Source organism: Pseudonaja textilis, chromosome 2 (genome assembly GCF_049901715.1).
Source record: "Pseudonaja textilis isolate UNSWEBS1 chromosome 2, rPseTex1.2, whole genome shotgun sequence".
In the NCBI taxonomy this organism is placed as follows: Eukaryota; Metazoa; Chordata; class Lepidosauria; order Squamata; family Elapidae; genus Pseudonaja; species Pseudonaja textilis.
Genome location: NC_141991.1, coordinates 111,994,339 through 112,266,593, shown reverse-complemented (window position 1 = coordinate 112,266,593; position 272,255 = coordinate 111,994,339). Strand labels below are relative to the sequence as shown.

The following is a 272,255-nucleotide window of genomic DNA, read 5'->3' as shown; positions in this document are numbered from 1 at the left end:
TTTTCAAGATATGTTCTGCAGAGGCTTAGGCACCAAAACTACTAACCAGCAATCTGTACCAGTGTTTGCCAACTTGTACTTTTGGGATACGTTCCGTTGTAATCATTCATTTCTCAGCTACCTGTGTGTTGCAGTTCCAATATATTGTGAGGGTATTAGGTAGGGAAAGAGGGATTTACACAGAAGTGTCAATGTGTCACCTCGGCTTTATGACAGTACTGTGTTTGGGGAGTTCTGGTCATCAGATCATAGATTCAGACTAGCCTGAATATTTTCATGTAGTTACTCATCCCAAGTCATCTCCGATTCTTCCCTTCCCACTTCGCAAAAGCAGGCAGCTGTTTTCCTTATCTTACTATCCAAGTAACATAGATAAATAAATTCTCCTTAACAATGCTGTTTATCCACCTGAAGAAACTGTTTCATGAGGGGGGAAATCATGAATTCAATTATTGTTTCTTGATTCACTCACCACTACAACTTCTTATTCGTAAAACAAACTTTCTTCAGATGTGGACACATATAAGTTTAAAAGTTTTTGGAATCGGTTTAGAAATATTGATACACATAATTACCTAGCAGAATGAAATTACGGTGGAACGAACAAAAATAAATATCGCCAATTAGAGAGAGTATAAAAGAACAATAATTAAATCCATAGCTATTTAAAAAACTGGCCATTTAAAAAGCAATTCTTGTAGCTGATTACTAAGCAAAAAAAAAAAAAAAGCATTATCTGAGGCACAGCAGCAATATTAGAACTTGTAACCAAAGCTTCTAGTTTTGAAAATATATTCTACAAAAAATACACTTCAGTGACTGAATATTCTTGTCTTTATTCAATTTCCTATTGAGCGTTTTTAATGCGGTCTGTTCTAGCTGACCTTTCCTTGCTACCTGAAAAGCTTTCTGGCTCATTTCAAGTGTTTACTATAGCAGGTTTTAAGATGGTCGATGCTGTGTGTTCGTTCTCTGGAGAAGGAAAAAGCACCTCCTCGTGTACCTGACGCTGTACCTATTTGCAGAGAATGACCTTTTCAAACCGTTGATCTTCATTTTTTTGTTTCCCATTTAAGGATACACTTGGCGGTGGATTTGATGCCACCCAGGCATTTGTGGGAGAACTGGCCCACTTCAACATCTGGGACCGAAAGCTCACCCCGGGGGAGGTCTACAACTTGGCTACTTGCAGCACCAAAGCCCTGCCTGGTAGTGTCATAGCCTGGTCTGAGACTAACATTGATATTTACGGTGGAGCCACCAAATGGACATTTGAAGCCTGCCGTCAGATCAACTAAATCTGCCATTCTTTCCCTTTCCCTCTCCCAGATCCGCTGAACCCCGGGTGAACAGACATTCTTCTCATCCAGGAATGTTTTACAGACAGACAATTTGCCTTCCTTTTTTTTTTTCTTTTTCTTTTTCTGTTCTGTCACTTTCGAAAATCATATTACTTGTCCTGAAGAATCAGTATTTTATTGTGGGAGGGAGGGAAGACTAGGAATCTAAGGAAATGTAAAGGGAATTCTTGATATCATTCTGAGACCACCTGGAACTTTTCAAACTGGCAAAACAAAAACAAAAAACACCCCGAGAAGGTTCCTAGCTTTCCTCCCACTGCTTTATGACGTTGCGAGTTGAATGGTCTGATTTTTCTGGCTTGCCAACTTCGTTTGAAGCCTGAGTGCCTTTGGGCTGGTGCAACTCTTTCAGCACATTTGTCTTCGTTTGCATATACTTTTTAAGGTTTATCTCTCTCTATATATATTCCTATTCTACTCGATGTCTTTTCAGCAGCCATTCTCCTCTAGGCAGGTATTGATTCTTTTTTTTTAAAAAAAATGTATTTATTGTTTTCCGAGTTACCGGGATGGCAAAAGCTTTTGAACGGTGCATAAGGAGGCTGGATAAGGAGATGAGGTGAGGGAATGGTTTCTTGTCTTAAATTGATCAGGTCCTCTACTGTCCCTCACTGGTGGTGTTTACTATTGGTTATAGCCAGAATAGGAGAGAGCCATCTTTGCCCCTTCAAGCGTACAGGTAAGACTTGGGAGCATTGCCAAGCGGAGGATCCTGGATGGCTTGTCCAGATCTGGGATAATATGTAGGAGCAGCTGTAAAACAGTATGCTTTCCTACACTGCCTTTATTTTGCCTAGAACCTAAAGCAGAAGTCCCCAAACTTGGCGACTTTAAGACTTGTGGACTTCAACTCCCAACTTCAACTGAGGAATTCTGGGAGTTAAAATCCACAAGTCTTAAAGTCGCCAAGTTTGGAGACCTCTGGCTTAAAGGATCTGCCTCTGTTAGCCATCAAGCTTATGTGAAGTCTAGAGAGAGCCATCCTCCCAGAGACATTAGCTACTGTTTCTTCCAAAGCTTTGTGGCCTGAAGATGGCAGTGAATTCCCAAGCCCCTTCCTGGGTGGACCTTCCCTTCTCAATTTCATAGCCAACTGTCCCCCTCCAAAAAACAATGCATCGTGGACCTCTAATGGAAGACTTGGCTGAGAGATGGGATCATTTTCTCACCCCTTTGAGACATTCCACACCCTCGCTTAACCTCTTTTACTCTAAGAGCCATAAACCTGAAGGGCTTGTTGTGGGGGGTGGGGGAGGAGGGTGGGAGGGAAGGGCAGGGAGGAACAGGGGTCAGATCCAAAGTATGTGGTTATCTTCTGACTTCCATGGCCATACTTGTGAACTGAGAATTTTGGTTTATTTTTTTCCCCCAGTATTAATGGGGCATCATAGCAGGGGGCAGGATTGCGTAGTACAATGAGCCTTGCTTGGACTTTTCCCTAAAGGGCCCTGTGTCAGATGCTGTGTTAATTTGTGCAAAGGCTTTCCTTTTTGAGAGGTGAAAGGGAACGGTGGGAAGGACACATTTCAGCCAATGAAGCTAAGAAGCCGAGCGAAGGGCCGATCTTGGTTTTGCTCCATAGACCCAGAAGATGGCGGAGGGAATGGCTTTGTAGCCATTTCATGAATCTCTTTGGCACTAACCTTGTGCTGCACATTTGAAGCATATAGGGAACCCTGGCCTGAATGTAAGCGTAGATCCTTCACAAACTTTTGTGAAGGAGACAAAGCGCATTTCTGTTGTAAAATCCACAGTATTTTACAAGAGTATCTTGAAAAGGACCTAAGGCTAGGAAGGCATCTTGGTTGTCTTCTCCTGTGGGGATTGTGCTTTGTTTAGACAAAGGAACCTACTTCCCCTGGGCGCGCGTGCACGCACACACATCTTCAGTGGCAACTAATTGCAATGCAGTAATGTTCCTTGCTTTGGATCCCATTTATGGTATACTCTTAGATTTCCGCAGGCTTCTAGGGAGACAAGAGGTGCACTGCCATTTCTTGCATGTTTTCAGTAGGAGCCTCAATTGTGTTTCCTTGATCTAATGCTTGCCTCCTTGCATGGGCTACTGCAGAGCTGTGGGGGCGTTTGCCAAGCAATAGTTCATGCTTTAAAAACAAATCATTCAAGCACATTAGTAGAGGTCAGGTGTGGCTGGGAAAAAAAAGGCAGTTATTCATGCTGTGTTCTTCCCCTGATAAAATCATGACCTTAGAAACAAAAACAAAAATCAACTAGCTAAAAGACGAGCAATGAACTTGTTAACATTCAAATTAATGGGGACTATTTCTTTCAAACATGCTCTTACCCCCAAATGTTTTGGGATGTTAGCGTTTTCCGTTCAACACGGGAGTGATTCTGAACAGGTACTGTTGATGCCCTTCAATGAACACTGTGCTTTTGGATCAGGCTAACTGATATTTCCCGAAGTGCATGTCCTTGGGGGTTGTCCTGTTGTGGTCTCTCCCATGCCAGGTTTCCCTGGGAAAGAGACGTTCAGCATCAACGTTGCTTTCCTGGACATGGACCAGTTAGCAGCCCCGCCCTGCCCCAAGCCAAGGCTACTGCTTAATACAATTGATGTTCCCTCTTGCACTGAATAATTCATGCCTCTCTCAGGTGATGTCCTTTTATACAAGCAAAATGAGCACTAAACAAGCAGCACACATGTTTGCCTGAAATATTGTCTTGACAATTTCACCACATTCCTAGGGAGGGTTTTTGCTGGCCAAAACGCTGCCATGGTTTATGCTTATGGAGGATCCCCCCCCTCATGGGGGTCCTCTATTTAGGCAGTCAGTGAATCCACCTCCTTCTGCCAGGATTCCCAACATGCATAATTAAAAGTCAGTCCTATTTGTATCTTAAAGAGCCTACTGGCAAAGAAGGCTTAAAGTCACAGATTAAAGTCTGAGATTTGTTGAACTATCATTTCATCTTCCCTTGACAGTTTATCTATTGTTCGATATGTCCAGGCTTTCTGTTTGACACACACTCGCACGCACTCATGATCTCTTGTATTAAACTTTAAAAAGAAGAAATTTACTTATCAAGAAAAAGGGTATTTTTATTAGAAAAGAATATATTGAAAATAAACGGGTATTCCCTTGGAAAAATACTTTTAAACTACAGAGGAAGGTTAAACAGAACAAGAAAGTTTATTTTGAAATATGTAATGTTTTATATGGTTTCTATAAAAAGAAAAAGAAGAGAGAGAGAGAGAGACTTCCTGGTTTGTATGACTCTACTGCAGTCCGCAGCCTTTTCAGTCAGATAACAGATAATCAGAGTTGAGATCTGACTATATAGTCCAACCCCCTGCCCAAGCAGGAGGCCCTACACCATTTGTGACAGGTGGGAGTCCAATCTCTTCTTGAAAGTTTCAAGTGAAATCTTCTTTCCCTTTTTCTGAACGTGGTGGAGGCATTTTTTCCTTGGCCGTAGGGAAGAAAAGGGAGAGGATCGTAAGACGTTTGAAACCCTTTGGGGTAAAGCTGTGGCAAATGCATGTGCAATTGAATAGGCAGAGAAGCAACTCAAGGCTAAGGAAGCACTCACACAAGGCTGCCGCTAGTCACAGAGTGAAGAGGGCCAACCTGAAAAGGCTACGCGAGAGAGCGCTAAGGGGAAAGAAAGCCCACCTGTGACAGACTCACCAAAAGAAGCCCTCTAAGTAGCTTTCTTTTAAATAGCACCATACAGCAGCGTTCCTTATATAGTGCTCTTTTAAGCTGACCAGCCAAATTGTACCTTGTAAGATCAATCTGCTCATGAATCTTATTAGATACCTTCTTCAGTATTATCTGGCGAAGTTGGGGGGAATCATGAAACGGTCAATGAACTCAGTCCAAATTGCATGCCACTTGCCCTATAAAAGGGTGTGGGGAAGGATAATTTTACAATTGTATATACTGTACAGTGTGAAAGACAGTATGTTTCTCGAGTTATCATTCTGTTAACCAAAGCTGTATATTTTCCTATTTCTTGCTATTAGTCTTTATTGGATTTTGAAAGAGTTATTGTTATATCTGACATCCAGAGAACACATCAGCAGTTCTTAAAATGCACTGTTTCTACTAGTTCTTCATGCTTTTCCCTCCATTTTATTGCTGAAACTACATGAATTGTCGAGTTTATTTTTACACAATAAAAAAATGATGAAAGACACGAGGTTGCATTCATTTTCCTCTCCACCTGGTTTCTTTCCCCAGAAGAACCTCCTCACTGTTTCCAGGTCACTGCCAGCTTTCTGAATGAGTTGCTTCTGGGAAGAGGTTGCTGAGATTCCCACTAAGATCCTCCACAGAGCCGCAGCACATCTGCAAAATCAGCCCCTGTCAAAGTGGTGCAACCCCCAACACCACGCCAAAAGGCTAAGATCTGCTCAGAACATTCACTTCCATTTCTTCTGTCCAAACAATTTTGGTTGTCCAGAGCGTTTGTTTGTTTGTTTGTTTGCTGCCTTTTGCTCTAGTACCAATTTGGTACAGACTTTTTTTGGCCCTGCTTTTGTTAATTGCCTTGATCTAATGCAGAAAAGAGAAGAGAAGAGAAGGGAAGGGAAGGGAAGGGAAGGGAAGGGAAGGGAAGGGAAGGGAAGGGAAGAGAAGAGAAGAGAGAAGAGAAGAGAAGAGAAGAGAAGAGAAGAGAAGAGAAGAGAAGAGAAGAGAAGAGAAGAGAAGAGAAGAGAAGAGAAATTTTTATTGGTCAAAATAAGGAATTTGTCTTGGTGCATATACTCTTGGTATACATAAAGGAAAAATAAAATATATTAGAATATAAAATATATTCTAATGCATCTCCTGCACTCAACCCATGGTGTATGTTTTCTACCCCATGTTACAGTAGGTTAGGGATCAAGATTTCAGGTATTTTCCACTTCTCTATCTTAGTGATCTTAGAGGACTTGTAGCATGGATTTCTGATGCACGTTGACTGGGTCATATTCTCAGTCTTGTCATCTCCTGGTAGAACCGCAGTTCCATCAACTAAATGAGATCTAGTTAATTATGCCAGTGAGACAGAATTGGAGGCCACAAGTCCAAGTACGAGCAGAACAGCCCTTAAGTTTCTGAAGTAGTACAGTTTATTAATAAAAGAGTAGGACTTAGTAAGACCCTTTATCTAGAGCCTAACATTTCTCTTTTCTACTTCTAAGAGACCTAGCATTTAGCTCACGAGGGACATACATTATTTCACTGAAGAAAACCAAGTTACCACTACCTTCTTCACCAGGAAATAACCAAAAAGAAAGAAAGAAAGAAAATGAAAATGAGATGAAGAAATGACCCTTAAGATGCAATTTAGGATGACAAAGGCCACACTGCTCAAATAAGCCTCCAGAGATTACACATCAGTTTCTACTTTAACAGACACAGATAATGACATCTTCCAAAAGTCAACTCCCATCTCCCATTTTCATTGCCTTCTATTTTCTGGTTGTCAGGGAAACAACATCTTGGAGCTGGGCTCTTCACCGTTAAGTGCAAATAATTCCACCAAAACATCTCTTCTCTCTCAGAGAGTTTTGATATTGGAGTTTGCCCTATTTCTTTTTAAAGAGTTGTTTGCAAAATAAATAAACGAGGGAAATGGAAAGAGAGCTAGCCTCCTATTTATAGACATTCAATCTTGTTTCAGAAGTTCCAGAGAACCAGCACAGATTTATTCCCATAGATGTTTGGGATACCTGTGACCAGAATTTTAAGGTCGGCAGTACAATGTAGCATTCTAAAGTTCAGGTAGAAGAGATGATTAAAAGAAATCACAAGAGTCTCAGTTTCCTCCCCTTGGTGAGAGGAACAACAAGGGAAATTATTCCTGCTGCAACTCCAGTGTTTTTACTCTTCAGTTATAAAGACTGTATAATTTTGCAGTAGAAGATTGATGTTAAAAATGCAAGGGAAACCTGAATTGTTCCAAGGTACCATGGAGTCATATGATCACTCTGCAACAGTTTTCCTAACAAATGCAAACTACCAACAAATCACGACTTTTTAAAAAGAGATCCATGGGGGATTCAGGAAATAAACGATGGCTAGCATAGTATCTTTTCTGAGTAATTGGACAGAAAACATTATTAATGATGAAATTGCCAAACAGATGAAAGAATAGATAAGGTTGATGAAGGAGCAACGTGACTTCTGCAAACATTCTATCTCTCCAAATTTAAAGATTGTCAAAAAGTTTCTCAAAAGGCATCATATTGTAGAGTTAGAGTGTTAATTAGGAATGAGTGGTATAGTGGCCATGTTTGTTTATAATGCAAGATTATTTAGGATAGCTAAACAGTTAAGACTTTAGGCTTGTTGGCAGTTCAAGACCCAAGCACTGTGTGATGGACTGAACTCCTGTTACTTGCCCCAGCTCCTGCCCACCTAGTAGTTTGAAAACATGCAAATGCAAGTAGATTAATAGGCATATTAACCTAACTGTGGTGGCACATGGGTTAGAGTGAAGTACTGCAGGCTACTTCTGCTGACTGCCAGCTGCCTGTAATTTGGCAGTTCAAATCTCACCTGGCTCAAGGTTGACTCACCCTTCCACCCTTCCAAGGTGGGTAAAGTGAGGATCCAGAATGTTGGGATGAATGTGCTGACTTTGTAAACTGTTTAGAGAGGACTGTAAAGCACTGTAAAGCAGTATATAAGTCTGCTATTGCTACATTTGAGTGAGAGGATAATGCCATTCAGCATATATAGTGAGTATAGGAGAAATCTTTATATATATCTCCTATATATATTTGGTGATAACAAAATATTCTGTTGAATCTGTTCGTGCATGCATGTTTCTCCTTTCTTCACAAGCTGCATATCTGTATTTGGTGTGTAAGTGTGCACACTCTGTGCACACTTTGGATATGTCAACTAGGAGAAAGAAAGGAATTTAAAATGGATGAGTCAGAATCATTCTGAATCCCTACTCCGTTGCCACTCCAGAGATGCATGGAAGGATCTAGTCTACCTTCAAACCCAACTTTTCTTTTGTTGAGTTCTCCCACAGTATCACATTCTGCTCTTCTGTACTGTTTGGGGAGAGTTATTCTGCTGACCAACAGACAGACAGAATGCCACATCCCCTTACATAATTACTTTCCAACGTTCTGTGCAGGTGGAGAGCGATGAGCTCCAGAAAGATTTTGGCACACCACTTCTAGCAGGAAAGTATACAAACATTCATATTGCACTTAAGTGCAAATAGACATCTGAAGCAGCAGTCTCCACAGAGATTTTGGAGTGATAGTGTAGTGGAGAGCTCAGTGTGCAGCTGCTGGAACTGAAAATAAAACAACCAATATGTAATATCGTTATATAAATGGGTGATGCAATCCCATTTAGCACACTGTGAATATTTTTCTTTATCACACCTCAAAATGGATATCATAGAGCTGGAATTATTCCGAAAAAGCTTAAGCAGAGCAATCAAAAGCTTGGAGCAGCTGTACTCTGAGGGGAAAAAAATAACAGAGAAGTTGATCAAGCTTAGTTAAAAAAAAAAAAGAACAAGAAATGGGAAATATAATCGATATAATCTGAAATTATGGGGAAGAAGTAAGGAAATAGAAAGGATAAAATCTTTAATAGAAAAGATAAAACCTTTTCCCTTCTCATGATGTTAGAATCTAGGGATAACCTATTGATATTGGATAGTGAAAGAATTGGACAAGGGAACTGTGTCCTTTCTCAGCACATAGTTAACTTGTAGTATTGACTTTCAGAAGTATAGTAATGGCCATAAACTTTGGCAGTTTTTTAAAAAAACAATTAGAGAGATTCAAGCAGCATGGTTATTTTTTTTCACAATGGTTATGTGTTACTTCAAATGTGAAACAATAAAACAGTGGTACTTCGTAGGAAACAAAACTAGAAGGATACTTTAGTACTTGTGTCTTGCATAAAAGCAACTTGATGATTCCTGCTACTACTCTGAGTATATTTTAGTATCTGTTAGGGACCTCCTACCAACAAATCTAAGTAACTCATATCTGAACCTTTGTGTACCAGTAATTCATTGCAGGTAGTCCTTGACTTATAACAGTTCATTTAGTGACTGTTCAAAGTTAAGTGGGACTGGAAAAAAGTGACTTATGTCTGTTTTTTGTACTTGTGACCATTGCAGCATCCCCAAGGTCATGTGATCAACATTCAGCCACTTGGCCCCTGGCTCATATTTATGATGGTTGCATGTCATGTGATCGCCTTTAGCCACCTTCTGTTGAGCAAAGTCAATAGGGAAGCCAGATTTACTTAACCGTGTTACTAACGGCAGTGATTCACTTAACAACTCTGGCAAGATAGGTAGTAAAATGGGGCAAAACCCACATAACAACTGTCTCTCTTCACAACAGAAATTTTGGGCTCAGTTGTGATCTAAAATCTGATTCATGTCAGAAGTTCACCAACAGGTAGAGTGAACTGATATTTAATATCAGACTTGCATTTAATTAGTAATAAATCAAAATCAGGTCAGGACTTTTGAAATTCTGAACATAATCCTTTTAGGATTCATACATTTTTTTTTCTTCAAAGCATGCACATATTAAAGGCTCAGCATTTTTTTTACTTCTAGCTACTTGTAATACATTCTATGAAGTTTCCATTATGCTTTATATTTGTCGACACTATCCCTGTGGTATTCCATTATTCCAATTGGTTTTTCTTTCTTTTTGCTATTTTGCCCTGTATTCAAGAAGAAAGGAACAATTCTTAAGCATCTTGTCATAATCCATTCATCAGGAGGAGGATTAGTAAGTGACCAGTGCTGTCATTTCTGGATATATCAAGAAATTATTCACGATAACATCATCATTACTACTGTCAAATGTGCACGTCTCTTTTCTTAATCATTAATTGGAAATTCAGGCCATCAGTAGGGATTGAAATGGAGCCAAAGCAGGGCAAGTAAGAAACATATATATCGAAAAGATATATTCTCAAGGAAACAGAGACATTTGCATGCCACAGTATACAAAATATTTTATCTTAAACAAAGGGGAGGTGGAAAAAAAGATGTACATAAACACGTCTAGACAGAAATATTTTAGAAGTAGATTGAGGATGTTTAGTAACCAGGAAATGATGGGTGGCAATTAATAAAGAAAAAGGGAAAACTAGAGTGGACGTGTAGATTGAATAGAGCACTCTGCAGAAAAATATACTTCTAGCTGCATTACTTCTGTTTCAGTTGAACTTGTTGCCTGAAAAGGATACTTATGGTAGTAATATTAATTGTTGTAATGATGAGGCAGTCGAGTTGTTTGATCATGAACAACTGAATCATGATGATCTTTATTGGAGTCTAGTCTTGCATTTATACACATTTTTAATTATCCTCCATCATTGGTTAACTTTGGTTACTGCTTAACTTTCGTTACTGTTTAGCACAGTAATCCATATAATTAATTATCTCTAGTTAAAGTCTAAGATATGTTTACTTCCTCTGTCTAATCCTCCTTTAGATTAGTGACTTTGTTTACCTGAGTTGTATTTGCTTGGAAACATTCTTTATCTGAGGTTTGCCATCCGAGATTGGAACATTCCTGCAATTACAACTCTACAATTAATGCTGATCTCTCTGTGTTAATTTTACCTTTACACCTTATCCTACTTAAAAAAGTGGTTTGGGTTGCAACCCAGGGTTCTGTCTCCTGGGAAATAAAGCCCTCTTATCAGTGAAGGTTAAAGGGGTAATAAGCATAAGGAAGGCTGAGCACCAAGGAATTGAGGCCTTTGAACTATGGTGCTGGAGAGGAGTCCTGCAAGTCCCTTGGACTACAAGGCGATCAATCCGGTCAGTCCTAGAGGAGATCAACCCTGACTGCTCTTTAGAAGGCCAGATTCTGAAGATGAAACTCAGAGACTTTGGCCACCAAATGAGAAGGAAAGACTCACTGCAGAAGAGCCTAATGCTGGGAAAGATTGAAGGCAAAAGAAGAAGGGGACGGCAGAGAATGAGGTGGTTGGATGGAGTCCTTGAAGCAGTCGGCGTGAGCTTAAATGGACTCCAGGGGATGGTAGAGGACAGGAGGGTCACGATGGGTCAGACATGACTTCTCAACTAACAACAACAACAACAAACAAACAACGCATCTCTTGATTTTAGACAACAATGACTGGGCTTTCTAGAACTTTTTAAGCAATCTTTAACACAGGTAATAGACAATGTTGCTGTGGGTTACAAACAGATAAAATCAGAGAGGAGGCATGTGTGGTGGGCGTGTGCAAAGTCTCTGTAGTAGCAGCAAAGATAACACCCAGAGGAAGTTTGCAATTCAAGACATATGCTGGCATCATGGAAAAGTGAATGGGGCAAAGCGGTTGACAGAAAGATTAGGATCATGGCCATGATTCACCTTTACCATATTTCATAAGACAAATTTGTCCAGCTTGCTAATGCAAAACAAAGCAACCACATTGCAACTTGGTGTGATGATTGAACCCAGTTGTTATATGGAATCCAGGAGATTTCTTCATAGCTACAAAGCACAGCTGAACTAAAGGAAGGTCTGCATGGAATTCACCAATACCTTGCAATCATTATCTCATTCTGCCTCCAGGCATAATTGCTAGAGAAAGAGGGGGGGAGTACTCTGTTGTACTCTTTAACTATGACTACAAGACATTAATGGTTATATAGCCTGCTTAAATTGTCTTTGTTACTTTAGGATTAGTTGACACAAATGGTTCAGGACATCAGGGGAAAAATAGCTATAACCGATTGCAAGCTTTTGCATTCAGAACAATTCTTCAGGATGGAACTAAGCAACAAAAGAACAAGGAAAGCACAAGCCTCAATCACAAGGGAAAGAGTGGGGGGAAACCTCTGGTTTTGGATTATTTTATTTGTCTAGTTTGTATATTTGAAGTATTTTCATCCCAGCCTTCATCCTGGGAGAATAAGGCAGGATGCAAGAGACAATTTAAAAACAATTCTACCAAACTTTAGCAGTAAAATTATAGAGCAGCACAATAAAAACCATCACAAAAATATAAAAGCAGCAGTGTACACAAGCAAATGGCATGGTCTTTTTGAAACAAATGACCCTATTAGTAAATTCAGAGAAAACTAGTCCTATCAGAGTCATGTTTGATGAGATGGGCAGTTATATAAATTTGATTCATAAATTTACAAAATATAGCTACCCTGGTATTAAAAAGATAGCAATGATAGATTTATTTCATGATCTTTATGTGGTTCTCACTATGTTTATATGTATGTTTCTATGCAATTATTCCTCTTGTTAAGTATGTAATGATGTGGAAATCAATGATGATTTTGTTGAACCATTAAAATAAAAGCTATGTTTTATAGTTTAGGAGAACGATTTTGATTGTTCTCAGTGAAAGTTTTTCTCTACTACGGATATTCATTTTTTCCCTGCTAATAATTATTGAATTTCTCATTGATCCACCTTCTCATTATTTTTTCTTACTAACCTATAGATTCTTCCATTAGAAGAATCCATAAGTCTGGCAATAAACTCTTGCAGTAATCAATAGTGAGAAGCCACATGACAATCACTATCAGATATTCTGATATAATCATTGACATTTATTTTAGAATGGTACTTTCATACATGAATAAATTTACAGTATACAGATACTGGATCTTTTGGGCAGGGAATAAAGGGCTCTGATTTAAATATATATGAGATTTGGGGGTTATTTGTAAGCTTATACTAATTATTCATTTTAGAATAATTAGATTGGGAATACAATTAATGTGCTAGTCTAGGCCTTGATGTGCTGCTAAATGCCTTCTCAAAGCTTTTCTTCCTTATCTATTATGAGTCTCTGTTGGAGATTGATTCTCAACAATGCTCCCATCAGCACTGACAGGACAAGCCACTAGTACATTAAAAAGGAGAGCAAACCCCACTCCCTTCTAGTACTGAAGATGTTACTTAGATGGATAGCAAAATGTCTACACGCAAACAACCAAGTTCAAAGAACACTAAGGACTGCAGTCTCAGCTTTGTCAAGTCATCTTCAATCTGCGTCCTTCAATAGTGTTAGACCCCAAACTTTGAAAACTCCTAGTATTTGGAAATTGAGCCATGGCAGCTGGACCTCCTCCTCCTTTTTCTTCTTCTTGAAAAGAAGTCCATTTGTCATGAGTCGACCTCCAGACAACTCTACGTGGATGCCTGAGAATCTTCATTGATTGTCTGGCTAGCAATTCTGGAGAAGTCCTCTGAGAAAGTGCCGTTGTTCTCTATTCTCCTCCATTATGCTGTTTCTTTCCTTCCACTTCTTTCTAATATGAGCTTTCTCATGTCTTCTTTTTACACCGGTGCTGGTTACATGTAACTTTCTCATTTCTCTTTCTGTACAGATCCTATTTCCTTATAATCTGAAGAAGCATAAGCATGTCTATGTGTGCGTATTTAGATGCAGGTGTTATAATTTCACTTGGTTCAAATGAAAACAGTCATAATAATCAATGGCCCCCGCATCAACAGGTCAAAGACAACAGTTTTTCACAATAGTTATTTGATTGTCATGATAAGATTTGGAATTAGAAAACCTTCAAAAATGCCTTCTTTAATATGCATTAAAAAGAGGCACCCACAAGGGTCAAAACAGAAGAGATGGCAGCCACAAATCATGTGTTCAAACCTCATTCTTTTTTTACATGCTTGTCTTGAGCTGGCTACATCAAACTGAATTATAACCCTCCTATGCCAGCAACAAGCAATCTATGATCTTGGGGCTAACATTTGGCTTCTGGTTAATTTCTCATAGCATCAATCCAACTAAACATGCTGAAATTTTACATTATTCTGTAGAAAATTAGTTCAGCCTTCTGGGGAGATTAATCTGATCTATGCTAGTGGTGCAGAAGGAAAGAGAGAAAGAAGAGACCATCAGGAAAACAGAGGAATGTCAGGAAGAGAGAAAGTATACTCCACACAGTTTGAGATTTGGCTGTGCCTGGTAAATCAAGTGCTATTGCTCAAATCCCCATCCATCCTTTAAATGCAGCCTGCCAAATAGCTTCTTCCAAGGGTCACAGTCCTCCCATGCTACCTGCTATCTTTGCTCAGGCCAGGTAACAGTGACCTCATCACTTGCCTGTATAGATTTTTCTGAAAGCCTACAACAAGCACTTGCAGATCATTTTGTCTCATTCTCACACTGCAACTGATAATTGGTATTTTATGAAGCCAGATGGAACGCGCTCCCTACATGACCACCCACCCTGCCTATCCCGCTCCCCATCCTAACATGACAGCAGGATGGTGCCAGCAAGGATTCCGTCCAAAAGCAACTTCTTTTCTGGCTTGTTACTCAAAAGTTGTACAACCCCAGGCTCTCTTCGAATTATTTATTGGGTTTTGGCAAGCTATCAAGGCTTACAAGATTAGTCTCAAAGCCAAAATATTTGGTGCCATGGATCTTGCCAGCTGACTGATGAAACACTGTTATTGCACTGTTCTATTCCATTTAATTTTTTGCTCCAGCCTCCTGGCTTTTGATGAAAGAAGGTTTTTTTTTCCCCTCTCATGCACACTTTCTCCCCAGCATTCATTTACACTTATTTCCCCAGTGCATTATCCAAGCTCTCTGAGCATCCACAAACATGTTCAAATCTTCACTGTGACACTTTGTTTCTGTTAGAAATGAATTGCAGAATCAGGAGTAGAAGGGATTTACGAGATTCTCAGTTTCAGGTCACAGCCAGAGGCATGAACCTGCTTTAACCTCTTCTGTCTATGCATCCTCAGCTCCAAAGACATTCCATAGTACTAGAAATACCTCTGTACAGCTACAGCACAAAGCAACTCAATAAAACATCTGTCTTGTTCTACATACCCTGAAACAACTTTTGCCAGCCTGCCACCATTCTGTAGAATAAGCTTCACTTTCCCAATGGCTAGCCAAATATTTCCAGAAGCCCTCGGACTCCACAATCACTTGCCTTGGATACTTTAGAGTAGACCCTTTACAAAATTCGCCTTTTTGCTGGAAGCCTTGTTTATTCCCCCAAGTCCTTGTGTTCAACTACCATAATGTCCAGTGGTGGAATTCAATTTTTTTTACTACCGGTTCTGTGGGCGTGGCTTATTTGGTGGGCGTGGCTTGTGGTCATGTGACTGGGTGGGTGTGCTTGGTGGTCGTGTGACTGGGTGGGCGTGGCTAACTCAATGTCACTCACATCAAGGGGTGCCTCACCTGGCCCCTCCCCTCCCCCGCCATTCCTTGTCACCCAACCTCAACTTATCTATAGTTCTGTAAAAATGTTGTTCACCTTTTTTGACTTTATTATCTGCATACTATAGATGTACTTTCATGGACCATCGAAAGGAGGAAATGGCTCACATGCTTTACCCAAGAGTGTGATAGGCAACAGGCTTTTAAGGGGCTGCCACAAAGAAAGGGGGACAATGTATTTTCCAAAGAAGCAGAATGCAAACAAGAAGCAATGGATGGAAACTGAACAGAGAGAAGCAACCTAAAACTAAGGAGAAACTTTCTGACAGTGAGAACAATTAACCAGTGGAACTGCTTGTCTCCAGAAGTTCTGGGTGCTCAATCACTGGACATTTTAAAGAAAAGACTGGACAGCCATTTCTCTGAAATGGTATAGGGTTCACCCCAACGTTCCTTCTAAGTATTATTCTGACACCTTTCCCAGGATTTCTACTCAGAGTTTGGCATCCTCAGTTTTCTTGCCTGAGCAGGGGGTTGGACTAGAAGACCTCCAAGGTCCTTTTCAACTCTTGTTAAACACATGTGTATTTTATGCTTTGGACTATTGACATTGAATGCATGTAAACCCTGAAAAATATGTGGTAGCCCTGGGCAAAAGAAAGGCAGAAAAATCACCCTAGGTGTAGGGACAGTGTAAAATATTAACACATGATAAATAATGGAACAATTAAAAAAAATAGCACAGAGTTTTATCTCTCTCTCTTTTCCTATTTTTTCTTTCTTTCTCTCCCTTTTTCTTTCTTTCTTTCTTTCTTTCTTTCTTTCTTTCTTTCTTTCTTTCTTTCTTTCTTTCCTTCCTTCCTTCCTTCCTTCCTTCCTTCCTTCCTTCCTTCCTTCCTTCCTTCCTTCCTTCTCTCTCTCTCTCTCTCTCACACACACACACAGAGAGAGAGAGAGAGAGAGAGCTTAACAGACAAGCATTTTGGAAGCAGCTCCTTTAAATTTTTCCAAGGCTTGAGTGGATTCCCCCACCCACCCCTGTTAGACCACACTCCTTCTCACTCCAGCACTTTAACTCACAAGGGGAAAGCGATACTTGCAGCATCCATGGGGAATCCTTGGAGAAGTTTTTAAAAGACCTGCTTCCAAAATGCATTTCTTTAACGTTGCAAAAGTGCTCCAAGGCTCGATTCACCCCCACCCCCTCTGTCAGACTGCACTCCTTCTCATTCCAGAAACTTTAACTCACACGGGGAAAGTGATACTTGCAGCATCCATGCCCTTCTTCCTTTTCCTGGGGAGAAAGAGAACGTGGGGAACGGAAACCTAGGAGAGCGATCGCAAGTGAGCAACCGGGCGACCAGGTTGGGGGCGTGGCCAGCCAGGGATTGCCACCAGTTCGGCCACCCATGCCAAGTAACTGCTACTGGTTCACCCAAATAGGTGCGAACCGGTTGAATAACACCTCTGATAATGTCTGAGGTTCATCTCACCTAATTTTGCCTGAAATAAAAATGGGAAATGATTTGGGAGTTTGGTTTTTTTGCTGCATAAGCACATGCAATGAAATTTGAAAGAAACAAAATATTTGGTAGTGGTTCACTCACAATTGGGCAAGGGATGCAAATTTTTAATAAAACCAGTAGGTTGTGAGAAGTGTTTCTAGCAACATCCTGGTGTGGGAATGTCTGTAGCTGCCAAAGAAAATTTAGTCAAGATACAAATAAAGACAAGTTACGTTGAGATTACAATATGGACCCAACTACTTTTAAAGAAAAGAACCAGAGTGTAAATTACTTGTTTATGTCTGCTTCGGGGATGGCAGTTTATATCTTTTCTTGGAAAATTCATCATACAGACAGTCCTGCATCATCATTAGTCCATCGGTATACTCTTGGGCAGACATCTTTCCTGAAAGAAGGAAAGAAAAGTTATTGGAATTGGAATACAAAGTTTGACATTTGTGGTCCTCCAGAGTCCAAGAATGACCAGGTTGTTAGGCTCGAAGAAAGGGATAAAAAAGTTAAAGGAACCAGGAAAAAAAAATATTCAGCACCGTGAGGTGTGAAAAGCAAGGAAAACATGAAGTTGAAAAAAAAATCAAGAGAATGACAGCAGACGGACCACTATTTCAGTGAGGATAATACCTACAACCTGAGAAGAAAGGCCACAAGTGCAGGTGGTCCCTCAGGGTCTAGGTTTGGGCAGATCTAATTCTTTGCCTTGGCAGTCCATATTTAAAAATGAGCATTTCCACGTTTGCAACCTGGGATAGAAATCCGTTCTTAGATTGAGAAAACAAACAAGAATTAGAGCAGAACCTGGCTTTCTATTAATTAGTAAATGCTGAAGCAGTTTTGATCATTAAACATCCATTTTTCTTACAGAAATGGAACATTATTTTCATTTTTAAATTAAATACTGTGATGGAATACCGTAACATGATTTTGACTTTTTAAAGAATATTGATTTCACTTTAAGCCAGAGCCTTCATTTCACTAATGACAAGTTATCAGCCAGTCAAAACTTGCATGACATTTATTATGCAACATGAAAGATTTCAAGAGGATCTGGGGAGAGAGAAGTTGGAAGAATTGTGCCTAGCATACTGCTATGATGACACATTTCAAGTTTCTTTTTGGGGGGGGGGCAGATTCAAATAGAAAACTTTTTAAAAACTTTGGCTAATTAGGAGAAGTTAGTTGAAACATTGAATGCTGGGATTATGACAGGTTCGTCTCTCCTCTCTTCCTCTCTCCTACCTGATTTTGTCATTGATATAGCACTCCTGGTCCTTGGGGGATGAGGGCCTGCCAAATGTCCAAAAAGCATGAGCTTTTGGAGGACAATAACAAATAAGCCAAGCTTACAAAACAAAACTCTGAACATGAAAAAGCCATGTTTCACTAGAACAGATACATTATAGATAGAGGATGAGGTTTACAGATAGAGGTACATTATAGAATGAAGAGATAGAGATAGAAATAGAGATGGAGATGGAGATGGAGATAGAGATAGACAGAGAGATGAGAGAAAGAGAGAGAGAAAGGAAGAGGTAGATGTAGAGATAGAGATAGAGAGGAGGGAGAGAGGGGGAGAGAGGGAGATGATAGCGATAGAGATTTTAGATAGATAGATAGATAGATAGATAGATAGATAGATAGATAGATAGATAGATAGATAGATAGATAGATGAGAGAGATGAGAGAAAGAGAGAGAGATGAGAGAGAGAGAGGTAGATGTAGAGACAGACAGAGAAGGAGGGAGAGGTAGATGAGAGAGAGACAGACAGAGACAGAGAGGGAAAGAGATGATAGAATGATAGATAGAAATTGAGATGATAGAGATAAAGCAAGAGAGAGAGAGAGGGATGGGGGCCTACCCTGGGAGCTGCTTGCTGCCTCCTTGTCATAGTGGAGGGAGGAGGGTTATTCCTGGGCAGGGAGGAATGAGTGAAGAACTCCGAGAGTGTCTATCTAATCCCTAATCCCAACAGATCACCCAAGGTCTGAAGTTCATCCAACTGCCCGGCTATCAGCCAGCAGGAAGATGCTGGAGGTGGGTGACCATTTTAGTGACAACAGCAAAGGCCTTATTTCATACTCTGAGGGGAAAAGCGATGGTGAAGAGTGCCTATATTTCACCCAGCAGACCACATGGATAGAGAAGATGAAAGTGATTGAAGATACAGTGACCATGATCAGGGTCAGATGACACCTCACATGTTACTGAGGAAGACCTGAGGATTTTTTGGAATGCTAAGGGGATTGGCTGCAGAGGTGGTATATTCAGCAGGTTCTGACCAGTTCTGGAGAACCAGTAGCAGAAATTTTGAGTAGTTCGGAGAACCAGCAAATACCACCTCTGACTAGAGATTGTACCGTATCCTTCCCCTGCCATGCCCACCAAGCCATGCCCACAGAGCCGGTTGTTAAAAAATATGAATCACATCACTGATTGGGTTAAAGGGGTTAAAGACTTCTGGGCATCCATTTGCTGATCTTGCCATGCAGAAAAGTAAAATCCAAAGCTGCAAAGAGAATTACATGGAAGGTATGAAGAGTGAACATGGTAAACCTCAAAACAATGAAAGATGAAATGAATTAACTTATATCGTCATCTTAGGCATCAAAAAATTGAAATGGAGTAGAACACTTTCAATCAAAAGATTGTACTATTTATTACTCAGACCAAAAAAAGCAGAGAAAGAACACTATTTCTTTCACTGCCGGGAAGGATATAGTTGTCAGACAATACAGTCCTTTGATACAATGGTTATCCAAGTTTATGCTTCAAACATTGATAGAAAAAAGAGGAAGATGGCAAGTTTTGTGACCAAGTTCAGTCTGAAATAGGCAACTTCCAAGCACGATATGCTGGAGAAATGAATGCCAAGGCTAGAAATAGTACAGTGGATAACATAATTAGACTGAATGATCTAGGAACAGAAATGAACTAGGAGAACAATTCATCATTGTCTGCCAATCTGAAGGTCTATTAATTGCTATCACATTATTTAGACATCTCAAGATATAATAGCAAAGACATAGTTTCATACTCTTATTCAGATGCTCTACAGATGTAGCAGAAGCTTGCAAACCTGATTATGCCTTATTTCTCCCCATTGTTATATTCATGAGTTAAAGGATGAAACATTTAGGCATACATTCTTATTTTTGACTTGAAGCATATTTTGATCTTTGCTGGATTGATAACAGATCACTCCTCTCTATATCAAGGTCATCCTCTTGACACTTGGCCAGGGGTTAATTATAGAACAAATTATGACTGCTTGTGTGTCAACTCTGGTCAAGCTAAAGCCAAAGGTTTTCACAAAATGTTTGCCATTTTCAAAGGAGAACCTCAGTAATCACTTTGAGATCCTGAACCTCACTGACAGAGAATCAGACAAACTATGTAATGCAATCAAAGTTTTTAAGGATGAACATGAAAAGAGACCGCCAAATACCAAGAAAGATGAGAAAGCAATCTGGATTTCAGAACAAATGGTGGAAATTGCCAAGAACAGAAGAAAAACTAAAAGCCCCAAAGACTAATATCTTAGGAAGGAACTTAACAAAGAATTTCAGAGAGCTGTTGGAAAGGACAGAGAAGAGTATTACAATGACATCGGTAAAGACATCAAAGATGGAAACAGACACATAAAAATTAAGAAAAGTCTTCCTACTACACATGTCAACATTCAAGACACTTTAGAAGATATTCTTTATTTACAAGAACCTCTAATACTCAAAAATAAAATTATATCAGCACAATGGTAATTAATTTTGGCTAGGATGACTGACTCCTCCCTTTTCTTTTCCCCCCTGGATCTGTTTGTTTTAGGGATTTGTTGTTATTGCTGTTGTTGTTATTCTAAAATGATTTTTGAACAATTTGAATCACCTAAAGTTGCTGGGAGCCAGGTGGCATATAAATTTAATACATCATTATTAAATCATTTCAGAAGACTAAGGGAAATGAATCTATAAATGAGACAGTCCTGATAGAATCACAAAACATGCTGCTTCTAGGTCAGCAGATGCGTGAGACAAGGTTATATACTATTTTCTTCTTTATATAATACATGCTGAATACATAGTGAAGGAGGCTGGATTGAAACAAAATCAGCATGGTTTTCAACCTGGATGAAGCAATTACCTGTGCTCTGTTGGTGACACCACCAGATGAAATTGCAAATGATCTTCAATCTCTATTAATGAAAGTTAAGGAAGCTCAGGGAAAAAAGGAACTATAATTAAATATAAAGATCAAACTAAAAGCAACAGGTACCACAATCAGCTTTTAGAACTGACAATTGAATTGATGGAGAGCCTCTGCTTTTTAGAATTGGCTATTAATAGTACAATAGCCAGTAGTCAAGAAATACCCTGCAGACTAGCACTTAGTGGGGGATCACTGATGATCTTGGAAAAGACATTCAGGTGCTGCATTCTGTCTATACCTATAAGGATCAAAATTGTGGCAGATTTCTCCTGTCATATTCTATTAATCCAAAAGCTGGACATAGAACAGGAAAAGGATAGAAAATACTTTTGCACTTTAGTATACTGGAATGCACTACCTGATTCTGTTGTTACATCCTCTAACCCCCACTCCTTTAACCTCAAATTATCCACTATTGACCTCACCCCATTCCTAGGAGGCCTGTAAGGGGCATGCATAAGTGCACAATTGTGCCTACCTGTCCTATTGTCCCCATTTATTCGTACCTATTTTCTGAATTCTTACTCATGTTTATACTTATACCTATTATCTTTTAAGCAATTGACAAATCAAGTCAAATAAATAAATAAATAAGTATTGGAAACATTGTTTGTAAATATTATAGATATTCAAGAACACAAACAACCTGACCGTATAACAAATCAATCCAGAGTTCAAATTATTATATTTTGGACACAAAACTCAAGGAACCAGTACCTTTGAGAAGAAGAGGCTGTGTATTAGAATTTGTGTAAGAGAAAGACTGCAGCAAAAAAATGAAGATGAGAGAAATATACTGAACAATATGTGTTAAGATGTTATGACTCCCCTTCAAAATTCAAATGAACAAAACAGAAAGCAGCCATTTCAAAATTAAATCAAACAGAAAGTAGTCTTACAAGATAACGGCTGACAGAAATCTCAATCCACAGCATAAATCTTTACTCTGTCCGGTAAATCAGTCCTGGCAATAAATCTCAAGTCTCAGAGCTTCTTGCTGTAATGTCCTCACTCAATAAGTCACTTTGTTCCTGGCAAATTTTACCAGCCCAGCTGTGTCCTTTTATACTCATTGAGGCAACGTGCTAATTTACTGACTTGCCCTCCTCCTTCGTTCCAGCTGAGTTTGCCTTCTCAAATGTCTTCTGTTCCTTACATTTAACCACAAATTTTCAAGTTCTCATCTCCACTAGAAGACTCTCTCAAAACTTCCCTGTCAGCCATTCCTGGCTGTTGATCAGATAAGGAACCAGAGGAGGTCAAAGGTCCTGACAATTCTAATACATCAGGTCTGTCTTCCTTTGTCACGTCCATCTCTTCATCCTGGTTACTAGTCCAATCACTGAGACATGCCGGCTCATAATTTTCTGCCATGTCCTCCTCACTTGAACTCATATCAGTCACAGGAGCTGAATCCAAGCCCGGAGCCACAACATTAAGATATGTACAGAATAACCCTTGAGTAACAAGGATATGCACATGGAAACGTTTATGAGAGTAGTTATGAATAATTATTCAGCCACACACAGATACACTAAATTGAGTTAAAGTTTACTTTAAGAAATAGCACAGTCCAATAAACGGTCCAGATCATATACGTTTACAGTCCAAAGAATATCCAATTACAAAGTCTTCTTACTGGTTGCCTTTGTCATTTACAGTAAACAAAGATATCAAATTATAAGCACAGTATAAATACAACAGAGAACCTTAGATAGCAACAGAATCTCAGAGAGACAGAATGTCAGAGAGAACAAGCTATGATCTCTAGCTCCCTCTCATGGTAATTTGCAATATAATCAACCAATCGGAATATAGTATAAATCAATACAGTGATTTTGTCTTAAAGCTACAAACATACACTGTTGGTTTATATATTGCTAACCCAACTAATTGGTGGACAGATTCCTAACAATATGTATACAGGCAGTCCTCGACTTACAACAGTCCATTTAGTGACCATTCAAAGTTACAACGGCACTGAAAAAAGTGACTTATGACCATTTTCCATACTTATGACCGTTACAGCATCTCCATGGTCACATGATCAAAACTGAATCACTTGGCAACTGACTCATGTTTATGGTGGTTGAAGTATATCCTGGAGTCATATGATTCTCTTTCTGACTCCTTCTGACAAGCAAAGTCAATGGGGAAGGAAGATTCACTTAACAATCGGGTTATTAACTGAACTGCAATTATTCACTTAACAGCTGAGGCAAGAAAAGTCATAAGATGGGGAAATCTCATTTAATAAATGTCTCACTCAGCAATATAAATTTTGGGCTCAATTATGGTCATAAGTCAAGGACTAAAAGGTTGGAAGAATATAGCCAAAGAGGACAAGAAAAAGTTAAAAATTCAAAGAGGCGGAAAGATTTTGGCAAATGTTTTTAAAATGTTTTGGAAGTGCGTGCCAGAGTTATATAAGGAACCCTTATTTAAACAAAAGCAATGAAATTATTTGGAATGAAACTGAAATTGAGGAAATGATGAAAGATGCATTTAAGGGATTTGTACAGGAAGGATAGTGATATGTCAAAGAATAGAATTGTAAGAAATGCAATAAATGTTAGTGTCCAAGGAAATAAAGATGAAAAAGAAGTCACAAATGCTTTGAGAATATTGACAAATGGTAGGGCTACAGTGTAGATGATTTACCTGGAGAAATCCTAGAATGTGGCTGTGTAACAAGTTTAATATGTGTGCAAGGACTGCATCTGGGCCTTATGATTGGGAAAATGCATTGACTATTCCCCTCTGCAAAGAGAATGGTGGTGAGAATGAATGCAAAAATTACAAACCCATTTGTTTGTTAAAAGTGCCTGCAAAGAGTTTTGGCAGAATACTGACTGAAGCAATATCAATGAGCAAAACTGAGAAGTGCAATATGGCTCAATAATCTTTCTGTTATTCAGAATTGTGTGAATACCATGAGAAAGTTAACTGAGCTTTTGTTGATGTAGAGAAACTGTATGATAAACTGTTTTGAACATTTGGAGACTTAAAGGGTGGTTGTTGAATACATTAGAGTGGTATATGATGGAAGTATGTCCCACTATAAATGAAATCCTTAGCCAATAGTCAGTGATGGCAAAACTTTTGGGCCCCAAATTCAGAAAATGCCTAACTTGACTCTGCTGGTCTGTCTCACAACATATTTTCTGAACGAAAGATTAAAAAAAAAATTATTTCCCACCCCAATCTAGGCAACACTGAACAGTGGCACTCAGCAGTAACACTGAGGCTGGGCCTAAACTCTGACTTCAGCCCTAAAGCCATTACCGCCACTCAAAAGGCTGACTCAGGCTATTCCCCAAGGCACACAAGCCTTGGAAAATGGAATGATTGCACCCTTGGCTCAGTGCTTCCCAGATTCTGTTGTACTCAACTTATCCTCAGACAATATGTTCTTTCTGTTGACAGGCCTTGGTAGGCCCCACCTGAGATTGCATGAGCTTCAAAGAATGCTCTTCTGTGGTCTTCTGCAGCCTCCAAAAATCACATGAGGACAAAGCAATCTTTGGAGAATACTTGTTGTCAGATGTTGGTGAATGCTGGCAATTCACCCAAAATGTTGTGACGTGTCACCTTTGACATGTGTTTCAGAGGTTCGCCATCACTGTTTTACATGCATTCAAAACAAAGTTGCTGGCTTCATGGATGTACCTCAACAGAGACAGAACAGAACAGCCAGCATACTTAGAACAGGGGTGTCAAAGTCGCGTCATCACGACAGCATCACGTGATGTATCGGGACTTTATTCCCCCTTCACTAAACTGGGCCTGTGACATATCCAGCCTGCAGGCCATGAATTTGATAGCCCTGATCTGCAGTTCTCCAACCTTGCTTAGTTGTTTGTAAGGGGAGTAAACAGAAACTGAACCAGTGGCCTTCGGCTGAAAAACAAAATTGGGTTCTGCTATTGACACGACTTCTGATCAACGTTCAGCCAGCATGCCCTCCATCCACTCAACGTACCTGACCTGCTGATTGGCAAATGCACACATTCTAGAGGTTGTCCCAGACATATACATGAAGACTTTTCTCTACTGTGGCAACTGCCTTAATAATCACTTACTGTTAGCAGCAGACATTACCAGCCAATTCTGCAGTGGAAAGTGCAAACAATTTTGAGCCTGTTACCAGGTTCTCTTGCTTCCTACTCCTTATTCCCCTTTTCATCATTGCATTATTTCCTTCTCTGGGATACACTGGTGACATGCTAACCACAATTCCTCCTTTTAACATTTGCAGCAAACAAACTGCGTAGCAAGTGCTCTTTTTTTCTAATGATCGGACGGGGGGGGATATAAAATGTATCATTGGATATCATTCAAGAACGTGTGTGTGAATCTCTGTGTATAAGTGATAAAACATCATTAAGTTGCTATTGAGTAATACAGGAAATACATAATTTCCATAAGATTTGTGGTTTGAAACCATCCCTCACTTTCTTTTTCATACTAAATTTTGACAGATTGAAGTCCTCTTCCAGAACTAAAGCTATTAAAAAGAAAGCCGAAGATGCTTTCAGATATCATGTTTTCAAGCTTCTCTGGCGTTTTCACTCGTTTTTCAGGCTTAGAATAACACGCAGGGCTGGCATACGCTGATATACATTTGCCACCCAGTGACTGAAGCCTCAAGGGATGTGTAATGAGTCTTTGCTGATCAAACAGATGGGATACTGCAAATACTTTTCAGTGGAAAAAGTCTCAAAATGCAGTGGCATCATGCAATGAGAAATCAAAAGATTAACAAGTGTGGTTGAATCATCCTGATAATCACTCAGTATCGGCTTCAATTATTTTGTCCGTGATTAAGAGGGGTTGGGGGAGGAAGAGTAAGCTTAGCTGGTTAATTGGTTTGTTCTTGCTCAATTTGACATAGAGATGTTTCTGGGCAAATTAGTCCTAGAAACAATTCAGCAACCAGCATGATATATTTTGGGACTAGGGAGCTGCAGACACAACTCATTCTCCACCTTGAAAGTTCTCCAGGTGACTTTATTTATAAGGGCTATCAAACTCATCGCCTGCAGGCCGGATGCATCATGCCCACACCTGGTTTAGCGAAGGTGGGGGGGGAAGCCCCGATACATCACATGATGCCTCCATGACGATGTGAGTTTGACACCCCTGCTTTATATGATTTACCACCTATGGTGGTAAAAGGAAGTCCCCCCCCCCAATATACACATGAGCAGTCAAACCTATGAGATATGCATCCCCTCCCCACATACACTCAATACATGTGAACCACTTAAAGCGTCCTTCTAAGAAAACATCCACAGCAAGCTGAATTCACACTGAATTCAGGAGAGGAATCAGTCAGGAACCAGTTAAGCGAATTGTTTATATTCATTGACTGTATCTCAGAGAGAGTAGGCTAACGTCTAGACCTAATAGGAAGAGAAGAATTATAATAAGGTGACCCAGATCACATCATGCTGGAATTGACACTGTGTCTGCCTTTTCCTTTGTCTCACCTTTGCAATGCAGTAGGCCAAAGGCATGCAAGACCTGGTTCTCCTTTTGCTCAGGGTTCCTCAGTAAAGTGGCCAAACAGTGAATGTATGTGTTTGTTGCTTACTGAAATACAAATTTGTTGCATCTTCAGAATGATTTGGTTGCTTTAGGCCCGTGATAGTAAACCTATGGCACGCGTGCCAGAGGTAGCACGCAGAGCCATTTGTGCGGGCATGCAAGCCCCAGGCAAATTTACCTGCACCGCACATGCACATGCCTCCCAGCTGATTTTTGGCCTGTTTGAGGCCATTTTTGCCCTCCCAGAGGCTCATGGGAAGGCTGAAAAACAGGCCTTCCGGAAATACCAGAAGTGACAAAACAGGTCTGTTTTTCGGCCTCCCGAGACTGCAGAGGCTTTCCTCAAGCCTCCAGGAGGGTGAAAACAGCCTCCAATGGGAGGCTGTTTTCCAACCTACCTCACAGGGATATTGTGGGGAAGAAACTGGAGGACATGTTACGTCAATCACTGCATGCTCCTAAAGGAAAGCCAGGGTATAAAATGTGTGAATGAATGAGAGTTCAGTCTGGGCCATGTTTTCCCAGTTTGGTGCCCTTCAAATTTGTGGAATCAAACACCCATAATATCTAAACTGCAGATGATGGGAACATTCAGCTCTAAGACAATCAGCTCTAACCTATATTTTCTGTCCTTTTTGTGACCTGTAATCCCTTAATTCAGGGTAGAATCAGGGCAACTGAATCAGGGGTGAAATTCAACCACTTCAGCCCACCCCAGGAGAGGTGGTAGGGACGATTTGAATCGGTAAAGAATCACCCCTGGTTGCTATTACATCAAGTATACCAAGCCACGCCCACAGAGCCACTAGGGAAAAGTATCGAATTTCACCCTGAACTGAATGGCACTGAGTGTTTACTGGCTGCCCTTCCTGATGGCCTACATGGAGTTCGCAGCAGATATTTGTCTTTTCACCACCCTGAGAAAGAAACATGTCGCTACCTAGGATTGAACTCTCAACCTTCCAAGTGGGAGGCAAACATCTTCACCTCTAGGCCACCATGCTGCTTAGCGTTAGCTTATATTATTGTCCCCAAATCTTTACCGAACAATCAAATGCCTTCCTTTCTTTTTATGATCCTTAATAGTTATGGCTGCTCATTGCTTCCCCCTTTTTTTAATACAATTTATTGTCTTGTTCAAAGCCATTCCACTAACACCAAGGCAACAGTGACCAAGGTTCTGGTACTGCCGCGGGATAGGAACAAACTAAAGTTTTCAGACTCAACATGGCAGGTAGCTGAACCAAAGGACAGGCTGGCGATTGCTATTCAGGAAGCCAACCCAGTCAAGTAGTCATAGGAGAATAGGGACTGCCAAGGAGATGCTGGAAACTCAAACTGAATCAGAAAGTTCCACTGGGGAAGCTTTGGGGATTTGCTAGTAGATGAATCAATTCCAGGATCTTCCATTTGGTGACCCAAACAATGCATTTTTATGAGTTTCTAACATCTTGTTATGTTTAGTCAAAAGTATCCAGGGCACATTGATTTTCAGCCACTAATATAAAGAAGGCGAGTCAGATCAAGAGAAGATAAATATGCCAGACAGAATTAAATTACCCGGCATATATTAATTCCTGCCTCAGCTTGATTGGTCCAATTTAAGATCAGGTTTTGGGGACACATGCAGCTGGAAGAATCAGAATCAGATTTGTTTTCAGTTAAAGGGCTCGGCTGGATTTTATCTGCAAAACCAGACTCTCTTCTGCAATCTCAGTTCTGTAACTGTATATGCACTATATGCAGAGGATGCCTTTCTTTGCATTTAACTTCATTAACTAGAATTGGAAAGAAGAACCTTCAGGGCAAGAACCTTTGGATGCTCTGAGCTTCAGCATCTCCCCTGGTAGAAGTGAAACTTGAGTGCTCGTTCTGGCATGCCCTAGGAAATGTACTGCAACATCTCTCTCTCTCTCTCTCTCTCTTTCTCTCTCTCTCTCTCCTAATGGCATTCAAACATCACATCCAAACAGCTGTTTTGCCAGATGTCCGTCTCATCCTAGAGCCAGCAGGAAACAATTCTCCTCTCTCCCCAGCTCGTGTTCAAGTGCACCTGGAACAGATCAGTGTGCACTGCTGTCCATGCAGCCGTTATGTTGTCCATGCAACATTCTCAGAGTTGCAAATGGGTGAAATTAAAGCCCTCCCTAGCATTTTTTTTTTTTCATATGTAAAAAGCTTCCTCTAACTAGCACACACAATTCTCTGGTTACACTTCTTTTTTGTTCATGTTCAGCATCTCATCATGCGGTTAACCGACTAAACATTTTATATTATTCCTTGAAACTTGACTGTTCAATCCATTGTCCATTAAGCGGCAGCAAAGAGAGGTTTCTGTACTCCTTGGGTGACTACTAATTCTGATAGTTATCTGAATATGTGTGGCTGCTGAATAAGTGCTATTAAAGAGCTGGAATTAACAGTGAGATTGGTGTAGAATCTGTAAATTACCTTGAAGATATAGTGAGGAGAGAACAGGAAGAGTCAGAGCTGCTAAGAGCAGCTACCACTGGAAAGTCCATTCTCTGCCAGGTAAAGCCTTACAAAAGCCTCAAACTCTTAACCAATCCATTGGTCAACCAGTATATTTTCTTTAAAAATCATCACAGAATTGGGGGTTCCAATCTTCATCAAATGCAAAAAAGGTTTGGGAGTGGGAGAATGGATCAAGGACTAGTTAGAAGAGGGGCAGTCGCACAAGAACCTAGGCAAACCAAGTTAGCTGACATCATTTCAGGGTGCATCCTCCATGTGCATTAAGAAGACATTCATTACCTATCTGTAACATCTGGAGATACAGCAAAAGGGAGACAAACCCATTTCCAGAGCAAAGTGCCTTAAAGCATCCTTGGTAGATAAGTTACAGAGAATGGCACGAAGAGAGGTCTTTTAGGGAATGGCTAGTGGCAGGCAAAGAGGCTGGGTGGATTTGCTCTAAGTATTCCTTTAATTGTTCCTCATCTCGAATCTTAGATCTTCCAGATGTGTTGAAATATCCATTCATAGAAGTTACCCAGCCAGAATGTTCACAGTCTAGGGAATCCTGGGAATGCCAGCCCAACTAATAGGGACAAGAACAGGGTTGGAAGGGTTATTGTTGCTTCCCAGAATGCAGTACACAAGCATGGTGCAGCCTGTGCTTGAGGCTTAGAACCTATAATAATAGGGTTGGAAGGAACCTTGGAGATTCTATACCAGGGTCTTCAAACTTGGCAAGTTTGAGACTTGTGGACTTCAACTCCCAGAATTCTTCAAGCTGGCATTTGTCTTGCAACTTTGCTCAGGAAACAGTTACGTATAAAGTGTGCACTGTTAGGGAGGTGAGTTATGGAATAAACTAGGTTAGACACCGTATGAATGACACTGGAAATAAGGTGACCTTGTTTCAAGCCATCATCGTGAAATCCTTTATTTCTCCCTCTTTCATCCAAACAACAAAAGCAGACAAGCTGGAAAAGAGGCTTGTTCCTTTGATTGTATCCAAATGCACCTTGGTGGCCTGGTTCTGCCATGGCAATAAGTATTCGGTATTGGCTGTCTCCGTCTGAGAGCTTCTACTGAGGGTTCCCATGTATATTGCAGTAGCTCTTGCCTGGAGTGTGATTGTTGCTGCCTTCGTAGAACGAGAGCATCCAATATAGCACACAGGTATGTTCAAGCAAACTCACATTTTCTGGGCAGGGATTGAATATGTAATGGGTACAAAGACAGACTGTATTTAGTCTTTTTGGAAATTTGCAAAATTTTCCTGAGAGAGAATATTAGTAGGACTCAAGGATGTACACAACCTGTAAACACTACAGCAACAGTATTCAGCCATCCTGGCCATTGTTTAGAGTCCCCCCCACCTCTCTCTCCATTCTTCATCTACTGACCTATTGTTTCCTGTGACCCTATACCTTCCCAACGCCACAATGCCACACACCCAAGTGTCCTCCACAACTTCAGAATTACCAGATGACTTCTTCCTGAACCAATACCTCCCCGCTTCTCCCATTTAAGAACTGCCTTCTTAGCAGGCCGGTGTGCAAACGAAGCTAATTTTTTTGAAATGAATAAAAACCAAACGTTTATTCAAAGGCTGCCTGTGGAGAAGCCCATTTTTGAGGAGAGTGGGAGGTGAGCTTCTCCAACCAAGAGAAGATTCCTTCCTGGATCCAAAGAAGAGGAGAGGAACAGGGAGCGGTGGGTGGCATGTTGAGAAGAACAACTGAATTTCAGGCTGAGCAGTTGCCTTCCCTCATCAGCCAGCCTGTCGAACATATATGAAAGGCCAAAGAATTGTGCAACCTGGTAAGCAGAGCCCTGACAGCATCTCCAAAGTACACAATACAAAGTGGCAATCGTCTGTTAAAGAATACCATTTTTTTTTCTCCCCTCCCTGACTCCCCCCAAATTTCAATTCTGGCTCTAATATTCTTGTGAAAAAAAAAAAGCCAGGAAAGCAAAGTGCCACAGATTATAAAGGCTCCCCAGGTGCACTTCCGTGGGCAATGTGGGAAGAAGAGGAGCCGGGGAGAGAGATGTACATTAGAAAAACCACAGTGTGACAGATGGAGGTGGGAGACTAGTGAAGAACGTGGAGCAGGCTGAAGCAACGAAGCAGCAGCAACAGCAGCAGAGGGGAGCCTCTGCAGTTTCTCAGCAAAATATTGGGGGAAAGGTTTCTCTCCTCCTGGTTCTTGCAGCCAGGGGAAGCTTTTTATGAGCAGCCTGTTTTTGAAACAAGAGAAAGGGCTGTCTTCATTTCTCCTACAAACATTGTTTATGATTGAGGACTATCAATGATCTTCTGAAAGACAAACTCAGGGGATACTAACGGCAGCATAAAGAAAGCAGGAAGATGGGCCTCCCTCGAGAGCCACTAGCAATTTTCCTACCCATTGTCTGCAAAAGCCCAATGGTCCCACCATGCGAAAGAGTCCATGGTTTCCATGCAAATGGTCTGCAGTTCAGTCTCCGTTTTGCATTCAGAAAGTCTCAGGGAGAGGGGGCTGGGAGAAACGGGTTACACAGAACTCTGGGCAGCCAATGCTGGCTAATATGCACTAGATTGTGCCATATTGGTTGAGGGCAAAGCTATGACACCCACGTCAAAGGAGACATGTCACAACATTTCGGGTGACGTTCCTGCATTCCCCAATACCCCAAAACGATTCCCTGTTCTTGGGCGGTTTTTGTAGGTTACAGAAGCCCCATGAAAATGGGGTGCGCTCTTGGCATGGTCTCTGGACTCTCTGGAAAGGAGAAGGCCATCTCTTGCACAGGCTCCAGAGTCCCCGAAAATCATATGAGAAAACAAGGTGAGCTTTTGAGCAGTTCTCAGAGGCTGCAGAAGAGCATTCTCCAAACCTGCTTCAAGAACCAAGGTGTCATGCAACGCAGAGAGCTGCCTTGAGGAGAATGAAGAGCCTGTAAATAGAAAGACAGCAGCACCTGAAAGCAAACAGTGCAGAGCAGAGCCCAGTGAATGCTGGGTTGAGGACTGCACAGGACGGACAATGTCATACCTGAAACATGGTTTTTGGAGTATTGTTGCACTTGCAAACCTGCATGGGTTTTCTTGCATTTTAAATTTGCTTTTTCAAATGCATGGCTAATAAATTTGCCATCAACCTTAACCTTCAAGAAAAGCCTCCCTTTCAGAAACCAGAACTGCAGGAGAACATTCGATATTCTGTAGATAACAGTTTTGTTTTCAGCTGTTCTCAAGCCTCCATGAACAAAGAAAATATTGAAGCCCAACCTTGAGAAGCGCTGAGAATGTATCTTACCCATACCAGAGGTGGTGGTATTCAGCAGGTTTTGACCAGTTCTGGAGAACCGGTAGCGGAAATTTTGAATAGTTCGGAGAACTGGCAAATGCCACCCCTGACTGGAGATTTTGCAGTATCCTTCCCCTGCCACGCCCACCAAGCCACGCCCACAGAACCGGAAGTAACAAAAATTTGAATCCCACCACTGACCCATACCCATTTTAATGTTTTCCCCTTGCAAATGTTTCTCTTACTTTTACTCAGAATACAGTGCTCTTTTCTATGGCTATGCTCACATATTACTGGATGCTTTGACTCTGGTGCTCTAACTGGACAGGTGACTATTTCTAAACCAATCAATTTTTTGCTTTGAAGTTCTTCGTTGTTTTAACTATAAAAGCAAATGTAAGCCATGTCTCCCTTTTACTTATGGAGACACTATTTTATCAGAGTACTCTAATAAATTGCCTTTAAATGATCTTCCAGTTCTGTTGTTTATTGGAAAAGGTAAACCAAAGCAGAACCTAGAGCCAGATTTAGCCATCAGGGCCACAGAGGGTGGGAGATGAGTTCCCACTCAACTATGTAAGGTGACCTTTTTGAGTGGCAGTGATGATGCTAGGATTGAAGTCGAGGCCAAGCCTTTGACTTCAGGCCCAGCCTAGATGGGGAGGGAGGAGAGAAAGGTAGAAAGTTGTTTTCCTTTTGTTGGGTGCATGTATGACATGCCAGCAGAGTCAAGTTAGGCATCTTGCAAAACCCAAAAGTTTCGCCATCGTTGTACTAGATACATCAATGACCTGATAGCAAGAGAGTTTCTTAATTTTTTTTTAAATAAAAAGTACAATAAGGTGATAAAGGCTATTTGTCCCTAACCATGGCACAAACGTGCTGCAACATCTACTTTTCTGTCTTGCCTGTATGACATTACCTTTATCTCTTTACCCAGTCCATGGTGGGACAGGACTCCTTAACTGTACTGGAGTTTAAGGGCAACCTCAAAATTTTCAAAATCTCTTAGATTTTCTTACCTGAGATCACCTTGGAGGAAAGTCGAGTAAGAAGGAATTTATGGAAGCAGATGAGAGATTGGCAGTGGAGACAGCAGAAGTCATGCAATATCATGGTCTGCCCATTCCAAGGTGTAGAGAAAAGAGGGAACGGCCTTGAGGGACAGAAGGAAGCTACCAAGGCAATGGTCAGATAAAAGAGCTCTGAGTCCGAGACAGGAATATAACGTGAATAAATGTCTCAGACAAACTCCCTAATTCTCATAAAAGTAAAGGGAGGGAGGGGGGAAGCTCTTTCTGGCTTGCAAGATTCTGATACTATACATTTACAATAAAAGTAGTACTTTTTCTATATGGCATTGGTTTCTTAGTCTGATCTAACTTTGATCTACCTTGAAGGGCTGGCATAGAAGGGTGGGTTGGAGGGCATTATATCTCTGTAATGCCTAAGACCCTTAGCCAAAAATAAAAAAAAAAAGGATGTCAAGGATGGGATAGAATCTAAAGTTCATATTCTCAGGGTTTTTAAAAGCAAGAGCTTAAGAACAAAAACAGTTGACTATAAAGACTGGCTTCTAGAAGCAAACATTGTCTGTCAGCAGAGTTAACCCATTCATAGGAAGGGCTGAAGGAAGAGCTGTTGTATACCCAGAGTTTGGATATGAATGAATACCAAAAGCCTTGAAATCTCCAAAGAAGGTTCTCTGGGCTGCTCTTCATAATGGGCCTCCCTAAGAGGTGGAAAGCAATCTTTCTGGAAGGATTCTGCTTCAGGAGAAGTCCAGCTGAGGAAGACAACAGCATAACAACGCTGTTCATGGTACCATCTCTCTTTAAAACAGGCATGGGCCACCTGTGGTTCCAGCAAACTGCAACTCACAGTACAAGGCTGGGGTCACACAAGCTGTAATTCAGCAGGAAAATAAGGGGAGATAGGCTTCTCGTCCTTTATTTTTCCCACTGCAGCAAACAAAAAATTGAAAAAAAAAACACCCTTAACCACTGATGTTAATAGGAAATCCCAATAATGGTGGCTTTGTTGCTGGGAAACTGTTATGAACAGACTGTGCTGTTCCACTGATTAGGTTTTGCTCACCTTGTGAGCGAAGATCCTGCTATTCTTTCTGCCACTTGAATGCCTCCTTCCCCGAGTCCTTCATTTCAAAGTAAGTTCAGTTCCCAGAGCTATGGGTCCATCGTCTGCCTGTTTGGTAGCAAATTGGACTGGGCAGGTACAATGATAGTTAGCTCTTTTTGAATGTTTTTCTCAAACTCATTTTTCATCAGCATTCTCAGCACAGTGTGTTACACAGGTTTTCCCTAAAACTTCATTTGAAACAAGAAGTGTATGTGTGTGTGCGTGCATGTAAATGTGCTTCTTATTTGCCAGCTGGCTGCAAAACAAGATGAGAGTAGCAGTTACAGAGGTGCAATTCTCTTTAGTGCCAAATGGGTCGGTCTTAATCTACCTTCAGAGAGCTTTTGGGCATAAGATGCAGGTGGCTGGCTGATGGTGCTCATTCACCTTTTCATTAGCAAGAGTCGGAAGAAAAATCAGGGCTGATTCCAAGCCAGGAGAAAGGCGCTGGAAATAAAATGGAGGCTGATTGGAAAGAAGGACTTTGTTTATTTGGTTTCGAGAAATGTCAGTGACATCAGCAAATCTTTCTGGGGTGGCTGACCCCTTGGCTTAGGAATGGCTGCGATTTTATAGGGTTCTGAGATGCTCCAGGGGGTTTGTGCAATGTAATGAGCCTTCTGCCTTTTTCTATTCTAATGGTGATGGGTTAATCCTATTATGTCTTAGAGGTCATGTCCTGTTCTTATAATTTGGATAGGGTATGTAAATTCTTCATCCCATCCTAGGGGAGCTGTGGCTGAAGGTGTTTTGTTTATGAATAGGATGCCCCAGCCTTTCTGATTGGCTACAAAATCTGCATTCCTAAAGACCAGTCTCTTCTGCTTGAGGCGGTTTTACTATGCGGAAAGACTGGTGCTGCTTTCCGCCTTTAAGAACTGGTTTCTCCATTTCTTCTTTTGGGAAATATGATATTCTGCCACCATTAAAATTAAGAATAAAGAATATTTTAATCTGGGTGGGGGCTTCCTATACAAGTGTGAAAAGAGTTGCAATCTCAAAAGAACTGGACATTGGTAGATCACAGGTGCGGTTGGTTAGAAGCCTCTTCCAGTGGTTACAACTTTACAAGGCAAGGCAGAGACCCAGACAGTTGTTGTTTTTCGCTTCCTGAATCCCAATTATCCAAATTAAGGGAGGGAGGGAGCGGGAGGAGAGAGAGAGAGAGAGAGAGAGAGAGAGAGAGAGAGAGAGAGAGAGAGAGAGAGAGAGAGAGAGAGAGAGAGATGCTTAAAGGAAAATAATATTTAACAAAACAGCCATATTTCCTTTCCTCATCCCCATTATGTCTGTTCCTTCTCTCATTTTAATAAGATATTTATTCTAAATATAGTATTAATACAGTCTTGTGTTACAATTGTAATCTGTTGATTTATTGTTTAATTTTTAAGATATCAACCAGCCAAGTGTTTTTTTGAAAAAAGACTGATTCATCATCAAACTTTAAGGGACTTGTTCAAGCAGCCTCCAAGGATCAGATACTATTGAACAGGGGTAGGTGGGAATTATAGTACTGTTAGTGAGTTCCAGTGATACCCCAGATTTCTTGGGAGCACTGTAAAAAGATTACTGAGATGTTAAGGGCATCATGAGCAGAGAAAGCTCTGCTCTAAATAATTCAGATTCACTCTGCGCTAAGCCATAATTTGGTTTGCTTGGTTTGGTTCTTAACAAGATCTTTTGTAAAGGTTTCTCTTTTCTTCAATTGTTCCTTATCTGATGTTCCTTGATTCTGTAGGAAGTTAGCACCCACCCCTCTCCTAGAAAAATGAAATATCCTGGGAAATAATAAAAAGGCAAAATATTTCCTCTAAAAAGAGTAGAAACTCAGAAGCAGAAACTCACCTCAGAAGCAGAAGCTCACCCCCACCTTTGTTAATGGGTGGGCCATTAAGGCCTGGGCCAGAATACTTTACATAACAAAGATCTCCAGGTAAAGCTATAACAATTGCTCAAAAGCCCTTTCAGTGCATCATCATCCAGCAAGGCTCAGCCAAGCCTGGAACTCAGGACAGCCTACAGAGTTGCCCCTGCGTGGCCTCATGGGAGTCTGACAACCAATCAGAATACAAGCTCCAATTCAAATCCCAACAAACGTTATAAAACCTAGGCACTCTCAGCACCTCAGCCCTTTCCTTCTCTTTTCCTTCACCTTGAAGCATGTGATCATCCTTCCTTTTCACTCTGGAACTCCATGGTCCTGTCCACCATTAAACCTTCCAAACAGCCTCCATGTTTCCAGTGTCTTTTTCCCCACTTGGAACTGAATCCAGAAGGATTTCCTGCATGCCAGACCTTTCAAGCCATAGAGTGTCGCATGAATCCAAACAAATTGTAACTTACTGCATGTAGCACTTAGACTTATATTCCACCCCTTAGTGCTTTACAGCACTCTCTGGGTGGTTTACAATGTCACATATTACCCTCAACAATCTGGGTGCTCATTTTACCAACCTGGGATGGAAGGATGGAAGGCTGAGTCACCACTGAGCTCTATCAGGATTGAACTCCAGATGGAGATAGATGTCTGCTGAGGAGGAGGCAACATGGACAGATGATGATGATGTGTGCATGAGGACATCATCATGCAAGAATAGACTTGTGTGGGTGGTCATGATACAAGTACACAATCACATTGCATTGTGTGTTGATGTCATTACATGCATGGCATCATTCGGATACCATCATGATGTGTTATAGGTGCCAGTATTTCTAATATGTATACAATCTTCTCTCCAGATGAAGTAGTTCAGCATCTCATTAGTCTGGTGCCTCTTTGCAGCCACTTACCATTTGGCAAACATAATTTTTTGTAAAAAAAATAGTGTCATCTTCATATTCTACCTCTATTTAAAAACAGAATAATGTGGAAAGACTTCTGATGAGCACCCCTGGGATGCAATTCTCAATTCTTATCACCTCCCATAGTTACATTCAGGATGAGGTCTTTTGTTTAACCATCAGTCACTCTATTTTTAATATCTGCTTGACAAAATTCAGCCTGTTTTCCTCAATAGTTCTATTTATTTGATTGATTGCACTTCAGAATGCCTGGCCAATCTGTGTCTGATGCCAGCAACATGCTCTGAAGAGCTGGACAAGAACGGGATGTTCTAAGGAACGGAGAAAGGAAGATGGTCTCACAAAGTAGATTAACTCAGCTGGATGAGAGGGATGTTTCATCTTCCCCAAGTCTGCACTGCTACTTTTCTCTTTTCCCACAATCACGGCTGTGGCTATCAATAAAGGAGAATATGTGCAGCTTAGGGTTGAAATGAAGGGTCTTTGGTGCTCTCTGAGATTGGTTGTTTTCCTGCAGCTATTTCACTATCCCAACTAACACCGATGATGTTAGTTAGTTTGGGTAATGAAACATCTGAAGAAAACAACCAAGCTCAGAGAGCATCAAGGACCCCTCAATCCTATGACTTATTTTCAAAGCACTGCTCACCCTTTTTCTTTCTGATGTCCTCCAGTGTTGACTTGTGGTTTTACTTAGAACGTTCTTGGAATGCCTTCTTTTTTTATTTTTTTATTAATTCAGTTGCACTGCTTTACTTTCCTAAAATATATGATTCCTCTTTGGAGATGCATTCAATCTTGCCAGCAACTCCTTCTTTTCCCAAAGGAACACCACCAGGCTGAATATCAAGGATCAACTGCAGAAATGGGGGAAGGGAATATGGTGCCTGAAGTGAGAGCCTTGCTGTTTTCTTCTCTAGCAGGGCAGATTTCTGCACATTTCCCCCCAGAAATATATGAAGAAACTTTCTAGATAGGAGAAAGCAATGCATTTCTTCTGCCCCCACCTCTTGGGAGACTGTCTGAGGTTGGGCTACAAATCCCCAAGGCTGCAACAGCGTTGATCATGCTGGCTTGGAAAGATAGGAGCAATAATACAATGAATCTAGAAAAAGCTAACTGAAGGAGAAAGATTTAAACCTCAGTTGTTTACTTCTTTTTTTTCCTTCCATCTCTCCCTCACTCTTTTGCCCTATTCTCCTTCCTCTTTATTTCCTTCCCATTTTCTCCTGAAGTATCCTCCCTCTTCTCGCCATCCTTCCTTCCTTCAATCATTCCAGTTCTGCCTGCCTTTTTTTCTCGTGCTGGTGCTGTCAATTCACTGCCCCGTCATTTTTCTTTTTCTCATCTGAGTCTTGCGTTTCCTCCAGCTAAATGTAATAGCATAGTGATTAGGACAGGAAGGTTATCTTGCTGGAAAAACACGCCATATGTTCGAATAAAATTTGGGACAACAGCTAGGAAAAGGCACCAAAGATCATTGTGGAGACAAGCTATTTTAGGTACCAAAATGCTTCTTCCCATCTAGCATTTCCCCGCCACCCCCACCCCATTTGGGAAGGACAATATTTCTTAAATCACAGACCAGTATTTAAAGCACATGTGGGCATTCAGCTGAACTATAGCTCCCAGGAGCCCCATTCAGTAGTGAGGGACACTGGACAGTGTAGCTCAGCAGCATCTGGAGGGCCACAGGCAATGAGTGGTGTGCTGCATAGCTCATTTTGGCTGACAAGAACCAACTGTTAAATTTTCAGTCATTTTGCAAACAGTTAGACACTTAGCATTCCAATCAGCTCTTCCATGGCTAGTGGAGTGGGACAGTAGCGACAATAAAGCTAGCAGAGCCAGCTCTTAAACATTTACCAACTCACCACTAGCCACAGATTTTATACTCTTTGAGAGTAAGGTATTGTTACTTACTATAGCTATTAATTCATCTCAAACTATATTGGGAAGAATGATGTTGAGTAGTCATGCTTTCTTAGAATTCACTTAGAACACTTAGAATTCCGTATCGGCCAAGTGTGATTGGACACACAAGGCATTTGTCTTCAGTGCATAAGCTCTCAGTGTACATAAAGATATAAGTGAAAAATCATGGTCATAGTCATCATAATACATTCATCGTGAATCATTCCAAGCGGCTTAAGGAGAATTAGAAGTTCTGAATAATAAGAATTATTCAATTTCTTTTTTTTAAAAAAAAGCCTTCTGACCAGGGATGAAGGTGGGGGAAAGAGCTCAATTTCTTGGGTAGATTCTGAGAAGGCTGAAGTTGTTCCCATTTCTTCTAATTATCCCTACCCAGAATAGTCCCTGCTGAATGGCAGTGCTGGTACGAAGTGACACAAAGATGCCCCAGACCACTGACCAAGAAAAACCTCTCCTGCTATAGCTCCCATTCTTTTTTGTGTGAGAAGGAAACTTTGGAGTTGCTTTCAGGTCAGATTTCCTGTCACACACCTTTCGCTGATCCTGTACAATTTGCTCTCACACACATTTCTAGTTACATATATCATCATTAAATGAGAATCACTACCATAAGAACGTTCTGTCCTTGCAAACCTCCTATAGATCAGAAGATTAATCAATCACACATTTAAATTATGTTTGCACATTAAAAAAAAATATTTGATGACAATGCGATGGGACTAGTAAAGTGCTGGCTGCAAAGGAGCAGCCCATTCATATTCAGATCTCTGGAGCTTGCGGCTCTGTGACAGGAAAACTACTCTGGGGTGCAATGAGAGAGGTTTTCTCCCTACTTACCCCTTTCCTAAAAGTATATCTCTTTTTTGGGGGGAGGATCATGTTCTCCAAAGAATGCCAAGACTCTCAGGCTTTCTTTGGCTGATGTTGAGCCAGCAGCATTGTTGCAAGTTCAGTGATTCTGCTGAGGGGATGTGTGTGTTCTCTGCAGAACTAAGCATTGCAGGAAAACCCCTGCAACAGCCTCACTTTTCATACCAGACCAGATCAATGCCACCACTAGAACAGAAGTCTGTATTATGAAACAGTCCATGCAGTGCGAAACCTTCTAGCAAAAACCTCTAGAGATAAGCTGTATCTTTTAGCTATATCTGTATGGGGGTTGTGACAGGACCTATCAGCATTTCATATCTATAGAATGACTTCCTTCCTTCCTTCCCTCCCTCCCTCCCTTCCTTCCTTCCTTCCTCCCTCCCTCCCTCCCTTCCTTCCTTCCCTCCCTCCCTCCCTCCCTTCCTTCCTGTATAGTACCATGTTCATCAAAGTAGTTTATCTTCCTCTTCCTCTCCAGCAGTAGTATCTGGAACTGCCTTTCTGCCCATAGGACATATCCTCTTGATGCAAATGCAAATGAATACTGGAAAACCACTTTTAAACCAAGTCAGGTTAAAGCCATCAAAAGCCCAACCAAATAGAAACTTTGCATCTGTCCACGGTGGTCCCCCATTAACCCTGAACTCACTGTAATAATTATGGGATCTATTTTGATAATAAGGGGCAGCCAGGCAGAAGACCCTGTGTCTTGCTAGGTGAAGGAAACCGGGACAGGTTGTCCAGTGATGAGCAACTGATAGGAGGTCCTGTAGGTGTAGCCCTTCAGATATCGTGGACCATCAAGGAAACAAGGAGCTGCTTATTTTGCAAATGTTTGACACTTGGTTGTGTTTGCACAATGCAGTCAACCTATTGCTTTAACCCATGAAGTGTTAAAGATGCTGAGCTTGTCAGCTGGGAAGCTGACAGCCCAGGTTGGAGACCCAAGTGTGGGATTACTTGCCCCAGTTCCTGCCTACCTAGCAGTTAACAAAAATGCAAACACAAGGAGATAAACATGTACCACTTGGGTGGGAAGGTAGCAGCTTTCCATATGCTTTGGCATAGAGTCCTACTGGCCACATGACCAAGGAAAGGGTCTTAGGACAACGCTGGGTCCCTTGGCTAAGATATGAACATGAGCATCACTCCCTAGAGTCAAATATGACCGGACAAGGGAAACCTTTAGCTTTAGAATTTAGAATTTTACCTTTATTGTCATTGCATTTCATGAATACAATGAAATTTGAAAGCCATTCCAGCACAGTGCCCCAAACACCACATCACAATCCCACCACAAGTATTTAAAAATTAAAATAATTAAAGTAATAATAATAATAATAATTAAAAACCCAGTCTAAAACCTATCTAAAACATTTAGCAAGTTAAATAGTTTAAAAATGCCACTATATACATAGGACTAGATCACAAATGTGCTGTTTGATTCAAGACAATTATTGCCTTGGAAAAGAAACTGTTTCTCAGTCTATTAGTCCTCATTTTAAGACACCTATAACGTCTCCCTGATGGTAACAGTTCGAAATATGAATGACCAGGATGAGAACGGTCTGTGGAGATTTTTAGTGTTCTAGAGAGGAGTCTGGTCTTCACAATCTCTTCCAAAGAAGAAACAGAGCAACCGATGATTTTTTGTGCTGTGTTTATCACAATAACCCAGCCAAAGGGGTTAACTGTGATTCAATAGATCATGTGGATCCATAAAATCAAGTTTAAGGAATAAAAACATAATTCAGTTAACCACAGCTAAACAAGTGACGAGGAAGCAGCCCCAGAGCTGTGAGCCTCATCTAGAGATGCTGTCCTGTTGAGTTCTACCTAGAAAATTGGAAATGGGGGAGGCCGTGCTCCAGCTGCCAGCAGCGACAATGGCAGGTTAATTGGATCTCCAGTTTGTACAAACAACTAGATATCAGATGACATTTACTGAGGAAGCTAATTGATATATGAGCAGTTTGTCACAGCAGCCTTCGAAGTTGTCAAGCGGATATTTCCCCCAAGTGCACCCACCTCCGGCTCCACCAGAAACAAGGTTTGTGTGTTAATCAAAGAGATTTAATCACACCGGTTGCCACTACCTGTTGCAGTAGGTATTACAGAGGCCATTGCCTTCCTAAAGACTTTCCAAAAGCTGTTGGAATTCCTTTGAGAAGTCATTAGCTGCCAGGGAAAAGAGCTGAAAGTAAAGTTGTTAACGAGACCACACAGGCTGCAAGACATGAGCTTTCCTCCCATGAAGTTATTTCTAGAGCTAGGCCATTATTTGCTGGCATAATTTGTCATCTTTGTATGGCAGGCGGACACTTCTTCAATGCAGCTTTTCTAATTGGAGATTACAGCACCAGCAGAATTTCTGCTCTGTATGCTGCACTGAAGCTAATCCAGACATTCTGAGCTCTACAGATGTTCTTGAAGAGAAGGCATAATATAGCGGTATATGCCCTATGTCCAGGTAATACCAATAGCAATAGCACTTAAATACCACCCTTTTACCCCACTCTCTGAGTCAGCCTATTGCCCCCAACAGTCTGGGTCCTCATTTTACCGACCTCGGAAGGATGGATGGCTGAGTCATCCTGGAGCCAGACAGGATCAAACTCGAGGCTGTGGGCAGAGTTAGCCTGCAATACTGCATTCTAACCACTGCGCCACTAGGTTAAGGCCAGCTGCCCCTCGGGAGCTCTTATAGGGTGGCTGGGACATCTCCCAGAATTCTCCAAGCCATATTGGGAATTTTGAGAGCTGTAAACTACAGTAAGCATATTGCGCTGGGCTGCAAAAATTTGGGTAACTATTAGATGGCAGCAAACACCTCTTTTTGCCAGCATAGATGGTGTTTTCAACATATCTGGCAAGTATCACACTATGGAAAAGTTGAATGAGAGGATTGATACTGCAAATAGTTCTTGAGATTAAACCAAGTTTGAGAAGGGAGAGATTTATGCTGGAGGTAAATATTGGTGCAATGTTTCCATGTTAATCTTTTTATTAGTTTATAATATAAAATACAAAAATACATAAGCAAATAATTGGAAAAATGGGGAATAGGAAAGAAATGAGAAAAGTGTAGAGAAGAAGGGGAAAAGAAAGAAAAGGCATTGACTCCCTTTGGTGCAGTAGAATAAGAAGTAACATTGAATCTCAACTTTTTACTTTTACATAGTAGTATGAACTAGCCATTTCTATAACAACAGATCTATCTAATCAGTAAAACTCAAAGTCCCATCTCAAGCATAAAGTCCAGGAGTGGTTTCCAAGTAGAAACAAAACTTCTTGTGTTTTTTTCTTTGATCATAGCAGTCAATTTGTCCATCTCTGCTAACTCCATCAGCTTTTGCAACCATTCATCCATTGTGAGGATTGAAGCATCCTTCCGTTTCTGCGCATAAAGTAATCTTGTTGCTTAGCAGAACGAAGCCTTAGCAGAACCAAGAAACAGACCCCTCGTCTCAAAAAAACCTTCTTTATTTAGTTACTGTGAATTTAGTTACTGTGCATTCACACACAGAAAAGTCCAGGCAATAATCCTTCCAATTGAAGAATTGCCAGGCCAAGGGCTTCCAGTCACAAAGCTGTAAATTAATTCCTGGCAATGAATCTCTGAGGCAAGAACCACGATAAGCAATACGAACTGTTGTCTCCTGCAACCACCACTCCCTTTTTGCTTCTATTTATTCCCCAGCGAGGGAGGGCCCATTCAACATCCACTTGTGCCTTTCTTCCCAAGTCAGCCCCTGTTCCTCAGTTGTTCTCCTCTCCTGACAGCTCTGCACATACGAGCATCTGGAAGAGGCTCCAGCTGTTCTTCTTCCCAACTTATCTCCGACTCCAAAGGCAGCTGGGAAATGCTGGACGGCCCTGGCTCTATCAAAGCTTCCGACGCAGAGCATCCACCAGAGCCTTCCCCAGACTCCAGGACTGGCCCAGGTTCCTCCCCAACTTCCTCATCGTCTGAGTCTGCTGTCAGCTCCTCTGGCAGCTGGTGGGCCACAACAGCTGCCGTCAACATATATTACATCAAAGTCCCCAAAACTTTTCCCAAGTTTTTTCCCATCAAATCCAAAAGAAAAGTGTCTGGTTTTAGCTTTATATATTCACTTTAAGAATCTTCTGCATTAGAATGTGAATCCTACTCCAATATTTCTTTGCCTTACCATATGTCCACTGCATTGGTGCAATGTTTCAAGAAGCAGAGGGTTTGAGAAGCAGGATCACAAGAAGACTGAATAGCCCCTGAAAACTCTAGCCATTGATTACAAGCCAAGCTGGTCTAATTTTTCCTCATTTACTTTCTGGTCCTAAATATGTCAGCTCGGCCTGATCCAGGTCAACGAGATTTATTCTCAGCTAAGATGGTAAAATGTGATCACCTCAGGGGTTAGCCTACTCCTCGTGCCCAACCTGAAAAGGTGCTGCATTTTTAAAACAAAGACCTATTCCATTCAAAACCTATCCCCGTTTTCTAAGCAGAAATGCTGGAGGGAAATGAGAGGGAAATGTCAGCAGCCGAAGAGGCCTACAATCTCCCTGCTCAAATGGTCCCAGGACTGCCTGCGTCAGGCTTCCTATCTCTCCCCACACACCTTCCGCTCTTAGTGATACTGTTGGCTGTGAATGGAGATAAGAAACAATACAAGGCCACAGATCTGTTCCAGCAGCAGATCAAAAAAGGCACGGTCTGCCTTAAAGGAGGGTATATCACAGAAGTCCAGCTGCTGGTGCTGCCACAGCCCAAGCCAAAGTTAAGGCCAAAGGTGTCATGAAAAAAAAAAAACATAACCAGAATAAGTAAATTAGGGCTCTCCATCCTCCTGAGATTTAACAAACTAGAAATGGTGCCCTAAACAGAGCATAATTCTAGAGAAACGTTTTTGCCCTGGGTAAAAAAACAATGGCCGGCAGTCCACTTTCTTCCAAACTGAGTTGTTTTCTCAGCTTCTTACTCTCTTTCTCTCATTAAAAGAAACCAGGGTTTTCACTGTAGGTCAGACAAGGATATCTTCAAAGGAATTGTTTGCTGACAGAGGCAGGCATCTAAGCAGTTTCTTACTCCCTTTGGATAATGCTGAGCCCTTTCCTGGCTCAGAGCAGAATCACAAATAACGCAGCCGCCTTCTCTCTGGTCGAGGCACCTGATGTTCTCCGGCAGCTTTCCATACCTGATATTTTGTAGTTATCTGTAAGGATTGTGATTTGTGGACAAGCAACAGCTGGTAAACTGGAACAGAGGGGTGAGATATGTAATGATGTGACTTTGTTTGTTATCCCAGCCCAATATGGGGTTCTTGCCCAGGGGACTAAAGCCCAGCTGAATTCACCAAGGTGGAGACTGGATCGCAAAGCTTTATTCTGCATAGAAGGACAGGAGGAGGTTCAGATCTTATTGACTTTCCCCCTCCTCATTTGCTGATGGTCTTATAAGCAAAAACATAACTCCCAGGTCCGAAAGTCAATAAGATTGTTTCCCATTCTTTACAACAGGGGTCCCCAACCTTTTAAGCTCTGCGGACCAATGGTGGTGGCGGTGGTGGCAGCGTGGGGGGACAGAGGGGATGTGCTTTGTGTGTGTGTGGCCCTGCCTCGCACAAATGCAGCTTTGTGTGCTTGTGTGTTTGCCCACTGCTTGCACCGCCCATTTCCAAATGGACTGCAGCCAAGCAGTCCTGCTTTACAAGAGTATATTTTACAGATATCAGCAAAAAATATGAAATATACGTCCATGTACACAGATTAATGTCAACTACGTATTTTTACAAGTAATATTTGACTAGCGACTTCTTTTTTCTTAATATGAAATAGCTGGGCTTTCTGTTTTCCTAATTGCCATTCACCTTGTCCCACAATACATGTGGGGTTACTTTTATGCTTACCAAGCTTTTTAGTTATTTATGCATATCTATTTTTGTTTTAGTTTTCTTCTTAACACATGGTTAAGTCCATATGGTTTTCTTGGCAACTATATAAATGTACTTTTGACCTGCCTTTTTCCAGGATGCTAAGTGCCTAGGCTACCTTAGCCTGTAGCTCTAGGATTTCCTTACATTAGTCCATCCAAGAATTAGTCAGGTTCCTCTTTTTTTTCCAAAATCAACCCAGGAATGGCACTACACTATCCCCTGCGTAGGCGTTACAACACTTGGGCAGTCTTCCTCTGCAGACTGAGGCCATAAGCCATTTGGTTAAGAAGTCCGACTTGTAGAAGGGCCAGTAGCTGAGCAATTCCTGAGAAAGACACGGCCAGTCCCTTAAGAACCTGGAAAGGAAAGGAAAGCTATAAACTTGTTAAGAGTAGCTATGGGAATCTTATTTGCTGGAAAAAAAAGATCTTTGTTTGATATTCCCTCCAGGGATCATGGAGGAGCTGTGAAATACATTCACCTCCTGCCCCTTTCATTCACCATGATCAAACCAAGACAGGGCAAAACGTAATACCCCTTGCGATTCTTACACCAGCAGGTCCCAAAGTGTGAAAATATGGGGTCTTTTCTCCGATATCAAGGAGAGAGGTTTTGCTAATCTATACAGCAACATTCTCCTTTCCCATCTCTTTCTTTTCAGTCTATGCCCGTTTCCCAGTTTACACAGTGTTTAATACATGTCAACATTCATCTCCACAAGGTGAGCCAATGCTGCTGTTTCCAGCTCTCTTGGAAAAAGCAAAGTGATTGCCTACAGCCAGGAAAACAGCTGCCACATACTTGGCAAGAGAGCAGTAATGGAGCCACATATTGATTAGCAGAGGGGGCTATTTTCTCTCTCGACATCTGCACACACTCTCCCCTTTAGAAACACAAACAGTGCAGCAGCTTCTTGGCCGACCCTGGGCATTTCTTCGAGTGAGGGCTATTACAGGGGTTTAATCAAAGGACAGATGCGTTGGAACGGCAGCATGGATTACATAACATGGTAGACAAGAAGGTGGTTGGCTAGCTTGAGACTCATTTTGTTGTCTGAAACCAGGCAGTACGGTTAGTTTATGATTGTGTGGGGCAAACCCAGGAAACAGAATAAGGAGGCCTCAGTGTGCTCTTTTGTGTTTCCACAAAGAAAACAGGGAAGTAATCCAGGAGAAAGGCTTCCTCTGGCCTCTTTGTAGAGTGTCATCCATGAGGCAGGTTCACTGCATGTTTAGAGCAACTTCCCAGAGTTTCAGGTTCACTGCATGTTCCTCAACTTCCCAGAGTTTCAGGTTGTTCATCAACAATCAAACATTGATTATATGAAAATAATTTAATAAATTCTCCTTTAACTAATGGTACAAATAGTCCTTGACTTGCAATCATTCATTTAGTGACCAATTTTACAACAGCACTGAACAGAGCAACATGACCATTTTCCCAGCTTCCCACGTGATCAAAATTCAGACATCTCTCAAGAGCAGCTTTTCTTACGCTTTTTTCAGGGCCCCTTCCCAGTTCTAAAAATGAGGGAGAATCCCAAAAGAGCTTTTATTTTTATGTTTATTTTTTACCATATTAAAAATTGAATTGATACATTCCCTGCTGCTATCACTATCCATGTTTGTTTGATGGGACTTTAATATTTCAGAGGGTGGATTTGTAGCTTTTACTTATTGCAAGGAAACCTGGAACTTTCAGATTCAGGATAATGTCAGCGTTCCAGAAAATCTCCACTCCAACAAATAACTCCAAGACAGACATCCTCTCCAAAGTTCTTTTTTATCTGGGTAGTAAACTGGCACATCTGGGAAACTCCAAATCTGAAACTTCCAGGTTTCCTTGCAATAAGTAAAAACTACAAATCCACCCCCTGCACCCCTCACTGCATCACTTGCCCCAATCACCATTCATCTCAGCTTGAGACTTCCTCTCAACCATGTGCAGAAATAACATGACCTTGACTTAGAAGAAAAATGCTATTATGTCTAAACACATACGCTCCAAGAAATTCCCCTCTCCCATTTTCCCAGGCTCAAGAATGTGGCGGTGTGGAAGCACCTGGTGCTAAGACTGCTTCCAAAGCTGACACGTTATTTTTTAATATGGACTGGAAAATACCTCCCCCCCCCCCGAGTATCATGGAAGCCTCCCAGGAGTCCTAGGACCACACTTTAAGAAATGCTGCCCTAGAGAATAACAATAACGACAACTTATTTGGGTGTTATAGTCACCCATCTCACAAGCATGGCTCTATAATGTCAGACACCTGCTCTATTTCAGTGGTTCTCAAATTTTTCTTCATCATGGACCACTTTTAAAATACCTTTTGTGGCCATGGACCACCACGCCTTAACTCAAGATTTAAATCATAACATTTCTTCAAACCTTCGCAGGCTCCCTGTGATGACATCACAGTCGCCCAGGGCAGGGGTGTCAAGCTCTTGGCCCACAGGCCAGATGCGTCACATGCTGGCCACGCCCACACCCTGCTTAGTGAACAGTCCTGATACATTATGTGATGCTGCCGTGATGACCTGAATTTGACACCCCACCCCAGGGGATCGCAGAACCACAGGTGAAGAACCGCTGCCCTATGTCAAGAGGTTACAGTTAAGAGAGGAGGAAGGCGAGGAATAAAAACAGAACGATAAAATAGTGACAAAATGGCCCTAGTCACCAATGGTCACTGCAGCTTCTCCTTCCCCATTTATTTTAGGAAATACAAGTGCCAAACATTGCCAATAGCCAAGAGAACCAGTGGTATAGCACACACACATGGATAGTGGAGAAAACATTTTAGGAACCCCATTCCAGGAAGTGGTTGCATAAATCTCTCCTTCCATTGGGGATTTGTGGAAAATGAACGTGCAACGTGATAATTCAAACACAGCCGTAAAAGAGACAAAGCACACTTAAAGGTACTATTTTTCTCTCTTATGGTTAAAAACTGCAAAGTCAGGACAGCAGCTAATTAACTCTGTGCAGGAAATCAATTCATTTCATTGAGTCAGAGCTCGATGAAGTAGCAAAGGAAAGGAAGTGAAACAGGGTGGTTGTAGCGATGTTGGGGGCACCAAGTGAGGAAAGAAGCTTTCGTTCCTCTACTTTTCATTCACTTTAACATCAACCATGCAAAAGTGAAGGCATATATTCTGAAATTCTTTATTCTACTTGACTATTTAGTTATAGGAAGGACATCGAAACCCAGTTTCCCTCTCCTAAGGTCACCTGTAAATTGTGATTTTTTTTTTCTCCTTACAAAGTAACTTTGTTACTTGACAACTTTACAGCTCATGTTGCTATAAACTGCCCAGAGTCACTTAAATGAGACGGGTGATGTAGAAATTTAATATGTAAATACACTTGCTTTCTACTGAGTGCAAATTCTTGGAACGGAACACAATTATTTTTTGCTAGAAAAAGAGCGCTCCACTTTGTAAATCTCAAAATTGATTCAGAAGGATACCAAGACTGATGGCATCAAAGGCAGCTGAGAGATCAACCAGGAGCAGGGAAGTCACATTTCCATTATCCTTGTCTTACCTCAGATCATCTACAAGAGTAAAAAATACAGACTTGGTTGTATATTTGAGCCTGAACCCAGACTGAAATCGTACAACTACTTCCCCCTATGATCTCAAAGGTACTTTTTCTTCAAAAGGCAAGTGGGTTTTTTCCCTTGAGGAGGAAGAAGAAAACATTTCATTTCTTCCAAGAAGATTCATCAGTTTTGATGGAAGGGGGATGGAAGGACAGGTACTGACAGTTAAGACAAGAGAACCATTGGTTTGAAAGAGGGGTAAAAGAATCCATCTACATTAGAATGGAACACCTCTCCCTCAACAGAGGAGGAGGCATAAAACACCAGCTATCTCCAGTTTACAACACAGTCCTTTCCTCAGTTCCAAGAAAATTCCACACCCATTTGTGCTCTGATTCAAGTGACCCTGAGGGCACAGATAAATCTCCAAGTGTTTCAACAGTTCTCAGAGAGTGCTAATGACTAGACTGCAAAGAAATGCAATCCTATCATTCCCCCCAACATCCAGTCTCAACTGGATGATTCTTCTTCTTCTTCTTCTTCTTCTTCTTCTTCTTCTTCTTCTTCTTCTTCTTCTTCTTCTTCTTCTTCTTCTTCTTCTTCTTCTTCTTCTTCTTCTTCTTCTTCTTCTTCTTCTTCTTCCTCCTCCTCCTCCTCCTCCTCCTCCTCTTCCTCCTCCCCCCCTCAAGGAAAAAAACCAATCCTGTTGCCTTTTGAAGAAAAAATCACTTTTGAGACAACTATGACCTGGATGAACAAGAACCTCCACAGAAATTCCTTCTAGGATCTTCACCTCTTGAACCACCATTTTTTTCAATCACTACCAACACTTTCTTGACCATTTTCTTTGGGAAATGGTCAACAGTTCCATAACAAGAAATATCTTTTTAAGGAAGAAATGCTGTACACTCAAAAGTATATTCCCTACTGCCCTGGCCCACTGCCTCCTGAAACCTCCTTGTAGAGAACCCTAATTAAGCCTAATTAAGGAACTACCAAGGAGAAAAACACCCTGCTCACCAACACTCACAGGGCAAGCTACTTTATATATTGTAAACAGGGAGTAAACCCCACAATGACTAGTACTGATGATGTTACCTAGTCAGGTAATGAAATATCTGCAAGCAAACCACCAAGCTCAGAGAGCACCAAAGCACCATAGAGCACCAGTTCAACCCTGTCTTACAGATATTCTCTTCTATTGGAACCATATGACAAAGGATTCCATTACTTTTTCCAGACCTGTTCACCTAGCATCCTTCTTGAAGCAAATCTGAGCAGCTTTATTTTTCAGATGCCCAGCAAACTCTCCATAGTGACCCAATAACCCTGTCCTTCCCTAAAGGCTCTGGGTTGCTTTAAAAAGTTTATTTGGATTATTAGGATGAAAAGGGGCTATTTGGATGGGTGTCTATCAGAGAATTGGAGAAGGGGGAAAGGAACTCATTCTTCTTTATGCCACCAGGTTCTGGGTAACTCCATTTAAATGCCACCATCAATGTCCTGGGCCTTGTAAATTGCCATGGAGAATATAAAGTCTTGAACAATAAGAGTGGAGTTTTCTTCATGAAGAGCGAAGAAATACCACTCTTTCTTAGTTCTTACCATCATGCTGGGCAGGGCTGTAGGCTTGAATCTGAGGTCAACAGTCTTTTGTTAATCGCCCTCTAGACGTTTTCATTGTAGTTTTGCTTGATCTCTTAAAGTTGTGCAGTGAGCTTCCTTGGATTAGCAAAAAAGGAAAGCCTGCTCAGGTGCAATTTGGTCCAACACTTCTATTGCTTCTACATCTCAAGAGGTGAATAAATTCTTTCCTCTATCCCAGAGCTAGTCACAGACAATTTAAAGTGATCTTTCTGATGTCTCATCATCTAGAGATCACTGTTGACCACATAAGGATTGATCCGATAGACATGCCATGCTACAGCAGCCATAAGATGTGGCTAACAAGGCATCTAACCAAGCTCCCATGATTCATAAAGACCCACAGAAACATGGCACCATTTGGAGCAGCCAATACTAAAACCAACACTCAAACTCTTCCCCTCTCTTCTGGAGACTGTGCCTTCAATCTAGCGCTCTCTGGCATCTCTAATGGCTTAGCTCTCTTCAACATAAGTGCAGGCTGTACTAACAGGATGAATTGATACCGCCTTAGCTGAAAGCCTCTGTTCTTGTTCTTCCCTTCATGACCACCACCATCTATTTTCTATTTTTTCCACTCTTCAAGACCAGGGCATCATATAGTCCCCAAATACTCTTCTCTGTAAACCTAGTTTCACAACATCCACTTCTTCCTCTTGCACCAATTCCCTAGTGCCATCTCTAAAAAGAAAGAGATAGATAATTTTCTGATGCTAAAAGAAAAAGGATTGTTCAATAAGAGAATGAGCCTAGCTATGGGTCAGAAAATAGGATATCCATTCTGATATGGAATGTTGTGTATTAGGAGCTGTTGGAAATTTTAAGACATGAAAATAAACAAAGAAAAAGTAAGATCGAGAGAGGAGGCTCCAGCTTCATGCAGAAAAGTTTCTGAGAAACACAGCCCAGATCTAAGGGAATAATGCCTCACTGAATTGATCCTAATGTTTGTCTTGTGCCACAGGCTGTGCCACAAATGAGACGATCATCGTTCAGCCTCAGAGGTTGGGCATGGCCAAACAAAAGCTATCTGCATTTTTTACAATGTTGGGGGATATGTAACCATTTCAGTGGACTAGAAATTCAACCTCCAATTGGTCAGCCCAACTCATTTTTAAATTGTAGGACTCCCAATTAAAAGACTATTAACCATGAGCAAAATTGCTTTTGTCCATGGAATGAAGGAATATAAAGCAACTGGCTTTCTAACTAAAATTTGCTGACAGACTAAACCTGTCAGATGGTGCTCCATTCAAAATCTAAGAAAGAAATACTTAGACTCCATTAATTAGAGAAAAGATGTCTTTTACTGGAAGTCAAGGGGTAAAAACAAAAAAATTCTGAATCTGAGAAAATGAGCGCGTAAATCACATATACAAAGTGATAGCAAAGTGATAACTAACATGGAAGACAGGGTGGATCTGTTGGAGGGTTTTAAATAATTTCAGTTGGACTGTCACAGGGTTCACAATTTGTTCAATTGGGAAAGGTCCAACATACTTAGGTCCCAGCTTTTTTGACTTTTGTGGCCTGCAAATATCTGGTGGATAAAAAGACCTTGTCACCCACTTGATATGGTTTTTGTGGAGTTCTCTTTTTATCTGCAAATTTTTTATGGACTTGATGAGCATCATCTAATGCTTTATGGGTAACCGGCCAGGTAAGCTGGAGCTGTGTTATTCATTCATCTAATGACTGAATGTTAGGTTTCTCCTGTGAAAGCTCGGGTATGGGTACAAAGTCTTGTCCCGAAGCTACTTTAAATGGAGTAAACCCAGTACTGCTATGTACCAAATTGTTATATACCACCTCAGTGAATGGCAGTAGGTCAGCCCAATCATCTTGCTGATAATTTATATAACATCTAAGATACTGTTCCAATACTGAGTTAGTCCTCTCACAAGCCCCATTGATTTGTGGGTGGTTGGGCGGAGCTTAAGCCCTGGGTGGAGCCCAATAACTTCAGGAACTCCTTCCAAAAGTTAGAGGTAAACTGGACACCCCTGTCTGAGATTATGCATTCAGGAACCCCATGTAACCTGTAGATATGTAAAATAAACAGTTTAGCCAACGTTTTCACAGATGGGATTTTTGCACAAGGTATGAAATGTACCTGTTTGGAAAACAAATCTGTTACAACCCAAATAACTGTATTTCCCCCACTTTCAGGTAATTCTACTATAAAATCCATAGAAATTTCCTTCCATGGAGCAGTTGGTCTGGCCACATTTTGTAGTAAGTCTGCTGGTTTACCAGGAGGCCGTTTGGCTGAGGCACAGATAGGACAGCTAGCCACATAAGTCTCGATGTCCTTTTTCAAGGTAGGCCACCAAAATTGCCTTTTAACCAAGTGTAAGGTCTTCACGAATCCAAAATGTCCAGCAGCTTTAGAGTCATGAGCTTGCTGCAATATTTGGTTTCTCAGCTTTGCTGGCACATATAATTTGGCCCCCACCCATGCCAATCCATCTCTAACCATACAGTTATTTGAGAGAGCAAGGAACCAATCATCAAGTTTTAGAGCTTTTAATTTTGCAGTTAAATCATTTGATAAATCAACTTCCTTCTTTTTTGGGGCTCTGGTAAGCATTGGAGCCGCCAACTGTTTGGTTGGGACAATAGACCATACCACTTCTTGGCAAGCACTATTATATTGAGGTAATCTAGATAAAGCATCCGCCATGAAGTTCTCCCCCCCGGAATGTACTTCAATGAAAAATTAAAGCATTTAAAGTACTGTGCCCAGTGAACTTGCTTGGGAGACAGCTTCCGAGGCATTTTCAAAGCCTCCAAATTTTTATGATCCATCTACACCTCAAATGGGTGTTTTGCCCCTTCTAGGAAATGCCTCCAGGTTAACAGAGCCCAGCGAACTGCAAAAGCTTATTTTTCTCAGATGACCCATCTTCTTTCGGTTTCCGTTAGTTTACAGGAAGTATATGCACATGGTTGCAGAGTCCCCATCTCGTTTGCTTGTAGTAACACCACCCCAACTGCTACGTCACTCACATCGGCTTGCGTTACAAAAGGAGCATCCATGTCTGGGGGCTTGAGTACTAGTTCAGCAGCAAACAGTCATTTCAGCTTCTCAAAAGCAGCTTGGCACTCCATGGACCACTCCAGTGGTTTACTAGGCTTCGGTTTCACCTCCCCTTTGGTTTTTAGGAGATTTGTGATAGGCATTGTAATCTTTGCAAAAGCAGGGATAAATTTATGGTAAAAATTAATGTTGAAGAAAGGAACGTTGAAGTTGTTTCCGGGTGTGGGGAGGGGCACATTTCAAAATGGCACAAACTTTTCCCAGATCCATTTCTATGCTGTCATGTGATATACGATAGCCTAAATAGTCCATTTTTTCCTAGTGGAATTCACACTTGGAAAACTTTGGGTACAGTTCAACAGCTCGAAGTTTTTCCAGAATTGACCGCACTAGTTTCACATGTTCATCATGAGTCTCCATGTAGATAAGAATATCATCAAGATAAACCAACACCCCTTTGTATGAATGTTCATGCCACACCTGATTTATTATTTGCATGAATACTGCAGGGGCTCCCTGTAGGCCAAACGGAAGAACGTTGAATTGGAAACAGCCCATTGGGCAGTTAAAAGCAGTTTTCCACTCATGCTCTTCCTTAATTCGAACTCGGTAGTATGTTTCTCTCAGGTCGAGTTTCGTAAAAAATTTCCCTTTGGCCCAGTGGGCCAACATATCCTTCATCAAGGGGAGGGGTACACGTTCTCCACCGAAGTGGCGTTGAGGTTTCTATAGTCAACACATAAACGCAGAGAGCCATCTTTCTTCTCACGGAACAATACTGGGGCCGCTACTTGGGGCCTAGCAGGTTGGATGAAACCACATTCCAAATTTTTATCAATAAATGACTGCAGCTCTTCTAACTCCAGTTTTGGGAGTTTCACTCCTGGCAAAATTTCAACACTGCCAATCTGTTGAGCGATGGGGGGAGGGGGAGCCCATCCAAGGCCTTTTCACTGAAACCTCCTTTTAAGTCCCAATATTCCTCTGGAATTTTCTCCTCCCCTCTCAGATTCTCGATGCCAGTGGAGGCCAGCTCTGTGGGATTCTTGGGTTTCGGTTGAGATTGCCCTTCCCCTTCTTGGGGTTGGTCAGTACGTATGCGCAATGATCGCTTCCTCCAGTCGATGTGGGGGTTCCATTTCCAGAGCCAGGGCAAACCCAGTATTAGGGGGTTGGAGGTTGGAGTTCCCAGCTCCTCTCCTTTCAGAGGGGCAATCTCTACAACCTCCTCCACTTTAAGTGCTGTTTCACAAGGCTTTGCTGGTTTTTTTTCAGGTTTTATTCCTCCTCCTGGCACCCACTTTGGCTCTAGTTTGGCATGGCAATCTGCAGCCCGGTGACCTTCCTTCCCACATCGGAAGCATGCAGTGGTCTTGGGTTTTGCCGCCATCCCTCCCTTTTGAGGTTTTAAGGTTCTCGGGGGCTGGTGGGGGAGGACTTGCTCCAACCAAGGCCCCCCTGGCATCTGTTTCGGGTCAGATCAATTTCCACCTCTGCTGCCAGCACATACCACAGCTGCAGCTCACTGGGGTCTCTTCTGGCAATACAGCTTTGATAAACATCTTCATTCAACCCATCTTTAAAAATTTCTATCAGGGCTCCCTGGGACAAGCCTTGAATATGACACGCCAACTCTCTAAATTCCTGGGTGTAGTCAGCCACTGATCTCTGCCCCAGATTTATGGTCTTCATCCTAATTCTGGCCTTACGTTCAGCAAGTGGGTCTTCAAACCTGGCCAGCAGTGCAGTCATGAATGGGTCATAATTCATCAGCTGGGGGGCATTATCATTATGCAAAGTCACCATCCACCATCCACCATCCACTTTGCAGCTGTTCCCTCAAGAACCCTGGTAACACACCTAACTTTGGCTGCTTCTGAGGAAAAATCCTCTCCATATTCCTCCATATGGCTCCAGACTTGTGCCAGGAAGAATCAGTGATTGGGATCCCCCCATATTTTACTTCCAATGGAGGCACCTTTGGAGTTCTATGCCTTCTGGCAATTACTCCCTCTGCTGGGGGGCTCTGGGGGCTGCTGCTGCTTGCTGCGCCAGCCCAGGTTGATTTATGGGGGTGGCTGCTCTGATTCTTCTGGCTGGGGCTGCCTCCCCCTCTTCCCCCTCTTACCTTTGATCAGTCTGAAGTTCTCCAACAGCTTCATTTAGAAGATGCAGGGCTTGTAAAAAAATTAGTTAGTAAAAAAGTCTTACTTTCCTTTGCTTGCCATGGCTCCTTTCTTCCATGCTGACGGGTAGTGGTCACTCCAGGAGGAGGCTTTTCCTCAGGATCCTTCCAGCCAACTCCCAGGGACCATTTGGGTTTTACAGCTGGTTTTTCGCCAAGACTTAATTCTGCTAACAAGTCGGCTTCCCCTGCCGCCTCTAACACCAGGGAATCTGGTCCTCCAGTCGCTCCCAGGTCTTCTTGGTCGCTGGCTAGATTAGACATTGTGTTCAAACCCCCTCAGAAGAAAATTTATTAATTCTCCGGGTGGGCTGGTAAAGTGAGATTCAGAATAATGTTAGATGGTGGTCCATTCAAAATCCAAGAAAGAAATACTTAGACTCCATTAATTAGAGAAAAGATATCTTTTACTGGAAGTCAAGTGGTAGCAACCAAAAAATTCTGAATCTGAGAAAATGAGCGCGTAAATCACATATACAAAGTGATGGCAACGTTCCCACCCCCAACAGTTCAATTGGCTCATCCAATTAAAAGTTGTGTATAGCATCATGTGGGCATCTCCAGGTGGTGATGATGCCTCTGTCCGTTGACCTTGACATGTTTTGATAAGGAGTTGCAGCTGCGCATAGCATAGGATAGAAGCCTAAGCAAGAATCTTCCCCCCCAACTTATACAGTTCTGTTTTGTAAGGCCTCCAATTCGCTTCCCATAACCATGTTCCCCCTCCTCCCCACCATTACTTATGACAGCCGAAAGATGCAAAGCAACGGAAGAAAATCTTGAAGGCTGACAAAACCTCTCCCCTGGGATGAATGTTATTTAAAAACCTTACTGCTCAAGATTTCCTAATATATTCTCCAGGGCAGTTTACAAGGCAGGGACATTGATAGGGATGTTTGAGTAGAGTTATCCAGAATCTGCAGCGTAAAGAAGAATGAGTTACTTGCCCCTTTCTCCAGCTTTCTTATAAACATCCATCAACTCATGGTGAAACTGAGTTTACCAGTTTTGCTAAGTGATAGATGCAATTGGTTTGGTTTTAACCCAATGGGTGATATGGTCAATCACTATGGTTTGCAAAGAATGGTTCATGGCTTAGCAAAAATCCAATTTGTAAGCTGTATATGCATGCATACAAAGACCCCAGGAATGTTATTGCAGGGCTCAGAAAAGGACTAGGAATTAGAGACCAAATTTAAGGCATAAAATGAATAAGCTACATCAGTGGTTCTCAACCTGTGACCTGAGAACTCCGGTGGGGGGGGGGGCTGCAATGTCATCAAAGGAGTGGTCCATGAAGGCTTGAAGAAATGTTATGAGGGTAAATCTTACATCTTGGTGGTCCGTGGCTACAAAAGGTATTCAAAGGAGGTCCATGGTGAAGAAAAGATTGAGAACCACTGAGCTACACTAGCTCAGCACTAGCACTAGCTCACTATACCTCTCTATAGTCTCTCTATTTCTGTTCTTGCATATCAACCTTGCTTTCATTGCACCCTAGCTACCTTTAATATCGTTTGCCACTTGAGTTAGAAATATCAATAATAAATTTAGAAAATAAGTAACATTTTACGGCTCTCATTCATAATGCATAAACACATTCACTTCCAGCGGTTGCTCCATATAAATGGGTGGTTGTGTTCATTCATATACAGTAACATACTTGATGCTCATTCAAAGGACCACAGTTTGTATCAATGGTTTGCTGATAAGTGGTTCAGTGTACCTTCTCTTAGACTGTTTGATCTCACTCTGGATTACTTTATTTTTGTCTCTGGATACAGAAGGTTGAGCATTCAGAATTTGCAAAGACAGAATGCTCCTGTTCCTCTTCTCTCCAATTTTTTTTGCAGCCCCAAAATTTATAAACTTCTATATTTATTTGCAATCCAAGTGACCTGTCATATATTAACTATACGAAAGAAAAAATAGTTAACAGGTTATACAACAGCAAAGTTAAAGTTCAGAGCACTCTGTTAAGTCTGTTGTTGTAATTTACTCATAGAAAGTCTACATGGCTTCTTATTTACCACAGATCAACCCAGTCCATCATCTCTGATCAATCCAGGGTCAAATACACTAGTTTGGTTCTTAACAATGAAACCTTTCCTTAGGTTTTCACTTGGGAGCTTTTCCAACAATCGCATCTCATTTCCAAAGTTCGTAACTCTCTATTGTACTAGGAAAATTTTTCATGCAATGATTGTAATAGAAAATATCTGCTACCATAGAGCAACAAACTTTCACAAAGATCAGAGGAAGTCAAGAATCTGATTATATTTTGTCATTACTGTACCAACCAGTTATGAGAAACTCAAAGAAAGCCTAGGACCAAAAGCTTGTCAACTTTGACGTTTCTCCAATTTCATAATATATGGGATTGAAGGAAACTTCTGAGGCTGTGCTTTTTCTGCCTTGGGTAATAATGGCTGGTTATCCTCCATCTGCAGAAATGTGTACAATCTCTACAATGAGCAGGAACAGAGATATCTGAATCTCTCCCCTCCTCTCCCTCGCTCCCTCCCTCCCTCTCTCCTGTCTCTCACACACACAGAGAAGAGAGAGAGAGAGAGAGAGAGACCTTTCGAAGAGGCAAGATATACATTCAATAAAATTAAGGGCAACTTATTCTATGAAGCTGAACATCCTTGGAACAAGATTGCTATTGAAACAAAGAATGTGAAAACCTTAATTCCATCTTTCATGGTTTCTTCCAAAAGACCAGTCTCACAGCTGTCAAAAGCTAGACTGGAACTATGATAATGATTTATATATGACAGATTTCTCCCTTCAAAAGCTGATTTCTTACTTGATTACCCAAACGCCATTCTTCTATTTTCCTCAGGTATTTTTTATTTATTTGCATGGATAATCTCCAGGAATAATATTGTTAGGATTTACTGAGCCATGGCTTCCAAACCTTGCTTCTTGGAGTCAAATTTCTGGCATCGAAAGTTATCCCAGAAATGAAACTACAACCCTCTGTCATTTAATTCCTGATTGCTTCATAATAGTCTGACAGTGATTCATTACTATCAAGCTAACAAAATGTTCAAAGTAGAAGGTCACAGTCGGCGTTTTTGATACAGTTGCATAATATAAGCTTCATCCAAGGTTTGCCTGTATTCTGAAAAATTTGCTTCACAATTAAATAACTTATTTATCAAGGACTGCACTCCTGGAGATAGAGTTTAGGCATTCTCTTCTTTAAAATGATGCAGTGGTTGCTGTATGATTCCTGTGAAGAAAAGCTGCAGTGGTTAAGGCACTGCCTTATATTGCTTTACATCCCTCTCTAAGCAGTTTACAGAGTCAGCATATCGCTCCCAACAATTTGGGTCCTCATTTTACTGACCTAGAAAGGATGGAAGGCTGAGTCATGTCCTTGAACCTGGTGAGATTTGAGCTGCCAAATTGCAGGCAGCCGGCAGGCAGCAGAAGGAGCCTGCAGTACTGCACTCTAACCATTGCGCCACCATGGCTCTTTTGCAGTTCACAACACAGTATAGAAGGGTGGGAAAGGACATGACAGAGCAATGAATGAGAGCATGAATGGCAAGGAGTGAAACCAAGAAGAGAGAAAATGTCTCTCCCCCTTTCTTTAAAATAGCCCTAAGCTAAGGAGGTTTTTTTTTTTTAAAGGTGGTCCTGTGAGTCTGGAAAAATGCAGTCTATTCTGCCATCTTAAACCTCTCCCACTCATGTCTTCTGCTACCTGACTGGACTCGGATTCCGGTGAGTTTTCAGAAGATTTACACAAAGGCATGGATGTTTATTTTACTAAGAATTAGAGCAAAATAGAGCACCACATTCATTTAGCTCTTTGATGACTGCATGTTTTCATTGCGGTGACCTACTTTGCACTTCCCTGAAGCATTTGGTCGGCCTTTGCTGAAGTACTCGCTAGATGGACCAAAGCAATTACCGGAGGGATGAGAACAGCACAGTGCTGCTGTGATCTTCTTGGATGAGCAGACAATTCTTTTATTGAATGGGATATGTGCCGGAGACTGCATTGTTCCTTTGCACCCACAAGGCTTTTGACTACTGAGGCAAATGGAGCGAGAATGAAAAGGAGAAGGGTTTCCACATTGTCCCTTATCTGGTCTCTTATTAGGAAGGTGTGGGGGAGGCAGAGGGTTGCCTCTGCTTTTAAAAGGCTAGCCACTCTTCCCCCTCCCCAACCCTCTGCCTTCAAGATATAGTTTAGAAGATTGAAGGAATATCATATGTTTCATTATAATGAATGCCAATATTCACCATCAGCTGGGTTAAGCCCAGAGTCTATATCCTGTATTACAAGCAATTTTCATTTTGAATTGGATTTTCTGCTGGGTAATTCCTTGGTATTCTTTAGCACCCTGCATGAGCTCGGGAGCAGCAAGGGTCCCTGCTAAATTCAAATATTTAATAATATGCATCAATTTTTAACAGGATGATCTTCATGTGAAGCACAACAGCACAAGTTGGAACTCATCTTGAGTTCGGGAATCTATTTTGATGACAAATCACTGCATATTTCTTTATTAACGGATAAAATTATGTAATGGCTCATTTCGCTGCCATGACTCTTGGCGACTTACAGACTCAGAATAGCCCTGGCTTCCCAGAACCTGGTATATTATCTGCAGACTTGCAAAGTGTTTCCCAGGATTTTTCTTGGTGGGGTGAGAGCAGGTGGGATCAATGTTAGTTCCATCTGGATACATCTATTTTTTTTCCTGTTTCCTAGTTTGGTTTCCTCCCCCAGTTTTTAACCAATTATAGGCCACCTACAACACAGGCCTTTCCCTTATATACCCTGTAAAGCCTATGCAGATGGAGAGGGTTTTAGTTTCACGTTAATAAAACCTGGCACCTCTACTCACCTTAATTCTGTAAGATTTTGCAGACAGCCAAGGCAAAGAGGCTTGAGAGGTCCTTTTGGTACAGCTAATCCTCCAAATAGGAGCACGATGCCTCCCAGAGGCATGGACCATGTCTCCTACCACCCAGCGCATCCCATTACCACCTTCTCTCCTTTAATGACATGCTTCCTAGCTAGAAAGAGCCCGTCCTCTGTTTGGCAGTGGCTCTGGAAAAACACACAAACTTTTTAGGAATACACTGGTAGGGAATCGGCACATTTGGCCAGCCTGCTCAGAGGTCAACTATAGGGAGGGGACAGCAAATGAGGACTGTCCAAGAGGTTTGGGGTCCTAAGAACAGAGAGCTGAAGGGGGAGGTTGGGGATCATCCAATTAAAGGGCACCCCAGTGCTAGAGTCCAGAGAGATCTAGTCATGGTGGAGGTCTTGGTTTGGAAACAAAACAGTACTTGACTCAAGCTAGCAACACTTCTCTTTAGATTAGAAAATAGGAGTTAATATTCCCTTGATTGTTCTTAGCAGCAAAATGTGTAGTTCACCAAGGGATCTACATTTTCTGGGCATGTTATATTATTAAAACACTGAAAGTGCTAACAGTGCTAAACAGAAGAAAGAAAATAAAGTACAATTAATTTAAAACTGTGGAAATATAGCATGCATTATTTCAGAATAGAAAACACAATGGAAATGTCTCTGTGTGTGTGTGTGTGTGTGAGAGAGAGAGAGAGAGAGAGAGATCTCCTTCATGTTGATGGACAAGAATATTCAATCTGTTTCCTCTTTTGCTGTCCAGGAACTGCTGTTGAATTCCAGGCTGGTAATTCTGGCTACAAGCAGTGATAAAATATGGCGTTGTTGAAAATGAATACATGGAAATCCAGACAGAGGCCTTGGCTTGCAACTGTTCTGTTCTGCACAGAGCCTTTCTCTGCAAAAGAGAAAACAAAGAATAAAATAGGGCACATAGTCTGGTGAGTAATCCTGCAAACAATCTTTACTTAAGCATATTGTATCTTTAATGCAGTGAAAGAAATGCTGCCCAAATTGTATTCAGAAAACAATAACCCTCCAGATGTTAGGGATACCAGCTTGCTGTTAACAATCCATAGACATAATGCAATATAAGTTGACTGAGAAAGGTATTTGACGAACGGACATTTCAACAGTCTAAAGAAAAAAAAGTGAGCAAGTGCCACTCCATGTATCTCTCTATGAAGATTAAGCTTTCCCATATGTTAAAAAAGGTTTCCTTGTTTCTTACTTCTAAACTGATAAAGGACCCAGCTAATCTGTCACCATCTTTACAGAGCCAGAAACAAGGATGAAGTGACTGTATATGTGTGCCAGAGAGTCAATGTGTGCTTAACATTGTTGGCCAAGATCTAATTACTCTGCTTGTCACCTTGTGCTGAATTTGGAAATGCTTCCATGAAGTTCGGACGTATTGGATGTATAGAAGGACAAAGTCTGAAAGGCAGGGGTTTAAAAGCATGTTAAAGAAGAGAGCAGATACGCTCAGTCTTAGGACAGTGCAAATCCTTATAAAGTAGCACATTATAAGTTGTGGGCTCCAGAGAAAACATCCCTCTTCATATCATTAAAGCAGCTGCATTTTTTCCCCCCTTGGACTCATACTGCGCTCCATAAGCTGCTCTCATTATCTTCTGAAGTGTAGGTATGCATAGTCACTCTGCTTTGCTGGGAAAAATGCTAAGAGAAGCGGCTGTGTGTGTGTACACACAGGTGGAGATAACTGGGGAAAACTCAGTTATGAGTTTTAAACTCATGCCATCCTGAAAAGATATGGCTGCTTTAACATTGGGAAGAAAGGCACTTTGTATAGGATTAACTAATGTCCTGCCTTTTATATATATACTGTATATATAAATAACCAGGGGTGGATTTCAAAATTTTTAACAACCAGTTCTGTGGGTGTAGCTTAGGTGGTGGGTGTGGCTTGGTGGTCATGTGACTGGGTGGACATGGCTTGGTGGTCATGTTATTGGCTGGATGTGGCCAACTCAATATCACTCACATCGAGGCACACATCTCCTTGCCTGGCCTCTCAAGACTGTGGGGATGCTCCAACAGTCGTAAGTGTGAAAAATGGTCATAAGTCACTTTTTTCAGTGCCATTGTAACTTTGAATGGTCATTCCACACAAGCAAAGTACCAGCAAATGAGGGGGAAAAAAAACTCCAGAGAAGTTCCTGAGACAGGAAGTCTAGTCCTGCCAAGAAGGTAATAACAGTTAATGGAGAGGCAGTTTCTGTAAGCAACACCAGAATGTTTCCTTCCTGCCTTCCTTACAGGATTAGGCCAGTAGTTTCTTCTAACAACCGGTTCTCCAAACTGCTTAGAATGTTAACAACCAGTTCTAGCAAATAGGTATGAACTGGTAGAATCCCATCTCTGGAAATAACTCAAAGTGGCAAATGTATACCTTAGAGTTAAAAACTTATCCTAGTGTCACTTACAGGTTGTATATATTCCTCCCAGCACGGTTTTCCTGTTCTGAGAGCATTCCCTGCCCCCACTGAGAATTGGCAGCAATACTCTATGCGACGCTGATATTTTGTCTGTTTTTTAATCCTTTAAAGGTTAAATCATCCCAAAGCTTTATGCATCTTTAACCCCATCAAAACCTGGGGGGGGGGGAGATGACTAAGCATTACTTCCATTCATCCCTGGTGATGTCATCATCTCAATGGACTTTTCCTCTGCAGCTTTCAAGAGCCAAATTGTTACTAGTGAAGATTTTCACAAAAGTCCACTAGAAAGAAGAAGAAAAAACCTGCCCGTTTTTGACTTATTTCAATTAATTGAGAGAAGATTCCTGATTGAATTACTTCGGAAGGGCTTTGTATTTACTGGACAAGAATTATCTCACATGGTGGCTGTGTTCCACCAGATGCCTAATGAGATCAGGTAAAGACCTAATTCAAGGAAACCTTTTAGCTCTTTGTGACTTAACGTGTCATGAGAGCTTTTTCACAGGAGACAAATTCCTTGTGTGTCCACCACACTTGGCCAATAAAGAACTCTATTCTATTCTATTCTATTCTATTCTATTCTATTCTATTCTATTCTATTCTGCTCTGCTCTGCTCTGCTCTGCTCTGCTCTGCTCTACACTACTCTACTCTACGCTATGCAAACTCACCCATTTAGTTAGTTTTAATTCTATGTGTATAATTCAGAAAATGCATTAATCTAAGATCCAGATTATAACTATATAATTATACAGATCTGGATAGCTCAAAGTATGTGAATGCCTCAATCAAAGAGTAAGAGGACTTCCTTCTTCGGGCAGATATAGGTAGCCCTGGACTGGTAGGAAAATCTTTGCTACAGCAAATGTTTCTCTTCAAGACCTGAGACAGCCAACTGGTTTAAGGGGGCTCACAGAGAAGGCTGTGGGGAGTGAGCTGCAACAGACAAAACATCAGGAAAACCAAGCATCAACAGCCAGGAAGTTGCCACTGCTATCTCCTTCTCCAGCACTTGCCTCCAGAGGTGGTTGCCCCCTGCTGTCATCTGTAAGGACACCAAAATCAAATTCCTAAATGAAAGAGGCGGGGAACTTAAAATCACTGTATCAACTCTGAACTACTAACATTCCCTGTTCCACGCCTACCTGACATGCAGACATTACATGGACAGGCTGCAATTCAAGCTGATAGTGGTCACCTATAAATGTCCTGGATATTTGTGGGGCTACCTTCTCCCAATCTGCCCATTGTTTGGAATCTGGAGGAGAAGACTCTTTCCAGGTCCCATTCTTTGGAATCTCATCTGCAGGAACTCTGGAGCTTTCATTGCTCCCCTTCTTTCTGGAATAGCCCTCTCCAATGACAGGCATGTCCCTGATTACAGGTACATTGTCAGTGTTCCAGCAAACCTCCATTCCAGTCAGTAACATATCTCAAAAGTACCTTTATTAGAATAGCACCTGGCACATCTGTGGAAACCTGAATCTGGAACACTCAACTTATGACCATAATTGAGCCCAGAATTTATGTTGCTAAGTGAGAAATTTTTTGAGTTTTGCCCCATTTTAACTACTTTTCTTGCCACCGTTGTTAAGCGAATCACTGCAGTTGTTAAATTAGTAACACGGTTGTTAAGTGAATCTGGATTGCCCATTGACTTGGCTTGTCAGAAGGTGATCACATGACCCCAGGACCCTGAGACCGTCATAAAGATGAGTCAGTTGCCAAGCATCTGAATTTGGATCATGTGACCATGCGGATGCTGCAAAGGTCGTGAGTGTGAAGAACAGCCATAAGCCACTTTCTTCAGTGCCATTGTAACTTTGAACAGTCACTAAATGATCTGTTTGCAAATCGAGGACCACCTGTACACTTTGTAGACAATCAAAATAAAACAACAGCTCCTTTCTACCATAAAACAAGGTTTTAAAAATAGCCTTCACAGACATCCTAGCTGTGATCAGAATACGAAATTTCTGGAGGATGAAGTTCCACAAGTTTGCTGGATTTACTGATCGGACTCAGCTACGGCTTGATTTAGCCAAGGCTTGTCAGATAAATCCCAATTTGTTGGATTCACAAAAGATGCTATGCCATGACCCCCAAACCTCGTAATGACCTAGAGCGGAGGTGGGGAATGATGGCCCTTTCATGACTTGTGGACTTCAACTCCCAGAATTCCTGAGCCAGCATGATGGAGCTCAGGAGTTCTGGGAATTGAAGTCCACAAGTCATAAAATGGCTGTCATTCCTCACCCCTGACATAGAGTGATGTGTGGACCATCTTGATTTAAAAAAGAAAAGAAAATTAGTATCTGGATTGAAAGCCTCAGATTTCTTCCCACTGTCAGTCCTTGAAGAAGATCCATTAACTGAGCCCTAGGTGTGTAGGATGAGAAAGCACAACTGAAGCTAGGAGAGGATCCAATACCAGCTACCCCAATCAGGGACTGCAAATGAAACATTAGGATTCAGACATCCATTCTGAAAAGGAACATGCTGCTGCTCATGATGATGATGATGGACTTTCTAGGATGTGGCGGTTCTATGGGGCTCCTGTTGAAACTTCCAAAGGCTCCTTCCTGTGCCCAACACGCACACAGAAACCGTAAGGAAGAGGCTGATGATGTCATCTCATTCTGTGGCTTCCCAAATCCACTGGCTTCCAAGGCCTTGCTCAGGTTATTCTACTTTACCAAGGAAGCAGAAGAGGCAGGACACTGACAGGTGGCTGCCCGCCTTCCAAAGGGCCCTGCAGGACCATGGTAAGTACTGCTTCTAGTTCCTGTATTTGAGGAACAAGTAAAGCATTAGAATGATGGATGGAGCCATCTGGCAGGTGGCCTGGAGATTCAGGCTCTGACACCTTCACAGCTGTGGGCAGATGGCACCGCTGCTTTCAGCCAGATTGTATTTGCCTTTGCAGACACTGTTCGTCAAGGACCCTTTGCGGTAGCAGAATAGCTGAATTGCAAGATGCTTAACAGCCCCTGTGTTAAATTCCCACCCTTTTGGATCGCAGCTGAGCATCTTATCTGCCAGCAGCCACAAGCTTTGGTTGCTTTCAAAGAAATGCCAGCTGCGATGGCTGGGCTAGCACTGGGCTGCTGCACCAATTGCCTCAGCAAAGGGGGCTTGTAAAAGCAAGCTGTCCTGCCTTCCACAACCCTGCTATTGTAACTCTGAGAAATTCAGGGGTGTCAAACTGGCGGCTTGTGGGCTGGATGCATCACCTGCAGGCCACGCCTACCCAGCTCCATGAATGGGTCATGAAATGACACGTGACAGCAACGTGACACGGCGAGTTTGGCACCCGTGCAGTAGGGTAAGGAACTTTAGCCTAGCGTCAAAGTTCAACGTCAAAAAATGCAGCACAGTTGCACAAAGATCTAACCAGATGACAACACAGATTGGGTTTAAGAAGGGAGCCGGTGAGGGAGCCGAAATGGCAGATCGTGACCAAAGTAAAGGCGGAGAAGAGCTGTAGTACTTGGGATGAAGTCAGGATGCCAGATGAGACTCTTGTGGAACTTTGCTGGAAGCAAAATCAGAGTTGCTTATCAAAACTAAGAGGCCTTCATCAAAAAGGAAAGGAGGGAGGGAGATTTTTATAACCTGCAGGATAGAATTGAATGGAGGCGGTCTTGTGGATGCAGTCATAGGCCAAGGATAATGGATATCAGGATTGATCTTGAGCCAGGTAACCCAGGGCTGAACCTGAGTCAGAAATAAACAGAGGTAGAGGAATATGAGCTCTGGCTAGTCAACTTAAGCTTTTGGTGACAAGGTAGATGGCACATTTCCCAGAGATCTGCAGACCAATTTCTGCCACGTCTCTCTGTAAGCAATACAACCAAATCCTCTTTCCTGTCAGCTTCAGGGTGAGTTATTCAATCCTGCCAACCACCATGCTGGCCACTACAGCATCGACTGCTGGAGGCCAAATCTGACTGTCTGCAGGCTGCAGGTGGCACAACGGATCTGGCAGGGAAGATTTAAAGCTCCTCATAAGCCCGTGTTTTAACCCCCGGCCTTGGAGCCTCCTATAAAACAAGGGAGCAGATGGTTGGCTTCCGCAAGCTACACACCCACCCAATACACAAAGTCCTCTCTCCATCCATCTGCTGGGACCATAGGGAGCTGGGAACTCAGCATCTGTTCCCCAGGGAGGTGTGAAAGTGACAGCAGCAATCACAATCACGTAGACAGGGAGGGAGGGAGGACAAGCCAGACATTGGAATGACTTGATTGCGGGTGGGGGTGGAAACACCCTCAAGCAAAAGGCAGACACACATTACACCAGCTAAACGATGACAAACTTTGTGCTTAAGTAACATGCTGCATTTAAGAACATTTCTCACCAAGAATCCCAGTTTCTTCCTTTATTTCCTTAATAGCCCTTCAACCTTTTTTTTTTTTTACAGTCCAAGTAAATCACAGATACCAGCAAGTACATTTTCACTGCCTTATTCATACATGGATACCCATACCCATCATTTACCCAATTACCGGTCAAGATTTATTTTCAGCATTTCACTTTTAAATCAACTTAGTTTCTAAATCACCTAAATTTATATTATCTCATTCTAAATTATCGTTAGGCTATTACAAACCAAGATGTGTTGCTTGGCGTGTGGCTGCACCAAAGACAAAAAGAAAAAGAAAAATGCAAAATGTTTTTCTACACTGAAACCACAATTTCCACACCATGAGTGCGACTCAGCTTCTCATTTTAGCTGAGCATGAATCATCCGTAGATAATTCCACGTGCAAAATGTTCTTCCCAAATGTTGACTCCGTCTGTGGAAGCACATGCACATTGGCATTACATGGATAGGCTCACCGGAGAGTGTGTTTGACACAGCTCCCAGCTAAATACCAAATAAAAACTGAGCTTAATAGTATAACTTGTAGAAGGGAAAATGCCTGGTCTCACTCTCTTCCCCTTCATAGGTCTGAGGAAAAAGCTCTTACTATTTACATCCCAAATGTCTGTCCCTAATCAAACCCACCCTAGATGTCAATTAGGGCTTCTTCTGAAAGAGCAGTTTCGGAATAAAGACTGGATTTTGATTTCAGGAACAAACTCCTTGCACCCCCTGGCCATCATTGCAAGTGGTGGGCTCATCCTTGGGGTTTATTTCCACATAAACCATATTGCTTGTCAGCTGGTCTTCCATTTATGTCAAGAAACAAAGACCAGTTTCCTGTCACAAAGCAAGGGAAACGGCCTTAAGAGGTGACCAAAGATTGGTACATTGAAGGGTCCATCCTTCAAATGGCTCCCAGCAGTGCTTTCTTGTGTGCAATCACTGCATTTCAACAAAGGAGGGTTACCAGGATTAGCAAACAACCTATGAATCTTGGTCTTGGTTTATATATGGACATAGAGCCACATTGTTCATTTACAAAATTTTATTGTTTCAACAAAGAATAAAATATAAAACAGAAAAATAAATAGGCGGGAAAGGTCAAGATTGAAACAAGATTAGAGTGTAAAAAAGGAACAATAGAAAAAAATAGAAAACTTCAAATTTCCTTTGGTACCTATACAAATCTAAGCATATATTTTGATAAACAGTTGTAACACTCAAATCCCACAATTAAACGTTTCATTTCTTTCTGTTTCAAGCAAACAATCCAAAAGCGGTTTCCAGGTAGCAACAAGTCTTTCTTGCATCAAAGTTGCCAATTTTGCCAGCTCTGCCAACTCCATTAATTTCACCATCCATTATTCCATTGTAGGAATCTGTAAATCCTTCCATCTCTGTGCATATAAAAGTCTTGCTGCTTTGATCATATAAAGTCCCAGGTTTTTTTCAATCCATAAAACCTAAAAGAAAAATCTTTGGTTTCAATAGCACATTTATTCCAAGAATTCACAAAATAAAGGTACACACACCTGATCCCAATAATTGTTACTTTTACATGTCCACTAAAAATAAAATGTATCTTCAGATGCCTTACACTTTTTTTGACAATTTATCAGCTGCTAAATACCAATAGTACATCATCTTATAAAAATTCTATAAATCTTGTATAAAAAACCTGAAATATCACATTGGCGTTAAGTATTGAGACCCTTCACCCAGTACTTTGTTGAAGCACCTTTGGCAGCAATTACAGCCTCGAATCTTTTGGGGTATGACACAGCAAGCTTTGCACACCTGGATTAGGGGATTTTCTGCCTTTCTTTCTTGCAACTCCACTCAAACTCAGTCAAGTTGGATGGCGACCATCTGTGGGCAGCCATTTTCAGGTTCCTGAAAATGTTCAATAGGGTTCAAATCTGGCTGGGCCACTCTAGGACATTCACGGAGTTTTCCCTAAGCCACTCCTGTGTTGTCTTAGCCGTGTGCTTTGGATCATTGTCACGTTGTAAAGTGAACCTTCGGCCAGGCTGAGGTCCTGAGTGCTGTGGGACAGGTTTTCATTGAGGCTATCCCTGTACTTTGACCTATTCAGGTTTCCCTCAACTCTGATTAGTCTCCCAGTCCCTGCTGAAAAATATCCCCCACAGAATGCTGCCATCACCACGCTTCACTCTAAGGATAATATTGGGCAGGTGATGAGTGGTGCCTGGTTTCCTCCAGACATAATGTTTAGAGTTGAGGCCAAACAGTTCAATCTTCATCAGACCAGAGAATCTTGTTCCTCATAGTCTGAGTCCTTCGGATGCTTTTTCGCCAACTCCAAGCGGGCTTTCCTGTGTTTTGCACTGAGAAGAGGTCCAGCCATTCTGCCATAAAGCCCAGATTGGTGGAGGGTTGCAGTGATGGTTGTCCTTCTGGAACTCTATCCCATCCCCACACAGAATCTATCGAGCTCAGTCAGAGTGACATTTGGGTTCTTGGTCACCTCTTTTACTAAGGCCCTTCTCCACCGATTGCTCAGTTTGACCAAGTGACCAGCTCTCGGAAAAGTACCGGTTGTGCCATTTGAGAATTATGGAGGCCATTGTGCTCTTGGGAACTTTCAGTGCCGCAGAAATGTTATTGCAGCCTTCACTAGATCTATGCCTTGCAATAATTCTGTCTCTGAGCTCTGCAAGCAGTTCTTTGACTTCATAGCTTTTGCTGTGCTACAATATGCATTGTCAGCTGTGAAGCCTTCTATAGGCAGGTATGTGCCTTTCCGAATCATGTCCAATCAATTTAATTTACCACAGGTAGACTTCAATCAAGGTATGGAAACATATGTCAGCAATGATCAAGAGGCATCAGAACTAAATTTCAAGTGTTGTTGCAAAGGGCCTGAATGCTTATGTCCTTTGTGATATTTCAGTTTGTTGTTTTTAATAAATTTAGACATTTCTAAAATTCTGTTTTCACCTTGTTATTATGGAACACTGAGTATAGATTAATGAGAAAAAAAATGAATTTCAACAACTGTAAAATCTGGCTGCAGCATAACAAAATTGACAAAAATGAAGGGGGTCTGAACACTTTCTGAATGCACTGTAAGCGGGGAAAAACTTGAATGTAATGCTTGATCAATGGGAAAATATATGGAGTAAAGGATTAAAATTTACATTGAATTATAACTTGAAAAAAAAATATTGAACCACATTCTTGATGCGGCATTTATGTTCAGAGACTGTTTTCATTTATCCTGGAGAGGGGCAGGAGGATAAAAACCCTTAAAGCTGCCAACAAATACAGGAAAATTTGAAAAGCTCATTAACAGACTCTCTGGTAGCTAATTAATTAATTGAGCAGTGTTTTCAGTATCTCCAGGAAAGCAGTTTTTGGAGATTGTTTATCGACAGAAAGTGTTTCTACAGCAGGTTTCTGCGCTTCTAGGTGGATGCTAGAATACCTCAGGGAACAGAAGCTGTAGCCTGCTGACTTTCTAATAAGTGCCATTGAACTCAGGACTTTTCCTTTAGTAAACAGGTTTGATTTCTTCACTAGCCTTATCACTGGCCTGAGCAAAGTTGGGCTAATTCAGACTCTCTCTCCTCTACTGTGAAACTGTTGCACAGTTGATGCAACACAGTAAAAGATGGTACTAGAGAACAGAAACCCTGCAAAACAACTTACTCCTTCTCTGATATTAGAACTCTTGGAGTGCGTAACCTAGAAACAAGCTACTTATTTCTGGCACTGATGAGTACCTGCTCTCGGGGAAGAGAGACAAGAAGTGGGCAGATGAGACAGATCTGAGAACTAGCAGTTGCCCAGCATCCCCACCATCCCAGGCAGAGAGGAACAACACAAGGATGGACAGTGAGGCATCGAGACAATTACTGTGCTTGTTTAGTAGGGAATGGGACAAACTCACTGTGGCCAACTCGTCACAGCCAATTCACCAAGGTCAACTTACTGATTTCAAGGATAACTCAAACTCTTTTCTAGCTCAATAGCAGGTTTAACCAGCATCTGTTTCATGGCAGGAAAATTGAGCAATTTTTTGTGAATAATTCACACTACTCAACCTATTAAAACCAGTATATACTCCCCATCATCATAGATGCACATGCACTGCCACAAGGTAGCTCAGCTAGAAGTGTGCAGTGTACAAATAGGATAAGTGAAATAAGCAGAAAACAACATTTCCCAATCATTAAAAATAAAATACCATACCATAGTCAGTGTTCAATGTCTTCAGTCAATATGTAATGCAGTGTTAGGAAATGTATTTTTTTGCTTACAGGGGTCAAGCCGAGCCTATGACCATTAAACTGGCACATAATTTATTCCCTTCCAGAATACATTGGCCCTCAACCACCAGAATTCCCAGGCTGCACACCTGGAAAGGACCAAAATTGGGGAAGCTATCCTAAGTTTCAGGATTTTCACTGCCCTGAAAGGAAACTTCAGGATAAGGAATGGAGCAGATGGCAGACAAAAATAAAAGTCCTCCCTGAAGAATTCGCCCAAGATTCTCTGCCCTGCAGGAAAGTAATTTGACGGCTGCACAGGGCAACCTGCCCACCACTGTCACTGCCTTAGATCACTACTCATCTAGGTCATTTTGTTTGCCTTTTGTGTTCACCTAAAGCCCAGGCCTGCTCTGTTAGGACAATATTTCTTGCTCCAAAATGCAGTTGGCAAATCCCTGGATGAAAGTACTTGAAAGAGCTTCTCTTGACTGTCTTTGATCTCTGGGCAGTGCTTTGTTGAATAGATGGAAATTGCCACATTCTCTTCTCAGGATGGTGGTCTTAGAGATGAAAGCTCACCTTTGTGATTAGCTCTAGGAAAGAAGGATACAAAACAGGACAGGGTCAAACTAAGATGACCAAAAGAAAAAGAAAAAGTTTGGAATGGGAAATTGTCCAAACTTAAGGACCTGCCCTGGAACAATCATACCTCAGTCCTTGCCTTCATTTTTGTCAGCTTCCCCCAATCTGACACTTTCCAGATCTTGGCCTCTAAAGAAGGAAGCAAGTGATCAAATATGTGTCATGACAAAAATCTATGCGCTAGCATTAGACGTTGGGATGCAATTATGCAAATGCAGAGAATGTTATCCCAATCCACTGGTAGAGGCTGGATCTTAAATTCCACTTCTTTTTTTTAACTTTCCTTCCTTGTAAGTTAGTGCTACTCATTGGAAGACTGATTTCTAAGAATAAAATGTCACTTTCCTGGAATAACTCTGGATGTATCACAGCAAAGGTGACGTGCAACTCTTCCAGAACATACATATCATCTTTGGCACCTATGCTGCCAAAACGGCACTTTTGCTCCAAGATACGAATATGTTTTGTGATCATCTCAAGGTTGTAGCAAATCTAATTCAAACATTTTGGGAAACTGTGTAATTTGCAGAGACGTATGAGGCTCTGCCTGAAATAGCTGGTCCAGCGGAAGAGCATAGACCTTGGAAGCTACTTTAATGCCATTCCCAAAGAGCATTTAAAAAGCACATTGGCTGGGGAGGGGGTGGTGGACATATATAGCTTTCTAACCATATAAACACCTACCTCTCTGGCTGAGGAAGGGGCACAGCAATATTGACCTCCATATGTTTCCGGATGTATTCTCTGGATCTTATATCTGCCTATAATCAGGACCAAGAGGAAAATAATAAGAGATTAATTAGGTTGACTGGTGCAAGTGACAATTTCTAGGATTCTAGGAGAGTGGGAGGAGGCAGAAGAGACAGAGCTGCTGGGCTCTGACATTACTGTATCGGGGGGCGGGGGGGGGGGGAAATCACCTCACAATTCTCAGTCCTAGTCAGATTTCAGCCAATCACAATGCTGCTTCTACCCCAAAGAGAATTGAGGGTTACCTTCATGATATATTTTGGGACTGAGAAGAAAATGAGCCTCTTCTGCTCACTACTGGTCAAAAGCTTGTAAATAATTTATAAGAAAACCCATCTTGGATTAGACCAAAGGCTCACCTGGCTAATATTATTTTTCAGTTGTGGTCGTGGAAATGTAAGAAGTTTATTCTGAGTTGGACTATGAGTCAAACTACTGTATATAATACTTTAAAAATGTGGTTAGCAGCCACACTTCTTTTCTTTACCTAAAAGTAAGGACATCTGACTGGAACAAAACTACCAACATCAGGATGAGGAAAGTTTTCTTTTTTTTACTGTAGCGTCTCTAATTTACAGTGCTAAAATATCTACTAAATAGCAGATTTTCATTTAAGAGTTTGGGAACTAGGCATCAAGAGGAGAAAAGCTTATAACTGATAGCTTCTTATACAGGCCACATTACGATCGCAATCCAAACCAGTTCCACTGTGCTTCTTTTTGAGAGAGAAAGAAGAAGCAAGAGAATGCCAAGCTGCCTCTTTCAAACAATGTACATTTTATTCCATTCAACGCAAACTGAGCAGTTTGATATGGGCTGCCAAATGCTACCTACATTCTTCACAGCAGAGGAAATAAATGTGTTAATGGACACCATGCTTTCTTTTCTAGGATTGGGTCTTTCAATACATTTCTCTATAGAATTCAATGGTGGGATTCAATTTTTTTTACTACCGGTTCTGTGGGCCTGGCTTGGTGGGCATGGCAGGGGAAGGATACTGTAAAATCTCCAGTCAGGGGTAGTATTTGCCGGTTTCCGGACTACTCAAAATTTCCACTACCAGTTCTCCAGAACTGGTCAGAACCTGCTGAATGCTACCTCTGATAGAATTGCTGCCAAATTCTGGAACAAAACCAAATTGGGTGACAGCTTTGGCATCTGGTAGAATTAAACTTGCAGTGGATCTGGGTAAAGGATGGGTTCAAGAAATTCGACGGCTGTCTGAATTTAAAACGATTCATCTCAATGGGACATAACAGGTCTGCACAGAACGTATTTTGCAGATGAACGAGAGTTCCCAGACTCATCAGTCTGCTGGCAACAGGAATGGAAGTACAATGCATCTGACAACTGGCAGGATGGGAAAGAAAATCAGGACGTCTAGTAGTATCTTCTCAGATTAACAAATTGTGTTAAAGGGCATTAAAATTTTGTGAGTTGCACTCATGTCATCACTTCACTGTCACCAAAGCCTTTTAATAAAAGTTGTAGTCCTCCTGGCTTTTGTCATCATAGACTAACATGCCTTGAAAGAGGGAGGGTGATCTAGAAATACCGAGCTACTCTGGCGAATGATCACAGCAAACAGAGGGAAAAGAGGACAAAATGTACACACACACACAGAGTCAGGTTTCTCAAGCCTGCCATAGCCTCAGAACAGGATCTAACTGAGAACTTCTTCCTCAAGCTGATTTAATTGGAGTAGCAACAAGGAATACCTAGGTATGAAATTAACCTGATGTAAAAAATCATGGAGCTCCAGACGTATTGGCATTCATCTTTGGTTACTCCTGTTCTCTCATTGACTTAACTTCTTATGTGAGCACTCCTTCGCAGGTCCCTTACCCTTGGGCTGCTTTCTTCAATTCCACTGTACAGTCTATCTTCAGCAACTCTTACCTAATATTTTCATATTCTTCATTTTGCAATGCCTTTCTCTATTTTTTGTGAGGTGGATGGACAGGTAGTCAGTCAATGGTCACGTGTAGTGTTCCAAAGCAGCCTTCCATTAACCACAGCACTAATAGCCCTTCCTTTGATAAACTTTAAAATTCCTTTTAAGTTTAAATGCCATTCATCTTTCTTTTTCAAGGTGCGTATTCTTCATTCCAGTGATATTATTACAACAAATATGCAAGAATGACCAGGCTGAATGAAAATAACTATCCTAGGATTACCAAATCTGGGCTGCAGAAATCTGAGCAACCACTAGATTGCAGCCAAGTAGCAGTATGCAGAGATTGGTTTTATTTATTTTTTTTCAGCCCGGACCTAGAATCCCTAGACTAGCTCCAAATCACCTGTGAACTTTCTTTTCAAGCGGATGCAACCTTCTTACAACTGTACTGCCTTTTATTTGTTGAACAAAGATCCTTGTATCTATTTAATGTATGTCTTCTCAGCCAAACTTTTATTTCACTTTCCAAAGAACCAGGACACTTTACAAGTACTCAACAGAGATTATGAATTTCAGGCTGCCATCTGATATATCACAAAATGGGGAACAACGGGGGGAATGGGAGAGATGCAGGCTGGCATCAAATAGTAAATCATTTGGTTAAGGGACACTGAATCAATGAACCCTCTAGACCAGGGGTGTCAGACTTGATTTCATTGAGGGCCGCATCAGGGTTGTGTTTGACCTTGGGGACCAAAATGGGCATGGCCAGCTCAACATCACTCGTGTTGGGGGCACCTGTGGTGGCCCGAGCTCTCTGCCAGCGAAAACAAGTTTCCCCGCTCTGTATTCGGCTGCAACAGCCTCCTGCAACCCTTTGCCAGTGAAAATGGAGCTCGGTAGGGCCACGGCCCTTGCCAGCTCCATTTTCACTGGCAGAGGCACCTTTCAGTGCTTCCAGGGCAGCCCCGTGGGCCAAATCTAAGCACCCCGTGGGGCAGATCCAGCCTCTAGGCCTTGAGTTTGATACTCCTGCTCTAGACTGCCAATGGTGATAGGAACTGCAGTCTTACAGGATCTAGAATGGCATTACTGTTTTAATCTATTATGTTAACTATACTATATGAAAGAACGGATAGGAATAATCCACTATTGGTACATAATGATTCAAGCTTCCAGTGTTAGGGAGCGGATGAATAACTTTCTGTCGCATAAAAGCTTGCATATGTCATGAACGGGGCCAGAGACACAAAAGATCGCCGCCAAGGCATCTTGTGTGCCCATCTTTTGTGAAAGGAATGGGGGTTTGAACATTTAGATACATTTGTTATGACAAATTAATTTGTTTTAGATCTGCTTAACAAAATTAATTTACATCGTTTGGCTCCATACCAACAAATTCTATAAAGCAAAAACTGTTGAATACAAATGGCTCGAGCCAACAATTACTGGCAATAAGAGAAGCTAAAAGCCAGTCATTGCTGACATAATTAAATGCCATTTAGCCGTTTGTTTAGTACTTATTTCAGCCTACTTTTCTACTTTAAAAGCACCTGCAAAACATGTTAATAACCAAAAAATTGGAAATAGAATTTTAGATAATTAAAAACTGAAGATGGCTCTGCAAAAGCAAAGATGACATCTGCAACAAAGACCAAGGAACTGGTGAGCATGCCAATTCCTTGGAACCTCTATGATAAAAAAGAATATTACCCATATTGGCTCCAGATGGCTGCTCCTGGCAAGGAGACCACAGGACAGCCAGTTTTCATGGGTATGAGCATCAGAAGACAATGGGATTGGCCCTTCTGCTCCCAACCGAGGTGGAGACTTTTAAAGGACACTAAGTTTGCTAACCTCACTTTTAATTTGTCAGAAATTGCTTATTAATTACTCTAGAACTAGATCTAGAGATGGGTTTAAAAAAATCTTCATCAGATGAGTTTATTTTCAATGTTGAACAAAATAAAAATATTTACAACGTTTAGAACTTAAAGAATTTGAAATAAAGTGCAAAGCTAAATAAGATTTTAATCTAAGATAGTTGTGAACGGATTGAGGGTCTAGGTAAATTTACAATATTGGAAAATAAGGTTTATGATTTATCTATAAAAAAATAAACAACTTCTCGTAGGAAACGAATAGATTTTGTTATCCTGCAATGGCAAGTCAATAATAAAAGATAAGTGATGATTTTAGAAACCGGACATTGGAGGGGAATAAACATTTTAAGCAGAAGAAAAAATACAACCACTGATGTCAGTTAATCCTGAGACTTACAGAATGATACAAAACATTATAACAAATGTTAATATTAAAGGAAATCTTTGAAGAAAGGAGTCAGAAGTTAATAATATCAACTGTCAGTAATGATACCCTTCTATGGATAGACTAAAACATGTTAATGGAGGAATGAAAGATGTGAGAAAAATTTTATGGGATAAAATAAAGCAAAAAATATGGAACCACAAATGATAGCCCAAGATAATGATTTGGAAAATAATATGTTACTGGATATACAATAGAAACTGGCCAAAATTTTGAAAATTGAAAGGAAATTTTGAAACTTGAAAGGAAAATACAAATGATTCACCAAGAAAATGATATGGAAAATATGTTCATATGGATTTAGAAAAGAGGCTTGTTAAAGAAATATGTAAGACTGTATAAAGAACTGAAAAAAATATCCTATGACAATTTTGGATTGAATTAAAGGTTAAGATTGTAAGAAGCAAAATGAAGAAATATATAGTTGCTTTATTTGATCAAGGTTAAAATATTTTGTTATGATGTTCTGGCAACCCTTTATGGACTTTTTGTTGACATCAAGATTGAAAAGTTGGTGTTTTATGGATTTGTTTATAGTTAAAGGACAGACTATGGGAAGAAGATATGTCTGTTTAAGTTTTGAAGAGTTCTTATACTTGTGGTGATGAAGGTTGGAAGTCTTTTCTCTATATGTTCCTCTTTTTTCTTTATTATATTCTCTTTTCTTTTTCTTTTTCTCTTTTATTGCACCTTTTATTCTTTCTTTCCATTCTCTTCTCTTTGTCTAAGTTTAGTTTTGTATCAGGTTTTACGACTGTAATTAAAATTCTCCATAAAATTGTATTTGAGATAATTAAAAACAAAATATAATTAGTTTTGGATGAAAATAAATATGGCTTAAGATCCGAGTTTTATATTAGAGGAAAATCTCTCTCCCATAAGTAATTTTTTTAAAAAAAACTAGTTAGCAAATAACTATTTCTGTTTGACCAAAGACTCGGTTCTCAGTCATGAATGTTGTGCCTCAGAGATTGCAATGGCTAAGTATGCAATTGGTTCAATATCAGGGGTGGGATTCAATTTTTTTAACAAACAGTTCTGTGGGCGTGGCTTTTTTTGCAGCAACCCCCCCCACACACACTCTGTATTTGGGTCTCCTGGGCCTCAGGGAAGTCTCCAGGGGAGCATTTTTGCACCCAGGAAGCTTCCCTGAGGCCCCAAAAGGCCAAAAAAAAAAAATGGAGCGTGGGGGGCACGCAGTACACTCCCTCCACGTGCCCCTTTTGCCTCCTGGGCCTCAGGGAAACCTCCTGAGTGAAGCAGTAAGACAGCAAGGGGATCCTGGCACAGTTGATCATCAGAACAGCTGATCGTCAGGAGGGAAAGAAAAAAAGAAAAACCTTAACAAGTGACTGGGCAGGGGACAATACAGTCGGCGATGTTGGGCATATGCGCGATGTGGCGCATGCGTGATAAGGACTGACTGGGCAAGGAGGGGAGGGACAGATAGAGAGGGGCGGAGCAGGGCAGCCAGGGGCACAATTTGCCGGTTCTCCGAACTGCACAGAATCTTAACAACTGGTTCTATAGAACTGGTCCAAACTGGTAGATTCCAACCCCTGTTCAATATCCAAGGAATCGCAATGCTGAACATTCCGGCTCCTTTCAATAAAATGCCTTGTTTCATTTTCCTGCTTCTTCATCAAACATTATTAATGCCACCTTCAGCATCCAGAGCTACCCTCATTTTGCTTCCATGGGCAGGGAAAGGGAAGAGCAAAGTGTCCTTTTAGACTATAGCATCTTTTCACTCCTAACGTTGTGCTAAGACGGCTTAATCTAGCTTATTAACCCAAGAGGCTAATCAATAAGGTGGGTCATGTTGCCTTAATAATCCCCTCAAGTTCGCGTCTATTTTTGGAGTAGGCTAGCAGTGGCATTAGAGACTGGGGATTATGCCAGGAGTATGAAAAAAATAGAAAACATCAGGCTGGGTCAGATGCCGAAAGCAAGTGCTTTGGTTGCAAAAAGATGGCAGACTTATGACTTCTATCATGTGTTATTGCTATTATCCCAGGGCTGGGAGGCACCTCTTCTTCGTGTAAGCTTTTTTTCCACTTTTGGGCTGCAGCCTGACTTTCCCCAGAGAGGAAAGTGGGAGTGGCAGCATGAAGATGCTAATGGTCTGTGAAATGCAAGACAGGCTGCAGCAAAGGACGAGAGTAAGGATGGGAGCGAGTAGGGCACAGAGCTGTGTCTGTGTTACAGTGGAGATATTCACATCACAAGGAATATTACTGAGTGACTAAAGTCAGTTCTGGCACATGAAATATTTCTTCCATAAAAAGGCACGCAAACACTGACTCTCTTGAATACTTACGGCTTCTGCTGGAGGCATTAACTATCAAGAACCACGCACGGATCATCATTTCGGCGCTAAGTTATTGAGTTATTTGTTCAGGACTTCTTATGAAGGTGTGTGGGAAAGGAACATGGGAAGCTGTCCGATACTGACTCAATCGGCTGGTTTCTCAGCTTGGTACCATCAACACTGCTCTCAAGGGTTTCCTGCATGCATTTTATTGACCTTATCCGAAGATGGTGGGGAATGAAGCTGACACTTCCGCATGCCAAGTATAAATCATTGAGTCATCTACCATTGAGCCACACTTTTATGGACTGCATCACGAACGGAAATGCAAGCAGTGGTCAAGGGCTGATCAAACACAAGACAACCAGATCCGAGTTGCAAAAATCCAGGTGACCAAAAATGGAAGTAAAGAGATGCAGAAAATCTTAACTTTTTGCTGTCATCTTGTGGCGCATTGTATTCTGCCTTTCTGCTACAACTAGATCACTTGACATTTTGCCCATCTACAATACGCTTCAGCTCAAGAGGAGAACATCTCAACATACTGATTTTTGTTTCCCCAAAACTATTTTGTGCTGGGTCCTATAAGTCAGTGGCCCCCAACCTTTTGGGACCGGTTCCATGGAGAGAGGTTTTTCTGTGGACTGGAAGGGACGTGATTTCTTGTGCTACCTACATCCTGCGGATGGGGCTTTGTTTGTTTTCACGCCCCGGTTTCTGGAATGCCACAGAGGGGTGCCTGTCCAAGGATCAGGGATTGGGAAGCCCTGCTATAAGGGGTTCCAATGGATTCTCTCTTTGGAGCTTAGAATGAAGCTAGCATTTAGGAAGGTGCTGACATGGGTACAGTGGCTTATTAATGGCTCATAAATCTGAGCACTCTGACATTAGGAAAGGTACCTTCCATCAGAACATCCCTGTCAAGAGGTGAGAAACTGCTCTGCTTGAGCTTTTCTTTGCCACAGGTGCATATATTGAAGGCATGGTTGCAACTTTCAAGGCTAGCTTCTTGGCAAGTCTGTGGCCCACACATTTTGTGCTAAAATCTCTCCTTGCTCAAACTCTGCCTCAAGGTACCTAAATGGTGATCCAGCACTGCCATCCACTGGCTGCATTCTGTCTCAGCAATCTCTGTAGCCTGCAGAGTCCTGGGAGGATCAGCAATATAGTTGGACCAGCAGTTCCTATTCACTGTGCAAGCTATGTGATCCAGGAATTAGTTGTATAGAGTTTTTTGTTTAAATATGGGGTGCTTATTCACAGATAATACATCTCGGCTTCTTAACCTAAACATTTTAAAGATGATTTTTTTTTCCAAAAGGGATTACCAGGATCCCCCAAAATGGAGCAGATACATACCAATTCTGCAGATCCAGGGTAAACAAGGAAATGTTCCTTTTTAAAACCTAAAATTTAAAATTCCTGTTTCAATTTCTCTAAAACTGGGCAAGTTTCAACTCTTTGGAAGAGTCTGATATAAATGTAAATTTCATATACATTTATTTAAAATGTTCAATCTATTGCTGGTTTTTAATCAGTAGGAAGCCCAAAGGTGGAAATGATTAGATATTGCTTCTAATTCAGGACCTCAGTCAAACTGCATAATTGCTTATGTAGTCCTAGTAGTTGAACAATGTCATTTTCTACATTTCTAAATCAAGCCCTAAAATGATTTATTTGCATTTTCAGGAGACAGAATGTTGAAATTAAACAATAGGATTTCTGTCAACTTTCCCCCCTATTTATGACTTTCCAGAAGTATTTGGTGAAGTATTATAGTAAAATAAATGAAGTTCAAAACGATCTGATAGAGCAGAGCTCAGATCACATAGCCCTCATCTAGCTTTCTAGCCTCTTCTAACCAGGGTGTCCTCTAGATTAGGGTGTCAAACTCAAGGCCCACAGGCCAGATTCAGCCCGTAGGGTGCTTAGATCTGGCCCATGGGGCTGCCCTGGAAACAGTGAAGGACCAGCCCGCAGTGCCTCTGCCAGCAAAAACAGAGCTCGCATGCAGCCCTCCCGAGCTCCGTTTTTGCTGGCAGAGGGTTGTAGAAGGTTGTTGCAGCCGAAATGGAGCTTGGGAGCCCATTTTTACTGACAGAGCGCTCAGACCACCACAGGTGACGTTGAGCTGGCCATGCCCACCTCAGCCTCCCAAGATCAAACACATCCCTGATTAGTGGTGGGATTCAAAAAATTTTACTACCGGTTCTGTGGCATGGCTTGGTGGGTGTGGCTTGGTGGGCATGGCAGGGGAAGGATACTGTAGTAAAATCTTCATTCTCACCCCACTCCTGTGGGAAAGTTACCACCGATTCTCCAAACTACTCAAAATTTCCGCTACCGGTTCTCCAGAACCAGTCAGAACCTGCTGAATACCACCTCTGGCCCTGATGCGGCCCTCAATGAAACTGAGCTTGACACCCCTGCTCTAGATGAATGGACTTCTGCTCCTAGAATTCCTAGCAATGGCCATCATTAGTTAGGAACTTTGGGAATTGAAGTCCAAACATTCAGAGTGTTGACCAAGTTGCTTAGCTTGAGGTTGCCAGTATCAGCAACTCTAAATGCACATTCTGCTCATACCTGCCGGATGGGCTCAGGAATCCGATACTTGCAACAAGAATGGACCAGGCGCATAGCCGATAATAGACTTATCTTGTGGCCGACTGAGATGTATATAGGTTTTGTACTCTTGGCACAGCTACGCAAGGCCTGGGCAGATAAGAAACAGAGATAACTGCTAGATACATGCAAACTGTGCAACGTCCAAAGAACATGAATGAACAAGCAAAATGGGGTAAGAGCCATATAAACATCAGGCATATATATTTATTGAACCCTTAAGTAGGCAAAATTTCCATAGAGGTCCTGGTTGTTCCAAAGGTGCTTTTTCAAAAGGCAACTGGACTTTGCTTTTCCTTGAAGATGTTTTGCTTCTCATCCAAGAAGCTTCTTCAGTCCTTTCAGCAGTTTCAAGATGGTTCCACACCCATTTACACTATTCAAGTGACGCTGAGGGCACAGATAAACTTCCATGTGGCCTCAACAACTCTCAGAAAGAGTGCTAATGACCAGATGACTGCAAAGAACATAAATCCTTCCATCTTCCACCATTCAGTCAGAACTGAAGAAGCTTCTTGGAGGAGAAGCCAAATGTCTTCAATGAAAAACAAAGTCTAGTTGGCGTTTGAAAATGCCCCTTTTGGACTTTACAAAGGCAATGTGTATGTGCATGGTGTATGTGCATCTGCATATGGTACACTTCGTACCAACAGGAAAACAATGAATTCTGTTTTTCCTTCTCTTTTTCCCTGCTAGGTGTCACTTCTATTTAACAAAATAGCTCTGTGGAAAATTCTAGCTAGATAATGGAAGGAGAAGCTGGATTTTGAAATGGAAGAAAGAAAAAGGTGAATATGTTGCATTCATTCATTCATTCATTTATTCACTCACTCACTCACATTTATTAGTCAGTTTTCTATAATCACCCCAATGTCTGATACTTAAGACAATGATCAAAGACTGCTTCAGTGACTGAGGATAAATTGATCTTTCTTTTTTACTGCACTCATTTCTTCAGACTCTTTCCACTTCCAATAGACAGACACTGCCTTCCCAAAAAATGCTTACCATACCCAAGATTTTCCCAGAGGTACTTGTCAGTGGGAATGCATCTCCTCCTGCCTGAAGATCTTGAATCTGGAAGATGGAGAAATTTTTTTTACTACAGCAGATGTGTTGGGACCGATGAAGTAATTGGACCAATTCAAGATTAATTCCTAAACTGTAGCCTTTTCTGTAAAAATAAAAAAGAGAGTATCAGTGTTTCTTTTCCATCGCTGTTCTGTACAGTCAGTCCGAACTGGCACCAGTCCGTAGCATACCCACAACCAGGCTGTGCAAACAAGCGAAGCCACATCCATATAATGTAGGCAGCATGCAAAACCATATTCCCTCGGGTTTGTGGAAACCAGATCCTGGTGTCCAAAATGTTGGGGGCCAAAACTATACAGGACATCTCTGAATAAAAGTCTGAAACCAAAATAGCTTGCCTGAAATTCTCCTTTAAAGGTTATATGCATAGAAATCTGGCTTCCCTTGCAGTAATTTTCATGTGTCAAGACCATGCAACACAGACACACACACACAGCAGGAAGGTATGGTTAACTGTGGTTTTTTAAACACACAGTGGGCAGTGCATCTTGGTCACTACATAATTAATTGTCAATCAGTCTGAACTTATTTCATCCTGTAGGTTGCCATCATTCCCCCACTTTAAATGGGGGAAAAAACCCAGAACAGCTATTTGTACATATCAGCTTCTCCAATTTTGACAAGATGTTCTTCTAACATCCCCCCTACTGTTTGAAATTAAAAGTGTGAAATGTATTTCACACATTTCAACACTTACTTGTTTCTTGTGAAGCTCATCATTGGCCAAACCTTCAACCTGCAAGAGATTTTTGGCTACACCAATACAGGGAAGACCTGTGAGAACACCAAGATGGCAGGCAATGCCAAAACCTGTTGAATATAACGCAGGAGGAGATGATGTTGGAGAAAAAAACTGGTAAGAAAAGTTTCAATTTTGTTGTGAAGAGAAAATCTGGCACTACTTTATTTTGGAACAAACTCCCAAAGGAAGGGCAAGCCACAAAGGACATAAGGCTGCTGTCAACCTTCCCATGCATGTCTTCATGTTTACCAAAATGCCTCCCAGTTACTCTGCTGTTCCTTTTGGATGTGGGGGGAGGACAGCCTTTTCACTTACTGTCAGCAAGAAGGCTAGTACAGCCTACGAAGAGGAGATGGAATTATTTTGTTTGCCCCTTCTTCCTCTCTGGCATTTGCCAAGAGAGTGAACAGGAATAACTTTTTCCCCAAGAGCTCTGCAAACACTACAGTAATGAGAAATCAACTAGTGACTCCCCATGCTGGCATATTCAAGGCATGCTCTAAACATCTTAGAGATGGGAAGTAAATCTCAAGGATTTACTTTAAATCTACATGCAAATTTACAGTACAGTAAATCTAAAGGATTTACTAGCAAGGAAGGGCCGGGAAACTTACCTCTGTGGTGCAGGATGCCATTTCCATCTACAAGAAGCACCTAGGGGAAACCCCGCCCCCACAAAGGAGTACTTCAATAATAGGTAATACAGTGGGAAGCTTTTTCATTTATGGAGGTGTCAGTGTTTCCTATGTTGGTTTGCATAAACAACGTTTCAAAAAAGCAGGCAAATACCCTTGGTGGCCACCTTCCCTATTTTCCGCAAGTAAGAAAGAAGCGAAACCTAGTCACAAAATCTGTCACTAAAAACATTATTGGGTCTGAATACAGCAAGGGCATTATTTGTCGTCCTTCGAGATCAGATATATATAAATATTATCATTCTCAAGCCAATGCAAGTTATGGCTGTCCAGACTGGGAATCATGGGACTTGTCATCCCATCACATTTGCAGGGTGCTTTAGTTCCAAGTATCCCTTTTCTGCATCTGTTTTATGAGAGAAAAGCTGCTGGGGGACTCGAATTGTGCTGTCTTGGTGAGCTAGGGCCTTTCACAATTTCCTAAAATGAAGCCTCTCTAGCTGTTTCAGGAACGGTGCTTTTTATTCTGACAGGATGACTCAAAAGAGGGTTTTAAACTAGGTTTGAGCAGCTGTCCTTTTGGGTCTGAAGCACAGCTTAAAGGTACTGGCTTTGGGCCTAGTCCTCCCAGAAAGATCATAGAACCATAGAATAAAAGAGTTGGAAGGTCAATAATTCTTTGGAGGTCATCTAGTCCATCCCCTTGCTCAAGCAGGAGAGTCTATTCCAAATATTAGCCTTTGCCTAGGGTCGAACTCACAGCCTCCGGATTGTGAGGCGAGAGCTCCACCTCTAGGCCACCAGAGCTGCATCATAGAGAGGTTCTCAGGATTTCTGTCCTTCAAGTAAGAGAAAAACAGTCATAGATACCTAAAGGGAACATTCATATCCACAGGTTCTAAGTTTCGAAGTGCTAGGGGTCACAAGTCTTGAAGCCCTGGTTATTAGTTCTTTGAAGGAGGGGAATGCTGTATGAAATATATCCTTGGCATAAAGCAGCAACACTCCTTTCGTTGACAAAAACTTTCCCACCTGGGGCTTGAGGCCAGGCTTCTGTGTCTCCAGCCGCTGCACAGCCTCCAGTAAAAAAGGGACTTCTCGGAAAGCCAGGAATCCTGCCACATAGGGGGCATTCACAGCCACCACATAGCAGTCTTCGTAAAGGACCTATGATAAAACAGAAGAAAAAGTGACATTTTGGCTAAGGATCAGAAGACTAACATTTTCAAGGTCATTTAGGTCAGAAGTGGTCAACCACAACCCTTGAACTGAATGGAGCTCCCAGTTGCCATTTGTCATGCCCCAAACAAATAAGCAAAGGGGTTCAAATTTAACCTTCTCACGTGTTTGCAAATGTAAGGTGAGAACAGATACAGACATCTACTGTCATTGCAATACCAGATTGATCCCTTCAGTTCTAGAGAGTGCTTTAAAATGATAAGTAAATAAATATTTATTTAAGTATTTACTTAAAATATTAAGCAAGGAATACCAGTAAATAAAAACCTTTCTAAGAAAAAGGATTTCCTACTTCTGATCTAGACTAAAACAAAAGACGCATCATATCCTTTTCCTTTTTCTACCAAACTGCTGAAGTTGTCTCTTTTGTCAATTCTCAGAGCTGGAAAAACAGCTGATCTGCTGGTTCTCTTTCTCTCAACTGCTCTGGAATTTTGTACTTGGCAGCCAAGGTCAGGAATATTTTGATTGTTCAATGTAGCGGGCAAACAATCACATTTGTGGTCTCTTACAACTAAAATGGCAATGAACAATATCTGTTATTTTCTACACAATGTTTAAAAATCCTTGCGGGAAGGTACAACAATTTTCTACACATAACAGCTCATTCTCCATGGAGAAATCAAAACTACACCTGAAAATCTTTTAAGGAATGGCTGAAACAGTGGAAAACATACATATTCATCCATCCATTTATCAGATCTTGTGGTTTCTGAGTTCCTCTAAAGTAACCATCTTCTGAAGAGATGCTCTTGCAGGCAACTATGATGCATATGGGCATTTGATAAGAAGCAAAATTATAACTCCACTAACTTGTCTCTCAGACAGCAAAACTGGCAAAAGATTTACAAGACTTTGAAAATGCAGTACACTCTTCTCACCTGGAGAATGCTGATGGATTGATGGCCCTTAGCATTTCCCAACTCAAGAATCAGGACTGGGAGATCATAGTTTGAAAAGTTAAACTAACAACAGCTGGAACACCCCTAAATTTGACAACAGTCCCAAAATTCACCACTGACTCTTGAATTGCTTCCAAGAGTTTTTCCTCAATTCTACTATAGAAACAAATATCTCATCTGGAACCCAGCGAGATAACCAAATTGAAGTTACTAAGGGAGATAGTCAAATTTTTGGAAACTTGGAAGTTTCAGTCTTCTTAATATATTAATCCTAGATGTTTAAAAAATTCCTTGTTATGTCTTTGGTATTTATCTTTGTTACCTCAAGTTCTGGGTAACTGAGCACCACCAATGAAGCACAGGCACGTGTGGCATCTTCTTTGAGATAAGACAAATCCATTCCTCCAACTCTTTCCAGTCCAGCAAAGGAGAAATTGCTCTGCCATTCCTCTGTGTCTTGTTCAATCACATCTTCTTTCATCTGGATTTGTTGACTACAGAATACAATAGGACTAGATAAAACCTTCCAGTTCCTAGCATTATTTAAGGCAAAAATCACTATGGGTAATATAAAAAGTCGTAGAAATTGAAAAAAGAGAGAGATACATATATGTAAACCAAATTATGCTTCCAGAATAGAATATTGAACTATTCTGAATTTTTTGAAAAATGTTTTTTCTCAAATGGATAATTATGAATGTTTATCAGTTTCAAAGAACTTAAGAAATGACCCTATTCCTTGCCTCCACCACTAATCCACTGAAGAACATAAAAAAGCCACATGAATATGGCAATCTGTCAAATACAATATTCAGATCCCACTGTGGTTGACCAGATGTGGGGATTCCACAAGAAACAAATCCAATATCCCACCCAAGTTGACTAATAACTGGTATGTGGAAGCCAGAGGTGGTATATTCAGCAGGTTCTGAGCAGTTCTGGAGAACCGGTAGCGGACATTTTGAGTAGTTTGAAGAACCGGCAAACACCACTTCTGACTGAAGATTTTACATTATCCTTCCTCTGCCATGCCCACAGAACTGGTAGTAAAAATTTTTCAATCCCACCACTGGTAGAAGCATATTGCCTCTTATACTGGGGCAATGTCCTGGTGGTAATAATCCCACTGATCAATTCATAAACAGGGATCCTGGGGTAGGTTGGGAGGTCTCCAGATATGGAAAACTTGTGACCTTCCACCTACTTATTGAGACTAACAGGAACAGGAGAGCTCAGCATTCGAGATCTTATTTTAAGTATCCTACAGTGGTTTCTAACATTTTCTATCTTCTCTAGTGTTCATGGAATGATCTGAGCTTCCAGGACTGTGCAACAGAGGCACTTCTCCCTTTTCACTAATTCTGTATCAGATCATGTTGTGATCCCGATTCTCTACTTTGTTCTATGCTGAAAGATTCTACTTGCACTATATTTTTCTCCAAAGAAGTTCTGCTCCAGCTTCTGATTTTTTACTGATTTGTGCTTCCACGTTGATGGCGAATGTCGATGGATTGAAGGACCCTTTTCAAATGGTGGATTAATGTCATTAAATTTAAAACGGGGCTGTGTGGTGATCTGGACTTCAAAGGGAGAAACACAGGAAAAGATGTGCTCCTGTGACAGGAGGGCTTCTGCCAGATCAGGCTCCCCTTCCTTTTTTTTATCCTTTGAATCAAGATCGCAGCTTGGCCCTAGTATACTGGTCTCTAACCCTTGACAACTTTAAGACTTGTGGACTTCAACTCCCAGAATCCCCCTGCCACCCATGCTAGCTGAGGGATTCTGGGAGCTGAAGTCCACAAGTCTTAAAGTTGCCAAGGTTGGAGACCCCCCTGGCCTAGTAGAGAAACCGGGGAAACGCAGCTGACGAGGTCTAGACCCGCAGCCCCCAATTCGGGGAAGGAGGCACCAGATCACCTCATCTGCAGGCTCCGGGCTGCTGGCATTCTCGTCTAGAAGGGAGACCCCTTCAGCTCAGGCCAGCGGCCTCCAGCAGCTTCCCTTCTAGGCTAGGGGCTTTTAACTTATCGCGATTCCCGCTCCTCGTGAGCCCGACGCTTCCCTCCCGCTCTCAACCCGCCAGGCAGGGGGCGCCCCTGGAGGCAGGCGCCCTTCCATCGCTCTTTGGCCACGAGGGACTCAGGAGGCGAGGCCAAGACCCAGCAGCTCAAAAGAAATACAAATCCCAGGTTCCCCGGTGGCAGGAAGACCTCCCCGAAATCTTCTTTAACCCTGGTTTCCCCCCGGCTGGCATTTTTACCGTTCCCAGCGCCGCAATGTCTCCCCTTCTTCCTCCCTTGTTCCCGTCCCGTCCGCCATGGCGTCCCTCCGCACCCTGGGTTTTTTCTACTTCCTGGGGTTCCTCCCGCAGGGTTCGCTGCACGATTGCAGCGCCCGGCCTCCGTCTGTCCCTTCGGCTTCCTGTTTGCACCGAAGGGCGGAGGGATGAGCGACCGGGCTGGCTCGGGATCCGAGGACTGGCTCTGCTCCGTCCATAGCGGCAGCTACGATCCTCAGCGTTTTCGACTGAGAGCGTCCACAGCCCCGCTCCGCCGTGTTACGCGCTTACCTAAGGATGCCAGATCTGGGCTGCAAAAACCCGCACTAGATAGCAACGGAGTGGTTTTGTACGTCTTATCTTCCAGATTTAGCCCAGATGTGGCAGTTCTAGTTTAACCAGTGGCTTTGCAATAAACCAGCGCTTGTGAATAGATCCAGAAATAACACCCATTCTCGAGCGATAGCTACGTGTAATTAAAGTTGGTTGAGGAAAGAAATGAAGATTCCACTCTCATTAATTAAAATGAAAGGAGAAATTGTTATTAGAATATATGAAGAGCAATATCTTCCCCATTTTCCTTATGGGTGGCAGGCTTGGTGACTTCTTTTCCACCAATCATTAGAATGTGTGTAATTGATATCCTAAATCTTATAGAAAGTTCAAGAAGATTCTTGTCTCTGAACAAATTAAATCTATGGTTCATGGATTATATTAACATAGTACAGCTCCCTGTTTTGAAGTCATCTGGTAAAATTGTTAATAGTTTTAGCTACTTGTCAATTAATTAAATGACAAGTAGTAAAACCAAACCATGTTCTCCAGCTCAAGAAAGGTGATGTAAGTGCAAGGTGTGCTATAGAAAGAATAAGGGACACAGTCTGAACACTTTTGTAACAAGGACTTTTTAATAAAGGGGGGGAAAAGACTAGAAAGTAATTTTTATAGATTACAATTTTTGAAGACTAAAAAAATAAGTCAAGGCATATTCTGTTCTCTGGCAGTACAGCAACCTGTATTAAGACATCATCCTGGCACAATTGAAGGAAGAACAAGCAGCTCAGTTTCTTTAAGTTCAGAGAGGGTTGAAATGACAATGCCTAATTCATAACTTGGTAGAAATGTCAATTAACTATCAAAACTAAGAATAGAACTATGCAAAAACAGTACATATTTATCTTTGACATCTAAAAACTATCAGTAGATATTGGTCTTTATCTCGCAAGAGCATCTTTAAACAGGAAACATTAATTTCCACAGCTTCTTAGAAAAAAAGACGCAGTAAATCAAAGGAAGTGCAACCTCACAGCCTATTTCAAACTATCAGTAAACATGGTTGGGATGGTTCACTTACACATTTGCTTGATTCTAACTACTTGCTCAGATACCTAGTCTCAGAGTGTATGAGAATTCAGTGTATGAGAAATTATGACCTTGATTAAAGATAACTTTGGTAGCGTTTAGAAAATCTAGGAAAGTTGAGGGAAAGAAGATTGTTTCTCTGCCCCTTGCCAATTCTAAAACAGATTAAAGAGGAAAGTTTATAATGCAGTCTATAAAGCCAAAGTTATAGCTGTTACATGGTCCTTTTAGAAATCTGTAACAATGAAAATCCTTTGAATGCAACGTACTTATCCAACTTCCATTTCTGAGAAATCCTTCATTATCTAAAGCACCAATTCCTTTGTGGTTTGTGCATCACTATTTATTCACATTTAGCACCATGATTTAGGATCACCTTACATACAAAAGCTTGTTATCTCCTTCATTTCTTTTTGTACAAGTATAAAGAAAACCCAACAATTAAATAAACTGCTCTGCTCTTCAGTGAATGGAGGGAGACAGGAAAAGTGCCTGGATTAATTTCCTGGGCCGCATCCACTCCGTTTAAGAGTAGCAGCTAGTTTCCAGGCAGCGATACACTGGGAAACCAGGATATCTTCTGGGAACATATCTTCCAAGTCCTGAAGCTCACTGCTACCTTTTCCTTCAAGATATGGAACAAGTACTTCTTTCAGGCTGGAAAAAAAAAAGGAAAAACAATGAGTCCAAAACAGGAAGAAACTCTGCAAAACAAGATGTATTTCACTCTAAAAACCAAAAGGGTTGGGCTGCTCACACTCTTACCCCCACGTAGGACTGTACTCTTCTCCAACTTTGGCATGTTTCAATTTCAGCATGATCATTTCATGCAACTCCTGAAGGAAGGGCTCCAGCCCTGTCTGAGTGAGGAAAGCTTTGAGAAGATTGATACTATCCACAGCGAGTTCCTCTTTATAGGCTGCACTGATCTCTCCAAAAGGATCCTGGATAATACATTAGGAGGAAGAGACGGACAGAAATGGTTATGAGGGGAGGAGAGAGAAAACAGTGGCAAGAAATGTCTAGTGAGCACATCCTTATCCCAACATCCTACCTTTTTCAAATGCAGCAGCTGTTCTGATTTATGACTAGAAAGGAGCTGCCACAAGGAAATGGCATGCGTTAGCTGACATCGGCTCAGTGCCTGAAATGAACACACACACACACACACACAAATATAAAAGTTTTTATTTTTTTTGCAAATGATAAAGCAAACGTTAATTCTAAATGGCATTCATGGAAGGCCATTTAGGTAATTAAATAAAATATTAATATAAACTTTTCTGATAAAATTTATTCTAGAAATCTTTTAATAATGAGAAGAGTGCTTGCCAACATTTCTCATGTAAATTTTGTGCAGCACAGCACCAAACTCAATTCTTGCATGGAGACAGTTGACGCTAAAGCACAACACACGTTCTGCACTAACAGTTGCCTCTCAACACCTTATAATTCAAGGGAACCTAGATTGTACATTTTGGATTGCATCTATGGCACCACAGAATCTTGGCCCAGTCTAGGGCTATCCTAGGAAGAGGTTTTTCTAGGTAATTTTAACAATGGAAAGGGATTTTTCTAGGTGACTATATAACAATGTTCCAGCTGCAAAAACAGTAGTTTTCTATGGACAAAGAAGTAGACTTTTTAAAAGGCAGGGCTAATTAAAATAGTGAAGCAGAAATATCCTATATAATAAAAAAAATAGAGGCCAAGCTACACAAGATGTTTTGCTTTGAAATGTTTCAAATATTAATTTAGTGATGTATCCTATCCGGAGTCAGGCCATCTGCTGATTCTGGGTCAGGCATCATGACTACACTGGTTATGCCTCTTGTCCCTGGGCTAGTCCCAAGTGATGTTGCTGATATTGTGACCGGACACCTAGTGGCTGAGTGTTTTTTATTCAAGAGGAACAAGCTCAGGTTCAATCCTAACAAGACAAAGGAGTGTTTGGGCCCCTAATGAGGAAGATTGCACAATCTTTGTCTCGGTCTGGTATATAATTGGGGGCTCCTGGTCTCACAACTCCTCCTGGAGGAGTAGATGGCCAGGAGGGCCTTCACACAGGTTCATCTTGGGCACTAGATGTATCTCTTCTTGGACTAGGAGGGCCCTTCTTACAACCATACTTTAGTTACCAAGTTTGTAAGGCATAATTGTATGATCCTACAATGTTTCTACATGGAACAGTACTCTATTTGTAAGCTACAGCTGGTCCTGACTGCAATGAGATAAATTGTGATGGGCAAGGATGCTATGCCCATGTAACGCCCATGCTTTGTGAACGGCACTGGCCACCACTTGGCTTCCAGATGTTGTCACCTTAAAATCTACACGGCATAGGGCCCATTTATCTGGGGAATTTTCTGTCTCGTATGACAGTTGGCTCATTCCTGAGCCTGCCAGTTAAACAAAGTCATCTACTAGCAGCCCTTGGGAAATAAGCCTTCTTTGTCAGGACACCAGCCTCTGAAAACGCATCCCCCAAGAGATGTGTATGAATGCGGCCTTGCCAACGTTTAAAAGAGCATTAAAAACATGGCTCTTCCCCCAAGGTATTAGGTTAGGGTGCTTGGTGAAAGGGAGTGTTGGTTTTTGTCTCTGTTGGGGAAGGGTTTTTCTCTCTACTGTTTCCTCTGATGATACATCTTTTCATTATTTTATGTCCAGATACGTTAAGCCACTTACAGTTGTTGTAATGGGTCAACCTAGAAATTTGCCTAATAAATCCTAGAAAATACTACTGTAAGATGCGGTGGTGGCTATTGGCTGCCAGTAGAAACAGTGGAATGTATTTGTTTTATTTATAAACTGCTTTTAAGTAAATAACCTGTCTGAAATGCACTTACTTGATCCATAAGGGATCTTTTTTAATCTCTTTCCAGTTGAACTTGCTTTTCCTTTCCACCACCCAAATACTTCAAAATACAGTCCAATTAAAAGGATAATTCTGTACTATAATCTCAAGAAGACTGTTATTTACCACTCACAAACATGCTTAGAAACTTTCTTCAGTGATTAAAAGAGTAGAGATCTGAACTAAGTGAGAAAAACGTCAGCTACCTTTCTCAGTCTGAGCTATGCACACGGTATGCCTCATCCTCACTGGTTTTTCTCTTTCATCTTGCAGAGATGAAAGGTGAGCCTCTGATCCCCTGCACTCACCTTCATCACCGGAAGACTTATCTGATTGCTCATCTGCAGGATATTTTCAGCATAATCGGCCAAAGTCATACGTGAGTCACCTCCAGTTGTAGCCAGGAATCCTAAGATAATTTCAGTGACCGAGAGTGCCTCACAGATGTCACTGTACGATACCAAATCCCCTCTGATCATGCCCATTTTAGAGTTTGAAAGGGAGCTCTGTAACATAAGGAGATAAGATCAATCAGCATTCATTCCTGGCTCATTTTATCTATGAGGAAAAGGCACATGCCATCTGGCACCTCCTTCAGGGCCTGCAAGCAACTGCACACATATTCAAGAAAACTGCTGCTTTCACCATTGCTCAATCTCTATAGCAAAGTTTTTCCCCCTACAAAGTAATAACTAAAACTCCCGGGAATCTGTAACATTGAATAGATAAAAATTACTTCAACTGAACAGTAAATGCACACCTTCCTATAAGCAATGTGTATTGAGCACCTCATGGTTTACAGTCAAGTAAATAAGCACCAAATGGAATGATACTGAGATTTGCTTGTCTTTTCCTCTTTTTGAAAACTCACCGGAGTTTCCAGCTTTGTCTTGATTTTGTTGAACAGATGCTCATAATTTTGGTCATATCTGTGTACCAGTGTGGGTATGCCCTGTTAAGAAAGGGAACAAAGCAGATGCTTGGTCAGCAGAGTATCTTCTGGACTAGCAGTTTCATCTCACAGGCTCCAGAACACTAACTAGTTACATCAAGTTTCTATGGTGCATACTGATACGTCCACATATGTCCTTTATTTAAAAAAGCACTCTTGTATTTCAGAAAGCTGTCCTTTAGATTTATTTTTTTTGTTTTCTTGTTCTTAAATTTTCTTCTGTAAAGCAAAATTATAAACATATGCAATTATCTTTTTTAATCTTTCAGATTTGCCCCCCTTTCAGGTTTGTCCTTTATTTTTTTCCCCAAGAAAATATGTTTATGGTGCACATACCTGCAACGTGATCTTGGGCTTCCCTCGTAAGAATCTACTGACAACTTGCTGCTCGATTTTTTCCAGGTCAAATTCCTGCAGAGCCTCTCCTCCTTTCTGCACGCTATACTGGCAGTTGGACAGAATGATTGGGATCAAATCCTTTTCAACTTCATAACTGATCATGTGCAGATCGGCCACTTCAGCAGGACTGACAGAGTATCTGTTGAGAAGTAAGAAGGAAAAAGAAGAGAAAATAAACTGTGCTCTTTATTCAGCAGTATCTGTCAGCTGCAGGGAGAACTGAGAACTACACACCTATTGGCATCTGCTGAATCCTTTGCTATGGTGTTGACGAACTCATTGTGCAGCTGAATGAGGTAGCTAACCAAGGAGGTGGCACAAAGGCCTAGATCTCTCCGGCGAGGCAAAAGGATTTCAAATGGATCTTTCACTGTGCGGTCCATACTGCAATAATCTTTAGGAAGCTTAATTTCACCTGCAGGGGAGAAAGAAGCCAGAGGCACCATCTTACTGTTCAACACTCCATTTTAGTTTTGAATAATTCCTGGCTTATATAATGATTTATAGCCATCACATGTGCACCCCACACACCCCCAGATATTGCTGAAGTACAATTCCTTCAGTCCCCCCACTAAATGGCCAATGATCAGGGATGCACGAGGTCAGCAAATTCTAGTGGGCTACAGCTCTGCTTTATGGGCTAGAGTCTGTTGGCCAGCCAAAGATAGTACAACATGGTGGGGTTTTTTTTTTCTTTTGGTAGTACTGAGGAATCCCTTATTGCTGCCATTTGATTGACTGATAAAGTAAGCTTGAATCTCACCACTGGTTTCTATGGATAATCTGAGTTTGTTCCACACATCCAGAAATTTTTCCACTCTGCCTTTCATTTGTGACCTGACACCTAGAGGATGCAAGAAACATAGTAAAAAGAAATGGAATCTAGCCAAAATTTATTGCAAAGTTAAAATTTTTAAAAAATGAGACAATAAAAGGAACTTTGCTGCAGCAGGCTAAGTTCTATCCAGCACAGGATACCACACCATTCCTTGTGGCTATCAGTCATGCTTATTATTTCATCCCTGACACCCCAATGACCCTACTAGCTCTCAGGCATATAACTCAAAGCTTTAATTTAGTTAGTATATTTTTCAGAAAGAGTTCCATAATCTTGGAAGATGCCTAACCATCACAATAGGATGGAGTGAAATCCAAATAAGTCATTATCCCTAGGCATGATCTACTGGTAGCTCTTGATTTACAACCATAATTGGAACCAGAATCTTTGTCACTGAACAAAGTGGTCATTAAGTCACCTTTCACTCAATGACTGCAATTCCAGCTCTCCCAGTTGCAGTCATTAAGCAACCATGCAAGTTGTTAAGCGGACACTGAGGCTTGCAAATGCTTGCCAAGCAGACTTTGCACAGATTAATACTCTCCAATTAGCTGAACACGTTTGTTTTCTAAATATGCTTGGTAGTTAAGAAATACTTTAATGCTCTTATGCTTTGCTATCTAACCAGAGAGCAAGGGAGAATCTCACCCGAGGAAAAATTGCTGAGAAAATCTTCAATTGTGCGATGCTCAATTTCTGAGATGTTCTGAAATCTCTTCACCAAGTCTTTCTGCAGAGCAAGAATTTCTGGCAGAAATTTCACCTGCCTCAATTCAGCTTCCTATACATTGAACAGACAAGGTCAAATCAGAAAGCAGAAGCTGAATCTCTAGGAACGAATACAAGATAATTGTCAAGAAAGAACACTATATATGCTTTACACGTTCAGTCTGTATACGTTTAGTTTATTCACATACACATGTGTATACATGAAATCTGGTTCTCTCAAAAGTAGGACAGCATTGGGGGCATGTGCTCCTCATTTTGCACATGGAAAAGATTGTATCAGTATTAACAGATCAACTATAAATCAACATTAGTAGACATTCACTTTCTGTTGTCCATGAAGCTGGAAAAGTAGTATTGCTGACAATTACCCAATTATAAACAATTTAGAAAGGTGTATGGTAATAAGTAGCTACTGCATCATCGACAATTGTAGTATTTCAGACATAAACTTGCTCGCTCTTACACTTCATCAAAACAAATGCTGATTGTTCCTCTTTCTATCCTTATTCTACCTTTGGGAAAGCAATCAACTGGCAACCCAGCCCTTCCTTTTAGATTGAAAATTCTTTTTAGCCAGAAGATGCACATTGCACTTCAATGTGGTTGAGAACAAATGAACTTAAAAACCTTCTGAATATAAAATAACAGAGCTGGAAGGAAATTTAGAGGTCCTCTAGTCCAACCCCCTGCTTGAGCAAATCTGCATGGGTTTGGGCAGCTTTAAGATGGGCACCAGAGAATGTGCAATGGTTGTGAATAAATCTCTTGAGCAATAATTTTATACTGATTTGACTTTAATAATATAATATTATTTTTGATGTTGATCCCCACTCTCAAGAAAGAACTGCATCTAATAAAACATTTTCTTTTTCCTTTCTCCTTCTTTCTTTTCTTTTCTTTCTACAAAAAGGTAACAGCCAAAACTGATTTATTTTCAACTGTACACTTGATGCATACAACAAAGATTCATATGCACAATTAATGTTTTTTCTTCTTAATCAAAAATAAGACAATAATTTCTCCCACCACCACATCCAGTTAAAGTAAATAATTCTGTGATTTAGTTTATTCCTGCCCATTCCTGCTACAAGGGCAAATCAACTGATTTCTGTGCAGTAAGCACTTGATCCAAAGGATGATCCAGAAAGCAGCTGGATTAGCAACTAAATGATCAAGCAACCATGTATTTGCCCCGCCATTAGGTTTCACTATTAATTTCACATGTGCAAGCATGATTTTTTTTTTTTTAAAAAAAGGCTAGCCTCATTGAAATCTGACAGGACTTGGCACCTTCAAAGTTTAGAAGAGATTTGGGTCTCTGGATGACAGCACTATAGAAACGCCAACAGAGGTTCCTTATGTTGCAACTGTGATGTTAATATTTCAAAGTTTCTGCACGGTTTGATGTAGCTCAGCTTTTGACAAGCAGCTGACAAAAGAATTTCTACTCCTAGATCAAAATGGTTACATTAATAAAACTCAAGCAAAAAAAGAAGGCAGACACAGGTTTTTGTGTTGGACAATTAGGACAAGCAGCTGACAACTAGGTTCCAGCACTGCATATTTTCTGTTTCACAAATCCCATGACATGACCACTGGCAAAGATATTGGCATGCTCACCTTTTGCAAAAATTTCTGCAAGATGGGCACAGTATCCTTGCTGCCTTTCTGTTGGACGATGTGAGCCAGATGCTCGACTGAGATCCTCTTCTTGCAACTCCATATCCGAGAGGAATGTATAACACTGTCTTTGGGAAGATGGGGCAGGAAGACTGCAGGGTCCCCATAAATAATTTTCACTACAGGGTTGGAAGAAAGTCTTTCATCTTCACTGATTTGTTTATTCAAGTCCAGAAGTGCTTTATCCAAAAGCTGCTTAGAAAACATGGCACATGTGTGAGAGGCATCATAAAAAGAGAGTGCATAAAAACAACTTCTTTAAAGCAATATCAGAATTATAGCATTCACCCAGGAATCTGTACAGCTGTAAGGATAACTTGAGTGACTGACCCTAGGTAATTTTCTTAATTCAAATAGCTTTCAAAAGCTGAATGATAATTTCTTAAAAGCTACTGTTCAAAAATGTGGTTTTGAAATGTGTCTCATAAGTCTCCATTCTGAATAAGAGTTATATGAAAAGTCAGCTTTTCACAGTTCTGGAAAATCGAGCTAAGAAACTAAAACCATCATAAGGTAGATATACAAAAGCTGTCTCAATATCTGGGGGAACATAGTCTGGGGCTGTTTTCCAAGGGGAAAACAGGCAGCAGAGATTGTAAAGTATAGTCGGCAGGAAGAGAGGTTAAAAAACCCTCCTTCTGGTATAGGGATATACACACTATACATCTGTAGTTATGGAGATAGTTGCTTTAGTCTAGCAAAATTCTGTCTTATAAGTGAGGAACAATAAAGGAAATTACTCAGAATTAACTCCTTGTGTTGTTCTTGGTTCTTGGTAGCCTATCACACTATCTCCCATGTCTGTTGGGATCTGGAACCCAACTCTATACAATTTATGGAGTTCACTCCAAGCACTAGAGGAGTTATCATGAGGATGTAAAGTTTGCCTCTATGCAAGGCTGTATAGATTCGTTCTTAAGTATAGGATTGGAGGAAGGTTAAAATGGTGGATATGTCAGCCCTCTCCCTTTGGCAGAACTAAACTTAGTTTAAACAGATTACTAATTAATTAATAAACTAATAAACTAATTAATACCTTGCTTCTTTCAGATCATTAAGGAAGATAGCAGCAATTTCTTGGTTTCTAGCAATTGATGTTACATACTGCTAATATGACACACGATAGAGGCCCAAATAATAGCCTTATATACCATTAATATGATGTATAGACTCAAGACAGTATTGCCAACTGACTCTGTCTACAGCACCAAGAAAAAACAGTTTTTCTTATATCTAACCCACATTTTGCCTAGTGTCATGTTTATATGTTATATAAACATATAAAACCTACTTTAATTTTAAATTCAGCCTGGCTTGTTTGTGTGTCTGTGTGTGTATGTATGCATAAACATATATATGCATATATATGTATATGCATACCTACCCACCTACACACACAGACACAAAGTTTTCATGCAACAGCATTTCTATCTGAATATGTGTGTGTGGCTGATAGATCGATAAACCGATAGACAGTTATCATATTTTTTGCTCTAAAGGATGCGCTTCCCCCCCCAAAAAAAGTGGGTGGAAATGTCTGCATCTTATGAAGCAAATATTGTGGAGGGTGAGGGGGTTTGGTGCAGCAGTGGCGTTTGCCGCTGCCACCATTGGGAACGCTGGAGCCTTCACTGCTGAGCAGCTGATTGGCAGTTGGATCGGCCTTCCGGAAAACAGGAATACAGGCAGCTGGAACACCTAATCGGTGGTATTCCGGGGAGAGACAGACAGACTGACTGAGAGAGAGAGACAGGGACACACAAACATTTTTTTTTTACCTTCAGTTCAGGTAGAATAATGGTGCGTGCAACACTTTCTTCCCATTTGTTTCTGTGCTCTTTGATGGAAAGCTGACTGTTAAAATGTACTGGCCCTGCAAAAGATTTATTACATTTATTTGGCCCCCAACTAGCCAGTTATTTTGCTTCTTAGATTCTGAACCTCCTAGATTTTTTGGAGAAGGTTTGTCTTAATTTCTGAAATAAAATAAACCTGTTTTCTTCCTTATATTGCTATTGTGAGAAGAGAATAGTACAAAGAGATGTGTATGGACTACATATTCTTTTCACAGTGAAACACTTCAGTGTACAGTTGAATTACAGATGCAGAAGTGATTTCTCCAAACTTATACAAAAAACCATATGGGAATTCAGTGAGCTCAAGATTTAAAACAAAGAATGCAAGTTACTGGGTTGCCCAAAAAAATGTTGGTGGGTGAGTTTAACACACCATTATTTCCCCCGCTAACCATTGTTTATTACCATAACCATTATCACAGTTTTGTGCAGGTTAATAAATCATCACAGGCTTTTTGGACAGATATAAATTATCTAACACATCTAAATTCCTTAATGAAATCAGATTAAAAGCCAAGTATGGCAACCACACACTGGCAGTGATTTCTCGTGGGTGTAATATTTAATCACTCTTGATCTCTGGTCCTCTCAGTTCCTTTGAAGTATATTATTAAAAAATGTGCTGCAATTGTACGTCTTTAAATGTAAACAACATTCGGCAAGCTGCTGTCCTTACATTGTCCTGCATGTTGGTCCTTGGAAAGGCTACACAGAATGAGGTGGATGACATTAGTGGTTTCATCAGCACTCTTCCCAAGAGTATTCATCAACTGCTCTAAGTCTTTGTCAATATGCTGCAGCAAGAAATTTACTGGATCCTGAACCTGTGGTTTTATGATCTGCAAGAGAGACTGAGCAACAGAACCTACCATTCAGAATTCTTGTCTACATGACTTGTGAATAAGCATTTAATCACAAAGCTAGGTACTTAAGCAAGTATTTTAAAAACATCCCTTTAACTTAAAAATAAATGAATATGTCACTATTATACAAGGGGAGCCCACAATTCTCTTGACTTTAATTTTCTGGTACCACAATCGAGCACTACTCTTTCAACCTATTGATTTGTTAAGGTTTCTATTCCATCTTTCTACCCATCAGCTCAAACTGGCATAGAACATGGATCCCTCTTCCATTTTTTCCTGTAGTAACAAGTATGAAAAGTAGGTTGGAATGATAGAGAATCACCTAGTGAACTCTATGGCTGCAGATGGAATTAAGCTCAAGTTTTCCCAGTGCCAGTCCAACATCTTGGTTCTCTGACCTGCATTCTTAGCAAAGAGTATGCAACCTAAAAGGCCTAGGGTGTTTTGGATTTTAATGCTAGTGTTCATTGCTCATAGAAAAGTATTACTGATATTTTTAGTAACGTAATGAAACTAAAGTAATCCGTGTTTTAGAATTGAGAGAAAAACATAATTTTGAACATGCTTCATTATTACATTTTTCACTGAGTGCTGAAATGCAAATTACTTTATTTTCAATGTGTTATTAAGAACATCAATAATATTTCTCTATGGGCAATGAGAACTCACATCAAAAACAAAAACACCCCATACATTTCAGATTGCATACTTTTTGCCAAGAATGCAAGTCAGAGAATAGTTAACTATAGCCCATAACTGCAGAGAATAGCTAACTACAGCTTTGATTAAACAAAGCACATTTACAGTTAATTCTGATATAAGGTGGAAATATGCAGGGAACTTTTGAAAATAGGATGAGCGTGAAACACAAGTATCTGAGGGAAAGGAACTATAAGACTTCATCCAGACCAGTGTCAATAAACAGGGAAGTGTTTTTCAAACTTGGCAACTCTAAATACGCTGGATGGAGAATTCTGGATGTACACATCTTAAAATTGCCAAGTTTGAAAAACTCTGCCCTAGAAGATCATGGTCTCCATTTTGCTTCCTGAAAACTTTGAAGCATGCATGGTACAGTGACAGTGCCCAGGGTGTCTTATGCTCCATAATCATTAAACATCTAATTGTAGTTATGCTGCTTGAATGAAGTTGTTACTTTATAATTAGTACTATATTACTATAACATGACTACTACCCATGTTTCTCAGAAAATAAAGACTGGGTCTTGTATTAATTTTTGCTACGAATCACACATTAGGGCTTATTTTCCAATTGGGTCTTATTTTCAGGAAAACATGGTATTATGGCCTTGTATTCTCAGGACCAATAATTATTACTTTTCATAATATTGAGAAAACCTGATTTTTCAAGTAATTCCATTTTAGATAAGTCATCGTCTCTTTGTGTACAATGCATTTCAGAAAGAAGCAGGTAAGTTGTAATTTTTTGTGCAAAACAAAATACCTGGGCATCATTTGAGGCTCCCAGAAGCAATGCAAAGTGAGTGAGCAAGCGAATCAGAATTAGGACAGCTGGAGACAACTCCCTCTCTGATGTGATCACTGGACCTCTTTTCCTAGGATCTCCAAGAATGTGGCCCGTTTGTGTCCTGTCCTGAATACTGCGGCAAAGATATCACACAGGGAAACTTGCTCATTTTTCCTATTATTTTACAATGATTTCCAGGTAATGAAAATTATAATAATTTGTCATCCAAAATTGGGTGGATATAACTGATCCTCGACTTACCATCATCCATTTAGTAACTGTTCAAACTTACAACAAGCACAGAAAAAAAGTGACTTATGACCATTTTTCACTTACGACTGCTGCAGCAATCCCATGGTTACTTTATCCAGATTCGGACGCTCGGCAACTAGGTTATATCTATGATGGTTGCAGTGCCCCGGGGTCACGTGATCGCTTTTGGTGACTTTTTGACTAGCAAAGTCAATGGGAAGCCAAATTCACTTAACAACTGTGTTACTAACTTAACAACTGTAATGATTCGCTTAATGAATCACTCATTAATGATTCACTGTGGCAAGAAAAGTTGTAAAGTGGGGCAAAACTCACTTAACTGTCTTGCTTAAAACAATAATTTGGGGCTCAATTGTGGTTGTAAGTAAGGACTATCTTTATATTATTACACACAGTTGTAGCAGTATTTACTTTCTCTAAGGAACTGTTGCAAACAAAGTTAAATACATTATATGATTGCTGAAGTAATCCTAGCAAGCATCTTAAACATTTTGTTCTTTTTGTTCAGTGATGGGATGGTTCATGAGGGAATAGAATGGACTGACAGAAAGTTCAGGAGAAAGGGGAAACAATAGAAACTCCTTATCAGTCCAAATTACCTTCTGATCTACATGCTCATATTGTTGAATTCAAAATGAAATGTTGACAGCCCTGCTTCAGAAGATTCTAAAAGGGTTCTCTCTCACCCTATGTATGTGAATCACAGAGACCACCATTTGGAAGAACTTTTCGTGACAACCAATGGTTATAAACTCGTCCTTGAAACTGTTCTAATTAGCTCTTAGTACATGAAAGCCCTTTCTATAAAATCTGAGAAATCTCATCTTGTTTTGACAACCACTGACTTCCTTGGGAACTTTGCCTAGCAATCGAAACTCTCTCTCCCTTTTGAACTCAAAACTGCTCCAATATTTGTAGATCAGGGTTGAAATGAGGGGGTCCTTGCTGCTCTCTGAGCTTGATCGTTGTCTTGCAGATGTTTCTTGTAGACATTTCTTGCAGACGTTACCTAGTTTGGGTAATGAAATTATCTGCAAGACAACAACCAAGCTCAGAGATCACCAAGAACTCAGGGCTCCATTTATATCTATCCCTTTGCATGATTCCTTTTTGTCACATTATAAATAGGTAAAGGTAAAGGTTCCCCTCGCACATATGTGCTGGTCATTCCAGACTCTAGGGGTTGTGCTCATCTCCGTTTCAAAGCCAAACAGCCAGCGCTAGTCAGAAGACGTCTCTGTGGTCGTGTGGCTGGCATGACTAAATGCCAAAGGTACACGCAACGCTATTTACCTTCCCACCAAAGGTGGTCCCTATTTTTCTACTTGCATTTTTTATGTTATTTCGAACTGTTAGGTTGGCAGAAGCTGGGACTGTTAACGGGAGTCACCCCGTTATGCCGCACTAGAACCACTGAACTGCCGACCTTTCAATCAACAAGCTTAGTGTCTTAGCCACCACGTCCCTTTGACATTATACATATTTTGGACCCAAGAAATTAGGAGAGTAGGTATAGTTAGAATCACAATTAGCCAGAGCTATTCAGAATGAAAACTGACATTAGGAGTCCATAGATGATATTCAATCTAATTTTGCCAGGCAAGGAAACTATATGTGTACACAAAAAGTCGGTAAATGACAGATCATTTCATCAGCATTTACAAATAAAATTCCATGAAACTGAAATTCAAACCTTGCTTTTCGGAAGTTTTGCAGTGGCCTGTGGTTAACACCTCCAATTTCAACACCACAATCAACACAACGACTACGTTGCATAGGTTGACCACACTGGGGGGGGGGAAGAGAAACAAATGTTATAAAATAGAGAACAAAAATAGTTCTTCACTGTTTCAGTTAAGTCCAATTAGCATGTGATTAGAATACCCTTTTAAAATTATTAATCAAGGTAATAATTTTGACTTAATTGTCTGTTGCCTTAAGACATATATACTATTGAAGAAAACATTAAGAGCTAAGCCAAATAAATACAAAACAATCTCACTCTCTCTCTCCCACCCCTCCTTCCCCCTCTCCCCATTTCCATTTCTTACCTCTCCAATAATACAGGGGTGACCATTTGGACATGCTGGTTGAATAAAGAAAGCAAAAAGTAAATCAGTACAATACTGCCAGTAATTCTAAATTATTCTCAGGATTCATAATTATAATTAAAATTCAAAACACTAATGACATCATAAAAAACAGATAAAACAAAAGGAAAAAAGACATTCAAGATTCAGATAAGATGCCATACTTTCCTTAGCTAATTACCAGAAAGATTGCCTGTTAAATCCTCAACATTAATATTTGTTTAATTTTGGTTTTTACGTTTAACTTGTTCCATTTAACTTTGTACTTTTTAGTCTTTTTAATCTATGCTTTTATTCGTATGTGTTTATTATGACCCACAATCTCCAAGATGAAACAGGCATTATAGAACAGTCTGGTTTTTGAATCTTCAAAAACAGCAATGTCATATGAAATAGAAGTAAATATGAAAGTTGCATTTATTTCTTAGGAAGAAATAGGAGACCTATTCAGGGGAAATTTATATACCTGTGCTGAAGAAAGCAAGTGCAACCGATAAATGTTTTGTACATCAATATAGCAGCAAGACTAAAAGCATTATCTTTCCAAAGTTTTTTTCTATTTTTCTCCAATTAAAACTGCATCTAAGCAAAACAACACTTTAACAGCCTAATTTAAAAATAAATTTTGCTGGCTGCTTTCAGAGATGGATTCCACCAATTTTGCAGATTATCACTGTATCTGTTACATGGCGTTCATATGTATGATCAGAAAATACCAATGCTTTTATTTTCTTGTTGGATGTCATCACTAGGGCAGTAAAGATACAAACATCTTTACAAATATTTCCCATTTCTGTAAATCATAGTCTGGAAGATTCTTTAAAGCAGGGGTGTCCAACCTTTCACCTTCCCTGGGCCACATTAGATGAAAATTTGGTTTGGGCTGCACATAAAATAAAATAACAGTAACAATACCTGATCATCCCCCAAAACCATAGAAAACATAGTTAACATATTAAATTTATTTGGAAATGAAATTAGTGAGATGTTTTTATTATTTATTATTTATTAAAAATTATTTATTTTTTATCACGTTTTTTATCACATTTTTTTTTATCACAGTTTATATTCTGGCCAAATTTTGCAGGGGGAGGGGAGTGAGGGGGAGAAAGCTCGCCTGCCTCATGCCTACCTCTCCTCCTGCAAATGGCCCGGCTGGATGAGGCAGGACTGGAAGGCAGAAGCAGCAGCAGCAGCAGCGGCGGGGGCAGAAGCCTTCCCCTGCCACCGCTGCTGCTTCTGCCCCTGCCGCCGCTGCCCCTGCCGCCGCTTCTGCCCCCACTGCCGCTGCTGCTTCTGCCCCCGCCACCGTTGCCCCTGCTGCCGCTTCTGCCCCTGCCTCTTCCCCCATCGCCGCCGCCACTTCTGCCCCCGCTCCTGCTGCTGCTTCGCCCTCGCCGCTTCCATGCCATCGCTTCCGCCTCGCCGCTTCTGCCCCACTGCCGCCTCTTCACCACCGCTTCGTCACGCCACGCTTCTGCCCTCATCAAGCCCCACCGCTTTCTTCCTCGTCCTCGTTAATTCGCCGTTCTGCCCCTGACGCCACGCTTATTGCTTTCTTCCTGCCCCTGCTTACCTGCGCTCGCCGCGGGGGCAGCGGTGGTGGGGACAGAAGCAGCAGCAGTGGCGGGGGAAGAAGCAGCGGCGGTGGCGGGGGCAGAAGTAGCAGTGGTGGCGGGGGAGGAAGCAGCGGCGGGGGCAGAAGCAGCAGCGGCAGAAGCGGCAGCAGGGGCAGAAGTGGCGGTGGGGGCAGAAGCGGCGGCAGCAGCGGGGGAAGAAGTGGTGGGGGCAGAAGCAGCAGCGGGGGCAGAAGCAGCAGTGGTGGCGGGGGAGGAAGCGGCGGGGGCAGAAGCGGTGGCAGCAGCGGGGGAAGAAGCTGCGGGGGCAGAAGCGGCGGCGGGGGAAGAAGCGGCAGCGGTGGGGGCAGAAGCGGTGGCGGTGCCGGCGGCGGCAACAGCAGGAGGTGGCACTCTGACGGCGCCCGCCTTTTCTCTTGCTGCTTGGCCTGGCACTCGCCTCGCCCCACCTCGCGCCTGCCTCTCCTCCTCCTCCTTGCTGGCTCTGGCACGAAGGTTGGGGTGGGCACTGGGCCGCATTACGAGGCGACCTGGGCCGCATGCAGCCCCTGGGCCGCGGGTTGGACAAACCTACTTTAAAGCATCACAAATTGACACCCCTAATTTCATGGCAAATGGTTTAAATCGGCAGGTAAAACAATAGAAGCACCATTGAATTCACAGACACCTTCATTTCCTCTCCAAAATGCCATGCTCTTAACCTCTTGTCCTTATTTATAAATCTCTCCTTGGTTCATAAAAAGCCAGAAGAAAGGAAAAGGCTGTTCTGGGGGTTTGTGTGTTTATAAAAAGGAAGGGTATAAGGGAGTGGGCAATCCTACAGAGAAATTTGTGATGGAGATAAAGATTAAATGGGGAAATAAAACAACTGGTTTCAACAGAACAGGTTTGTGTTTTGGAGCTCAGTAACACCTTTATCTTGCATTTAAGCTTAATTTCCATTTTACATACTTTAGCTTGCCACTCTATGAAATGGTCTTTTATGACTAGCCATTCTCTTCATGGCTGTGAATTTGTCAATGGTTCTCTGCTCCATGCCCACTCCTGCCACCTACACCCCAGACCTATATTCATATGGTCCTATGACATTTTCTTAAAGATCATCGTGTAGGTCACAAGGCACATACATTTGAGGACTCTCACCAAAACAGAAATTACCATGACTTATGAAAATATGTTGCTGGAAAACAGCAAAGTTTATTCAGATCTATACACTGGAGATGTCCATCATGATTTTCCCATCATATACCCCAAAGGCTGATACTCACTATACCAATGAACCTTTCCGTTTAACTGCCACTTCACAGCTTGAGCCAACATGTCTTCTGGCATGGTTGGCAGAAAAGCGTTCTAGGTGAAAGGACAGATGGAAAAATTGAATTGTGATATATTAGATAATACACAGTGATAACTTTCTTTAGAACTTCCTGATCTAACTGATCCAAACTCATTTTCTCATATAATTAAAAAGTAAACACTGAGAATTATCTTCAAATTGTAAAGGTATAAATAAACTGAAGGGGAAACTAGAAAACAAGCTAATTTGTTTGGGCCGTGGTGACGCAGTGGTTAGAATGCAGTATTGCAGGCTAATTCTGCTCATTGCAAGACGTTCAATACTGACTATCTCAAGGTTCTCAGCCTTCCATCCTTCCGAGGTCAGTAAAATGAGGACCCAAATTGTTGGGGGGTAAAATGCTGACTCCATAAACCACCTAGAGGGGGCTGTAAAGCACTGTGAAGTGGTATCTAAGTCTTAAGTGCTATTGCTATTTTCCAGCATTACCTCCGAAGAGAGTCTGAAAGGTTTAACTGGCATGCTCTGCAATTTATTAACTAGTAAAAGATCCTGAAATTCCATTATACCTCTACCAAATGATTCATGAGCATAATTTAAGCAGCTGGTGTTTATATTTATATCAGTGTTTCTCAACCTTGAGAACCTGACTTTTAAGATGGATGGACTTCAACACCCAGAATTCTCCAGCCAGCCAGAGGCATTCTGGGAGTTGAAGTCCACCCATCTTCAAATTGCCAAGGTTGAGAAACACTGCTTTAAGTGGTCTCTGGTGTAGTTCTTTGAAGGACAGCCTCTCCCATGATGGTTCCATACAGATGTTAAAATGTATAACGTTCTTGCCACAGAACATTCCCAAGTTAGGGAGTGTCTGATACCCACTCTCTCTGCCTCTAGAACAGCTTTCTCTAGGCCTTGATTTCTTGCTCATTAATTTAATCATTGTTCATTTCTCTATTTTTTAAAAAAATCTGCATTAGTTATCATAGTAGTTGTTAACCTTCTTGAATATTCAAGCTAACAAAGATGCATGATACTTTTTTTTAAAATAAGACTTTAAGTTAAAAAAAAAACTTTTAAGTCCGGCATGAACTTCCTTACCAGCATTGTTCCAGGTGAGAATGCCAGATTCCTTAGGGGTTCAAGGATTCTATTCTGGCCACAAAGCAAAACAACTGCAGTATGAACTGCCATTTCAATCACCATCATGTTGCGGCCAAAAGACAGAGAAGCCAGAGTCAGCAAGGGGAGTTGATTAGAAATAAGAGATTCAGCAAATGACTTCAGTTTTGCAGATGGAAGAACCTTGGAGTTCTGGATAAATTCTTTAAGTATATCACATTGCTGAAAAACAGAGGGAGGGAAAGTAAATGCAAGTTCAAAAGACTTAATCTGCAACATAACAATGATTAATTATTTACTTATTTTCATACCCATTCATGTAATATTATTGCACTTTGTTATCAGCAATTGTTTGCGGCCTGCTTGAGTGACTCCAGGAAACTTACAATATAGTAATAGTAAGAGTCCTCTGGACAAGGTATGAATCCACTAACATAAGGCACAAGTAGCAGTACAGAAAATCGCAACAGGTACATGGAAATCCTGTTAATAGCCAGGGAGGGCAATTAATTTTCTCAAGGAGCCACATGGGAAATTGAGACTGTTGTGGAAGGCTACCTGCCCCCTGCCACCACTGCCTTGTCATTGCCAGAAGCCCTGCCATCGATGCCACCATCGTGAGATGGATTGGGACTACCCCCGGGCCAGATGTGACCCATGGGCCTTGAAATGCCCAGATCTGGTTTATAGGTACAATCTTATCAACAGATTTTCCAAATGGAAACAGTTGAGAGAAACCACAACACATTCAGGATGTGCAAAATGTTTGACCCTCAAACGTTCTGAGCTCAAAACTGCTGTTGTAAATGTCCTGAGGAGAAAACACAGAACATTTGATTTCGTGCACAATCAACCTATTAAAGGTAGTCCTCAACTTATGACCACAATTGAGCCCAAAATTTATATTGCTAAGTGAGAAATTTGTTAAAGTGAATTTTGCCTCATTTTATGACTTTGCTCGGAAGATTTGTTAAGTTCTTAAATTAGAAACATGGTCGTTAAGTAATCTGGTTCAACTGTCATAAATGTGAGTCAGTTGTCAACCATCTGAATGTAAATCATGTGACCAAAGCAATGCCACAACAGTCATAAATGTGAAAAACAGTCGTAGGTCACTTTTTTCACTGCCGTTGTAACTTTGAATGATCACTAAGTGAACTGTTATAAGTCAAGGAGTACCTATATTTAGTTTACCCCAGTCATTTCTATAATTAGCATGATATTTTGCAGAATGAAAACTAATTCACCTTCTGCTTAGGGTGAGCATTTGGGTTTCCGCCTCCATACAGTGATGTGAGCTCTCTGAAGATAGTCAGAAGAAAATGAATTGGCAGTGCAGACTTGGAGCCCTTGTATGCCTGAAGAGAAGGATACAAATAACCAAAACTAAGTAAGATAATCAGGAGTCGAGTTTCCATCTGCGGCTGGTAACAGAATAATTAAGAGCACAAAATAAAACCTGGAGTAATAATAACACAGCCTTACACTCCAAACTCCAAAGAAGTATTAAATTATAGTAGTTGAAATCCTCCTAGACTGATCTATAAGTAGCTAAACCAAGCTGTTTTGTAAAAGGTTTCTCACCAATTATGTAAAGGCAAAACCAGGCAAGGGAATGACACAGATTTACATAAGAATCTCTATTCCAATTTGGCATTCAAATTTATTCCACCAACTAGTGCAAGTAGTTTGGACTGGGTTATCTTTTGTCTTTTGGGGGTTTTTCCTTGTAAGCAGATCCATCTTCCTCACCAAACACAATTTACAAAGCATTCTACAAAAAGACTCAAGAAAATAAATCACTGATGCCAGGTTAATTAGAATCAATGAACCTGATAAGACCAAAGTGGATTAAAGCTCAGATCATATGTATATCGTTCTTATTCCCCATTGTGTTTCTCCCCAGATTCTATTAATCAAAGCAGTTATGGGTAAGTCAACACACTGCTATGAAAAGCGCCAACATGAGCTTCAATTTGTGTGAAGGAATGCCTCCAGGACCCAGAAAATAAACTTAGGGAAATTTTTTAAAAATTAGGGAAAATTAAGGAATGACCCAAGGTTCTGAAGGAACTGGCAGACAAGATCTCAGAACAACTGAACTATATCTTTCAAAGATCCTGGAGCACCAGCGAACTTCCAGAGGACTAGAAAAGAGCTGATGTACTAGTTCCTATCTTCAAAAAAATAGATCCAGGAAACTACAGATCTATCAGCCTGACCTCAATACCAGGGAAGATTCTGGGAAAGATTCTGGAAAAGATAATCAAGCAATAAATCACAGAACACCTAGAAGCAATAACCAAAACATGGGTTTGTTAAAAACAGATCATGCCAGTCTAATCTTATTGCATTTTTTGACAAAGTGACAAAATTAGTGGACTAGACAAATGCTGTCGATATAATTTATTCAGACTTCAGTAAGACATTTGATAAAGTAGACCAGAACTTACTACTTGATAAAATAGAAAAATGTGGGTTAGACAGCATCACCACTAGATGGATTTGTAACCGCACACAATGTATAGTCCTCAATGGAACTGCATCTACATGGAGGGAAGCATGCAGTGGGATACCCCAAGGTTCTGTTTTAGGCCCAGTACTCTTCAACATCTTCATCAATGAGTTGGACAAGGGGATAGATGGGGAACACATCAAATTTGCAGATGACACCAAACTAGCAGGAATAGCCAACATGCCAGAAGATAGGATTAAGATACAGACAGACTTGAACATTAGGCACTATCTAATAAAATGAAATTTAAAGGTGAAAAAAGTAAGATTCTACATTTAGGCAAGAAAAACAAAATGCATAGGTAGAGTATATGTGCTACCTTGCTCAAAAGTAATAACTGTGACAGGAATCTTGGAGTCATTTAAATATGAGCCAGCAGTGTGCTGCAGCTGACAAAAGAGGCAACATAAGTTCTAGGCTACATAAACAGAAGAATAGAAACAAGATCACGTGAAGTGTTAATACCACTTTTTAATGCCTTTGTAAGGCCACACTTAAAATACTGCATCCAGCTTTGGTTGCCACAATGTAAAAAAGATGTTGAGACTCTAGAAAGAGTGCAGAGAAGAGCAACGAAGATGATTAAGGGAGTGGAGGCTAAAACATATAAAGAACAGTTGCTGGAAGTGGATATGTCTAGTCTTATGAAAAGAAGGACTAGGGGAGACATGATAGCAGTGTTCCAATATTTGAGGGGCTGCCACAAAGAAGAGCGAGTCAAGCTATTCTCCAAAGCACCTGAGGGTAGGACAAGAAACAATGGGTGGAATCTAATGAAAGAGAAGCAACTTAGGAGAAATTTCCTGACAGTTAGAACAATTAATCAGTGGAACAACTTGCCTCCAGAAGTTGTAAATGTTCCAATACTGGAAGTTTTTAAGAAGAGATTGGATAACCATTTGTCTGAAGTGGTGTAGGGGTTCCTGCCTAAGCAGGGGGTTGGACTAGAAGACCTCCAAGGTCCCTTCCAACTCTGTTATTCTATTTTATTCTATTACAGTATAGTGCTTTGTTTGAAAAAAAAAAAACCACCAAAAATGTAAATATAACACAAAAATAAAGTAATCTTGACTGACAGAAGGGTGAGAAAGATTGGGGATGAATAAGTATCCCCATGACTGCCATGAGAATTAAATTCCAAAGGTGCTCACTGGCTCAAACAGGCTATGAGCTATGGAAGAATAGTTACTCATTGTAGACAATTACAATAAAACTTCCTTCCAAAATTCCAAACTGGGTATTTAATACTGAAGAAAAAATATCACAGCACCATTTGCCTCTTTAAAAACGTTATAAACAAAAATATCTTTTTTGTCCAGCATAGCTAATAGAAACAGAAATGAATGGATCCTTTAAATTCTTTTGTACTTTGTGCTTATTACCAAATAAGAGAAGCCCCCTTCCTGCTAAGCAAGAAGAGGTAAGCTGCTCAGAAAAATAAGATGTTACCTTCAGGGCTTCTGCAATGACTTCTGTCTCGCATGTTATCAATGCTTGCTCCACAGTATTGCGTATGGCTTTGTAGTCCTTGCCACAAACCAGGAAACGATCAATGCAACCAGGTTGGAATGCCTGAGGCCACAAACCACAAAATAAACAAACTAGAAACAAAATAAAAGGCGAACTGTATGTACTAATTCACTCATTCAATTAACTTGTCCCTACTATAGTCAATGGGATTTTTAGACTTTCTTTAGAAAGTCCGGCAGTTAGAAGCTTCTGACAGTTAAAACTTTATATCATCCATAAAGTAAACAGGCACGTGAATCCACTGGTTATTCAGGACTGCCTGACAGTTTAATCTTACATAGCTGCCTCTCAAGCTATTCTATTTTAATACTAACATCTCACAGCAAGATAATCTACTCAAGAAAAGCCAAACAAGGATCCTTTCAAACAATTCCTTCTGACATCCATTCATTTACCCCTTCCTGTTCAAAGCTGTCTTTGGAAGAGCCGTTGTGGCGCAGTGGTTAGAATGCAGTATTACAGGCTACTTCTGCATACCATTGGCAGAAGTTCAATCCTAACTGGCTCAAAATTGACTCAGCCTTCCATCCTTCCGAGGTTGTTAAAATGAGGACCCAGATTGTTGGGGGCAATATGCTGACTCTGTAAACCACTTAGAGAGGATTGTAAAGCTCTGTGAAGCTATTGCTATTCCAGAACAAATTATAATTTGGTAACAGATCAGAATTACCTGTTGCTCTTTTATTATTTCTGATGGAAATACCCAGTGATACTGGCGGTTATTCAAAAGCTTCTGTGTGAATTCCAACCCGTACTGGCTAGCAAGCTTTCGCACAAGGTAAATCTTATGCCAGTTATTTTGAGTACGACAGAAAAACTGCCTCACTTTTTTCAAGTGGATTTGCTTTTCTTCTTCTTCACTACTGGCTGCAGAAAGAAGAGAAGTTGGTATTTAATTCCCAACCAGAGCACAGCAGTTCTAAAACTTACCTTGCAAAGAGAATTTGTCTTGCAAAGTTTTTTATTTAAAACAAAATAATATTTTCTCACGGTTGTGTAAGAAGTTACAGAAACAGCACCCCTCCAATTCCCCCCGCCCCCAACTGAATTAGAAGTTGTTTATGAGAGTTTTCTAGAAAGTTCGCATTTCCACGTGGCTACCATAATCCACTTGCCTGAAGTTTCATGAAGTTCAAAGATCACCTCTGCAGCTCTATCCATGCATAGACGGAGGTTGGCAATTCCCTGCAAATACTCAATGGTAATTTTTTGGGAGACTGGATGGCTGCTGTTGTATTGATGAAAACTTTTTTCCAGAAAATACCCATCATTTGCCAAGCAACTTATTTTGGTTTCTTTGGGAAAATTGCCTGTTTTCTCACACAATGAATCCTGAAAATCAGACAATATTTTTATATATATATATATAAAATAAAGAATTAGGTGTATTCTTTGGAAGCAGGCAATAGAATAGTGGAGATTCATAGCCCCATAGTTCAACTGTCCTCATATTAAGTATTCCAGCTTAAGAATCAGCCCTTGGCTTTGTAGATGCCTCAGGGGTGAGTAGGTTTTAAATCTAGTAGATTAACCGATTCCAATCTGCCCAAGCATGCCCCAAACTTTATCCTTGTAACTTCTGTACAATCAAGATTTCTGCACTTACAGTATAACCAAAGTTTATGGAAGAAACTGCGTGCGCAATCAGAACTGGAATGGGCTTAATTTAAAGATTTCTTAAGTGATTAATTCCAGATTAAAGAACATTCGGAAAAAGAAGGGCTACAGGGAGACCTAATATTAAGAACTAAGATACATGCATAAATACATACATAACATTACAGTACGTTACACAGATACATATATCATTTTGTTTGTTAAAATCAGGAACATGATGACGATATCTAGGTAGTAAAACTAGTAAAGTATGTGCATTTGCAATGATCTACAACATCGTTTAAGCTGATATTAATACAAGTTGGCATGACATGGTTTATGAAAAACTGCTTTTACAGTTTCAGCAACTGGTAACTTAGTAAATGTAAAACTAAATTGGAAAATGAGAAGGAATGACATTGATTCCCTTTGTCTTTTAAATTTTCAGTCATTTCCAATTGAATTTCTTTGTAAAAGTCAGTTAAGAACCCAAGTTGACTACAATATAGCAGATTCTGATACAATAGCATAACAACAGCATCTTACCCGTGTCTTCTGAGTTTGACCTAAACAAAAAATCATAGTGTATGTGTACCGGAGCCATAAAACATAGCAGAATTAGGGCAACTACAGATTCTTTAGGAACCATTTCTTTTCCTTTCTTTCTTTCATACAAATATAATACTCTTCCTCATCAACCTGCTGTCCCATGTTTCCCTCTAAAAGAAATATGAAAAAACAGTCACCTCAAAGCAACTGATGAATAGCATGTATAGCTCTATTTTATCTTCCTTGTCTATGAAGTGATTTGCTTCAACTGTTGATAAATGCTTTTGTACGTAGACTTCCACATCGCTGAAACTATGAAAAGAGAAACCACCATTTATCCACAAATAATGTAGGGATGTTTAAATTTATTTTTAATAGTATTCACGAAATAAAAAGATACCCCCAGGTCATAAGGATACATTTCTGCTGTTCCACAACATGGAGTAGACCAGGGGTGGGCAAACTACGGCCCGCGGGCCACATCTGGCCCGTTGGTCTTTTTAATCTGGCCTGCCGAAGATTGGGGCGCCCGGTTGGAGCACCCAAGCGGGAGCTGGGAAACAAAAGATCCGGGCCGGACGATGGCTTGGCGGCTGAGCGGGGCGGCCAACAGCAGAGGGGAATGGAGGACAGTCAACCTGCCAGCCGAAGGGAGAGAGACTTGCCAGCTGCCCTTTGAGGAGCCGGTGCATGCCCAAGGCAACGGGGAACCCCGCTGGCAACCGCGGAGCAGCGGGCAGGCGCGGGTGACTACGGGCAGGGACGGACTGATGGACAGCGGGGGCGGCATGCTCGGGAGCCTTGCAGGGTCTGCCTGCCTTGCTGGCTGCCTGCCTTCCACGCTGGCAAAGGGAGAGTTTGGGGTGTCTGGGTGTGGATGCGCGCCGCCTCTCCATCCCTGGAGAGCATCGAGCCCAGGGTGGCGGGCAGCAGCTTTAGCGCTTGCCGGGAGGATTTCTCCCATATTCAGGACCGGTGCGGTGGTATCTGATGTCCGGGGCTCACATGTGTGTTTTGGGTCTCCCCCTTTTTGCAAGGGGAGGTGTGTTACTCGGTTCTCCAAGGCTGACGACTGACCTCTTGCCTTTATTTACGCCAAAGGGAGTGGGGGGCTGGGGGGTGGGGAATGGTCGTCGTGGCTGGCTGGGGAGCGTGTTTGCAGGGCTGCTCGGGAGATCTGGGGGTGCCTGGCTCCCCAAGGTACCCTAGTTATTTCTTGTATACATGTTTGTGTGTGTGTAGTGAAAGCTCCAATGTCATATGCCGCTACGACCTCCGTTCTCCGCACGTTCGTTTTGTCCCTTCTGTAAAGAATCTTTCGCTGTCAATCCGGACCGTTGGAGAGAATTGCGCTCGGATGTCCACAATTCCCACCCTTCGTGGACTGGGCTCCGTTTCCAGCCACAAACAGTTTTGCGAGAGCCTCCACTTGACCATGCTAACCATAAAAACGCACGGAGTTTACGCCAGGGGTGCTTACTCGGGAGAAAACCTCTCTTGATCACTGTTCAAGGTAGGGTCTGACTGACTGACAGGGGGTGGATTTTGCGGTTTCTGCATTGATACCCCCCCGCAAGCCTTTTCAAAGCATCTCAACTATAGTGCCCATGATCCCCAGCAAGAAGAGTTTGGGATAATGGGATAAAATCTTATAGGACTTATAAGAAAAGAGGATCTTTTTTTCTGTTTATATTTGATATGTACTGTTAACAAATGCAGTTTTTTATATGTATCGTATCTTGTGCTGACCCGGCCCGTCTGTCAAATTTTAAAAGTCAATGAGGCCCCCGAGCCAAAAAGTTTGCCCACCCCTGGAGTAGACAGAAGAATCAATTTAAGTTTTAAAAAGTGATGTCTGAACTGTAATTGATGGTTCTTAATAATGAAAATAGTTCACACAACAGAGATGGTCACTCTGAAGTAGAATGTTCTGCCCCAATTTATGCATCCCCATTGAAATATCTTACCTATATTTCAGAAGTAATTTTAACACCGCAGAACGGATTACAGGAGTTTTATCCACCACATCATCAAAGGGGGACAAAGATTTGGTATGCAAGCTTTCAGGGCCTAAGGATATAATGCAAATTAGTCTGGAAAAATAGTACAATCCTTCCCTTTAGGTTAGAGCAATCTCAATAGATGTTATGATCATACCTTTCAAAATTGATTTTTGGACAAACATCAGATTCAATAGCTCTACAATCACACATTTATCTGGGGGATTATTGCCTTTGAAACACATTGTAGAAACCAGGTCTATGAAAAAATTGTTGCATAATTTACGGAACTGGGCGTTTTTCTTTATGGCAATGCTGTGGAGAAAATAGTAAGTTATTATTTATCTAGTAAAGTACCAAGAAATGCAGAGCCAATGCAGCAATTGAAAGTCCTCTGAAAAACTTATCTGCTGGGTAAGAAGAACAAGACTCACCTGTGCTCCTCAGACACTGTGGGATTGTAATCATCTGGTAGACTGACCAAGCAAAGTGGACAGATCATCTGACCGGGACACAGCCATTGTTTGATACAACCATAACAATATGCATGATCACAAGGAAGGTTTACTGGATTGGTAGGATCGCCCAAACATATTGGGCATGAGTTTAAACCAAACCTGTGAAATCAAGAGGGAAACATGTAAGTAGCAATATGTACTTAATTACAGAGATCAAAATGAGGTAGTACCATAGATAATCACTGTTCTACCCGTCACATTTGTTTTTACTTAGAGTATTTGTATGCTGCCTGTTCCTAACATGGTCCAGGGCTGGTTCCAGAAATACAAAAGCAGAAAAACTACAATTAAAATACCTTGCCAAATAAGTTTGCTTTAAGCCCTCCCTTCAAAAGTAGGGGTTTGCTTTAACCTCAGGGCCAATGCCTTCCCTCATACAACTTCTCTCACAGGAAAGGTAGAGTTAATCACAGCTTTCTTAATGAATCTATGCAAAAACTCACCAATAGTGTTTCAGAAATGACCTGAAAGTGTGGGGCATGCTCTGTCAAGAGTAAGCAATCCTCAACTAAACTTGTCGTAAACCAAGAACATTGTGATCCCCTTGTATTGGAACCACAAAGCCACCAACAACTAGAAAAATTCTTTCAGCATGGAAGTTATGCCAGACCTTTGGGAGGTTCTGCTACATTGTGATTTATTTACAATTTCTGGACCACCTTTAAGGAAAGCCACAGATAAAGCACATTATAATAATTTGATTTTGAAGTTACCAACTTATGAGTTACCATAAATTGGTTTTTTTCCCCTCCACGTGATGCAACTGAATTATAGGCAAAGTTCAAAAAAGTCCTCCTTGCCACTTATGCTTCATGGCTGTTTAAGAGTAGGAATCCCAAATTATAAAGCTGATTTTAAGAAGCCCGCAAGCACATTAAGAAGAAACATTTCCCCTGAACTCTGAAATCTAGCCCTGAGAATCAGCAGGCATTCAGTATACCAAAGGTTAAAATAGTTTAAGGTTCTGTCTCTTTTCCTAGTGATTCCCTAACATCTTTATTGATACCAATTAACTTAGACTTACTTTCTAGGCAAGAATTTTATTTCAAATATATGTGGCCCTTTTCTCTACTATTCACATATGAACAACTTGTAAATGTTCCCACTGAAAGCCAGTCCAATGTATTATAGTCTGGTTGTTTAAATTAGTTTGGGGAAAAAACAGTTCTTCTTTAATTTTATTCAGATTTCTGTGTTATGTGACAGTGAGATAATAAACATCAAAAAAAAGGACTAACACATTGATGAATATTGAAATAGATTTGATGTTGTTGCATATTCTGAACCTATGTCTGTGACCTTGTGTAAGCATTTTTTCCGTTGCTCTTTTTCCACCTGCACAGGGAAGGAGGAGATAGCATAGAAGATGATAACACAAATCTATAAAGGCAGAAAGGAGACATTCATTTATAAGGGCTCTTACCTATGCTACCTCTACCTACAAAGATAGTTTAGAGAGCCAGGTTGAGTTACTATACGTCTTGACCTTTTTGTTAAATGCCAGGTTGAGTTCCACCAGAAAAGAAAAACATTTGTGATATTTTTTGAAGACTTCCTCACAATACGGATCATTCCACTCCTAAAGCATTACCTGCAAAATGATTGACTGGCTTCTCCCTTGCACTGACATAGCAATCTCATCACTGCAGTGAATGTTCTCCCTTTTTTGATGTCAGAATCCCATTGAAAACACTGGGAGAGGAGAGTGGGGAGAAAAATGCCATCGGTAAAATTTCTAAAACATGTTCTCTCATTTACCGTTTTAAAAAATATTTAAAATGCTTAAATTATCAAACCTTTTAAAAACACAATTTTAATTTTAAATTAATAAGGAGAAATAAAACACAAGGATGGAAGATCAAAAATAACTGATTGCAGAAACAAGTTTTCAAATTGAGAAAAAAGCAAAATACCTGCATATTAAAATGACTTGTGAAATGTACATTATTTCAAAATAGTTATGTTAAGATGTGGATCTAGAATGAACTTTTCTAACAACATCTGTTCTGAAAAATGATTTACCTCTTAAGCAATGATAAAAAGTGCATCTAGATTTTCATGGCCAAATAAAATAAACCAAGGGCTAAATATAAAATTCTTCACGATCCAAAGGAAAGAGGATTAAGATTATTGATTTTTAAAATTTGCAGCGTGTTGTTTGGTTTCAATGAAAAAGTGGGTATTGTTGAAAAATAAAAGAATGTTAGAATTAGAGTACTATAATCAGAGGTGCAATTGGCATGGCTTTTAAGCTTTTACTTTAAGTTAAAGTAAATGGAGATTATAAAAATCATTATGTGACAAATGCCACATTAAAAATATGGAATAAATACAAGCCCAGGCTGTGCCTGAAAATACCTTTTTGGTCTCAGCAAAGGAAACATTTTACAAAATAGAATAAATGGTTAAGTATCAAGTTCTATTAATATATAGGAACTTGGAGAATTCAAGATAAAATCAAGAGAACAACTGACCACAGAGGAATATAGACAATTGTCATGGTAACAAGGTCAGCCAATGAATATGCTTAACAACTCAAACAGCCAATAGGATAGTTTGTAAACTGAAACTAGAAGTAGCCTAGGCTGGAAACTAAAACTAAAAGTAGCCTAGGCATAGCAGCTATATTAAGCTCTGCAACTCTGCAGCTATGTTGAGCTCTGAAGTCTATTGAAGATGAAACTAAGTCTGTTATTGAACTGTTTTTGATACTGGACTTTGTTATTGGATTATCCCTGGACTGAAAACTGACTGTTTTAACTGTTAATGACTTGGACTGTTTTGTTGAACTTTGCTTAATCGTTTTACTGGAAGTAAAAACCTACATTTTACTATACAGTGTGGCTGTGTGCTCATTGTGTGTTATTCTTCACTATTCTCACTACGTCTCCCTGTGTGAGCTCATTCTCCTAATGGGGAATTACCTTAACACACTGGCCACATCCTCCCTGACTCCGCAAAGGCAAAAAAACATCAAAACATTGTGATACTTCACAATACATCATGTGACACAATCAATTTTGACACCCTTGACCTAAACATTTAAATAGTGAAGTCTATACACCCTTTCCTCATTTAGCAACCACAGTTCAGCCCTTAAGTTGGAAACAAAATGGTCATTAAGAGAACATACAAAAGAAAGAAATAGAAAAGACACTGTAAAAGAGCACTGGTTGCTGCCCTCTGTTTTAGATAAAGTTCTCTCATAAATTGTCCTGTGCCTGACCCATTATTTTGTTCCTTTTCCCTTTTTTTGCCTCCTCACAGGACAGAGATTACATAAACAAGGTATCTCTTGATGAGTTGTTTTTCTCAAAAATTTTCCCTAAAAAGTGCTAACCACAAGTTAACAAGCCCAGGTCTTAATTAAGCTGACTGGAACCCTCCCATCAGATAACTCTGCTGCCTGAAACTGACCAGATCTTAATCAGTTTCACATGAAGGCTTTTGTTGCCAGTCATAAGAAATTTGGTCATAAATGCATGGGTCAGAAAATGATTGTTTAATTAATAAGGAGTGCTTATATTGTTGAAAACCACCTAAATAAATGAATGCTTAAAGTGGTATTTCCAATCAGGTGAGACTACCATTCTTACATTTTTAAGTTGAATGAGATACTTCTTCACCAGGTCCTTCAGTTCTGGAATCAACATTTCTGCTCCAAGCAGCACATGTTCCACAAAGAGGGACATTGAGAAAATTCTATTCCATTGGCTCCTATTGGGAAAAAAGCCCAATTTATTAAAAAGAAAAAAAGCATACTATCCAAAAGCCAAACTGAAAAACAATGGACTCTATATAATAAAAAGATCAGTCTTTTACGAAAGCAGATAAACCTATGAAGTCACTTGCAAACACCACTGCAACTAGAATAAAAAAGTTAATTTGGAAATTAACAATTGACCCAGGTCATCTTGAAACTGGGGTTAAGATGGGATCAAGTGCAGCGGGACAGAGGAACACATGTTTTGCAGAATGAACATTGGCTTACCTGAACGTTTGTTTTCTTCTGTGGCGTAGAGAGTCCAGATAGATTGGGTTAGGTCAGATCCTGTTCTAGTGGACTGAGTCCCACCCTGCGCCATGGCCACGCCTCAGCTTTCAACGAAGCACTTGGCAGACTGGACATGATTTGATAGTTGCGAGATAAAAAAGAACATACATTATTGCTCCCCTCAACCCAGACCAGACGAACCAGGGTGGGGCTGGACTCTCTACATCACAGAAGAAAACGAACATTCAGGTAAGCCAATGTTCATTTTCCTATATGTGGCTCCGAGAGTCCAGATAGATTGGGATATACCAAAGCTGGCCTGTCCCTGGGAGGACATGAGTCTGGTCCTACTCCCATTGGTGTTCAACCACGCTCTGCAGAACCCTCCTGCCAAAAGCTGCATCAACTGATGCAAAGGCATCCAAGAGGTAATGCCGAATGAAGGGTAATGGTGAAGACCATGTAGCCACTCCACAAATCTCTTCAATGGGTGCTTGAGTCGCCCATGCGGTTGGGCGGTTATTGCTGCACTTCTGGTCGAGTGAGTCATCAACCCCTTGAGGCATCGGAAGAGACCTGCTCTGATAAGCCTTAGCAATGCAAGCCCTAATCCATCTGCCCATTGTTGATGGAGACACTTTCAACCCCATTGTACCGGCTGGAAAGACTTTCGGATAGAATGTGTCCTTCAGATGTATATTTTTAAGGTTCAAAAGGTTCAATCATTAAGACACTTAACACCTTAGGAAGAATCCCAAGTGGGAAATCTGTGAACCACAGGAGGTCAAAGTTTGGTGGCCCCTTTTAAAAACCTCTGGATGGTTTGGTTCTGAGACAAGGACCCCTTCCTTTGTAAGAACAATACTGAAGAAAGGGCGGCCACCTGTTTGTGTAGTGTTGAGCTGAGAGCCTTTTGTCAAGACCTCTTGTAAAAAATCCAGAATGTTGGCTACTGAAGCCGAAGAGGGGGAAATTCCTCTCTACCCAAAGGCCCAAACATTCAGCCTCTAACATTAAAGCCTTAGATCTGGTGCCACCCTGCCTGTTGATGTGAGCCTTGGTGGCTACATTATCTGTTAAAATTAGGACATGTGTGTGATCCCATCGAATCACTGTCAATTCTAACCAATTAATGTTCTTTCCTCTCACCAAAACAGAACATTGGCCTTGGGCCAACTGTGACTGTAAATGTGGCCCCCAGCCGGAGAGGCTGGCATTGGTAGTGATTACTATATGGGGCGGCTGTCTGAATAATTGACCGAAATTCAAAGCCTGAGAAAACCACCATGATAAGAACTGCTTGACAGACCCGGGGACTGTGACCCTGAGAGATGAATGACTTCTACCCGCCTTTTGGTAGGGCAACAAAAATCACTGAAGCTTTCTGGAGGGTAGTCTAGCCCAGGGGTCGCCAACCTTTTGGACCTCAGGGACCACCAAACTCATAATTTTTGATCCCAGGGACCACTAACCGGTTCTGTGGGTATGGCCTAATTTGTGGGTGTGGTTTGGTGGTCATGTGACTGGCTGGGCATGGCTTGTATGTAAATATTATAAATATTTATATAAATATTGAATTTTTTTTATAAAAAAGAGCAACTTTTACCAAAAATCAGGCATAGCAGGCAGGCAGATTGAGTTGCTCACAGAATCACAGATCCATTCAGAGATCTAGCTATCTGCCATTGGCTAGCTCAGTCTGTCACATAAAATTTGCTTGCAATCAAACTCACAAAATTAACTCACAACACATCATGTATGTAAATATTGATTTTTTTATAAAAATAAGAGCAATTTCTACCCAAAATCAGGCAAAGCAGGCAGATTGAATTGCTCACAGAATCATTCAGTGATCTATCTATCTGCCTTTGGCTAGCTCAGTCTCTCAAATTTGCTTGCCGTGAGTCTGCACTGAATTTGCTTGCAAGCAAACCTTCAGTCCTAAGGGAGGTTCAGCAGAGCCGAAGATCTAAAGATTAGCTAGAAAGCAAGAAATCCAACCATTTCCTGCTTCCTAGCTAATCTAAATCTCCCTGCACAGTAGAACAGAAGATGGTTGGAAAAAGGAAAAATAGCAATTTTAGCAGGCAAGTTTGCCGGGCAAGGAGTAAGTGGGCAGGGAGCGTTCCTGCAGGCCCTGTGGATGGCGCAGCCTCGTGTTTCTGCGCTGCCTGGATTAATTGCTTTGGGGTGATGCTTTGGGCGTGAGATTTCTCTGTGGCCCACCAAAATTTTCTCAAGGCCCACCCGTGGGCCACAGCCCACCAGTGGGCGACTGCTGGTCTAGCCCAAGGCACGATGAAGATGCAAGAAATCGTCTTGTAAACTGTCTTTGTGTTCCTGTGAGAGGAATACCTTACAAGACACTGTAAATCTTAGATCCAAGATGCAATAAACACGTAGATGGTGAGAAACAATTTTTCTTGTTGTTAATTGAAAAGCCATGGTCTTGTAATAGGGACAATGTCACTTGGAGATCCTTTAAGGCCCAGTCATGTGAGGATGACTGCATCAAAATGTCATCAATGTCAGAGTATATTCATGAACTGGAATAGAGCTTGGTAATAAGGTCAGCCAATGAGGATAGTTTGGAAACTGAAATTAGAAGTAGTCTAGGCTGGAAACTGAAACTAAAAGTAGCCTTGCTGTGGTTCTATATTAAGCTCTGCAACTCTGCAGCTATGTTAAGCTCTGCAGCTATGTTGAGCTCTGAGTCTGTCTATTGAAGATCTAACTTGCTTGCTTGCTGAAGACTGGAGCTCGGCTCTGTACTTGAAACATGTTTCTGCTTGAGTTTGCTCCATGTTGGAGAAATCTACAACTGGTTTGTAAAATCTACTTATGTTTATAAAGAAGCATCAGCCATCTGTGTTTATTTTTCTGTTGCTCAATTATCACTGCAAAACTCTCAATAATCCAGGTAATACTGTACTTTACTGGGATGGTTCTCAAGCAAGCTGCCAAGGCAGCAAAGACCTTAGTAAACACCCTGGGTGGAGAGGATAAACCAAAAGGCATAGCCCTATATTGGAAGTGTTTTCCCTCGTAGCTGAAGCATAAATATTCCCTGTATGTATGACAAATTCTGATGTATAGATAAGCCTCTGTTAAATCAATTGAAGCGAGGAAGTCACCCTCCCTGACACCCTGTAAAATAGACTGCAGCGAATGCATCCGGAAACGCTTGTACAACAAAAATTTATTGAGCCTTTTTAAATCCAGACTGGCTCTCCACCCCCCAGAAGTCTTGGGAACAACAAACAGCCAGGAGTAGAATCCCTTGCCCTGTTGATCAACTGGAACTGACTGGATGGCTCTAATATCCAGTAGGTGTTGGATGGCCTGTTGCATTAGTTTCCTACGGGAAGCCTCCTTGGAAATGGGGCAAGGCACATAAAATTTGAGGGGTTGTGACCTAAATTCTAGGAAAAGGCCATGTCTGATGGTCTTTAAGACCCAAGCGTTGGATGTGGTAGCCTCCCATCGGGCCGCAAAATTGGATAACCTACCCCCACTGCTGCATTTAGCGGGAACACCAGAAAAAGCAACCTTCTCCCCCACAAAAGGGCCACTTGCCTGAAAATTGGACCTATCTCTGGCTGCTTTTTCCTGGAGGCATTCCTGGCAGTTGAAAGACTGCCTCTGAGGCCCCTGAGCCCCGCTGCTGCCCTCAGCTCTGAAAGATGACCTGCGAGTGTATGGTACCACTCTGTAACTGGAACGCCTTGCCAGAAAAGGAAGGTATTTTTTTTTATCCCTGGTCTCCATGAGATGGGGATCTATTCTAAGACCTCCCCAAACAATTTATCCCCCTTGATGGGGGCAGATGCTACCTTCCATTTCTGCTGTCATTGGCTTGCCAGTTTTTAAGCCAGATCATTCTGTGGGCTGCTACAGACATAGCAATGGCCTTTGAAGCAAATCTGGCACTGTTTAAAGTGGCATCTGCAGTAAATTCGGGCATTGCCACAAGTTTATTGATGTCTTGGTGCAATCGGGCATCTGAGTTGGGGATCCTGTCCTGCAGTTGGTGCAGCCAATGTAAGGAAGATCTCATAATGAATGAGGCAGCCAAAGCAGCCTTGACCGCCCAGGCAGCCACCAGGTGGGTACGTTAGAGGGATTGTTGATCCTCTTGTCCTCTGCCTTCAATGCCTCCTCTGGATCAGTGGGGTTTGAAGAGGAAGAAATTAAGGCTGCAACCGGACCGTCCACTGATGGAACCTGTAATGAGCTGGTAAGTTCAGGCCCCATATTAAAGCAGCGGTGCTCGATGGCCGATAACATGGCAGATGTTCCCAGGGATGCCAGCTGTTTCTTGATAACATTCAAAAATAATCTAAGCACTGGAACCATTTCAGCTGAACTGTTGATTCATCAAAATATTGGTCTGAAGGAGCAGCAATGTCCCCTTCCACTTCCCCGACATCTGCTTCTGGTCCCAACTGGGCCGTCTTCCTGGCCTTAAACAATAAGGTCCTGAACTTTTGAGAATCAAAGATTCTGGTGAAGGAAGGTCTCTCTGGGGCCATTTCTTTGTCTGCCGAGAAATCAGATTCCTTCTTGTCTTCCTCTGGTGTTTTATGTGTAATGCTATGTACGGAGGGGTCAGGAGAAGCCCTGTCCCTTAAGGATTCTCTGCTTGTCTCATGAATGGACTGTTGCAGGTCTGAATGTTCTGACACCGCTGATTCAGGCCTCCTCATAACTTGGAGGCCCTTCCACAATGCCTTGCCTTAGGGCTCTAGAGATAATTTCCTCCATGTGCGCAGGAAATGCTGTTTCACCCTCTTCAGAACTGCACAAGCCAGCAGTTGTGAGTGTATAAGTTGCTGCCACTCCTGGTCTGGCTCTCTTAGGAGGAGGTTCCCTAGTTTCATCCTAGCAGAATCCTTTGTAATCTGAAATTCCCTGTAGAGGGTGTGGATTAGCAATAGCAAATGAGTTATCAGGTAACCAGGCTTGTAAGCAAGGTCCACTAGTGGAGGTAGAAGGCCCAGGCTCCATTTGTAAAACTGGAGGCAGAGCCAAAGAGTCTGACTCCTCTGGGTCTGGTGATTTCCGGCTCCTCCCACCAGCAACTCCCTGCTTTTCTGGAGCCTTCTGTCTTCTCAAAGCATCCTGCTTCTCTGCCCTGGAAGGTTTCTTGGGTTCAGGGGCCTTTCTTTTCTGCCTGCCCCTACCCACATGATCACCTCAGTTCTGTAACTGAAATCACAGCCCTGGCAACATGGTCGATCTGCGTCCTCAGCTGGGGTAGATCCAGTCATCACCAGTCTTCAGCGCGAACCACTGCCACGCGGCTGCGTCCCCCAGCTGGGATCGGGCCAATTGCCCAATCAAGTGGCTGCCTTGTGCTGCTGCAAAGCCTCTTCTGGGCCAACTGCCCTCTGAGCCGCTGCTGCACTAAGCGCTTCGCAGCCAAAAAGATCGCGATCAACAGAAGTAAAAGAAAAAGAGAAACAAGCCGATTGCTTGTGTTGCCGCCGCACTACTGCGCTAAACAGCTGATGGCCTTATCGGCCCGATCGCTTAGAGCCTTCTCCACGTGGGCGGGGCTCCGCACACTAGAGCAGCAGCCCCAGAACAGATCTCCAAGAGTGGAGGCTGAAAGCCTCTTTGACTTGGCTGCAGGATCCTCCAAAGTATTTTCCTGCAGTTTAAAACTTTTTTTCCTTTTGAAAAAAGCAACTCCCGTCCTGTCCTGGCTGGACCAAGTCAAAAACTGGGGTGTGGTCACAATACAGGGCAGAGCTTCAGTTTGAACACAGATTCAGTCCACTAGAGCAGGATCTGACCTAACCCAATCTATCTGGACTCTCAGAGCCACAGATAGGAAAAGTCTCTTGCCAAAAGACAGCTTAAAGTACGCATAGTCCTCTTGAACCAATCTAGCTTCAAAAAAATCATAGCATTCTATGTAGCCCCCAACATGCTTGCTGCTTTGCAGATTCAGAATCAACCTATGTTAGGATTTAGACAACAGGAACTAACAGTATTTAGAGCATGCCATTACCATAGGAAGTCAACTTACAAAGTTGGCCAGAAAAAACCCCAGCAACCTATCAATAGAAAAAAGCAACCGTAAAATGATCTTTACCACAACAGAAAGTAGATACAAATTAACATTTCTACAATCCTGAACTTTTTACTTACTTGACCTCTTGGAGCATTTGGCTGCATTGGCTTCCACTGTCTTGGCTGCTATTTGCTGTGCACACAAGTTCAATGGGCATTTGAAGGTCCTTCACCTGTTGGAGCCATGCACGAGTTTTCTGTTTCAGGACTGCCGAGGATAACATTTCAGTACAGGCCAGCGCAGCAAACACATCTAGCACCTATGGCAAACAGGCATACGGAAGCCTCTTACCGCACACGTGTAATGTAAAAACATAGCGCTTTATCCTTCACTGAGAATCACATTATTGAATCTAGGCATCCTTTGGTAAAGAAAACTACCTTGGATTTTGATGCCCTCACTCCATTATTGTGCCTTTGTACTTTGTTAAACATCTGACTAGTATGGTGATATAAAAATCAAATACATAAATTGTTTCCTAAATGAATCCAAGTAGTTCTCATTTAGCAACTATCTTGTTTAGCTATGATGGTTACAGAAAAGTAATTTTATTATCAATCAATTTATTATCAATGGTTAGAATGCTGTACTACAGGATACTTCTGCTGATTGCCAGTTGACTGCAATTTGGCAGTTCGAATCTCACCGGCTCAAGGTTGACTCAGCCTTCCATCTTTCCGAGGTGGGTAAAATGAGGACCCAGATTGTTGGAAGCGATATTCTGACTCTGTAAACAGCTTAGAGAGAGCTGTAAAGCACCGTGAAGTGGTATATAAGTTTGAGTTGTTAGTATTGCTATTATTTGACCCTGCTTGGGAGATTCTCCATGTATTCTTATTACAAAGCAAATACAAACATTGAGTATAGCCTGTAAAAAACATTTTGAAGACATGTCTGGAACTCCTGCTTTGCAGACAGATTAATTTCTCCCGGCTAAGAATATGGAGAGAATCCCAGTTTCCCCCCACCCCCAGGTGTCATGTTTTCCTATTAAAAGTTAAATGTTACAGCCCACCTACCATTTGGCTTTGCCATATGCCTCCTTTGTTTTCTCTTTGTTCAAGGGTATGAAGCACTTCAGGGTACACAGCAATAATGCGGGAAAAGTTCTGCAGACGACTCTTAAACTGATGATAAGCAAGGTGGACCCAAGGAAGGGAGGGCACTCCTGCTTCTGCACTGGAAGAGGTGGCCTTCATTTCTTCCACACAGGTCAAAAGGGCCACGTGCAGCATCTGAAAATACACAGCAGCGTATTTGAAGGCGATTCTCGTCACAATCACCGGATGAATCGTAAGGATTTAAGTAGTCTTTCCAATACATGGGAAACATTTATCTGAGTGTCATATAGTGGTAATTAAGTGCAAAGTCTACCTACTAACTGGCACACAGTACAGCATACAGCTTTGGGAATCATGAAGCAAGCATTGGATTCCCATATCTATCCATCTGGGATTGAAATACGCACATTTAGTTCCCTCTCTGAAGTCACACCCATTGCCAGGAGAATGAAGTCTCTGACATAATAATAAAAAAGGACGGCCTTGTCTTCCTCTGAGTAGGAAGCAATGTGTTGGCCCAGGGGTGTCATCCGAAAGATGTCTAGAAACTTCTCTGCATGGCCTGGAAAACAAAACAGGATTTAAATGGTTTGGCATCTCCCCCAGAAATAAAGTCAACCAGTCCTCTTTTAACACGTAAAACCAATTTAGTATGAAAAATACAGATTTTCTTGATTTTGTGTTTTACTTAATTTATCAAATTTTTATTCTGCTAATCACACTTATGTGACTTTGAGCAGTTTACAAATGATAGGTGCTAATTTGAGCCAAATATGCCCCAAGATTTTCAAACAAAGGGACCTCTTTTTAACTTTCCCGATATTCTCACCTTCATTCTTAGTGACATGTTGTGCTTGAACCCGAAGATCTTCCAAATAATCCTTTATCTTCCAGCTGAAAGGCATTTTATTGCCAGTCCCTGGAGACACTTCCATGTCATTCTGCACCTGAATTGGTTTTGTTTGAGAGCTAAGGAAGATAAAGTAAAGTTCATATGAATAGATGCTTTTTCAATATATTTTGAATGTATTAATGTAAAAAAAGTCAAGCAACGTATAATGAGATATATTTTAATTTAGTACACATAACAATGTGATCAGTTTAAAGACAGATACTCAATGGATTGATGATTATATGGTGGATGTATTTTAATACACATCATTTTCTATATATTGAATAAAAGAAATATCATAGCATAAAGTAAATCTGTTTCAATTTGTTTTACTGAAACACTTCCTTTGTTTACCTTGCTCTTTCATCAAAACGTTGGTGATTGGAGATATTTTTCCCCTTATCTTTTAGCTATGTTCAACAGCAGTGGTAATTGGGACAAACTTTTCATGAACAAATTTTTTTAATAAGCCATGCTCACTGAAAAATGAACAGCTAAACCAGAATTGCACATCGCTGACATAGCTATATACCACATTATTCCTTCCTATTTACTTCAAATGCCTTTTATTTCTCTCTCCACCTTCTTCCCACAGCTTACCTGCTCTGACCCATGACATAAGGGATGTCTAGAAGTTTTAGTTCATTGAAGATAAATAACCACAAGGTTTTCACACAATCTTCTGTTCCTGGTTTGACCAGCAAATCCAGATTATAATCTCTGTCCAAAATAGATACCATGTAGGCCAGAAGTGGGGTCACCATACTCTGGGTCCGTTTCCACAGCGTGCGTCTATATAAACCAAGAGAGGAAAAGCACCCAACATGGCATCATCTCACATTCTAAAGAAACCAGACTCAAATGTCATTTTGTTTTGTTTCAGCTGATTTGGTTAACTTCCTAGTGCATTAAAGATACTTCAGAAAAAAATTAAAAACTCCAGGTGCATAGTTTTATTATTGAAAAAGATTAAAACTTCAACGAGTGAAGTTTTAATCAGTTAAATTAATTAAATTGCAATTAAACTAAGTCTCCCAGCAGCTGCCATATTTGGATTAAAGGCAGTGTTTTAAACTGAGCAGTCAGGGTTGTTTTGTTGTTGTTGTTTTTTTTTTGGGGGGGAAACAGACCCAAAACAGGTGGCCCCAGAGAGTACTTGATTAATACTTGAATGTAATGCCTTATCTATATACTATACCTAAATGTTCCTCCTTCCTGGAGTGCAGTAAGGTTGGAAGCCTCTCGGAGCACCCACTCTTTCATACTGAAAGAATTTTCTTCCTGTTTCTTCAAAAGGCAAGTAAGACGGCTCTTTGTAATCTTCAGGAAGTTGCCTGTTTGGGGGTGGGGAGAGAAACAGCATAATTTTTATTCTTATAAAAATTTTATAGCCACTTTTTAGGATTATATTTCATACAAGATGAAAGAAGCTACTGATGGGTAACTCTGATTTTAAATCAAAATTAACATTTCCTGGTCTTTTGCTTGATGATCCTACTTAAAATCATATATTTGCTTCCCTAAGAAGAGATACTTAACTTACAAACCTTTATCATTACCTTCAATAATCTGAGTTTATTTAGGAATTATTGGGTGCAGATTATAGTCCCTAATTTTCCATGAGGAAACCTCATCCTACAGTGGATTGATTCAGACTAACAACAATCTGCTTCATAAACACACACAAACACAATCACACACACACACACACACACATACACTTGACACTTCCAAAGAAGTAGGAAAAAGGCAAGCTCTAATCTTTTGATTTTCTATGGGTCTAGTCAAGTACAATCCCTGACAGAGCAAATTACATTCTAAAAAGTAATAAAACAGAAACTGATCCTTTATTTCCGCTTTTTATTATATATTCAGTATACTCAATATAGCAAGAGGAACGTGTATTAAAATATATTTCACGTTAACAAGAGACCATGCTCCTTCTGGACATATGTATATTATATACCTTGCAGGGTATCTTCCTCAGACAGGAGGCTAAGAAGAATTTCAATTCTCTTAGCGCTACGACCGGCATCCTCATTGTCGTCTCTTAGCATGCTGACAGCACTTTGAACACAACTCCTCAAAAGAACGGTAGTATCCAAAACCTTAGACTTTCCAGGCACAGAAGAAGAAAAAAACTTTTAGCATATCCTGAAACAATGTACAATCATTTCCTCTATGGCTCTCAGGTGTGAATGAGCATCTTATTAAACTGAGCTAGACAGCCTTTTGATAGTTGAATGCCACACTTCAGAAGTATGAGATAATAATGCAAGTGTCCAGGGCCATTATGTTTCCCTTCAATGGAGAAGGCTTTCTAGAAATTATCTTTGGTGTTTCTTTCTTCACTTACTGTTTTAACTATGCTGTACTTTACTAGGGCTTACATGTCCAGTTTTTTTAAACTAGCAGTGCAAAATAATCTGACATACTTCCAAATTTGAAATTGGTTTTCTCAATCTTGTCAGAACAGTACTATCAATGGAAAAGTTCTAAGTGCAAAAGAGCCTTTTCAAGTTAAAACGGGGTATTTCCAAGCTTGAAACAGGGCCATTTGGTGTCCAGGACATTCATCTTATGGTCAGACCAACTCTTCATCTCACCCACCTGAGATCAGAACAATTGTTTCGATTGTTTTACAAAGCACTACTTTTTCTTTTCCACTACACAACAGGAAGAAATTATATCAGTCTTTTTTCATCAACTTCAGAAGGAAAAAAAAAAACTTCCAGAGTTTGGGGGCTAGATATGGCTCTGGGGCTCTAAGATGCTCACTTTTAGGTTCATCCTCAGAGTAGAGGGAGAAACGATCTTCCAGGTATCCAGAAAGAAAAAGATCCTGCCTAGATAAATACCTGTGTAAAATAAAACCAATGCAGCACTAGGAACTAGGGAGGGAGGCAGCCATCTATAGAAATTTCTAGAGAAAACAGGCACGAAAGAACACATCTGCATAACTGAAAGGGCATATGTTATTGTCCAGCTATATAAATTTCTGAAAAAGTAGATAATGGAGCTATCATAAAAATCACGAATAGTGATCCCTATGGAGTGATCAGAAATAGGAATCCTACTCTAATTATATCTGATGATTACACATGTTACTCTAATAGGGCAATGTGTGGATCATCCCAAGGTTAGAACAGATAGCTAACCATAAATATCTAGATGCAAATATGTGAAACATGTGTTATGTTATTTCTATAAGCAATTTAACTGAACAAAAAAAAGCAAGTTGCTACAAAGAAGAATATCGTTTGCTCTGAGATCAAAGGGAAACAATCAAACTGGAGTAGTGAGGCATAGCAAGACTTACACATATTTCTGGTTCGGATATTGGTGATGCCTCCACCTCCACCTCCATCTCTTCTTCTATTTCTTCTTCTTCTTCTGTCCTTGAAGCTACAATGATAAAGAAAGTCTCATATAGGAATGTAGCCTGACTCTAAAAATGATGGTGGGAATTACTACGAACTGTTGGAATTAAGCACTACATAAACATGCAGTTGAACTTCTTACTTTCAGGATTCTCTGCAGACTCTCCCGTATTTTCAGAAAATAGCTGGCTGATGGTAACGTTTGTGAGGGATGTTATATCAGAGATCATATCCTTGGAGGTTCTTAGATCATCAATATGCACAGACTGCCACAGCCCTAAAAACAACAGGTGATATTTCACAGCTATTACCTGCATTCCCATTAATCGTTTCTGAGGAAAACTACTTAACCTAACACAGGGAAAGGGTAGGATAATACAATAATGTATCTTTTACCATGTAACAGCAAGGGCCTTCATTAAATTAACTTGCAGGTATTGTACATAAAATTGAAGTTAAATACATCCTTTCAGTTTGGCCAATCATATGTCTCAAGGAAGGAGTGTATGTAGAGAGGGCAAGGACAGGATTATGGGAAACCAACAAATATGTTAGCCTCCGAACAAATCATGGAAAAGCCAGGAGGGAAAATATTACAAAAGTCTGAAGGGGTATACTATTTTTATTACAGGTAGTCCTTGACTTACAAAAGTTCATTTTGTGACCATTCAAAGTTACAGTGGCAGTGGAAAAAAAACTTATGACCATTTTTCACAGTTATGACCGCTGCAGCATCCCCATGGTCATGTCATTTATATTCGGATGCTTGGCAACTGGCATGTATTTATGACGGTTGCAATGTCCCAGGATCATGTGATCATCTTTTGCCATGTTTTGACAAGCAAAGTCAATGGGGATGCCAGATTCACTTAACAACCATGCCACTAATTTAACAACTGTAGTCATTCACTTAACAAATGTGGCAAGGAAAGTCGTGGAAAGTGGAGATACCTCACTTAAAAAATTTCTCACTTAGCAACATAAATTCTGGGCTCAATTGTGGTTGTAAGTCGAGGACTACCTGTATACATTTGTATTTCTATTAAGAGAAAAAAATGGAAAAATAGATTTTGCATTTATAGCAACATGAAGTAGAGCAAATCTCCAAAATTAAGAGATGCTTTATATAGAGAGCCAGTTTGCTCTAGTGGTTAAGACAGAGACTAAAAAGCGGGAAACCGTGAATTCTAGTCCCGCCTTTAGGCATGAAAGGCAGCTGGGTGACTTTGGATCAGTCACTCTCTCTCAGCCCAACTCACCTCACAGGATTGTTGGTTGTGGGGAAAATAGGAGGAAGGTGTGTTGTGTATGTTCACTGATTGAGTTATTTCTTAAGACACCACTTTTGTCTTAAAATGCAAGCTAAATAACAAAAGGCAATGGATGTAAGGAGGTGATGAACTTAAGAACAGAAAGGTATGAGTGAATTTTTGGTATACCATTGCCCAGCCACATACATTGGACAAACCAACAGGAAAATAAATGCATGCATTGCAGAACACAAGAACGCAGTCAGAAAAGAAGAAAATACTTCCTCCTTTTCCAGCACCTTAAAGCCACAGGACATGAAATTAATTTTGAGGGAACCAAATTAATCTCCAATACTGAACAACAAGAGAATAATCAGGGAAGCCATCGAAATAGAGAAACACTCCCAAAACATGAATAAACGGGACGATACTTCTTACCTACCAGACATCTGGAAACTAGCCCTTATCAACAAACGAGTCCCAGCCACGAAAACCAACACCAGACCCAAAACAACACAGGATACCACCACCAATCTCCCTCACCAGACTCAAACCCAAACCCACCCCATAGATGAAAGGGAACCACCATCCAGAAACCAGACCATGGCTGCATCACCAGCTGCCACACGCCCCAAACCAAGCAAACTGACACATGCTATGAACACATAGTCAGGCCTCAAACTCGGAGCCAAACCAAAACCCGGAACATCACATCACAGTCACCTGCTCAGGTTATCACATCACAGAACTCAGGAGGTTACACCACAAAACCTCAGGATGTTACAACACAGCCAACGACCCAGGAGATTACAGCACAAGACCCAGGATATCAAAACAATAGAACTCAGAAGGTCATCACACAGCCCATTACCCAGGTCGTTACAACTCAGGAGATTACAGCACAAGACCCAGGATGTCAAAACAATAGAACTCAGAAGGTCATCACACAGCCCATTACCCAGGTCGTTACAACACAGGAGGCTGATAAACACACAGCCAATACCTCAGCCACACATATTCTTACGAAAAAGCCAGCCAATCTGCAAACATCAACTCCATCAACCAATCAAGAAATGACAACACAGCCAACCTCCCCACCAGTATTTATAGAGAGACGGCAGCTCCAATCACGCTTTGCTGGCACAAGTATGAAGCCGAAAGCACCAGCCTGAAGATGGCGAGTGGGACCTCATCGAAACATCACCAAGATACTCTCAATCTTACATGGAAAAAGACCCGAACACACCAAGATCTGCACACACACACACACACACACACACACACACACACACACACTTCCTTTTTTCTGTATGTGTTATTTCCTTTGACTTTTTTGATGGCCCTTTGGCCATAAGAAATTGATTTGAGTTGGCTTTCCTTTAAGCCTTTTTTAAAATTGTTTTTTGCATTTTGCATAAATTCATTCATCCCAAAAGAGAATAGCATAATGGATATGTAAATAAGTATGGCTGACCAAACTTGAAGAATATCTACTAACAGTGAAAATTAACAGCATATATCCAGAACAGAAGTTTGACTAAATTTAAGCAAGAATGTTTCCCTATATAATACATGCCACATATAGGATACTGCCTGAGCTCCGTACCTTAATTTTTTATTGGAGTGAGATCCAATAATGGCAAAGAGGATTTTCTTTTTCTTTGTACTTCAAGAGACTCAGAACTGGAGGGGTAACATTAACTGCATTAAACCTATTTAACAACATATAGTTTCCATGTTTCCTAACTAAATATGGCAAGAAATCACATCACTGATTTTCAGCAATTTTTGTCACCAAGGTTTTGTGATCTCTTCAGAGAGTGCACTGTGGACCACGAAGAGGTTTGGGGTCCAAATGCAACCTATAGGCTGAGGGTCCCATCCTGATTTATGATATGGTATTATTATGGCTTTATTTCAGAGCTATCTTGACGCTGCACACAATGATTACTGTAGTAAGTAATAGAAGCAGCACAGGAATCTCTATGTGATAAATAAATAACATGTACAAATGAAACAAGTTTCATACCTTGATGCATTTGCAGAGCTGCTCAAAATATTCTTCTAACAGATGTGAAAAATACAATAGCTGTATTTATGAATGATACACAAGAAAATTTGCAAGAAAATTATTTGACATAATAAATTTTTCATCTTATTTGTAGCCTTGTATTAGAAGCACAGCTCTACACTGCAGTAATCTGTAAATCGCATTGCTGGGACCATTTGTCAGAGGAAGCAGGAAGCAATCCTGATGCCATAGCAGCCCCTTTAAACAGACCTCCAGCCTCCTTGTTCTGTATTCTTGCACATATGCCAGCCTACCTCCGTGAAATCCTATGTAGCAACTTCCTCCTTCGATTCGTGACAGCTTAGTGATGAAAATTATAAACACCCTGGCTTGATTCTCCTGTATTTTGTTGACTTCATTAACAGCTGAATACCTGTAAGGGAAGAGAAACAGGTATCACTCTTTTGTGAAGTTAAAGCATTCGCCTGCTCAACAGCTCCCATTATTTCAGCACAGATAAATTTTATTCCCCCACCTCATTCTGATATATGGTACTAAGATAATGAATAGATCCACAAGGTTCTCTATGAAATTAGAATATTGGTCTGGAGTCTATGTAAGTCTATGAACTTGGCTGGCTTATAAATATGGTTAAACACATTACACCAACTATTAATTGATTATACTGTATGCTTGGTATTGCTTATCTAATACCTTATCTAACAGGTGATTTACCTGGCTGAGGCAATGAGCTGGGCACTGAGTGATTCATTTTCAAAGTCAGTCTGAATAATGAGGATTTTACTCCCATCAGTCCTCACAGCAAAAAAATTCCTAAGAAAATACAGAAATGTTTAAATGGGCTTTAATTTGTTGCAGAAAGAATGGGTCATTCACACCCAGACCTTTATTTAAAACAATGTCACTTCTCCAAACACCCCAGCAGTTTGAACAGTAAAATAACTTCATTGCAATCCTCCAATTTATGTTTTTCAATTCAACTGCAAAACTCCTCTATCGTATGAAATTTATTCTATTAATCATTTATTCCATTACAAGCACTTTTATGCCACTTCGAAAAAAATAGAAAATATAAATCTGTATTATTCTGTAACCATTGTGGATGAAGAAAACTCACCGAATATCCTTCAAAAATGAGTACTCTGTGTCAAATTGTTGTAAGAACAAAACTTTCAAGCTGTCTGAATTATGCTGCAATTCTGCCTCCAAAATCTCTGTGTCTGCTGCAGTCAGGAGTCTGGAGAAGGTCGTCATCTATAAGAGTTAAGACAGTAGGTTTTTCTGTCAAATATTAACGAAGTTTTCACAGAATGGTCATGCAATCTCTTGTTTTTTATTATCCAAGTGGAAATATTTTTCCCTTCCTTTCCTCTACACACATAGGAAATTCTCATTTAGTGACCCACAGTTGAGAACAGCAACTTGTTCATTAAATGAAGGACTTGCTAAGTGAAACCTTGATTGTCCCTATGAGCTTATTTCAGCTTTCATTTGCTTTACACACCTATGAAAATCATAAACGTGAATATTCTTCATTGCCATCATAACTGCAAATGGCGATTACATGAGGCAATCATTAAACAATGGCTAACAATATAGGTTTGGGGACTTGGTATAAAATCAGGAAGGATCTAATGCTATCAGTTAGGTGATTACAAAAAGATCAGATAATTTCTAATCATTTTAGATTAGAAATTTTATTTATTAATAACATTTTATTTATTATCTAAATTTGTATCAGCAAGTTCCTTTGTTTCTATTACTCAGAAATAGTACTGAAGTAGCAATAGCAATAGCACCTAGACTTATATACAGCTTTATAGTGCTTTACAGCCTTTTCTAAGTGGTTTACAGAGTCAGCATATTGCCCCCAACAATCTGGGTCCTCATTTTACCCACCTCAGAAGGATGGAAGGCTGAGTCAACCTTGAGCCTGGTGGGATTCGATCTGCCAAATTGCAGACAGCTGGCTGTCAGCAGTAGTTTGCAATATTGCACTCTAACTACTGCGCCACCAAGGCTCTTTGTTTGTTCCAAAGAAAGTTATGCCCCATTTCAATCATTCCAGACTCTTACACTGAAAGAACACTGGTTTCTCAACCTTTCTGCCAGAGATGGAGATGCTATAAAAACATTTTGAAGAGAAAATCTTATTTCAATTTCCTCAGCTAGAGTCTTCTTGAATCTTGGGATTCTGACAAGAAAGTGCATTTCTATATCCTAAATATCTCCAGCAGGTATTTTTCATTTCAAAACTTTAAGTATTCAAACCATATAATATCACAGCAAACATCCAAATTTCTTGAAAATAACAATTCACCAATGTAAGAAACGCAAGCTTTGGGGAGAGGTAGTCAGTTAACAGATAATCAGCGTTGGAAGGGACCTTATAGGTCATCTAGGCCAAAGCGGGAGACCGTACACCATTTCTGACAGATGGCAGTCCAATCTCTTCTTGAAAGTCTCAAGTGATGACACTCCCACAACTTCCAAGGGTAAGCTGTTCAATTGGTTGATTGTTCTGTCAAAAAGTTTCTCCTTATTTCCAGGTTAAATCTCTCCTTGTTCAGTTTCCTTCCATTATTTCTTGTCTGGCCTACAGGCGCTTTAGAAAATAACTTGACCCCTTCCTCTCTGTGGCAGCCCCTCAAATATTGGAAGACTTGCTATCATGTCTCCCCTGGTCCTTCTCTTCACTAGACTAGCCAAGCCCAGTTCCTGCAACCGTTCTTCACATGTTTTAGTCTCCAGTCCCCTAATCATCCTGGTAGTTCTTCTCTGTACTTTTTCTAGCGTCTCAACATCTTTTTTATAATGTGATGACCAAAACTGGACGCAGTACTCTATGTGTGGTCTTACTAAGGCTTTATAGAGTGGTATTAGTACCTCACTTGATCTCGATTGTATCCCTCTGTTAATGCAACTTAGGATTGCATTAGCTTTTTGCACATGGCTGGCTCATATTTGGCTGGCTGTCCACTAAGACTCCAAGATCCCTCTTACAGTTACTGCTATTGAATCTGAAAATTACTACTGTAATGGAGCCTGCTCATCATGATCAGAAATTTCCTGACAGTTAGAACAATTAATCAGCGCGACAACTTGCCTCCAGAAATTGTGAATGTTTCAACACTGGAAATTTTTAAGGGATTGGACAACCATTTGTCTGAAATGATATAGGGTTTCCTGCCTGAACAGAGGGTTGGAATAGAAGACCTCCAAGGTCCCTTCCAATTCTGTTGTTCTGCTCTGCTTTGCTCTATTCTATTCTATTCTATTCATGATGATCGTAACAAATTCTACAATGCTTTTTGAGGCTGTCTTTAAGAGAATCCATGGTTGTTAAGTGTATGCAATTGTCATTGACCAAATCAATGATTTGCTATGGGCAGTTTTTCTGAAAAGTGTCAGATTTTGGCAAAACCTTCACAAAATGTGGCCAGATGACCATGGAATGCTGCAACTAGCTGTAAATACTTCTGTGTATCCAAGTATCCAAAGTTCTGTCATGTATAGGGGGCGGGGAAGACCATTGGAAGTTTAAATCCAGGCCATAAGTAGCCCCAAGGTATCCTTCCCTCACTCAAGCACACAAGCTTGAGGCTTTCTACATTAATATTATTGGAATAATTCTGTTATTATATCAGAATAAGCCGATTTCTACAACCTATTATGCAACCAAGTTTGCTTTGTAAGTATAGATGATCATATTAATGATCATCTCAACGACTTGGACTTGGTAAAAACTACTATTTTTCCCCATGTTAATGTTATTTTTATCCATCCAAAAGTGTCTCAAAATAGACTTACATCTTAAAAACTGTTTCTATCTATGATCCCCACAACAAAATAGAAAGTAACCAGCCCTAACTCTTAAGGATAATAGAAATGTATTCTAATTTGGAGCGTTTTAAAATTGTCTTTAAGCAGCTCTTGACACATATCAGAATTCACCATATTTATAAATATGAGAAAAAGGGCAACCGGGGTGGGTAGGAGGAAACAGGAAGAAACATTTAATTGCAGTTTACCTCAATAAAAACTGTATGGCCTCTGGAGTCTGACCGAAGGCACCCGTGCAAAAATTCAGCAAAGGAAGTATGCTGCTGTTGCTGAAAGTATATCTTAGCCAACTTATCTTTTAAAAAGTCCAGTTTAGAGTCACCAAGACGGACAACAGAATCTGGGGTAGCACAATTCAAGAGGACCAGCTCGGATTCCTCTTGTACTTTCTGCCTTAGCTCTGCAGAAAGAAGTGATTCTTCCAGGTTTTCAGTCACCTGCAGGACAACTGAAGCACAAGAGTCTGAATGGTAGCCAATAAAAACATCAGAAGGTCTGTACGTTTGTTGACCCATAAAATATTTCTCAGTTTTAACTGCTACAAAGTCATCCACCCATTTCTTCAAGTCTTCCACAATGGTCTTTTGCCACTTGTTCAGTACAGTATTAATATCCAGATAGTGTTTTTCAAGTCGGTTAATCAATGGAATGGGGAACTGTTCGTACACCACCTTTTTCTCTTCAATGACAATCAGTCGAAATTTGGGATGCACTCTGCATTTCACTCGATGGGTCCCCAAGCCCAAGTCAACATATTTTTGACCAGCAAGTTGGACATAATATTGATTGAGGGCATCATAGAGGCTCTCGTAAAGGTTTTGTAGGTTGAGAAGAACAACCATCTTCCCTGTCTCCATGCAAATTTTGACTCGGTTTATGTTTCTGCAAATCTGAGTGTATTCTTGATCTTTGGGAAAGCTGGAACCAAAAATAATTTCTGGTTGAACATCTCTGAAGAAACGCTGTTGGAGAATCTGAAGCGCTGCATAATTTTCTGTTAATACTAATAGATATCGGCATTCACCATCCTGATAATCACTATAAATGTTTTGCTTAACTAAATCAATTGTACGGATATCCTTATAATTTTCATCTCCACCTTCTGGAATCTTAGACATAAAAGTATCCAAGACTTCAACACCTTCTTTGCCACTGAAATTTCGGAGAACAACCTCTGCTATTTCATGAGGACCTGGTATGCTTTTAGAATTTTTTGTCAAAGCAAATAACATTTTGACAAGGCTGTAATAGTCACGCAATCCAAAAAAATCCTTAGTTTGGTTCTGGCAAATTTCTTCATACGCATTCGCAAAGATAGGAAAGAAATGCTCAACTTTCTGTAGCACAAGATGATCTGAAGAGCAAATACCTTTTGCGCTTTTTATGAGTTCATTTTTATTCAGGTTTCCACGGGATACAAAGATGCCGCGATTCATCTTAGCTGGGTCTAGGGCCCAGTTAGATATCCCAACGAAGCCAACCTTCTTGTGAGGAAGTGGATTATCATCAATGCATCCATCTTCTAAGAGAGGGTGAAGGGTCTTCAGGGGCATTTTGGGGGAGTCTTCTGCCAATCCAATTTCATCTAATACAACCACAGAGACATATTCCCCGAGGTTTTTTCCTTCCTGGAAACGAGCACAATGCTTGAATGTATTTATGATCCCCTCAGGGGTTGAATGTGGGCTGCACTGGAAAGACACCAAATGGATCTGCTTAAGTTCCTTATAAAGGTCAGAATATGCTGCTTGACCCTGCATGGCATCAGCCACAATGGTCTTGGCAAGAGATTTTGAGCTGCCCGGCTTCCCAATAAGAAACAAAGGGATTTTAAGTTCAATGCAGATTACCATCATGAACACATTTTCCTTCAAAGCCATGTTTTTTGCTATTCTTTGCCTATTAGGCACACCACTCAAAAAAAGATCCTGAATTAAGCTAATTTCTTCAAGAACTACTTTTTCATTATCATATGGTTCTGGAAATATTTCGCAGATAACTCTCCAGTATGCCTCTTTCTGTTCCAGGGAAGCATGGTAGCAAACACCAACTGAAAGAATCAAAGACCAAATTATTCTGTCTCTCTGAATTACACTTTTAGGATTATTTTCCAGAGACTTCTCCAGATGCTTAATAAGACGTTCACTGTAGCCATGAAACCATTTGAAGACTTCCACACAGCGCTCGACATCTCTGAGGCTGATAAAGCTGCATTCGTCTTTCTGCTGTCTCATGTAGGTCTGTGACTTAAAAAGTACCTCAGTAATCATTTGGATCTCAGTAGCAGACATTGGGATTGACCTGGCAAGTTTTTGCACAATCTGTTCTATGTATAGTTTTTCAGTGATATTGTTCAATTGCCCAAAGTCCCACACCAGAGGTATCATGCTTGGTGGCAGTGCATGGACACGGTAAACAAGCTGCCTAAGAGGGATGGAACCAAGCTTTTCGCTGGTGTCCTCTGCTTTGACACGATAACCCAGTCCAGCTGACTCCAAGCGCTGGATCATTTTTGGTGTGTGTTTGCGATAAGGATTGCATGCAGCTATGATCTGTAAACCTGAGTTGGGACATAAAGGTTGTCCTTCTATTGTGTGGTCACATAACACTTCCTTGATGCTGCTGACTGCGTCTGTAGTATTGGCTTCATCAAAAAATAAAATTGTGTCAAACTGATAATTCAACTTATTGTTTTGTGCCATATCTTCAGCTTCCCTGACTTTAGCGTAGATCGCATCTGCTGTGGTACCTCCATGAACTTTGACAAGCTTCAGGTTATCAGGATTGGCACCACTCTTACGCAGTTCACACAGGTATTTTATAAGCCTGGTTTTCCCACAACCCGTTTCTCCCATCAGGACAACAGGAATTCCGCACCTAAATCTCATTTCAATGGCAAGCATTTTCAGTATATTATCTGTTGTAAGTTCATAGGTTTCATCAGGATCGGTTGGCCACTGGATCCCTAAGACCATGCAAAGTTTCTCAATTTTCTCAGCTCTGGTCAGTGTATCAAAATTAATATTGAATGGAACTCTTTGAAGATGTAACCCCCTAAACAACTGACGGGTCATGACATTTCTCTTGATAATATTGCCATTCAAAGGATTGATGGCATCAATGCTGCCATTGTTATTGTACTGGAGATGAAAGCCAATGAAAGTCATAGATACACAGTCCTTATTAAAGAATATGTATGGATGGGGTTCAGTTTCCCACTTTTTCCGGAGCAGAAATGGAGCAAGAGCTTCCTCAGTAACCTCTTCAAAAACTTGCATTCCAGGGCTTTCATCAGAAATGTTAAGTGAAGGAGTTGCAAAATCCTTTGCCATTAAAATCATAAATTTGACCACAAAATTTTTAAAGCCCTGCAAAGTGTCCTGGACAAAATCAGCATTACAGAAAACAGAGGTTTCACAATTTCTCAGCTGAAGGTTAAGAAACCAAGCAAAGTTTCTAAGTTCTGACCAAGAAGGATCAATTACTCCACAGTACATCAAGAACAGCTGTAGGCATTCTTCTGGAGTCCCTTCCACTGAGCCTTTTCTATACTGGAATGCATCAAGATTTTCACCTCTGCTTTCTCTTATCAAATACTGGAATGGTCTCTGAAAAGCTTCACTGCAGAACATTTCTTGATCTACTCGGGGATCACTGCTCTCATGAAATAAATTCATCTGAATACCGTTGTCCAGTACTTCTTTAGGAGATCTGCAAGTTATTTGGGGGAATACATCAAGGAAACTGCAGTTCAGCCCTGGAAATTTCTGAAAATAAACCAGAGGGAGAAAAGGAAGGAGTTATAATACAATCAAAAGATGTTTTTTTTAAAAAAAATATTCTCTTATTTCACAAGCGCCACAGTTTTCCATGGTGTTTTAATTTTGTACTATGGAAAAGGGTTGTCAATACTGCAGAATTGTAATTACTACCAACAGAAATACTGCTGTGCTACAAGGTCATGGAAAAATCTCTTTAAGGGTCCATGGAGGGAGGAAATGGTTTAGTCCCTTGCAGAGAGTTTCATTTTAATCCCATGTAAGCAGATGTTTTCCCCCCTGTCCCTTGCTTTTTCCTTGTCACTCTGTAGCCACAAATAAATCCCTATTTTTTCCACTGTCTTAAAAAATCTTAAGATTCCACAGAAATCAGTTTTAAAATTCTACTCTAAAATACTAAAAACACAGCAAATATATGTTCTATGCCTCTGGATGTACTTACAGATCCTCTTTGTTTTTTTGGTGAGTGGGGTGGTTGCAGAATTTCTGCAATATAGAGGTGGCACTGTTTCCGAAGCCAGATTTTCCCATCTGCATCTTCTAGATAACGTAAAATGAATAGCTTGAACAAAAATTCTGAAATTCCAGTCTGAACCTGGAAGAATACAGAAACATAAGGACCACACAAATAAACAGGGATGCTCCTCCTCTAGATATAAGCACATCTTCTCACAAAAAGATGTATTGGAAGAAAAAGAAAATCTCCTCAGTCAAAACTTTGACATACTCACAGAAGAAGTAATATCAAAATGCACAATCATAGGCCGGTTTTGGTACTTTTGGTCCAGGAGTAGAAACAGAGAGTTTAGGATTTTTCTTTCATTCACATGGGGATCAATCAGTCGAATAGTTCTTAAATGAACTCTGTGTCCTTGCAATTGCGCTTTCATTTTCTGATACATCCTCTTTATATAGAGAGATTTTCCTATAGTTTTTAACAAAAAAGAAGCATTTAAAATGGAAAGATATTGACAGGAAAAACAAAAACAAAATACTTAATTCATTTGGGACTGAGAACTCACATAGTCTATACAAATGCCTAACAACTAATATAGAAAATATAGGGAACATCAAAGATAACCAATCCAGTTAAAAATAAAGATCAGAATAAACTGTGGTGGGCAGAAAAATAGTGCTAAGGAGAATTGAATCTGGAGATTCTGATTTCTTTTTTGAGGTTTTTGAAAGGAAGATCTTTCTTTTTTTCTTTCTTAATTGGAATAAAACACAAAGGCTTTAAAACATATGCTTGTAAAGAAAGTGCTTTCTCAGTAGGCCAGAATTTGAAGTCCACAAACATTTATTTCTTCAACTTCGACTGCCCAGAGTCCTTTGGATTTGGGCAGCTGTAATAAATTTAGATAAATTAATAATATAAATAAGTTCTAATCTAAGTCACTTTTATGAGGTCCTCTTTTCCTCTAGTTCTCCAATGTAGTAAACAAGTTTAGAACATTACATGTTAATTAAAATGACAATTCCAATTAACTATAGCACTACTTGATCATAAACTGCTAGTACTGTACTATTAACATAGTAGTACATGATTTAAAACACATTTGTTATAAAGAACCCTGATTAATTGTTTATTACTCTAATGGGTCATTCTTTTCTTGCTAAACTATGATTATATTTCCAAGATGGAAGATTGTTTGAAATTGGTTTTCTCACCCATTCCAGCTCTTTCAGAAGATACAATCCCAACACACATGTTATTCTTGAAGATGGAAGTTGATAGATTTCCAAACTCAGTGGCTTTGTAATGCTTCCCAAGATAACTCTGAATCTCTTTTAGAGGCCTAAGAGGGGTCATGTGAATAATGCAATTACTAAAAACAGAGGGGATATAGAAGTGTTCTCTCTCACAGTTGCAGAACATCACTAAATGGTAGTCATTGCTATGTTTTAAATAAAGGTTTTGGTATAGTTCCTCTAACTTATAGCTAACATCGTAACTCAACTCATCTGCAAAGAGTAAGGTATAAATCTTCTTTTCTTTATTGTTTGGAGTAAGGCATCGTCTCATAAACAATTCCACTTGTTCGTAGCTAGTTTGTGGTGTACACAATAAAACTTCATCGTAGGAGGGTAACTTCTCTTTTGGACTGTTCATGTAGATGGAAATTGTGGAAATCAAAATTTCAGAGCGAGGACAGAGAATGAGATTGGGCTGCCTAGTATGAAGACCTTGTGGTAATACTCGCGCAACACTCCTTTTTTCCAAATCTGCCAAATTAGACAGGAATCTACCAAGAGTTTCAATATCAAAGCAATCTGGAAGAAATAAGCCCATGTTCTCCATATAGGACCCCCATATTTCCTCCAAGTGTTCAGTCAACTCTCTTTTTCTTGCCTGGAGTTCATACATTGCATCAAAACTATTTGGTATTTCAGATATCAGTAGTTTGGAGACTTCTTCAATATCTTGTCTACTGCAGCTATGTTTTATGAAAGACAACATCATTAAGGCAGACTCACTGGGTTTACCCGAACCAAGCTCCTGGCATAAATATACAAGCTGGTCAGCCATGTAATAATTCAAATAAAAATACTGGGATCGCTTCTCAGACATGAACTGATTCCATCTCTCCAGAAAACTCTCCATCTTCTTGCACATGGCTGGCAAAACTTCTGCCACATCTCCACTTCCACAAAGGTCATGGATAGAATTTAAATTAAAGTTCATCTTAATGCAAAACTGTCTCTTAGGTGAGCAATATATGTCAGCAATCCAGTTTCGGAAGAGCATGTTTCCAGCAGAATAAAGGTTCAGGAAGGACAATGCAAATCTCTGAACGTTAGAAAACACCTGAGTGAAGAATACACACAAAAAAACACAACAGTTATATTGAATCCAAACAGCCTATACAACGTATGCATCCTGGCAAATGCCTAATGTAGCCTCAATCAACTTTTGATTATTTGGAATATAGATATGCATTTTCAGTACAGCTCCCAAGTCCTGCCCATTCTAGGCTCTAACCAATAAGCTCATAAATAAGGTATGGGGAACCATTAAAAGTATACTTTCTGCTATTAATGGGGGGAAGATATGTGAGTAGATGGGAAAGAGTATTAGAACTGTGGAAACACAAGAGATCCAGGAAAGGGCCAGAAAAGTAAGATATAGGCCCATTTCTGACTATGAGGGTGGGATCACTGTGATATTACAATACTAAATTACTGTAGTAGCAATGAAACAATTTTACTATTGCTAGAAATTATTACAAATTGTATGTCTATGTGCTTTACCATCCAAAAGTCTGATATGACATGTATGTATGTATGTATGTATGTATGTATGTATGTATGTCAGTAATCTTTAAACATATACAAAATATATCTATTTTAAATGCTAAATGCTAATCTATAATCATCAGTTCCTCTTAATCAGTATCAGGCTGTTAAGACTACAGGAATTGTTTCAAGATGTGCTCTTGTATTATCTCGTACAATGTCACAGACACATGAAAATTCAAGAATAAAATGGTTTAAATCATCAAATTTAACAGGTTTCAATAACTTCGTTCTGAAGAATGTTAAAATCTCACTGACTCTCAATAAAGACGCAAAAATACCAAAATACGAAATTTACTGATTTAGCAAGTTGTGGATTTAATTATGGGCTTTAGCTGGCAATATCCGGCCATTGTGATGCTTTCCTCAAAATGGAACATTATCAATACAATCTAGAAACAGCAAGAAGGAAAAAGCAGAAGCCTGACATTCATTCCTCTCCCTCATGTATTTCAATAACAATAATTTAAAAGGTGGAGGAAAATACAACAGGAAGCTTACTTCAGAAAATTTCTCCACTTGTGCGCTTTGTTCTTCTTTTCCGGACATCAGCATCAATTTGTTCATCAGTTCTTGAAGCTCTTCCAAAGAATACTGCCGGTTCTCCTCTTGGTCCCCATGACTTTCTTGGATCGTCAGGTCCAGAACATTGTCCAGGCAAGCCTTACAAGAAAACATAAATATATACATAATGAAGACTGCCTGTTTTTAAATTTATTAATTCAGTAAACATCAGAAAGCTTCAGTAAAAATCCAAAATTCAGTAAACATAAAGAAAGCTATTTATTAGCAAGTATGCTTAAAAGTGATTGTAATATAGTTGAAATGCAATTTTAAATGTTAATGGTGGTGAAAATTGCACGAGTACCACTCCTTTTGGGGGGGGGGGCGCTCACATTTTCTCATTTCAAAGCAGGCTATTTAATGCAATAATATCCTTTTTGTATTTTACTGTATTTCAGTGTTTAATCCTTATTTTATTTTACACTACCAAGAGTTGATTCAGCAGCAGAGGCAAACAAATCAAATGCATAAAGTACATTTAAAATTAGTTTTGTGGAAATTAGAGGAAAAGAAGAAAAAAATAGACATGTTTGGGAATAATTTTTAAGCAACACCTCACCTTCTGTCCTTCTACTGGGGCCTTAATTCTGTAAATTCCTTTCTCATTGATCCTGGTTGCCAGAGATATAGACGACAACTCCACAGAGCCATGACTCTCTTTGATAGTTTTTAACCAATCCAAGTATCTTGCAGAATCACTCTGCAGGGAGAAAATATGATTAAGAATATTCCTATTAGCCTGTATATTTCCCAGATCAGGTAAAATAGACACAATTTAAGCAGGACATTCTAAACTTTCTACCCCACTGCCTTCTGGGCTCTCAAATACATTTTACCTAAGTTTAATTTCACTAAAATCACCAATTAAAATAATACTGTATGCAAACTGGACTTAATATGGCAAAACATACCTCCATTTTTCTCTTTGAATACAGAGCACATATATGGTCTGTAGACATTCAGGTTAAAACAATATTTTTACTACATATCTCATCTTGAATGAATTAATATGCTATAAGCAAGAAACATCTTTATCAAATGCACAGCCATTTAAAGGGAGTAATGGAAAGATACAAATGCTGCTATAGTAATTACCAGCTTCGTGGGGAGGTTATGATCACTTTCCAGAGCTTTCCATATATTCTCGAGACACTTCATGAATTCCTTAAATCCTGCCTCTCGCTTTAAATCGTATAGTATGGAGGAGTAGCCAAACACAGCATCATGGAAACAAGCCACACGGTCCACATCCATGTCATTCTCTCCTGCAGATATTGAAGCCAGCTCCACGAACACTTTCAACTCATTTTTGTCTAATGGAAAGGAAGAAAGCACTCTGTGAGGTAAAAGGAAATGTATGTTCTATAAGAGGCTTTCCTGGATATATTGCAGTGCTTTCTAGGATAGCAATAGCATTTAGACTTACAGTATATCTCACTTCACAGTGTTTTCCAGCCCTCTCTAAACGATTTACAGAGTCAGCCTATTACCCCTAATAATCTGGGTCTTCATTTTACCCACCTCAGAAAGATGGATGGCTGAGTCAACCCTGAGCCTGATGAGACCTGAACTGCCAAACTGCTGACAGCCTGTGATCAGCAGAAGTAGCCTACAGTATTGCACTCTAACCACTGCACCACCGCGGCTCTTATAATTGCATTCTTATAAGGATGGCTTATAATTTCTTTTTTTTAAATACAAAAATCCATGCAGGGCCATCATGATAAATAGAGATGTGAAAAACCAGCATTTTGAAGAATACGGGAAACCTTCCACACTGGCTACTTTGTTCCAGGTGTGATTCAACAATTTTTAGAAATTAGTCCTCAGAATTTTTAATAGTTTTGCTTCTAAATAGAGAATTAACCAATATAAAATTGTTGGGACATTCTAGAGGAGAAATAGGACATTTCAAAGTTTCCTAAAATATTAGGGGTTTTTTCCCCACATAAAACAAGGCAAATGATCCTGAGGTGTTATCATTATTATGATTAAAGTAGATAAAATAGCAAGTTTCAGATTTAAATAAGAAAGTAATGGAAAACGAGTGTGATTTTAATTTGAACTTTAATTATTGTAGGGGTTTATTTTTTTTCTCTGCTCTTATTTTATACCTTAAATTTACATTTTAACTTGATTTATGTAAATGAAGTGTGTAAGAATAACTACTTTTCTGCCATACTAAAAAAAAAAAAATTAAAAGGCAGCAATACATTTATATAGACAGCTGCTCCTCACATTCATAAGAAGCTTGGGGGTGATGAACATCCACCTCACCTAGCTTATGATTACTAGTTCTACTCTTTTACCCCTATAGATTCAAGGAAACACCTTCTGAAATTGATTAGCAGGCAAAAGTTCCCAGGGATTTACTATGTCCCATTCACTTTCAGGTTGATGAAATGACAGATGACTGGCTGGTTATTCCCTAGCCTAGCAGGTATCATTTTATTTCATTTATCTTCATTCTCAGGCACACCCAGGATCATCTAGCACATTCCCCATCTCCCTCAGTCCATTTCAAGCTTATTAACCAGCCTGAAGCCAATAAATCACAGTCCACGTTCAAAAGCCATTTTAGCCATCATAGCATCTTTACCAGCCACCCAGTTCCTCCATTATTGAAATTATTTTCCCCAATATCCTCTCTGAGGTGTTTTAACCCTTCAGTAAAAGGGGTCTGATACTGATACTAACCCATCTGCAGCCTCTACTTCTCTTTTGGGAATTTTTTTTAAGGGAATCAAACTTGCCCATTCCTCTTTATTTCTAAGGCAAAGCACAAACTGTTTTGCTTTGGTGTGTGCATGAATACAAGGATACATGAAGAGCCAACAGGACAGAGAACAAGCTCATCTCAGGTCAGCTTCCTTAATTCTTTACAAGCATGAAAATTCACAAGATCAGCTATTGAAAAAGGCCTGTCAATACTAACAAGTTATGTGAAATATACTGTATGAACTCTATTGCTTAATTAATTCTGAGAAATAGTTTTAGAATATAGAAAAGTCAGAAAGATCAAAAAATATTTTACCGCTTCCTTATACGCTGAAGGAGAACAAATCAGTGTTGAATTGGCTTAAAGCTAGAGTGCATCCACTACCAGCTGAATGGAGAGTCAGGATGTGGTATATTAGACTGGCAAAAAGTAGCCTATTCCTGTCACACCTTTCTTCCAGCCCAAACAAAGTCAGACTCTTCCACACACCTCCAAAACAAAACCACCCTGAATAGTAATCCCTGGGAGCTTTTGCCTGTTTATCTGTACAAAACAGCCCTTGCAGATATAGCTAAAATCCTAAAGTAGATAAAAGAACAGTCCCCTCCAAGTCTTAAGTCAAATTCTTCTATTACCAAGAGATCCTTAGAGTGATGTGCAATAATCTTATCTGCATAGTAGTTCCATGGAAATGACTAGTACAAAGAAAACTGTTGTAGCTACTCAGTCTCCTGTGATTCTATAATATTAAGTCTCACTTGGTGCCAGCCATATTAATTATGCTGCTGCTATTACTATTTTTTCTAGCTTTCTTCCACCACCACCCTCAAATATTCATGAGCCATTTTCCCCATGCGTTGTAGGTTAAATCTGGGGGTGTTGGCCCTCAGGAATAAAACAATATGCAGTAGATCCCATGAATAGGATATTTTTATTATTATCGTTTTACAGACAAGCTATAATCATAACCTTCGCTTTGATTCAGGGTGAGTCTTTCTTGGCATTCATGTAATTATGACCTTTATCTCAGTTTATCCTGTCTTGGTTCCATCTTTCTTACATGTCTTCGATATATAATAATCCACCATTAGCTTTATTCAGACCAGCCAACTCAGAACGCGGTTCTCTGCATGCCCAGTTAGTATTGTATTGCTATGGTTGGATTTTGGTTTCAGAGCAGATTCTTGGTCTTGTGGCTGGATAGAAGTTTTGAAATGTGGGCAGACTTTTTCCCTAGGTTACTATACCATATCTACTAGCTTCTGGTTGTTACCAGCACTCTGGGATTCTCTGGGGTATGTCAGAACATCTCAGGCTCCAATGGCTGGTGCTTTAGGCAGCCACATCCTGGATGCCAATATCATGAGCTCATGTTGGCATCTATTCAGTTTCCTCAGCTGTCTACATCAATACTTCCCTTGTCTAGTAGCTGCCACCCATTATTATTCTGCTGCTGGCTCCTGTTATAGTCCTGTCATCACATCATTTAATGTCTATCTGCCCCTCCCCCAACATTGATCTTTATGTTGCTGTTACTGCCATCACCGATGGCCTCCTCTTTTTCATTGTACCTCCTGAACTTCTGGTCTTTGCTCTGCTCACTCTTCTTGTTCCCTTCCCATTTTTTTCAGCCTTGTGATACAATATGTCTGCATTTGATTGAGTCCTCAATGATACTATGGTAGTCTAGCTCCTTCTTTAAAGGACAGTTCTTCATTCTGGCAGGGCAAGGACCCTTAAGCTAAAGGTGTCATTGCTTCACACCCGGTCTCCCTCCTACACAGGAATCTGAAGGGAAAACATTTCCTTAACCTTGACCTTTTCCTACAGTATTTATTCACAACAGATATGTGTGACTTTGCTTGATTACACATGATTGTGCATCTAGATGTTCTATTTGTCAAGGCTTAAGTCATGCTTTATCTCTGGATAGGCAACAGTAGGGAAAGGAAATATACACTCAAGTAGATGTTCCTCATTGTACATGCAAATGAAGAATCCAAAAGAGAGAAAGCCTAGAAGTAACAAAATGTCAGACTGAGAAAAGAAAAAGAACATATTCAAAAAGATAAATAAAGCTTTCATTAAACTTTGTTTTCTCCATCCACATGTCTTCTTGCAGATTCCAATATTTGACATTTAGAGTGGAGAATACAACAGCTCAATACAACATAAAGTACAGTTAAAGCTTTCCTTGGGGAAACAGCAGATATATCAGTTCTACCTTCCAAAGCCTCTTTGACCCAGTGAACAAACTCCTTCCTAATTGCCAGCTCTTCGAGGCACATGAGACGTTCTTTAGTAATAACTTGCAGCAGTTTCTTAGCACGTATCAATGAAGAGCTCATAGAAGAAAGCTTTTCTTCTTGAAAGGCCTCGAATTCAATTGTCTGAAGAATAAATTACATGGAATAAAAATATTGCATGTTAAGAACACCCAAATCCTCCTTCCTGTTCCACAGATCTTTTTTTTTATCCCTCTGGTGTTAAGAGATTCACAGAACTGACTTCCCCCCCCCTAAATATCACTCCTTTTAGGAAATGTATGAATACAGCAGAGGTTTGTAATTTCCAACCGCTCAAGGGGAGTGGGAGTATATAGCCACTATTTATTTATACCATACTTTTACAATTTTATGAAACTGAAACTATGCAAAATCTCTTAGGACTGTCTTTTGAATGGTGAGTTAAAGAGATATACTTACGAAGTTCAGCAATTGTTGCAGGACACTGAAATCACCAGAAAGTTTCAAAACGTCCTTGACTTTGTCAATAACTTTAGCAGAGTCCAATGCCAAATTCAGTTCATAGTACTGTTGAATTTGCTGGATCCGTTCACCTATCCATTCTCCATTATCACGAGTCTGCAGTTTGCACATAATTTCGAAATCTCTTCTGAGTTCTTCATAATCATTATTAAAATCTTTGAAGAGAATGTTCACTTCAGCAAATGTGATGTCTCCCAATTTCAAGCTGTCATAAATCCTTTGGAACTTCTTGTAACAAGGATAAAATAAGCGGTTATTCACATCCTCCATATCTAAAGTTTCTTCAGAGTCTGAATTCTCCATGTGGTCCATCAGCATCTTGGCTGCCTGCTCCCAGCAATGCATGAAAATGTGGCTATCTTTATAATCATAGATATCTTTAGATACGTTCTTCAGATCTTCACTCAAATGGAGAAAGGTCTCTATTCCATCATCACTGCATGAAGTGGGTTCTCTCACTTTCACAACATCATCCAAAGTTTTCTCTGCCAGATTTCCGCTGTAATTTTGTTCCACTTCAGTTAAATCCACTTTAAAAAGGGGGAAAATGTAAGTTGGACCATAGTAATTTTCAGTTCATTTAAGCATTTGATATAACCTACCCAAAGATTCATTTTAGAGATCCAATCTAAAGCAGTGGTTGCCAACCAGTGGGCCGGGGACCACTGGTGGTTCATGAGAAAATTTTGGTGGTCCGCAGAGAAATGTCCCCCCCCGCAAAGCACTCCCCCCAAAGCAATTAATTCAGGCTGCTTGGGAACACAAGGCTGCGCTGCCCACATGGCCCGCTCACCCGCTGGCCTCCATCCTTCGGCCAAGCACAAACCTTGAGTAGAGCCACGCGAGCTAGAACTGGAAGGTAAGGCCAACGGCGGGGGAGGGAAAGTCTTGGTAGGAAAGTCGATCCCATATTCCAGAGCTGCGGTAGCCACAAGACTGGCCCTTTGGTCATCCCGGAGCAGCCCCTCCAGTCCATGGCAGACTGGTGCACCCAGGTGAAGGAGCAACTGCTCCGGGATGATCAAAGAGCCAGTCTTGTGACTACTGAAGCTCTGGAATATGGGACTGACTTTCCCACTAATATCAGCAAGCCACCGTCAGTCAAAATTCATTGTGGTCCATGGGATTTAAAATTATGAGTTTGGTGGTCCCTGAAGTCCAAAGGGTTGACAACCCCGATCTAAAGAGTTTTTGTTTTCATATCTGCATTATTCCATTTCTCTGATGTTAGAATTTTCAGTTGCTTTCCCATTCATCCTTCCATATATTCAAGCTCTATTTTAGGAGGATATTAACAATAATGGCAAAGGAGCATCAGATAACAATTTGCAGAAGAAACTATAAACACTGGTTTTAAAATAATTGTCACTTTTAAAAATATACCTTTTACGTAGCACTGAACCTTCCTCAACATATCCAAGAGGACTCCCAAATATTTTTGCTCCCTCTTGACATGCAATAATTCCTGTCGTCTCAGATCTACAACTTTTTCTAATTTCAGTCCTTCAGGTAATTCATTTGAGTAAGATTGTTCCATGCATTCTGTAATCAAAATTGGAATTTTATACATACATACATACATTGCATAAGCAGATTAAAGGATTCATCAGACAGTGCATAGTCAAAAATATTTAAACAATACAAAACATTAAACCCATCTAGGCAACAGATAACCATAAACTCACAATAGCAATAATCCTGAAGTTCTAAAATGCCAAAACGTTAACAATGTGTAAAATTTAGTATTCTTTGGAAGGACATTCTAGGGGACATTGGAGTCTTTTTTCTAGACTAGGCCATTTCATACACAGACCATTTCCTGTTCCAATTTGCCCATACATTCAGTGCTTTCATGATTTTTAAAAAAATGTGAATAACTAAAGGCCCCAAGGAGCCCAACATGCATACAATATAATAAGGGGTACAAGAATAATACTTCTGAAATGAGAGCAGTCCACTCTAATATAATAAACTAATATATAATAGCAGTAGCAATAGCACTTAGACTTATATACTGCTTCACAGTGCTTTACAGCCCTCTCTAAGCAGTTTGCAGAGTCAGAATATTGCCCCCAACAATCCCGGTCCTCATTTACCAACCTCAGAAGTACGAAAGGCTAAGTCAACCTTGAGCTGGTGAGAATCAAATTGCCAAACTACAGGCAGCCGGCAGGCAGCAGAAGTAGCCTGCAGTACTGCATTCTAACCACTGTGCCACCACAGCTCATTAACTAATATAGATAATCAATCTCCTCAGAGGGACGGAGAGAGGGAGGAAGGAAGGAAAGATGGAAAGAAGAAAGGAAGGATTACACAGAAGTATGAAAGCACAAAATGAATCCCCCCAACCCCATTTTGTAGCCTGGGCTGACGTGCAAATAAACAAATTACAGGTAGTCCATGACTTACAGCAGTTCATTTAGTGACTGTTCGAAGTTACAATGGCACTGGAAAAAGGCACTCATGACCATTTTTCACATTTATGACCATTGCAACATTCCCATGGTCACCTGATCAAAATTCAGGCACTTGACAAACTCATATTTACGACAGTTGCAATGTCACAGGATCATGTCATCCCCATTTACGACCTTTTGACAAGCAAAGTCAATAGGAAAGCCAGATTCACTTAACAACCGTGTTACTAACTTAACAACTGCAGTGATTCACTTAACAATTGTGGCAAGGAAGGTCAAAAAATGGGGCAAAATTCACTTAACAAATGTCTATGTAGGTTCTCCAGCATCCAGGTCATAGTTGTCCCAAAGCTGAAGAAGCTTCCTAGATGAGAAGCAAAACGTCTTCAAAGAAAAACCAAAAAAGTTCAGTTGCCGCTTGAAAAAGCACCTTTGGGTCACTTAACAAATGTTTTACTTAACAACAGAAATTTTGGGCTCAATTATGATACTCTAGTTGAGGACTACCTATATCTGTACCTGTACCTCACATCTACAAGGATAATGGTACTACAATTCACTGAACAGTTCAAGAAAAGCAGAACAGCTCCAATTATTAATTTAACAGATTATTAAACAAATATCATGACATTAGGCTTATTCTAACACTTCCTAATGTACAAGACCAACAAAAATGGAAAGTAGAAAACATAACAAAAATTTAATTAAAATAAAAAAACCTAAGGTAAAATCAATAATTAAAATAGCTAGCAAAGAAGAGCTTACTACCTCTTCCTAAGTACTGAGAAAATTGGAGCCAAATCCACCTCTTTAGGGAAGTGCCTCCCATTGCTAGACCACCACACAAGGCCCCTTTCTAGTGTGAAACAGTATATAAGCTCGCGCAACTCCATTTGCACAAGCCGCCTGCAACTGCATGTATGCTTGCTGGCTGTTCACGTGGAACCATCCCCTACGCAGAGGTGGTATGTTCGGGGAACCGGCAAATACCACCTGAGTGGAGATTTTACAGTATCCTTCCCCTGTCATGCCCACCAAGCCACGCCCACAGAACCGGTAGTAAAAAAAAATTGAATCCCACCACTGCCCGTACCTCACCGGTCCACAAAGCCAAAAAGGTTGGGGAATCCTGCTCTAGCAATAGCAATAGCACTTAGACTTATATACTACTTCACAGTGATTTACAGCCTTCTCTAAGCAGTTTACAGAGTCAGCATATTGCCCCCCAACAAACTGGGTCATTTTACCGACCTCAGAAGGATGGAAGGCTGAGTCAACCTTGAGCCGGTCAGGACTGAACTGCCAAAATGCTAGCAGCTGGCAGTCATCAGAATTAGCCTGCAGTACTGCATTTTAACCACTGCACTGCACGATGGTGCAGTGATTAGAACGCAGTACCATCTAAGACAGTGGTGGCTAACCTTTTGGGCTTCTGTGCCAAAAATTGTGTGCGTGCTTGCACGCTCGCATGCCAGAACCCAGAAGGCAATGCGCGCCCCCCACGCATGTGCGCGCAATCCCCCCCACTCCCACCACCACCCCCTTACCTGCACTGCGCCCCACAGCTGATTTTCAGCAGGTTTGAGGCCTTTTTTGGCCTCTTAGAGACTTGAGGAAGGCTTCTGCAGGCTTTGCAGGCCAAAAACTAGCCCCGTTTCGTCACTTCTGGTATTTTCAGAAAAACAGGGAGTGACGAAACGTGGCGAGTTTTGGGCCTGCAAAGCCTGCAGAAGCCTTCCTGAAGCCTTTGGGAGGCCAAAAAAGGCCTCAAACCCACCGAAAATCAGCTGTGAGGTACGAGCATGTGCAGTGAGGTAAGTTTGCCTGCAGCTCACATGCTGGCACAAATGGCTCTGCATGCCACCCGTGCCATAGGTTTGCCATCACGGGTCTAAGACGACACCACATAAAAACAAAATATGTATTTCTTTATTGTCCTGGTGATCTATGATTTCATAAAACCCAATTAAGTACATAATTAAACTACATTCATTCAATTTATCCCTCTCTCCATTTGTATAAGTAAAAGAGACTTACTTATGAATTGTGTCTTATACTTTACAATTAGCTCCAAATGCTTAATCTGAATATGGCCTGTTACAAGTTGATAAGCCGCAGTTTGAAGCAAAGATTCAGCAAGGGTCATTAACAATCGAGCTTCATCAGTGAATTGGTTTAGAGTATTTTCTTCTGCACCTATCAAATATATTTTTTAAAAAAATAAGAAATATTTGGAGGCATTAAATTGTTCAAGTTAGCTACTTTCTTCTTGTCACCTAAAAACAATTCTGTGCAAAATGACTTACAGGTAGTTCTTGACTTACAATAATTAGTTTAGCAACCATTTGAAATTATGACTGTGCTAAAAGGACTTACGATCTGTGTCCAAAGTTACAGCCAATGCAGTGGCCTCATGATCACATGACTGCAATAATGGTCACATGACTGCAATCTGGGTACTTATGACAAGTTGCCAAGCACCCTGCAACCATGTGATCACCATTTGCAATCTTCCCTGCTGGCTACCCCCTGGAAACCCTCTGCCTCTGCTCTTTTCAAGGGGCTTGCTGGGAAAAAAAAACCGGACTGCCTCATTGACAGCAAAAACATTCAAATTTCTCTGTCATGATGAGTTTTGCTCTTAAAGGAGCAGCAAAAACTTGAGTCTCACTGCCAAGCAGTGTTTTTGCTCCCTTTGTGAGCAAAGAAAGGGAGAGACTCAAAAAAGGAGCAAAAAAATACTCCATTTTCACCCAACCTCTTTAACAACAAAAATGCTGCCTGACAAGATTGATTTTGCCCCACATGGGGTGAAGTGCCTTCAGCAGGCAGGAGGAGAATGAAGCCTGTGAGCTGAAGATCTGAGCTGCTTCTCTACAGATCAGCCCTGTAGTTCCCTTCTGTGCATGGACGGGAACTGTCTGCATCCCACTGTCCACTTAACAATCACACCTGTAAAAGCCAGGATGAGTCATTAGGCTGGGGTTAGGTCATGTAGTAAGACACATTACAACCACCTCAGTGTATGACTATGATTTTGGGCTCAATTACAGTCATAAAGTCAAAGATTCTCACTCTCCTATCTCACTTACATTCCTATACCTCATTTTTTAGCCCTGTACACAGATGTAACTCTTATTATTTTTGCCAAAGGGGAATCTTCTTAAAAAAATAATATATATTCTTTCAGTCAAAACATCAATGAACATTCATGAAGTTGATTACTAATTTATCATAGTTTCATACAATATACATGTATCAAATATCCAAATGTATGAAATATCCAGTACAACTCCTCCATTATTCTATTATTATGTAGCTATTTCCCGTTATATAGCTACCTTTGATCATTTAATTATTCCCTCGAACTATAACAATAATTCTGTAAATGATTTACATACGATTGAAAATGAATATATATTTGCTGTCCTGCCATTCAAACAGATGCTTTAGTATACTTTGAAAGTCTTCAGAACATGTTGCTGTATCATCCTTTGGCCAGGATTTTATGATGGCAGCAGACATAATTTTACCCAGCTTGTTCTGATCATATTTAGATATCAACTCAAGCAGATTCTGTTGTTTCTAGAAAAAATATAGAAAAAAGAATGTAATGAAGGCAGTAATGAATTCAATGCATCACAGATTCTGCGCCTCTATCAAGATTGTCACAAAATTCAGTTATCGTGTAATGGGACTTCCCCACCGGAAATGTATTTCTCCTTCCATGTGAATTTTTCTTCTACTTACTGAGATAGATACTGCTCTTAGAATAGGGATAATCACAATTCTATAAAAATGTAGGCTCCTAATCTGTTATTCCTCGATTTACAACATTTTGTTTAGTGACCATTTGAAGTTACAAAGGCACTGAAAAAAAATGACATATGGTCATTTTTCACACTTATGACAGTTGCAGCATCCCCATGGTCATGGGTTCAAAATTCAGATGCTTGGCAACTGACTCCTATTTATGATGGTTGTAGTATCCCGAGGTCTTAACCTTTTGTGACTTTCTGACAAGCAAAATCAATGAGGAAGCCAGATTCACTTAACAAATATGTTAGTAATTTAATAACTTCAAGGATTCACTTAACAATTGTAGAAAGAAAGGTTGTACAATCAGGTAAAACTCTCTTAACAAATGTCTTGCTTTATCAACAGAAATGTTGGGCTCAATTGTGGTTGTAATTTGATGACTACTTGCAAAATGGAACATGGTGCATGGGCAGGATTTGAAGGCCCTTCATCTCACATTTCTATACTGTATCTATAAAGACACTGCTACCGTTACTCCAAGTTAACCAATCTTCACTTATAAAAGAGACAGAATGACCTTGAATAGCTGTTAGAAATGGACTGAGAACAAACATGTGAATGTAAGTTCCTATTCAAAAGAGTGAGACTCAATTTCTGGAACAAAGAAAAGACTGTGACAAAGACCATCCCTGCTGTATGGGAAATATTTAAAAACTTAATCAGCAGAATCAGCTAGTTTAGTATATCTTATCTATAAATAGAGGTAATATATACTAAAAAAAACTAATTTAATGAATGGAAAAACATGAAACTATAGGTCTATGGTGTGTTACAGTAAAAGGTATTTTTAAAAATCCATGCTAAAATGTTTAAATTATATCATTGTGGCAAGGACACATTACAGGTCAGGATTTGATGTATTTTGGATTGTATGCAGAAGTATAACCAACACTCAGCTACAATCAATCATGAGATGCCCTCACAAGGCAACATACTGGTCTCTGTGTCCTGCCTGCTACGATGTATAGACAATGCATTTATCAGCCAACTTGGAAGGAGAGGATGGCATATGTCTCAAAGGTACATTGCTTTAATCTGTGACTATTTGAAGTATAACCACCATCGTATTTACTGAAAGATCAGACAATATTAGATAAATTACCTGGTATTACAAAAAATTACCTGGTATGCTAAATCAATAGCTTCAATGGCACAATGTTCAAATATTTGCAAAATCACAGAATCAAATTTTTGAATTTCCTCGTAGTGACTACAGTAGATTTTAATTTGTTCAACAGCTCCTTCCTAATTAGAAAGCATCAAAACAAAACACAATTTGGGATTACAAAATATGTACAGTCTCCAAAGTGGAGACATACAACAGAAGAATTTATGATGATGCCATTAAGACCTAAACATAATAAATTGTTTTTCAAAATATATAAAATGTTGTTATGCTTGTTCAGGATGGAAAAAGGACATAGGGTACCATATACTATTATTTTTTGCAATAGTCTTTCTACAATAATTTGGCATTTATAGTCACTTACTTTATTTTTTTAATCAGCATACTTGAGAGAATTTCAGAGGGTTACAATCTCTCTCTCTCTCACACACACACACACACACACAACACAACACCCATCATACAATTAAAATTATATAACAATTAAGCAGATCCCAAACATTAAGCCACAGATAACATTTTTTAAGACAAAAATAAAATAGATGGTGACATCTTTAGATCTAGTTTTCTCAACAATTCAATGTTTAATAATTCCTTAAAGCCTAAAAGGTATGAACTGACTGGATTTCAAGGGGCAGGGAGGTTCCATAATATTCATGCTGCCACAAAGAAACATTTGTAGACCTCCATTCCCTAAGGAAATGGGAGGAAATTATTTGTTTGGAAGAAATTCCATACTTAATTTACGTCAGGTGCTTCATTCGAACTGAAACCAGATGTTCTGCATGGACAAGTCACCAACTATCTGCTCAGATATGAAACTGAAGTCTAAACTTGCCACTGACTTCCGGTTTCCAAGGCTTCAGTGGCGGCAGGAATCCGCGATCGTGCTTGCCGCCGAAGTGCCTCCGATCCAGCTGGATTTGGAGGATATGGTTACCCCGTAGAGGCAACTGAAGATAGGGGAGATCCGGTAGGGGCTTGGGGTATCGCAAACCCCCTCCTCAGCCGGCTAAACTCCTTTTTCCCAAGGCGGTGGAGCGGCAGTCAGCAATGGCCGCCACAAAGAAGCCTGCAGCTGGACAAGATTGTGCAGGAGGAAGTCGGAGAAAGTGAAAAGTTTTTGCTGAACCGGGATAACAAGGAACCTCTAAATACCCTGGAAATTTAATCTCTTGAATGATACATTGTTTCCCAAGAAGACTGTAAAAGCGGCGGAAGAAAGTTTGAAAGGGAAAGTTATTTTCTCTCACTCTCCTTCCCTACGGAAATAGCAGATGGAAATCTGAAAAACCTGCTTGGGCACAGAAGGTAACTAAACTTGGTAAGTAAAGCCAAGGGGATAAAAGATTTTTGAACATTGGAATTAAAAATTAAAATCTTTTTGCTATAAGTGGGAAGGAAGAGGTAAAGAACTTACTTTAAGATTGTACTGGAGGAGACTGCTTGGAGTTTATAAGACCAAAAATAAATGGCAATAAGACTTCTAAAAAATTATTTTGGTACTGTATAATTGAATTCTACCCCAGGAAGACAAAATATAAAAAGAAGAAAGTACTAATGAAATAGTTTGTCTTGATTTGGACTGCTTTGGGACTTTGGGGAACTATTTTTTGAAAGATTAAAAACATTTGGGTTGTTTTTTTTTTAAAAAAAGTGGCATTATCTGTTGAATTGCAAATGGAATTTCAAAAGTTAAAAGAAGAGGAACAAGAAGGCAAGGGCTCTTCTGGATCTATTTTTCACTTTTTAGAAATGGTGATTTCTACCTACCAGGAAATACAACAAGAAAGCTGGGATGAAGAAGAAGAAGCCATCTTTAATAGACATATAATCTTAGTTGAGGAAGAAAAGAGAAACAGGGGAAAGAAAATGCAGAATTCAGAACTTAAGAAAGCAACCAAGAAAGGGAAAAATAAGGTGAAAAATCAATACAATGTCAGAAAGCAACAGAAAAGAGAAATACAACAGAGGGGAGACTAAGAGAGTGGAGTTTGAGAGATGGGGGGGGCAAAAAGGCTAGAATTGATAAGAAAGGAAGGGAAAAAGGAAAGAGAAGTCATAAAGGTTTAAAACAAGATGTTAAAAAACAGGTTTTTTTCAGAGACAAAGGGTAAAATATAATTTTTTAATAAAAGATTCTACAAAAGTACACAAGACTGTATTGTAGATATTAGTATTTGAAATTGAGTTAGAAAACTGAAATATTATATGAGTTAATAATACATTAAAGGGAATGTATAAAAATGTCTAAGATTTAACAATAGAGTTTAATTTCCTATGGAACATTGTTTTTACTATATTATAAACCTATTTTTCTTCTTTTGTTTTGCTATTCTAAAATGTAGTACTTAGAATATACTAAGCAGAATCAGTATGAATATTATGTATTATTTTAAGTGTTAAATTTAGGGGAAAGATAAAAGTTGTCATACTTCAACCAGTGATTACAGGAGAAATATCGTATTAGAAAGAAAAGATAAATAGATAATTGAAAGAGAATGGACAAAAGATGCAAGTATAATTATCTAAATTGAGATGAAATAAATAAAATATAATTAAGAGAGTGAATAGAAGAGAGAAAATATATAGAAAATATAGAATGTTAAATAAGATATGAAATAGTATATTAAGTGAGCATGAATTTGTCTGTACAAAAAGCTGTGACCCGGGGTTAAGCTCCTTTCCAAAAAGAAGTTTTATGTATTTATGTTTTGTGTTTGTCTATGTTTGAATTAATAAAACTCTAGAAGAATGTTGGAAGAGAATAATGAAATTGCAAATAAGACAGAAAGATACAATGAATATATACAAATCAAGGCAAAAGAAATATAACTGAATAGAAGGGAGAAATAGAGAGAAGTTGGGAAAAAGATATGAAGTTGAATATATAAGATAAATGTGCATATTAAATTGTGCTTGTATGGAAATGTGATAATTTGGAATTATGCTGTCTTTATAAGATGTTTTATTTGTTTTTCAGAAAAGATGTTTTATGTTTTTATATTCTATGTTTTGTTTGTCTGTGTATTGTTTTTAAAAACTAATAAAATTTGTTTAATAAACTTGTCACTTATACATGTTGTACCAGAGATTATTTGGGACATGTCCCTGATTGCCATGGAGATCATGAACTCCCCAAGATTGAAGTCACTAAAACATGAGAAGTCTCCAATACCAGTCTGAGAACAAATCAAGGGGTTCACAGAGAGCATCTGTCATGGTAGCTGACACACTAGAAGGATACCCAAGTTGTCCCCACAACCAACTTAACATATAGGCATTTATATCCCATTATCTCTTGGTATAGCGCCCCTGGCAACAGGCACAATCTCTCCATGATTTAATATCCTCCATCCTCTTCAACCCTGCTGGGGAAGGACCTGAAACCCAGGAATGCAATTCTCTGGGAAGGCAATAGCAGCATCCTCGTCAGATCTCAATAAAGCATACCAAAAATGCATTTTCTTCCCAAAACAAGTCTTAGACAAGAAAGAGTATAATAAGAGACTTAGTTCAGATAATTTAGAGACTCTTACAGACATTATCTTAACAGACATGATATTAACTATCAAAGAGCCCAGTAATGTTGAGAATTATAGTCATCACACATTTCAAAGAAACCAGGTTAAGAAAGATGGTCGCAGAAGCAAAGCCAATAATTGACTTGAATTGTATAGTTGTGCCAAGCCATATTTTAACCATTAACTGATGAACAGAGTATATTCATTGAGCAACAACCTGTACAACCACACATCAGCTCAAAGCAAATGGTAAGTTGATATTACTTTAGTGATTCATTCTTGTCCCAAATCGTATTTTGCTGATGCTAGAAATTCCAAGGAGTTTTGCCAGATACAACAGTGATCAGACTAATCTTGGTTTAATAACAATAAAAGAAGACACGTCACAAACATATTATAGAAAAGCTTTCTATACATTTCAAATAGGTTATCTCAACTACATCTTAATTAATACAATCAGATTAACATCACGTTCATATGACACTATATACCCACATACCTGTTTAATTCTGCTTTTCAAAATTGACATCAAAGTTTTTTTCCAATGTTGAGAATTACTGCTGTTAGGAAACTTTATTTTCAAAAACTGATCCCATGCCTACAAGGACAACATTAGTTTAAGTTTTAAAGCCACAAATAAAAAACTGTTTAAAATGGAAGTAGGAATGAGAATATTTATGCTACTCAAATTGAAACATTTAACTTTAATGCTAGGATATTTCATCATCTATTAGAAAAGAATACATGCGTTTTAAGAACTGGAAACCTAAACTGAAGATTTATTGTCAGGTTAAGCTCCACCTTCAACCTGAAGGAAACTACAATTTCAGATCCTATTATGACTTCAGGGAAGTAACTATGAAAAACATTGTTCACAATTTCTAGAATAAAATAGATTCGTTTTCAACTTTGGTCTCATCTTTCTCTATCCTCTAATTTTTCTGAAGTAACACTATGCAAACTTGAGAAAAATATTGCAACTGGTGACATGCCTCTGACAGGCTAGAACAGGGGTCTCCAAACTTGGCAACTTTAAGACTTGTGGACTTCAACTACCAGAATTCCTCAGCCCTTGGGCTAGAATGACCAACAGAGATGCTGGTTCACTTCACAATGCACACTGCAAAAATTCATGCATTAAATGCATGTTTAATTATGCACATTTTCAGTAAGGATTACTGATATAAAAATGGATAGGAAAAGAAAATTAGAACCACTGTTAAAATAAAAATAAAAAGGAAGCTACAAATCACAATGTTTTGTATAAAATCTAGATATAGGGCAGTTCCAAAACACAAACCTCAAGTTCGTTTCTCCAAGAAAACGTAATCGATCCTGTTTTCAGCAGAGATTTCGGAAGATAGTAACAAAACCAATTGCTAGTAGTTTTACAAACATTTTGGAATACTGTTGTGGCAAGCTCCATTTCTAAATCCTGTCATATGGAAAAGAAAATATAATTTAATGAATGAAAGAGAGAAGCCCATTTCCTGAATCAGCATAAGTAAAATTTTAAAAGAGGAAAATCCACTTAGAGGCAGTTACCAGTTATTATCTCCAGTAATAGTAACACTACCAAGACAACATTTGTCTATCTCAGGTCCTTGGGAAGGACTCAAATCCAGGGTAAACATCTGGCTGACTATGAGATGAACTGTAATTATAAAGGTAGATTTAATACAGGTAGTCCTCAACCTATGACCATTATGGTCTTAGAATGGGTCACTCATATGATTGACCTGATTTTTACGACCTTTTTTGCAGACATCAAAGTCAATAAGTGACTGCTACACTTATTGTCATTAAGTGAACACCATGGTTGCTAAACAAACCAATTGTTCACTATGGACTGGTTTTGCCAAAAGCCTAAAGTAAAAGCCAATTTTCAGCAAAACATGGGATGACCATGGGAAGCTGCAAACAGCCTTATGTCAAGGATTACCTTTATAAATACCCTTTCAAATCAAATTTGGGTGGTTTACAAAATATGATACCAGTAGTAAATTAAATTAGTTAAAAACATAGAATAAAACAAGACAGCTCAGATCATTTTAATCTGAGCTGCCTTGTTTTATTCTATGTTTTTAACTACTTTAATTTACTACTGGTATCATATTTTGTAAGCCACCCAGCACAATGGCAACATCAAACACATTAACACCAAGCCTAGGATCAAAGCTAGATTTGAAGGGCTTTTTGCAAATTCAGGAGAGAAGGGTTCCTCTATCACTGGTGAGGATGCTGTTCCATAGGGTAGGGGTACAAAAGAGAAGCCATATTTCCTAGGTCACTATGATTAAGCTTGCCAATGGGACTCTCTACTACTTCAGCTATAATCCTAAAATGCTTGGGAGAGTATATCAGGCATCACAGAATGATCCACTCCATAGCCTACTGAGATCTGTGAAATTTGACCATGGAAGGGAAAACCCATAGTTCAAACCCTCCATGGAAGTGTTCCTTAGTGTCCCTATAGCTATAGAGTATCTTCTGAACATATCAAAGCAGGGAATAATAATACATACGGTTAGATTCAGTATAACCCTAATCTGTGCCAAATCTATGCCAGGTTTGAGAATAGTCCAACTGCTATCATCCCATTAGGGATGTGAATTTCAAGACAAATTACTTTGTGAAGTTTAAAATACTTTACAGGAAGTCTTTGACTTGCAACCACAACTGAGCCCAAACTTTCTGTTGCTAAATGAGACAGTGGTTACATGAATTTTGCCCAATTTTATGACCTTTCTTGCCATAGTTAAGTGAATCATTGCAGTTGCTAAGGTAGTAACACGGCTGTTAAATGAATCTGGTTTCTTCAATGACTCTGCTTGTCAGAAGATAACAAAAGGTGATCATATGACCCCAGGACACTGCAACCATCATAAATATGAATCAGTGGCCAAGCACCTGAATGTTGATCATGTGACCATGTAAATGCTGCAATGATTTTTAAGCGTGAAAAATAATCATAAGTCACTGTTTTCAGTGCCGCTGTAACTTCAAACAGTCACTAAGCAAACTGTTGTAAGTCAAGGACTATTTGTACTTCTATCTGCCTGAAGCACTCAAAAACAGTGACGTTTTCATATAATTACATCACCAAAGTTATTTGTCCCAATGAATTCCCACTAGGTCTGAAAAGGATAGGGTCTCTTGCTTGAGCGGAGGTAGGACTAGAAGATCTCCAAGAACACTTCCAACCTTGTTATTCTGTTTTTCTAGTCAGTTTCAGGCAGATCAAGAAAGCCTTTTCCACACCTGTCTTAATGAAATATTAAAGGGCAAGAGAGAGAAGCTTACCTCTGATGGTACAAGTGCAAGAATTGTTGAAACAATTTCAACTGCTGTAGCTAATAACTTGTATTGTGGTATTTCTGGAATCTGACTGCTGCATATCTGATGAAGTTTTTGACAGACAAAAGCAGAGCATCTCCAATCTTCTTTCTGAATTGTACTGAATTGCAGAAAGGTTGTATATTTTTTGCAATCAAGAGACACCAGAAATGTACATTAAAATATGCATAACGAAACAGACTCAAGAGTTCAATATGCTATTTGCAATGAAAACTAAGCTTATAGGAAGGTAAATATGTCTCTTCATTCTCATAACCAGGATACATCCCCATAGTTGATTCTTTGAATTAGGAAGTTTTCTATAGAAGCCATTTTGTGAATATGAACACCACTCATTCATAATTTTCCAAAGATGTGCCTCACCTGGAAAAGTGGCCTACTATCAAAATTAAAGAGAGCCCTAACAAAATACTGGTAGTCTTGGGATTATCACAGCAACCGGGCCAATTATAATCGAAATAAAAGTAATTGCCACTGATAAGGGATGCAAACATAAAGTGACTGCATCACTTAGTGATGGCAATCCTGTGTGCCAGCATAACCTTAGGACTATTAAGGGGGAAAAGGTGAGAGCTCCAGATAAGGTGTGCAGGCAAAATGGGGAGGGGAGCAAGTGCTGGGAAGTAGGGAAGGACAGGCAAGGACCATGGGGGAGTAGACAAAGGTAGCATGGAAGCATAGTGGGCCAAGCAAGGGTATCAGGTGGGCTGGCTAGGATGGGTGCTGGGAAGCAGGGGAAGGTGTCAAACTCAAACAATAGAGTCACACATGAAAGGCTCAAGTTGGTAACTTTATTGCATTTTACCTACAGTACATGAATTTCCCAGACTGCTTGTCTTCCCTTGGGAAAAGACAGGAGTGGTTCCATGGAACCTGATGGGGGGGGGGTGTGCCAGGCCTGGGTCTCTTGCAGCTGCACAACTGCTTAATTCCTCCCCTCCAACTGGTTGGGCATTCCTCAACAAAGGCCCAGCAATGGCACCAGGCAGATGCTAAAAAATGGGGGCAGGGAGTGGTTGTCCATGGAATATCATACTCTATAGCGGAACTCCTCTATAGGAAGGAAGAGTGCGGTCAATTTTTTTTCTTTTTCTTTTCCTCAAAATTACTTCCTGTTCTAATGATCTCCAATTCTCCTTTTCTAGTAGAAATATTCCAACCATGAAATGCTAATCATGGCACTGTCACACAAAAGTGGCCCGTTGTGGCCCACAACGTGGGCCAGGCCTCATTTTCAGCTGCAACAGCCTCCTGCAGCCCTCTGCCAGAGAAAATGGAGCTCAGCCTCCCAGGCTCCATTTTCACTGACAGAGGGGTAGGAAAACAAACTAAAAACAAAACCAAAGGAGAAATGTTTCCTCTTTTGCATTTGAGCATTCAAGAAGGGACAGGAAAGGAGAAAGGGAAAAAGGAAAGAAAAAGATGGGAAAATTGGAAGGAAGGAAGGAAGGAAGGAAGGAAGGAAGGAAGGAAGGAAGGAAGGAAGGAAGGAATTAAGATTGGTTATAATGAGAATGAGGGAAGCTCTGAGGAAAGTCCTGCCTTAGCACTTGGCCACCACAGCTGCCCCCGACACAAGTGACAAGCTGGCCATGCCCACCCTGGCCACACCTACTATGGCCGCACCTACCCCACCCCGAGATCATACACAACCCCAATGGGCCCTCAATGAGACCGAGTTTAACCCCGCTGTCTTAAAGCGTTTTTATACACTAGTGTTTGTGGTTATTAAAATAACATGTAATCTTTTATGACTAGTTTATCTATCAAGAACAATCCCTTTGATGGAATACTTTATCGTGCACAGAAGCATCATACTTCCTTTAGACAACAAGAGCCACATAGGCCATTTTGCCTTATAAGGCTGGGACACATTTTTGATCAGCAAGTCAGTTTTGCAAATGGCGATTTCTGAGCATGTTCTCTTTAGAAATTGTACAAACATCAGCTGCTTATTCCAATACCTGATTAAATCAAGTACCTCCTCAAAGGAGTTGTGGGTTACCATTTTCAGCTTGATAAAACAAAGCTACATAAGTGATTAACTATTAATTTTTCTGTTGTTTACTTCAGTGAGGCATGTTCTAAATGAATGTTTTTTAAAAAAAAACATGCATTTTACTTACATATTTTTTTCTGACAGGATGTGCAACAATTTTTCTAAAAGCTTTTCTACACCCTAAAACAGAGGAAAAAAGATTGGATTAAAAAGAATCAATATTTTAGACAAACATCTCCCAGTCAACTGGCTTCGTACAGTTTACTGCCTAAACAGATTGGTGTGTGTATGTGTGTGTGTGTGGTTTTGTTTATGCGTTGTGTTGCCATGCATCTGAATGCCTCCATTTGTAAGAAACACATCCTGCCCTAGAGAAAACTTGGACAATTAACGGATCTAAACATAAATACTGCACATTTACAAACTTTGCCTGCATTGTGTAGGTATGCATTCATGCCTGGGAGTTATTGTATGCACTCATGGATAAACCAAGAATTTTAGGTTGCAAAATACTAACAAAAACAGGTTTGACTTACCCATGCATGGGCCTATGTGCAAGTATATATAGTAATGAGACTTTTGTCTTCTCCCAATACCTCCAAGTAATTCTCCATCAGCTACCTAACTTTAATCTACATAACAACTTGTATCCATGTGCTCATTTTGTCAGAGAGCTTACAGCGCACTGTTGCCTACCAATGGGTAAGAAGAGAAACTAGTGCTCCTAACACATCGCCTTTTTGAGAGAAAGATACAGAGAGGGCATTTCTTTGTACGGAATGGTGGCAATGGTTTATTGGAGGTTGCAACAATTGAGATTATGGAGGAAAGACTTAGGGAACCCTCTTGTGAGAGTCACAAATGCCCAGCCATCACAACTCTGTACATCATTCTGCAAGCATGCATCATGGAGAGCAGCGATTGAAACAAAATGTGGGAACCTCAACAAATATGATTTTTTCCCCTTTTCTCTTGGTTGGAAGGTTTATTTGAGAGTGGATACAGGTAGTCCTCAGTTTTCAAGCATTCATTTTGTGTCGGTTCAAAGTTACAATGGCACTGAAAAAAGGGACTTTTAATCATTTTTCACAATTATGACTGTAGCAATCATCTCCATAGCAACATGATCAAAATTCAGAGACTTGGCAGCTGACTCGTATCTCTGACAGATAAAACAGAAGCAAACCTAAAGGTTTCTCTTATTGGGTTATTCCTCACCTAGTGTCACTTGTTTCAGATGGGGATCTCTAGAAATTGGATGGATAACTGACTGACTGAATATTTGGAAGTGGCTCAGGCAGATACCTCCTTAATTCACTGAAGCATAGGAGGGAAAAAGTACAGCACAGTCAATCTTGCAAGATTCTGCTTTTATAGAAATAAAGGTAGCTTTAGCCTTCCTGGAGCTGACTGCTTGGTCTGATCTGCCTAGTATTCCCAAGAAATACTGGGAATCAGTGTTTCAAAAAGGGAAATCTGTGCAGTGTTATCTCCTTAAGGGTACAGGGTATCTTTTTATCAGCTCATGATGCTTACCAATTTTTGCCCGAGGCTCCCAAATCTGGCTAATTACTATGCAAGTGAATGAGTATTTCTTCCACTGGGGAGGAAGTATCCGCATATATGAAATAATATGACATATGCCAGGACATGCAGTACTGCCCTGATAAGAATATAGCCCTTTTCAACCTATTAATATGGGACCCTTTCAGATGTGAGTGATGCATACAGGCAGTCCTGTACAGGAGCACAATTGGGCCCAAAATTTATGTTCCTAAGTGAAACATTTGTTAAGTGAATTTGCCCTATTTTATGCCATTTCTAGCCACAGTTGTGAAGTGAATCATTCAGAAGTTAGTAATATGGTTAAGTGAATTTGGTTTCCCCACTGATTTTGCTTGTCAGAAGGTCACAAAAGGAGATCACATGCCCCCAGGACAGTCATAAATATGAACTAGCTGCCAAGCATCTGAATTTTGATCAGGTGACCATGGGGATGCTGCAATGATTGTAAGTGTGAAAAATAGTCATAAGTCACTTTTTTCAGTTCTGTTATAAACTTTGAATAGTCACTAAATTGAACTGTTGTAAGTCAAGACCTACCTGTATTGTGAGCCCAAGATATCAAAGGCAAACAGCATGTCTTGATCAAGGGAGGTTATTCTACCCTGGAGCCAAAAGTAGCAATTTGGTATGCCAAATTGACGCCAGATCTGTAAGTCAGGCCTTAATAGACCAATTTACTAGAATAGCTTGGCCAAATCAATTTCTCATACTTGCTGATGCATACTTCACATAAGGAGTAATGACAAACCTATGGATTGAGCCTCTAGTCTAGTCCCTTGCCGTCATAAGACAAAGATAATTAAAAGTGTTAATTAGAAATCAGAACAAACCTGACAGTTATTTTGGCTAATTTTCAAGTTTTTCAGTCTATGAAAAGTTCCCAGAAGACAGTCAAATGGATCAGCATAAGGGCCAGAGATAAATTCCACCAGGTGATATAGTGGTAACAAGCAGAACCAGGATCTGAATAATGTTCGGTTTCCTTCCAGCAAATGCTGCTTTTGCATTATTAGATTCCTTTTCAACATACAGAAAAGCATGGCAGTTATGCAGAAATTTGAATAAAAATACAGTACAATGAGTATTCTCTGAGCATTATTTAAAATACAGGAGCTTCAATTTCAACATTATATGGAATGTGAGGAACTGTGAATCTAGAAATTAAGGAATTTCAAGTTGGTTTTATATTTTGCAGCTGCTACATCTAAAAGAACTGGGTTTGCTGACTCAGAAGTTATTTATTTATTCATATTTCATATTTCTTAACTGCCCATTTCCTCTGGAGAGGTGCTCTGGACGGTGTGCAATTTAATCAATAAAATTAAACAATTAAAAACAAGGTAAAAACAGGGCTAAAATATTAACATTATAAAATGACCTTATAAAATTTCAAAAGATGAAGAATTCCAAGATAGGAGATCAGTAGCTGTTGGTACAGGCCACAGGGAAAGGGGTTTCTCATAGAGCCAACTAGCCCCATGGTTATATGGGCTCCTGTGTCCCCCACACAAGGCTACGCAGCCAAATTTTGACCCCTTTGCAGGAGGCCAAGAGATTGGGGGCTTTCTCACCGCTGAGGGCAAGCAGTAACAATGCAATGACATAAAGTTATCATAAAACATTTTAGGACACAATACAAAATTACAATAAAACATTTTCTGTGGTCAGATCCTGATAATTGATTGTGCTATATACTTCAATATAGGCTATTTTAAAAGCATGTAGTATCTCTCTGAATTTTTAAGACTTTAAAGTACCTTAGAAGCTCTGCCATGGTTGAAAGCAATTGAGCAATACGGTACAGACCCTGAAACAAACTGGTACCCAATGCAGCTCATGAAGCAAAGGTGTTACATTCAGCCTTCTTGGGCACTTAAGATTGCCCAGATGGCCATGTTCTGAACCAGATGAAGTTTCTGGATACTTTTCAGGGGTAGCCCCATGTACAGCACATTGCAATAGTTCAGTTATATTAGTTATTGAATACAGATCATCAGAATAAAGTACCAAAATATGACCCTACCTAAACTGTAGTTATCACCTCAGAAGTACTTCCTACGTTGCATATTGGTCTTTTATATCACAATATTATTGTTTCATAATATTCTCAATTCTTTCTTGAAACCCTTGCAACCCTGAGCAATTTATTGAGTCATTTTATGGACTGATCAAGCAAAAAGACCTGCGCCACTGGAGAAAGTTTAATTATTTATGCAACAATAACTTATTATTTTTATTAACCTCTGTATCGTTTGTGAACGTCACAAACATTTACTATCTTAGAAACTCACATCACCAAATGGCACTATTTCTATTTCTTGGAGTCCAGCTTTGAAGTCTATAGGTACTCCTCAATTTATCACCACAACCAAGTCCAAAATTACTTTTCCCAAGTAAGTCATTTGTTAAGAGAGTTTTGCTCCATTTTACAGTTTCTTGCCACAGTTGTTAAGTGAATCATCACAGATGTTAAGCTGGTAACATGGTTGTTAAGTGAATCTAGCATCCCCATTGACTTTGCTCATCAGAAGATTGTCAAAGGTGATCACATGACACTGCAACTGTCATAAATATGAGTCAGATGCCAAGCGTCCAAATTTTGATCATGTGACCATGTGGGGGATGCTGCAATGTTTGTAAGTGGGAAAAGCAGTCATAAGTCATTTTTTAATGTTATTGTAATTTAAAACAGTCACTAAATGATTAGTTGTAAATTGAGGACCATCTGTATAAATATTGAAAATCCATGTCTTAGCTCAAATTAACTTTTAAAAAAATCAGAAATCATTTCAGGAATAACAATACTAGGCTGAAAAACTTACTTATAGAAGTTTCTGTTTTTAGCTCTACATTCCGAATATCGAATAAATTCCAACCTTGCCCATTTCTCTTCTGATTCAAGGCAAATCCTAGTTTTATATTCAGAATCATTCACAGCAATTAGATAAAGAATTGGGAGTGTCCACACCCACTCGTGAATCTCTTCTTCAATGCAGTTATCACAGAATATTATCAAGTTCTCCACCAAACTGAAAGAGATAGACAAAATTAAGATCTAAAAATAATTTTTATCAGAATCCCTCTGTGCAAGTTAACTTGACTTTCTTACTTCCAACAAAAATAGAGTCCTTCAGACATAACTATTCTGTACTAGTGCCCCCAACATTTCGAGACTAATAAACGTATACAGAGAATACAGTGTGGGCTAGAGAAAATACCTGCCTTAAGATAACAGGAATCACATTTGTAAAATAGCTGCCATGAAAGAACAGCCATTGAGATCCCCTTTAATGATCTACAGATCAAACAACCTCTTTTACCAATAACAAATGGGATCTGTCTTCAAATAGTGAAAGAAAGATCCTTGGTTGTTCTTTACTTGAGAGGATTCACATAATTGGAACTTACACACCTTTTAGAAGAGCTGCCCAAGACTTTTCATTTTTTTTTCTTTCCTGTTCAGTTAATTTGTTCCCTTCAGCTTCATCCTATCTACAATGCACTCAGAAAGTACTCAAGACTCCCTTCACTTTTGTCAATTTACTCATGCTGCAGCCTGATTTTACAATTGTTGAAATTCATTTTTTCCTCATTAATCTACCCTCAGCACCTCATAATGACAAAGTGAAAACAGAATTTTAGAAATGTCTGTAAATTTATCAATGAGAAACAATTGAAATATCACATTGGCATAAATATCCCTTTGCAATAACGCTTGAAATTTAGCTCCATTGCTCCCCATTTCTCTTGATCATTGATGAAATGTTCCTACACCTTGGAGCTTACTTGTGGTAAATTAAATTGATTGGACAGGATTTGGAGAGGCACACACCTCTCTATAGAAGGCCCCACGGCTGACAATGCATACTGTAGCAGTGCAAAAGCCATGAGGTCAAAGGAACTGCCTGCAGAGCTCAGAGACAGGATTATTGCCAGGCACAGATCTGGGGAACACTACAATAAAATTTCTGCTGCACTGAAGATTCCTAAGAGCACAGTGGCCTCCATAATTCTCAAATGGAAGAAGCACAACCAGGACTCTTCCAAGAGCTGATCACACAAGTCAAACTGAGCAATCGGGGAAGAAGGAACTTAGTAAGAGATGACCAAGAATCCGATGATCATTCTGAATGAACTGCTGTGATCCTGTGTGGAGATGGGACAGAGTTCCAAAAGGACAACCATCACTACAGTCCTCCACCAATCTGGATTTTGTGGCAGTGACCAGATAGAAGCCTCTTCTCAGTGCAAAACACATGAAAGCCCACTTGGAATTTGCAAAAATGCACCTGAAGAACTCTCACACGGTGAGGAACAAGATTCTCTTGTCTGAGGAAACCAAGATTGAATTGTTTGGACTCAATTCTAAACATTATGTTTGGAGGAAACCAAGCACTGCTCATCACCTGCCCAATATCATTCTAAAAATGAAGCATGGTGATGGGAGTGTTTTCAGTAGCAGGGACTGGGAGACTGGCCAGGATTGAAGGAAAGCTGAAGAAGCAAAGTACAGGGATATCCTTAGTGAAAACCTGTTCCACAACGCTCAGTACCTCAGACTGGGCTGAAGATTCCTTTTCCAACATGATAACGATTTTGAGCACACAGCCCAGATCAGGGGTCACCAAACTTTTGGACCTCATGGACCACCAAACTCATAATTTTAAATCCTGCGGACCAGAGACCCTGGGAAAATCCCCCCCAAAGTCTGCAGGAATATTCCCCACCCCGTTTTACTATCAATCAATCATTCTTTATTTGGGATTGCAGGATACCGTCTCCAGCTCCATTCTCGGGGGAGAAAGAGAGAGAGAGGGAGACTTTTAGCTTCATGCAAGGAAAGTAGCAGAAGTCTTTCTTTCTCTCCCCCAAACTCCGCCAGAAATGAGTTTTGTGAGACTTGTCGCACCAGCAAGGCCTCTTGCAGGGTCCCAAAGACTCTTTTCTGGCAGAGTTTGGGGGAGAGAAAGAAAGACTTTTGCTGCTTTCCTTGCGTGCAGCCAAGAGCAGAAGAAAGAAATGGAAAGAACCAGCTTAGTGGCCAGGCCAGGCCCATGGGGTGAGTAAGGCAAATTCCCCCTCCACCCTTTCCCCCCTCCCCTCACTACCTCGTGTTGTTTGCAATACAAGCAACGCAAGCCTTGTATTCCCACAGGCCATGTGGGTGGCGGAGCCTTTTGTTCCCGCACACCCTGAATTAATTGCTTTGGGGGTGACATTTTGGCAACAGCTGGCCTAGATACCGCAGGAGTAGCTTAGGGCAACTCTGTGAATGTCCTAGAATGGCCCAGCCGGAGCCCTGACTTGAACCCTACTGAACATTTCCGAAGGGACCTGAAAATGGCTGTCCACCAACGGTCACCATCCAACCTGAATAAGCTTGACAGGATTTACAAGAAAGATTGGCAGAAAATCCCACAATTCTCATGTGCAAAGCTTGTCGCGTCATACCCAGAAAGACCCAAGGCTGAAATTGCTGCCAAAGATGCTTCAACAAAGTACTGAGTGAAGGCTCAGTATACAATGATATATATTACTTATGCCAATGTGTTATTTCAGTTTTTTCTTTTTAATAAATTTATAGATATTTCTAAAATTCTGTTTTCACTTTGTCATTATAGGGTACTGAGTGTAGATTAATGAGGAAAAATGAATTTCAATACCTGCAGAATCAGGCTGCAGCATAAAAAAAATGGCAAAAGTGAAGGGGATCTGAATACTTTCTGAATGCACTGTACATCTGAACACTTTCTCTTTCGCCCAACTACACCTTGTTGTTTCTTTTTACTGTTTTGCATTTTCTGTGGGAAGGAGGGGAATGTTTTCTGGGAAGAATATACAGAACATGTTGGGCTTTGGACATACAGAAGCCAAGGATCTGGTCAATTAGAATGTCCATCTCTGATCAGAATGTAATTACTTTTCAGGCTTGCCCAACAAATAACCTTTTCTAATGATCATAATGAATACTGAGCTTAATCAACAGTGTGATAAATATTCTAGTGCAATGAAGTACATACAGCCCATCTAAAACCACAGGTGCATAGAAATACAGCAGCAGCTTAGGATGGACTCAGCTCACCATATGCCTAATATCAAAGAAAGCACAAAGAGTCAGGGCATGTTTCCAGGGTCAAAAACTGCCCAAGAGCACCCAAATCTCCCCTCCAAAGTGTTTCCTGCATGGGGAAATCTTTCTGGAATCAAGATGCCCACCTTGGAAGATCACATTGATCAATGGCATGTACGCAACCAAACATTTTTTTCTACCTTAAACTTCAGTATCCTCACTCCACCCTACACGCTTTCTATATGCCCCAAAATCACATTACCTACCTTGGACACTCTGAAAATGTCTCTCTGAAACTCTCAATTTCATTTATGTCTGCTGGTGATTTCTCCAGACAAAGAAACATGCATAACTGTTTCAGTTCCTTTTTGGGCAGTCGAATATGATAAGATGTTATTAATGTATAAGTGATCAATGCTAAGCCTATTTTATCCCACATCGAAGTGTTCTGTTTGAGGATGTTATTTGATTCTTCCATCAAGTAATTCACAATAAAAGCTTGCAACTTTAAAAGAGAGGGAGGGAGGGAGAAAAAAAAATACATCACATTAAGGCATAAGCTATAACTAAAAAACAAAACATCTAGGTGCATACATTGTTCTGATCTAACCCAAAGAAAACATTATAGATTAGACTTTAAAAGGTCAGGAAATTGGTTTAAGTTAAACTATTAACATGTTAGGTTGTACAACGGCTCTCTGTTTCTCAAAGTGATTGTGCAGATTTGGCGGGTCAAAAACTTATCAGACTCAAGTGTCCAATTGATCTAAATGATTTCCTGAATGTACTGAACAATTTCCCACCTCACCTGACTGCAATACTATCAAATCCTATTATGCTCTATGGAATGTAAAAAGGCTCAGGGATCAGAATCTATGCTACTATCAGCCTTCCAAGTGTTAATACAAAGATGAGAAGACGAAAATAATGAAGCAAAAGGGATGACAAAGCACAAAGAGAAGAAACCTTGGGACAAAATTATGCACTGAAGTCTATTTCTAATCGATGCAGAAGAAGAAGAACTGAACAGTCTTGCTTTTATTGCATCTTTTGAAAGTAATTCAGCACCTTCTTGGCTGGGATGTTGAAAAGGAGGAAAAAACAGTAGCTTACAGGAAGCTGCTTGTTACATCTGTGTAATTAATGTCAATCACATCTTCCTTAGATTGGGCATCAGCATTGGGACGTATGAGAATATGTAATGTCTACACCTATTTGTTCCATTAATTTAAAATTCTTTCAGTTTGTACTGTACATGCTGAGGGCATGGTCCAGAGTGGAATATCCGTGTTATCATCTATTTAAAAAACATTTTGTCCTTTTGACCGATTAAATCAGCCAAAATGTGATTGGCTTCATGGTTAAGGGAAGTGATCCATGCAGATTTGTAGGTGGCAAATGCCCAATACTAGAAATTATTTTATTTGAGTTTCAAGATCTATAATGGTACAATCTCTGACTTTATTTATTGTCTATATGGAACTGCTAAGACAGGAAATATAAGCATTGCAATCAGTGGTGGGATTCAGAAATTTTCACTACCGGTTCTGTGGGCGTGGCTTGGTGGGAGTGGTGTGGCTGGGTAGGTGTGGCAAGAGAAGGTTACTGCAAAACCTCATTCCCTCCCCACCCCACTAACCTGCTTACCAGCTCCATTCTCCTGTGCAGGGCAACAAAAGAAGACCCAGCCAATCAGCTGGGACTCAGGAGGCAGAGAATAGATGGGGACGGGGCCAGTCAGAAGTGGTGTTTTCCAGTTCTCCGAACTACTCAAAATGTCTGCTAGCAGTTCTCCAGAACTGGTCAAAACCTGCTTAATACCACCTCTGATTGGAATAGAGCAGCCATCAGCTTCCTCCTTACCATTTTACTTTAAAGAAATAATCAGTATCAGTACTGAATACTGTATAGGGTTGATAATGGAATAGATTAGACTGAACATAATTTAGAAAAGTTCAAAATATGCTTTGGGCCATAGGAAGGATATCTCAGAAACTGGGATCTCATTATGGGCCCCTTGCTGATCCTCTTATTAGTTTCATAGGTGGTAACTAGGGAAAGGAATATATTTGGTCAATTATGTCCATTGTGCCAGCTGTAACAAATTAATTGAATTTGTAATTGCTCCTGAGCTGGCTAGATTTGACCACAATCACCATTTAAGTTATTTTCTACATTCAAAAGTTTCAATTATTTCAAAATATGACCATCAGAATCAGTCTTTTTAATTAGGCATTTTTTTAAAAAGAGAGTAGAGGAAAAATTCTCCCGCCCCACCCCCCCCAAAAAATTCTAAAGAGCGGTATGGGGAGAAAGCAAGAAAAATTCAGTAAATGGTAGATCATAGGTGTCAAACTCGCAACGATACATTGTCTTGATGTATCACAACTTTTCTCCCCTTTACTAAAACGGGTGGGTGTGGCCAGCATGTGACATATCTGGCCTGTGGACCACAGACACGCCTGTGGTAGATGTTTACAAGCATTATAAATTTTTAATATTCCAACAATTGCTTCAAACAGATGAATATACTACCATTTCCTCTAAAATAAGCCCTACCCCAGGTTGCACAGTGCAGCTGAGTTGATTATCTATCCAAGCAGCAGGTGGAGGCAGAGGCGGAAGGGGGAGACACGTGATCTGGATGCATCACACAGAACATGGGAAAGCAGAGAGTGGGGTGGCCAGAGCAGGTGGGTGGCCGCGGGAGGCTAGTCTTTATGCCGCAGCACCAGCAGCAGAGGTGTGGGCAGGAAGGAAGGCAGGCATCCCGATGCACTGTGCAGGCTGTGGGAAAGCCGAGAGATGCAAAGACGTCCCGTGGCCAGCCACCCATTCCACCCCACCATCTCTCGGCTTGCATGTTCCGTTGTGGCTGCAAGCAAGCAAGCAAGCAGAAGAAGTGAGCTGGCAGACACACAGGGTCCAGCTGGACACAGGGCTGTTGGAGCCGCTGCCATGAGGCTTGGTATCAGGGCATGGATGGTCTGGCTGAGGGTCCTAATGTAAGCCGATGCAAGGTACGTGTGGCGGCTGCATCTCTTACCTCATGGCAGTCCTGCTGCACCACACTGCCTCCTGCTCCATTGTGGCTGCAAGCAAGCCGAAGAGGTGGGGCTCCCATAAATGGGGAAAAAATAAAACAGCCCCCCAAACTAAGGTCCTGTGTTTATTTTTGGAGCCCCCAAAAATAAGACCCAGTCCTGTTTTCTGGGAAACATGGTATAATATTCTAAAAACTATCAGTCCTTTTTAAAAATTCAATATATGAATATCAACACAAATAATCAATAAACTATAATGTACAAAATTGAGAATTATAATAGTTTCTATAGGAACAAATAAAAACTCTGTTACGAGAAATTCCAAGTTCATAAGTCTATATATAGAACTATAATCCAAAGTTTCCCAACTGAATTAAATCTTGCATCAGTTTCACTTTTGAAATACAGAATTGTTTCAAACATCAGAGCATATGCTTGATATCAGAACCTTATGTAATCCATAGTGGAGTATCTATAGAGATGGCCTTCCTCTTGAACAACACTCAGTGCCCTCCTTGGTGAGTTACATTTCATTCCTGCAATGACTTAAGTCCATATTCTCTCTTTTTTGAGCATCTTGAACTCAAGTTTAAGTTTAATAACTTTGCTGCATCATTTTATTCCAAAGGCACTATAACAATGAGCACCTTGCTCAGCACAGTCAAGATGCTACAAACTTTATAGACATTTGACTACAAGGTTCTTCTTGGATGTATAATGACGAGAATATAATACCTGCTCTTCTTTGAATTGTAGCTCTTTCCATTCCTTTCGACATCCTTCATGTACCATTATCTTTTTATTCACAAAGTAAAATTGGTGGAACTGCTGGAAAAAGCTTTTGACGTTAATCCGACTCCATGTTTTAAGTATACTGAAGAGGTTGTCCAGCATTATTTTTGCTGCTATCAGTTTCCCTTTCACAAAATCCTGTTCCTTATCTTTCCAAAATGAAATGCGATTCTTCAAATTCTTCCACCAACTCTTCTCTGGTTTAGCACATATTATATCATCATATTGATGCCAATCTGTTAAATAAAATATTATTAAAGTTCTGAAATGCAAGATACAGCCCTACTAGCTTTGCATGCCAATGCAACCGCATGATACACCCTGCTCTGTTATTGTCTCCTTCCATAGTCAGACCATGCAGACCCACAGAAAGAGTCATTTTCTTTCAACCTCTGTAGAAGGGATTTCTGACCTATATTCCATCCATATTCATTTCATATTGTTTACTGCTAGGATGTGTTTTGAAATACAGCACTACACAACAATAAATAAATGTGGAATTCCTACCTTTAGCAGATACAGGTGTTCCTCGACTTACAACAGTTCCTTTAGTGACCGTTCAAAGTTACAACGGCACTGAAAAAAGGGACTTATGACCATTGCGGAATCCCCATGGTCACGTGATCAAAATTCAGACACTTGGCTACTGGCTCATACTTATGACTGTTGCAGTGTCCCGGAGTAATTTGATCCCCTTTTGTGACTTATCCAGATTCATTTAACAACCATTTTACTAACTTAGCAAATATAATGGCTGTCTTAACAACTGTAGCAAGAAAAATCGTAAAATGGGGAAACTCACTAAACAAATGTTCCACTTAGCAACATAAATTTTGAGTGCAATTGTGGTTGTAACTTAAGTACTGTATGAGACTAAGTAAATTGCTTAATCCAAAAAAAAAAAAAGAAGCTTTGGTGACTATCAGTTGCTTAATCAGGTAGATCTGGACTTACAACCACAACTAAGCCCGCCATTTCCGCTGCTATGCAAGGCAATTGTTAAGTGAGTCACGTCCCATTTTTACAACCTTTTCGCCATATTTGTTAAGTGCATCATTGCACATGTTGAGCAAATCATTTGGTCGCTAAGCAAATCTGGCTTTCCCCATTGAACTTTGCTTGTCAGAGGCTGATGGGAAGCTCACAAATGATGATTACATGATCCCGGGACATGCAACAGCTTCCTGCAACACTCCACCAGAAAAAATGAAGCTCAGGAGGCCTTGGGTTAGATACATGGAAGCCAAAGGGTTAGATACATGGAAAATTTGAAATTATTAGACCTGAGTATTTTGACTTTGGAAAAAATCACAATATTCAGAACTGCTATATAGTCAGGTGTTATTTTAACAGCTTTTAGGTCCTTAAGAATTAGGTGACATGAGAGGAAAAAAATCTGTCCCTGGGGCTGTTGTTTTCGCATGCCCTGTGGTACCATCCTGAAGGGGAGAACTGAAGCAGTTCATGTCCAGGATGTGAGGGGTTTCTATATATAACTTCTCAGTCCTCTTTCTGACCCAGATAACATACAGGTGTTCTATGGAAAGCAGATTGATTGCAATTGTTCTTCCTGCAATCTTCACTATTTGCTGAGACTGTACCTGTCCTGTTTGGTTGCTGTATCAAACTGGACAGTTATAGAAGTACAAATGACTCAATAATATAGAAGTACACATGACTCAATAATTCCTCTATAAAACTGTATTAACAGCTCTTCGGGCAGTCTAAATCTCTTGAGCTGATGGAGAAAGGACATTCTTTGTTGTGTCTTTTTAATGATGGTTCTAATATTAAGTACCAGTTTCAAATCCTGGAAGATCATACAACCCAAAAGTTTGAAGGACTCTATTGCAGATACCGAGCTGTCAAATATATTAAGGGGATTCTTGCTTTCTTGGGTGTTACAAAATCTAAGTTTCTTTAATATAACCCTGGGGAGACTGTAATACAAGGAGCAGTTTCTTACCTGTACCACGTATCAATTTTGATAATAAAAACAAGCAGCGATTTACATGTGGTCCATCTGTAGGTTTGTAAATGAATTCATATGACAAGTTTTTGTCACATTTAACAGCGTATTTGTACGGAATTGCTTTATCCAGGTTTTCCTTAGAAATTAAGGTGCGGCCTTCAATCAGGTATCCATGATCTCCAAGATCTCTAGAATTTAAAAAGTTGTATTTTAGCATCAAAGCAGAGTAAAGGCAAGGAAGCAATTTATTGTTGAAATAAAATTTTAGAAGCATGTAAAATCTTAGAATAGAATACAGAATAACAGAAGGGACCTTATAGGTCATCTAGTCCAACCCCCCCACCCAAGCAGGAGACCCTACACCATTTCTGACAGATGGGAGTCCAATCTCTTCTTGAAAATCTCAAGTGATGGCTCTCCCACAACTTCCGAAGGCAAGCTGTTCCATTGGTCAATTGTTCTCACTGTCAGAAAGTTTCTCCTTATTTCCAGGTTAAATCTCTCCTTGTTCAGTTTCCATCCATTATTCCTTGTCTGGCCTACAGGAGCTTTAGGAAATAGCTTGATCCCTTCCTCCCTGTGGCAGCCCCTCAAATATTGAAATGCTGCTATCATGTCTCCCCTGGGCCTTCTCTTCACTAGATTAGCCAAGCCCAGTTCCTAAAACTGGAATGGTCTTACATTTCTTATTATATACACTAGCAGTAAAAGTGAAATGCAATACAGTCACTCATACAAACAGTCTTCGCACTTAAAACTAGCACAGCATCCCCACATTCATGTAACGAAAACTGGGCGCTTGGCAACCAGCATTCAGGTTCACATGATCCCCACTTCGGACCTTCCCAGCCAAACTCTGGCAAGCAAAATCAAGGGGGAAAGCCTTTGACTTAATGACCACTCTCCTTTCAAAAGCTGCAGTGATTCACTTGACCATGGAAAAAGGGGCATAAAAATTGGGTGTGACTCACTTAACAACCGCCTCAACAACCAAAATTCTAATCTCAACTGTGGCCATAAATCAAGGACTTACCTGTACTAAATCTTCCTTTTCACTTGAAAAAGTAACTGGCCTTCATAAATCTCCATCAATAAGAGTAATGATGTGGACCTGCCACAGTTCTTTTTTAAAAAAATGACATTAACTAGATCCGGCTGCCATTCTTTGCAGATCACATAAGTGCAGCGCTCTGGGATCCAGCATTTTCTTGTGACTTATGACCATTTTTCAGAGTTACCACCTTTCCAGCATCCCCATGATCATGTAATCCAAATTCAGTTACGCTTGGCAACTGATTCATATTTATGACCGTTGCAGAATCCCAGGGTCACAAGATCACCTTTTGCGCCCTTCTGACAAGCAAAATCAATGGGCAAGCCAGATTCACTTAACAAGCAGGTTAATAACTGCAGTGATTCACTCAACAACTGTGGCATGAAAAGTAGTAAAATGGGGCAAAACGCACTTAACAAATTTCTCACTTAGTAACATAAATTTTGGACTCAATTGTGGTCGTAAGTCAAGAACTATCCTGAATGCTTCAAGCATAAAGACTCTTTTTTATTCTCCAGCAATCAGTTGTATTATCGTTCTTTATACCTAAAGGTTTCTTTAAATATATAGCGTGTTGCAACGGTGCATGCAGATATGCCATCTCAACATGTAAATGTATTTTGTCCTTAGCTGCCCACACTAATGCTGCTCGTAATGTAGTAGCTTTCAGACTAGGCGCAAACACCTTATCGTAGTTGTTTGCTGTCTGACTGAACCCTTGTGCTACTAACCTGGCTTTGTAGGTAACAGTCGCATCCACACCTGTCTTAAATTTATAAATCCATTTACACCCTATGGCATGTTTACTTGGTGGTAACCTGACATTTTCATATACTTCCAACCTTTGTAAGGAATTCAGTCCCTTATCCATTGCTTCCTGCCAAGCAGCCTGATCCTTAGCAGGATAGTTTCAGTTCACTATAATTACCAGGAACTGTATTCACTTGGCATACAACACTAGCCTGATATCTATCAGGTGGTTGTGTTACTCCGGTTGAAGGTCTCGGTAATACAGGGCTTACTGGTGGAGTCTCCTGTTTCACCTGCTTCTACTTCCTCCTCTGCCTGTTCTTCCTCCTCATCCTGTTCCTGTTCTTCCTCTTTAATGGCTATTGATGGTTTAACTATTTCATCATTAGGGACTACTTGGGTGTTGTTAGTGTTTGGGGATAAACCCCCAAGCAGAGTACACAGCAGCAGTCAAGCCAGGCAGGCAAATGAGAGAGGCTGGGCCCAAGAGTATACACACACTGGAGACAAAAACACTGTTTGTAGTTTTAAAATAGTTATTTAATTCACACAGAGATTAAGAAGTGTCATTCAGTCCATATGTCATTATCCAGTATATCCATCCAGTTATCTAGTCCATTAACAGTAAATACAATGTCTTTATCTGCTTGTAAATCTTCTCCTCCCGATACCTTTCTCTCAAAGACAACGCTGAGTATGCACAGCTCACCAAGTAAACAGTCCTTATGTCCAGTAGAAATGGTATCTGGCACAGTAGCCACCAAGCAGATGTCTCATACAGCAGGCAGCAGACCAGGAACAGAACCAGGAACCACAGCAGCCAGGTGCATCCAGAAGCAGAACCAGGAACATCCAGTGAGACCAGAAAGTGTTACGTCTCTCTCACTGCCTATTATTGCAGCTTGCAACCGCACCCATAATGACATTGCAGTTTTTGTGCTTAAAGCTACATACACTTAAACCTAGGTTTATATATTTATTCAACCCAAACCTAGTTGGTGTATCCATATACCCAACATTCTCCCCTTTTGGGTGATATAAATATATATTACCTTTACATTCTAAACCCATATTTTTCACAACTCTCTAGGTGCTTAATGGCACCTTGGGCTTTAGTAAAATTATCAGCTATATTGTCCTCCGACATGCAGTACTCCAGCTGTATCATTATACTCTGTACAGATTGTCTAACATTTAGATATCTTAAATCCGTATGTTTGCTCCTCGTTTTAACTGCAATATCTGTGGCCATTTGAATTGCTGCCTGATTATCTTCATGTACAACTATAGGGTAATTTACAGTTATACCCATATCGTTCAACATTTGTTTGTACATAATTAATTCAGTACACAATAGCGATAAACAGGAGAATTCTGCCTCCATTGTAGACAAACTTATATGCTGTTGTCTTATTGACTTCCAGCCAATTAATGTCTTACCCAGCATTATGGCTGTTCCTGAAGTCGACTTTCTTGTGTCTCTTTCTGCTGCAAAGCTAGCATCTGCATAAGCACTCAATATGAGATCACCTTTTGGTTCTAAATACAGTGCATGGTGTAATGTTCCTTTAAGATATCTTAAGATTCTTTTCAATGCATTCCAATGACATTGAAGCGGATCATTATTATGTCGCGCCAGCTGATTAATACTAAAAGCTATATCTGGCCTTGACCAATTGCTAATATATGATAAGCTACCAATCAAAGATTGATATAGTACCTTATCAAACTTGGGACTTTGAGTATCCATTTTGCAAATATCCTGACTCATTGGAGTCTTTGCAGGCTTACAAAGTTCCATCTTATAATCTATTAGCAATTTAGATATCTTATCTTCCTGAGATATCTTAAAACCTTTCTGTGTTTTCAGTATATTCAGACCTAGATATCTCTTTATCTCCCCTAATTGCTTGATTTTTATGTTCTTGGCTAATGATGTTATTATTTCATTTGCTTCATCATTAGTTTTAGTCATCAGAGCAATATCATCAGTAAACAACAATAATAATGATACTTTCCCATTTTTCTCCCTCTTAAATAGGCATGGGTCGGCTAAACCAGCTTTAAACCCTATATTGTTCAGTTCCTTTACAATATACTGGTTCCATTCATAGCCCAATTTTTTAAGACCATAAAGGCTCTTCTTTAACAACCAACAATCGTTATTATTGTTATCTTTAAATCCATTAGGCCTTTTCATATAAACAGTATGTCTTAGTGGAGCATGCAAGTAAGCAGTTTCCACATCTAAATGGTTAACTATATATTTCTTGCTTGCTGCCCACACTAATGCTGCCCTTAAAGTTGCTGCTTTAAGACTAGGTGCAAATACTTCATCATAATCATTTGCACTTTGTCTAAAGCCTTGGGCTACTAATCTTGCCTTATGGATTGTATTTCCATCCTTATCAGTTTTTATTTTAAAAATCCATTTGCAGCCAATGGGTTTTATATTACTAGGTAATCTCACGTTTTCATATACTTTCATATCCTTCAAGGATTTCAATTCCTTATTGATTGCTGCATACCAATTTTCTTTCTCTTTAGAAGGATATCTTTTTATCTCATCCACAGTATTTGGGATTCTATTTTCCTGGCACACTGTATTAGCCTGGTATCTATCAGGCGGTCTAGATATTCGTGTAGTCCTTCTGGGTATTACAGGGCTTGGTTGAGGACTTTGTTGAGTTACCACCTGTTCCTCCTCCTCAGCTATTTCTTCCTCTACGGGCTGTACTTCTTCCTGTACTTCTTGCTTTACATTATTTTTAAAGTTACAGGGATACTTAATGGGATTTCTATATGATTCAATAATCACTTCGTTATTGCTATCCTGTTCTAACTTATCCCATCCTACGTGCTCTAGAAATTGGGCATTAGCACTACATAACACCTTAGATGTGCCTTTCTCCCAAAATCTATATGCCCTATGGTTAGCTTGGTAACCAACGAAGAATAATTGTTTAGCTCTGTGTTGCCCTTTACGCCTGAGTTGTGTAGGGATATGCACCCATGCTGGTGCACCAAATGTGTGCAGGTAACTCAGATCAGGCTTCCTGCCATGCCACATGGTGAATGGTATTTCACTAGTAGTTGAGTTAACAACGTTATTTAATAAATTATTAGCACACATTATGGCCTCCCCCCACAAAGAATCAGGTAACCCAGAATCAGTTAACATAGTACGAGTCATTGCCTGCAATGTTTGGCCTCGCCTTTCAATAAATGCATTGTGTTGTGGTCTGTATGGTGCAGATGTCTTGTGAGCTATTCCAGCTGCCTTTAATCTATTCTGGAATTTGCTGTTAACAAATTCCGTACCATTATCTGTCACCAGGGTTATCAGTTGCCGTTTGGTTTTTCTTTCTGCAAACTTTAACCAGTTGAAGAAATGTTGATATGTTTCAGTTTTGCTTTTCATTAGGTAGCAAAACCCATATCTAGAGTAATGGTCCATAATGCTCAGTATATATCGAGCACCCCCCATACTGGGTTTCTTTGGACCTATAATGTCTGCAAATACTACTTCTAAAGGTTCTTTAGTTTTGAAACCATTTAGCCTATTTGCAGGCAATATTTTACTCTTATCTTCACAGCAGACATTACAACGCAAATATTTATCACAGGGTTTTAACCTTATTCCTTCAGATAACTCTACTGTACGTTTTAGCATTTTAAAATTTACATGCCCCAAACGCCCATGCAATAAATGGATACATTCATTATGAGGCTTGATATTGTTAAATACAGTCTGTGCCTCCCCTTTCTTACTATCATGTAATACATACAATGTTCCATTTAAAGCTGCAGTTACCCTTTTGTTATCTCTTTCAATTATGCACTTATTATTCTTAAATGTAATTACATAACCTAGTTTGTCTAATACTCTTACAGAAAGTAAGTTCATCTTTAACTGTGGTACATACAACATTTTTATATTCTGGTTTAAACATGGACAATATGCAATACCTTCACCCTTGGCCTTGAGGTGCCAGCCATTGGCGAGTGATATATGTTGAGAGCTTGTAGACATTTTTATAAACTTTGTCTTATCTCTCGTGATGCAGTGGGATGCACCACTGTCCACCACCCATAAATCATTCTTCATATCACAATTGCCAAACATGGCTAGTTCAAAGGATTTCTTTGGCTTCTTTACATTCTGGCTTTTTTCTTTTCTGCAGAATCTTGCCAAATGTCCTCTGCCTCCACAATTAAAACACTTTTTAATTGTGTATGGCGTCGAAGATAAATTCTCTTCTTCCGGGTGCTTTACTTTACTAAGTTGGTTTCTTTCCAGCTTTGAAGATAATTTCTCTTCTTTATTAGGCTTATCTTCTCTCAGCTGGTCACGTTCAAACCTTCTTCTGGCTTCTTCTAATAGCCTGCCGGTAATCTCAGTTACTGATAAACTGTCTTTTGGCAACACCTCCAATGCAGTCACAAAATCATCATAGCTTCGATCCAATGAAGACAGTATGATGTATACTTGTTGCAACTCATTAAAGATAAGCTCTTTTTCTTGTAATTCTTGAAAAATGCTTTTCATACAGTTTAAATGAGTTAACATGTCTCCATTCTTCTCAAGATGTGTTCTAAACAGCTTCCGTGTAAGATTGATATGAGCTCCTACACTGTCTCGAACATAAATCTTCTTGAGATTATCCCAGCAGTCTGCAGCATTTTCCACTCCACGGATATGAATGAGTTGCTGGTCTGAGAGAGTGAGACCTATGATGCACAAAGCCTGCTCATTCTTTCGTTCATAGTCTTGTATCTTTTTGGCATCCTCTTCAACATTAGGATCTAAGTTAGATACATCTGGTGGGTTTGTTATTATGTCCCACAAACCTTCTCTTCGTAGAAGTAAACTACATTTCATTGACCATGAAACATAGTTTGTTCCATCTAGTCTGGATATCATGGACAGACTTGGCAAATTAACTTGTGCCATTGCTCTTCAGATAAATAACTATTTAACAAACAGTTTGTATGTACAGTAATGTGCAACTCACACCAGCTCTCACTGCTATATCCTGGTTAATTAGACTGTGCTCACTGCTGGGCCCATAACCAATGTTAGTGTTTGGGGATAAACCCCCAAGCAGAGTACACAGCAGCAGTCAAGCCAGGCAGGCAAATGAGAGAGGCTGGGCCCAAGAGTATACACACACTGGAGACAAAAACACTGTTTGTAGTTTTAAAATAGTTATTTAATTCACACAGAGATTAAGAAGTGTCATTCAGTCCATATGTCATTATCCAGTATATCCATCCAGTTATCTAGTCCATTAACAGTAAATACAATGTCTTTATCTGCTTGTAAATCTTCTCCTCCCGATACCTTTCTCTCAAAGACAACGCTGAGTATGCACAGCTCACCAAGTAAACAGTCCTTATGTCCAGTAGAAATGGTATCTGGCACAGTAGCCACCAAGCAGATGTCTCATACAGCAGGCAGCAGACCAGGAACAGAACCAGGAACCACAGCAGCCAGGTGCATCCAGAAGCAGAACCAGGAACATCCAGTGAGACCAGAAAGTGTTACGTCTCTCTCACTGCCTATTATTGCAGCTTGCAACCGCACCCATAATGACATTGCAGTTTTTGTGCTTAAAGCTACATACACTTAAACCTAGGTTTATATATTTATTCAACCCAAACCTAGTTGGTGTATCCATATACCCAACAGGTGTCAATAATAACATCATTGTTAGATTCCTGTTTCAGTTTATGCCACCCAACATGGTCAAGAAATTTAGCACTAGCACTGCAGTAAATATTAGCTGTGCCTTGATCCCAAAATCTAAACGATCTATGGTTGGCCTCGTAACCTACGAAAAATAATTTCCCAGCTCTATGTTGCCCTTTCAGTCTTAGTTGTGAGGGAATATGCACCTATGCTGGAGCTCCAAATGTGTGTAAATAACTTAAATTTGGCTTTCTGCCATGCCAACGAGTGAATGGCAATTCACCAGTTGCTGTATTCACCACATTGTTTAAAGCATGGTTGCTACACATTATGGCCTCACCCCAGTGTTTCAGGCAAACCTGAATCAGATAACATAGTGTGAGCCATGGTTTGTAACGTTTGCCCTCTTTTTTCTACAAACGAGTTATGTTGTGGTCTGTAAGGTGCAGAACGCTTATGTTCGACACCAGCCAATTTTAACATAGTTCGGAATCTATTGTTCATAAACTCAGTCCCGTTATCAGTAACTAGTCATTACTCTATGTTTCATTTTTCTCTCTGCAAACCTCAGCCAATTAAAGAAATATTGGAATGTTTCTGTTTTGTTTTTCATGAGATAGCAGAAACTGTATCATGAGTAATGGTCCATTACACTCAAAACATAGCAAGCACCTCCCAAACTGGGTTTTTAGGACCAATTATGTCAGCAAACACAACCTCTAAAGGTTTTTTGGACTTCAACCCATTCAGTCTGTTTGCTGGAGTAACCTTGCTTTTCTCCTGATTACAGGCATTACAGTTTAAATACTTGCTACGGTTTTTTAATTTTACTCCCTCTGACAATTCAACAGTTTGTTTGAGACTTTTGAAATTAATGCGCCCCAGATGTCTATGCAGTAAATGTATACATTCGTCGTGTGGCTTAACGATGTTATAAAACAAGTTAGCCATCTGCAACTGGTCATCATGTTATCACATATAAATCATTCTCAAAGTAGCAGTAACACTTTTACCCTCTTTCTCTTATGCAGAGGGTAGTTATGCACATTATGCACTCATCTCCCCTAAAGGTTACTACATAACCAAAGCCCTTACTGATAACAAACTATATTTCAGTTTAGGTACATATAACACAGATAAATGCTCATTTATACATGAACAATATGCAGTACCTTCACCAGATGCTTTTATCTTCCATCCATTTGCCAATGATACATGTTGCTTACTCGTAGACATCATTACAAACCTCTCAATATTTCTAGTACAGAAATGTGATGCTCCACTATCCACTATCAACTACCCACAAATCATGGTTTACAGTTGAATTGCTAGACATAGCTAAATTAACATTCTTCTTAGCCTTCTGGTGATTACCAGTATTCTGTCGTTTTCCCTTCTTACAGAATCTAGCTATATGTCCCTTAGCCCCACAAGAAAAACATTTCCTAACAGTATAGGCAGTTGAAGACAAATCCTCTTCTTGTGGTTGTTCCTTCCTCAGTTGATTCCTATCCAGCCGTCTTCTTGCCTCTTCTAACAACCTTCCAGTTATTTCAGTCAATGTCAGTTTATCTCTGGGCAGAACTTCCAGTGAAGATACGTAATCATCATAACTTTCATCCAATGAGGAAAGAATGATGTAAACCTGATGCAGTTATGAAAATATCAGTTCCTGTTCATGTAGCTCTTGAAAAGTTCTTTTCATGAAGTTCAAATGAGCTAACATACCTCCACCTTTCAGAAGACGTGCTCTAAACAGTTTACGTGTAAGATACATGTGTGCACCTACACTGTCACGAACATAAATCCTCTTCAAATTCTCCCAACGCTTAGCAGCAGACTCTTCTCCACAAATATGGACTAGCTGCTGGTCACTCAGTGTTAGTCCAATTAAACAAAGAGCTTGTTTGTTGTTCCGTTTAAAGTTAGCTAACTTCTTGGCATCGTCCTCATTATTATTTACATCTGGTGGATCTTGAACTGTATTCCATAACCCTTCTCTATACAGAAGTAGACTGCACTTCATAGACCAGGAAACATAGTTTGTTCCCTCCAACCGGGTTATCACTGATAGACTTGTTGACGGGTCTTGTGCCATCTTTTATCAGGACAGTAACCCACAATTAAACAGTAAACAGCTATCTGCATACAGTACTGTGTATTCACACTAACTCTCAGTTATATGACCTGGTCTCATAACCAGTGTTGAGGTAATTCCCCATTAAGAGAATAAGTGCACACAGGGAGACATAGTGAGAGTGATGTTGAATAACACACAACCAGCGTACAGCCACACTGTATAGTAAAATGTAGGTTTTACTTCCTGGAAACGGTTAAGCAAAGTCCAACAAACAGTTCAAGTCATTCACGGTTATAGCAATCAGTTTTCAGTCTAGGGATAATCCAAATAACAAAGTCCAGTATCATAAACAGTTCAGTCATCAGACTCACATCCATCCAAGAAGAACAACAATCAGCAACCGTCAATAGGAAAAATCCAGGAACCAAAACCAGCAAACATCAGAACATCTAGCAACAAGCAACTCACAGCAACAACAGAACAACCCAGCTTTCTGGCTCCATCTTATGGCTGTTTGAGGAACCACACCCAATTACAATTTTAGCATTCCTTTAAAGAGACAGTATTAAATGTCTATCCTGGTTTATATATTTCCAACCCAACTGTTAGGTGACTATCAATTCCTAACACTTACCTATAGTTAGTAGTGACAGTTTCCTCTTGTATGGATGGAGTGCTAATGATACGAGTATAAATCACACAATATAGCATTTGTTTCTCTAAAATACTTGCAATCTCACAGGCTTGTATAAAGTGCCTTTACCCTCCCTTTCACTCCCACCATTCATGAATAATTGCCAATAAAAACACATGTTTATAGATTTTCTCTAATTACCTTTCCCCTGTAATATATTTATAAGCACTTGTCCCAAAGTAACTTTACTGAAATGCAGACATAAGCATGCACACATTCAGAAAGAACTAAACGGCTAGCACATACAGTAACTCAGATGTTAATAAAAGTCTTTTAACTCAGATCTGAGAATATGCTTATATCATGTCAACATATACTTACTGGGAATAGGTCAGCTCACATACAGTGTCTTTCCAGTCAGCATAATCAGAAATTCCCCCTGCCAGAATGATCACTTTATGCTTGTCAAAATCTACCTTGAAGTCCTTAGACAGAATAGCATGGAAATAAACCGTAATATTCTCCATACGTGTCCGACTGCAAGACAGAATAAGACAACAGATGACTTCCATATTAATACTTAATTATGATACATAAAACTTCCATAAAACATCGATTTAAATTACACATATATACCCCAAATGGAACACCTTTTCAAAGGGTACACAAATTTTCAGAACTGCTACTGAAAATATAGTAAAATAAACACACTAGCTAAATACAAATTAAAGAAGCAGTAGCTTGACAGTGATAGCCATTGTGAGCTCTCCAACACTGATGTTCATAAAATAATCTTTAGCATGCACCTAGCTTTTAATAAACTATGAGCACAATTATTAGGCAAGTTGTATTTTGGAGGATTAATTTTCTTATTGAACAACTACAGTGCTCTCAGTCAATCCAAACAGCTAATGTATCTCAAACCTGAATATTTAAGAAAGAAAAAATGAGGTTTTGTCTTTCTTGGGAGACTATGTGTGCATAATTATAGGACAACTATTAGTGTGCAGAATTATTATGCATGAAATGAAAAATGAAAATTTGCTCATCTCACTTATTTGCATCTGTTAAAGATTAATAAACAACTCAAAATGTACAAATAAACATTTCTGACATTTTAAAAAGAAATCAGTGATCATTGTATCTTGTCCTGAAGTAGCCTTAGTCCTACTTAGAATTTGAATGGGACACTACGAGGCAATCCCAGGACCAGGGGTAGGTTTGTACCGGTTCTGTTCATCTCTGTAGAACCGGTAGCTCTGAAGAGCAGCAGACACAGAACCGGTTCTATGTCTGCTGAGGTTTTTGCCCATCCGGGCTCTTACCCTATCTTTATTTCCTGATTTTTCAACTTCAGCTGCCCAATGAGGCACAGATGCAGTTAAAAAAGCAGGAAAAGAAGGCTGTTTCAAAGGCTGCTTCTCTGCAGGCAGTTGCTGATGACGATTTACAGGCCTGCAGGGAAGCTCGTAAATCCCGAACCGGTACTTAACCCTGTCATATCCCACTCCTGCCCAGGACTGTAAGTTATACAAAAAAATTGACACAAAAAATGGAAGCAGCGAGTCACTCTTGTATTTTTTGCTAAGATCACTAGAAGCTGTCTTGATTCAAAGGATATTTTAGTCTCATGTACATCACTGAAAGAGAACAACTGATGTGCAAATCAGGGCTGCATGTGGATCTTTCGCTCTCAGTTGTTGTGGAGAGAGGAATCTATTATTTCCACAGAAAGCTTTTTAATGGAAAAAGGAAAACGTTGGAGGCTACTGCCAGCAGTAAGTACACTTGTGCAGGTCATCCATCACCAGGAGAAAATATTCTGTCTGAAGCCAAATACAATTGACGGCACTTTAAAATTTCAATTATCAGCATAAAAGCATCTTTCTTCAAAAATCAGATAGTACTGCCGTATTCCCTGTTTGATTCAGCTTCTGATTTCAAATAAAACAAAGCATTTGGAAGCAGAATGTCCATGAAAAGAAAATGGGACTTCATTTGCAAGCTATCCCAAATAGGGTTTCCAAATGAAAGCATAATCAAATGATCCCTTGTACCTACTGGAATTATTTTATGTCTTCCAGGTGTTGAACTGATACCACCCCAGACCAGCATGGTTGGAAGTCCAACTCCTCTGGAAGACACCAGGTTAAGAAAGACCAATATTTCACCTTGGGATAATTGCCCCAGAATAGCCTCACCTATACTGTCAAGAGTGTACCTGTGTCTAGTAAGAGCTCAAATCAGAAAAAAAGATAGACACGGATGTTTAACAACATTCATGATATCTTTATAATGGGAGGGGAGAAAGAATAATCAAAAGCACAATAAATTTACACAATACACACAAAATAAAAAAATAAAAATTAAGCAATCAAAATATTAAGCATACTGGAATTACTTTCAAATAGGAAGATACTTTTGATCAAGCCTGCTAGAAGCTATATAGATTCCACTGTTGCATATTAGAAAAGACTATGAAGGAAGGATTATGACGTTATAGTTTTACTGAATCTGAAACTTCCAATTCATTTGGATAAGGATGAAAAAGAAAATGGGCTTTTGTGGAATTGTGTTACAGCTATTATTAGACCATTATATTAAATGACAACTTATATATGTCTGCATGGACAGTATGTCAGGGGCAAATAATCAGAACATACTTTTGTTTGACAGCAGGGACTTCATGGTTTTTTTCTTCTGCCCTGGCTTTCTTGTTTCTTGTCTGTGGCTTTTGATTTCCATCATCAGCAGAATCTCTCCTTTCCTGCCCAGACTCTTCCACTGGAGCGCATATTTTTTGTCCCTTTTCAGAGATATTCTCCTGCTTGGTCACATTTAGCTTTGCTTTCTGTAATAAAGGCATATCAGATATACAAAAAGCAAGAAGTAGAAAGCAAATAAATCCATGAGTAGTTTAGAAGGGTTTTAGCTAATCTGCTTTGCCACAATTACTTAGGATTTTTTTTAAAAAAAGGAATTGCTCATTTTTAATGATGTTTACTACCTGGTTGCCAGAAAGGTGATCTAGCTTTACACAAAAATTTCCCTGTCAAGAGATTATTAAATATAACTTATGCAACAAAGAACATTTTGAAACATGCAGTGTTCCAGACTAGCAGGCTCAAAAGCCTGCAACTCTGATTGGCCCGCAAATAGCTGATCATGATTGGTCGCCATACACTGATGCGATTGGCCAGTAAATGGGCTGCCGCGATTGGCCCTGCCAAGAGCGGCAAACTCAAATCGCCTTCATTGGCTGCCTAGCCGCAGCCAGCCCTGTATAAGGGGCTGCTGCAGCTGGGATAGTTCGCTCAGATCTGAAGTCACTAATAAAGAGCTGTTGTTGCTATCTGAGTCTTGCCTCCGTTCTTGAACCATCCTCCCAGATCTAACATGCAGTATACCACTACATGTTTGTCTATGACTTTGTTCTATTTAAACGAATAGAAAAAATGAAGTTAACAATTTGCAGCATGTGAAGTTCTAGTAGACATTTTTCATTATTCTCTTTCTAGAGACTGATAGGTTTAATTCTCGGTCACTGATAGCTCCTATTTCTCACCACACAACACTGAAGTTTGGGCTTTCTCAGGGTAGATATCTAACAATCCTTCCTAGTACCTATCTGTTCACACTTATGACTATAACCATGTGGTAAATGTATTAATCTTTACAATTTATATTGTTTTGCTTCCTAGTATGATTTGATTGCTTATTAGTAGCCTATGACTATCACTAAGTGTTGTATCTTATGATTCTTGATGAATGTATTTTATTTTTTCTTTATGTACACTGAGAGCATATGCACCAAAGACAAATTCCTTGTGTGTCAAATCACACTTGGCCAATAAAGAATTCTATTCTATTCATTCTAATCAATAAACAACTGCCTGTTTTCAAGATTGAGAAGTCTAGGGTAAAAAAACCATGTAACGTAAGATAAATTGCAGGAATATGCGAGGAATTGCCACCCATCATATTAACATAAAGTGGCTTTTCCCTTTTTTCTCTTCTTTTGGACAGCCTTTAGATAAGCCAGGTAGAAATCTAAACAATAGTCAAGTCTTCCCAAGTTCACAATTCTGTTCTTATAACTTTTGGTGCGAAAACAAGAAATATTCAGGAGAATCATTCCTAGGAGGTTAATAAGGTTCATGATATTTTATACAAGATTGTAAGTTCAATCTCTAGCACAAGCTGCTGCTGATAAAATTGCTGGAGCAGCCTACATAACTCTCCAACGTGCTATTTAGCAGGCTAAGACTGTGGGTGTAGATAAAATACTCTATGCATTTAAAATCAAAAGCAATTTATTTCAATAAACTTGGAAATTTAGAACTGTTAAGTATTCAGATATTACATTCCTTTCCTTTATTGTAGAACTATGGAATTCCCTACAACAAGGGTTCCCAAACAATAGCCTAGGAAATGCTGGTGGTCTGCAAGGATCCTTCATAGCTGAAGTGTCAAAATTACTATTAAAAATACTTCATAAAAATTGGCAGTCTAGTAAATTTTTTATCCAGATGCTCTGTGGGAGTGTCATGGATAATCTCACCTGTGGACATCAAGTTGTCACACCTCTCATATGGTGGCCTGTAAAACTAATTATCTCTAAGGATGTACAATTTTTTCTGAAGTGGTGTAAGGTTTCCTGCCTAGGCAGGGGGTTGGACTAGAAGACCTCCAAGGTCCCTTCCAACTGTTATTCTATTCTATTCTAATGCTTCAAATCCTAGAGATACAGCAAAAATTTAATTATGGGACAAGATACATTTATCGCTTCACAAAAAGATAACCTATGCGCTTTATATTTATATTTAGTTTATGCTCAGGGTTTCCTCCTAAAGACAATTTAAGGTGGCCAACTATCCAGACAGGAAGCACTCCCAGTTGAATGAATTCCACTTTACTGTAAGCTTACTCTAATAATATTACAAGCCTAAAAGTAAATTTCTCTCCCCTGCTACCTTTTCAACCTAAGAAACTAGGGTGGGTCCCTTCGGAGACATTTGCCACATACCCAGATTCCTTCTGCAGGCTCATCTGCCTCTTATCCAACCATTCCCCTAGCCATGGCTCTTCCACGGTCATTCCCAAATATTACTACAATAACAAAAAAGGGACCTAGATATATACTACCACAAATAAATTGAGGAATTTACTTTTGAATCAGAACTGCTCTGTTGTTTGGCCTCTTCTGTAACTTCTGTTGAATTGCTATTTTTCATTTCAGATTCAGGCAAAGATCTCTTCATTCCACAGTTTTGATGTTCAATGCTTGATCCTGATCCTTTTTCCTCAGTAGATGTAACATTAACATTGAGATCTGAAGATCTGCTATCCGTGTCTCCCTTAGAAACAGGTTGCATAACAGTTCCATCTGATATATTGGATGTATTCTGTGAAAATTGTCCAGGCCCAACAGAACTGATAGCACACTGTTTCTTGCTAGGATCTATCTGTTCAGCAACTATATCAACCTTTCTGGAACTATCCTCCTCCATCTTCTGCCCCGTTATAGCAGTAACAGCAGGCTGACTTTCTGCATCATTTTTCTTATTTTGCTCTGACTGATTCTGGATTTCTGCTCTGCTCACAAATTCTTGGCCCTGATCTGCATGGAAGGAGGCATTTCTAATGTGGTCGCTACTGTCATCGGTGAATGACATTAAGTCAATCGACTTAGCTTCTGAGTGTTGACTTTCTTCTACTGGGATTCTCGCATCAGCCATATCTGGGGTAAGTGAACAATCAAGACTGGATGGAGCTGAACTTAAGCTTGAGAAGGAACTTTGTGTATCTAGAGAAGTCTTCTTCTTGTTCCTTTTCCTGTTCTTCTACAAGGTGGAAAGAAAAACAGGGTACTTAGAACAGAAAATCTGATTTTAGTGCATTATAAATAATTCAAATAACTAAAGATATTCTTTTCTTATTAAATATAATAGAAACCTCCAGATTTTCAGCACTTCATCATATATTAGCTGTATTTTTACGCTGGACTTTTGAAATCAAAATAAAGAGGGACTGGAGTATCAAATCTTGTCTCACTTCCTGTGATACTTCAAATGACTGCAAACTTTGCTAGTTTGCCTATACAGTAGTTTGTCACAAACAACATTTAGCTGCATTCTATCCCAAGCAAGCCATGCAAAAAAGAGTAGGAAAAACTAAGAACTGGGAAGAAAAATGAAAGAAATAAGAAGCAGAGAAAAAGAAAAGATTGATTAAAAAGACTGCACAAAGAAAACCAGTTATAGGTAGCCCTCAACTTATGACCACAACTGAGCCCAAAATTTCCATTGCTAAGTGAGACACTTGTTTAGCTGAATTTTGCCTGGCTTTACAACTTCTTTTGCCATAAAGGTAAAGGTTTCCCCTGCCCAGCCATGTCCAACTCTAGAGGGCAGTGTTCATCCCTGTTTCCTAGTCAAGGGAGCCAGCATTGTCCAAAGATGCTTCCATGGTCGTGTGGCCAGCATGAATGTATGCTGAGTTGCATAGAATGCTGTTACCTTCCCACTGAAGTGGTACCTATTTATCTACTTGCATTTGCATGCTTTCAAACTACTAGCTTGGCAAGAGCTGGGGCAAGAACAGGAGCTCACCCCCTCATGCAGTACTTGGGTCTCAAACTGCCAACCATCCGATCGACAAACCCAGCACCTTAGCCACTGCAATCCCCACTTTTGCCACAGCTGTTAAGCAAATCACTACATGTATTAAGTGAACCATGTAGTCATTAAGCAAAGTCAATGGACTTTGCTTGTTGGAAACTAGTGGGAAGTTTACAACTAGTGATCACATGACCCCAGGACAGCGCAAGTATCTTAAATACATTTCAGTTGCCAAGCATCCACCTTTTGATAGCATGAATATGGGGATGCTGAAACAGTCATAACTATGAAAACCAGTCATAAGTCACTTTTTTCAGAGGCACTGTAACTTCAGTCATTAAAAAAACGATTGTAAGTTGAGGACTACCTGCAATAAAGTTCTAATTTGATTGCTTATATTCTGAATTCAACTAGCAGCAAGTCTCCAAAATTGATGCTTTCTTTATAATAATTTGAAATCATTGAAATACTAAAGCCTTCATGGAAGCTATATCTCAGTTAAAATGGGAAAATAAGAAATTTAATGACGTTATTCTACATTAAAATGCTCAAGGTAAGTCCAATAGCAATCCCTTCTTCATTGTATTGTAAAGAATTATAAAAACTACAACCGGATTTCTTTTGACCTTACTGTGAAAGCACAAGACAATAAATCTTTCCTTGGATTGTTGTTTTCTCATTATTCTTTTCACTCATATTTTAAACCAGTTTGGATTTCCTCCCATGAAAACAGCAGGTCTTCCATGGAAAGAGATTACATAATACCTTCTTAATTTGAACATTGGACATATTTTCTTTAAAATTCTTCAGGTTTTCCTCCATATGTAAAAAAATCTAAGGAATTGTATCATTTTTGGTGGTGTGCCATTTTTATTTTAAGCAAAAAAAGTATCTTTCAACAATACCAAGTATTGTAAAAAAACAACAACCAAAGAATACACTCAATGCTGCTTTAAGAAAAAGCAATATAAACTGTGGAATAGAATTTTGCAATTTATTTTGTTTTGGGTAAAGAAATCCGCTTAAATGTTCCCCGTTTTTTTCTTATACTTGCTGCTTGGATTCTCTCTCCAGCAACCAAACATACCCAATACAGTGAATTCATTTTCATTTCACTGTAAGCAAAGGTGACCTGCTTAAATATAAAGGCAAGAGAGAACCAACACATCCAAAATTACAGATTTTGACTGGAAAACAATTTCACATAGACTAGCAAAACAGATCTATTAAGCCTATACAAGGGTTAGTGCATGTTGCCCATTAAAAGCCTCTAACTCCACGCAACAGAAACTGCTCGGCAACTTTTACAAAAAATGGAAAAAGCAGAGCCCCAGAATGTTTTCTAGTTGATAATGAATTGGGAGTGTTTCATGGAATCCATCTGGCATGCAATTCTCAGTACTGAAGAACAGTACACAGGTAATCCTTGCCTTACAACCAGAGTTGCTAAGTGAGTTCTGCCCCGTTTTGTGGCCTTTCTTGCCACCGTTGTTAAATGAAGTTGTAAATGCTCCAACACTGGAAGCTTTTAAGAAGGGATTGGATAACCATTTGTCTGAAATGTTATTTCCAACTCTACTGACTTCTACGGAATCACTAGTTAAATTTGTAACATGGTTAAGTGAATCTGGCTTCCCCATTGACTGCTTGTCAGAAAATCTCAAAAGGTGGATCACATGACCCGGGGACACTTCAACCATCATAAATGTGAGTCAGTTCCCAAATGTCTGCATTTTAATCCTGTGACCCTGGGGATGCTGTAATGATCATAAGTGTGAAAAACAATAATAAATCACTTCCTTCAGTGATGTAAATTTGAACAGTCACTAAGTGAGTGTTGTTCATTTATTGTAGGTCATTGTAAGTCAAGGACTACCTGTGTATTTAAAGAATAAATTGTGAAAGGTAAAAAATACCATATATCTTTCCCTTTAAGGAAGAAAAGGAATAACTATTTTATCCATGGCTTGTATAATAACTGTTAGAGAAACTTAACTGTTAATGCATTCATGCTTCACACGTAATAAAACATACTTGCATTTTAGTATGATACATCACATGAAAACCACTCCTTACTGGATATAGAAAGGCCAAGAAAAAAAAATAAGTACTAAAAGAGGTGATGTATATTTTTTAAACATACTGTAAAGTCTGTGATTTGGGATTTTTCTAAGTAGAACAGGCAGATAATAATACAAGAGTTCAAGTTGAACTGCTCAGGCAGATGGATTTTATAGCAACACACCCAAAATATGTTATTTAAACAGACACTTAACATCTAGCCCAATTAACAGCATATCATGGAGACTCACAACTTTTCATTTTAATGTGATCTGTAAGAAAAGTACAGGTAGACCTCAATTTATGATTGGTAATAGTACCTGCCCATTATGGCCATCAGTGACTGCAATCATTCAAGCAAGGGCTCATGATTGTTGACAGATCAGTGACTGTTCTGTCCCTCATAGGTGCAGTCGCTAAGTGAGATCACAGGTCATGAATTGTGTGGAAAAAAAACAGCTGCCTGCTAAAACAGCTGCCTGTGCACAGAATGGAGTTCCTGCATTGGACCACAGAAACAAAGCTGGGATCCCAAAGATCTGAGCTTCGTTTCTAGGCCCACCACAGGCGTTTCCCTCCTTTCCACTTGCAAAAGAGAACTGGCATATGCCGGGCCGGAGATACAAAACTCAGGTTCTGAAGCACCGGCTCCCCTTCCATCCGTGTGCTGAAAACTCTAGCATAAAGTGGGGAGGGAAATTGGCATGCTGGACCAGAGAAAGGAAGTTTGAATCCTGAACTTTCCGTTTCTCTGGAAAGCCAGCAAGCACAAACTTTCTAAAGCAGGGCTGCCAAAAAAACTCCCAGCCCCACCCCACCCCAGGCCAGATGTGTCACATGCTGGCCAGGTCCACACCCTGTTTAGCGAAGCGGGAAGAGGTCCCGATACATCACGTGACACCGTGATGTGAGTTTGACACCCCTGTTCTAAAGAGTGATGGGCTGGAAGAAGTCTTTTTTACCCTTCAGAAATATTGATCTTTCTGAAGAGTGGAAGGTTTTTATCAGCCAGTATCTTTAAGAATAGCAGAGCTGCTTGGGACACTGTTCCATGGAAGGGGGAAATCCATTTGACTATCATTCTCAAAGATGCTGCTTGGAAAAGTTCCAAGACGTTGCAAAAGCTAAGGGGGATTTTAGCACAGGGGCCCTTGAAGCCCACCTTCAAAAGGCCCATCCATGCTACAAGCGGTCCAGGATAAAATCCCTCTTGGCTTTTGTCATGGACTTTTCCAGCCAATGTTTTTGAGAGGGCTGCCTGGAGGTAGGGCAAAGTCACCTGACAGGCAGCCCTTCTGCTCTTGAAGAGGTTGGCTGAAAAGATCATTCCCCAAATGGGTCCTGATGGATCTTTTTCAGGCAGGCTCCAGGAGCCAAAGGGACTCCTGCAGCAGCGGCCTGCAATTTTCCTGTTTGCTTTCTTGTTGACTTTCTAAAGAACCTTGGGGGGGGGGACTGCAAATGGTGATCACATGATCATGGAGGGCCCGGCAACCCATCGTAAATGCAAATGGGTTGCCAAGAGCCGAGACAACAACCATGTGACCATAACAGCACTGTTAACGGCCATTAACGTCAAGCGCCAGTTGTAAATCCCTTTGTTTAATATCATAATTTTGCATGGTTGCTGAACAAACGGTTGCAAAGCGAGGAGTACCTCTATATGTTGGATTAGATCTTGGGAAAGGGAGGGACATCCTTCAGATTTTATTGGCGTCAAATTTGTATTTCCATCACCAAGAATGTCCTTCTTTTCAACTTTTTATATCAATAGATCCCCCTAGAGGGAATCACTTCGACCTTTCAATTTTATTTCAAAAACATACATTCCTATTCAGAACATCAAAGTCCCAAATCTCAGAATAATTAGACTTGCATCCGAGCAGGCAACACCTCAGGACAATAAGATTACACCACACACTAGAAAAACTACCTGCTGAGGAATTGGGCATAGTTTATTATTGTCCTCCTTTAGGCATGAGTTCTCCCTTTGTTTTTTTCTGGATGGAGGATTGTCATTTTCATCCAACATATTCCAGTCATCAACAGTCACAGTTTTTATTGCCTGTTGGAAAACAGCCCTGCTTTCAGAGAACTTATTTGGGAGCAAAATACAAATGTTAGCTTTTAATGCAGTTATGTATCAACAGGTAAACAAGTAAATGCAGCAAAAGCTAAGGAGCAGGAGAAGAATAGGAAGAGGGAATAAGTGAAAATTCTCTTGCTGCAAAAAGCGACAACTTTTCTGGACAGGGCACAACTTGTATCCAAATACATTAACTCTACTTACTCGCTTTTGGGAGGCCGAGGTGACCTTCTCAAAGCTTCCTGATGGAGATTCTTCAGACGCCCCATGTGTTTGTTCACTTGATGGCTGTTCATCCACAAATGATCCCGACAAAGGGGAGCTCTCCAGCCTCAATTCTCCCTCAGGTTCCATCTCTCCCTCAGGTTCCATCTCTTCTGTATCCCTCCTGTCTGCAAGTAAAGTATGATGCTTTTTGAAAGTCAATTAAACGGCAATCTGAACTCAACTGAGAGGCTGCAATGTGAATCTCAGGAACAAAGGAAGAGAAACGATTTGCTTAAGGTACTGAAACTACAGGCTTTCTACCGGGCCTTTTTATTGCAAAGTGTATTTACATTCTCAGGCCTGCAATACAGGGAACATCAACCATTCAGTACTTAAATTGAACTGCATGCAGATCCTCTCTCATTTAAAAGCAACAAAGCACATAATCTAATAGGATGCATATCAGAAATGCTCTCCATTTCTCTGGTAGCAGCATTCACTCAATTGGATGGGAACATATTAATTGGGACACAGATAACTAAATATGTCCACGAGTCTATAAACATTACAGGACTGTTACTATAGCTGGCACATGTTTTAAGGGAGATTTTTAGATTAATTTCATAAGAGACTTTAAAAGATTTGTTGAATTAAATATCAAGCTGAGAATAATTCAATAAACTAAATTATTATTCTATGTCATGTACACTACTCTAAGTTAACATACTCCAGGTAACAGGAAATCAGTTCTGTAAGTAACAACCTTTTATTCTGAAATGAGATTTTTAAAAAAAGGAATAGAGGAAGATTAGAGGAGAAAGGCAACGTACATAATTTTATTATATTAAAAGTTTTTTTTAAATGCACAGTGTGAAATTAGTGGTATATTTACAATAATCAATCTTGGTAGGATACTCTATCAACACAGTGGTTCTCAACCTGTGGTCCCCTGACAGCTAGGGCATGATGTCATCACAAGGGGGTCCAAGAAGACTCATTGAAATGTTACCATTCAAATCTTGAGATAAATCTTGGGAGTCCATGGCAACGAAAGGTATTTCAATCAGGTCCTTGGTGAAGAAAAGGTTGAGAACCACTGCTCTACCATATTCAGGCCATGACAAGGGAGCAAACTAAGACAGCCTAAAGAAATTCCATTTGTCTTTTTTTTTTCTACACACCGTTTTTTTTTTTTTTTAAATTACCGTTCCAGATCTTACTGAAACAGTTGCACCTGATCGACTGATTTCACGGCGGAGACTGCGACAAACTTACTTTGCAGACTGCAAGGCGGAGTCAAGTGCTCTCCACAATTAACACAGGACTGGCGGGATGCATTTTGAGTGTTGTGACATTTAGGGCATTTAATGCCCTTCTTGCGTGATCGGCGACCCAGGGTGAGGTTGTGTTTTTTGTCTTTTTTAACAGCCTGTCCGAAAGCAAGAAAATATAAACAAAAACGGGAGGTGAATTACTCATACTAGTAGGACGGGATAGCTGTGCAGCCGCGGCAAAAAAAGAAAGTAGCGGAAGAAGAAAACGCTTTCGCTACTGCGCGCTAGATGCAACCCTGCCGGCGCGGCAGCGACCAATCAACGCCCGCTATGTAAATGAGGGTCGATTACTTTCGTTTTCTTCTCCAGCCATCCCGCGCCCAGTCTCACCAATAAGGGAAGAGCTGGCTGCAGAAGCCCAGGTTACACTCTTTTTAACCCCACCCTTCAGGATTCCCTGCACACGGATCCTAAGCCCTCGTTTTCCCCAAAGGGTCGCAACTAAGAAAACGCTTGCTTGTCGGAATGAGATATGTTGTTGCGTGGAAATACCACTTTCGGTTTTGAAAAGGAAGCGCCTACGATTGTATTACACTCCTTGTCTGACACTCATTAGGGCGTAAACTTATAACCGTGCCAGATCCCAAAAGAGGGAGGGCAGATAGCATAAGTAGCGTTTCACCAAAAATGAAACTATGGAGACGAATCGAGCCCTTTGCCATCTTCACAGACCCTTCTTCCCTTCGGAGCACCGGCGCCGCACCCAGGAAGGTTGCAAATGCAAGGCACTAAATAAAGAACCACCACAAAGCCCAACCTGGGAAGTTATTCCATCCCACAAGGTCCCCGTGTTTCTCTTTCGGCCGCAGCCCCTCGTTTTCCGGTGCAAGGCAGAGCCGCCTGTCCGTTTTCCCCATAGCGACCAACGGACCGAGATCCCCGACCTACGGCGACGAGTTACAAAAAGTCAGCCTCTCCCCCCCCTCCCCTCCCGGCGCCATAAGCCCGAATAAACGCTTCACATCCCAACCGGAAAGAGATTGAGCGTCGCAACTCCGTCCTTGTGGAAGCCGAGCTCTCTCCTCGGCTGGAAAAAGGAGCTCATGGGGCTCACCGTATAAAACAAGCGGGATTATCTGCAGGGACGCATCTCCGGATGATTTACCTCAGCCGAGACCCAAAACGAATGGCAACAGGGCCAAGAAGCAGCGCCGCGCAGTGAAAGAACCGCTTTCCCGCGAAACTCTTGCTTCTCCGACCCGTAAACGCAGCCCGCCTTGAAGAGAGAGAGAGAGTCCCAGGCAAAGTTTCGTTTTCCGCCGCTGTCTGGCCCCTTTATTCGAGGATGCACAAACTATCGCTTTCCAAACGTCACACGGGCGCCCCGCCTCTCTATTTACTTTGCAGGCTGCTGTAGGACCGAAGCCTGTTTTGCAGGCGGGGAATTCCAGAAAGCGCTCGCGAGGAGGAGGAGGAGGAGGGATTTGAAGAGGAAAAGCCCAGCAGCCGGGCCGGACTCGATTCAGCCGGCTGAATTTGTTCCCTTCCCCTCCCCCTCCGGCAGCCGGCTGAAAAAAATATTTCCGCCTCTTTTTGCCCCGATGGTGCAAGTGGGGAAGCGCACACCCTGGAAAAGTTAGTGAATTATGGAGGTTGACTTCTCTAGCGAGCCAACTGATAAGAGAGACAATTGAGACTCCTCCATTGCCAAAGAATCGATCGGGAAGCCGATTGCAGTACTGATTTTGTTCGATTTCGAGATATCTAGGCTTATAACAGAGAATCCTTGATTTACAACTGGTTTAATGACTGCTCAGAATTAGGACAGCCTTGAAAAAGGATGCTTTAAGGCCCACAAAGACTTTCTGGCCCCTGGCCCCATTTCAGTCACATGATCACATTTGGGGTGTTTGTTTGTCCTTAGGAAGGGTTGATTTGTCAAGTTGCCCTGACATCACTATTTGCAATCTCCTCTGCCAGCTTCCCCAACAAGGCCAATGGGGAAGCCAGACGGGAAGGTTGCAAGCTGCTGCCTCCTGCTGAGACGTCCCGGCTTTTTGTTTCTGGGGACTGATTGGAAAAGTTGCCTGGGAAGGAGAACGGAATCCCAGAGGTCTGAACTCTGTTTCTGCAGCATGGTGGAGGCATTTTGCGTGCATGGAAAGAAATCTGCCAGGCTGCAGAAACAGGGCTCAGACCCTGGAGGTCAAAGCTCTGTTTCTGCAGCTCAGTGGAGACTTTCCCCTATCACATGGATCTGTCAGGCAGTTCTTTCATTCTGCCAACTTAATGACATGGGAGATTGCTTAACAACCGCAACTTGGGATTGGCATCGTTGAGCAAAGCAATCGTGGGCCTCTCACTTATTGACTGCTTTGTCCTATTGGATGTTATAACCCACCCTTCTAGAAAAATGAAATATTTTAGGATATACAAAAAAGGCAGAATATTTCCCCTAAAAGAGAAGTAGAAACTCAGAGAGGCAGAAACTCAGCCCCCCCGCCCTTTGTTAAGGAGCTGTTAAGGCCTGGACCAGTCTATTCCACATAACAAAGATCTACCTCCTCCAGGTAGAGCCATAATAGGAATTGCCCAAAGCCCTTTCATTACATTGTCACCCAGCAAGGCTCAACCAAGCCTGGGACTCAGGACAGCTTACAGAGTTGACCCTGCATGGCCTCATGGGAGTCTGACAACCAATCAGAATACAAGCTCAAATTCAAATAGCAACAGAGGGTATAAAACCAAAGGAATCTCAGCATCTCTGCCTTTTTTTTCTTCACCCAAGGTATGTGATCCTGTCTACCATTAAAACATCTTTCCAAGCAGTCACCATGTTTCCAGTGTCTTTCTTCCCCACTTGGAACTGAACCCAGAAGGATATTTGTTTCAACAATTCAGTGATCAAGATTCCAGTCCCAATTGTGGTCATAAGTCAAGGACTACCTGTATGTGCTTGCTCACTAAATGCGAGTCAAACTGTTGTACGGAGGAAAACAATTGGAGATCAGATGCATACTTCTGGGCAGTAGAACAAATAATGAAAATGAAATTAACTAATTGGGAGAACAATTAAAAATGGATTTTAATGCCAAATGAGAATATCTTTCACTTGATTATTGCTTCTTTGCAATCTTGGGAGCATGAAGACATACAACACTTTTACCCTCCCTCTCAAGAGCTTTGTACCTAGTGGGCATAATCAACACAGAAAGCAACGGTATGCAAAACAACAATTACATTAGGTTTCTTGATCAAAAGTTAAATTCAGTTTACAGTCTAGTAGTGTTTCTCAACCTCAGCAACTTTAAAGTGTGTGGACTTCAACTCCCAGAATTCCCCAGCCAAATCCACACATCTTTAAAGCAGATGCAATGCTACTGATCACTATGATTTTTCCAAATTAATGTCAGCCAAGGTGTGTCAGACTTCACAAGAAACATTGGAATTCTGTTGACATAGTAGGCTGTAGTAACTGAACCTTGAAAGTGTAACTTTGCTCCCTTTCTCATACCAAGGATAGTTGTAGGCAGAGTCAGTTTCTACAGCCCACTGGAAGAGTTCAGCAGAATTGTCTTCTGAAAAGCAGATTTCTGTTTTATTCAAGACTCAGTGTAAATCATACTACATTGTAATAAACTTTGTTTTGGTTTCCTGTGTTGTGTGAACACAGCAATAATGTTTGTCTCCAAACTTTTGACTGGATAATCTCATAAATGGCTAATCTTCCAGTATCACCTACCTAATTTCTTTGGTTCTTGCTCTCTGCTGAACCTTAAATATCTTCCTTTTCACTCTTCCATATAGCAAGAGCTACTAAAACTTCAAAGAATTGGAAACAGGTAGCATTAGAAATGATTATATTTCAGCCCAAAATAATAGCAATAGCACTTAGTCTTATATACTGCTTCACAGTGCTCGTACCACCCTCTCTAAGCAGTTTACAGAGTCAGCATATTGCCCCCAACAACCTGAGTCCTCATTTTAACTGACCTCAGAGTCAAAAGGATAGAAGGCTGAGTCAACCTTGAACTGGTGAGACTCAAACTGCCAAACTGCTGGAAATTGGCACTCAACAGAATAAGCCTGCCAATGCTGCATTCTAATCACTGCAGTACCAGAAACACATTTTTTATTTTTCCAAGGGGGGGTCATTCCACTCTTGCTCAGCCAGCACTGCCCTTTCTTCTGCTTTTCCTTTGAAAGAAGATGCTTGGTTTGGATCCAGGGAACTGTTTTGTACAATTTGGGAGCAGAAACAATGCGGCTGATTTGTTGCTCTGCTGAAAAATGGATAGTTGGATATGTCAAGAAATTCATTCTCAGTTTTAAGGTGGTTAAACTTCTCTAGTGGGTATCATCTAATGGATATAATTTAATGCGTACCATCTAATAGGTTCCTCTATTACTGTATTTTCATGCATGTTTTATGAATGTCTACAAAGAAGCTTTGATGGAAGCCCTTGGCGTTGGATAGAGCTTTGGAGTTGAAGACCCAGTGGGTCCTCAGTTTCATTTGCACTGTCTTGCTCAGGACTGAAGTTACTGTGGAAAGGGATTCTCTCCCCATGAATGTAGTTTTCATCTGGATTAATTGTCATTGGCCGAGGGGTCTGCTGGTCAGTCAAATTATTGGCCTTCACTTTATACTCTATGGCATTGATAAGATCATTCTGTCTTGAATCAATGTCCCACCTCCCTGTTTGCAGGCAGATGTAAGCAGTTCCCCCTCCACATCAAAGCAGCTTCCAAAGTCCACTTGCTTAGCTTGTGGCTAAGGCAAAAGTGAAGTGTCCCAATTTCTAATCTGTCATCAGTCAATGTAAACAGCAATGTAACTGTAGAGCAGACATCCATTCAGTTTACCAATGTATGAGCACAACTCATTCTGTGGAAGAGCCACAAAGGAGTTAGCAAAACTCCCATCTTCTGCGCTTTCCTTCTGTTCAGTTCGTGAGTATGATTGAACTAAGATCAGGGGTGGGATTCTACCAGTTCGCACCTATTCGCTAGAACTGGTTGTTAACATTCTAAGCAGTTTGGAGAACCGGTTGTTAGAAGAAATTACTGGCCTAATCCTGCAAGGAAGGCAGGAAGGAAACATTCTGGTGTTGCTTACAGAAACTGCCTCTCCGTTAACCCTTATTATATTCTTGGCAGGACTAGACTTCCTGTCTCAGGAATGTCTCTCGAATTTCCCCCCCCTGCTTTGCTGGTACTTTGCTTGTGTTTGAGTAACCATTCAAAATTACAATGGCACTGAAAAAATTGACTTATGACCATTTTTCACGCTTACGACTGTTGCAGCATCCCCACAGTCATGAGAGGCCAGGCGAGGAGATGTGTGCCTCGATGTGAGTGATAGTGACTTGGCCATACCCAGCCAATAAGATGACCATCAAGCCACGCCCACCCAGTCACATGACCACCAAGCCACACCCACCACCTAAAGCCACACCCACAGAAAATTTGAATCCTGCCCCTGACTAAGATACTCAAGTTGATGAGTATTTTGCTTAAATTTGTCCTTGACAGAAGTGATAATTTTTTGTTTTGCTTTATTTAAGTAGGTTTCTCAGGCCACTTACGTTGTTTTATTTTTAATGCATTCAATGCTTGAACAGTTGGCCTTGAAGGCTAACTGTTGAGCAAAACATTTCCAAAGGGGATGAAAACAGAGACTGGCATTCTTTGTAATCTCCACAGGTGTCCTATCGTTCCTAGGTTCCTCAGAAGAATGGTGTGGTGTTTAAAGAAAGCAAAAAATAAATAAATCCTCTCTCAAACACAAAACCTAATTTTTCTGCTTTCCCTAAATCAGAGTAGCATGTTTGAAATAATATTCCCTTTGGGATCCATCTCTCTGTGCTGATGCTGTGATTTGCCTCATTTAAGAATTTTATTTTGTTAATTTTTAAAATTAATTTTATTCAGAGCAGATGAATTTCAGGTTGCCATTATACCTTGGGATATGTAATATGGCATGATAAAATTCATAGATTCCTTTTATCTTTCTTTTCTTTTTTATTCACTACTTCTTCCCAGGTTCTCTACCCCCATCCTTATCCTATGTATACCCATGTATACCTTTGGCCTGATTTTCAGACTGTTGAATCAGCTTTGTGCAAATAAAAGTCTTTTAGTTCATTAACTTAGTAACTCATCCCCCACTATAGTTTAATCCTTTAAAATAGGCACTTCGGAGTAAGAAATCAAAACGTGATATGTGATACCACTTTGTGATATTAATTTTACCACCCACAGCCCCTCCCCCACCTTGCAAAACACACCAATACCTAACCCCAATGTATACTATGGGTTGTTATTAGTCCAGCATTCTAATTTTCCAAGTACAGTTAACCACTCACTTTGGCTGGCAAAGTGCTGCAGGAGGCCGTTCTGGCCAAAAACAGGCCTGTTTTGGCCAGCAGGGTGCTGGTCTGTCTGCCCATCTCTCCCCCCACCCCAGCCGGCCCATGGAGAACTACAATGCTAATCCTGCCTTTAAAGAAATCCAGTTTGACACCCCTGGAGTATAGCCTTGTAAAAAATGCCAGTGTATCTGTGGTCATCATATTCATCCCTGATGGGATTAGAGCTGATGATAATAATACATAGGTGTTAATTTTCTTTACAAAAGAAATGAGATGCAAGACCTACTTGAAGAAAAGATGAAATTATAAGATTGCATAGTGTGGAATGAAACATGTTGCAATTGTCAGGATTTAAAATAGAATAGAATTTAAATAGAAAAATAGAATTTAAGACAGAATTTAAATAGAAAAAAGAACATAGGAAGTCTTTGATTTGCCCCCACCCCTTTTAGCACCCCTTTTTCATACAATCCTAACACTTAGATTAAAACCTCATCACTAGCTCTATCAAAGAATCCCCTCAAAATAAGGGAAGATGCCAGATCCCCTCATAAAAATTCACATCTAGGGAGGAAATTAGTCTAACACAGCCTCTTTAGAAGAATATTCCTTTCGTTTTCATTTCCCCGTTTTCTGCTGTCTCAGCAATTCAGAAGCACTTGCTGCTACAAAATGATGCTTAAATATAAATGGCCTATCATCACGGGCCCAGCTGGAAAATCTGAAAAAACATTTCCCAAACTTGCATCTGCACCTGTTGAAGCTCCAGGCATTTCCTAATTTAAAGGTCATGAGATTCATGCAGGTATCTTGTTGAGATTTCAGTTTCTTTCATGAATGATGAACTACTGAACCTTTTCCAGATTATAGCTCTATGTACAGTTTTCGCATGAATTCATTTCTCTCCTTGATATTGTTGGAAGAAATATCTTTCTGGGTTCAGTTCCAAATGGGGGAAAAAACACTGGAAACATGGAGGCTGTTTGGAAGGTTTAATGGTGGATAGGACCACATGGCATGAAGCTCCAGAGTGAAAAGGAAGGATGATCACATGCTTCAAGCTGAAGGAAAAGATCAAAAAAAGGCTGAGGTGCTGAGAGTGCCTGGGTTTTATAACCTTTGTTGGGATTTGAATTGGAGCTTGTATTCTGATTGGTTGTCAGACTCCCATGAGGCCATGCAGGGGCAACTCTGTAGGCTGTCCTGAGTTCCAGGCTTGGTTGAGCCTTGCTGGATGATGATGCACTGAAAAGGGCTTTTGGCAATTGCTATAGCTTTACCTGCAGATCTTTGTTATGTAAAGTATTCAGGCCCAGGCCTTAATGGCCCACCCATTAACAAAGGTATGGGTGAATTTCTGCTTCTGAGGTGAGTTTCTGCTCTTGAGTTTCTACTCTTTTTAGGGGAAATATTCTGCCTTTTTGATATTTCCTAGGATATTTCAATTTTCTAGGAGAGGTAGGGGTGCTGACTTCCTACACTTGCAAGAACTGGAGTCTAGTTTTACCTCCACTAACTCAGGCTAGAGGCTGCTGGCTTAGGTCTAAAGCAAAAAGCTGTGGTAGGAGAAGTCAGAGTTTGAAAGAACAAACAGGAAGGAAGGATCAGAAAAGGTAGGTGATTCTGAACACAGTGGCCGTACAAAAGTTACTGCTTTGTCTAGTTTAAACTATAGTCACTTCTGATAGGAAAAAGTTGAATTCAGTAAAAATCTGGATGTCAGCTGAGAACCCAACAGCAAGGTTAAAGTAGAACAGCCTCTTTATTCATAATTTAAGTGGATGTCCATAAAAATATCTAAGTCATTTTAGGATATGATCAGGCTTGGCTATATTACAATTTCAAGTTTAAATGAGAAAAGAGATAGAATTATATGATAAACTAAGGACAGTTGTTAGGCAAATAGGTTTTGAAAATCTGTAGGGTGAAAGTGAAAGACTTATCACTTTCCACAGGTTCCCCTGTATTTTAAATCACCTCCATTTGTTGTGAAGGACAAAGGAAACACAGTGTGGAATCAAAAAGCACCCCTCAACTTACACTCTTTCATTTACTGATTATTTGAAGTTACAATGGCATTGAAAAAAGTGACTTACAACCAAACTTCACACTTACAACCATTGCAGCATCCCTTTAATCATGTGATAAAAATTTGGGCACTTGGCAACCAGCATGTATTTACAACTGTTGCAGGATCCTGGGTTCAAGTGATCCCTTTTTGTATCCTTCCCAGATGACTTCCAACCAGTCAATGGAAGAAGCCAGATTCACTTGAGGACCACGTAATTCATTTAGCAACTTTACTGATTTGCTTAACCATGGCAAAAAAAAGTTGTAAAATTGGATGTGGCTCAATTAACATTCACCTGGCTTAACAACAGAAATTCTGGTCACAATTGTGGTGATAAGTCAAAGACTATATTTATTAAATATTAAATGTGCTGAGGGAAGTTGCTCCAAAGAATAGTGAGAGAATTCCACAAAGCGATTCACTCATATACATCTCATGAAGGAGGTGGAAACTAATTGAAAAGCAATACATGGTGTAAACATACATATTCATAGGTTATGATTTTTAGATTTATAGGTAATAGAGCTTAGGTTATTTCCTGCAGCTTGTTTATTCTCAGAAACCTAGAGAGAGCAATGAAGCAATAAATAAGGGCAGAGAGGAACGAGACAATAAAGGGGTGATGGTAGAAATCACCCCCTATAAATCAACAGGAAGGGGCAATTTCAGAATGCTGAATGTCAAAAGGAAAACATCTCCCACTACAAACCTTTGAGATGGTTCTAGTTACTAGTAAGATAACAGACTGTGGCCTTTTATCTCTATATATCAACTTGATTTAATTGGCCCAATTCATCTAAGAGCTGATTTTTCCCACAACAATAGTATGGGTGTTGGCTGCATGGTCTCAACTTTAATGCAATGCAACTACAGCTGTTTCTATCAGGGAGTGAAATAATAGATGGGCTTCTAACTGAGAGGAGGAGATAAAAGCAAGGTAATCAGCTTTAAAAAAATAACATGCTAATCTTGGTATCACTTTCGTTTATGGTTGATGACTTCATCTTCCTTGATTCAATGACAGAGGACATGAAGAAAGAAGAGTTCAGTTTACTGGATGTGATCTGCAAATCAAAACTATTTTTATCCTCAGTGTCTTCTTGGGTATATACCATCCTTACAATATCCACTGCAGTAATTGTACAAACACATGTAAAGATTTATCCAACGATAAATATTGTTCAGAGGTTGCTATAAAAAACATTCAACATACATTTTGGTTCACAGAAATGTTTTGCTCACAAAAATAAGCTCCTAAACATGACATGCAGGATTTTACAATTTTTCTAACTATTGTCTGTTGCATGATAGATCTACAAACAGGAATCACTGTGATTTCCAACATGTTGCTAAAGACTTGGCTGTTAACAATAGGGACAATACATGTCTTTCCCCTCCTAAAGAAATTTGATTTTTGAGAATGGGGGAATAGATTTTGGGGTCCTATGTGTTGAGATACCACTTCCTCCACGGTGAGCATATTCATCAGATTTATAAGGCCACTGATCTCACATGCATGACTCTGGCCAAATAGTAACTAAGAAATTCACAGTAAGTTTCCCTTTAGGCTGCCATGGTGGTATAAAGGAGCACCATTTTAATGCCAATAAATTCTGCAATATTTGTGAAAAATGAAGAATAGAAACAAATGACTAGAAAACACTGATAATTGTTTTTTAATAAACTTTAAATTTATTGGAGTGTGGTTTGCATGAAAGCTCCAACAAGGCACCCTGGCTCCCAAGACCATTTTGAATTTTTTTTTTTTGTGCAACCTGTGAGTAGCTATAGTCTCTCCTATAAACTTGCATCATTTTTTTGTCACAGGCTATACAGTTTTGTAACTGTAGTCTTCACTCCCTCAGCTTCTTTGCTTATGGGAACAATGACCTTTTCCACCTGTGGCTTGTTACTAGCTCAGCCAAAAAGATTACATGAATCAACGCGCTATAGTGGACAATAGAAGTCACTCTGTATATCAGTATCGAAGAAAGGAGACTTCCCAAGTGTACAAACTATTGCACAATATCAAAAATAATAAAAGCTACTAAAATAATTCTTAGGCTCATTCAATACAAATTAGAGCTCTACAAGGAAAGAAGATGCCAGATGTTCAGGTTGGCTTTAGAAAAAGCCTTGGAACACAATACATTATTGCCAATGCATACTGGATAATTGAGAAAGGCAAAAAGAAGTCATGTGCTTCATTGACTCTAGAAAGGCCTTTGAATGTGTAAACCATGTCAAGTTGTAAAATGTCCTTAGGAAAATGGGAATCTCAGCACTTCATTGTCCACATATTAAATTTTTAACAAATTAGGATGTCATACTCAAGATGAAACATTGTGAAACAGATTGTTTCCAATGCAGCAAACTGACATAATGCTTTTTATTCAACCTATAAGCTGATTATATATCTATTATCTATAGGGGTAAGCAGTGAAGGCCTTGGAAAAAAATGCTTAGTTGCCATGTCTACATCTCAACCGTACAAGTCTTGAGTTTCCATGTGACACTCTATGGATATGAAGGTTGGACTTTAAAGAAGCAAGAACATTTACGCTTTTGAACTCTGACTTCTAAGAATACCATGGATGGCTAGTTAAGAAAATAAATAAATAGGTCATAGTACATGTTAGGAATTGATAGTCACCTAACAGTTGGGTTGGAAATATATAAACCAGGACAGACATTCAATACTGTTTCTTTAAGGGAATGCTAAAATTGTAATTGGGTGTGGTTCCTCAAACGCCCATAAGATGGAGCCAGAAACCTGGGTTGTTCTGTTCTGTTGTTGCTAGATGTTCTGATGTTCCCTGTTTTTGGTTCCTGCATTTTTCCTATTGACTGTTGCTGCTCATCGTTCTTCTTGGATTGCTGTGAGTCTGTTTACTGAACTGTTTATGATACTGGATTTTATTATTTGGATTATCCCTGGACTGAAAACTGACTGCTATAACCGTGTATGACTTGGAGTGCTTGTTGGATTTTGCTTAACTGTTTATTGGAAGTAAAAACCTACATTTTACTATTCAGTGTATCTGTGTGCTGGTCATGTGTTATTCAATATCACTCTCACTACGTCTCTCTTTGTGCACTCATTCTCCTAACGGGGAATTACCTCAACAGTACAAATTAATCCAGGGTTCTCACTCAATGTACAAATGATCAGAGTCAAATGATAGTATTTTGGACAGATTTTTGCCAAGAATCAGCTCCCTTGAAAAGTTCGTGATGCTGGGAAAAAAATACAAAGAAAGTGAAAAGAACAAGTAACAGCAACCTGAATGGACTTATAAACAGCAATGAATGCACCATTAGGAGACATAAAAGGCCAGTTTGAAGACAGATCTTCTTGTACAAAGCCTGTCTACATGGATACCAAGGGTCAACACTTAATGATAGTTAATCAATGTATGATGGTTCTTGACAACTGAGAAGCCAAATAAATAAGCAGGACACATCAGAATGCCACAAGTGGATGATAGCAACTATACAAAAAATGGAATGGCAAGTAGAAAAATGGTTCAAATATATCTGTTGAGGTAATTCCCCGTTAGGAGAATGAGCGCATACAGGGAGACATATAGAGAGCAGTGTTGGAATAATACACACACAGTACACAGATACACTGTACAGTAAATGTAGGTTTTTACTTCTAGAAACGTTAAGCAAAGTCCAAAATAGGCAGTCCAAAAGTCATTCACAGATAAATCAGTCAGTTTTTCAGTCCAGGGATAATCCAAATATCAAAGTCCAGTGTCAAAAAACAGTTCAGTATCAGACTTACATTAAATCCAGTAATATCAGTCAATTAGAAGAAATGGAGCAACGGCAATACTTTCCAACAGAAGGAAACAGAGACTTACACTCTCTTCCGAGACTCAGAATAAACAACCCAGGTTTCTGGCTCCATCTTATGGCTGTTTGAGGAACCACACCCAATTGCATGCTCTTGCATTCCCTTAAAGATATAGTACTAAAATGTTTATCCTGGTTTATATATTTCTAACCCAAATACCTGTTAGGTGACTCATATTCCTAACAATATCAGATACATAAATTGAGGTATACATGTTCAAGTAATCTGGCTTAATAGAAACTCTAAAAGAAAGGCATCTAACATTTCAGTTTTTACTGAAATGAATATTACAGATTACAGTATATAGCTGGAAACAATTTGCCATAGACAGTGCAATTCTGAAGAATAGTGTTCTATTAATATCATTAATTTCAGAAATGTTAAAAGCACCCATATGATAAGCTACAGTCATAGGAGTATTTAATCCACTCTGATTCCACAAGTTTTTCCAATATCCCTGAAATGATTTTCAACTCTTTGTCTGAATCTTTATTTGTTGAGTTGAAGTTCCTCATTTTTCCTATTAAAAAAATTCCATCATAGAGTAGCTGCAGACTCTGCTAAGACTCTATTATGCCATTCCATGGACTCAAAGCTTCATCCTTCAGTCTGAGATTCTCCTATTGGACAGATCCAGTCTTCAGTGAGTTCACTTCCTTCACTGGATGATCCCAGTTGTAGTCAGTATGCTGCTGTTGTCACCCAGCATGTCTTCAGTGGCAATGTGCAATTCTGCAAGACTTTTTTCTGCAACAAAAAATGTACATTATGCTATGAATCTGATACACTGTAGTTTCCATAACTCAAATCTTGCTTGTTTTAGACAATCTAAGGATTAAAAGCCAAGAGAACACATAAATAATATATAAAAATAGAATTCATTTGTATTGTGTTTAAAAGAGATCGATTATGTCCAAGCCACGTGCACAAAAGTTAAAATCAGATGAGTTAAAAACCATTAAAGTCAACTGATAATATCTGACATTAGACTGATTCAAGCTTTGTTGCTTTGGGAACTGAATTATCTTAAGTGTAGGTAAGATATTCCTCAAAAACTAAGTTTCCTGCTGGGATCATCAATTTATCTTTCCCCAGCAATAGAAGATGTTTGCATTGAGGAGAAAATGACAAGGAGGTTTTCCCCTTTAATCTCAAGAAGAACAACAGCGCAAGAAAAAAAATCAAAGATCTGTATAGAGCTTAGCTCATTGTAAGAAAACACTTCTGATCTTCCTTTACCTTAAGAACTGCAGAAGCAAGGATTAAAATTGTTAGTGTTTGGGGACAAACCCCCAAGCAGAATGCACAGCAGCAGTCAAGCCAGGCAGCCAAATGAGAGAAAGGCTGGGCCCAAGAGTATACACACACTGGAGACAAAAACACTGTTTGTAGTTTTAAATAGTAATTTAATTCATTCAGAGTTTAAGCAGTGTCATTCAGTCCATATGTCATTATCCAATATATCCATCCAGTAACCTAGTCCATTAACTAGTCAGTACAATGTCTTTATCTGCTTGTACATCTTCTCCTCACGATACCTTTCTCTCGAAGACAACGCTGAGTATGCACAGGATATCAGCTCACAAAGGAAAAAGTCCTTTTTGTTCAGTAGAAACGGTATCCAGCACAGTAGCCAACAAGCAATAACAAGCAGACGTCTCATACAGGAGTAAACAGCAGGCAGCAGACAGCTGAGAGAGACCAGCGACCAGTGACCAAGGATCAGTAACCAGGAAGCAGTAACCAGGAAGGGTTACGTTACTCTCACTGCCTTTTATTGCTGCTTGCAACCGCACCCTTAATTATCTAATTACATTGCAGTTTGGTGCTTAAAGCTACAAACACTTAAACCTAGGTTCATATATTTATTCACCCAAACCTAGTTGGTGTATCCATATACCCAACAAAAATAATGTTGGATTCTGCCATAGCAAGTCATTTAAGAGGCTATAGGTTGGCTCCTTGCTGATTGTCCAGCAAGAAACCAGTATGTCTAGGCTGGCCCCAACCAAAAGTCTGTTTTAATTTACAACTTCTGACTGCATTTTGCTTCCCTCATGTTTATTTTTGTTCTGTTTCATTGTTCAGGCTGGGGGTTAGACTACACCTCACAGTGTGCACCTTCTTCCAAGAGTATCTTCAGTTTAACAACTACCCTGTTTAACAATCATTCAAAGTTAGGACAATGCTGAGAAAGTAACTTTCAACCAATCCTAGTCAGCACAAATACTATTTGCACACTTCCCAGCCAGATTCTAACAGGCTGAATCAATGGAGAAGCTGCAGGTAAGTTGCGATCACCTGATGTCTCGCTCGACAACTACAAGGCTTAATGACAGAATTGTTGGTCCCAATTGTAGTTGTTAAACAAGGACTATCTATACTGACTTTTCAATTGATAAGAGTACAGTTTGGGAAATATTTTTTTCCTGAAGATTAGAATGTCAGATTTATATGTCAAAGGATCATAATCTTGAGTACTCAATATCTAAAGAAAACAAGATCTTTGCCTACCTGCATCATTTAGGGTGGAAAAATTACGGAAACCCTTCAAGTCAGCAGCCAGGAAGATTTCAAGCATGTGAGTCTGTGGGCAGGGAGGACAATAGAAAATTAATCAGTTGTTTTTTTCATAAGAGCTTTTCAAAGAGGGAGGGAGGAAGCGTGGGTTCAAGGGCAGAACAGATCCCTTACTTATCTAAATGTTTAAGTTGCACTCTTTGTTTCTCTGGCTAAAAGATAGGATTAGACAAATTTCTGGGTCAAAGGAAAGAATACAGTGCTAGGTAACTCAACGGGCTGACACAGTATAAGACAGCCCATATAACTTGAACGAGCAGACTATATTCTAGAGAAACACTGAGAATTTTGTATTTCAGAAACTTTGCATTGTTGGTATGTTTATGAATATATGTGGCTTGTCCATATCAGAGTATATAGGAAACAACACTAGAACTATTCCCACCATCCGGCTGTGTAGATACATGTCAATATTCCTAGCCAGCAGGTAAAAGCTAGAGGGGATGCTGATTGAGAGCATTTCTTCAAGAGCCATGTTTGTTATACAGGCAGTCCTTGACTTACCACAGTTCATTTAGTGACTGTTTGAAGTTACAGCACTGAAAAAGGGAGTTATGACCATTTTTCACACTTATGACCATTACAGCATCTCCATGCTCACATGATCAAACTTCAGATGCTTGGCAACTGACTCGTATTTATGACAGTTGCAGTGTCCTGGGGTCATATGATCACCTTTTGTAACCTTTTGACAAGCAAAAGAGCTTATTCCTCTTTCTGGAATATCATTCCTCCAGAGATTAGAATGGCCCCCACTCTATCACTCTTTCAGAAGGCACTGAAGACCTGGTTTTGCCAGTGGGCCTGGGGAACCCAGAGCAGGATGGAGCCCATCAAATGGCTAGTGTCATCTGCTGTGGTCGGGGCGGGGGGATGGGAGTTGGGGGGTGATTTATTTTAAAAAATTTTTCCAGATTTTGTTCTATTGTACTTTGCTAATTTATTTGATTCTTTTTGTTAAGTTTTTATTGTTTTTTATTTTTAATTTTAAATATGGTTTTACATTGTGTAAGCCGCCTCGAGTGTCACCATGGGCGAATAGGTGGCAATATAAATTAAATAAACAAATAAATAAATAAATAAAGACTAGGGGGAAGCTAGACTCACTTAACAACCATGTTAATAACTTGATAACTACAACGATTCACTGAACTGTGGCAAGAAAGATTGTAAAATGGGGCAAAACTCACTTAGCAGATACCTTGTTTAACAGCAGAAATCTGAGGCTCAATTGTGGCTGTAAGTCAAGGACTACTGTATTCATGCTCCTTATTCTCAAGGGTTAAAACCTTCTACATGAAAAAGTATGTACTCTGTCACTAAACAATATTTTCTTTTTACAAAAATAAAATTGTTAGGCCTCTAAGACTCTTTAAGATTATATTACCCAGCCACAATTTACATATGCTCCCACCCCGCAACTCCCGGACAAACTTCCACCTTCAAGCCAATGAAGACCAAGCAAAGTTCCCGGAGCTGAAATTCCTGCAGAAGTTCCGACAGACCCAATACCACAGTATAGTCAATGCTGCTGATGTGGCTGCAGTCCAGGATGACATTGCATTGATGAGACTCTGAAGGAAGACAATATTAGGTGGCTGAATGAAGGCCTTATGCAGTCCAACTCCTAGCTGCATTAACAGATCGATATTTTGGTCCAGATTTGAAAAAATAAAACAATGGCTGAACATTTTATAAATCTTTTAGGTTCATAACTTTGGGAAGTTTTGTAATTTTTAATGTTAATTAAAGAACCTTTTCAAAATTCAAATCATCCTGCTTTGATTATTTAATATAAAATTAGCTGTTTTTAGCAGTTTTCCCAATATAAGCTTGATCTGCCATAGAAGGAAGTTGTAACAATTAAGATTGGAAATTAAAAGAAAAAAATACATTCAGAGGCTCAGGCAATATAGTTTATTAAACTAATGTCAATAAATATATAGAAATGTTAAGATGACCAATATGGACTAAATTATAAAAATCACATAGGCTCAGCTTTGCCTCCACAATGTGTTAGATTCCAACTCTCAACATTCATACCACCAATTCATGCTGATTAGCAATCCAGAAAGTTGAAATTCGATTCTTGAAACCATGCATGAAACTGTGGAAATTTACAATTTGAATTTGTATAGAGACACAAATTCAACTCCCTCCACAGCCATCACTGATACAGAGCGGACCACACATTTTAGCCTACTCTACTCTCATTGCAGTTCCAAGAAAAAAAATGGAAAGAAAAGACTAAAAACCCTGTATATTATTGTAGAAACATCAATCTTTGTGCTTTGTGTGGGTTGTGTTGTTTTTGAGAACTTTGAGTGAACCAGGTGCCAAGGGACGAAAGCAATTAGCTATTGGAACTCAAGAGCTAATCACAATAACCTTCATACACAAATAGGACACTGCACACGTTTACAAACCAAGATGATCTTCTGTAAATCACCATGAGGTCCTGATCTATCCTCATCAAAATTCAGTGTGTTTCCGGAAAAAATAATAAAACAAAATCGCAAAAGAAAGAGTGGGCTGGTCCCTAAATCCAAAAAGAGGGAGAAGAAAACTCAAATTCATTCTGAGTTTTCTCTTTTGGTAGTTAGGTTGAGAGTTGGAGGAGCTATAGCAGTTCCTGAATCAGGCTGCCATCACGTATCTTATGGCTTTCCCCTCCTTTCCTGGCACTTTGGAATTATAATACACCTTAACTGCAGCATACTTGGTTGAACTGACTGGCTACAACCTGTGGGAGATCCAAGGCATTTGAGAGTACAGTTTGGGGAGAAGACAAGTCTGTTTCATAGAAGGCCAAGATGGGGGACAGGACATCCCCCCACAGCGTTCCTCACAGGCTACATATCCTACTTTTTCTAGCACTTGGAGATTTAGGAAGACCATTGAAAGAGACAGGAATAAGCTGCTGCAACCTTCTTTCTCAGGCCTCTTCCATCTCTAGGTAAATGTGAGGCAGGTGAGCCTTTTCACATTGCCCGGCACCACCACCGCAAACACATCACCCTGTCCTTCAAAGAAGTCAGAAAACAAGAACACAAGAAACAGATCAGTCAAAGGGATGGCAAGCTATACTAGCAAGAGAATCTGGCCAAGTTATGGGCTTATCTCACCAACATGGTTCATTTTGTTAAGACTAAAATCTTTATTCTACTTTGTATGTTTGCTTAAATACCTATTCTGAATTTCCATCTGTTCAGCACAAGAATTGTTAACTGGAAACCCTTCTCATTTGGTCCTAATATATATGTATCGTGGACATTTCCTCAAAAGGCATACCGATATACTGAAACATTCTTGAAACCTTATTTATTCTCTGTTGAAAGACATGGACGTAACGGCACGGAGCAATTATGTTTCCAGAGGCACCCAAGAGGAGGAATATTAACTCTCTTAGATGAGATATACTGAAGTCTCATTTCAGGAATTTACACAATTTACCTGATAGAGCTTGCTTGTGTACAGTATCCCGGAGGAAATCAATTGCAGGGAACTGAAGGCCATTCTCAGGCTTTATGACTATTGCCGTGTCCCTCACAACCTGGAGAAAAAGGTGGAAGAAAGTATTGTGGGAAGGAATCCAAGGAGACCTATGTAATTTGAGTCATCACAATGCTTCTTGATGTACTTATGAAACCATTTGTTGTCTCAATTGTTAAACAGTATCTCTTCGTTATACAACATCTCAGTAGAATTGAAAATTGGAAGGAATAAAGAGATACAAATGTCCTATGTTATATATAAATGCTGACATCATTATCTAGCATTGCCTAAGTCAATCGTGACCTGTTTCTCCCTAAGTACATCCCAATCAATCACAGCAGATGGAAGCAAAACAAAATATATTCTACGATCAGCTATGTATGGCTACCATGTATTGTTTTCTGACTCAAGGAAATAGTCTTCTCCAAACTCTGCCTGACTCAGTGAATTAAAAACTGACCTTTATCTGAGGCCTAGCGAGGGGGTAGAGCAAGAGGATTCCAGAAACCATCGTCCCTGCTATGATGCCATATTGCACTTCCCAAAAACAAACAAAGAATGTAACACAAAGAGGCACCAGGTCTAGCCCTGCGAAGAAAGAACAGAGAATTCAATCAAGTCCATCTCATCAGCAGAAGTGATCATTTTTAAGAAACAGTGTGCTGTCGCTTGCACCAGGACAAATAAGAAGTTTACAATTCGAACCAGTTCTAGGTAAAGGTAAAGGTTCCCTTTGCATATACGTGCTAGTTGTTTCCAGCTCTAGGGAGCAGTGCTCATCTCCATTACAAAGCTGAAGAGCCAGCACTGTCTGAAGACGTCTCCATGGTCATGTGGCTGGCATGACTAAATGCCGAAGGCGCAAGGAACACTGTTACCTTCCCACCAAAGTGTTCCCTATTTTTTGTACATGCTTTCAAACTGCTAGGTTGACAGAAGCTGGGACAAGTCATGGGAGTTCACTCCGCTATGCGGCGCTAGGGATTCGAACTACCAACCTTTCTGATCGACAAGCTCAGTGTCTTAGCCACTGAGCCACCGCGTCCCTTTAAACCAGTTCTAGATCTAACTTAAATACTGTAGGTCACTGGCTATAATACAAATCTGTAAGGTGGCCCATCAGATCCTTCACCCCCATCCAATAGGTGTTCTTAGAAAGACTGGGCTCAGAGGGTTTCCAAGAGGCGGTTCCAATAGCCTCAGCCTGCACCCTAAATGTTTAAGAGTCTATCTAACAATGAAAATCATCTTGACTTTGCCAGAGTCCCAAGTCCTTCTTTCTTAATAAAGAAATAATGGATTAATCCAATTTCAGAAAGTCAATACCAAGTCAGCACTAAGAAGAGTTACAGAGAAGAAAGAACTTTCCATTCTGCTTCTCCTGCTACTTTTCCCAGATCACCCATATCCTTCAGGTTTGAATTCTAACCATCTTCAGTGTCTATGGGGAAGTATTAAACGTTTTCTGACTGACCACCTTTAGGAAGGACAAGAGATCCATGCTCATACTTTTAACCTCCCATAATGTGCGGAAGATCCTGGCATCGAACATTGGAGCCACAGCACAGATGATGACTGCTGCCAGTGCTGCCTTGGGAATGTAGTAAAACAAGGATGTAAGGTAGGCTAGAGATAAGAGTACCAAGGCCCCTGTAAAAGAAAAGAGACATCCATATTACGAGACAGAATGCTGGCTTTCAATAAGCTCCAACTAAGTTGGGTGGCAGAGCCAGGGTTGGATGCGTTACTATGCCAGAGGTCTTCCATGAACTGAAGTGATAAAACAACTAAGAATCAGAAGTGAATTTGGGAGAGACATCCAGAAACTGGTGAAAAACCATAGTATGCTAGAGGGACTCTGGAAATGATCATCAGTGCCACATTAACAATCTTGGTTTATTTAATTTAGTTTGCCTGCTGTTGCTGATTGGGGTGAATGAGTTGGGCTACTTTGGGGCTTATGCAGGCGTTTGAATTCTGACTGCGTGCTTTCTATTCTGTTGGGAATCTTGAAACATTTGGTGGCATATAAATTTAATCAGTGAATTCCCAAGGCTTGAAGCTTATTAGGAGAGTTAACATTATGTTCCATAAACTAAAATAGCTACATGTGTTCATGGGCTCACCAATGCAATACTCTATCTACCAAGTCCCAACAACAGTGTGAACATGTTAGGAATGCCCAGCATAAATGAGTAACTACCACTGTAATTACTTTTACTTCAATTTCTTCTTGTGTCATGTTATTATCCACTCATTTGCAACCGTGTGTGAGAGATAAAAACAGGATCGCCAACAGGATCGCCAACATCCAACCACAGCTATGGCACAAGTAGTAGTAGTAGTGAGTGCATGTGTGTGTGTGTCCTTTTTCCTCCAGGCATCTAATGAAGCAGACTATGAACCAGGAAAATTTTGCCATAATGAATATACAGGTGAAACTTGAAAAATTAGAATATCGTGCAAAAATTCATTTATTTCAGTAATGCAAGTTAAAAGGTGAAACTAATATATGAGATAGACTCATTACATGCAAAGCAAGATAGTTCAAGCCGTGATTTGTCATAATTGTGATGATTATGGCTTACAGCTCATGAAAACCCCAAATCCACTATCTCAGAAAATTAGAATATTGTGAACAGGTTCAATATTCTAGGCTCAAAGTGTCCCACTCTAATCAGCTAATGAAGCCATAACACCTGCAAAGGGTTCCTGAGCCTTTAAATGGTCTCTCAGTCAGTAGGAATCATAATCATGGGAAAGACTGCTGACCTGACAGTTGTGCAGAAAACCATCATTGACACCCTCCATAAGGAGGGAAAGCCTCAAAAGGTAATTGCAAATGAAGTTGGATGTTCCCAAAGTGCTGTATCAAAGCACATTAATAGAAAGTTATGTGGAAGGGAAAAGTGTGGAAGAAAAAGGTGCACAAGCAGCAGGGATGACCGCAGCCTGGAGAGGATTGTCAGGAAAAGGCCGTTCAAAAGTGTTGGGGACTTTCACAAGGAGTGGACTGAAACTGGAGTCAGTGCATCAAGAGCCACCACACACAGACGGATCCTGGACATGGGCTTCAAATGTCACATGCCTCTTGTCAAGCTGTTCCTGAACAACAAACAACATCAGAAGCGTCTTACCTGGGCTAAAAAAAAACAGAACTGGTCTGCTCCTCAGTGGTCCAAAGTCCTCTTTTCTGATGAGAGCAACTTTTGCATCTCATTTGGAAACCAAGGACCCAGAGTCTGAAGGAAAAATGGAGAGGCACACACTGCAAGATGCTTGAAGTCCAGTGTGAAGTTTCTACAGTCTGTGTTAATTTGGGGAGCCATGTCATCTGCTGGTGTTGGTCCACTGTGCTTCATTAAGTCCAGGGTCAACACAGCCGTCTACCAGATTTTGGAGCACTTCATGCTTCCTTCTGCAGACGAGCTTTATGGGGATGCTGACTTCATTTTCCAGTAGGACTTGACACCTGCCCACACTGCCAAAAGCACCAAAACCTGGTTCAATGACCGTGGGATTATTGTGCTTGATTGGCCAGCAAACTCGCCCTGACCTGAACCCTATAGAGAATCTATGGGGCATTGCAACAGAAAGATGAGAGACATGAGACCAAACAATGCAGAAGAGCTGAAGGCCGCTATCGAAGCATCCTGGTCTTCCATAACACCTCAGCAGTGCCACAGGCTGATAGCTTCCATGCCATGCCGCATTGAAGCAGTAATTGCTGCAAAAGGGACCCAAACCAAGTACTGAGTACATATGCATGCTTATACTTTTCAGAGGTCCGATATTGTTCTCTGTACAATCCTTGTTTTATTGATTGCATGTAATACTCTAATTTTGTGAGATTGTGGATTTGGGGTTTTCATGAGCTGTAAGCCATAATTATCAGAATTATGACAAATCACGGCTTGAACTATCTTGCTTTGCATGTAATGAGTCTATCTCATATATTAGTTTCACCTTTTAAGTTGCATTACTGAAATAAATGAACTTTTACACGATATTCTAATTTTTCAAGTTTCACCTAATTTTTCAAGTTTCAAGTTTTCAAAAAAAAATTTCAAGTTTTTTGAAACTTGAAAAATTAGAATATTGTGTAAAAGTTCATTTATGATGAACTTTAAGATGTTTCCTTGTTGTGTTTCAAGGATCTCTATTTGTACATAACATTTGATGTCCCAAAGGTGCTTTTTCAAGAGGCAACTGGACTTTCTGGGTTTTTCTTTGAAGACATTTCGCTTCTCATCCAAGAAGCTTCTTCAGCTCTGAAGAAGCGTCTTGGATGAGAAGTGAAACATCTTCAAAGAAAAACCCAGAAAGTCCAGTTGCCTCTTGAAAAAGCACCGTTGGGACAACCATGACCTGGATGATGGAGAATCTCCATAGACATAACATTTGATGCATTTTAGCTGCAGTATTTACATGTCTTTAGGGCCTCTTTGGGCAGGTTTAGTGAAAGAAGGAGAGCTATACAAGTGACATTTGTCTTGGCACATTTGTCATTTATAACCTTCTGCTTCCAATTTATTCTCCTCCAACAATGGCATTATTCTTTTTCCTACCTGTGATTAGTCCTCCAGCAGGAGTACATACACCAGTCTGAGCATTCACTGCTGTCCTGCAATGTGAACAAAGCCATTATAAGTGAAAGGATTAAGCTTATTTTAAGCCTAGAAATATCAGACGTGCATAAATGCAACCTACTGCCCTTCCCACAAGGCTGGCTATGCTTCCCTTATTTTTCTCTTCAATTATCAGTTTGCAAGTTATGATTTAAGACTTGATCAAATGGTAGAGGCTAAAGAAAAGTCAAATTATTCAAAAATTAAAGACGAAGAGATTCTAATGAAAATGTGGCTTTCATTTTGCTGTGTCCACAACCACATTTCTCCATTGCTACACCTATACATTTCTCCTTCATATCAGCCCAAGAATGTAAGATCACAGCCCCAGACTGTGAGCAGCTATGGGAAAAAACGTTTTCAATCCAAAGGGCACCCCCAGGACAAGATGTTTTTTTCTGGAGGAAATCATCCTTCCCCTTGTTCCTATAAAAAAAAAAAAAAAGATCAAGGACGCTTCCCAAATTGGCCTCAAGCATCACCTTTTTCTAACCTTATTAATTAACTCACAGCCATTTTTGAACATGAAAATGTATATCCAATTTCAGCTGGGTTCTTTGTATGGCTATGCCTATCTGGATAATAAGGAAAAATAACTTTATAATAAAATGCAACCTGTCTGAAGCTCTGCGTGCATTACCATGCAATGGACATGAACTACCTTCCCTCCATAAATATTATGAAAAACTTTTTTCATTAGGTTTAAAAGTTTTTAAGAGGTAATGAATCCATGACAAGCGATGCATGAAGAATACTATTTCAAATAGTACCTAATTAAGCTATGTGAGTAGCCTGCATTTACCCAAAAGAGAGAGAGATTAAGAGAGAAAAAAAGAAAGTGTTTTCCTCACCGGGCAAAACTACCTGTGACTGGATAGGATGAGACAAAGGATCCCAGGAGGTTGGTAAATCCTAGAGAGTATCCAGGAAGAAAGGCAGGAACAGAATCAGTAAGATTACAAGACTTGTTGTCTTCTCTCCTAGACTCTTAAGAGGCCTGAGGATCACTCTCCCCAATTCCTCTGGATTTCCTACATTGAGCAACATGCCTTCTGACTCTGTCCAAATTCTAAAGCTGCAAGTGATGAGAATGAGATTTCTCCAATGAAGCCTGTTCCAAAGAGTCTTTCTGCTACCCACTAATTGGAGTAACTGCATCTGACAATTGCAGTTCCCAGAATCACCCACCCGCAACTACTTCACTTGGCTTAGGTTCTCCTCAGTCAAAATGCAACCAAGCCCATTTATGTAAAATCCTTACCCATAGCTAGCAGCTCTTGGTTGGAATCAATCTGGTAGTTATTTTGAGAGGCTAATAAGAAAAAAAAAAAGAGGCATCATTACATATACAGAATTGACCAAGAATAATTTATCACAGCATTTTCCACAGAAAAGAAGTTTGCAAGCTACTATAGGCAGGAATAAGTGAAGCTAATAGAAACGCCGTAACACAGAGCTGACAATTCTAGAAAATGATACTTCCCTAAAGCAGTATAACTGATATACTGTAACTACCCATCATCCTAACCAAGCTAGTTATGGACTTCGAAATTTCGGGTAACAGATTTCTGTTTCTTTACCTAATCCTTCCACTGACAGAGGTGACTTTCTATCCCTTCAAAGCAGGTAGAGATAAGAAAATAGCTACCTCTTACGCTGAATTACTATTAATCTAAGAAAATTTTCATATTTTAGTCCAAGGGTATATTGTCTGTTTCCTTCTAATATTGCTGACATGTCCAAGCTATGTCATCTCAGACTATTCTAGCTGGGGTTGGAAGCTATCATTCTCCAACATAAGGAGGGCCACAGATCCGCCATTTCTGCTCTTAACTATAGTTTCAACACACACCTGTGATTTTGGTACATTTCATGCATTGTGCATATTAATTTATTTATTTAAATTATTTAAAACATTACTATAGCCATCCATCTTACAACCAACTCTGAGTAGGTCCCAGTCAACAATATCCCATTTCCAGCTAATGTGATTTATTCAATAATCCACTATGAAACAGACTACAGCTTACTGTGATTTGTGATCAGAAGTCATTACTTCAAATAGAAATAAAAATTCATTTCAGGTGTCAGCTGTGCAGGGAAGTATATAGTCCTTCCTTCCTTCCCCCCACTCCCTCCACAAACAAGAAAATGATCTTACCAAATGCTTTGGCAATAGCAACCGTCTCCAGCAGTCCCATGAGAGGCACCACCACTAAGCCAGGTCCAATGGCCTGCAGGGATGGAAGATGGGAGCTGTATTTCACTGCAATTTTGATCAAGAAGAGGGAACAATGTGATGGACGATTGGGTGCAGGGGTTGGATTTTGGGTTTTCTTTGGGTTAGGGAAATTCTCAGATTCGAGTTTTCCCCAGATGTGCCAATATGATACCTCTAATAAAAATGGATCTTTGGGAAGATGATATTCTTGGAGTCTTTTTCTTTGGAGGTTGTTACTTGGAACGGTGACAATTCTGTTACAATAAAAGTAATCCTGAACTACATGGCACTGTTTTTTTTAGTCTGATCTATCTAGAAGAGCTGACATAAACAGAGAGGCGGAAATTGAACCAATAAAAAAGAAATACACACCTGCACCATTTCCTTAAAATCAATAGTCTGATTGGGTGTGATGATGGAGAACGGTGGTGGCTGGAACAGAGGGAGTCCCTGGGGAATGGTTCCTGTGAGGCTGAAAGGCTGGGAGCCAGTCACTTGGAAAGAATAAGCCACAAGACCAGCAAAGAGAACCACAAGAGCATTACGGGCTGTAAGGAAGAGAGTCTTACATAAAGTCAAATGATAGGCATTTCCATAATCATGACATAATCTTATAAAAATACTTCCAAGAAGAAGGAAATTGAACCTTTGCTTAGAGGACATGACAGACAAACCTGTAGCTGTTGTCCAAATTATATATCGACTGATTCTGACAGGCAAGGTTTCCATCTGATGGGTCCTGGGGATGCCTTTTTTCATTTGTTGAAGGACCATAAGCACTATTAGGCAGCAGACCCCAAGGACGGCATCTCCAGCCCTGTAAATAATCATGATATTGCACAAACTCTGCACAGATAAAAGACCTCCATCCTATTTGCTTTTTAAGCATGGGCCCTTCTCCAATTTGTGCATCATTTTATTCAGCCAGCAAGATACTTGATTTTTTTTTTATATTAAAATAACACACGTTTCCCTGCTGGTGAATTAGATTTTTAATAAGGTAAAGGAAATATGAAATATGAGATTTAAAAACTTGAAAAAACTAAGCCCAGATTTCATTCCTTCATACAATATATCCTGAAAGCATATATAGTTTAACTGTTGTAAGAACAATAACATTAACTTCAAAGTAAACATAACCCACTCAAAAATGACCTAATTAAGCATAAAAGATCAGATGAGTATTTGTCAGGCCATTTTCCTATTTCTACAGTTTTAAGTTCATTTATTCTTTGCATTCATTGAAAAAGGTATTTGGCCCTAAGGTGTGACAAAAAAAATGGATATGCCCCAAACTTGTCAGCATTCCAGCTTTTAGCTCCATTCTAAGATTCCCCATGTAATATTTGAGCTTGCCCAATTTCAGGGTTTAGGAATGCTTAAAGATCTTGAAATGTAGCACTCTAAAAAAATGTTTACAATTCCCAGATTCTGATTCTGCATACGATTTTTGCACTAATTTCCCATTTTTGTAAACAGGAAGAGGAGGAATTAAAAAAAAGAGATAAACACTTTTTTACCTTGTTTCACTAATTCTGCAGAAAGTATAATACACTTGTAGGATAAACTGCTTTGGAATGTGCTGCAGACCCAGGAGAGTCTATGGAAAATTAAACACACACAAGAAACAAGTTGGTAAAAACAAACACACACACACACACACACACACACACACACACATTATGGAGGGTATACTATATGAACAAAATGAATCTAGAAGCCATTTGAAACAAGATAGTCTCTCATACTGTATTAGAGAATAATATATTTCATGAGACTTAGCTAGCTTCTGAAGAACACATTAGTACAACTTTCCACTTAATTACAAACTATTTTAAGTTTAAGCATATATACTAAAGTTCTTGCAATTGCAAAGATGGTATTTTTATACATGTAAAATGTTTGATACCCTTTTGGCATTAAATATATATTGCATCATCATAACAGCCAATCTGTAAATTTTAAAACATTATAACAGTTCTAATTTGTTCTTTTATTCCCTGTTTTTTGTTTTTGATATTCTTAAAAATTGTATTATGGTCTAGTAACCAACTTCCAAGACGAATCTAAAGGGATGGCCTAGATAGCTTCCACCAATATTTTATTAATGTAATAAGCCGGAAAATGTTTTTAGTGAACTAAAAACCTTCTATACAAAAAGTTCTGAGGCTTCTTTTTGCACACTCGCAAGCACAAAGAACTGTAACTGTGATTGCTATCATCTCAGCCTCTTGCAAATAGCAGATTGTGGTCAACCACAAAGGAAATATTGATGTTATAAAAGACATAGAATTCAATGGTACACAATCCTCGGCAATGCTTACAGAAAATGGATGTGGGGGAAAGGAAGCTGTTGAGCTCTACAATTATATAAATTTAAGAATTTTCGAAAGCTCAAGAAATCAAGCTCTTTGCTTTTGAAACTAAGAAGTAGGAAATGAAAGCAGAGCAAAATTAAGGGCAGTTTTCAATAGTTTTAAGGAAGTAACTGCAGAAATGTTGGAATGTAAAACCAGCCCCCCTTTTTCTCTCATGATTAAGATCTCCTATAAACTTCCCAACCACCAGAGGTCGGTGACTGTCAGGCCCCAAATCAAGAATGACACATGGCAATACTTCCAAGCTGATTTCTTTATTGTTTCACATCTATAGACAAAATATTGCTAGACTGAGCAAAATTCTACTCTGCTATATGCATCTACAATATACTCTGTGAACTATTAGGGAGGGGTTGTCTTCACCCTCTTTCTCTCACACATAATAGGATAGAGCAAGGGTCTTCAAACTTGGCAAGTTTAAGACTTGTGGATTTCAACTCCCAGAATTCCTGAGCTAACATGACTAAAGGAGGAATTCTGGGAGTTGAAGTCCACAAGTCTTAAAGCTGTCAAGTTTGAAGACCCCTGAGATAAAGGCTGGTCTGGCCTCTATCCTATTCCTACAGAAGCCCCTTTACCTAAAATTGTAATGTAAAGGCCAAGGGTAGACAGAGAGAGTTTACCTTAACTTGGTTGAAGCCAATGGTGACTGCAGCAGCTGAAGTAAACCCTTTAATAACAGGATATGAGATAAAGTCCAAAATGAAACCTGCCAGGAATGGGGAAAAATCATTTAGTCTTTTATTTCACTCGGGGAATTACCCCAGCTGGATTTCTTATCCATTCCTCAGACACTTGCCCATCATGTCCTCTTCTCTTTCCTTTGTAGGATCTCTAGTCTTTCTTTTCTAAAGCAGAAAACCACCTGGCAATTAACTAGATAAAGCAAGGGACTAGAGAGGGAGAGATTCTTTTCAGCTATTACTTAAAATAAGGACTCTTGCATGCATCAAGTCCTGTTTTAGGAGGAAACCTGTCCATTTAGCTGTAAATTCAAAACTAGATTAGGAAGAACAAAATGATCTGATTGCATAATCTGTGGAGTCGTTCTTTTACTATGTTCATCTCATTTAAGCATTGCCATCCCAAAGTACTTTAAATAGAGTACACCTGGCATTTAACTGAAGCATACATGAATCTCTCTTCATAATTACACGTGGACATCCAGTTCAAAAAAATATAGGCAGACAGCATCAGAGTCTATCAAAAGGTGAAGAATAATTCATAAATCACCTTAATAAAAAGACTTTGAATGAGCCTATAATCCTGTACTCACTTATCTGGCAGATACTCCAATGAACTCAGTGAGATGTACTTTTTCACAGATATTTGGAAAAATGCCCTGCAATTTATAGAAAGTTTAGGATACCAAAACAGGGGAAATTCATTTCTACTTTTTTTTGTCAGATTTGATTCCCAATTATCTTCTTTGGCCAATAATAGCAACAGGGCAGTGGACTTAGAAGACCAATATAAAAGCAACCAAATCTTACCAAGATGGAGAAGTCCCATAGCTAACTGGATGCAACCTGAAAGAAAGGCAAGGAGAACGGCCAAGGCGGGATCATGGAATGCGTAGGAAGAAACCAAGAGGGACATGATGGCCGTTGGACCAAGTGTTACATCTTTGGAGGTCCCCAAAAAGCAGTAGATGAAACAACCCATGAAGGAAGAATACAGACCATACTGTGAAGGAGAGGGGAAGGCAACGTCAGAGACTTATTCACAGTATTTGAAGAACTGTAAGTCAATAAGACCACAAAGGTTATGAAAGGCCTACAAAATACAAATCGCATCCTATGGAAAATTTGGTGAAATATTTTTAAAAGGAATACAAATAGTTTTCGTTTAGCAACTGCCTTATTTAGGAAACAGTCATAATTTAAAGGGTAATGAAAAATAACTTTATGACAAATTTATGACATTTATTACTTTCACATTACTTTCGCAATCTTTTTCAAGCTGGCAGATGCATGTAGGACTTTGTCCGTGAGAAAAAGTCATTATCTCAAAATGACTACCCATGGAATGTGAGCATCCACAAAATGGCTGCCACAATTGGCTTGGCCAGATACAAAATACTCATTTACCAGAAAGAAAACTATGGAAGTTGTTCCTTTTATAGCTCTTGACCCTAGAAATCTACTTCTACTGCTTATGTTTGTCTTTCTCTTCCTGAGTAAGCACTGCCTTTCCAGAGAAAAAACTGTACATATGCAAGGGCATAAAGGCATTGTAGAAAATAAAGAAGCAGAGTACCAGCTTCTCAATTAATATTTTTAAATACAGGTAGTCCTTGACTTACAACAGTTCTTTTAGTGACCATTTGAAGTTACAATAGCACTGAAAAAAATGACTTATGACCATTTTTCACTTATGACCATTGCAGCATCCCCATGATCACGTGATCAAAATTCAGAGGCTAGGCAACTGACTCATATTTATGATGGTTACAGTATCCCAGGATCATGTGATCAATTTTTGCGACTTTCTGATAGTGAGGAAGCCAGATTCATTTAACAACCATGTTACTAACTTAACAACTGCAGTGATTCACTTAAAAACTCTGGCAAAAAAGGTCGTAAAATGGGGCAAAACTCACTAAATAAATGTTTTGCTTAGCAACAGAAATGTTGGGCTCAGTTGTGGTCATAAGCCTGCTTAAAGAGGGTTATAAAGCATTGTAAAGCGGTGTATAAGTCTAAGTGCTATTGTTATAGAGGACTACCTGTAATCCCTTTTTTTAAAAATTATATGGGATAGCCAGGCAGATGCCAATGGGCAGCACATGGCCCACATCTGGAATAATATTTTGATTTTGTATAAAGCAACTTCACTTCCTGTTCCAGCCCACTAGCAATTTCTCACTTGGCTAGGATAGGTGAGAAAACAAAAGTATATGGATACAACATGTGTGGATTTCCTTTATCTCTCTGTAAGAGTGCCAAATAAGAACAGAAACACCATACACTTGTATGAATAAATGAGGACACTATCTAATTAGTTAGTTCCCAGGCTAATGCTTAAAACACAAAAGTTTGGCTGTTACAGCCACTCTTTCACAAACATCCATTCCCCCAGCCACCAGCCCTTGCCCTTGGTGGCATCCAGTAAAACTAGTCTAATCTTTCCTTCCCTCAAGCAAATGTCAAATGGTGTTGTCAGACCAAGAGTTCTTTTTTTAAAAAAGGAACTGAATTTGAACTGAGTTTCTTTTTCCTCTTCACTCTCCAATTAGATGAGGCACTTCTGCAATAAAGCCAGTTTGTCTGCTAATGGGAATACTGACTGCGGAGATGTAAATACAGCTTAAGTGTAGTCCCTGCTGCATGTGTAACCTCACCTGCACGGGAAGACCAGCTACCACAGCATAAGCAAGAGCTTGTGGCACGACAGTCATCCCCACAGTCAGCCCGGCCATAAGATCCAGCTGTAGCCACTGCAGAGAATACTTGGGAAGCCAAGTTAGCACGGGCAATTTCTTTCCAGTTGCTCTGCAACATTGCTTCCAACGCCCCCAGTTTCTTTCCGACATGGCTGGAGACTTGGTGGTTCAGACCGATTCACTTGGGATCCACCATCTCAACCTCGACCAAAGCACTATCAGGCAAAGTCACAGGCAAACAGCTGTCATAGCAAATGGTTTTGCTGGAGCAGATGACAAACTGACAGCAAAAGTTCATAGGTATCCCTGGAAAAGGAATAGGACAGCAATTAGGCAACACTACTGATTCTCCGTCTTGCATAGAAACAGAGGATCCTGCCTTACAATAATATTGTCCCTCCCTTAACAGGAAACAATAATGCCACATCGACTTCTACAGGAGATGGACCTAAGCATACTTAAATATTTGCGACCCAATTGTTGATGCATTGTTGTGTCCTCTTCGTAGAACTGGCATGAGAACCTGGGCAAGGCTCGCTCAAATCGGGCAATCGGCTTAAAATTAGGAGATCAAAAGTAATTTAGGAGAGCTCCAAATGGAGGAGCAAGGATAGGCGGGGAAGGAGTTAGTCATGAAGACAGAGAAAACTTACATCAGTAGGTCCTGGGACGCGATGAAAGATGGTTGCGGAATATTACCAAGCACCATCTGATCAGCTCTCCAGAGATACCGAGCGGCCCCTTCCGTTGGCCGTCTGCATGTCGATGTCTAATTCCTCAATTCAGGCTCATCGATAGGTAAACAACACCCAAATTGACCCCAGATTTCAGGCGGCCGAGTCCTGACAATTCTCGGCTCACGTGATCCGGGCTTTACGTAGAAGCGGAGGAGGAGCCAGGCAGTGATTAGCTCCTTCCTAGGTCCCAGCTGTGGTGAATGCGAGGGTTGCTCGGTTCGGGGATCGTCTGCCGGGCGCAGGCCCGGGCGAGGCGAGTTTGCCATGCAGTCGCCCGTGCAGAGGTGCGTGGTGGCGCTCCTCCTTCTGGGGCTTTGTAACGCTAGAAAGGGGGACCCCACCAGGTTCCGCAACGTCCTGCTGATTGTAGGTGAGCAAACCAATCCTGGGGGAGCACTTTAGACCCTTCTGCGTCGGAATCCCTGGCGCGATATGCTTGCCCACTTTTGGCTTTCGTTGGGAGTTGCTTTAAGAAGGTGGGATCGGGAGCTTCTGAAGCAAGTTTAAAAAAAGTCGGGCTTGGAGGGAAATTTGGATGGAAGGCAATCGAGAAACCCCAGAGCTACAGGGAAGTCGAAAAAGGAGAAGGGAAGGAGGCATGGACAAAACTTTCTGGTATTGTTGCTGTGACAGCTTTCGTGATTGTATTGATGAGATAAACTCAACTGAATAGAGAACCTCTGCCTTTTTAGAAGATGGGACAGCCAGTGTTCCAACTCTGTGTTGTACAGGGGAGTAATATCAAGACTTCTGACTCAAAGTCATCACTCTGTTGCCACACCCCTCTTAGTTTGGGTTGGCAGGAAGAGAGGTTCCAAATATGGACTCTTTCCCACATGCTTCCTGTGGTTGGTAAATTTCCATAGGACAGGAAAACATTCAGTAGGTGCAGACTTTCTGAGCTGTGGCAGCTGTGAAGTCTGCCACAAATTCTGCCAGAAATAAGAAAAGCTTACACATGAACCCTAAATGACATAATAATGAGCACTGAGCAATTTGGTTATGGTGGGAGGTCTCCGCTATTGCTTGTGAAAAGGTGAAGAACCAAATATTGTTGAAATATAATAGCCAGACTCAGGCCACTTTTGATAAGGCGTGACAGAATTAACAGGACTGTGAGAGGTCTGGTGTATTTCTACATAATTGTGTAGCTTGTGCTATGCTCATTTAGCTAAATTAGTGGGACCTCTGTGTTTGCAGAACTATAAAATGGCTCAGAGTCCACAATTCTCCTTTTTCAACTGTGATCGCAGGCTTCCTGAGTTGAAATGCAATACAGGGCTCTTGTTCCTTTTTTGCTCACTGCTTGCTGAATTTTGCACACCAGTTATGTTCTATTTTTACAGATTTACACTCCCCCCATGGATTAGGGTTAAGGTTTTCAATCAGTGGTTGCCAGTTACTGGAATCACAAAGATATTGCATCAATCATATCCATGGTGGGCAAAAACTAAATATCAAATGTTAACATTAACGGTGGATGAAAAAGTTCTGTGCTCAAAATAGCATTTGTTGGATAATGACTTGAGTGTGTCGTGGAGCACAATACTTTTGAATTTCACAGGCTGAAACACCTTTAAGTCTGTGTCACAAAACTACACTGCCCCAGCTAAGAGAGCAATTTTACATGATCCAGCAACCTCTAGATGTTTTCCACCCACAAATACAATAGATTTGTGGATGACTATCCCAGAAGATTGTAGCAAATGTTCACAGGGAACAGGAATAGAATACAGATTTCGCCCCTTGATTTGTGCTCTTCCTTTCTGTGGCAGCGGACGATGGTGGTTTTGAGAGTGGTGTGTATAACAACACAGTCATAAAGACCCCAAACCTGGATGCTTTGGCCCAGCGAAGCTTGATCTTCCGGAATGCCTTCACTTCTGTCAGCAGCTGCTCCCCCAGCCGGGCCAGCCTCTTGACAGGCCTGCCTCAGGTAACACACCCCAGATGGGAGCAGAGAGCATGCCAAGGCATGGCTCTGTCCTTTTCTTTGAAAATTATGATTGACACCAAATTGTGGATCCCACAGTATTGCAAATGATTTCTGTCCAACCATAGCACCAAAATGGGATGTATGGATTGCATCAAGATGTGCATCACTTCAACTCCTTTGATAGTGTCCGGAGCCTCCCCTTGTTGCTTAACCAGGCTGGGATACGGACAGGTAAGCAGAGTTCCTCCTTTTACTTCCTCAGATCAGCTGGAACTCTTTCTGTCTGGGGCTTGGATCAGACAGTCTGCAAGTTTAAAGAAGACTTTTGGTCTTCTCTCCTTTGCGGCCCAGTCAGAAAATGCTAGCAATGATAAATGTGACGGTATTTTAAAAAAAGATGTTGCATATATTAATTCTGAGGCAGCTGGTTGTTGCTGTTGAAAGCAGAATAGACACTTGGTTTAACTGCTCAATTAAAACCAACAGAACATTACTTTTATTTAATGCTTTATTGCCATTTTTTTGGTCAGTGCTGATAAGGGTTGTCTTGTGGATTCCCTCCCACAGTTATACTTTTGTCTCATTTAGTCCAATTCCAACAGAGAAAAATATTTCTGAGAGCCAGTTTGGTCTAGTAGTGAAGGCACCAGACTAGAAACTAGGAGACCATGAGTTCAAATTTCACCTTAGCCATGAAAATCAACTGAATGACCTTGGGCCATTCTGTTTCCACCCAACCCACCTCACAGGGTTGTTATTGTAGGGAAAATAGGAGGAGGGAGGAGTATTAGGTATATTTGTCACCTTGAGTTATGTGTAAAAATAATAAAGGTGGGATACAAATAGATGTTATAGCACATTATAAATTGCACCCCTTTAGTCTCTGAAGCTAGTGTCAACTTTGGAAGCCATATTAACACCAGAAGCTTCCACACTGCCACATTCCTGTGCCTGGGAAATTAGGAGGGGGGATTTTCAGAGTGTTAGTTAGACATAATAGCATTCTTCTTTTCGGTTAAGTTCGTGTTATTCCTTCACCTGAAGTGGCTGAAAGGATGTGTCAAGTTGGGACGGATGGTGATTGGACCATGTGATGGACTGATGGGTGCAGGGGTTGGGTTTTGACTTGAACTACTGAGGGAAAACCTGGAACTCTCAAATTCGGGTTTTCCCAGATGTGCCAGTATGACTTTCCCAATAAAAAGAAACTTTGAGAAAAATGCCTGTCTCAGAGTTTTTGATTGGAGTTTGGTTTTGCTGGAATGCTGACAGCTAGATTATCATTTTTTTTTACATACCCATCATTCTGTTAAGCTTTATGAATGAACGTAAGTGGCATAGAATTCTCTTTGCCCCCCAAAATGCCAAGGATATGTCTATTTTGTCCATGTAATGTGGGCACTATCCTAACTGACCAGTTAATATTACTACCCTTTTTTTGAGTTACTCTGGCTCCTTATCTCTTTCAGGAATCATTGGCAAGAAGCACGTTGGGCCAGAGGCTGTGTATCCATTTGATTTTGCCTACACCGAGGAAAACAGTTCTGTCTTGCAAGTGGGCAGAAACATCACCCGAATCAAATTGCTTGTTCGGAAATTCCTCCAGAGTGTGGATGAAAAGTAAGATCCAGTACTGGAATGACCCAGAGGTATCCCTTCCTTAAATCTCTTTGGAGTATCCAGGACCAGGCCCTTCACACCCGTCTTTCACTCATATTTGGCAGACCCAGCAAAGATCCCAAGAGAATGTTTGGGGAAATAAAAGGGTTCTGTATACTGAGATAGAGGATCAAAATCAAAGAGAAGCCAAACTCAGGGTTTATGGAGGAGGGGAAAACGGAACATAGCAAAGCTAGAGGCATCCAAAGTATTGCTTTATATAGTGGAGAGGAAGCGCTGCTGTGGCATTATCAAGAGCCCTTAACTGTGTTTTTGCTCTCTTTTCCCCATCCTGTAGACCTTTTTTCCTTTATGTGGCTTTCCATGATCCCCACCGCTGTGGTCATTCCCAGCCACAGTATGGAACCTTTTGTGAGAAATTTGGCAATGGGGAGCCTGGAATGGGCTGGATCCCAGATTGGAAACCCGAGCTCTACCATCCAGATCAAGTGCAGGTGACGTCTAGGATTTTCTTCTCCACCTGGGTTCCAGAAAATGTCTGCAAGTGGCAATAACTCCTCCAGCACTTGTCATAATAATTCACCCTTTGTTAACTAGAGGTCTTTCCTAGGGTAGCTTGTAGCTTCAGCTGTATCTCCTTTTGGCCTTCAGGTCCCTTATTTTGTACAAGACACCCCAGCTGCTCATGAGGATTTGGCAGCTCAATACACAACTGTTGGGCGCATGGATCAAGGTACATGATTACTGAAGCAGGTAGTTCTGCCTGCAGGAGTGGGACAAAAGGCTTGGTACTTTTGAAATGGAACAAGACCTTCAATTAATGATTAATTAATGATGGTGCATTTTTGTATACTTGAAAGTCAGTCTGATTTTGCTTTATGCACACAAAGCCTAAATATTGCTGTAATTCTGAAGAGAGCAGATGATAATCATCTTCTGTGTATTAAAAAAGAACACATCTCTAATCTTTAGAATCCTGTGTATTTCACTGTATGGACTTTAAAAGGTATTTCTAAGAACTCTTTCTAGCTCTTATGTATAGTAGCCTTGTTACTATTATCTAGTAGCTGTTATTCGCATATTTTATACAACTCAAGGTAGCATAATTAATGCTCCCATTTCCTATGTTCCCCACAACAACAACCCTGTGAGGTAACTTGGACTGGGAGAGAATGACCGGCGCAAAGTCACCCAGCCAGTTTTCATGCTGGAGAGAGGCCTAGGACTCACAGCCGTCCAGTTTCTAGGCCCTCACCTTCACCACTACGTTGAACTGGTCTCGTGGCAATACGTTTTAGTGATAAGGAAGCAAAGTAACAGTAATCCATCCATCCTTAGCAAAATATGAGTAGTTATGTTTACTGAGTGGAACTTAATGGGAGTGAGGAGGTCAATTAATACTGAATAATATCTGCTGTGTGGTGCCTGGAGAAAGAACCTGAACCTCTTCCTGAGATTTGGGCGATGTGCATGCTATGTCTGAAAGAGGAGGAGGGTAGAAAGGAGTGTTCCTTTCAGCCTTAATGTGGCTCAAGGCTAGTTCTGGGTAAGGCAATTAGTGTAATATATATTATAGAAGATATTTATTGTATATTATTTCTGCAGGCCTTGGTCTTGTCCTAGAGGAGCTCCGCCATGCAGGCTTCCACAACAGCACTCTTGTGATCTATACTTCAGACAACGGCATCCCTTTTCCCAGTGGCAGAACCAACCTGTACTGGCCGGGCACAGCTGAGCCCCTCCTGGTCTCATCTCCTGAGCACCCTTCACGTTGGGGCCAAGTCAGCAGTGCCTACATCAGCCTCCTGGGTAAGAGCAGCTGAGAGATGAATTGGTGGATTTGTCCCATGGAAGAGGCTGGGATGTGCAAAATCAAACTGTACTACACTTTCCACTTTGCATTAGCCTTTTCTGAAGATCTTCCTCTTTGGAGAGAGGGGGGGAAATTATGGTTGCAGCCTATATGTCTGGCAGTTTCATCTGTGTTAGGGGTGTCAAACTCGTGTTGTCACAACGGCGTCACGTCAAGTATCAGGACGTTTTCCCCCTTCGCTAAACCGGGCGTGGCGTGGCCAGCATGTGATGCATCCAACCCGCATCCAGCGAGTTTGACACCCCTGGTCCATGTGGATGTCCTTCTCAGTTCTTTCCCTAGTATATTTTCAGGAATATACATGCTTTATGAACCCTTCCAAACAGTTCTGTTATACAGAACTTATACTCATTTAATGCTTTTTTAAAGGATTGGAATAAAAAAATAAATGCCTCAAATGTCCTATATGGTGGCTTTCCACATAGGGTTTCTTCAACAAACTGTGGTTAAATAAGTCATGGCAAATGTGGGAACCCACCTACTAAGTAATTGGATATATATGTGGGTGCACAGAAGGCAGCCCAGGTCATATTTCCCTTGATCCCTCATTCAAACAGCAAAAAAGGGAAACAAAGAGGAAGAATGGGAAGCCGGTGTAGTGTAAGGGCTGAAGGAGGGAACCATAATGCTGAGACCAGACGGAACTGTTGTGTGAACCTTAGGCAAGCGCTTCCCAATCTCATGGATTAGCAAGGAACAGCCAAAAGTTTCCTGACTTAAAAAGGGAGAAGAAAGTGGCTTTAGATTTAAACTCTGGGTTGAAAGAGAGAAATTTCTACGGTACAAGCTGCTTAGTTATGACTTTTTTTCTTGTCTGCATTAAAGCAACTCATTTAGCCATTGTATCAGAAGAGCTTCTGCTGTTGGGTTGAATTTACCCCGAGCAGAGGTTTACCCATGAATATATATGATAGTTGACCCTTTAGTTCCTACCTTACCATCTTTATCAAGCCTAAATTCTGTTGAATAGATGCATGTAGAAAGTACAGAATTGGAGCTAACTGGTGTAAGCTAGAAAATCTTAGGAAGAAACAATTGGTTTTTTTTAATAGGACTTATTAATATTGTTCCATACTAGGTAACACCTGCAAACAAAATTCCTTCCGGTCTCTTCCCTCTGCATCAGGTAGCAATAGCACTTAGACTTATATACCACTTCACAGTGCTTTGCAGCCCTCTCTAAGCAGTTTACAGAGTCAGCCTATTGCCCCCAACAATCTGGGTCCTCATTTTACCGACCTCAGAAGGATGGAAGGCTAAGTCAGCTTTGAGCCTGGTGAGATTCGATCTGCCAAATTGCAGGCAGCCAGCAGTCAGCAGAAGTAGCCTGCAATACTGCATTCTAACCACTGCACCACTGTGACTCAGAAGCAAGTGTTCTGCTTCAGCTTTCCCTTCTCTCTCTGCAGATATCACTCCCACCATCCTGGACTGGTTTTCTGTGCCATATCCCACATACAGTCTCTTTGGGAAGCAGATAGTGCAACTCACCGGGAAGTCTCTGCTGCCAGCATTATCACTGGAGCCAAAATGGAGAACTGTGTTTGCCAGTCAGAGCTTGCATGAGGTGACCATGCACTATCCCATGCGAGCTGTGCAGCATGGCTCCCTGCATTTGATTCACAATCTACAGAACCGAACCTCCTTTCCCATTGATCAAGATTTCTATGTTTCACCCACGTTCCAGGACCTGCTGAACAGAACTCAGGCAGGGCAACCTACTCATTGGAGTAAGACTTTGCGTAGCTACTATTATCGGGATCGCTGGGAACTGTACGATCACAGCACCGATCCTACCGAAAGCCACAATGTGGCTTCGGATCCCCGCTATGCACGAGCTCTTGAAGAGCTGCGGGGGCTGCTGTTGAAGTGGCAGTGGGAGACCAGTGACCCTTGGGTATGTGCTCCTGATGGTGTCTTGGAGGATAAGCCAGTGCCCAAGTGTTGGCCGCTCCATAATGAGCTGTGATTTTCTTTTTGCCTTCCTGTTTTGGTGGCAGTTACTCATCTTGTCAGCAGCAGGAAAAGATCTGCAAGTCGAGCGGATGCTGATGCAACAATTTGCAGTTTGCAGAATTAAATACTACTGAAGTTGCACCTGAGGGAAGAATTGGAGTAAAATACAAGGAGGGGCTTGCCTCCCACACAAGAATGATAACTGGAGAAGCCTGGTTGAAGAGTTGATCACTACTATCCTCACCCAAATTGTGGTATCACAAAAATATAGATGGGCTGGTCCCATATCAGTTGTTACACATAGGGCAGGGATAGAACCTGGCCAAGTTTAAAACCAGTCTAAAGAGTAGAAATGAATATTTATCTTTAGATTCTGTAGCCTGCACATTTCATCATTATTCTATGGAATACTGAGATAATAACTAGAAACAGCTTTGGGTTTGCCTGCTAGGATGGTATAGATCTGCAAAGCAGTTGCTCCAATTTAAAGATAGTTCTCCAGAATATGCATAATATGGCTAAAGCCCGCTTTTATACAATAAAGAAATGAAATATTGTTTCTAACTAACTTTTTTGTTTATGAATGGTTTTATTCCTTCATTAAAACAAGGGTAAAACATCTGGCATTAAAACATCTGGCTTCTTCCCCATCTTCAGGTTATTCTTACAAAGCCCTGTTAGCCTAAATGACAAAGTCAGCTAGTGAACTAAGTGCCAAATGAGAATATGACCCTGATCTAATATTAAGCCTGCTAGCTAAATCTCTGCATTATATGTCAAGGAACAAACCAAACATAAAGCTTTTGGAATTTCAGTGTGACAGCACCACGGGCAAAGTTCTTTTAGTCCAATTTTGGATTTTAATATACTAATACAGGGGTGTCAAACTGGCAACCCGCAGGCCGGATGTGTCATGCACAGGCCACCACACCCACCCCAGCTCCACAAAGGCAAAAAACATATATCGCGATATGTCACATGACACGATCGAGTTTGACACCTATTGTGACTATTTTACCTTGGTTCTGTCTTGTATTTTTCCACAGGAAGAAATCTTGCTAAAAAGCAAAGCACTGACAAGAAGGGAGTTAATAAAAGAGACAAAGAATGTGTATTCAAATAAGATATGCCTGTCTATAGCAGCTATAGAGTATGTGACTCATGTCACGTAAACTGGTCTAAAAAGATTATCTCTTTACCTTTCTGTAAATTTCCTCTTTCACCCCCTCCCTTGAATTAGCACAATAAAAGAGGACAGCAAAAAGCCTGGGGAAGGGAGGAGAAAGGAGAAGAAAGGAGCAGGAGAAGAAGCAGAGAGCCCGGACATTTTCCATCTGTTCCAGGGCAGCCAGGGAATCCCATCTCAACGCGACAACCTATGGACTAATACAATGCAGGGAATGTTAATTTGCCTAAAAATATGCTGAGTTTGCTAGTTAATGTGTTCAATCACTTTTTAAAAACAATACAGTGGTATTCTTCTGTCCTGTGAGAAGTTCTTTTATTTAAAAAAATGAAATGCATCCATTATTTTCATGCTCAATGAATGCTCATGCTCATAAGGAACTTCACCACATGGTTCAGACCAGTCCCCATGATTTCTGATTTGAGTACCAACTCCACCCGAGTTTAAAAAATTAATTATAGCAAACCTCTGCATATACACTGTACTCTACATTTAGCCAGCATATGATTGATGTGTTGCCAGGAATTCAAAGAGGTGGCGAGGGAAGATAAAATCAGTTTGAAAGAGGTTGGATGGAGAAGGATGGGGAGACCATGAGAAAATAAATGGTAATTTTCTAAATGGCAAGTATGCAGCTGATAGGCTTGGAATGTGTTTTATTTCCTTCCAGGACAAACAGTAGCACATTCAGTTTTTCCTCGGCTTGGGTGAAACAATTGCCTTAAGTCCCATCTATTGGTCTAAAAAGATCGGTGAGGCACTTGTTCCACCCACACTACCTTCTTCTGCTCATCGGCGACAGCCACACGGACACAGCTGTTGAGAGCATCAAGGTCACCCCAAGCATCGGGAGCAATGGAGCGGTAAAGGCAGGAAACTGTCTCCAGCTGGGCCTCCTCTTTCCGGGCACTCTCCAAAAGTTGGTCCTCCGTTGCTCCAAGGCGCTGAAGAGCTTTCCTGAAATTCAAGCCATTTAGGTATGGGAATCAGAATTTGGGAGCTTACTCACAAAGTACGTTTGTGTGGATGTGAAGGAAAGGCTGAAGAATGACGGCCACCGGAGAAAGAATTGCCAAGTTCAAGATACAGTCGATAAACACAAAATTGCATGCTGGATGAAATGAGTTTAGGTGCATCTTTGGTGATTAAAAATAATTGGGAAGCAATTCTGCCAGAGAGAAATGCAAGGGATCAAAGTAGCAGTACTTACTTGATTTTCTTGGCATTCTTCTCACCGATGGTGATGAGAATAATGATGGGATAAATGTCCATTGCCAGAAGTTCTTGCACACTCTCCAGGCCCAGATCCAGGCAGGCATGCACATTCTAGAGATAAGAGTGAGATATATAAGTGCATGGATACCATTGAACAACATTTGCAGTGCTAGTCCTAAGGGACTATGCATCCTAATCCCTCACCCGATATAATTGCATCTGTGTTTGAGTACAACATTTGTCCTTACAGCCTCTAATACCTTTTGCATTAACTGTTCCAGATCCCATCGAGGAATACAAGAGCTGCCATTCAACTCTTTGTTTTCATGGAAGGATTCTGTGTTCTGAATGTCTGCAGGGGCAGGAAGTGGGGAAAAAATGAGAGGGCATAGTTCTGAATCCAAACTAAATCTCTTTTCCTTATGTTTTGTTAGAAGTAATGTTTGCATACATGAGAGAATGAGAAAATCCAGTATCAAGAAATATTCTATGTTCTAGAACAAAACAAATCATTTGAACAGGAATTGGTGAACTCAAAGGTGTTTTTTTTTTCAAAAGGCAACTGGACTATGTTAGTCCGGATGCCTTTTGAAAAATAACCTTTGAGACAAGCATGACCTGGACTGAGAATCTCCATAGACATGAACTCGTGAAGTTTACTGTGAGCCAATGCGCTGTCTTCTAGTTCAGCTACACATTTCCACTAACTTTGTCTCAAGCTCAGATGCTGAGGTTTCCAGGACCTAAACAATATTTCCCTGCAAAATTCCACCAAACCACCTGACTCTTTTATACCTGATGGACATTTTTCAAATTCCCTGGAAAGGCATAGCTTGTCAGCCAGGATCTTCCTCAAAAGTGCTGGCACCACAAGTACTGGACGTGGCTGCCCAGGTCTGTAATGCCTGACAAAAGTGTATGGCATCAGACTGACGCAATTCCTGGGACTCACTGGAAAGGAAAGAGTAAAGCAATCAGAGAAATAAATGCTTGTGGGTTTCATCCACTTTGTATTTGTTTGTTTGTTTTATTCCTAGCTATGTTTTAAGAAAGCATATTTGAAGACATTTATTAAATTGCCCCAATTAAAGATTCTTTAGAATTACTGTCAGGAATATAAAAACCCAGAAACATAATAGCTGCAGTGGGCCTATGATAAGTAATCTAGTTACTACAGAAAGATATTTTTTTTCTAGAAAATGGTCAAACTTCTAGAAAGTCTCAGAGATGTTTTTAATTTGCAAATTAATTAGTTGTCCCTAATAGATGCTTAATGAGCAATCTTGTGTTCTTTAAAAAAAAGGAAGTAAAGCTCCATCTAGACATAAATTTGCCTAGATAAATATTTGTAGGTTGTAATCATAACTTTCAGTAACAATAAACAATATTGCAATAGTTGAACTTACCTTTTGGCTTGTTTGAATCTGAGAAACTACATTCCATAGTGGACCAAAGTGGATTGATCCTGTTGCTTGTACTTACAATACGGACCAATTTGCGTTGAGAACTGGAATTCTAAGGGCAAAAGGAAAGACATTATATTAAACCCAGAATGTATAGAGCTAGTCCAGGAGTTATGGCAGTAGTTAGCTGGGCAATTATAGGAGCTAAGCTTGAGATCGCCACCATGGGAAAGTTGCCTTAGAATAATGTCCCCAAAGGATTTTCATGCCAAGCCTTTGACTCAAGTAATTGTCACCCAGATGCCTCCCACATATTAGTAGGAAAACAAGTCCTTTGACAGTGTAGTATTTATTTATTTTATTTATTTATTTAATTTGTCAATCGTTTACAAGATAATAGGTATAAGGATAAACATGAGTAAGAATACAGGAAATAGGTACAAATAAATGGGGACAATAGGACAGGGATGATAGGCACGATAGTGCACTTATGCACGCCCCTTAAGACCTCTTAGGAATGGGGTGAGGTCAATAGTGATTAGTTTGAGGTTAAAGGAGTGGGGGTTAGAGGATGTAACAACAGAGTCAGGTAGTGCATTCCAAGCATTGACCACTCTGTTGCTGAAGTCATACTTTCTGCAATCGAGTTTGAAGCGGTTTACATTGAGTTTGTATCTGTTGTGTGCTCTTGTATTGTTGCGGTTGAAGCTGAAGTAGTCATTGACTGGTAGGACATTGCAGCAGATAATTTTGTGTGCTATGCTTAAGTCTAACCATAGGCGGAGTAGTTCAAGATTGTCCAAGCCCAAAATCTCAAGCCTGGTGATATAAGGTCTTCTGTTGCAAGCAGAGGAGTGTAGTACTCTTCTCGTTAAATACTTCTGGACTCACTCGATTGTATTAATGTCTGATATGCAGTGTGGATTCCAGGCTGATGAGCTGTATTCGAGTATTGGTCTGGCAAAAGTTTTGTATGCTCTAGTTAGCAATTTCAAATTTCCAGAGAAGATAGCTTCGTAAGATTAGATTTACAATTCTTAATGCCTTTTTGGCAATGTCTGGTGCTCTGGGTTGGCCTGTTGTTAGAGTTCTCTGGACTGCAATTTTGGATTACTACTGTGATATGATCAGTGCAGGAGATGTGGGGGATGTGAGGTTGTGCAGTATACAACTTTCTACAATGTCAGTTACTGTATAGACAGTGTACAATACTATATAATACTGAGTTCTATGGATGCCAATTAATTTGTGTGTGAGTGAAGTCTTTTAATTGCATTTCTTTTATAGGGTTAAGTCTACATCTGTTGATGTTGGTGGGAGTGCCATGATTCAAAGAATTCTTTTGGATTTTTTGCTAATTCTAAAATTGCTATTCCCATTTATTTCCTAGGCTGTTTGTGTGGAAGGAGATCAGTGATGTTGTGCTGAATGGAAATCCTCTTCCGTAGTCTCATTTTGGTCCAGCTTGGTGGAAATGCATTTTTGTGATTTAGTGTGCAGTCTAAACCAACTTGCAAATTTAACTTTCTAACGCAGAGTGAAAGGTTGCCTCATTACCTTCCGGGAAACCATGTTCTTTTGGGCCAATTCTTGAATGAGGGCAATGAGCTGCTGTTGTGCCCTATATCAAAGAAACAGGGACAGAAACGTGTAAGGCAGAAGAAAGCAGATATGCACCTCTGCATTAGATAGACAAGAATGTACTCCCTTCAGACCTATTGAGACGATCATACTCACTGGAAGTAGTTGGGGATGGTACCAGCATCCATGTCTTTCATGGTATAAGGATTCACCTGGCAAGCACTCCACTGAGTTTGGCCTTGATATACAGTGTCAGTGACATGCAGAATATTATGGCATCCAACTGAGAGTTCTCCAGAATCTTGTTTCTCAAGGCATAGGTTGGATCGGATATAGAAGGAGTCACCAGATGTCACCAGCTTGGAGTTCAGGTCAGTCAAGAGTTTCTTGTAACCTAGTAAGATGAAGTGTGTTAAAAACTGTGAATCAAAGTACAGCAATAGTACAGGTCAGGTAAATATGTGAGGATAAATATGTGAGAGCACAATTGCTTCCCAAGCAGATCCTTTGAGTTCCATATTCATCTCAAGTTGAAATGCCAAAATTAGGGAAATACATTTTGATGCCCAATCACTGTATGTCCAATTTCCAATTCATGTTTAGGATTCAGGGATGGGACACTGGAAATGTTCAGGAATTTCCAAAATCACATTTTTCTGGTTTTTTTTTTTAATATAATATGTGACCAGAAGGCACTTGCACTCTCAAAGCCATTCAATTGTTACCAAAGCTGATGACCCCTTAAACTGGCTCTGGTTATTCCCTGCATACGTTGGATTCATCAATGGCATCTGGTGTACCAACTTGGGTGCTGGAAGCCCCAAGCAAAAAGTTTCTCAGGACTTTGTTTATTAAGACCTATCAGAAAGCCACCGCACCTTCCAGAAGCTACAACCAGAATGGAAGAGAGCACATTCTGGCTAACATTGTCAGTGCTTACCCTGGGTAATACTTTTTTCCATTTTCTTGATTTCTCAACTGATTTTTCTTAGAATTTGGAAAAACATAAATGCTGGGAAGGAATTCCTGCAAGGAAACATCAAGTTGTTCCTCCTTCATACTGATTACAATGGAACACAATCCACTCCCCCATCTCAATTATGATTAAATCTTTTACATTAACTTGAGTTGTATAGTACAGGAAAGTTTCTTCTTGTTTTCCAGTATGTAACTCTTAGGGGTACCCTCAAATCTACTATTTGTCTTACTTCACTGTAGGATCCCACTAAGAGGGAGAAATATCCGATCACCAGCATTTTTGGATCATACATTATGATTTTTGCACTTTGAAGCTATCATGTACACCAGGGATAGATGATGTGAGTTGTCAACAAAGCCCAATTTCTATTAACTGTATGGCTTATCGTGAGGTCTAATGGAAGTTGTAGCTCAGCAACCTTTAGAGAGACAGACAATAGCACATCTCCAAGGCAAGCAAATATCCTTACCCTCCATGTTGTGTTTCACAGACAAGCAACAAAATCCGTTCACTTTTTCCAGGACCCAGAGAGCCTCCTCAAGAGTTGCATCTTCTAGGACAGCTTTGAAACCCGGTTCCATGACTCCATAATCCACCTACACATTCAAAGAACTTGAAATGTTGATCAAAGAGACTCTGTTTGAGAAGGTCAAACAGCTGCAATCTAGCTCAGCTCAGAGACAGGAAAGACCTTTCCTATGCTAATGATACTTTTATAGAAAAAGTAACAACTTGATAGTGAAGGGGGCTTTATAATGGAACTGGAGTTTCAGTCATTTTATGGGACATAAAATGAGGTATGGGCCATAAAATTATGGGACATGATCCACCGTTCAGCAAAATCTTATTCTGACAATTTCACAACTATGTGCTTGAAATTAGACTAGTTTGAATATATGAATAAATCTAAATCTTTCATAATTTGTGAATGATTATATTATTTATTAAATATAAATACACACATACATATTCATACATACACACACACATATCCACACATATACATATGCTGTATATATGTATACAAGCACACACACACACACACACACACATATATATACATATATTAATCATAGTCCATTTTGAATACTTAGCCCAAAAAAGAGTCTTGAGAATTAACAAGGTTGATACTATATGGTCCTACAGCTAATCTTTCTGCCTCCTATTTTCCCCAAACAACTCTGTGAGGTGAGTTGGACTAAGAGAGAGTAACTGGCCCAAAGCCACCCAGCTAGATTTCTTGCCCAAGAGAGGCCTAGAATTCAGTTTCCTGGTTTCCAGAGCAGCACCTTCACCACTACACCGAACTGTCTCTCTTCTTCTAGCAGATGCTAGTGCATCCTGCCCAATCATTCCCATTTGATCCTCATATAAGCAAAAATAAAACTGCTGGTGACCTTCTACCGCTGCACCATAGAGAGCATCTTAACTTACTGCACCTGTGTATGGTTTGCCAATTGCACAGTGGCAGATAGGAAAGCACTCCAGAAGGTTAATGTCATTACCCAGAAGATCATTGGTTGCCCTCTCCCCTCTTTGGAAGAGCTTTATAGCTCCCGCTGCCTTAAGAAAGTTCAAAATATTCTCAAAGATCCATCTCATCCTGGGAACCCTTTTTTTGAACTATTACCATTTGGCAGACGGTACAGAATAATAAAAACAAGGATAAATAGGCTGAAAAACAGCTTCTATCCCAGGGCAGTAGCTCTTTTGAATTCTGCTGTATAGTGCAATATTGATGCAATATCAGGGGTTTTCAATTCAATGTATAGAATGTGAAGGTTGTGTGTTTGTGTTTATTTTCATAGTCATAATGTACACTGAAGATGGTATTTAATTTCAATGTGTGCGGTGCAATGACAATAAACTAAACTAATAGCAAAGCAAAACAACAGGTTTGTGCCTATGGTTTCCTTAGTATGCTATCTAAATTGGGATTTGTGGCCTTTGTGCTCCTTGATGTAATAGGAAAGCAACAGTGAACCATTACATTTCAGATATTAACCAGTGGAACAGCTTGTCTTCAGAAGTGGGTACTTCATCACTAGAGGTTTTTAAGAAGAGAGTGGACAGTCACTTGTCTGAAATGGCATAGGTCAGTGGGCTGGACTAGAGGACCTTCAAGGTCCCTTCCAGCTCTATCTGATTGAGTACATTGAGATATAAAAACTAAACCAACTATGGGAGATGGTTTCTTAGCTTGTTTAACCACTCACATGACAGGAAGAAACTATCCAAAAGCAATTAAGCAGTAAGCTTCTGTTTAATAATGAACCAGCTTATTTTGGCTTACTTTATTTTCAAATAAATTAATTTGTTTCAAGTTATTTGTTAAACAAAATTACCCTGAGGTATTCCAGTGTTGTGCCACTCTGAACATTTCACCATCACTGCTCAGACTGGCTGAGTTTTTGAGACGCTTTGATTCTAGTTCAATGAATGATAGCAAAATTATCTTTCCTTGTCTCAGAAATGGCCAGATTGGAAGGGGAATTCATGGAAACTAAAGTCTATGCAGCTGAAAGATAGCCAGACTGGAAAAGACCAACAAGACTTTCTAGTACATCACATTTTCCCAACCCTAAAACTGCTTATGAATCGCTTGGAGAACTACTATGGAATTTTTATAGCAACAGTGATCATTCTAGATGCTAATGCTGCAGGCTTGTTGGAAGTACCTTCACCACCACTTAGAATGTTTTACTTTTTCTATTTTGTTTCCTTTCTTGGGGACTGATGACATGTCAGCCAATATAAAATCTTGAGCATTTCCTGTAAACAGGGGTAGGGACAAAGACCGTCTTAGAATAAGAAACGTACCCAGAGAGAAATATGCCATCTTTACACAAATACACACAATGTGGAGGGTTGTTTTCTTTCCTCCAGATGAGCAGATTTTCTGTTTCCTACTCTTCTCGATCTAATTAAAACACACTTGAGATTGTTCCTGGTTGTTAGGGTGATTTGCCCATCTTTTCAGCCAACCAAACACTGTGAGCTTTTCTGACTCGTTTTCTGACTCAGAACAGAGAACTGCCATAATCAGTGTTTGTTAGCTGCCCTTTCAAACCGCCCATAATTGGATGCCTTATCCCTGCCCCCTTTCATTCCATTAAGTCAACAGCTTAAACAAATCCATTCCTTCTTTCCCTCAACCGGATAATAAAATAATTACCAGGCAACCTCTTCTAATTCCATGTGTTTCTTGATGTATACTGCACTTTTTAAAAAATGAACGTTTATCCATTGTTTGGGGGAAAATCCTAGAGGTAATTTGAAGGGAAGCAGCGCAAACACAAGGAGATTGCAAATATAACCAAACCATTAAGAACCTTTAAAAGCTGATTATCGGTGTGGCTACAGTGGCAAACTCACATTATTGTCAACCCCTGTGACCTGTGATGTTGCCCTGTCAGCAGTTCTGCATTTGAACCCCTTTTCTTAACTTTGATAGAATCTGTAAGGGAAGCCAGCAAGATGTGATGTGGGGTGGAAAAAAAATCCCCTCCAATGGAAGATTAGTCTATTCCTTAGAGCACAAGCGGTTAGCAATATGTTTGCAATTTAAACTGTTGAAACTGCGCTAGTGGCAAGATACTCCCAAACTGCAAAGCCCTGCTCAGGTGTGATCAGCAGCTGCCCCATGTTCTTCTAGTGTCAGCATTGCATCATCTGGTAGAGCCCACTTTCCTTTAGAAAGGGAGGTCCTCAACCCCTGGTCCATAAACCAGCACTGGGCCGTGGCATGCCTTAAATCAGGTTTCAAAAACAAGCGAAGCCCCATCCACAGGCAGCACTCAAAACCACGCCCCTTCTGGTCTGCGGAAAACCCTCTCTCCACAGAACCGGTCCCTGGTGCCTCAAAGGCTGGGGGGCTGTTACTTTAGAGACTTTGCAGAAAGGTAGAACACAACAGGATACAACGAAGATGTAGGAATGTCTTACCAGCACAACCTGCTGGCCTGGTGACAAAGACATCTCATCAGCAATGGATCCAGGAGTGACTCGATGAATGAAGATGCCAGTCTGGTTGCCCCCAATGATGCTGATCTGCTCCAACAAGGCATTGGCTTGGAAGGCAATGGTTGTGATACGGCTTGGGAAGCGCTGTGCAAGTCGGCGGCGCATGGGTACACTAAGAGGAGAACAAAGCAGACAGGATAAAGTCCATATAGGTTTCGATTCCTCCCACTGATGCATCTCTCCAACTAGGTTCTATGCTGGTCTTGACTGAGCAGAGACACTTACCTGTGGCTATTCAATGTGAAGATAAAAACAAATTTAGATCAAGGAAAGCCATTATGGGCTTGAAATGTCCATCATCAAATATTGTAAATCAGTGGTAGGGAATATTTTAGGATTGATGTATATATTTGAATTTTTACAGCATGTTATGGATATTTGCATGAAATGGCTATAATAGGGAAGGTTGCCCATAGTAAAATAGTAAGTATGGCCAATTACAAATATCTGTTTACCTATGACAAAGCACTAGTAGATGGTTGCTCCCTATCCTGTAGGCTCTATCACTCAGATTTACTCTTGCTGTTTTATTTTTGTCTTTTTTTGCTGGGCCTGTTTGCAGCATTTGTTTTTGTTTTTTTTGTTTTTTTGTAGAATGCTGAAAGGGCCAGAGAAAATATTTAAACTAAAAGTAGTGCTTCACTCTACTCTGCAGGATGTTTAAATATTAAAAATATTTAATATTTAAATAGCTTTTAAAAATATGGGGCAGAGAAAGAAAACTAAGCAGGCACTTTGGCCACTGTAAATATAAAACTTCTAACATTTTCCTGCCATCTAGTGGCTTCCAGATTTTGCTGCCTACTTTAGTTTTAAGTAATGTTACAATGCCTTGGCAGCTGTTCTGCATAAAACAAGCAAATAACACATCTCTAATCTCTACTGGACATGAACAGGCAACAGTCAAGAGAGCAGTGCAATGGCCTGCTGGCATTTAAACCAGGCTCACTGATTTGCAGAAAGCAGTTGCCATGGAAAAGAGTATGTTGGAGACCTGGAATAAAAGACTATCTCTTTGCCATATAGACATAAAAGGACACCAATAATGCTCTGAAGCAGTGCCTCAAAAGATCAAGGGAAATAACCAAAACCATTTCCAAACCTCACACTTTACCCCTTAAAGAGATCTTCTGTGAGCATCTATAGGTAATCCTAGACTTACAACCAAAATTGAGCCCAAAATTTCTGTTGCAAAGCAAGACAGTTGTTAAGTGAATGTTGTCCCATTTTACAATCTTTCTTGTCACCGTTGTTAAATGAATCACCACAGTTGTTAAGTTAGTAACATAGTTGTTAAGTGAATCTGGCTGGGAATGGGACAACTTGCCATGACCAATTAGCTGCAGCCAATTCACCTTGGCCAACTTGCTACGGCCAACTCGCTGTGGGACAATGCGCCATGGCCAATTCACCATGGGACAATTGGATTATTCTATTTAATTATTTAAAATAAATAAAAATTATTTAAAATTTTGTCATTCACATTTTATCCTGTCCCTCCTTTTGCATCCTTTTTTAAATGATTCTATTCTACCATTTCTTTGATATTAGTGTAACTCTTGTTCCACACCAAGTTGTCCCGTAGCGAGATGGCCATGGCAGGTAGACTGTGATGAGTTAGCTCTAGTGAGCTGGCCATGACAAGTTGGCTGTGGTAAATTGTTATAGACACATATAGGCAATTCAGGGAGGAAACAGACACAAATTTTGCCTCCCTGGATTACCTATGTATTGGTGTCTCATTTGAAAGTACTTTAAGATACTTGTTGGCTTCTTTATGTTGTTGTAATAACCTTTCTTCCAGTCAATTCTATTCAACAGGGCTCTTTGATTCTTGATTCTTTCTCATCTAGATTGCCAGGTGGGGAGTTTGGAAACCTTCTTTCTATTATTTCTTTATTTTTATCTATTTATTAAATTTATCAACCACCACCCCTACTACAAGGTAACTCTGGGCAGCTTACAATATTAAATGGTTAAAACTATACAAAACATATACACAATGCAAATAAAATACTATAATATAACTATAAATCATTTCACTTCATATTCCTTGTGTTTGGATTCGTCAATACCGCAAGGCATTATAAAATAAAATGGTGTTGCCTGGGACCGTGTGTTTACCTCTCAGAGATGCAAGGATCTACGTGGAGCCAGAGGGAAGAGCCATCTGTAAGAAAGATACATTCGAACACATGAGAGCAAAGCAATCAGAGCAAAGCAATTGGTTTCTAGCCCAGACCTCCCTGAAATCACGCAACATTGCCATTGCTTTTATGGCTAGTAAATAATCTTTAACACATCCTCATTTTCCCTGCCTTGCTAGATATGGATTCCCATTTTTTTCTCCTAAAGGGGGAAAAACAAGGGAAGGAAAATGGAACATGGTCTTCAAGAGCAAAAGTAGAAATAATTTTTCCAGATTGTAAGGGATTATAGTAGGGAAAAAAGGGGAAGCAAGGGGTATAGGATTTCCAGGATTTCCCTAATTTCAGCCAAGCTGGCTAAGTATCCAGTAGTCTAAAAGCTCTGGAAAGAACCAGACTGATTTGTACCTTCCCTTTTTAACCAAAATTTAAATTTGAACAATATCTTTAAAACTAATTTAATGCTTTGCTGTTACTTATGTTATGGATTTTCCTTAGCATTATGTGGGCTTTAGCAAATAGATCTTTCCAAGTGGCACTGCTAGAATCATTCTTGGACTTTTTAAAAAAGCAGGTTCACAAATACATTAATGGGAGAATGTTTTCCTTCCTATTCCACAGGTTAGAAAATACAAGGAAAAGATTCACCTGGGGGAAACTCTTACCATCTCTCCCTATGTCGTATTCAAAAGAAGGATCCCTCCCTTTCTCTTCAGCTGAGGTGACAGAAAATTCCTCATCCAGGAACTCCTGAGAACTGTTTCAGGAAGAGACATAAAAGAGAGGGGAAACTACAACTTGTGAATGAGAAAAATAAAAGCCACCCGAGTTTTCCCATTCTTTTTGGAGACTGCAAGGCCAGTCAACAGCATTTTCTGAAGTTACTACCAGAGTGAAGGCCTGGTGCAATTTGGAGCTGCTTTAGATGGACATTTTATTCTGAGAGTTACCTGGGCCTGGGGCAGAACCTTTTATTTGACAATCTATTGGACAGGTAGTCCTCAACTTATAACCATTAGTTTAGTGACTGTTTGAAGTTACAATTACAATGGCACTGAAAAAAGTGACTTATTAATGTTTTTCACACAATTGCAGCGTCCCTATGGTCACATGATCAAATTTCAGACACTTGGCAACCGGCATGTATTTGTGACGGTTGTAGTGTCCCAGGGTCATGTGATCACCCTTTGCGACCCTCTGACCATCAAAGTCAATGGGGAACCATGTTATTAACTTAAAACTACATATTTACCATGTTATTAACTTAAAACTAACATATTTTGTTAAACATCATTTAACAACTGTGGCAAGAAAGGTCATCAAATAGGGCAAAATTCACTTAACGACTGTCTTGCTTAGCAACAAAAATTTGGGAGTCAAATTATGGTCGTAAGTTGAGGACTACAGAAGTGTGGGCCAGGGACTTGCTCTCCATTCCCCCTTTCCAAGCTCTCAGCAAACCATTGTCTTTTGAAATGTTTAATTGAAAATGACGTCCACCATAGCAAAATGGCTGACACTCCTCTAAATCAGGCAGAATGATGGGAGAGACAATCAAGTCCTTTCAGCTGTGTCTTTCCTTCCAGCCATACCCTATCTCAATTACTTATAGAAAAAGGATGAATCTGTTTTTTCATTATTATTATTTTATATATGTGTCTAAATTTGGTTTACTTGTATTTCATTTTTGTAATTTTTGGACATTTGTTCATGTAATATGCAACACCATACATGGTTGGACTGTATTTTTTTAAAAATAAATGAATATGTCAAGAATTATTTGTCTGATGTGTTTGTGGGTGGGGGGGAGTGACACTCTATCAAGGTCAAATTAGGCATTTTCTGAATTTTTGACATGCCGAGACCAAGAGGTTTTCCTCACTGATCTAGTTCAAAAGATAACGGGTGAATTTGGCCTCTTGAGGCATATTTTAAAGTTTAAAAGATCATCATAGCTGTTTCACTCATGAACCAGGGGAATAGTTATATCTCCATATTATTTATTTGATTGAATATATAATTCAACATGTTTTATCTTATATTATTTTGTGTTATATAAATAAAAGCTTTAGAAATGCAACAGACTGACAAAGAATTGTTACCATTTTAGACTGTCTGTAAGAAATAGCAATTCAATTTGCATGATTATTTTCAACATTCTCTTATTTTCTCCTTGCCAAAAATTTAAGTGCTGCATGTAGCTTCCAAACAGTATTTGTGATCCTCCACCTCTCACACACCTCTTTTGATTACATTGCAGTGAAATGGACTGTCAAGAAATATAGCATCATTGTATGCAGCGTTGGGACAATGGCAATAGCACTTAGACTTATATCGTGCTCCACAGAGCTTGACAGCAGTCTCTGCCTGTTTTACAGTGTCAGCATATTGCCCCCAACAATCTGGGTCCTCATTTTACTGATCCCAGAAGGATGGAAGGCTGAGTCAACCTTGAGCCGGTCAGGATTGACCTCCTAGCTGTGGGCAGAACTAGCTTGCAATGCTGCATTCTAACCCCTGCACTACTGGAAATTGTAGCCCTGCCACAGGGTATCCATCATCCACAAGTACAAGGTTACCCACCTTGTTCTTAACCTGTTGTAAATAACAGTTAACAGAAAAACCGAGTTGGAAGGGACTTAGGAGGTCTTTCTATTAGAACAGGTCCATTTAATTCTAGTGGAACTAAACACCTGCATGATTGGAGACTAGATTTTATTTTACAGAATCCAATGGAACGTGAAAACTTTAAAGGAGTCCATTTTTACCCCTCAGCATTGTGAGAGGCAAACAAATGAAACATTTGATCCCAGCACTTGAATCCTAGAAATGTTCTTTGTCACATCTGCAAACTCAATCTAGCACAAAATATGATATATCTCCACACACACACACACACACACCCCGAAACAGTTACCTCCAAGAAAGCGAGCTGTCTTGCATGGCTCTTCTCTGTAGAGAAAGTTTACAAGGTGGGATTGGGCTGCATGATCGGAAACTGTCCATTTGATCATGACTTGACCAAGACTACAAAATAAAAGGACAGTCAGGCCATAAGTATCCTCCAGTGTGACTGAATTCGAACTTCCTCATTCAGAGCTATTCCCAAGTTTTCTGGTAAAGCTCTGCATAGCAGACCTTTGGTCAACATCACGAGCAGGCCTATTCCATATCTCACCATCCAGAGGTGGTATTCAGCAGGTTCTGACCAGTTCTGGAGAACCGGTAGCAGAAATTTTGAGCAGTTCAGAGAACCGGCAAATACCACCTCTGACTGGCCCCGCTCCCATCTATTCTCTGCCTCCTGTGTCCAGATGATTGGCTGGGTCTTCTTTGGTTGCCCTGCATAGAAGAACAGAGCTGGAAAGCATGTTAATGGGGTGGGGAGGGAATGGGATTTTGCAGTAACCTTCCCCCTGGAGTGGAGATGGAATTGAGATTTTACAATATCCTTCCCCTGCCACGCCCACCAAGCTACACCCACAGAACCCGTAGTAAAAATTTTTGAATCCCACCACTATCACCATCCCTCCTTACCCAAGATCTGGAACTTAAAGAAGATACAAAGGTGTGAGATGGGTGGCGGATTGAAATGCACACCTCTGATAGGCTCATCAAGCTGTCCTGACTGTCCTCCCGAGGACAGATGGCATGCATTCGTACCAGGGGCTGCTTTTTCTTTGGACAATGGTCCTTGGATTCAGTGATGGGAAGCCCACTCCTTGGTACCTGCTAAGGAAATAGAAAGTGTTCCCTCAGAAGAATATCTTGGTTTACAAGACAGAGAAGAGTCTGTGAGGATTATATGCCAAACTGCTATCTTTCATATGCTCTGATTGACAACAGATGACCCATAGGTACTGGCTTTTACTCCTCACAATAGTTTTGATCAACTGAGGATTTCATGTAATGCTTTTTTTTTTTTTTTTTGGTAAAGTAAAGTAAATTGTTGTAGATTAAGTCATCAGCCTTAGTTGTAAACCTTGCCACATGAAGTATTTCCTGCTAATAAGGATAGTATCAGTTTTAACACATATTGGGCAGTATATCATAAGTGCGCGCAAAGCCCAGTTTCAAGCATGCTCATGCTATTCTGTTTTAGTTAGAATACATAATCTAAATGTTACAAGTCACTATACCTTGCAAATCACCGAGGAGATACAAACTGTGCGTTAATATCCCATTTGATAAAAGTGTAATTCAGTGAGTCACACAAAGATAGAAAGAGAACAGTGTGGAGATGGGAATAACCTTGGGAGATAGGAGGAAGAGCTGCAGGTAAGACAACCGTCATGCAAAAAATATATTTCCGCCCACAGAAGCAGAAAGGACCCTCCCTAGTTTCCTGGGAAATAAAAGAGGGGAGAAATATATTCAGATTTTCAAGATTCTGTAACCTGTTATCTAGCGATAAAGGTAATGTTAGTACCTATACTTTGTGGTTCTAGTCTCGAAGGGAATAGCTGCTTAAAAAGGAATCAGATGGGGAACTTGAAAACACAAAATAAAATTCCATTTATTCTGTAATAACTGCATTTTTGATTTTATGAAGCAGGTTTTCAAATATTAGGATAGTGCTAGAGGCATTTTTGGGAAGCACAGATTTATCCCTTCCTCTCCTAAGCCTAACCACGATCATAACTTACAGTAAGCACCGAATTTCCCATGCTGGCCTTTTTCCTGAGTTCACAAATTTCATTTGTGAGCTCAAAGACTTTACGACGAAGAGAATCCTTTTCCAGGAGGCTTTGGGAAATTTCCAACTGAGCGGTGTCCCTGGAATTGTAGGCCTACAGGAATTAGATAGAGACCAGTACGCATGAAGGTTTGGAGATTAAAATGACAGAAATAAGCTAAAGGCAACAAGAAGCACCTTTCATGTAGTAATTAAAATGGCTTTAATAATTAACTTAGGAATGGTGAGAATCAATCTAAAGAAAGGGACATACTGTAGTGTTATAGTAACCAATAATACAGTACTATAGTAATTTTAAAAATACAGGTAGTCCTTCACTTACAAGTTCATTTAGTGATTGTTTTAAAGTTACAACGGCACTGAAAAAAGTGATTTATAAACACTTTTCACACTTTATGACCATTGCAGCATCCCCATAATCACATGATCAAAATTTGGATGCTTGGCAGCTGGCTCATGTTTATGACAATTGCAGGGCCTCGGGGTCATGTGTTTTGCAACCTTCTGACAAGTGAAGTCAATGGGGACATCAGATTCACTTAACAACCCTGTTACTAACTTAACAGCTACTGTGATTCACTTAGCAACTGTGGCAAGAATGGTCGTAAAATGGGACAAAATTCACTTAAGAAATGTCTTGCTTAGCAACAGAACTTTTGGGCTCTGTTGTGGTTGTTAAGTTGAGGACTACCTGTATTGACTGTAGCATTGGACATAGTGAACAACTGGAAAGCTGCAGGAAGGCTAGATTGCGAAGTACAGTTAAATAACAATCTCTTTAGGGGCTCCAAGGTACATACAGAGTTCTACAAGCAGACTTTACACGACTCAAAGTATTTAAGTTGGCAATCATTGCAAGGTTCAATCCTGTTGAGAGCTCTGCCAGCAAGACAGTTTCTCATCTTTTGACAATCTTTTTGTCACTTTGAATTGAAAAGCTCTCATTCCGTGGTCATCACATTTTTTAATACCTGATCTCTTTCTTTCTGTAGATCAGCTATTTGAGCCTGAAGGGCACTGATTTGCTCCTTGTAGATCTCACAGTCCACCTTCATCTTTTGACATTCAATTAAAGTATTTTCCTTCTCTTCCCAACACTGCACAAAAACGCAAATACAGCAAGGTGAAAGTATCGTATCATATCACATTTTTTCTATGTAGGGCCCATTGCTCTTATTACATGTAATATTGGCAAGTCCTACAAAAGCAGTCTAAAGTAGACTAAATTCTCTTTAACTTCCTATTATAAACTGATGTCTGAGAACCAAGATAAACACTTTATATAATTTGTAAGTCAGCTGGAGTCATCTTGTAGGGGAGATGGGTGACATATAAATTAAACAAACAAACAAATAAATAAATAAACAATTTGCCTATTACCACCCTGCAAGCATAAGGCAACAATGCCGTTGAAGACTTTGGGATTAGCAGCTCAAAATTACTGATTATTGTATCAGGGTTATAATGTATATAATTCTGTATGTAAAACCAACATTGCAAAGTATCTACTCTTCTTTAGCCCTTTTAGATCAGATCAAATTAAGTCATTGTCCTTAAATAGGATTGCCCTTGAGCACTGAAGGAGGACTGGTCTTACTGCAATTAATATACTATTAATTTTCACATGGCTGCTGCCATATACAGAAGAGACGAGCTACTTCCTGATTCCCAATGGTGTAGGGTAAGCACATAGGAGAGTGGCAATTCCTGAAAGAATAGAAGATGCCTCTTCTAGGCACAGAAAGAGACTTTCTCCCTCCCTCTTGCATAGGAGCAGGTAACTTCAGGTATTCTCACCTGTTTCCGCTGATTCTCAGCAAGTGCTGCTTGCTCTCTCAGTGAGTGAAGCCGATTCAGCAATTCCTGTTTGCCCTCCAAAGCATCATCAAGGTTTTGCTCTAGAATATCTTTCTGCACCTGGGCAGGTAAGGCAGGCTCATTAGAGAAGCTTTTTCATCCCAACCCATGCCATGCCACAACTAGAGACACATAGGGGTACCCATATGGAAGAGGCTCTCAAGCTATACAACTGCCACCTAACTGCAGCCTGAAAAAGAACGTTGTGTGGTTTTAGGAGACTTACACAAAGGCATGCTAAATCTCGATTAAACAGGCTTTTGCCCTATTGTGCAAAAGTCTTGGGCTTCCTTTTGGAGGAAGCTGCCCTTGGCCAAGCAAGCTTTGGACATGCTACTTCCTGCAAACTCATGTGGTTTTCCTCACAGGTTTACCTCCCCTAGTTTGCCCCAAAGAAACCTGAAATTGTAATCTGGTGAAATTACTAATAATTATGTGTTACACATCTCTTATCCTCTCTATTATTCCTAGGATTGTTAGGAAAGGATGAATAGGAGCACAGCTGACAATGTCTTTTACCACACTGAAGGTTTCCAGCTCCAACAGTGACTTGAGATGCTCGTTCTCCTCTGTCAGCTTTAAGAGCTCATCTGTCTGCATCTGTGCATCCCCAGAAATTCTTGAGGATCCTTCCCTTTGATGGCACGATGACATTTGGGCTCGCTGCAATTCTTGCTTCATCAGGTAGAGCTACCGTGGACAGGTACACAGAAAGAAAGAAGCTGTGAACATGTCTAGTGGAGCTAAAATAAAAATTAACAGGTAATCCTCAACATATGACCCCAACTGAGCCCAAAATTTCTGTTGCTAAACAAGATATTTGTTGTGACTTTTGTCTCATTTTACGGCCTTTGTTAACCCAGTTGTTAAGTGAATTGCTGTAGTTGTTTAGTTAGTAATATGGTCGTTAAGTGAATCTGCTTTTCCTATTGATTTTGCTTGTCAGAAGCTAGCAAAAGATGATTATATGACCCCAGAATATTGCAACTGTATAAACATGAACCAGTTGCCAAGCATCTGAATTTGGATCATGTGACTATGGAGATGCTACAACGGTCATAAATGTGAAAAATTGTCATAAGTCACTTTTTTCGGTGCTGCTGTAACTTTTAACAGTAACTAAATGAACTGTGGTAAATTGTATTATTTATGCAATTCCCTCCACAACATCAATCCTTAAAGCTTCTTGCTTTAAGAATGTATTTATTAGATTTTATCCCACTTTATTACTTTATAGATAACTCAAAGCGGCGAACATAGCTAACAATTCTTCCTCCTCCCGTTTTCCATATCCTCAATTTGTTGAAGATCCTATTACAAAGTGCTAAATTGAAGTTGTCTACAGACCAAGGGTACTAATAGCCTGCAAACACATTGCAATAAAGATCTGATTGATCGCAGCACAGGAGGAAAAGTGGGGTGGGAAGGCAAATGCTAGAGAAATCATAATAGCCAATTATTCTTCTATTTTCTTGAACCTATCTCACAAGTACACCAGATTCATCTTGATCAATAATACCCCCAAACTCAATTGTAATGAACAATTCTTCAACACTCCTGATTTTCAGGCCTCAGATTGATTTTTTAAATCATCTGTATTATTTTTCAGGCTTGAAGGATTTCTACCTTAAATCTGCATAATTTGGGATCCTGCAATATCATCCCAAATTAATATATAACTAAAAGTCCATCAGTTCTATTATGGTCTACTAGACATGCATTCCTGTCATTCAGATTAAGCTAGATGATCTCTGCTACGTTTTCCATTTGTTTGTTAGGCTGCATCTTTCATCTTCAGCAGCAGCAGCAGCAGCAGCAGCAGTATCCATGGAAACAGGATACTGAGATAGATGGTCCATGTGAGGTAACATTTCTCATATTCTATTGCACTTCCAAACAAAAGTGGACAGCTACAGATGACTGCAGGTTACAAGCAGAACCATTTTGGTTCTCTAGCAAGCGTTATGCCTACAGTTATCCTCCTCTTGACCAGCAAAATGCCATGGTAAGTTCAGCAGGTCAGACCATCTGGAATCACCCTGCCAATGGCACCCAGGACCTGCTAATATGATGTCACAAGCCCTGAAAAGCTTCATGCACCCTTCTTCTCTCACACCTCTTCCTGCGAGCTCCGGCAGCGGGTAATAGCCAGGTCCTTCTCTTGAAGGGCACTGCTGTAGCGCAAAGAGAGCCCATAAAGTTCATCTTTAAGCTTGAGGGCCTCATGGAAGTGAGCACTGAGTTCCCTCTTCATCCGATTACACTCAGTTTCAATGCCCCGCAGGCTTTCGGCCTCAGCTTCCAGTCGGGCTGTGTTTTCCTTGAGCTTGCGGCAGTGTTGAAGCAGGGACACCTTCTGGCGTTTCTCCTGGCTTAGCTCCTCTTGCAGGCTGCTAACTGCTTTGGCCAAGCATTCTGTCAGCTGAGAACTTTCAATCAGATCTAGAGAAAAGAAGAAAAAGCTTAGCTGTCTATGGAAATTCTCAGCCATCTAAGTCATGGTTGTCCCAGAGGTGCTTTTTCAACAGGCAACTGGACTTTGTTTTTTCCTTGAAGACGTTTTGCTTCTATCCAGGAAGCTTCTTCAGTTCTGACGTCAGAATTGAAGTCAGTTCTAAAGTCAGAACTGAAGAAGCTTCTTGGATGAGAAGCAAAACATCTTCAAGGAAAAAAGCAAAATCCAGTTGCCTTTTGAAAAAACACCTTTGGGACAAAATGCTTAGGCCTTTCTCAACACCCAGACCTGAACACTGTAAAGCTTCTACTTCAATCAGCAGAATGATAACACTAAAGTATCAAGGCTCAGCTATGTATTATTATTATTGTTACTATTATTAATATTTTTTACTGCACACTGAGAATATATTGTGAATGTACAGAAGGAAAACTGATAGGTGAGGAAGAGATGCCATTCTGAATGATCTCCCCTGGGGAATCAAACCAGACCAGTTTTGTGAATCAACTCTCAGATCTCCACAAAGTGATTAGCGGAGCTTACAGTTTCATCTGTTTTGTCTAGAAAAAAAAACCCAGGTAAGAATGAGTGAGGTAGGAAGGTTGGAAAAACTCACCGCTAAAATTGTTGTGGTCTATGGAAGGCTCCAAGCCAGTAATGAGCACATAAATATCAGGATTGTGAAGTTTCAAGCTTTCCAGAAAAGCGAGAGCTCCATTTTTCCCACGAGATTTCAAAAGATCCAGCATGTGGCCTATAAGAGATCAGAAAGATCACTAATGTAAAATGATAGGGAACTAAAAAGTCCAATGACCTATAGTTACCCAGGCAGAGAAACATGAAGGATGTGTGCCATATAGTTCACCTTTCCTCTATAAATAACACTGTAATTTAACAATATTTGAGCAAACTTAGTTGCAAATCTTCTTTGGTTTCACTAAAAACACTATCTTTTAAAAGCAATGTTACCTTATAATGTCTTAACCTGTAAATAAAGAACAAGCTTGCCATTTAAACTGGAACACTTCTCTATTTATCTATGATGGAGCTATAACGATATACATTTTGTATATACCCTGTTTCTCCAACAATATGGCCTCCCCCAATAGGAAGTCCCAGCATGTTTTATAGGCATGAAATGAAATTAAGCCCCTCCCCCCAAATTAAGGCCTATATTAAAACATGCGAAATGGTGGGGAATGGTGGGGGGGCTTGCGGTTAGGAAGTACTTTTGTTGCATACCCGGATATGGTGCTGCCTGCGTTGACCCCAATATGAAGTGCCCCACCAATGCCGAGGTCAACATCCAAGCCATCGCTGCCCGCCCGCCCGAAGATGCAAGGGTGGGGAATTAAGTCACCCTTGAAAAGACGGCCTAGCCATTTTTTCGGGGCTCAAAAAAATATAAGACCCGGCCTTATTATATGAGAAACACAGTAGCATAATCTAGTTTATAGAATGGACTAGATTCCTTAGAGTTCTACTAACTATACCGATCCAACGAAATAATTTCCCTTCCTCCCTTCACACTCCTCTTCCCAGATACTTTATATAGAATGAGGTGACTCTTTTTAATACTAAATTTTGGATAGCAGCAAAACATTTAATTTGTGATATTTATATTGTGAGGAATAGGAAGGGCAAGTAATTTATTGCCCCATGTCCCAAAGCAATTTGGCCAGCTTTGGCTACTATGCATCCGTTTCTTGGTACCCTTGACAGTGTAATGCTGAAGCCAAGATATAATCCCACTGGACATCACAAGTCTTTATAACTGTTTCTCCATCATCTAAAACTTTCCTCTGCTCTACACATGTTACAGTACCATACATCACACTACCATAAACAATACAATACCCAGGGTGCTTACCGACTCTCATGGCTCTATTTGTGAACTGGGGGTTGTGCAAGATTTCTTCCTCATCCAATTGACCCAGCACCTTGGCCTGCCGTAAGTATGGGGTAAGGCGACTGGGAGAGACGCCCCTCACAATTCTGTAACGATGCCCCTCCACCATCTCCCATAAACGATCTTCATCCATATCACGAAGTTCTTGATCAACGAGGTTGGGATCATCTACTCCTGTCTCCCCCATAATGGAAACCTAAAAGGATAAGAGGTATTGATAGTTTTGGGAGGCAGGTAATGAAAGAGTAACTGTACTTCATAAAATCTATCTTCAGTTCTACACTGACATGAAGCATGACAGAAATTAAATCCTACAGGAAGTGGTAAAACACTTTAGCTTTTAAAATGTTTTAAAATCTTGCTGTTTTATCCAAATTACATTATTTCAGCTCCTTTTTATTTCTGGTCTGACTATAGTTATTGATTTTGGCTACATTAGATTGCATTGTATTACTATTGCTTTGGTTTTAAATTGTATTATTCTATTTTTAAATAATCATACACTACCTATAGAAACTTTTTAACCGGTAATTTGATTGATTAGTTTAAGGCTAAAAATGAACTGTTGAGATTCGATTAGGTTCTCTCTACTTCAAATCTGTTTCTGTTACTTATTACTATATAATAACATAGTCTATCGTCAGAGTTCTATCTATTCTTCGTATGTGCATATGTGTATAAAATACAAACACAGCCCCATATATACATACTAAAATAACAAAGTGAGCCTTGATGCAAAATTCTATATTCCAAAAATTATTTCTTTTTGGTCTCTAGCATCAAGAGTTCAGTTAGCTTAAATGGCCAGAAGATGATAAGTTGATAAGTTGAAACACCCTTTTTCCCAAGGCTATTGAAACCCTTCTATTCCAGACAGCATTTGGCTTGGCTGCCTGTCCCAGATTTTATTTTAAAATATTAAATAAAAATACTTTTATTTAAAAATCAATACATTTTTAATTAGTCTTGCACAGTGATCTTCCAATGTTTGCTATCGGTAGTCTGTTTTTAATGAGGGAGGGTTGGAGAGGCCAAACATGCCTCTTAAGGAATAGGATGCTTAGCCAAGACTAAATCCCTGTATGAACATCACATAGACAAATGTCTGGCTACAGATCTAAGTGACTGAACAGGTTCATAACATGGGAGTTAGTGAGGCCTTCAGACAGTCAATCCCTCAGCTTGGAATTCTAGCTCTTCAGTAATTTAGAGGTGAGAATATAAGTACAGGTAGCCCTTGACTTATGACCATAATTGAGCCTGAGATTTCTGTTGCTGAGACATTTGTTAAGTCTGTTTTGCCCCCATTTTACAACCTTCCTTGCCTCAATTGCAGGTTCTCTAGACCTATTAAAGTCTTGCTTCTGGTCAGTTACCTGAATGGAATCAGAAGAGACTATGGTTCTGGCTCAGTACTTCGAAACCCTGAGCAAGCTACTTCATCCTCACTTTGCCCTTGGGCTGAATTTCAAATAACCGAGATACAAATCCTGGCTCTCACTAAAGACCTAGGAGCCCTTTCCTCCTCCTTCAGGCCAGTCTTCCCGCTGGCCGGTTTAAGCTGAAAGCAAAACCAGAGGACCCCCCCCATCGCTCGCTTGTCTTACCTGTTCCTGTTGATCAATAGAGTTAAACGTTGTTGTGGGCATGTTGTCACAGCATGTCTTAGAGGGAAACTGATTTTTGAGCAGCAGCTGACAAACTGGTTTTTCAGGAGGGCTAGTTCTGCCTGCCTGGGAGATTTCCTTTCTCCAATACAAGTTCTTCCTTTTGGCTCAGGGCCAAGCCAAAAGTGCAGCAGAGGTATACACCTTTATTGTAACATCCAAAGATCCCTTGGCTTGGGAGATAACCAGTCCTCTCTCCACTTGGTTTTAGTCAAAGAGAGTTTATTAAAAATAATCACGCAACCAAAGTTCAAAGATAAATGACATGGTAACTCAGTTCTCTATCAACACACAAAGACAGGGACTGCTTTCTTATCTGTAAATAGAAGAGTAAGCACAGAGATTTAACAATGATCACGATGTCCAAAATCTCAGAGTAGGATGCTTCCATTAAAATAACATGTTGAAATCCTGTAAGTTTATTTGTAACATGTATTTTCTGCTTCTTAGCTCAGCTTGGAGCTTAGTTTGATTGAATGTTAAAATCAGAATATCCTGAGAGTTATCTTGAGTGTTGGGAAGGGAAGGGATTAATTACAATTTCATTCTTAAATAAAGAAATACAACAAGCATAACAGTAAATATTATGGATAATAAGCCCCATATTTAAATCAATAGAAACAGAATGGCAAAGTCTTCTAATGTTAACAGATTAAAATACTGCTAAACAAGTGAAACAGAAATATGCATTTCAGAAACAAGGGGAACTCTTTCCCCAGATCAAAAATAAGTTATTTTTTTAGACTTGGGTGAAATAAAAAAATTGTTAGTTTTACTCAGGCATCAAATTGTATATCTATAGCATTCCATTGTTTGTTATAACTTATAGCAATGCTTCCCAAACTGTGCCTTCCCTGAGTTAAATTACAACTCTTATCATCTCCAGGCTTCAAAACTTAGGAATATTGTCATCTAAAGCAACTTGAGGACATCAGTTTGATTATTTTTATCTTAGAGTATGGAAATAATTGACTGTGCATAGTAATAAAAAATACTTATTTAAGGCATTCTTACTAGCCATTGAGTTCAGTGACTGGACATGAAAGATATTGTGCTGTACAGTTTACTTAAGCTTTGGAAGAGCAATAGAAAATTAAATTTCCTACTTGATGTAAAAATGTACACCACAGAGGGTTGCTTATGATACTGAGACTGTAGGCAAAAAGGAAGTATTTCTTCATATAGTTTTATGGAATGGTAACGGTCATAGTTAATTATTTAAAATACTTCTATAGCCACCCATCTCATAACCAACTCTGGGCAGCTCTCAATCAAAAGTTACATCAGCATAAAAATATGCGGATGTATAAACATATTAAAAACATTTAAAAGTTGGGTATCTATCTGGTTAGATAGGCTTGCAAAGACTTAGACCTGTTCATGAATTACTGGCTATTAAATAAAATGTTCATGATGACAAAAATTGAAACTCAAGATCCATACACTCGGTGTCAGATGATAAACTGCAAACTAATTAAATAAGTATAAATGAACTCACTACTTGTCTTTTTTTCAAAATGTCAAGGAAATACAGTAGTTATAAGTTCCCCTGGCCTAGAGAATATAGAAAGAGATCAGTTTTCCTTAAATGTATTGGATTTGGCAGATATTTAGGATGTCCAGAGAAAGCCTGCAATCACCTAAACTTTAATTATTTAATCTTTCTAATCTGTTAGGAAAGCAGTGAATAAACTTTTTCCCCCCTTTGGCTTATCAATGGAAAAAATATGCTGGAAATCTTTTAATGGAAGTTTAAGGAAGAAAGATAGGATGGTTAATTCTTCCTTCCCCTGAAATTTCACCTTCATCTACAGAAAAATTGAGTTTCCATTTATTAGTTTAATACTTCTGGGCAGCCAAATTTTGGAGAAAGTCTATGCCTTTCTGATTCTTATTCTTACTTCTGAAGCTCTTCCCAGTAACATTAGCTTAATTTCATAAGCAACACAACAATTGCAAAATAACTTTAACTGCAACTATTTGGCAAGTGGAACAGTGTTGAATTTCTAAGAGTTGAAGTCCACGTTGGGGAAGTTAGACTTGGCTTCAGACTCGACCTTAGCAGCTTGTTGCTGTGTGCCGGACAGGCAGAAG

At 40.2% G+C, this 272,255-nt stretch overlaps 6 protein-coding genes across 18 annotated transcripts in view; 2 read left to right on the top strand and 4 right to left on the bottom strand.

Annotated features, from left to right (window-relative positions):
• Positions 1 to 1,569, top strand: part of NPTX1 (neuronal pentraxin 1) — a 6,157-nt gene extending 4,588 nt beyond the window's left edge. Inside the window, exon 5 of the mRNA XM_026702153.2 lies at positions 1,077 to 1,569. Within this exon, the coding sequence (XP_026557938.2) occupies positions 1,077 to 1,298 (222 nt within the window). The 3' untranslated portion in view covers positions 1,299 to 1,569. The remainder of the gene's footprint in view (positions 1 to 1,076) is intronic.
• Positions 1,570 to 69,382: 67,813 nt separating this feature from the next.
• ENDOV (endonuclease V) lies at positions 69,383 to 90,351 on the bottom strand. Of its 12 annotated transcripts, none has more exons than XR_003374166.2 (11): positions 90,014 to 90,349; positions 88,076 to 88,247; positions 86,645 to 86,779; positions 85,592 to 85,631; positions 84,933 to 85,045; positions 84,152 to 84,220; positions 83,105 to 83,233; positions 73,917 to 73,993; positions 73,300 to 73,361; positions 72,983 to 73,183; positions 69,383 to 69,818 (listed from the first exon to the last, which is right to left on the bottom strand). XR_003374166.2 is itself a non-coding variant. In XM_026701788.2 (11 exons), the coding sequence occupies exons 1-9, from the start codon at positions 90,070 to 90,072 to the stop codon at positions 73,301 to 73,303; spliced, it is 855 nt and encodes a 284-aa protein (XP_026557573.1). In that variant the 5' UTR covers positions 90,073 to 90,348; the 3' UTR covers positions 69,383 to 69,818; positions 73,170 to 73,183; position 73,300. The 12 variants fall into 12 exon arrangements, 11 of the variants coding, with proteins under 11 accessions (XP_026557573.1, XP_026557574.1, XP_087781092.1 ...); XM_026701788.2 differs by having other exon boundaries at positions 73,170 to 73,183; positions 90,014 to 90,348; XM_026701789.2 differs by lacking the exon at positions 72,983 to 73,183.
• A 564-nt stretch (positions 90,352 to 90,915) lies between these two features.
• RNF213 (ring finger protein 213) lies at positions 90,916 to 207,283 on the bottom strand. Its single transcript, XM_087924950.1, has 67 exons — positions 207,093 to 207,283; positions 205,921 to 206,082; positions 204,651 to 204,818; positions 198,848 to 199,522; positions 196,343 to 196,530; positions 194,061 to 194,216; positions 183,464 to 183,657; positions 181,441 to 181,733; positions 177,928 to 178,166; positions 174,414 to 174,620; positions 172,422 to 172,608; positions 170,153 to 170,205; positions 167,973 to 168,126; positions 165,970 to 166,104; positions 165,169 to 165,267; positions 161,142 to 161,264; positions 159,602 to 159,785; positions 158,238 to 158,396; positions 155,167 to 155,325; positions 153,721 to 154,313; positions 153,240 to 153,405; positions 149,392 to 149,609; positions 148,856 to 148,996; positions 148,234 to 148,395; positions 146,107 to 147,244; positions 145,167 to 145,360; positions 144,878 to 145,030; positions 140,845 to 144,423; positions 137,931 to 138,067; positions 137,528 to 137,626; positions 137,107 to 137,225; positions 133,674 to 133,808; positions 133,471 to 133,556; positions 132,118 to 132,265; positions 131,350 to 131,485; positions 130,752 to 130,943; positions 130,089 to 130,228; positions 129,667 to 129,821; positions 129,218 to 129,433; positions 128,276 to 128,457; positions 121,722 to 121,842; positions 119,717 to 119,817; positions 118,042 to 118,224; positions 117,765 to 117,922; positions 117,575 to 117,677; positions 115,805 to 115,919; positions 114,574 to 114,794; positions 114,133 to 114,325; positions 113,382 to 113,504; positions 110,665 to 110,775; positions 109,397 to 109,639; positions 108,267 to 108,348; positions 105,383 to 105,417; positions 105,025 to 105,119; positions 103,035 to 103,191; positions 101,381 to 101,555; positions 100,627 to 100,721; positions 98,789 to 99,040; positions 97,088 to 97,220; positions 96,365 to 96,445; positions 95,836 to 96,016; positions 95,539 to 95,740; positions 95,122 to 95,202; positions 94,559 to 94,756; positions 92,448 to 92,537; positions 92,159 to 92,337; positions 90,916 to 92,050 (listed from the first exon to the last, which is right to left on the bottom strand). The coding sequence occupies exons 3-67, from the start codon at positions 204,816 to 204,818 to the stop codon at positions 91,891 to 91,893; spliced, it is 15,330 nt and encodes a 5,109-aa protein (XP_087781076.1). The 5' UTR covers positions 205,921 to 206,082; positions 207,093 to 207,283; the 3' UTR covers positions 90,916 to 91,890.
• An 11,203-nt stretch (positions 207,284 to 218,486) lies between these two features.
• SLC26A11 (solute carrier family 26 member 11) lies at positions 218,487 to 237,800 on the bottom strand. Its single transcript, XM_026701791.2, has 17 exons — positions 237,575 to 237,800; positions 236,880 to 237,227; positions 235,030 to 235,222; positions 234,160 to 234,245; positions 232,679 to 232,758; positions 231,833 to 231,975; positions 231,531 to 231,706; positions 231,099 to 231,171; positions 230,199 to 230,249; positions 229,789 to 229,849; positions 228,878 to 228,933; positions 225,819 to 225,959; positions 224,770 to 224,897; positions 224,268 to 224,367; positions 222,255 to 222,388; positions 220,749 to 220,821; positions 218,487 to 218,981 (listed from the first exon to the last, which is right to left on the bottom strand). Exons 2-17 carry the CDS (start codon positions 237,069 to 237,071, stop codon positions 218,893 to 218,895), a joined length of 1,776 nt encoding a protein of 591 aa, XP_026557576.2. The 5' UTR covers positions 237,072 to 237,227; positions 237,575 to 237,800; the 3' UTR covers positions 218,487 to 218,892.
• A 4-nt stretch (positions 237,801 to 237,804) lies between these two features.
• On the top strand, positions 237,805 to 245,611 carry SGSH (N-sulfoglucosamine sulfohydrolase). The gene is made up of 8 exons (XM_026701796.2): positions 237,805 to 238,028; positions 239,434 to 239,594; positions 239,720 to 239,825; positions 241,064 to 241,214; positions 241,552 to 241,708; positions 241,866 to 241,947; positions 242,820 to 243,023; positions 244,497 to 245,611. Exons 1-8 carry the CDS (start codon positions 237,923 to 237,925, stop codon positions 245,054 to 245,056), a joined length of 1,527 nt encoding a protein of 508 aa, XP_026557581.1. The 5' UTR covers positions 237,805 to 237,922; the 3' UTR covers positions 245,057 to 245,611.
• Positions 245,612 to 245,618: 7 nt separating this feature from the next.
• On the bottom strand, positions 245,619 to 270,225 carry CARD14 (caspase recruitment domain family member 14). 2 transcript variants are annotated; one of them, XR_015741824.1, is made up of 22 exons: positions 270,102 to 270,225; positions 268,456 to 268,690; positions 267,202 to 267,339; positions 266,247 to 266,572; positions 264,650 to 264,820; positions 264,071 to 264,190; positions 263,245 to 263,370; positions 262,224 to 262,367; positions 261,178 to 261,309; positions 260,495 to 260,604; positions 258,243 to 258,334; positions 257,555 to 257,600; positions 255,353 to 255,542; positions 251,877 to 252,003; positions 250,585 to 250,822; positions 250,405 to 250,468; positions 248,851 to 248,959; positions 248,240 to 248,395; positions 247,705 to 247,796; positions 247,440 to 247,555; positions 246,420 to 247,186; positions 245,619 to 246,043 (listed from the first exon to the last, which is right to left on the bottom strand). XR_015741824.1 is itself a non-coding variant. In XM_026701794.2 (21 exons), exons 1-21 carry the CDS (start codon positions 270,141 to 270,143, stop codon positions 246,970 to 246,972), a joined length of 2,988 nt encoding a protein of 995 aa, XP_026557579.2. In that variant the 5' UTR covers positions 270,144 to 270,224; the 3' UTR covers positions 246,532 to 246,969. The 2 variants fall into 2 exon arrangements, 1 of the variants encoding a protein (XP_026557579.2); XM_026701794.2 differs by lacking the exon at positions 245,619 to 246,043 and having other exon boundaries at positions 246,532 to 247,186; positions 261,178 to 261,306; positions 270,102 to 270,224.
• Between the last annotated feature and the right edge of the window lie 2,030 nt (positions 270,226 to 272,255).

Excerpts from the sequence above, each read along its gene's own strand:
- CARD14 (XM_026701794.2), bottom strand. The coding sequence starts at position 270,143 with ATGCCCACAACAACGTTTAACTCTATTGATCAACAGGAACAG. Across the intron at positions 258,335-260,494 it reads GACAGCTCGCTTTCTTGGAG|TTCTCAGGAGTTCCTGGATG; the intron begins GTAACTGTTTCG and ends TTCCTGAAACAG. Across the intron at positions 255,543-257,554 it reads GATCCTTGCATCTCTGAGAG|TGTACCCATGCGCCGCCGAC; the intron begins GTAAACACACGG and ends TTCTCCTCTTAG.
- ENDOV (XM_026701789.2), bottom strand. The coding sequence starts at position 90,072 with ATGGCGGACGGGACGGGAACAAGGGAGGAAGAAGGGGAGACATTGCGG. Across the intron at positions 88,248-90,013 it reads ACATTGCGGCGCTGGGAACG|TCAACAAATCCAGATGAAAG; the intron begins GTAAAAATGCCA and ends TGTATTCTGTAG. Across the intron at positions 86,780-88,075 it reads TCAGTTACCCAGAACTTGAG|GTCCTTTACGAAGACTGCTA; the intron begins GTAACAAAGATA and ends GTTTTATCATAG.
- SGSH (XM_026701796.2), top strand. The coding sequence starts at position 237,923 with ATGCAGTCGCCCGTGCAGAGGTGCGTGGTGGCGCTCCTCCTTCTGGGG. Across the intron at positions 241,215-241,551 it reads CTCCAGAGTGTGGATGAAAA|ACCTTTTTTCCTTTATGTGG; the intron begins GTAAGATCCAGT and ends CCCATCCTGTAG. Across the intron at positions 241,709-241,865 it reads ACCATCCAGATCAAGTGCAG|GTCCCTTATTTTGTACAAGA; the intron begins GTGACGTCTAGG and ends TTTGGCCTTCAG.
- RNF213 (XM_087924950.1), bottom strand. The coding sequence starts at position 204,818 with ATGGAACCTGAGGGAGAGATGGAACCTGAGGGAGAATTGAGGCTGGAG. Across the intron at positions 117,923-118,041 it reads ACAGTGTCTGAGGAGCACAG|CATTGCCATAAAGAAAAACG; the intron begins GTGAGTCTTGTT and ends TTTTCTCCACAG. Across the intron at positions 99,041-100,626 it reads TTATTCTACCTGAACTGAAG|CTTTTGGATAAAGCACTTCT; the intron begins GTAAAAAAAAAA and ends TTTTCTAAGCAG.
- SLC26A11 (XM_026701791.2), bottom strand. The coding sequence starts at position 237,071 with ATGTCGGAAAGAAACTGGGGGCGTTGGAAGCAATGTTGCAGAGCAACT. Across the intron at positions 224,368-224,769 it reads TCGCTAGGCCTCAGATAAAG|GTTGTGAGGGACACGGCAAT; the intron begins GTCAGTTTTTAA and ends CTTTTTCTCCAG. Across the intron at positions 222,389-224,267 it reads ACACAAGCAAGCTCTATCAG|AGTCTCATCAATGCAATGTC; the intron begins GTAAATTGTGTA and ends GTCTTCCTTCAG.